This window comes from Excalfactoria chinensis, chromosome 14 (genome assembly GCF_039878825.1).
Source record: "Excalfactoria chinensis isolate bCotChi1 chromosome 14, bCotChi1.hap2, whole genome shotgun sequence".
NCBI classification, from domain to species: domain Eukaryota; kingdom Metazoa; phylum Chordata; class Aves; order Galliformes; family Phasianidae; genus Excalfactoria; species Excalfactoria chinensis.
In genome coordinates this window covers 557,413-800,568 of record NC_092838.1, presented here as the reverse complement: position 1 = coordinate 800,568, position 243,156 = coordinate 557,413, and the positions used below count along the sequence as shown (strand labels likewise).

The window sequence follows — 243,156 nt, the reverse complement described above, 5'->3', positions numbered from 1 at the left end:
AGAGTAGCTGTCTCAAAGTTTGCCATCTGGTGTAATTTTGTCCTTTAAGCTCCATCTGTGCTGTGCAGCAGGGAGAGACCACAGCCTCTCAAGTGGACCGGCTCATTGGACCTGAGTGCTGGAGCTGGTTCTGTTTCTGAAGCAGCAGAACTATTCAGGTGCCAATCTGAGTGCTGAAATTAGAGAAAGGGGAAAGCCGCTCCTTGGGCACTTTGTGCAAGCGAGGGATGGTGGGGAGTTCACATCGCCGGTGGGATCTGAGCCCCCTCTTGGCTTTTGTCTGCTCACCCAGATACAGACAACTCACTGGGTCGAATCTCCACCCAGGTTCTGGGGGGAGTCCCCTGGCTCAGGTGGTGCCGAGGGGATGGATGGCAGTGCTGGGCAGGATCCTGTAGCAGCAGAGAGCTGCTATCCCAGAATGTTTTGAGCGTGTCTGCTGGGTGAAAGCAGCTTGGCTGATAGCAAACCTCTGTGGAGCGCGAGGGTATTCAGCGGGAAGGGAGGCGGGGAGATGCAAAAATACCTGTCTTGAGAGGGTTCACTGTATGTGCACCTGATAAAAATCACAACATGGGATCAGCTTTCTTCTCTGCTTGCTCGGCTTTTGGCGTGCACAGCCAAGCTCTGGCAGGCAGGGCGAGTTTCCTTCTCCCCAGGGTCGTTAAAAGGACCATTTCCCCATTTAAAGAGCGGGAGGTGGGGATGGAAAGCAGAGCAGAGCCAGGCAGCCTCGACCTGCCCGCGCAGCCTTGGCTCTCCCACTCCCACCGCTCTCCACGGCATTAGGCACGTGGGATCGAGGGGGGCTGGACGGGTATGAAAGCAAACACACATCTGGAAGTTCCTCCAGTTAATTGGGCAATTATTCATACCACTCTTGCTGGAAGCAGCCTGCTACCGCTGAGCCAAAACCAACAACAACAGGCTGTGGGCGTGCTCCAGCCCGGCCGGGGCGCGTGCGGTGAGATGGGGCCGCAGAGGGCAGGCAGAGCGTGGGCATGGCTGCCCTGGGCTGTGGGGTGGGTGGGAGCCCTGCGGGGCGCTGGGGGGTGCGGGTCCCAGTGGGAGGGGGAGCAGCGGGAGAACCCCAGTCAACCTGTGTCGGGTTTTATTAGGAGCTTGGCAGGCCGTGGTGTTGGGGAAGGTAGTCCAGGCCCAGCTGTGCTCTGCAACACTTTGCTCCTCGTAAATAGTGGATTCGCTGCCATTTCTGCCCCGCTCCACCTGAACCAGGCTCTGGCAGCCACCGTTCACCTTTTCCATCCCTCCTCCTCTCTCTCTCTCACGTCCCCACCTCCTCTGTGGCTGACAGCAGTGATGCAGCACATCTTCGTCCCCTGCTGTCCCTGCTGAGGTGGCTGCACCGACAGAGTGCAGAGGAAGGGCAATGTTTGCTGCCCTTGGCCCTGGCAGCCATTCCCCATGCTTTGCCCTCTGTCTGGGGCTGTGCAAGTGCTCCAGTGGGAGCAGCTGTCCCCATGGACCTCTGCAGCTCCAAAGGGAGATGATGTGGGGGTACCTGTGCACCGCCAGCTCTCAAACACTGACTCTTATTCTTCTTGTCCTAAATACAATGGGATACGGTGTTGCTCCTGGGGCTGAATGCTCAGGGATTGCCCATCAGTGGGACAGAGCCGCATCCTGCAGCCATTCCCCTGGCACTGCGGCTGAGTGCTGTGTGGATGCTTTGTCGTACTCCCTCCTCTCTGCAGAAGCCCACAGGCAGCTGGTCCCCTTCTCGAAGCATCTCTGTTATGGATAAAACCCATCTCCCACCCTCGGAGCCACACCAGGAGATGGGGCCCAGCCCTCCCGCTTCCCGCTCTGCCCTGGGGTGCATCTTTGGCACTGGGATGCTTTGTGGCAGCTTCAGAAGCACACGCAGTGTCTGTTCCACCACCACAGCTGGAGACAGCCACAGCCAAGCCCAGCTGTCATGGGGACAGAGAAGAGTTCCCGTTGTTCCCTCTTTCCTTGTCTTTTTCCCTCTTCCATGAGCTACGTCTTCTCTGAAGAACTTTACTGCCGTTAACTCTAGATCTTCCTTGGGATAACGTCAATCAGACAGACAGTTTGGCTCCAGGGTGAACGTGGGAATGTAAGCAAGGCTACACTGAGTCACAGCACGGGGCTGCCCTGTGCAGGATCCTCTCTCCAGCATTGCTGGAGTGAACGCTCTAGGAAAAGGCTCGAAACAATGCATGCATGGCGTGCTTTCTCCTGCTCTTTCCTGGCAGTCCCCAGATGTGATGAAAGGTTTATCTAGTGGGTGATCAGCTAATATTTCATGTCTTTGTTTGCCCATTTTTGAAGTGTTTTAGAAGCCGTGGTGGTGCTCACTCGGGAAGTCTTGGGGATGCGTAGTTCTCTGCGTGCTATATTAGTAGTGCTCTCAGAAGTACCATGAGGACATCACACCATGAAAAACCACTGCAGAGAGGAGAGCACGATTCCCAGTTTCACAGGAGAAAAGAATTTGAGTGGTTTGACCAAAGTCTCAGTGGGAACCCATAACAGAGTGAGGTGTTGAAACCGGATGCTTGGACTCCTGCTGATGGTCCAGCCTCCCTCTTTGATAGTCACCCATGCAGAGATCTAAGCTAGGATGGGAAGCGCTCATTGAAGAGATGATACAGAAATGGAACTAAATGGAGTGAAAGCCTTCCTCACTGTCCAGGTGGATGAGAGAGCTGTAGGATGATGAAATCACCCAGGTGGAGAGGCCAACTAACAAAACTTCCTTTGTCAGTGTTTAAGAAGTGGAAATGTTGGTGAGGGTCCAGCAGAGATGGAGGTGTTCGGAAAATCAAGATGAGCCACGTAGAATGAATGAGAGAGGTACAGCATTGGGAATGAGGAGTGAGCCAGGCCAGGATCTGTCAGCCAGGAGGAAGAGGCTGGAGCTGCCAGCCGTGCTTAAGGGCCGGGAAAGGTAGCCCTTGGTGTCGGAGGGTGTACGGAGCTGGGCACTGAAATGAAACAGCCGAGATACAAGCACCAAGGGACAGCTCTTGCTCTCACTGAAGGGAATGGACTGACTCCCATTGACGTCAATGAGGGCTGAACTGGGACCCTTGTGAGAAATATATTGAACACAGACAAATCCAGCAAAGTCAAAACAGATGATGCAGGCCGCTTAACACAGTTACAGGGAGCTTGTTGCGAAACCTCCTAACGAGGCACTTCTGTCAAGCAGCCATCTCCAAACCCAACAGTCTCCAGCCTAGGAAGAGAACATGGGAGGCTGTGCTGCTGGAGGAGGCACACCCAAGATGGAAGGCAGGAATGCCATGGGATAGGTTCTCATCATGGTGGAACATTACCCCACTGGCTTCCATACCTACCTGATTATAGCCCAGGGAGCTTTTTGTTCATGCTTTGCCGTCCCACTGATGAAGCTTGTCATGGAGCTGGAGGTGCAGACAGACCGGACAAGTTACCACGGAGGAATCTCTGCCATATATCAGCTGACAGCGGGGGGCATCTTTGTGCACGCCCTTAATCCATGGCACATGCGAGTCAATTCGAGTTAGCCAACATGACGGAACCGCACTAAGCTGGCTGGAGTGACCTTATTTGCACGGTCTAAGCGAATGCACATGGACTGCAACGCTGACGCAGTTCCCGCATGATAGCCTGTTCCTGTGCGCGCGCTCAGTCTGTGACTCATCGCCCCACGCTCTTCCCTTGCTGGGCTTCTCAGTCCCTCGTTCCAGGTTCCCAGTTCCTGCCTTCCACTGCGCCAGCGACGTCTGCGCTCCTACCCAGCCCTTGTCTCTCCAGAGTTTGGTTTTGGCAGCTCTTGCACCCCGCTCTGCAGGGGCAAAGCTGCCCCCGGGGAAGGCTGTCCTGCTCCTCAGCATGGCCAAGGGCGCTTGAGCATCCTGCCTTGGGGATGCTGGCTGTGGCCTGAGCACAGCGCACAGTATCTCCACAAATATCTGGTTCTTTCCAACTCAGCAGGCTGCTTTCAGTGCCGTGACCTGCCTCTCCTCCCTCTTTACTTGTTCTCTCCTCTTGGGGAGAGCAGTCAGTCAAGACAAGGTGCAGTACTGAGAGAGCTGGAAGATGCTGAACACTCAGTTCACGTTCATGGGAAGATCCTCTCTCTGACATTGTGGGAGTTTGGGAAGGTGAATGAGTTTAAAGCAGACACAAGAAGTTACTGGTATGGATTATTCAACTGAAACCAGAAGGAGCTGAGTTTCTGGCTGTTGCTGAGAATGTGGGCTCTGCAGGGCTTGTCTGCAGTGGAGCCTGGCTCTGTCTGTGCCACTGAGATGTCGGTAAAGCTGCCTTTTTTCTACGTCATGTCAAAACAGAATCCAGTCCTGGAAGATCTGTCTCCCCTAAATGAGGAGTAACACGTCTTGGCTGTGGCATGAGAGAGGGGACAGTCCTAAATCTACTCATTTGCAGCATGAGAAATGGAATGGAAAGAGAGCTCTGGGATGGAGACAGGCAGGGGGCATTGTTGCTCTTAAAATGGTTCTGTGGCAAATGTACAGCTGAGATATTTTGATCCCCCTTGGATAGATTGGGCCATAACTTTGACTTTCTCTCCTCCCTGTATCCACTGAAATAGCCACATCATAGGCAAGGTTGGGCTTCCTTGGTGTAGGAGTGGGGCTTTGGGGGTGAACTCGAGGGGAAGCTCCCACAGGAAGGTGGCCCAGGGAAGAGCTGTCTGCAGTGACCAGCAGGGCATTGCCTGAGCTCTCAGGGATGGAGTAAGAAGAGCCAAAGCTCAGCAGATGTGGCAGAGAAGGATCTCTTCAAGTGTCCCCACAGCAAAAGGAAAGCTGTGGAGTGGCTGGACTTGCTGCTTTCTGTGGTAGAGGGCCCAGAAACAAAGGGCATGGAGAAGGCAGAGATATTCAGTGCTTTTACAATGCTGGGACCAGTGGTGTTTCACGTCTTTATGAATGACTTGGAGTGCACTCTCAGGACACTTGTGGGTGATCCCAGACTAAAGGCAAACAGTTGATATGCAGCGGACACAGCTGCCATTCAGAGGGACCTTCACAAGCTGCCGTCTGCTTTGTGCTGTGATGTGCATTTTAAGGCCCATGGCCTGGCTCTTCCCTGCTGCCTGCGCTGCTCATTTCCTTCTCGGCTGCATTTTGGGCAACCCCCTTTCCCTGGAAACAAGCCTCCCTCCCCACCACAAGCAGCTGAAGGTTGTGTCAGACTTGCCCAATCTCAGTGAGTTCCTCCTTCTCTTTATTCATGAGCACACTGTAGGGTGAAGTGTTATTATTTATAAGGCTGATTCTTCTCTTGTCTCTTTCTAACAAACTCTATTCCCCTCCACGTCCCACGACCATTCACCTCTTTGGGATGTCTTTGTGGGGATGTTTATTGACATGACAGCGTGTAGCAGCCAATGCTGCCAAAGTCAATGCATCCCATCTCCATTCTGGGCAGACTGGGGCTGTCAGCTTCGAGTCCCCTGAGAGATCCCAGGGCTGTTTGTTGACTTTGTCCTTGGCCAGTGTCAGATAAACAGAGAACTTGTATTATTTTGGTGCTTCTTCTTCCTAGGAGCGGCTCAAGCACGATAGTGGCCACATCACTCACTGATATCAGTCCTTTTCCCTGGGTTTTGTGCTGAGCATTTAGTGAAGCTGGGAAAAGGCTGCCACCAAAATTTGCCTCAGGGTGAGAAAGCTGTGGTCCTTCCTGCAGTTGCAGAGCCTGGGCATGCTAAATGCTACCTGGCCATCTTGGATGCTGCTCTCCCAAGACAGAGGCTACTTCCCTGCATTAGGTACTGGTGTGCTTGGTCACCGTGAAGCTGGGTGTTAACCTCTGCTTTGTGCAGTGGCAGTGCCAAAAGAAAGGCAGCAAGTAGCAGCACGATGACCTGCCCTTTGGCACCAGAAGTGGGAGGGATGGCCATGCTGTCATTGGGGTGGGATTCTGCTCAGCTGCAGGAATCAGTGAGGGATTCTGTCTGACCGTGCAGGGCTTGAGGTCCTGTGGTTTGCACACATGATCTGTGTAGGGGTACAGCACCAGGGATACAAGGTGACAGATCAAATGCAGAAAGAGGGCAGCCCCAGAGCAGAGAGAAGCAAAGGAAATCTGGTAGAGACAGCAGTGAGGAGCTGATTTTCAGGAGCCTGCTGACCTGTGGGCCTGTGTGGTGACCGAGATCTCACCCAATGTCCTGATGTGGGCACGGAGCTGCTCGGGGACCCCAGCATCTCTCAGCACACCTGGCCCAGGCTGTGCTCCATGCAGGAGCAGGGCCCTGGGAGGGAGCAGCATCCCATACCGCACTGCTGGCAGCACAGCCTGCCAGGGAATTAGGGATTAATGTGGAACTGATCTGAGATGAAACACTTTGGATCAGGACCACGACCAAAAATATTTTGAGTCGGATCAAACTGAACCAAACCAATCTGTTTGTTTCCTGCTTTCCCAGCAGACAGTCAGCCTTAAAGGTCACAGAGCTGAGAAGCACGGCTGGGCACAGACACGTTTTTCTTTAGGAAAAGAACGATGACAGAAAATTCCTGACCAGATTTGCCCGAGGGGTGAGAAGTGGGGGATTCACTCCCCCTTCCCCTGCCCCAAATTCAGCCTGTTTGTGAGCAGCTGTGGCTGGGAGCCCTGACAGGACAAGGGGAATGGCTTTAAATTAAAAGAGGGATGATTTAGGTGGGATGTGAGGAGGAAATTCTTTATTCAGAGGGTGCTGAGGCATCTTCCTGGATGCCAAGCGGAAGCTGGGGCACCTCCAAACAACATCTGAACCACTGGCATTGGGAAGTGGGAGCTTTTCCAGGTCTCAGAGAGCGTGTCAGCAGAGTGTGAAGGTATGCAGACAGGTTTAGGCAGACAGGGACAAGAACAGTCAGACGAAGCCCTTTCAACATCTGCTTTTTGTTGACTCCCCGTACGGTGAGCTGGCACCAGGCAGTGACCCAGGAACAGACTGTGCTGCTGGTCCCCACTTCTGCCTCAAGAACAGAACCCCCCATACTCTGTCCAGCACCCCAAGGGGATTCAGAGCTCCAGGCCAGGCTGGTAAAGGCCAAGCAACGTGGGGCTGTTCTCATCCAGAACTCTTCTGGAGGGGCCGCTGTGCATCCCCGGGTGCAGGTCCCCTCTTTCCCAATCTCAGCTCCGTGTTGCAATCTCACACACTCAACTCTCCACAGGTGGGAGCAGCCCAGAAAGAGAACGTGGCCGTGGGAGAGCGGTGTGAGGAGCGGGCTGTGCTGCGCGGTGCCTGGCCCTGCATGCAGCCAGCTGCAGCCGCCGACCCCACAGCCGTCCCGGTTCCGGTGAGAGCCCGGCTCTCCCAGGCAGGTGCGTGGCTGAGCGGCCCTGGGGGTTCCTCGCTGCAGCTGAGCCTGGCGTGGCCGCTGTGCCGAGGATGCTGCTGCAGGAGGAGCAGAGCAGGAGCCAGACACGTCCGTGCGCAGGCAGCCGAGTCTGCGTGGAGCCGAGCGTGGGGACCGAGCGCACCCCGCGCCCTTCGCCTCTGCTGCTCGACGCAGCCTGGTTTGTGAGCTGAGAGCACACGCTTTGAATTTGGCAGTGTCTCTTTAATTGAAAGAACACTTTGAGATGCTTGGATGTATTTGGCAACTGTGGTCTGTTTTTATTAGTAAAATGATAGCATATGATAGCAAAGTCTGTTTTCGTTGCCCTTGTTGAAAGAGATGCCAAATGCAAATCCGTTTAGGGAGCGGATTTATCAGCTTCCTTTTGCTGTGCCTACGAACGCAGCAGCGAGGCCGGGCCTTGCAGCGTCTCGCTGCCCAGGCTGGCAGCTGGGCGGCCGCTTTGCAGCAGCAGAGGGTGCTCTTCGCCTGCCCGGAGCAAAAACCACGCCTGGAGCCAGGAGGGGAGCAAAGCCTCGTGCTTTCCCCGTGCTCGGGTGGCGGTGGTGTATGGGAGCCGTGCTGCCCGGCTCGGGGCGGCTCTCGGTGCCTCCCTGTGCCTTCTCATGGGGTTACCCGGTGTTATCAGCATTTCTGGCGTTCACATTGTCCCCTTATAATGCCTCAGAAGGTCTGTGAGAAGATCCTGACCCCAAACGCCTGAGGGCTGCACACACCCAGTGGGCACAGGGGCAGCACCCCAACGGCTGTGGGTGCAGAGCCTCTGCGCTGAGTGTGCAAGCCTAGAAGATGAAGTTGTGCAGCTTTAGCAACTCGTGCTCATCACAGTGATGCAGAACGCTTCAAGTTTATTTCTAGCCCAGCTCTCTCGTTCCTGCAGCATCTGCAGTCCTGGGGACAGCACTGCTGAGTCTGACCCAAATCTCTTGAAGGAGGCACGTGGTGCAGAGGAGGGGATGTGAGAGCTGCTCTGCTCTCAATGGACAGTATGAGGGTGCCTGAGACAAGGTGAGCCCCAGGGACCCGCAGACAGGAGGGGATGGTGGCACAGCGTCCTTTGGGCAGCTGATGCAGCCTGAGGTGCCAGCCCACGTCTTGCCCTGCGTGGGTGCAGTGCCCTGTGCTGGGCTGCAGGCAGCCAGGTACGTCCGGGGGCGGCCGCTGACCCGGCACTTCCCAGCTGGAAATACAGGCGGAGGAAGTGATTCACTCAAAGCCACCCAGTGAGTTAGTGGCAGAGCTGGGAATAAAGCACAAGTCTTCTCCTGCTCAAACCACGAACTCAGCCAGCTCCTCCGGGGAGGTCGGGTGCGTTCAAGGGGACCGTGAACTATTCTCTCGCCTGCTTCAGCAGTTTCCAAAGAATTGGGGCTGTGGAAATAACCCAGTCCCAGCTTCACAGCAGAAGCTCTGCTCCAAACTGCACTTGTGAGATCAGTTGTTTAGAAAAACATCGTGAGCCCGAGTAACAAGGCTGCAGCTCCTGCCAGGGCATAGCACGAAGGTATTTGGGCAGGGGAAAGCACAGTGTGCCGGGTGTGCAGTCCGGGGCTCCAGCGTCTGTGCGGTCTCATGCAAATCTGAGGTGCCTGGGGGCTTCCATCACAGGCTGTAGCAGCACATTAATGATTCACTGCCCTTCCTCTCACCACTGCGTGCAGTGTGCTGCATGGCCCCCGCTGGAGCTGGCTGCGGTGTGGGGCACAGGGCTGCTCCCTGCTGCCTGGCTCAGCCTCACACCACAGCTGGGTACTGTGCTGCAGGGCCCACAGCATGACCGTGACCAGGATGCTGCTGCTTCTGCCCATGGGCAGACACTGTGGCTGTGCCACCCGAGCTGTGTGCCTTGCTCTGCTGACCAGGAGCTGGCAACACTGATCTGCTATAGGCTGAGGCCCAGCAGCCAGCACTGCTCAGGAAAATTTGCTGCAAGCATGGTACTCCTCCTTCTTCTCCTTCTCCTTCTCCTTCTCCTTCTCCTTCTCCTTCTCCTTCTCCTTCTCCTTCTCCTTCTCCTTCTCCTTCTCCTTCTCCTTCTCCTTCTCCTTCTCCTTCTCCTTCTCCTTCTCCTTCTCCTTCTCCTTCTCCTTCTCCTTCTCCTTCTCCTTTCTCCTTCTCCTCCCCCAGCCAGCACACAGCAGTTCTGCTGCCCTCTTTCCTTGCTCTGCTGCCTCTCTGGGACCTGACTGTCGGAGCTGCTTATCTCTGTTTCCCATGTGTGGGCCTAGCCAAGCCGTGCATGTTTCTTGTTTGTTTGTTGTTTCAGCCCTCTCTCCACCAGCTGTGATGGCAGACAGTACATGCAGCTGAGCCCGCAGCGACCGCAAGGCCAGGACATGCAGCACTTCTCAGCACGGCCGTGCCAGCCAAGTGGCCACGGTGGCAAGTGGCCTCACTGGAGGGGCTGTTTGTTTACTCTGAGCCACAGGCGTGCTTATGGGGCACAGGCCAAGCCACAGAGTCTGGCGTGCTGCTGCGACGAGATGGAGCTCGCAGGACATGGGAGCTGTGGTTTCTGCAGGCAGAGGAACTGGTGCATGGCTTTTGCTGCGGTTGGCTTTAGAAGGAGTCCCTGGGTCTGGGAAGGAGGGATGGGGACAGCCCCAACTGTTGGTGGCCTTTTGGGTTCCAGTGGCTGCTTTCCCTCCTCCTGCACCGTGGTGGCAAGCACTTGGCCTGGTGGGTCCTGATGAGCACCCCCAGCCCAGAACATTCACAAGGGTGCACATGTTCAGCCTTGTAGTCCCCCTTGGAGAGGAGGAGATGCCACCATCTCCCTTTCACTGGTAAAACCAAACTGCAGCTCCAGTGTTGGGATGGGAACCTGCTGATGGCCCTGCCACCCTGCCCAGTGTGCCCTGTTGGCATCCCATTCCCTGCAGCTGCCCAGTTCATGGGGCTGCTGTTGGACAGTCCCTCCAGCGCTGCTCCAGTACCCAGAAAAATCTGCTGGGGTTGTGGCAGAGCTGATGCCCTTGGGGGGAAAAAGGTGGAAGTCTACATCCTTCTCTGCACCTCATTATCAACAGGGTGTCCCACCACCAGCTCACCGCAGAGCCCTGTGTGGTATCCTGTTCTCCCCTGGTCACCATGCTTTGTTCTCTCCTGGCTGCTGAAAACACTGGAGGGTTTGCTCGCCGTGCTGCCAGGCCAGCAGTGAGCTGGGAGGGCTCCAGCTGGCACACTGCAGTCAGCCCAGGGCTCTGCACTCTTCTGACACAGCAACCCCAGCAGGAAAGTTACTCCCACCCGGGCAAGTGGTCAGAAACCGGGGCCAGGCTCTGTTCGCTCACCCCGCATGCTCTCAGAGTCAGGGTATTGTTGCCATCAGTGCTCAAGCCACGGTCACCCCACAGCAGTTGGTCACAACAGCTCCAGTTGTGTTTGCTTTGGGGTGAGGTGAGGGGCCTCGACCTGCGGGCAGAGCTGCCAGAGATGTGGTTGCGTGGCACATCCCAGGACACTATTCACTGCAATACCAGCACCTCCTGCCCATGGTGTGGCTGTGGCAGGATGGGATGCAGCAGCTCACTGGATGTGTGTTGTGGGGCCAGCACTATTCCCAGCAATCTCTTTATACTGATTTTGTGCCCTGGAGCTGCCCAAGATCTGCCCTTTTCTACATGGAGAATTGCATGCGAAGGGCTCCTCCTCTGTCTGCAGGCACTGGCTCTCCGCCACCTCATTTGGAGGCCGTGGCAAAGTCGTGCCACACTTTAATTACACCAATTAATTCCTGAATACCAGCCTTGCTGTGGCATGGGGGAGGTCAAGGGGGCCAGCAGCAGGGAGCACAAGTGGACCCTTGTATTGTCCTTCCTCCTCATTGCCTGCCAGGCCCCACTGGCTGTCCCTGCCCTCAGAAGGGCTCCAGCAACCCTCTGGCTGCAGCTCCCCTCCACATGGGTGCCCCACACTGAGGGCTCCTTGTGCTGGGAGAAGGGAGAAAAAGCCCTGGGACCCGTAGTTGGATTGGGAAGGGCAGAGACAGAAGGATCGTGCTGGGTTCCCCTCCCCACTCCCTCTATCCCCAGTGCTGTGCTGCTTCCTGGGACTGCTCTCAGTGATGTCCCTGTGGGACCATCCTCCATCACACCCAAGAGCTTTGCCCAGAACCCTCCAGGAAATCCTGCTGTGCCTCCACTGCTCCCCTGGTTGGGTTTGCTGGCAGGAGCTGCAGGCGGTGCAGGACCAACGTCTGCCCACTCCGCTCACTCTGGGTGAGCTGGGCAGGGTAGGGCCACGTCCTGCTGTGTCTAACTCTTTTCTTTCTGTGAGGATGCTTTATGTGCAGGGCCATGAAGGTTGCCAGCAGCCTGGGCTGTGCAGTGCCATGGGCAGATGCAGAGCGGCAGAGCTGCCTGCTGGGAGCCCTGCTGTAGCATTGCCAATGCTGTGGCTGCTGGTGGCCGTGCTCCCAGCAGAGAGCATTCTGATGAGGCAGCTTCATTCAGCCCATTGTAATGCTATCTGCCAGAGTGTTTCTGAGGAGTGTTTTTGCTCCTTGCACAGGGGCATCTGCAGCCATTTCCCAGCCCCACTGCTTCCAGTGCTATGAGGCACTGGGGACTGAGGGTTGTGCTGCTGCCCCTCCTTCCTACCCCCCAGCACAGCCCCATGAGCTGCTCTGCCCATGTGCCGTAGCCCTGCTCCCAAATGGTGCCAGCAAATGATTAACGTGTGTGAAAGTCGAATGTGCTCCGTGTGGATTGCATACATCTGGACCAGAAAGGAGAGGGGGAATGAGAAGAGGAAGAAGACGAAGTGGAAGAAGAGGAAGAAAAGGGAAAGGAAAGAGGAAAGGAGAAAGAAAAGAAAAAAAGAAAGAGCTCTTGCTCTGAATGGGCCAGCAGCCTGCAAGCTTGGGGGCTGTATGTAAATGGCAAGCTGACCAGAAGAGGGGACATCCTGCTGCTCAAAGCCATCACCTGCTCCCGTGCAGCGCATGGATCAGCCCTTTCCCTGCACCACTGGGCAGCCCCAGCGCCCTGCTGTGCAGGCAGGACTCACATCAGCTCTGATGTCCTTCCCCAGAAACATTCATCCCCCGTGGTTTCCTCTGCCCTTTTCTTGCAGAGCGATGCTGTGTCAGCTCACACAGACGCCAGGTTGCTCACAGCTACAACGTTCCGTTTGCAGCAGAGGCTTAGAAAACAAACAGCTTTTCCAAAACAAATGGGATTTGTCGGCCCAAGTGATGGAGACAGAGCTGCCAAGAGGTTGCTGGGAGTAAAAGGCCACGCAAACATTGGTTTAATCCCTCTGTCCTCCCGCCGTCAACAGGGATGCTCCAGCAACATCCCTGCAAGCTCATGCCCTGAGCTGCTGCAGGTTATTGTGGGCTGCTGGGGCTGCTCCTTTGTGGATCCCCTGACCCCTACTTATGCCTTTGGAGGGGAGCAGCCTGCTCAGGCTCATCAGTGAAGCCAGGGGCCCTTTCCTCTCCCCCTCTTTCCCCCCTGCTCAGCTGTGTTGGAGCATGGGGTGCTCAGTACTCCTGGGCAGCCCTCATCCCTGTGATCCTGCTTGGAGCCAGTCTGGAGCAGCAGGGCTGGAGCAGGGACCTTCACCGGGACTCACAGCCTGGCCATCTCTGTATGGGTACTCCTGGAGGGGGCTGCCCCACACTCACAGCCCAGATGTGGTTAGGAGTAGGTGGGTGCAGGGACTGCTGCCAGCCCTGCCTGCCCAGCTGCAGCCCCGTGTCCTGGTGCCACGTCCTCATACCTGGATTCACACGTGGCTCTCGTGGTCTGGAGATCGCTCTCCTGCTGCTCGTCCTCATCCCTCTCCAGCATTTTGCTCCACTCAGCCCTGCTCAGCAGTGTCTGCGAGGGTGGGAATCTGCTTAAAAAATGTTTATGGAAGAGGAATAAAAAAAATCAAAAGGTGGAGGAAAGAAAGAAGAAGACAGCTCAGCAGATAGACAGCAACCCCAGGGGACCCCCCCCCTCAGCAGCAGGAAGCGGGGAACATAAGGAGCCGTTTATTTTAAATAAACTATAAATATCGGACTGCAACAAACGCATGTAAGAAAAGAAAAGTTGGTCCAAAGCCAAAGATTTCCAAGAGGTCGCGAGCAAACGTGTGTGTGATTGAGTCTGGCAATCCCGCGTGTGCGTGTGCGCCGGTGCACGTGCTCATCAAGGGCTGCAGCGCTAGAGACAACAAAATCCCCCCAAATTAAAACCAGAGCAAATTAAAAACCAAGACAAGGCTGTGGCGGAGCCTCGAGGCTGCTGATAAGATCAGTGTGTGGATGGTGGGAGTGCCCCAAGCAGCTCCAACCCTGAGCTTGGCTGTGCTGTGCTGCCCATGCCCATGGATATACCGGTATCCCAGGTATATCTGCTATAGGCTTGGGGCTTGGTGGAGCATCTTGTGGGGCTGGAGCCCAGTCATAGCTTGCCCTGGATCTCTGTGGGGCTGTTGTGTGTGGGGGCAGCTCCTGCTGATGTTACCCACGCAGCCCCGACCAGCAGGCTTGGGGAGCAGTGCCTGGGGCACAGAGCTTCAGGCTTAGCAGCAGTCCTGCAGCTCAGCCGCACCGTATCAGCACTAGTGGAGCCGTGGTCACACTTGGGTGGCTTTCAGCTGATGTGACCAGCTCTACAGCGCCTGTGTGTGCTTGGGCCTTGGCAGCCTGCTCACAGAGCCCTGCTTTGACCTCAAGAGAGTAAATCTGATGGGCACGAGGCTCTGGCCCTTGTCGCGCTCCCAGGCTTGATGACAGTTGACATATTGCTCCGCGAGCAGCGCCTGCTTTGTGTGACTGCCCTTATCGCAGCGAGCTGACATGTTTTGCCCTTTATTTTTGCCCATGTGAAGTATCACCTTGTCCCTGTGGGCTGGCCTGGCTCTCACACGTCGCCTTCCTGGCAATGGGACACGCCAGTGTTTCTGCTTCACTGTGCTGCAAAGCTCCAAGGCAAGTGTGGCAGAGGGACAGAGACCCCTGCAGCACCCCTGGGGACGAGGCTGGGTGCTGTAGTGCACCCACAGCCCTGGCTCATTGCTGCTGGATGGCCACCAGCTCCCAGATTAGGTGGCCAGAACTGGGCCACCACCCCATTTCTAACGGGAGCCACTGGGGAGAGGTGCCCATGGCTCTGCTCATGGCCATGAGTGCTGCCTGTTTGATCCTTCAGGAGAAGCAAAGTGTGCTCAGTGCCAGCTGTGCCTGCGGTATCACAAGTAATCCAAGTAACAGATTACTGTGTCACCACTTGTTTGCTCTGTGTGCCACCAGCATTGTCTTACATCTCTGTGGTCACTGTGGCCTCTCCAGCTTGTCACCATCAGTCACACACACTACTCTCAGGCTTGGCTATTAGGCAGATTAACCTTAATTGATACCGCCCGTCATCACTAATCACTATCTTCATTGTCAACTTCAACACCACCCACCGCCCACCATTCCCACTTATTAGCAGTGCGGAGGAGTCACTGACACGTGCTGCGTCTGATCCAAGATCAGATATCCCATCTGAAAGGGACTTCCTCGCTTAAACACACTCTGAGAGCTCAGCTCCTTGAGTGGGTCCTCCCAGCCACGGGATGCTGAGCAGCTCCATCCCCTCGGCTTAGGAACTGCTGCAGTGATGCACCTCTGGTTTGGAGGGGAGATGCGGGGTGCCCCAGAGTGGGGGTATCCCTGTGCATGCTCCTCCCGTGGCACAATGCACAGCTCTTGTCTGATATGCACCAGTCCTGGTGAGGGGGGAGCAGCTGCTGCGTGTTTAGGAGAGACCCAGAAAATATTGGGGTGGGCTACAGGGAAGGTCAAACAAACCATTTATTTTCAGTCAGAACAGTCAGATGTGAGCGGCTCTGTTTAGGAATCACATCCAGATGCTGAAGTTAAACATCTGGGCTTCACCTCTGTGTTTTGTCTACGCCCTGCGAGTGTGGCACAGCCCCTGGAGCCATCTGCCCAGGCGTTATCACCTCGTCCATCAGCTGCCCCTCACCTCCGCCCGGGGCTCCCAAATCCCCTCCATTTCCGCAGCTGTCATTGCTGCAATGAGCCCACAGGCCTCGTGCTCATCAGTATTTCAGCCCTTTCCCTGGGGAAGTGGGGGAATTGCCATGTGGGACCCCTTTTGATCCAACTTTAAGGCAGCCCTTTCATGTCCTGAAGAAGAAGAGGGCACTTCCTGCCAGGAGGACGGGTAGAGCATTTGCACAGCCCTTCCGTGGGGTCTGTGTGTCATCCTGTTGAGCAACTTGGCTGGCACAAACAAATCGCTTTGCAGGAGGAAGCCTTAAAACCCTGAATACAGCCAAAGCCAGAGCGGAGCTGTGAGCTGCTGCGGTGCAGCAAGGCCAGGAGCAGGCTGCCCCAGCAGGAAGCTCTTTAGACATGTCTGCTGTGCAATGGGCTCCTGGTTCTATGGGCTGTGGCCCTTGTTTTTTTTTAGATGGCCTATCCCATGCAGCAGCATAGGAAATGGACAGGATCATCATACTGATATTTGACTACTCCATGTATTCCTGCTGTGGTGACAGCCCTGCCTTCTGTGCAGAAGCCCAAGGCACGTCACACATGACAGTCTTGCTCCAAGGTTGCTCATCACTTCTGGAACCAGATGTCAGACTGGATAGGGAAATCCTGCCTTCTGGAGGCTGGACACCACTGGGCATCAGAAGAGCCGGGGCTTCAAAGCAGAGATGAGCAAACACAGCACCAGCATCCTCCAGGATACCAGGAAATCTTGAAAGCCCAGATTTCCATTTGAACATCCCAAGTGATTCTCCGTTGTTCAGAAGGGGCTGAATGGCAAGAAGCCTGTTGTTCAGCTGGCATCCCTCATCCTCTGAGCTCCCTGGTGCTGAAGGACCCTGTGCCATCAGTAGGGGCTGTGCTGCGAGCACAGGAACCCCACACTGAGTGCTTCCCACCCAGAGACGTGGAAGAGGCTCACCAGGAGATGTCCCTTCTGTTTTGTGTGGGGGAAGGAAAACCACTGAGGCATATCCCCTTGCCTAAAGCAGGCAGTAGTTGGGATAAGTCCCCAGCTTGCTACAAGGGGATCTGTTTGGCAGGGTGAGTGGTTCTGTGCTGCTCCCTGAGGGAGGAGACGAGCTGCTGCCAGGAGCAGAGATCACAAACCTGGATGTGAAGTGCAGCTTCATGCTCAGTGCATCTTTAGCTCAAAGCAGCAGGCACATAAAGATCAAAGAGCTTTCCCTTGTTTTCCTTCATTCTTCTGCTGGGAAACTGCGTCCTGGCACAGATGGCCTTGGAGCACCTTCTCTGTGAAGATCAGATCCAAGGTCGTAAAAGTAAAAATTGGTTCTTTTCAGGCTTTCCAAAGGGAAGGGAGCCTGAACTGGATGCAGCAGAGCTCGGTGTGTTGGCAGCACCTCCACTCACGGCTCCTCCACTGGAGGTGGGGCAGCTGCCGGCCCCATAGCACAAGGGCTCCATCCCAACACTGTGTTTCTGGCCTCCCGCTCAGGCCATACTGAGACATTTGGAGCTGATTAATTAGTCAAAGGCAAAGGGCTCTAGAAATAAGGAACAGCTGGCCACCTGGAATGGAGACCAGCAGCAGGTTTATTGCAAGGCCAGAGGCAGCAAGCTGGAGCTGTGGAGGGCTTGGGGATTCCTTGCAGCTAATTGCCATCTGACAAACTCTTCTCGCCCCTCCTCACCATTCCCCCCCCCATCCCGGGGCTGCCCTGTGGTGGTCTGCAACACCTCCATGCAGCTCCTGTTTGAGCAGGCCTGAATGAACCACACTGCGTGCTGCCTTTGATTCAAAGTGGGATCAATGAGCTGCGCTGTGTTGGTGGCTGCTGAGCACAGGGATCTGGGCCTCCTGGGCAGCCAACTGCTGCTGGGAAGGCTTTACTTCAGCTCTGGTGATTTCCACTAAAGTCCATGGTCAGGCTGGACACAGCCCTGCGGTAGGGCAGCCCAGCAGCATGTACCCAGGGCATTACCAGTGAAGGAGGAGGGCAGCTCCCAGCATTGCTCACACAGCCGGGCTCCCACCAGGTGCCACCCTCCATCCCTTTGTGGGAAGGGTGGACTCTGCACCGGGGCCAGGTCTGGCTTTTCTTCACTGGGAGAAACAGCAGAGCAAAATATCTTGTCTCTTTGATTCCCCACCGGGCTGCTGTTTCTGCAGCTTCCTGCAGCCTCTCGGGGTTGTTATTAGGGCTAATTTGTGCAGCAGATTAGCTCATTGCCGAGGTTGGAAAGATGTTCCCATTTTTTCTGTGAAAACACATTAATTAATACCACTGGAGATGCTGTGATTTTGTCCATCTGTGGAGGAGTGAGGTCTGGCAGCACCTAACACAAACCAGCTGGGTGTTGAGCTGAGGCAGTGGTGAATGGGCTGGAGATGGGCTGCGGCAACTTGGGTTAGGGTTAGGGTTAGGCTGTGGGTCAGGGGTAGGGTTGATGGGAATGGTGCATGCGGTACCAGGATACGGGGCAGGATGGGCTCCCATTTTGGGGAACGTGGATTTGGGCATATTTGGCTGCACACGGATGAGCCTTGTGATGGAATGAAGGGTGCTGGGCTCTGCTCCTGGCGGGATAGATGCCCCAAAGCTGGATGGGCACTGTCTGTGATGCCCACACAGCGCTGGGCTGGGGCTGCACAGTGCAGTGAGGTGCGGCCGTATCGCTGTGCTTCCCAAACGCCATCCGCCTTTACAGGAGCCACAGACTGCAGAAGGAAATTTTCCAGCCGCTGTGGAAAACCCAAAATCATGAGTCAGAGGGCTCAGAAACCAGGAGGTGAAGAAACAGATGGGTGTTTATTCAACATTTTTGCAATCTTTCAGTTTTTAAGCCCATCTCATAGTTTTTCTGGCTTTCCGAGGGAGTTCTGTCGGAAAGGCGTGGGCACGTCTTGTCTGGGTGTGTCCTTGGGGACTTTTTAATGGCTTGGCAAATTTTAGACCAACTTTGACACCAGATCCTACAGGTTATGCAGCAGGATGCCGCCGCCTGGCTGCCTGAGACCCTCAACCAGAGCGGCTCCTCCTCTTTGCCCAGGGATGTGGTGGGAGATGGCTGCAGCCCGGCTCCTTTTTGGGCACTTGTGAATCCCAAAGATGCGACCACTGCTGGGGCTGGTGGCATTTTCTAGGGGACTTCCATCTCCTGGTTTCTGGGCATGTGGGCTGGTGCTGTGCTGCTGTAAGCAAGCAGCGTGCATCCTGCCAAGCCTGGGGCTTTGCTCCCGTGCCTGGAGCACTGCTGTGAGCCGTGCAGATTGTTGTGTGAGCAAGTGTTCAGCGCAGGGAGAAATGCATCTGAGCTCTTCCAGGCTCTCAGTGCTGCAGGGTGAGGAGTTCCCTGCTGCCTTCCTGGCTGCTCTGGGGCAGCCGCTGTGCAGAGCTGGCCTGCATGGCTCAGTGATGGCAGGGGTGGTGGCGAGGAGGGGGTCTTTTCTCTCAGCAGACTGCCACTTCTAAGCCCATCTTCATAGCATGGGCTGACTTTGAAGGAAAGCTCCCAAGTATGTGTTTCATTAAGATTTAATAAAGCAGCTGCCTGCTCCTGAAGCACAAAATGATTATTAGGCCCTTTATTGAGGATTAATAGCTATGTAATCAGCACGTATCTGGTTCCTACAGGCATCTATTACATAGCTTCTAAACCTCAGTGAATATGTTTCTAATTGGCCTTTAAGAACATGCTGTTGCTTTATTAAACCCTAATTAAATGCATATTGGGTGAGGTCCATTCAGAAGTGGTTATTGTGAACTACTTGTCATTACCTAATATGTGCGACCTAATGTGTGTTCAGCTTATTTGCTCTGTTAATTATTGCATTTTATGACCTTTGTTTGGGCTTTGTGTCCATAATTTGGATCACGTATGTCACTTCCCCCCTCCATCAAAAGAGTCCTGAAGCTGTGGGTGCTACTGGACAGCCAGGGGAGGATCAGGCAGGCTCCCCAGCAGTGCAGGAGTCTGCAGGCAGGGCTCCATGTGGGCATGGGCAGCCTCCTGCAGGAGCTGCTGGGGTGAGAAGCCTCCACACTGACCACGAGCATCTTTCCTCCCTGGCTTCTTCCCTGCCAGCTGGGGCTCTCAGGACTGTTTTGCTGCCTTTACAAAGGCTTTAAGCTCTGTCACACATCTCCTACACATACACAAGCCTGTGTCTCCAATTGCTGCGAGCACAAGCTTTGGTACAGCAAATACAAGAATTAAGGGATCTGGAGGAGAGCAGAGCATAGACTGGCTCACCAGCAAAATGATGGATGCTGATGGAGTATCTCGGTGGAAATGAAGTGCTGCAAGGGCAGCTGGTCAGCAAAGTGCTGATGGGATGATGCTGGGAACGGGGTGGTTTGGCTGTGAGCAGAGCGCTCTGGGAAGCAACTCAGGCTGGGTTTCGGTTTGGAACCTGTTTTCCATTTTTGTCTGGCAGTGTCAGAATATCTCGACTCAGCAGGTTCAGGACAGGACATCTCCAGCACAGGTTTGGGAGGAAATGCCACTCAGCTGCAATGTGCCATTGCATCATGTTGTCTGAGGCAGAATGGGAAAGTCAAAAATCAAGGAAAGTCGGAAGTGGAGCAAAAATGCTTCAGTTTGCCCAAAACAAGCTTTATTTTTCTTTTCATTTCTTTTCTTTTTGGAGGGAGAGAGGAAGGAATTTTCCATTGTTGTAGAATTTCAAAACTCCCCAGAGCCTCCGGGAGGGCGACAGTGCCAGCTGGGAGTGCTTTCCCAACAGCCAGCTCCTGGGCTTTGCTCAGTGCTGCTGCCATTAGCAGTGAATTGTGGTAGCAGTCCTCCATGGACAGTGCCACGAGGGCACACCTCTGTCCTGCTCTGCCAACGGGCTCTGTGTGGCTGGGGACACATAGTTGGGTGTTTAATGGAAGCCACATCATCCTGAGTTCATCCCAATGGGCTGTCAGGGCTGCCATGGGGCCAAGCTGGACTCCTGGCCTCGCACTGCCCTGTGTAGGTGAGGGCTGGCAATGCTCACATCCCACCCCTCCTTGCTGCCCCTTGGGCCTTGGCGTGGCTTTGCACATGGATGGATGCTCAGATTCCTGGAGAACCAGCAACTTGCCCCAGAATTCACCTCCAATTTGACCCCCTGCCCCCCCCAAGGCAAACTTGCTAACAGTTGAAAACGTTCGGTTAACTCCCCTCCTCTGCTTTTAGTTTTTTATATTTTTTTTTTTTAGGTTTTGCAGCCTTTGTACTTTCTACATCCCTTCTGGAAGCAAAGGTGCCAAAATACTTCTTGAAAGGCTGTTCTTGCAGTGTTTCCCAGAGCTTCCCGCACCAGGAAATGCCGGAAATCGTGGGAGCAAGGCTGCTCTCTGGAGAGCCTTGACACAAGTTTTGCAGACCCAGAAGATCTGGAGAAGCCTGAACTTGCCGAGACGTGGACTTCTCTCCAAAGCCAACAGGAACTCGGAAACTTTGGGGCCTCTCGGTTTTGCTGCTCTGTAGACCCTGAACCTTTAAGCTCAACCTCTGTTTTATATTTGTCATGTTGAGGAATATACCCTTGTTTTTCTGATTACGGAGCCTGGGTCACAAATTCATCATGAAAGCCACCTTTGGGTCAGGATTCATCTTGTCTGACTTGAGGCCAAACCACGGATGTATTTGGGCTCAGGGCTGTATCTCCTTGCCTGCCCTCAGAGCTGGTGAAGAACGCCAGCCAACCCATCAATTGGCATGGGGAGAGCAACGGAGTCTTTGTGGGACTGAGCAGCATTGCTGAGCTCATCAGGACAGGCCAAGAAGGACGTGCTCCTCCATCTGAATTTTGGTGAGAGCCCCATCCTCCCTCCTATACAGGACCTCAAGTTTGAAAATGAGACCATCCATCTCCCACAGAGAGGTCACCTTCAGCCCAGAATGCAGCAGGGGATCCATTCTTTGGGACAAGGCATGGGTCAGATGCCTGGGTCAGCTGAGGACATGGGGCAGGGTGCATGGGGAGGAGAGGGGCGAGCAGGATGCTCTCTCCCCAGGAACACTGGCTCTGCAAGGCCGGTTTGAGTTGAAGTTTAAGAAGAACAGCAAACTATTGTTTGTTCATTTAGCAGACCGTTTCCCAATGACTTTGCTCCAGGCTAATTCATTTCAGTGAGTTTTCCCTTCCTGTAGATTTATCTCGCCTTTCTTCTCCTTCCTAGAGAATGCAAGGCAGAGGGGAGAAGAAGATATTTCCTTTGGAAACGTCATTTCAGTGCTTACCTGCCTTGTGGGAGGAGAGGGAAGGTGTCAAGGGAAAGCTGAGAAAGGAATCTTCCCCTTGGAATTTCCTGTACAATTAAAAAGTGATGATTTTGGCAAAGCCTTCGGACTGCAGCTTCATCCTCTTCCACTGTCAGATGGGGACAGACATCTACAGGAACCTTTTTCTGCCACACAGATCCTCCTTTCAATTTGTTCCTGCTCCAGTGCTGGAGCGAGGCCAAGCCCTGTCCCAGGGCACCCCCAGACTGTGCATGGGTGAACCCAGGGCACCCTGAGCCACCAGCCCAACCCCCTGCCCTGCCCCCCACTGCTGACCATGGCTGTGGGTAGCTCTAGGATGGCCAAATCCTGGATAGCTCGTGCTGTGCGTGGTCCCCATCTGCGCATCTGTGGCAGCCAAGGGCTTGAGCAACATGATTTCCAGAGCTTTCCTGGAGTGTCCTCTCCCTGTGGAAGAGACCTGGACTCACACGTGTGTGCTGCGATGCCTTTGCCTGCCCAACCAGTGTGTGTGGGCAGCAGCACCCACACCGTGTCCCTGCGCTGCCCCTGTGCCTGCTAGTGGCCCGGCACAGGGCAGAGGTGGCAGTGAGGTTCCACCTCTGAGCAGAACTGGAGCCCTCCCGGCCCCCTCCCTTGACGTTCTCCTTGGCTGTGGATCAGCTGGCGGGAACCAGCAAGTCTTGCAACAAAGATGAGCAAAAAAATCCCTTCATGCCTCTAAAAGGAAGAAGGAGAGCACGGCAGAGACAGGGCGGCTGATACAGCTCCGCTCTCTGCTGCGGAGGCGGGAAGCCTTTCGGACAGGATTTATTTTGTATAGTCTTCCATGCAAACTGGATCCCCCTCCCCTCCCGGCCCTTCCCAGCCCTAAATCATATCCTTTGTAATGACATTTCATGCTTGTGTGGCGCCTCGCTTCTGAGCATCCCCAAGTGCTCCATAAATAATGGATGTCTCCGGGCCCGCTGGGAGGATGCAGCACCACCCTCTTGGTGTCCCTGTCACTGAGGGAAGGTGACAGACCCTTCCCACAGCCTCACCTGGAGGCTGGGCAGGGCTGGGGTGCGCCTCCCCTGCCTTCCTCCAGGCTCTGCTCCTGCCTTGGCTGCTCTGGGGATGTCTCAGGTGAGCTGTGGGTGGTGGCCGTGGGCTCACCACCGTGCTTCCTCCCTGCGGGTTCAGGAAAGCCCTTGCCATGCAGCAGGGACAATGGTAGAGCCACACTCTGTTCTCCCAGCCCCAGTTTTTAGGTCAGAGATGGATTTGTCTGGCACACGGGGTCCTGACGCTGGAGCAGGGCGGGTGTTAACCGCATGGAAGCCTTGCTGATGAGTCCAAATAATACAACGTCTCGGATTCCCTCTTCCCTGTCCAAGCCCTTTGCTGTCATCAGGTCCTTCTCAGTCCTGTCCAGAGGTTTGTTCGCAGCTGCAGCATCCCAGGAGATGGGGTGGTTTTCACAGGACACTGCTCTGGCTTGGCCTGGCAGCCTCTGTTTGCAGATGTGCTCTGTGGCCCATGGGCTGCCTGCACCCCTCCTGGGGGCAGCGGGCAGGGAGAGCCATGGGGCGCAGCCAGCAGCGGGTGTCACATCTGCATGCAGGCGGCTTAGCACAGGATTTTTGCTGTGCTGGATGGTTTTGGAGGCCGTCTCAAGCTGTCTACTGGATTCTTCCGAAAATCACTCCCTTGGGAAGAGGCTTTCTAACTTGCCTCACAGCTGCAAAGCCGCAGCTCAAGGCCCGACCCGTGGCGGGTCCCGGTGCCAGCTCTGCTGCAGATTGCAGCCCGTAGCATGAATGGTGGTGGCTGTGAGGGGCCTCCACCAGTGAGGAAGTGCTTGCTATGGCCTGATCTGTGTCAGACATGCAGGGTGGGTGTGGGAAAGACTGTCCTGGCTGTGAGTGCATTCTGGAGGAGCTTCCTCCAGCTCCTGCTTGTCCTGTCCTGAATCTTCATGGACATGAGGGCTGATGGGGCACCACGGGGCCCTCTGTACAAAGTAGAGCCTGTGGCCCACTCAGCCCCAAGGGACTTGGCCATGGGTCTCTGGGAAGCCCTACCAGGTTTGGGTTCTTTCTCCCAATGTATCCTGGGGAAAAAGGTTGAAAAGTGAGGGAAGGTTTGTGGCAAAAAGGGGAAAAGCAAGTGATGTTATCACCTCACCTCACCTCATCCTATCCCATCCTGCTCCATTCAGTTTCATCCCATTCAAATCTGTCCCACCCCATCCAGTTCTATTCCACCCACCCCATCTCACCCCGTCATACCACATCCCATCCCATCTCATCTGACCCCATCCCACCCCATCCCAACCCATCCCATCCCATCCCAACCCACCCCATCCCAACCCATCCCATCCCACCCCACCCCATCCCAACCCACCCCATCCCATCCCTTCTCCCCCAGGCAACCACACCAACCACCCCTGGGAGAGCTCCCCTTGCTGCTGCAGACCCATTGGTGGTGGAGGTCCTTTGGAGAACTTTCTTATCCAGGATGTATGTCGGTGAAAACAGAAACCTAATAAGTAAGATAAGGAGACGATTTATAATGGAGTTGGTGAACTTTAGGAGGGAGCTTTACAGCCAGTTGTTGCAGACCACACAGGGAGAGGTTACACTCTCCAAAACCTTGGAGAATATTTAAAAAATATTTTTATATTAAAAAAAAAAAAAAAAAAGAAAAAAAAAAAAAAAAAAAGAAAAAGAGTTTCCAAGAATTAAATAACACGAAAGTGTATGAAATATGATGTAGGGAATGTTCCCATTGCACTCACATCTGAAGTTAATTTGGGAGACGCTCTGAATAGCTTTTTAAAGAGTGGATAAACATTGGCATCAAAAGTGTAAATAAAGTTACCAGACAAAGCGGCCGTTCAAAGAGAATTGTCTCCGGGATTTTGGCCGGGCAGCTTTAATGGCTGCATGCAGGAACATTTGAAGATAAAATAAGGGCCTCGCTGATTGTCTTGGGGCTGAGTTTCTCTGCTTGGTCTCCCTCTCATGATGTCACATTCGAGCAGTGCTGGCAGCTGCTCGTGGATGGTTTCCTACCCGGCCGTATCCCTGCTGAGGGTTCCCATGCCCATGGCACCCAGCAGCCCCACCATCCCGCTGCTGCTCTGCACCTGCTGGTGGATCGCCCGCTGTGCCTCAGTGGGGATGTGGCCTCTTTGCTTTTTGTCTTATTTCCTTGTCCAAGCAGGAGCTGTGGAAGGTCCAAGTTTTCATGTGCTGAGAGCTTACTCCCATGGGGAGCTGGGTTTGTTGGGGTGAAGGGCCAAAAAGAGCTCAGAGCATCTCTGACAAACATGGCTGCTGGGTCATATGGTAACAGAGTGTCCTCCTAGTGCATTGCTTCCCTGCATCCAGGAGCTCCATGTTGAGGGCTGCTATTGCACTTGAATATACGGAGCAGAGTCAGAGCTCCTTCTTCACCCGAGACCTTGGTCATGGTCCTGATCGGTGAGGGTGCACCCTATGGGCAGGGTGGGAGCAGGGGCAATGAGAATGCAGAGTGTGAATCCAGCTCTGGGTTGCCCGAGCACAGATCACCTACTCTCATGGCTCGATATATCTCAGTAATTAACCATCTCTAATTTTGCCTTTATAACTTCATTTGTCTTTCCAGAGGGAAAACACTCCCAGTGTGATGCTTCAGCCCCGTGGTCTTTGGTTGCTCTGTGCTGCTGCTCCATGCTACTCTGCAGCTCCCACAAGGAAAGCATGCCACTGCTGACTGCTTAACAGGCCCAGCCCTGGGGACGTGCACCTTACCTAAGCCCAGCCTGGGGAGCTTCATGGATCCAATGGGATGGCACCAGCCTGTCTCCCTGGGGCAAGGACCTTTCTCCACAGCCCAGGGCAGTGCACACAGCCTGTGCTCACTGTGAGCCCGTGGGTTTTCACCTCTTCACTGGGCTGATTTTACTTGGATGGATGGTGATGGATGGATAAACCTGGGAGGACCAGTTGACTCCGTCCTTTCCCTGGCTATAATAGGGGTTAACAACATTCATAACTCTTTTGATCTTTTTTTTGCAGCCTTGACTCCAGAGTCTCTTTCCCACGTGATAAAGAGCAAACCTCGCTCTGGTTGGTCACACAGCACTGCTGCTAACCACAAGCAGCAGCAGCTCTCCACACTCCCACCACACGCAGAACCCAGCACAACTGGGATGCTGCTCACCCAGGCAATGCCCAGAGGGAGCTCCATTCCCCTGGAGACCATGGTGTGGATTTTGTTGCAAATAACTCAATAATCACACTTGAACTCCTTCTTTGCCTGGGACTTGCCTGCATACTGTGGCAGACTCCTTGCTGCTCAAGCGTCGGAGGGCTGGAATCCCTGATGGAGGTTTCATGAGCTCCGTTGGGGTGGAGGATCTCAACACCACAGAGCTGTCCTGGAGGAGGAAGAGAAGGAGGAAGAGCTCAGTGCAGGGTCTCACAGCATGGTGCCATCCGGGGGGGGGCAGGAGCTGGTCTTTCCCACCCACCCCAGCACTGTGAGCATCAGGAGGCATCGGCCTTCGTGCCACTTGTGTAAACTATTACAGCAAAGGGCAGAGGTTAAACGCAGCACATGTGTGGCATCAATTAACAGGATTTCAAGGTCTCTGGTGGAGTTTCTGCTCAAATCTCTTGTGGCAGGTTTGGTTTTCTTAACCCCTCAGATGCCGTGTGGTTGGCAGCCTCAGCTCTGCCCTCCTCCCTGCTGCTGCTGGGGTCCCCCAGGGCCACGCTGGGAGCAGCCTCTGTCAGTTTAGGCACAAGGGAACAGCACACAACACACAGGCCTGGGGGGTGAGAGGGAGGGGATGCTCTGTCCCCATAGGAATTGCTCCTCCAGGTGCCCCAGAGCCCTGGGTCTCACTGTGCCTTTGGTTGCTGCATGTACAATGCACAGTGAGGCAGCAGGGAGGCAAAAGGGATGCGCGGGATTTGGTGAGATTCGGGATTTGGGGTTGTGGTGTGTGAGGGGGTTTTGGCAAGGAAAAGGAAGGTTTTAGCTCCTAAGGCCATGGAGGAAACCTGAAAACGTGAGAGTAGCATGGCCTGAAGGCTCGTAAACTCTAAAGTAATAAAAAGAAACCCTCAAAAAAAGAAAAAAAGAAAAAAGAAAAAAGGAAAAAGGAAAAGCAACCCAAAGCAACCCAAACCGAAGCGCCCCAGACTGGCTGCATGAGCTGCTTCTTCCTCTGCACCTACAGATTGTTCATCTGCCAAGTGTGGGTGTTGCAGATGGGAAGCCTGCCTTGGGGATGGTGGAAGGAGCAGCACAGAGCTCTGCAGCGGGATGCACTCCTGGGTCCGTTTCCCTGTGTACACCTCTTCCTTTTGGAAAGGAGTCATTTCAGTCCTTGGAGTTAAATCCAAACATTCCGAAGTGCTACAAAGCTGTACATTTTAGATACCACTTGAAGAGAGATTTACATGTATTTTTAAGCCCCGAATCCCGTTTGGATGACCAAAAGGCTTTCCTAGAGAAGGAGATACTCAGCTCCCCTGGCTCCCGGTGTCAGAGCTGCAGGGAGACTTCTGGATGAAAGATGGGTTTGGTCCAGACGACTCCACACAGATATCCACTGTTTGTTAGCAAACCTGTAAAAATCTTGGTAATCCCCTTGATCTGAAACAAATGGGCTCTGCTGTCTAGTGCTGATTTTATTATCAGACACTGCTTAGTATCATCACAGGGCTTGGACTCGTGCCTAAGACTCAACGTCAAGTCAGTCGTGTGCTGGTCAGCAAAGGTCTGCACTTTGCAGTGGATCAGTTCTGGTTCCTGGCATGCATGTGCTGCCTGGCTGCTGCTCGGAGCTGCAGGGCAGAGCTCTGTGGCCATCACTGCCCTTTGGAGACACGGTGAGCCCTGGGTGGCTGCAGGCTGGGCCACTCTGCCAGCACAAGTGTTGGCCCGCTCCTCTTTCTGGGAGTGCTTGAGCTCCCAAGGCTGCACAGGGAAGGAGTGTCCTCAGGTTGATCCCACTGTGTTGATGGTGACACATGCTGGGTGCAGTGTTGGCCTGGCCAGCTGTTCAGAGGGGTCGCATGCCTAAGGTGGCCTTGCCGGGGCAGAAGAAGGCTCTTTGCTACAGAGCTCCTGTCCCAGAACTGAAGTTGTGGTGCCAAACCGAGGAGCAGAATCTTGCTGTGGGTCAGCTCTGAGGGACTGGAGCTCCTTTCCTCTGGTCCCAGGTCATCGGGGCTGCTCTTCTTCCCCAGTTTGCAGGGAGGTGGTCGCTGAGCAGGGGAAGCCCAGGTTGAAATGCCTACATTGGTGTGGGGCACAAGGAGAGCTCAGCCAGGCTGTTCAGGACCCTTTGCTTCTGTCCTTGAGGGAGACACTGGGGTTGGGGGGGAGACATGGGAAAGAGGTCTCTGGACTCCAAGCTGTAGCTCTTTCTGTGGGTGCAGGCCAGGCTCTATCCCTATCATATCATCCCCCCCTCCCCGCAGCTTTCTGGCACAGGAACGAGTGCCCTTTGTGCTGGAGGAGGGGTCCTATCCACGTGGACACACCGTGTGTGGCTCCTGCAGCACTTGGCACCTGCAGGCACAGCCAGCATCCTCCTGCTGCCACCACGGTGCTGTGCACTCCCATCCCACAGCTTCACCCATGGCACGTCCAGCAGCACCACCCCTGGTTTTGGAAACTGTATTTATTTCTTTGTTTGGGGGGAAAGATCACCCCTAGCTACTCATTACTTTGGAACAATGGGGATGGCAGCGGCCGGCCGGGTTCCTGGCGCTGGGATCGGCTCCTGCGGGTGTGTGAGTGGGCACCGGTGGGGTGGCACAGCAGGAGGGCCTCCCCAGAGCTGTTCAAGGCATGGCTGGAGGAGCTCAGCGTGCATTTATTTGGGCTTTTGTTTGTTTGTTTTGCGAGTGTGTGTGTGTGCGCAGTGTGTGCGAGCCCTGCTGTCGTTAGGACAAATAATGAAGATTTTCTCTTTGCCCCCTCCCGAGCTCCCCGGCTTTGACCAGTTCTGTTTCCTTCATGTGGGAGGCAGCTGAGTTTGTCTCAGTAATTGCATCTCGCTGCTGCTCTGTACCACCGAGGGCTCAGTGACACAATGAAGATAGGAAACACTCCTTGTTCCCAGGCCTGGCGTTGGTGCTTGGCTCCGTGGGGTTGTCCATCCTCCCTTCTCTCTGGTGCACAGTGTGGGGTTTGCTGCCCATCGGGCTTCTGTGAGGGAGAAGCGCTGCTTGGAGCCACCAGTGGCACTCGGGATTGATGGGGAGCAGGAACCGCTGCTTGGGGCACTGTGCCTTGGTGCAGCCTGTCCCAGCAGAGGCTGTGCCTGAAGGACGGCCCCTCCGCATCCCCCTGGATGTGATCCTCCTGCAGGCCTCCGGACACCCCAAGGGCCCCATAACTCCCCCGTGCCCGGTGCTGCCTAGCCGCCCGAAGAAGCGCAGCGCCCAGCAGCCCGTCGGGCCTCTCAGGGGACGGGGGTGACACGGAGCCGGAGCGATTCCCCACCGAGGACGGTCCCCGCGGGGCTGCGCTTCTCGGACGCGCGGGGAGGTGGCAGCAGAGGCCCTACGACGGCGGCGCGGGGCGGCGGGGGCGCGCCCAGGGCGAGCGGAGCGAGGAGGCAGCCCGACGGCGGACGGACGGCCGGGGCAGCCAGCAGCCACTCCGTGCGGTGCTCACCGTGTCGGGAGCCGGGCTGGGCTGCAGGAACCTTCACAGGGCAGCGACGGGGAATTAGAATCGTAGGATCGGAAGGTCAAAATCTGCTTTTAGAGCCGTCCGTGCTTCAGCGTCCCGTTCCCTGCCCGGCCCCAGGCTGCGTCCCGGTGAGGGTGTGGGGCGATGGGAATGCCACGAGAGCCGCCCGTGAGGCTTCGGGGCTGTCAGAGCTCAGTTTGAACCCTGATCTCGGGTTGGCCCGCTGCCCGCAGCCCAGCCAGAGCTAATCTGGGGCTGTACGCTGCCCATGTTTAATGAGGTATTGTATACAGATGTGTCTGACTGTGTATATGCACATGTCCCCAGCTGTGGGTGTCTCGCACAGTGTTTGCATCTGTCTGTTAGCGAGTTTGGGCATCTGGGGCTCTTCCCCTCACTTGATTAAATGTCTGCCCGGCAGCATGTTTGTGTATCTGCAGATCTTATCGCATGTGTCTGTGTCTGCACGTGGAGGTGCTCACAGCTGATGGCATTTGCATACACACGGGTCACTCTGCGCTGCCGATGACACTTCTTCCACCGTGGGGACAAGTGGAGCGATGGGGCAGCTGGGAGCAGCCCAGGTCCTCTGCCTGCAGGGAGCAGGGGGACCCCAACCCCTTACCCATATGCTGCCCAACCTGCCATCGCAGCCCTGAGGTGCTAAGTGTGCATGCTGGGAAACAGCCAGTGGTGGAACCATCCCTGCTGGAGCAAGGCAATCCTTTCTCTGCTCCATGGCCGTGGGGGTGTTTGGCTGCAGGCTGAGCAATTTGAGTTCAATTACAGAAGCTGGAAGGATTGGAAGGATTTTCCTTCTGGTTTCCTCTCAACCAAAGTCAACTTGTCTGAATTATGACCTAGGAAGCATCTCATTAGAGGCAGGCAAGGTCTCCAGAACACAGACCTCACAGAAGATGTTCCCCAGTGGTGCGGGGTTGCAGGCTGCCTGGGCTATGTGTGGGTAAACATCCATCTGCATGCTATTGTCTCATCCATGGTTGTCTTCCCCAGCTGAGCCCTCTCCCGTGGCATCTGGGAAGAGAGGAAGATTTCTGATGGCCACCAGGTTGTCACACAATGTCCCCATCCCTTTGCTTCTGCTAAGCCAAGGTCTGGGCATCTTTCTCCTCCTCCTGCCCTCCCCTGGGGGTGCCGGTGTGGGTTGGTGACAAAATCTCTGCAATGCTGCAGCAAGGTGAATGGCCAAGGGCAAGGTGTGAGGCAGGGGCTGAGTAGAGCAGCTGGGGTGGATGGCAGTGGTATCTTCTGCTCAGGTTTGGGAATGGCAGAGAGGTAGGGGAGTGCAGCTGGCAGCTGTGCTGTAGGCTGTGACATGGCTGCGAGGCAGCTTTCATACCAATGACAAAATGCCCTTCCAAAAATGTTTTCTTGGATAGAACTCACTTGCAGTTTGCTGAGCCAGCTTCTTCCAGCTGCTGGGCATGAGCTGTGTTGGGGAGGCATGGATTCAACACTCCCCAACTGCGGGGCTCAGCATTGCCCACACCGGCTGTTGCTGCCACGCAGGAGGGGACTGGGTGTGCTGAGTGCCGTGGGGACCTGTGTCAGGGACCCTGGACCCTGCAGCTGGGTGACAGCAGTGCCTGGGATGGGACCCCTGCCTTGCCTGACTGTTCTGTTCTGCTTTCTTTCTCTGTTTTCCGGTGGCTGCTGTTTCAAGGTTGAATTTGATGAGCTCCAACTTCCCATCAGGTGATCTCGTGGTGGCTTGGTCTGCAGACCAGCCCCGCTCCTGCCTCCCACAGCCATTCCCAGTGTACATGTTGCGCTGTGCAATGACTGCCCCAAGCACCAGGTGAAGGAAAGCCAACCCTTCTGTGCCAGCCCAGCCGCCCTGTGTCCCCATCCTGCTGTGGCCCCCGTAGCAGAGGGACATCCAGGATTCTGTGCTGTCAGTGGCTCTGCACACAGCTGGGCTGACCATTGGTCTGAGACCTCGCCAGGCTGCCGTGGGGCTCCTGCTGCTCCCGTACACCAAGGGGAGGAGGATTGCCACCTCCCCAACCGTGCTCAGCAGGGACACGGGATGCGGTGTTTCCATGGAGGGCCACCAGCCCAGAGGGATGGATGGATCCTCGTGTGCTGCCATTGCAGGGAGGGCCAGCAGGGAGAGGGGACAGCCCCACGGCTGCTCCCGGCCCCGCAGTCCCGCTCGTCACCCGGCCATTCATCGGGCCAGACAGATGCCCCCAAATAAAGGCCGCCGTGATTGATACCCAAAGACAATGGGGTGGGAGGGGCCAGAGGGGCTCCGCATGAATAAACATGATGGTCTTTGCACAGAGCTTCCTCTCTTCACAAAATGGGACTGATTGTGTGGCAGGCATTTAACATTCAGCTGTGGTCGGCCTGTCTTCCATTGCCCCCCAAACTGCCGAGGTGCTTCATTTATTTCATAATTTCCCCTCCTCCCCTTTTGCTCTCGCTCAGCGACAGACCTGGCTCCTTTCACGCTTTGTCCTCCCTCTTTCTTTCGTTCTTGCTCGCGCTCTCTCTCTCTCCCTTTTTTATCTTCCTTCCTTTTCCTACTCCTTGTTTCTTTCTCTCTCTGGCTTTTGTGCAGGGGGCCGTGACGAATGGCTCAGAAAAGAGGGTGCTGTGAGAAACTGGAGCTGCGCTGGCGGAGTGGGTGGTGAGGACTTGGTGCGAGGGGTGAGGGGGGTCTGGGGGCTCCACGCGGAGTGGGGCGGGGGGTGGAGGGGGGGCAGGGGCTGTGCGTGGCCTCTCTCTGTGCCTCGGGGAAGCTGAGGGTGGTGGTGCTGGGGTAGAGGTGCCCTGTGCCCCCCGCCCATGGGGACCCGGCCCTCCCTGCTCAGCCTGTACCCCCACTGCTGGCTCGGTGTGACCACCAGGAAAGGGCTGCCCTTCTGTGTCACTTGATGCATTGAGACATGGCCCCAGGAGGGGATGGTGGAGCTGCTTGGGAAGGTGCAAGAGTGAGGCTGTGGTGGTTTTGGGTTGAGGGTTCCTTGGCCAAGGCTTGTAGGAGTGCTGATGAGCTCCTGTGCCAGGATGGTGTGGTCTGTGCCAGTGTCCCCTGTGGCTGCTGCAGCCCCTAATACATGAATGTGTCTGCTCTTACAGAGAGACTGAGGAACCAGCATGGAGTCCAGGGCTGGTGGCACCGTGATGCACAGGGAGCTGTGTGCCATGTGCTGGAACCACTGTGCTGCTCACCCCTGGGAAGGCCAAGATGTACCTGGGTCAATCAGAGTGAGGGCTGCATGTGGGATGGCTCTGCTCACTGTGACATCCCACCCCTGCTCTTGGTGCTGCGGGGCCCACTGACAGGGTTCTCAGCACCTGCAGGGGGACACGAGGAGAGAGAACATCCCTGATGTGCATCCCGCACCTTGCCCGCCCAAGGCCAGGGCAGCTCCCCCAGCAGCTCCTTGCTGACCCTTCCTCCACCCTGCTCCCTCAGCCCCAGCTCTCCATCCTCAGCCCCAGGGACGGATCCTGCTGTCCTGCTGCCCACAGCAGGGTCCAGCCGGCAGCCTGCAGGGGACGGGCCTGGCAGGCTCCAGCAGCAGGAGGGCTCATGCATTACAATCCAGTACAATCTGTCCCCCTTCCCGCTGCCCAGCAGTAGGGGAGACGGTTACTGTTTAATCCCATTTGACAGCTCTTTCATCATCTGCCTGCCTCCCTCCAGCTTCCCCGTGGTTCCTCCAAGGCTCCTTTGTGGCCATAATCAAAGCCTGGTGAGTGATGGCTGTTCGGGGGGAGGGAAGGGACAGCGGAGGGTGACTGTCCCCCTGGGGGGTGAGGAAGCATGGCCTCACCATGGCCTGGGGAGCTGATGGGGACAGGGGTGATAGGATGCAAGGTGTGGGGTGCCTCCAGTGTACAGCTCCTTTCCTGTGGGCATGGCTGTGAGCGGTGATGCTGGGGCTGAACCCAGCATCCCTGGCACTGGGAGCTGGGCACTGTTGCCATACTGCTGATGGGCCCGTGTGGCTCTGCTTCACAGCATGAACTCACCACCCTGCAGTGCCACCAGGGAGTCATTGGAACTGCTGGCCTGGCCTGACCCTCATAAAGTCACTGAGTTTTTGTCATGGGTTTCAATAGGCTGTAGTGCTCTGCCTTTGCCTCGCTATAAACTTTTTGGGGCTTTATTTCCCCCCTGCTACCACCAGGCAGAGATGAGGCATGGTGCACGAGGGGATGGCTCGGCACACACTTCAAGTGCCCCCTGGGCTGACCAGACAAACTGCAGGGTCTGTACCAAGGCCAATCCTCGCACAGAGCTGGGAGGTATGGGAACCTCCCAGGAATGGGCCCTGGTGCTGCTCCTGTGGCCAGCCCACGTGCCATGGCCAAGGTTCGGCTGGAAGCAGAGCCCTGTGCTTCCCGGGGAAGGGAGTCTGCACACCCATGGGTTATCACCTGCATCAGGGCTCGGTGACGGCGCTTCCCAAGAACACATGTTCCCTCGTAAACCCGGGATCCGCTTATCTCAAAGGGCACATCCGACAATTAGCTTATCTGCTGTGAAAGTGAGGAACAGCTTTAGTTATCTGCCCGGCTTCCGCAAGCCAAGAAAAAAAGGAGAAGGAGCCCCTGGAAGGCCGAGGCTCCTACACGGCGTCCTATAAATAAAGTGAGCGCTGTGAGTGTGCTGCAGACAGGCTCCATGTGCTCGCGGTGGGAGCTGGAGTAGCCCCCGAGTTTTAAGGATGCTTCCTGGTGCTTCCTGGTGTCAAACGCTGCCTTCGGCTGCTGGCGGCTTTGCCAAACCAGTCCAGGCTGGGTGCTGATATTTCAGGGTTGTGGTTTCTTATTAAATCTGGGAAGGAAAGGGGGGAAATCTCATCCAGAGAGCCAGGCTGTTTCCAAGAGTGAGGGTACGAGGAGATAAAGCATTTGTCCTTATTTTGTTTCAAATTTCTGCCTTTTGAAGCAAGAGCTTGAAATCTGGCAAGTGGGGAAGGGAGAGAGGCTGAGATTTGTCTCGTGTCCCTGGAATATACTCAAATTTGACCAAGTCAGAACACTTTATTTGGGAAAAAATGCACTTAGCACACGCCGCCCATGGAATTGGGCCCTGCTTGGAGGTTCGGGTTCCCCCCTGCATTTCCCAACCCAGTGGCACCAGGGGACATTTTGGGGTGTCGGTGCTTCTTCCCTGGTGCTGCTCTTTGCTCAGCTCTCACAGCAGCATGGCAGTGCTGGCTTCCCCGATTAACCTTCGTGGCTGCGTGGTGTGGCTGTGCTTGCTGAGCCCAATGGATCTGATGGAAGCTGTGGTTTCCCAAGTGTTTGCCCTGAGGCAGCCTGCAGACAGGTGGGCTCCCTTCTGCTGTGCTGTGTTCAATGTGACTTTGACTGCCTCACAGCTTTTTTTTTTCCCCTTGTTCCTCAATAAACCAGCCCGAATCACACATGTATAATGAAGCAGAGAGTTTAACCAGCCCTGCAGTGAAGCCGTCCTCTGCACTGATGTGCAAACTGCCCAAACCCAGTGTGCTGCAGGGAGGGAGACTGTGAGTGCAGCCCCTCTGCTGCTGCCCCCCATGCTCTACTCCCTGTCTCCATCACTGCCACAGGCACAGAGCTGCTGGCAGGAGCAGGAGTTGGGGCTTCTGGGCAGCTCCTTGGCTGTGATGGGTGCCCAGCAATGAAATGAAATCACCAACAGATGCTGGGGAGAAGGCTGTCAGTGCTCTCGATGGTTCGGAGCCCAGCTGTGGGGCTGTTTGATGCTGGCTGGCATCACTCACCCCCCTCCCAGCCCTGCCACCACCTCCTGGTGCCTGCTGGCCTGGCTGGCATCCTCCTGCCTGCAGAGCAGGGACCTTGCTGCTCTGCCTGGAGCACCACATCCCTTGCTCTAATGCCAGCTGTTGGATGAGCTACTTTGCTGCAGGTCTCTATTGAGGACTCCTTCCCATGGAGACCTCTGGAGTGCAGTGGTGCCAGTGCCCATCTCGGGGGGAGGCAGGGGTGACCCAGGGGCCGCTGCTCCCTGGTTATGGTCACTGCCTGCTCCCCCCCCAGCTCAGCACTTTCTCCCTGCTCTCCCCAAAGTCCACATGAAGAAACAAGTATCTTGTTTGCAAACTAAAAACTAGAAATGATTTATATGTTTATAAGCCCAGCTCTGGCTCTCTTTATTTTGGCAAAGTGATTGTTTGCATCTTTGCAGAATTCCTTCACCCAAACCACTCATTAGATATGAATTTCAAAACAGCCGGAGGGAGCGGGTGACTCAGGGGAACCAGCAAATGGCTTCCCAAAGCCTTTTACGTCAAGGCCAGCAGCTCGATGCCAGTGGCACAGAAGATGTTGTCACTCGACGCCGGGTCAGCAGCCTCGAGCCAGAGGGTGACCTGGAGAATCTGGGCCTTCTGTGCCTCTCTGGCAGGTGCCTCAGCTGGGGAAGCAGTGCAAAGAGAAGGGCTGAGAGCCTTGGATTCCATCCCCAGGGCTTTGGTGACCTCCAGGCAGTGGACAATGGGCGCCGCTTGGGCTGGAGGTGCGTTCCCCAACAACGTTGCACCCTATAGCAGGGGACTTGTGGAGGAGCAGGCCTGCAGGCTGGGCACAGGGATAGCTCATGGGAGCAGTGAGGGCTGTGCTGCTGGGAAGCAAGCAGGCTCAGCCTGTGCACTGAGCCGTGGGGCTGAGCTCCTCCCCAAGCACAGCTCGGCCCTCATCTTGCGAGCAGAGATGAAAATAAACTCAACTGAAGGGTCCTTTAACTTTCTCTACTCGAGTGAAAATAAATGCGATTTCCCTGCCACCCGGCCCTGTAAATTCCCCTCGCTGTGAAATATCTTCCAGATATAGTAAAGAGACGGCTTTCGGCTATTTTTTTAAACATCTTTAACTGCTGTATATATTTCCAGGGAGACGTAATAAGCGCTGCAGCTAATTTATCTGCATGTACTGTAAATATTTTCAGGAGATAGCAGAAAGGATTTCAAACACATGGCTGGAGAACTGGCACACAGCGTAGGCTGGGTGGGAAGGATGCTGTTAACCCTCCGCTTGCCGCTGCCCTCTGCAGGCCATCCCCGTGCCCCCAGCTGCATGAGGGGGGTACACACAGAGGGGTAGAGGCACTGCATCCCTCTGCCCCCCCCTCCGGATGATACCTGCCCCAGCCTGGGCAGTGCTGGGGGATGTGGTGCCGATGCTGCCAGCACAGGGTGGGCTCTGGGAAGGCAGCGGCTGCAGTTTTAACCTTTGTGAGTGCCCAGCAATACTTGCAACCCTGGGTTTCTGCAGGGCTCCCAGCCCCACAGGAGAGGCCAGGTTGGCTGGATGATGCTGAAGTGGGCTGTCAGCCTTTCAGAGGACATATCTCATGCTGTTCCTCCTGACTTTAGACAGTGTCCCCTTCCTAACTGGCTGACCACATCACTGCTGTGCGCTGTGTGCCACGGCTGCATGTCCAGCTCCTGGCCTGTCTGCAGCACTGGAATCCGCAGTGGGGAGAAGTCCCAGGGGCAGGTGAGGGCAGGGAACATCACAGGGCAGATGTGGGGTGAGCAGCGGGATGCTGGGCGTGAGAGCAGAGCTGTGTCATCCTGAGAGCCTATGCCTGGTGTCAGCAGGAAGCATCACACAAAGCACATTCAATTCAATGCCTGCTATGGAGCTAACAGCCCCATGTCACGAACAGCCTGTCCTGAAGCTGTGGGTCATCGCAGTGCAATGCTCACCCCTCAAAGGGGCTGGGCAAATCTGCTGCAAGCATCCCACGCTGCTATGGACGCCTGTTGCTGCTGTGCTTATCCTTCATTGCTGTGGTCACCCCTTGCTGCTATGGACACCCCTCACTGCTGCCCCGTCCCTGGGGGAACCTGGGGAGACCCTGGTCCTGCATGCTCAGGTCTGGTGGCTGTGTGTCTCCTGCCACATCCCTGCCCACTGCTCCTGCTGCACCTGCACAGTGCGGCTCTGGGTTCTATCACAGAACCGTTCCCTCAGCTCATGATTCTTTCCCAAGCCTCAGAGCAATTTCACATGATACAATTTAACGCAGGGCAATGACACAAAGTACCTGTTGGCTTGGAGCCCACCTTAAAAGCCATAAAAAGGAGACAAAAGCCTTTAAATGCTAAGCCTGTCCAAGGAGACAATAAAAGGCAAATGTCTTCCTAGTTTTACGTCTCCGCCTTTTGCTTGATTTATGGAGATTCTGCCATATTCTTTCATAGTTTGTGACTCTTCAAGCAGTTTGATTGTCGCAAAAGGACCATAGAAGCAAACTGCACCCTCAGGAGGCTGCATGGCCGGCTGGTCCCACTATGCCCTGGGTTCCTCTCTCAGCAGAGGGCACCGCCAGTGGTGGAGGAAACATCCAGCAATGAGAAAGGGCCAGGATGTTTCTGCTCAGCCTCCTCATGATCAGCAGCATACTGGGGAGAGAGCTGCAAAGAGGATCCAGATGGGGAAACTGCAGCTGCTCCCCACAAGCGGTGCTGTGTTTGCTTTGGGGATGCGTGGCCCCGTGGGAAGGTTGGGGTCAGCATAGGGCCGTGTGAGGGCTGTGGGGCCAAGAGACCGGGGTCTTCATTGAGCCAGAGCACTCAGATCTGGAGCTAATCAGCCCAGGGGCAGAATGCGTGCATGCCTGTTGGGGCAGGGATGTGAAAGCAATTTCTCTCATAAAACAATGCTTCCCTCCTCTGCTTCTTTCAGAAGCGGAGCTGTGAGCCCAAACGTCCTCAGCTGACTCTGGTGGTACACGGCCTCCTCAGGGGAGGCTCTGTGGGCTGCGGGGAGCAGAGCAGCCATGGAGGTCTCGGCCGGAGCAGGAGAGTGGCACCTGACTGCTCAGGTTGCTGCTGCACAACACTGGGATGGCCGCCATCTCTGCAAGGTCCACCTGCACCATCCCTGTGCCACCAGGTGCTGCAGCCCTTGGGCACACCTCACTGTGCTTTACCCAGCAAGAGATGGGGATCGGTGCATATGAAGCAGCACTTTTTTCCCTTAATTCTGACTCCTCCAAGCTCCAGGTTCAGGTGGTGACCGGGCTCTCCCCATCCAGCTCTGTGCTCATCAGCCCCATCTTGCTGAGCCTATCACACCTGGGGAAACACCCAGCGTGCATTTGTGGTTGGGGGTGCTGGAGAGCAATGTGGGGGAGCAGAACTTGGCTTGTCCTTAAAAGCCTCTAAAAATATATATTCTTGACTGTAAAAAAATTAGTAATTTTAAACCACAGGCGAGTGCTTCACATTCCTGAGGAATGCTGCCCTCTGTTTACTGCTCGTATTGTTCTCAATGAGCTGGAACCGTGGAAATGAATATTCGCTCTGACGCCATCCTTCGCCCTGAGAAAGAAAGGAAGAAAGGAAGAAAAGGGGAAAAGAACCAAAACTGCCGAAGGAAAACAGAGTCATTCTGCCCATGACTGAATGAAAGAATAACATGGGACCGTGGAAACAGAGCTGCCAGGGCGCAGCAATTGATTTAAAGTGGGCTCTGAATGCCGGCACCGCGGTGGTGCGAGGGCTCAGCCCAGCCGGGGGTCACTGCTGGGGTCCCTGAGCCCCTCCCCAGCACGGAGGGCACGTGAAGGGTGAGGCACTTGGGGGTCTCTGTCTGGGACATAGCGAAGGGAGGAAGATTTAAAGCCCAGCCCAGGGCTTCCTGTGCTTAGGTTATCTCAGGCTGGGGCATTGCTTCAGACCACACAGGCACACACCGAAATAATTTTTACTGGTTCCGCAATATAACGTGCAGCACATGGGGATAGGAGCCGTGCTGTGCTGACACGCTGCCTCAGCACGCCGGCATGCTGGGGGGCTGCCAGTGCACGGGGCTGCAGAGGGTCAGGCATCGGGATGCAGGGGTGATGTTCACTGGGATGTGGGAGGATGTGCATTGGGATTCAGGAGGAGACGCATTAAAGTCGGTGAGCCTGTTCATCAGGACACAGTGAAGATGTGCATTGGGATGCAGGAGGACACACACTGGGATGCAGGAGGATGGGATGCAGGCAGTGTGAGCTGTGGGATGCAGTGAGCACGTGCATTGGGCTGCAGAGAGCATGTGCACTGGGATGTAGGAGGATGTGTATTGGGGTGCAAGAGGATATACATTGGGATGCAGTGAGGACATGCACTGAGGTGTAGGACATGCAAAGGAATGCAGTAAGGATACGTAGGCTTTGCAGCCTTGTCCTGACATGGACCAAGGGCTTCCAGGCTGCTGGGAGCTGGGAGCTGAACACCTTCCTGCAGGATGCCAGCCTCCTTGCCTAGGTTTTCTCTCTCCCTGAGGGCTGGAAGAAGCAAAGACAGCTGAGCCTTCGGGCTTTGCCCCAGGCAGCCCCAGTGCTCCATTTCTGGAGAGGGCAGGGACAAGACAGCACAGCACCGCGGCACAGCCAGGGAGGGACCGAGGGGTCCCACACCACCTGCACATCGGGATGAGGGCAATGTGCTGCTGGCAGGGAGATATCCCCGTTAATCATCACGTCGGGTAATTGCGCGGGTGGCCGGGCGGGTGGGTGTGAGGGCTGGCCTGCAGGTGTGGTGTGAGCTGGGGGCCCCGCGGCCGTGGGCCGGTGCAGAAAGCTTTCAACTGGAATAGGGTTACCGCCAGGCAGCCCAGCAATGCCAGGGATGTGAGGAATCCCCTATCTGCTTCAAAAGGACGCATTCTTTATCGGCTAATTAAAAAAAAGGGGGGAGCAGTGCGCACCTGGTCCAGCAAGCACACGGCCAAGAAGGGGCTGAGGGGGGGCTGGGGAGGGCTGCCAAGCAGTGAGCAGGACGGTGATGGCACCTGGCAGCACTGCTGGGTGCAACAACATGGCAGTGCATCACTGTGGCTGCTCCTGCTGGCTGCACCCTTGGTGCTGCTGGGACACTGAGCCCCATTGGGTCCATGCTGAGCATAAAGGGCTTGGGGGCTGCGGCCGAGTCTTCTGCATCTCCATGCAGCTGTCATCTGCCACGTGGGTTTGGTTGAAGCTGTCCCACAGGAGAGATGCAAACTAGAAAACACCTACACTATTGATTTATTGGCAGGATTTATCTCTTATCCATAGAGGTGGCTCCTCCTGACAGCAGTGTGGCACATCGCCCTGGCACTGGCCATGTTTTGTGCTGCCACTCTGTGGTTGCTGTTTCCTCTTTCTTGGTGGTTGTTACTGAGTGGGAAGAATGTTCAAAATTTGGGTTTTGTTCTGAATTGCTCCCACGGGGAATCAATCTCAGCAGCATCCATCGGGGCAGAACTTTGAATAGAAGAAAGGAAATAATTGTTCTCAGAGCTGGTGAGCAGTGAGCCACTAAACGACCATTTATGCATCCTGCTGCATCCTGCTCCTTTCTTCACACGGCACACGTGGGGACAGAGCACCTTCAAGTTCTCCTTCTCTCTCTGAATTTGGGTGCAGTCAGTTGGTGTTTTCAAGCCACAGAGCTGGAAAGTGAGACATACCCACAGACACCGTGGTTGCACCAACATCGTTTTCTTTGGAAACCGAGCCAAAAAAGAAAGAAAAAAAAAAAGGGTGAAACGTGGTGGAAATGAGCCAATTGTAGCTGTCAGAGCAGTTTGCACACACAGCTCAGCACTGATTTAATGAGATCACATCTTTAATTAAATAGGTGTGACTGGGACTGGGGGAGCTGGGGATGGAGGATCCCAGTGGAAGACTGGGGCTGGCTGCTGTGATGATGCTGGGACAAGGGACCAATCTGTTGCTGAGTGCACAGGAAAAAGTAAAGTGGGATGGCTGGATGGAGGGGATATCCTGCCAGCACTCCTCCATGCCAGCACAGATGGACTCTACACAAGGGCAGGAGTTGTCCCCAGGCCCTCATGGGATGCTGGTGGTAACTGATCAAGTCCATAATGGGACGTGTTACCCTTGCAGAGCTGTAGGAGGGACCGTGGATATGCTGGAGGCCGGGCCTGGAGCTGGGCTGGGGATTTGAGCAGCAGCTGAAATCCAGTTGAAGTGGGTCTGTTTTTTTGCTATAAATCCCCACTCTGAAGCAGTGATGGTTTCTTGGGGGGCCCTGAGGACATCCTCCCCTACAGGCAGGTGGATATTGGCAGCAGGGCTGAGGACTGTCCTGACACTGGCAGTGGTGATGGACAAGTCCCACTACCTGAAACACTGGGCACAGTGTCTGGCTTGGGTATACAAGGGCTCATCCCATGGGTCACATCCTGCACCATGGCTCAGACCACAGTCACACTTGGCAGGGGCACAGCTGGACACACAGGCAGCAGTGTGTGGCGGAGGCTCAGATGGGTCCTGAATGCCCATCCACTCACATGCAATGCAGTTCATCTCCTGCTCTGCCCTGCTCCTGGCCAGCCCAGCCCTGCTGGCACATGGGGACAGTGCCATCCTGCATCCCTTATGGACAGGGGATGGGTGGATACACCCTGAGCACAGACATGCTTCCTCCCCTGCACCTTTTCCCTCACTCTTGGCTCAGTCTCCCCTCCTCTCTGCCTGGCAGCCGGGCTCCGTGTGGCCCCATGCCAGCTGAAACCTAATGGCCTCCTGTCCCTCCCCGGGGATGCAGGGGGCTGTTGGCAAAGCTGGGACCCAGGTGATGGCAGAGGGAGAGGAGGCTCTTGGAGTCATACTGGGACCACACAGTCCAGTGGGACAGGCTCCTGCCTCTGTGCTGTACTGGGGCCAGGAGACAGCGTGGCCCTGACATGGGGACACTGCTGAGCCCTTGCTGAGCCCACGCACCCCCAGCCCCTGCTGCAGGAGTGGAGCTGCAGGATGTGGATCTGAGCCTTGGCAGCAGCTCCGCAGTGTCCGGGAGGGGACAGATGGTGTTCGGACGTGCAGAGGACATGAAAGCTGTCCCAGTGCCGTGGTCACCTGCGCTGGAGGCAGCTGCAGGCTGGCAAATGGCCTGGTTGCCTCTTGCTGAGCCAGCCCTAGGCACACCATGGGATGCATATGACACCCAGAGAGCTGGTGTGTTCCCTGCTGGGCCACTGTGGCTCCCAGCTTTCCGACACTTCCCACCTTGCTACAGGGTATGGACTCATTGCCACTCTGAGCCTCGTTCCTGCTGGCAGCATGGCCAGTTGCCTGTCCCCATCAGTGCTCCCAAAGGACAACATACTGCTGCTGCTTGTGCCAGCGATGAGAAGCTCCTGCCACCAACCCCTACCCTGTGTGTGCAAACACATGCAAATGTGTTCCCATGGCCACTATGCCAGCTTCAACCTACAAACACCTGCTGGTCCCCTGCAAACACAACACGTGTGCTGCAGCCTCAGGGCATCCGGGTCTGGGCTGGTGGGTGGCTGGACAGAGCAGAGCTTCAGACTGTGTGCCTGATCCATCCCCTCCCTTCACCTTGTTTCAGGTAACAAACCCTAAGGGAAGATTTCAGGGTGAGCACACGGGGAGCTCATCTGTTTCCCCAGAAGATTGAAGCCGAGCACAGAATCCAGCTCAGTGGTGTGCAGAGCTGCTCACATCTCCCAGCTCCCAGTTGTGAGTGCTCACAGCTTGGCACACCTGCACACCAGAGCCAAGGACACAGTGCAAGGGGGAAGCGCCAGGTCCGGCTGCAACCCATCTTCAGCAGCCTCTGTGTTGGCACCAGGATGACACGACCCGACAGCCCCGTGCCCTGCACCCATCTATGGCTGGGGACCCTGCTCTGTGATGTCGTTGTATTTTCCAGCAACAACATGAGAAGCTGAGCTGCCCCCAAGGAGAAACCAGGGGTGGGGGAGCAGTAGGAAGAGGGAGGGGGAGCTTCCCCTCCTAATTTCAATAAACTAAATGAAAGGGGTGGAAAATTGGTATTTCATGCAAAACTTGGCGAAGGTTAAACCACTTCCAGATGCTGTCTCAGAAGGTTTCGCTCCAACCTGATCTGTTGCAGATAAAGCCGTAGACACCCCTGCCAGATATTGTATTACATGCCAGTGGAGTTTCCAAGCGGCGCTGAGATCCATTTGGCCCATAATGAAGCAGGAAGGACCCAGCAGTGTCCCCGTGGCCATGCACCTGACCGGAGTCCCACCAGCTATCTCTGGGGACCTGCAGCAGAGCGGGCACTGTACTGGCTGGGCAGTGACAGCCTCAGCACAGGGAACTGGGCACAGTGCGGCTGCTGCTGGGTTTTAAGGCTGGGCAAACTGAGGTACAGATGGGCCAAGCCTGGAGAGGGGCTGCTGTCCCCCTGGGCTACCACCGCCCTGCTCCCCTCCTGGCTGTGCTGCGGCAAGGAGCTGCTACGCCCAGTGTGGGGTCAGCACACCTGCCCATCACTGGCATTCCTGCCCCCTGAGCCTGCTTCCTCCTCCCCCTGCCTGTGTTTTGCCCCCGCTGCCTTTCGGCCTCCGCTTGTTTTCTTAGAAGGCGGCTCCTGCGCTCACCGAGCCCAACAATTTCCTGCCCAGGCGAGTGCATTCCTCTTCCCTGTTGCAGGTCCCTCCCACTGCCTCCCCACCTTGGGATCACAGCCCAACCCCGTGCCCCCCCTTCCCTCCCGCTGCTCTGCCTCAGTTTCCCCGGCTGATACCTCACGGTGTTTTTGGGAAGCAAATCAAAGCTTGGGGACTCAGGGTGCTGCGGGCTGGGCTTGAGGTGTAGTGGGAGGTGCCATCTGTCCCTGCTGGCGTTGCTGCAGGGAAAGGGGTGATCAGGATAGCCGTCTGCAGCAGATCCAGTGTGCAGCCTGAGTATCGGTTCAGGTCACGCTGCTGTTCAGGGGTGCCACTGGCAGTGCTGATGGCACCGAGATGTCCCCTGGCTCTCCAACGGGCAAGCATCCCCATTTCCCCCGCAAATGGCACAGGAGGGTGATGTGGTGAACAGCACAGAGCTGCTGGCAGCTGTGGGGCAATCCTGAAGGCAGGCTGCTGCCCTGCCTGTGGCACTGCTCAGGCTGTCTTCCAGCTTGTGAGCTGGGAAAGCCCAGAGCAGTCATGAGAAGGTCACCCAGGACAGCCATGGTGGCTGTCACCCTGGGGCACTGATCCTGGCACTCACCTGAGGCTGGTGCTGCCGGAGAGAGCATGTCGGCTCCTCCTGGGAGGCCACCAGCAGGTCCTCAGTGGCCCAGCGGGATCTGCTTCACCAGAAGGACCTGGTGGATGGGGCTGGGGCTGTGATGGGTGCGTGGGGCGGGGGCTGGGGGCACAGGGCAGGCAGCCCAGCCGTGTGGGCGCAGTGGCCGGATGCGCCCTTCCCTCTGCAAGCTGCCAGCCCAATACCCACCCATGGCCCGAAAAGAAAGAAAAGCCCCGGCCCGCCTGTCAGGAAACCTCAAATCAGGGCCAATGTTTTTGAAAGTTTTTTTATCCTCTCTCTTTTAACACATCTGCCAATATAATCTGACCTTTCCCAAATAAATAAAGCCCTCGCGCTCCGGCTTTGATCCCGCACTCCAAATTTTCTATTTACTTAATTGGCCCATCCAAGGTCTGAGCAAGCCGCGGGCCCACAGCTGCCGCCGCCGCATTCCTGGGGGCTTATCGCCACCCGCTCACCTGGTTGTCATTACTGCAGGGCCGGCTGCGCCCCGACACAGCACCCCCAGCCCCATCCCGGCACTCCCAGGGCTCACAGGGACCCCCACTCATGTGCCCAATGCAGGCAACGCTCGCCTGTCCCCAGTGCCCAGCTGGCCCCATGCCACCAAAGGTAGGGGAGAGGCTTCCTGGGGCAGCGCAGGGGGAGTGCTGGTGGGTGGGTGGGGGGGAGGGGGAAAACCTGATGTGCTGCTCCAAGATGCAGATTGCATCCTGGTGATCCCCTCTTCCTTCAGGTTTGGAAATGAGTGTGCACTGCAGGAGGGAGCGCTGATCTCAGAGCGGCAGCCATGAAATGTCACAGCAAGGACCAATCTCTGCTGGGCAGCCGGGACAGCTGTGGGTCTGCAGCCATGAGGAGCAGCTCCAGTGAGGTTGGCAGAGCTGGGGACTGCACCGTGCCAGGTGCCTCCATTGGGGTCTGTCTGCTGTATCTATCTGCAAACGTGGCTGCAGGACCATGGGAGGATGGGGAGCCCCAAGGCTGGGGTGACTCCTGTGCCTCCATCTGTCATTCTTTTGTTCAGGAAATGGAAAAATGTGCAGTGAAGGCTCTAGACAGACCCAGACATGCTTCTTGGTCCTGTGTCTTTCATCCACGTGTTGGCTAAGCTCGTCCCTGCCCTGAAGAGTCAGAGGATGCTTTTTCTGGCTTTGACTTCTCAGCGTCTGCAGGCAGGAGGCAGTGAGCAGGCGGAGCCCTGGGAGGATGCAGAGAGCCAACAAGTGGGCTGCTCAGCAAGCAGGAGAGACCAGCACTGCTGCATGGAGCCTCCAGCCCCAACACGTGTCACCCCCATGGAGTGACCCGCAGCAGCTGTGCCCGAAACATGCTCTGTGCAGGGGATGTCCACCCCACCCAGCTCAGCCTGCTGATCGGCAGTGCCTCCTGGTGACACCTGGTCCCCAAACCACCCCTTTCTCCCCTGTGTCTGCAGCAGGAGGCAGAGCAGAGGGCAGGGAGGGAAGGAAAGCGGTGTAGGGTGGGATTTCCATGTCTGACGTGTTGATGTTTCCCAAGTAGAGTCCAGTCACTCAACATCTGGCCGAGAATATTGCGTCTTGCTTAAGAGCAACTCCAGATGTTCCCGAGACCTTTTTTTCATTATTTTATTTCTTTCTTTCATTCTTTTTGCTCCCCCCTCCCTCTCAACCACTCTTGACTCACTAAATCAAGGGAGACAGGCTTTTAACTCTCTGGAACAACTCAATGGTGAGATGAAACGAATTCTCTGGAACTGTGTGAGCAGATGTGTGCTGGGGGAGGGAGAGGAGGAGCAAGGTAAGGCAGAGCAGGAGTCAGAGGGGGTACGTGCATGTGGCCACCTCTTTAGCATGAGGTGCCCCACTTGGATCCATAGCATGATGATGGCCAGAGAGATGAGTGGCCTGTGAGGAGTGTGCAGGGCTGGCAAACGCAGGGCCTGAGACTGGGGGTATAGGAGATGAACCAGGTCCTGTTTCATTGGGTGAACCGGTGATCTCCTCTCCAGCGTAACTGGGTTCAGTTCTTACCTTCTGAAAGTGGCTCAGAGCCGAGGAGGTCAAGAGAAGGATGGGGCTGGTATGTCGATGACGCTCATCCGAAGAGGTGATTTATCATCGCTGACGGGAATGGGAGAACGAGCAGCCAAACAGCAAGAGACTTGGGAAAAGGGAAAGTGTGATGGGAGGAGGGGAGGTCAGAGGTGAGAGGGATGAGTAGCAGAAAGATGGAAGAGGGTGGGGAGAATGTGAAAGGAAGACCCAGAGATGCAGAGGCACGGATCGCTCTCATGTTTCTTGGCTCCTGCTGAGTCTCTCTTCTGGTTGGCCCTGCAGCATCAGTACCAGTAATGTGCCATGCAGGATGGGGCCTCAGGTGCCTCTGAAATCCTAAAGCTGCAGTGCCCAAAGTCTCCTCAGGCAGAGAATCATGAGCATGGTGCCTGTCTCCCATTAGCTGCCCTGTCCCCTCCTGAGCCATCAGGTCTGGCTGCAGCCATTTGTCAGAGCTGCTCTGTCGGGGTTTGAGTGCTCCCTGGCAAGCTCACCCCTTCCCAGTGGGGTTCTGTGCACTCCTTAGATAGAGCCAAGAGGCTTAAACCATCTGCTTTCTTCTCTTTCCACATCTGCAAAGTTACCCTGACAAAAGGTGTGTGTGTAGGGGGGGGGGGGGGGGGGGGAGGGCTGGGAGAGGGGGGAGGAAGTGCAAGAAAATCTCACTTTGCTGCCTTCCCTTAGAATTAATGAGCTAAAATATTAGATGAGCACTGCATTCAGCCAAGAGGAGCAGGCTGGTGGTACCTCCATCCAGTGTGATGCTGCACTGACAAACCCAGGGGAGCTCGTTCCAGAGAAGGGAAGTTAGCATGGCTGGACCAGCCCCACGACATCGAACCTTATGTCCCCACCAGGCCTGGTGTTACCAGGGCTGATGGCCCCAGGTGGGCTCAGTGCTGGCTGCAGGTGGCCACTGTCCTGGGGATGGGGCTGGGAGCGTGTCCGGCTTCCTGCCCCGCATGGGGGTCTTGGCTTCCGGCTCCTGGCTCTGGAGAGCGAGGCTGAGAGGCCATCCTGGCTCTCAGGAGGACCTATGCTTCAACATTTTCCAAACAAATCACTTGGATTATTTCTAACTGACGTTTTTTGGAGGGCTTTTCCTTCTGCCGGAAGGGAATGACTTGATTTATTTATTTCTCAAAAATTCCTGAGGAAGGGAAGTTCTGAATTTGGACAACTCCATGGAAAGCTTCACCCAGCCATAAGCAGCACCTACATCACCGTGTGTGCTGCCCCGGGGCGACCTCCCCCAGGAAGAGAACAAATGCAGATCCCCAGCCCCAAAACGCCTGAAGGAGCGCGCCTTGCTGGAGGAGCCAGGCTGCTGGATCTCAGCCCCATCTCTGTGCTGGCCTGCCTGCCCGTGCTTGGGCTGCCTGTAGTGGGGACAGCCTGAGGATGGCCATGCTACAGCCCCACGGTGGGCTGGGGTGGGATGAGGAGGGCTGACACCTGCCAGCTCACCTTTGAGCAGCAGGGATGGGGCAGATCTCAGAGGCCGTGAGACTCGGATGGAAAAAAACCCTGTATTTTTTCAACCATTATATTTCACATAAGGAGCCGTTCGTCTGCTTAGAATGTAGGTGACAAGTACAAAAGGCATTTGGCGTCATAAAGCAGGCCAAATTTTCAGGAGGTCGAAGATATATGGTATGCAACCGGGTCCCAGCTTCAATCTGCTTCTACACTGTAAATTCCAATTACATCATGCTGCCTTGTTTAAATACCGTGAAACCTGGCTCATGCCCGAAGTATGTTTTATATATTGCCACATCCATATGAAATAGATGGGCAATGTGTTTTACGACACATGTGCAAATATCTCCGTATTTTTCCATCTGGGGGTTTATGAGATCTTTCAGAAAATTAATAATGGGGCTCGGAGGAAATGTTCGACTCCGAGGCAGTAGCAGAGATTTATGGCCGTCCCAGTGGATGCCAGGGAAAAGTCTGGGATCGCCCGCAGCAGACAAAGGGCCGCGGTTTCCCCGAGAGCTGATTTGGCAGAAGGGACGGGCGCGGGAAGTTCCCCATGTGAGCTGGCAGGTTGTTGGGTAGAGTTTCTCTGCAGGCACCGAGCAAGTTGGAAGGAAGGGATGTGGCTGTGCCTGCAGGCTTTGGGTGAAGGCAGTGGGATGGGTAAAGGATGGCACCCAGTCCAGCTTTGTGGACAAGGACCCACCCCAGGCACCCTTGGGTTCCGTGGAGCTGAACACTGCCCTGGGACCCCGGCTCTCCACCAGGCACCTTTCTCTCAGTCTCCCCAGCCCCAGCCGTTCTCTGGGAGCGCTGCACCTCCTGCCTCTCACCATAAACAAAAGACAATTATTTCCTCTCGCACAGATCCTCCGTGGGGAAACGCTGCCTGGTGTTTATTTGGACAGCAGAGAGGTCTGTTCTCTGAGCGTTTGGGGCACTGAGAGTTGTCCAAGATGCAAAAAAAATCGGCCGTTTATTTGAGTCTCACATTGGCTGTGTAAATAGAGGACTCCCTACAACAGACGCAGGCTGGCGGATCAGCAGAGTGGGGCCAATCCTGTGCTGTGACTGCCAGCACCGTGGCTGGGACATGGCACACCCAGCCCTGCACTGTGTGGGCAACACGTGCCTGAGGATGGACCAGGGCTGAAGCTGCTTCAGGGTTCTGCAGAGAAAGCTTGGAAGAGATGCGAGGCTGAGTCCATCACTGAACCTGTCACTGAGCCCTTGTCACCAAGCAAACTGTGTGTCACTGAGTTTGTATCACCAAGCCCTTGTCACCAAGCTCTGTGTCACTGAGCCCATGTCACCAAGCACCGGTCTTGCTGCTCAGGTAGGAACTGTGCTGGCCTGGCCCCACTCCCTGGAGGACACATGTCCCTTTGCTTTGTGCCACCAAGGCTGTGGTACAGCCTTCGTATACTAGCACATTGCAGCTGTGCCCTATGCCTGGAATCTCCTGTTCATTGGGGCTTCAGGGACCACGGAGACCACAGGGACCCATCTTCCGCTTTGTGGCTGCTCACCGTCGCTGTCGAGGTGGGAAGCCCCAGCAGGAGGGGCCCGGTGGGCTTCTCCAGATGGTGCCCCGCTGACCTCAGCCGTTCTCCGTCTTCAGCTCTTCCTTAGGAAAACACGGTGTGGGCCAGCCCATCGAATAATGGTTTCCGCATGTTCCCCCCATGTGGCTGCCGTGGGAAGCTGCCTCCCCAAGCCCAACCTGTTCCCCGCTCCAGGAGAGGGGGGTCCCCTTTTTGGGGTTGGCTCCCTGCACCCAGGGTGGGTGAGCAGCTGTAGGGGACAATGCATGGGATGCTGAGTGCTACACCCAAAATACGCCCTGGCAAAGATGAACAGATAGCTGGGATCAATGAGTGAGCACACAAACGTGCTGGTGACACAGTGAGTAACTCTGATGTAAAAAATGCCCTGAAAGAGTGTGAGAATGCACATGGAAAGCATCGTTTGGGAAGTGGGATTCAGGTGAAGTGCTCAGTGTCCACAGCATGACTGTGAGCTGCGAGTCCCAGTGCTGGAGGAGCCTGTGAGTCCCCGTGAGTGCTCACCTGGCTCTCAACAAGGGGCCGAGCAGCTCTGCTCAGTGATGGTGATGCCCGAAGCACAACACTGAGCCATGGGAGCAGGGATGGGGATACGCTGTGCCTGCATCCATCTGTCCGGCTATCCGCCTGCCCGTCTGCTCAGGTCGGGGCTCAGCTGTCAGCACTTGCATGATCTCTCATGACTGGAGCTGGCTGGAGAATATGGAAAAAAGAGAATCAAATTCTCTTGTAGTATTCTCACATTTTGCTTCTTTCCTTGGCCAAATTCCGGCTTTCCGTGACAAAAAATGTCCATCAGTGTTTTAAAATGAGAAAAATTTCAACCAGCTGCAAAATTCAGTCCCAAGGCAGGGGGAAGCTCACAGACTTGGCCTGTTCCAGAGACAGTTTGCCCCAGCTGACTGTACAAGGCCAGGAGAAGCCCCGGCGGTCTGTGCAGGGAAGCCATCCCAAGAAACATGCCTGGCCGCCTCGCTGGTCCTGGTGCAGCATTGCCTCACACCTGGGTGGGAGCTGCTCAGTCGGCTGCTTATTACCCTCTTTCTTCCCCCAGCACTCTGGCTCTCATAGCAGCTAAGCCTACTGGAAATTCGGTTTGATTGTGCCTTGCATTAACTGTGGCTTTGTTTGAGGTTTAGCATTATGAACAATGGTGAAATAATGACATCAACTATTAATGATCCTATAAAAATAGTACCTAAATAAAATAAACAGCAAGAAATAGTGTTCCCGTTCTGCTCGGCTACGGCTCTTGGAGTTGGAAGACTCTGCGTGGGGTCTAAGCCTGCTCCAGGAGAGCACAAAGCGATGGCTTTGCAGCACCCGTGGGACACCCATGGGACACCCATAGGACACCCAGAGCTGGACATAAGAACACCACGAAGCCCTTTGGCTTCCCATCACCCACAGAGAAGATATGGAATGAGGCAGTCGATACTTATTAGACTCGTGTTATTAAAAATTAACAATAAAATAATAATAAAAAACCAAACGTACATATATATGTTACACTGTGGTCCATAGCATCTGCTGGCTTTTCTTTGTACATGTTCGACAAGGTCTTCATGGGTGCCCCAGGTGGTACATATATTGCACATCTCAGCAGGCCAGAAAGCTCAGCAGAGCCCCCCAAACTCACATAGGGGTCCCCAAAATGATCCTGTCAGCTTCCTGGGTCTGCTCCACCTGGTGCTATGCTACAGTTCTAAAGCAAATGGGAAGGGGTGACAAAAAGGCACGCAGACACGTGGGAGTTACACATCTCGGAGCAGCCCTGGCAGTGCTGCTTGGCCACCAGGTGTGGGTCCCTGCCTGCAGCTGGTGCTCAGCTCTGGTTAATGTGATGGCAGCTGTGTGGTGGTGCTGAGCTGCACGGTGCAGGGCCCCAACGGGATGCACAAACGACACTGCTGGGATCACTGCTCCTGGGGGTTGAACTGAGGGCAGGGTAAGCCCCAAACAGCAGCTGCCAACACCAAAGTCCTCCCAGAGCTTTAGGAGCTGACCTCAGGTGAAGAGGGGACAGGTGCCAGAGGAAAACCTGGAGCTTCCTGTCCTGAAGTAAGAGTAGAGTGGATTTTGGGGAGCATGGGATCTTCACTACAGTGCTGGCTGCAACACCTTGCTGAGCCTTGCAGCCTCCCTAAACAGGCAAGATTTGTATGGAAAGGAATATCTATTGTCAGATCAACTATTATTTCCACTCATGTTTATTATGCCGAGACCGCTATAACCTCAACATGGGAAGAAACGGATGTCTGTTGGAACTGGAGACTAATACAGTATGAAGAAGAAATAAAAGACTGGAGGTTGGTCAGCGAAAGCTCTTCTTTCTTCCTGCCACTTCTGCCTCTGCACCTCTGGCACGGCCAAGGTCACAGCAGCACGCAGAGCTGGCACGAGAGGAGAGCGTGGGTGTCTGCAGGTCTTTCCTGTTGGGTCACCTGGACCATGCACCAGGACAGGCAGTCCCCTGCTCCCTGCTGAGCACAGCTCTGTGAGGTGGTGACCAACAACCCTGGCTGTCCCCAAGATTTCCATGGGTCCTGCCCCTGGGCGGCAGCACCAGTCCGTGTAAAGCTCAGGTCCTGCAGGATCAGGTCTGCAGAAAGGTCACTTGGTTCGCCCTGTGGAGCTCCTGGGGCTGGTCCTGCAGTGCTGGATGGTCTCCACCCAGCCAGTCCGTCTGTGCACCGGGATAGAGGAAACTGACCTCCTGTCTGTTGCACAAGAAAAGGGGCACGGAGAGCTGAGAGCAGCACATGTGCAGCACGTGAGAGGGACCAGGCCCTCAGCACGCAGCAGGGAGAGCAGTGAGCTCAGACAGCAGCACTGGGCAGGTTTTGTTCAAGGGGAAAGAGAGACTAGGACAGAAGGGTGAGGAGCAGCATTCCTGGAGCAAGAAACCAGCCCCTTAAGCTCCTTCCGGCAGCAGGCACCTGCGGGACCCCCCTCTGCTTTGCTCCTCGTTAAAGGTTTGTCATTACTGCCTTATTTTTAATACACATTGAGAGAAGGAGACACACACACACACACACACACACACACACACACACACACGTGCGCACGCACACACAAAGGGGAACCGTTGCCAAAATATACACTATAGACAGAAGAGTCCGTTCACACGATATATATGTACAGAGTCTCTGGGCACGGTCTGGGTGTGCAGCTGGGCTGGGATCTGTGTGGGGCACGATGCCCTCAGGGCTTCACACACTTTCCTTTCTTCTCCCGCCGCTGCAGTTTCCGAAGGCGGCGAGTCCAGGCGTCCCTCCATTGGATGACCAGGCTGTTCTTGTCAGCCATCAGTCCCGGCCGGTCGGTGGAGTTCTCGCTGATCCCCATCACCAGGTACTTCTTGCTGATCTGGATTTTGGGGCACTTGCAGGACAGGTCCTTGAGGTGGATCCACAAGAAGTTGTCTCCACGCTTGACCCGCTCGTCGCGGCACTTGTAGACGGAGAGGATGTTGATGGTGAACTTGGCCCAGTTGGCCACCGTCTCCATTTCCAAAATGTTCACTTGGACCACTGAGGGAAAAGAGGGAGAGGAAGGTGATGGGGGTGCTCTGTCAGCTCCTGATGGAACCGCCGTCCCTGGGGATGCAGGGTATCCTTACCATAATCCTTCTTGCAGTACTTCTTCATGTTAATCTTGTAGTTGCCTTTGGCTGGCTTGCAGTAGGAGTCACAGTCTGCAAAGGAGCAACAGAGGGTTTAGCATGTGGCACAGCACCGTGCGTGGGGCTCTGTCCTGCTGTGGGCAAAGGTGTCATGATGGGGCATGTCCAGAGTGGGCTTCCCTGTCCCAGTGTCCTCTGTGGGACCCCAAAGCCCTCAGGGGGGCTTAGGAACAGGTAAAGCCAGCAGGTGAGGTCACTCCCTGCTGCCCAAGCACGTCCTGCTGGGACTGACCAAGCACGGTCAGGGAGGTCACCACTCTGAGCTTCCTGCACACACCCACACAGGCAGCATCCCTCCCTACAGCGTCCCTCCTTCCCCGCAGCACCCCTCTCCTTGTGCAGCATCCGTCCTTCCCTGCAGCATCCCTCCCTCCTCACAGTATCCCTCCCTGCCATTCCTCCCCATGCTGGGGCAGAGGCTCATGTCCTCAAGGAGGCTTTTTTTTCTGTGCATTTCTAAAGGCTTAAGATTTGCATCTCAAGCAGAGGGAGGGCAGGCCAGGAATGCCTCTCTCCTTCTCCCCAAAGGCTTTGATCCCAACAATTGCCCGAAGCAGCCCGGTTCTCCTCCTTTCTTTTCCCCTGCCACCTTCCTTTGAACATCTCAATTTGTCTCTTTCCAAATGGTATGTTTTTCTAAGCCCATCCTTCTTCCTTTCTCTCCCTCTCCCAGGTTCTCTGTCCAGTTGGCAGAGCCCTCACCAGTCCCAGGACAGAGGGCAGCCACTGAGCTGCCTTTGTCTGCGGGTTGCCACAGCGATCGGTGGCAATGGAGGGGGATGGTGGGGAAATAACAGCACTCTGTGCCAAGGGGGGGAATGAGAAAGAGGAAAGAAAGAAGCCCAGAAGCACAAACTCATCCTGAGCTCTGCTGCTGCCCTTTCTGCTCGGCTCCCTTTCAGTGGGGACTTTGTGCCGCCTGTTCCAAATTTGTCATTGACAGAAGCTGCTCAGCACGAAGTTAATTCCTGGCAGAGTGGGATGGGCTCCGCTTTTCGGCTCAGCCCCACTGCGCTGCCCCTGGGCTGAGCTGCCATAACCGCCCCATCCCCATCCTTGTCCCCATGCGGTTCCTCCATCCCCAGTGCCACTGAGCCACACAGCGACACCACACAGGGACAGGAGGGACCGTGGAGAGGCAGAAGGGACTAAGGAGCACTGCCGGGGACCGACCCCCCTTAGCCCCCGTGGGGCTGAGTCTTTCTGGACTAGAGTGGTTTTGAAGTACCGTAGAGTCATCTGCGGGGACAGAAAACACATTTTGTGGGTTGGAGTGATTTTTCTTGGAGAAACCAGAATGCTTTCAGGGGAAACGAGGAGAGGCATCATAAAGGGAAGGAGGAGCAGCAGCAGTGATTAATTGCATTCTTCTTGCAGCTTGTCAGGGTGCCCGGCGGCCGCATCCCCTCCTGGGAGCTGTGCGCAGCCACTGGTGGCAGTGGGGACAGAGCCTGGGGGCACGGCACGCTGCGGCTGGCAGCGTGCAGCATCTTCAGAGCGGGCCACGCTTTAGGCTCCTATGAAGGGAAAACCCCGCTGGGGCCGCTTTCAGCTCCTTGCAAATCTGGCCAGAGCCAAGCTGCAGTTTCACAAGGACACACAGGACCATATGGGCTCGCGGTCCCCTCCGCTGCTGGAGACGGGGGTTGGGAGCAAAGCCACCGCAGTAGCAGCCAGCACTGCACAATGCAGGGCCAGGAGGAGAAGGCTGCATGGAAACCCTCCCGCCTTCAGCCCCATCACAGCCGGGCTATGGGGTGGCGATGCGCTATGGGGTGCTGAGCTGTGGGGCAGCCCCGGTCAACCTGCCAGCCCCAGCCCTCCGCCAGCTCTGTGCTTGGGAACAAGGAAAAAGGAAGAAAAGAAGAAGGAAAAACAATGACTGCCCTGGGCTCCCGCTCATGATTAACAGCTTAAAACTGCGATTCCGAAAAGCCAGAAACCGTATTTGGGATTAACAGTTTGGGATTCGTTTGGGGGCTTTTAACCTCAGCTTTGCCCTGAGGAACCTTCCTCAAAAATACAAACAATTCCCGCTCCACTTATGTAAGAAACTTGGGGGGAAGAAAGAAAGGAAGAAGACTCGTGTCTGCCCGTGGGCCTCGATGCGCTGCGGGACTGAGCCAGGCAGGCTCCCAGCCCCACGTCCCCAACAGGGCTGTGGGATGCCCAGCGCTGGGGGATGGGGGGAGCGCGGGGGGTGGTGAGTTTGCACATCTGGTTGACTTCTCTGCGCCTCGAGAAAAAAAGAGGGAATATTTGGTTTGAAGAGAGATGTAACTTAATTAGGTGTTACGGCTGCAAGTCTTTTACTGCTGACTTTGAATTCCTTTCAAGCCCTCTTTTGCACTCTGCTAGTTTTGTTAATTCCACTAACGGGGAACAAAGTTGGTGTTTTTTTTCTTTTAAACTACCATTATTTTTTTTTGCGAAGTGGAAAATATTTGGGGCTAATAATAATAAAAATTACAAGAAATGGGGGCAGGACGCTTTGCTGTAAAGCTGGCCAGCGTTTGGGCAGGGATCAAAGCCGGACCCCAGCGGCTGTGAGGGGCTGGGGAGCAAAACGTGGGGATGGGATGGCAATGTCAGCACGCAGCCCGGATGCAGACAGGGCCGGGATGTGGCGGTGGGGAAGCACCTGAGCAGCCGCAGCCCTGAACAATGTCCCCCTGTTCCTGCAGGTGCACCTGCTGAGGGGCGGAGGGGAGGGGGCTCTGGGGCTCCAGGGAGGTAGCAGGGGTGCAGGCAGCGGGAGGGGGTAGGGGGAAGTGCACAGCTCTGGACAGCCCCTGGTCATGCCCAGTCACCCCAAAAGGGTCCAGAGGGACCCCAGTCCCTGGTGCAGGCTGTGGGCAGAGGTGGGCTATGCTGCACTGAACGTAATGGGGCTAGAAGCCAGAAACCTTCCAACAAGGAACGAACAGGTACAGCAACGGGCTGCTGAACACAGACCTGCTCCACCAAAACAAAGTGATTGCCAGGATCTCCATTGAGTACTGTTTATTTTCATGCAGCTGAAAATCCTGCAGACAGGATACTAAGAATGCACCTATTTATGAAGCACCGGAGGGAGTCACCCTGATTAACTCTGCCCCACGTGCCCCTCTCTGTTTACAACAAAATCACTCAAATCCACCCCATTTTCCTTTCAACTAAGCCCCTTCTCTGGCATTCCCAGCTTGGATTCTTCATGGCCAGAAAGCAAAGTGAGCTGGAAAGCAGCTCTGACTTCCACCCACATCACCCTCCATTCCCAAACCAGAGCAAGGAAAGACAAGCACCTGACCCCAGCCCTTGGCCTGCTGCAGACCCCAAAGGCCATGAATGTACCTCCTGATCCCCATGAGAACCAGGCACAGCCCATACACTGCCAGCCCTGGTGCTCCCTGTGTCAGCAGCTCTGCAGGCTGGTTGGTCCCTTTCCAGAAACACTGAGGATTTCTGCCCTTGTTGTCTTTCACTATAGGCAACCTTGTGGCTGGTGATGCGGGTTTGGAGAGGTTTGGCACTCCTGATAGGTGTGCTGTGGGGCAGGGGGTGGAGGTGGTGACTCCAGGCAGGGCTGGGGGCAGGTGGCAGAGCACTTACCTGCAGGTGCCTCCGTGCTGGTGACGAGAGAGGTTGGGTTGATTGCAGGGATCTCTGGAAGAGAAAGGGGGAAATGCCTTAAGGAAAGGGATCCCCAGCCCTGGGCAGCTCCCTTTCCCAGCCCATCACGGGTACTCTTTCATTTTCAGACAGAGGGGTCTCCCAGCCCTGTCTGCTTTACCAAGAGCTTTGGGATCTGCCTGAAGCTGGGGAGGGATCCAGGGGAGGCACACAGACAAGATCCCTCTGCAAATGGGGTGCACAGGGGATTTAGTGCATCACCTCTAGGGAGCTCGCTAAGAAGGACAACAGACTGGGGGGGCTGCCATGAATAACAGAGGTCATTAAGTACCCCCGGGGACACTTCATCTGGCTCAGGACTCACTGATGCAGGGGGCCACGGGTGAGCGGCTCTGCTGGAAGCCCTTGGCGCAGCGGTTGCAGGTGAGGCCGGTCACGCCGTCCTTGCACGGGCACTGCCCTGTTGTTTGGTTGCAGGTCTTCCCGGCAGCACCGACTGGGTGGCAGTCACAGGCTGGACAGGGAAAGGAGGAAAGTCTTTGGTTATATGGGAGGCAACACGTGGCTCAAGTCCACAGCTTGTCTGTGGTATTTTTGGTTGGCCACTTGCTGCCAGTTGTAGGGCACAGTGCGGTGAGCCCATGGGGAAATGCCCTCTGAGCCTCCTCTCCATAATGCTGAGCCAACGTGGAGTTGGTATGTCAACCTGAGCCTTGTTTTGTTCTGGGGTGGCCTGAAGTGGGTCTTCTGGTAGTGACAGGTAAAGGGGGAATGGTCTGAAACTAAAAGAGGAGAGTTAGGTCAGATGCTGGGAGGAAATCCTTTACTTGGAGGACAGTGAGGACGTGGCACTGTGACCAGAGCTGTGGGTTCTCATTCCCAGAGGTGTCATGGATGGGCCTTATGCAGATGAGATGGTGGGGGCAGCCAGCCCATGGTAAGGGTGGGGCTGGGGGCTGCGAGGGCCCTTCTAACCCAACCATATGGGGATTCTATGATTCTCAATGCTGCCCCGGCTCATAAGCCCTAACACCCATCCAAGCATGCAAGCCCATGCTGGAAAATGCTATTCTAATGGCCTTCCATCACAGTCTCCCCAGGAGATAAGCCAAACCCGACCTGAGTGGAAATTTGGTTTCCAACCCTGGGATGGGTCTGAAGCAGAGCATCATCATGGAGATACCCATGCTGGATGATGGAGCTAATGATGTGGATGATGGAGCCAGGGATGCAGGAGGAAGAAGACAATGCTTTGTCAGGAAAGGACCCTCCCTCTGCTGGCCCATGGCTGAGCCTGGCTACGAGCTGGAGGAGGTTATCTTGGCCTCCATCGGTGTAAGAGTTGAACGTGATTCCAAAGCAAAACAAAAACATCTCCCCCCCCCCATCCCCACAGCCCCCCGATGTTATCGCTTCCCTAATGTTCACCAGATGGGGCTGGTGGCAGCACCACGGCACGGCTCCCCAGGCTTCCCCTGCACAGAGAGAAACAAGAGCAAGCAGCCTCTAATGGGGACCAGATGCTGCACTCCTTATCAGATCCTGGCTGGGGCTGGAAACGGACGTGTTTCTGACAAGGATATTTTGGGGGCTCAGCTGTGATAACAAATGGCAGTGAGTGAGGGAGCCTTGGCATGAAGCGGGGAGCAAGGGGCCTTTCTCCAGCCATAGCCTTGCTCTTTCCAGGGCGGTTGTGGCCATGAGCACCACCTGCAGCCATTTCCTTGGGTCTGTGGCTGTGTGCCGTAGTGTCTTTTCTGTGCAGGTACCCTTGAGGAGCTGGCAGGTATGGCTGCTCCTGGAGAGCGGCCACCGCTTTGTCTCTGCCACCAGGAAGGCTTGAATTGCTGAGTGAGGCTGCACACAGAGCCCAAGCAGGGTCGCAGTGCCAGGTGGGCTCAGATGCCGTCATGGGCATTGCACACAGGCTGCATGCAAAGCGAGGGCTGGTCTGTGCCCTGGGAGATTTATGGCAGAAGGCTCATGTCCAGACGAGATTTATGCAAGTGCTCAGCTTCACACACTGTGTGTAATCTCCCCGGTCTCAGCAGCGTATTCTCAGTGTAAAGTTTAATCAGGTCCATAAATCTCAGCTCGGTCAGGATCCAGTTCATCCAGCTGGATCCTCCTTGCGCTGTGAAGAAGGCTTCCAAAGACTCGACGCCTTACCTGGAGCAGCAGGTGAGCTGGCTTTGCTCATGCCATGTCCCGTAGAGACAGGTCAGTCCCAGCAGGTTGCTGTGTCTCGCTGTGCCCCTTCTCTTCCCAGGGCTGACCCCTGTGTGTCCCCACCTCTGTACCCATTGCCCGCAATGCCTGAGCTCCTGCTGGGTGCTGGGAAGGAGTACCCAGCCCAAGGCTTAACCCACGGAGCTGTGCTTGCCAGGAAGCATGTCTAATACCTAATATCGAGAGTAGCTGTGCTTCTTGAGGCTTAGCTGCTGCGGCTTCATCAGTTTTCATTGGAGAAAGCTCACGTTTTACAGTTTTGTTTAAATCACGGGGATTAATGCACAGCCTTTCCTTATTTGACTTTCCAGTTACCACCATTGGATCAACCCTGCACACTGTCCTGTGTGTTTCACTCTCCCAGCTCCTCTGTGCCGCAGTGCCCTGTGGTGAGGCTGGTTGCTGGCTGCTGGCTGCTGGTGGCCATTGCTGGGTTCACCCCTACTCCACCGGGTGCTGTGGGAGACGCAGGCAGATGTAATCCACGGGGAGCATCTTTGTGCCCATCTTCAAATCCCAGCAGAGATGAACCATACTTGAATTGTTATTTAATAAATCAGTTCAGGTTTGTTTAAATAACTCACACTGTGATCATGCCGGCCTCTGGGCTACCATTTCAAGTCTTGAATATGAGCTGAGCTTTCCTCCAACGTTTCCCTTTGTGAGGCTGCTCCACTGCTGCCCTGGACCAGCGCTGGATGAAGATCTTCACTCGATGCCTGCAGCTCTGCTTGCCCTGCTGTATCCTCTCCAGACCTGCTCCCACGGGCCTCGCCTTTTATTCTCCTTTTTCCTTGCAGAAGTGCAGCTACTCAAAGCAGCAGGTGCATGTTCTGGCTTTGGAAAAAATGAGCCCAAACGATCCTATTGCATCCCCACCTCCTGGGGCAGGCACAGTCTGGAGGGCATGGATCCACACGAATCCACTCCTGCACACACACGAGGAAAGGGAAAATGCTCTCTGCTTTGTGAGGGAGGGACGGTCAGAGGAACAGAAGCATGAAGGATTTTATTATTGACTCGGATGCCTGGGACAGAGCCAGGAGCTGGCTCTGCAGAAGCAGGCACTGCTCTGCTGCAAGATCCTCTCCAACATATGCCCCGTAGCGGGGGACAGGCTTTGTGCACATGTTCATCTGGCCGGGCTGAGCCTTTGCAGCATTTCAAAACCACTCGCAGGCACTGCCAGCCTTCAGGAAGTGGCACCACGGCCCTGCATGGCACGGGGACCTGCAGGAGAGCTCTTCTGTGCAGGGGGACCGTGCTGCAGCACCCCGCTCCTATGCCCGAACCCAGCTCACGCTCATGCCTCAAGACTGGGCTGTGCTGAGTCTTCCCATCTGCAGCATCGAACAAAATCCTGTTTCTTTGGTTCTTTTTTCTTTCATCCTGTAAGCACTCCTCCCTGGATGGACCAGCACTGGGTGACAGCAGGGTGAGAGGGAATGCAAGGTGGGGGGAGTGTGCACGTGTGCCAGATGTGGGGATAGCAGCCAGACCGGGGTCTTCACTGCAACTCCATTTTAGGCAGCCCCCTGCCTGCCCTCCAGAGGAAATGACTCAGGGCTTTCCCTGAAACCGCAGGCTGATGAGGCTGCCGCCTGCCCGGCTGCTCCTGCGCATGGAGGGCTCTTGCCTGGGGCTGGGGGCACCCCTGGGGATGAGGGGGGACCGAGCACAGCTCCAGCATGGGGAAATCCTCATGGAAAAGGCCACTGTGCTGCACTGCTCTAGCCTGACTGTGTTGCAGCAGGAGCTGGGGCTGCTGCTGTTTCATCCCATCCCATCTCACAGCTGCTCAGTCATGGCCTTGGTCTATGCTATGACCCCACCTCTGGCTGTCTCCAGTCCCAGGAGGCTGGAGAGGCTGGGGGGAAATGCTGCATGCTGCAGGGGAAGGGAGCAGCTTTTCCTCTGCTTCAGCCTTCTTATGTGCAAAGACATGGAATCTCTCGAACAGTGGGGAAGTTGGGGGCCATCCCAGCAAGGATCCTTGGAGCCTGCCTGGCACTCCTCAGGATCAGAGCACTACCCATGATGAGGTGTACAGACCTCCTCATCCTGCATCCTCCTCTTCCTCTCCCACTGTCACCCCAAGGATGCATGAGCTCTGCAAATGGGAAACACTCATGTCCTGGGGCTCAGCTGTGGGTCTGCTGTGCCCAAAGCTGGTTTCCCTTTGCTCGCCTGTTTTGAGGGCATCTGATGGGCTGGGGGTTGGGTAGCATTCTGCCGCCACCCCAACGCATCCCCAGTGCACACGGAAGCAGCTTTCCCTGCTATCTGTGCAGTACCACTGCCAGAGGGGAAGCCATCCTCCCTTCCTGGAGATACTTGCAATCTCAGCTGGAAAAATGGGATCAGGGGTGAGTTCCTGGCCTTGGAGAAACCATGGCAAAGCTCCCGTCCCTGCTGGTGGGGTCAGCACAGCAGCGGCAGTCCAGGGGGACGGTCAAGGTGGCTTTTTGTTATCTGATGGCCGCTGGTGGGACCATTGTTTGGAGGCTCCACAGAGGATGGAGGCTGCACGGAGAGGGCTGGACAGGAGAGATAAGGCAGGGCAGACCCAGGAGAGGAGAGCCTCAGGCTTGGCACAAGTCAGGACCTGTGGGGCCGGGCTTTGCTCCCTGTTTGGAGCCAGAACGGCTCCCAGATGCCTCAGGTCAATGCACCCTGCCCATGGGCGGCACTGCTCAGCACTCCACAGATGGAGCTGCCGTCAGCAGCACCCATGGCAGCGCAGCAGGGAGAAGAGAATCCTTGCCAGCATCGCCCCAGCCCTCCCAAGGTGAGGAAGCACCACAAATCCTTTTGTGATGCACTGCAAAGACTTCCAAGTTTATCTACAGCCAAGACTACGTTGGTGTCAGAGCCTAATCCCCAGCAAGCTGCCAAAGGCATTCTGCAGCATCTGCACAGCTCCGCACCTCCCCGGCACCCAACACCAATGGCTGTGCCTGCAGTTGTGCAAGGGCCAAGAGCAGTTCCTCGTGGGGCAGAGAGGTCACCCCAGCCATCTGCTCCCACGGGTCTCCCTCCCCATCCCTTGGATCTGGGCACCCACAGACATGCTGGGCTCAGGGCCATCCCCCACCATTCCCTCGGGGCAGCAGATTGCTCCCAGCTTACCTTTGCAGGCCTTGCGGTCCGTGATGGACTTGCTGAGGTCCCGGTAGAAGCCCTCCTTGCAGTAGTGGCAGTGCCTCCCAGCCGTGTTGTGCCGGCAGTTGAGGCAAACGCCGCCACTCTTCCTGCCCGACAGCTTATACAGCTCCATGTTGAAGCGGCAGCGCCGAGCGTGCAGGTTGCAGTTGCAGGCTGCAAAGGAGAAGAGGGTCAGCAGGGACAGGGGCAGCAGGCATGGCTTTTACCCCATGGAGTTTCCTCACAGAGGTGAGGTGTGGGCCACCCAGTGCCATCCAGATGTGCAGCATCTGCCTCCCAAAGGGGCCAGGTGCAGCCAGGCAGGGGGGGCTGGCAGTGCTGGTCAGGCAGCACCATCCAAGCATCTGCAGCCTGTTGCCCCACAGGATCTCAGCCTCAGCACCAGCAGCACAGCCCCCAAACTGCTCTTAGTCAAGGCTCTGCTCTGCACACACACACACTCAAAAGCCCACAGTGACACATGCATGCACAAATAGGCAGAACTATGTGTGCAGTCTCACGTGTGCTCCCATGTGGACACATATGGTCACGTCACAAGCATGTGCACGAGCATGTGTATTCATATTTGCACACACACACACAGAGACGCATGCACGTGCCCCCACACACGTGCACACCGATGCAAACATGCACGCTATTTCTTTCATTAGCCACAGGAACAGAGAAGACCCCCCTGCCCGATTCCACGTGTGCGAGATAAAATGGGAAAGCAGTGCCAGTTCCTGTTTAACACTCTCACAAAAAGATAATGGGAACAAGATTTCCTTTGGCAAAACACGGCGCCCGCCCCCAGCCCCCTCCCCATGCTGGTAAATTGAGGCTGGGTGAGAGTTTTTCCAGGCGTACTGTGAAATTCATTAACATGTCAGCCCAGATTTAACTGCTGGGCCTGCTTGTTGTTTGTGTGAAGTTTCCCCCGCTCACCCCCCCTGGGTTGCCCAGGAGCACACAGGGAGCCTCAGATCAAACGGTCCTGGCATTGCACGGGGAGAGCAGCAGCACACCCTGAACCTGGAGCCCCTTGGAGCAGCCCAGCCTGCTTCCAGCCCCAGCATGGTCCCACACACCCACCCTTGGCTCCCTCACATTATGAGATTAGTGTAAAGATCCCAGGACAGGCACAACACTGACGCTCCATTGGGCAGTGGGTGCATCCTGTGCCTTCTGAGCTCACTTTTTACTGGTGCCGGAGAGGTGAACTCTCATGCTTGGCTGGACAGTGGGATGTGGTGCCTGAAGGAAGAGCAGCACATTTTGCTGCTGGTGAGGATGCAGCTGCGTGGCAAGGATGGTGTTGGAAGAGTGGGGATGGTGCTGGCGTGGTGGGGGTGGTGTTGGTGTGATGGGGATATTACCCCAGTTGTTACCCACTCAGGAGTTGGGACATTTAGAAAGCAAGCACCCAATTCTGTGCAGAATTAAACAAAGACCTTCATGCGGGCCCTGACTCTGTGCTTGTTGACGTGGTGCACCAGGCATGGAGCAACTCCCAGTTCCCAGCTAGGATTACAGTGATGCAGTGGGCACAGTGGGGATGTGGTGCAGCAGGGATGTGGTGCAGCAGGGATGCAGCTGCTTTGCCATGCTCTGCATAGGGCCAGCAGCAGAGCACAGGCTGCTGTGCTGTCCCCAGGCTGGGGGACAAGCTGTCCTGAGTGTCTTGTGCTGCTGAGCAGAGGCACCTGCAAGAAAGAGATTCTGGGGCAAAGGGACCCTATTTTTGTCTTGCTCACTCAGAAGGAGAAATCCTGGTCCCCTGCAAGCTCCTGCATCCTCTGGGAAACAGAAGCACATGGGGGCAGTGGAGGAGGAAGATCAGGTAAATGATTCACCACGGCCATCACAGGTCCCTCTCTGCCCCAGTTTAATTGGTGATGGAGTAACTAGCCTGGCCTTTCTGTGGCATTGAAGCAGGGCCAGGGGCTGGCTCACTGCCCTGCTGCTGTGTGGTATGTCCCCAACAGCCCCAGGGCCATCCCTGCACAGCCACAGCACTATCCCAGCACTGAGGGCTGCTCTGAGGGCACCAGGGTGATGTTGGCCATTGCGGGGACCTCAGTGTGAGGATCTGGCCGGGCTTGGCCATGCTGGGATGGGGATGGGGTCACAGTGTGGCACAGGAGAGGCTCCGCACTCCTGGGCATGCAGTGCTAATCGGAGCGGACGGTCCCCCATGCACTGTGCTAAATGCTTGTGCTGTTCTCAGAGCCGACTTGGTTGCAAGCTCTGTCTGTCTCCTGTTAATCACTAATTAAAGGCTTGAATGCTCCCCGCTGTTTGGGGTATTAATAAGAATTTAATTGCACAGTTTGGGGCTAATTACGTGGTGGTTTGCTTCTGCCCTTGTACAGTATGCCCAATTAAACAATCATATGATCAATTAAACAATCACAAGATCTAATAATTTGCGATAATAGACTAATTAAATGTCAACACCTTGAAATGGGGCCTCCTTCTGTCCCCCTTCTGAAGGCTTTGAACCCCTGCCCAAACTCTGGCTGCCCCAATACCTCCCCACCCAACAGCTCCCCACGGGTCAGCAGCGAGGTGATGGTGGGAGAAGTGCAGGGCTGGGGACACCCCGAGGGACATGGGATGGGCAGCGTCACGCGTGGGAAGCACACGTGCAACAGATGCTGGTGCCAGCAGGACATGAGGGGGTTCGCCGCCCCCACGAGCTCCCTGGGAGCGATTAGTTAACGGAGCTGGCTCAGCGAAACCCTAGACCGGCTGCTGCTGCCAACCCGCAGCGGATTTCAGCTACGCCCCTGCTTTGGCTGGAGGGGAGCCCAGCCGGGAGGCGAGGCAGGATGGCTGCACCTCAGCCCCAGAGAGGAGCAGGGCAGGAGAACCCCCCTACTCCCAGTGCAAACACGTGGGCTGCTCCCTGCCTGTGTGGAATGGCGATGGGGACAGGGAGGGGGTGGCAGGCTGGGATGGCACTGCTGCACAGCAGCCCGGCTCACCACCTGGCTGCCAGGAAGCACCCCAGGGCCTGTGAGCCCACAGTGTGGATGGCATGAGGCTGAACTGCCACAGCCCATCCCAGGAGCAGGGCTCAGGCTCCCAGCTGAGCACTAATGCCCTCTGTTGCAGGCAGATCCCTGGCCCCGGCTTCCCCAGTGCCCCACAGCCACTGGAGAGGGAGGATGCTGGCGGGGGAAGGGTGTCCGCTGCCCTGCTCACTGCCTCCCAGAGCCACCTCCTGCCTGGCACCAGTGTAAAGAAAGCCAGGTCAGCTCATTGGGCTTAAAAGGGGGATTTCTGAAGGAATTCTGCATCAGGAACACTGAGATAAAACCAGGAACGCTTACACTAGAGGGGGACAGAAGGGATGAATGAAGGAGAGGGGGGCCTGCAAATCCCATCAGCACTCCTCCATGCACCGGCATCTCAGACCGATGTCCTCAGTTCCTGGCTGCTCCTCTGCCCGGTGCGGAGGGAGAGCGGTCCCATTGGGAGCACACAGAGCCCGGATCAAAGCGAGCCCCAAGCGCTGTCCTTGTGCTCCACGGGACAGGTTCTGCTCCCGGAGCAGGGTCTCCCCTTTGTGCCGCGGGCAGAAAGGCACTCCAGCCGCGGCGGCGACAATGGGAACAAGAGCTCCAGCATTACGAGCGAGTGGATCAATTACTTCCAGTGGCTGCTTTGCACTAATCCGCTCCCCCCTGCCTTGGGGACAGCCTCCCGACTGGGGCACTGGGCTCTGTGTGGCAGCTCCGCGGGAGCAGCAGCGGGGACGGAGGGCAAAGCAGGGCAGGGCTGCCAGAACAGCGCTAATGCATCGGGCCCGAAGGGCTCGGGGGGCTCACGACCCAGCTCCTGCCCGCACCTCTGTGGGGTTTTCCCCTCCCTGAGCCTATTGCAGAGGCTGGGAGGGCCGGGCTGTACCCGGGGTACAATGGCACCGCACTGCAGCCAGCCCGGTGGGCACGGGGCCACACTCTGCAGCGTGGAGCTGGCCTCGCCCTCGTGCCAAGCTGGCAGTGTTGTCAGCCCAGCCGAGACCTCCCCAAACCTGCTGTGTGAACAACAGTCGGTCCCACAGCTATGCAGAGTGGCAGCAGCTCTGCTCCCTACAGACACCACAGCACCTCCACGACACACACATCTCTGCCTTTAGCACCGGTGAGAAGTGGAAATTCTTGTGACATGAAAAAGCAGAACCCATGGGAACCCCCGTGTGCTCCCCTCAATACAGTGCCCACCTGCCCAGACCTCCATCCTCCTTCACACTCCATGGGCCAGCTCAGCTGCTGCACAAACTCCCAGGACAGTGGGGATGGATGTACCAGCTTTGTTTTGACCCAGCCCTTCATGCACACTTGGCCATGCCTGTATTCCACAGCAGGGCAGGACTTCCCCTCATCCCCTATCCAGAGCCGGGTGATCCCACAGCCCCACTTGGGGCAGCTATGGGCAGCACCAGGAAGCACAGGACAGAAACTGTGCCAGTCCCTCGGCTCCATCCCCAGCTGCTCACGTGGGGATGAAGAGCACTCCGGGGCACTTGGACCACCTTCCTCCTCTTCCTTCTCCTCCTCCTCCTCCTCCACCACAGGGCAGCGCAGTGCTGGGGCGTGGGACGGAGTCGGAAACCCCACAGCCTGGGCTGAGCAAAGGGAACTTCCCGGGCGGCCTCTCCTTTTAATTGGTGCTAATTGCTGCGTCTGTTCGTGCTGGCTGGGGAGATGTCATTGTTGAAAGGCACAGAGGGGAAGGCTCGGGGAGCTAATCCAGCTTTCAGCCGCTAAGCCCTTCGGAGGCGTGTGATGGAGGAGCTCTTTCAGGTCCCTTCAGAGAGGGCACAAAGCCCGAGAGGGAAAAGGGAGAAAGAAGGGGATCGAATCAACAGGAAAAACCACTTTCACACGCAGCTTGGCTACGAGCCTTTGTGTGTGGGGTTTGTCAGGGTGTCTTGAAGGGACCGCTCCGTGCCCCCGCCTCCTCCCTGCTCTTCTTTTCTCTCCCTCGTTTATCTTTTCAGCCTCATCTGCCAAAAGGGATACCCGGCTGAGGGAGGCCCTTCGTTCTCCTCTGCTCACCCATCCCACGGAGCTGACTGAAGGGCAGGGTGCAGCGTGGGGCAGAGGGTGCTGGGCTGGGATCTTCCTTTTGGTCCACCTCCGAATTTTGCTCCAAAACGTGATGTTCTGGGGCAAGTGGGGAAACATCGGGGCTAACTCACTCCCACAGGGTGCTAAGTGCTTTGCAGAATGGCTCAGGCTGCCAACTTTTTTAGCTTTTTTAGCCTTTTTAGCCTTCTTTTTTTTTTCCCTCCTTTCTAACACACTTATATTGAAGCCGGCAGCTGGGATCTCAACAAGCCATCGATCACCAACACTAACAGGTCCCCTGACCTCTGGCACATCCAGCGGGCCATTCGGGGGCTGATTGATGGCGCGGTTCCCTTGTCCCCATCCTGCCGCCCCCTGGGACCGGGCTGGGGTCCAGGCAGGGCAGGAGCCGGTTCCTCCCTCTCCCAGGGCTTTGTGGGGCTCTGGCATCCCCCACCTGCATGGACAAAAGGCAAAAGCCTCACAGAAACCCCAAAGAAACAGACATGAGAGCGGGGCAGGCGAGCAACAAGGGGTCGATATTTGTGGAAAGTTTCCTTCAGGATACACCACCTTTAACCTGCATAAAGCTTTATAAGGAGAGATGAGCCAAGCCCACAACACAGCACCATACCAGACCGGCTGTGAATGATAACATGCTGAAATGGGAAAGCTCAGACATTTGCTTAACCCCTGCCAGATTTTAGCTGCTCGCACCAAACCCAGTGCCCATCTCTGCCTTACCCCAAGGACAAGCAGCTCCGGTAGGCACCACTCCCCTCATGTGCTGATGTCCCAAAACACACCCTCACGCCTTCAGCGGGGACTGAGTGCTCACGGCCAACCCCACACATCCTGTGGGGTGCAGGCAGCTCACCCTGTCCCCACTGCACCCACAGCTCGGCCCTGTGCTCCCTCCCCCTGGAGTTGCCCCGTGGGCAGCATGGTGGGCACTTACCCAGGCACTCGTTGGCCTCGCGGGCGCTGGCCCGCTGCCACGGCCGGTCGTAGTGGAAGGGCTTGCAGCGGTCGCACTCGGGCCCCTCTGTGTTGTGCTTGCAGTCACACACCAGCTTCTGCTCCTTGTCCTTGACGCAGCGCGAGGCGTGCCCGTTGCACTTGCAGCGCCCGCCGACCTGCAGCTCGCCCACTGAGTAGTAGTAGGGGGTGGCCCCGGCCCCCCCATCCTCCTCGCCAGCCTCGCGGCCCCCCAGCTCACGGAAGAGGTGGGGGCGGCTGAACACCACCCGGATGTCGGTGGCCGTCACCCAGTCCTGCAGCACAGGGCTGCTGTCGAAGTCCTGGGCCGAGGGCCGCCCATCCAGCGTGCTGAAGGCGATGAGCCCACCGGTGAGCGGGTAGAGGTCAGTGAGGCCGTCGGTGCACAGGGCCTCCTGCTCGTTCTGCTTGGTGACAGTGGCCTTGCTGGGCTTGCCGTAGATCTTGCGGCACTGCGAGGAGTAGTACTGGTAGGGCACCCACGTCTTGCCGTAGTCCATGGACTTGAAGATGGCGGTGGACTCCGGCCGGGGTGAGCAGAACTGGAGGCTGACATAGACCACCTCGAACTTCTTGCCAAGGGAGAGGGTGAGGGTGACGTTGTGGGGCAGGTGGTGCAGGGTCTCGGAGCGCCAGCACGTCATGTTGGCGGCGGTGTTGAGGTCGGTCAGGTAGGTGGGTGGGTGGGCTCGGCGGGGGTCCGAGGCATCGCAGTGCCGTGTTGGGGGTTTCCCACAGGTGCTGGAAGCCTGAACCTCCTTCCCGAAGGCAGCGTTGACAAACTCGGGGATGCAGCGGCGGGGAGCCCCGCTCTCATCGTAGCAGGGATCTGGGGGTGTCTGCTGAGCCATGAAGGGGTTTGCGGTCTGTGCCAGGCGCAGCACGCTGGTGGTGAGCAGCAGGCGCAGGAGCTGTGGGGCCTCCATCCTCCCTGGGATGAGAGCACAGAGTGAGGGATGGCACGGCATGGCATGGAACACACATAGCATGGCACAGCCCCTGCAGGGGGCACAGGGTGCAGGGATGAGCTCAGCACCTGGGCATTGAGCTGCAAATGTCCTCCCACACTGTGCCCTGCCACAGCATCATTTCAAGGTGCCCTACCGACAGCATTGGAAGAAGGAGGTCAGAACAAGCCCCTTTGCACACAAATATCTGCAGGTTTCAGGCAGGATGGGGACATTCACACCCATGGATGTCATCAGGCTTTCATACACAGCCCTGCATGCATGAGGTGATGCCCCTGAGCTGAAGTTCCCCACAGCAATAGCATGGGGATGGGACTTAGCTCCACAACACTGTCACAGCTTGCTGGGGTCAGCACCCCATCCCTCTCTGCCTCTCTGTGAGGTGGACCATCAGACATCTCCCTTGTTGCTGACCCTGAGTTGGTTGCAAGCCGGTGGCCAACCTCCCTGCAAATCCCACTGCCACACAGCCACAGCATTCCCACTGCCAGGAGATCCTTCTGGCCTTGCTGCCTTTACCCATCAGGGGAGGAGCCCCCACCACCTCTGTGCCCCCAGCACAGAGTTGCAGGATGGCTGGGGCTCTGTGCTGCACTCCCAGTAATTAAGCATTGGTCCTCAGCCCCTGCACTGCTCTCAGCGGCATGCTCCTGCTGCTGGGGACAGCCCTGTTTCTATTGCTCTCTGTTATTTTCCTTTTGCTGTGGAAGGGAGCTTGTCCTGGCCAGGCTGCCAAACCACTAATGAGGGAAGCTCCTCCCTGCCCGGCCAGACCCAGCTCAGCAGCCCCTGAGCCAGCAGCAGGCAGAGGGCAACAGCCAGTGCCTAGGGAGTTCTCCACTGCGGATGGGCCCTTCCCTCTGCTCCACCACCACTGATGGGAGAGGAGTGTCTGCAGCCAGCTTGGTGGCCTGCATCGCCCAGCAGCACATCCCCTGCTACCTGCAGAGCCTCTCGGGGGCAGCCCTGTGTGTGGCCGGGCGCTCAGCAAACAGCACCGAGAATCCCTTGTGCCACAAGCACAAGTGGGTGGAACTGCTGGAGCAGAGGTGGGCATGGGGACAACCTTAGAGAGGAGAGCATTGCTCGAGGCCATGCCCAGCAGCAGGTATGGAGCCGTCACTGCAGAGCAGGAAGTACTGTGCCACTCTGCAAGCACTGCTGCACTAAAGCTGGCAGAGGCTGGAGCTGCAGGAGATGCATCTCACCTCAAACCGTATTCTTCCTGGGCAGACTGTGATGGAAATGTACTGGAATGCAACCACCCTGTCCCTAAGCTGTACACCTGCTTCTGTGTGCACGTGGCACTGCTTGCAGGGCACCTGCAGTGAGCGGGGGAACAGCACGCAGGGAGCGGCGATGCAGGAGCACAAGGGCTTGCACACAGCAGAGCCCTGCCCATGTCCCACCAACCTCCAGCTGAGTTTACACCATGTGCTGCACCATGCATGGCAGGAGAGCACCTGTGGGTTTCAGAGCACATGGGGACGGCTCGGAAAGGATGGATAGATATCCCATGGGATGACACCCACAGCAGAGGCCTTCCTGCCCTACGCTGTGCCCAAAATGTGGGGCAATGCTGGGGAGCAGCCGTGGGGGAGCCAGGCCCTGGCGCTTGCCGAGCGGCGTGTCGGCACTGCAGAGGCACCGTGTGAATGGAAATCATTATCATCCTCCAGACCACACACATGCACACACGCTCCATGCGCAGCTCACCCCATTATCCCACTGAAAGGGAGCCGGGGCCGGTGGTCTCCACGGGTCTCACCTCTGCATCAGAGAGGAGGGCAGCTGCAATCTGCTCACTTTTATGCATATTCAGCGTGACCCCTGGGCTGCCGGCAAGCTGCCAGGGAGGCCCGGCAGCGGGTATTTCTCTCCTAGCTCCACCTGCCCCCCTTCCACTTCCCATCTTTGGTGCCCTCATTTCAAACCTAATGGAGACGCTGCCGGCTGAGCACCAAAGAAGGCATCCAAGCAGAGATGCTGACCCTGCATCAGGATGGATTTGGCCCTCCATGGCCCCAGGGCGACACTGAGGTTCCCTCATGCCTTCCAGCTGGGTGAGGACACGATGCCAGCAGGAGCGTGGCACGAGGCTTGCCCTCCCTGAGGCTGCAGCCTCTGTCCCAGCTGCTGCCGTGGCCACGCTCCTCCCCAGTGGCGGTTGCATTTTTGAGGTGGGTGATTTCCTCACTCCTCTGGATGGGGAATGCTAACAGCAATGCGGTTTGGAAGGAAGTCCTCATGCCTTCACACTCGGAAGTGCTTTGCACTTTGAAAATTAGCTGCTATGCACGGCATCTCCACACCCCTGAGCCCCAGAGCAGCGCTGCCAGAGGCACCCGTGGCTCTGCACAGCCTGCAGCCATGCCGGGGGCTCACTGGGGCAATGCAGACACCCCATTCTCCCCCATGGGCACTGTATTGCAGGTGCACTGGGCCTGGATGCAAAACAGCTCCTAGTGCTGGCTGGGTGCTCATCAGCCTCAGTGCAAAGCCCGGATGCACGAAGGCAGGTGCAGCAGGTGATCAGCACGGGAAGAACACACTTCCCAGCGCTGACCCCGGTGCCTGCAGCGGGCCCGGGGTCACTGGGGAGCAGAGCGAGGCCGCGGCAGCTTTGCAGAGGCAATTATAGGATTAAGTGGAACAACATGGGGAGGGGAGGGAAGGCGGTTATTAGCCAGATTTGATCCCAGGACCTTTGCGGCGCTGGAGCAGCCTTCTCCAATTAAAGCAGCGGGGAAGCTGTGAGCAGCCTGAGCAATGGCCACACCACGCGCCGCAGCCCAGCCACCACAGCAGCACTACAGGGTGCAATGAAGGCCCGAGTCATGCACTGGCAAATGCCATTTAACACATGGCCAGCAACTGCCACAGCTGGCTAATGAGCCCACAGAGGGCAGGGGAAGCACACTGGGCTCACCCAGCCCTATCCCTGGCAGCCCTGTGCCCAGTCCCTGCTGGGTGTGGGCAGGGATGAGGGGCTCCCTGCAGCACAGCACAGAGATGGATGGAAGCATCCAGCAGGGCACAGGGGACTTGAACAAATGAGGGGTTCTGCCCCATGGCCACATGTGCTGCTGGAGAGACCCATGGGGCACCTGCCCTATTCCATGAGCTGGGGGGCCATGGGGCCCCTCTGTATGTGCTGAGCCAGTGCCAGCTGGGGGCTCTGGGCCCCCAACAAGAAGCATGCACCAGGACCAAATTGGGCTCTGGACACGGATAAATCATTCCATGTGTTGTTAGGACAAAAACACAACGGAGAAATATTGAAAAGGAAAGGAAAAACCCCATGCACTGGGACCAGGCTTGGCTTTCGGGTAGGAAGGAGTGAAGCAGAGGTGAGCAGCAGGGCTGTGGGCATCGGGACAGGCTGGAGCTGTGGGCACTGGAGCAGCCGCCCACCAGGACCGTGACTGTGGCTCCCGCACAGTCCTGGCCGAGCTCCCTCTTCCCCCTTCATTTCTGATTTCAGGGGGCTGTCAATGCATACAGACCCACAACCACTTCCCTACTGTGGAGCTGCTCACTCCTTGCAGCCCCTCAGGCTTCCGTGCCCCATGCTGTGCACATGGCTCATGTGGGCGATGCGAGGCAGCGCGCTCCTGCAGCAGGCGCTCAGCGATAGTTGTTGCAATGCTCTCTGGCAGGCCGGAGGCAGCATTACACAAGCCATACGGTACCCCAGCAGTGCCAAGAGACGCATACATATTACCCCGCACGCAGGAAAGGATGGTCCAGATTCTGACCTCAGTCCCTCTGGCATCAGACAGAAGCAGCTCCATTCAGACCAGGCCAAGCAAGACGTAAGCGACTCCATTCAAATTTACACTGGCATACCTGTGGTCAGCATCTGGCCTGGCTTGAATTAGCTTCAGTCTGACGTTACAAAAGGGAGGAACGGAGCCCAGATTTCCTAGGTTATCAAAAACAAAAAAAAAGGAGCCCACCCAAACCACCCCAAGGCCGCTCAGACACACACAGAGCTGTCAGAGACTCTCGGATGGGAGTTTTTGGTGAGCTGCCCCCAGGGAGAACCTGCTGGGACCATGGAGTGCTCCCCACAGCCCTGGGCAGAGCTGGTTCCCTTGCTGGGAGGATCCTCATGGTGTGGTGTGGCTGAGCCACTTCAATGTGACACTAAATTCACCGCTAACTGGGCTGAGCACTTCCCATCAGCACCAGCTGCAGACCTCCTCATCACCCAACACAACAGCAGCCCACTGAGCCCCAGCCTTGTGGGAGCAGAGAGCACAGCTGCCTTTATGCTGCCCCGCTGGTTCATCTCTGCTACCACTCAGCTCACTCTGTCACACACTGCGGGCAGAGGGGACCCTCCCATCGCTCCCCACGGGCGCTCGGCCCCATCGCAGAGCCCTCACAGCTCCTGCCCTTTCCACTCCATATGGGAATAAAGTGATCTGGTTTCCATAACGGCCCTTGTTGCCTTTTCACAACATGCCGGGCACAGATGTTGAAAATAGTCTGGATGAATATTTAAAATGGTATTCAGAGATGAGAACATTTGGCCAGCTTTGAAAGATCTCTCACATTGGGTACAGGGTGGCTCACGACAACGGGGCCGGAAGCGTGCTGCTCTCTGACCTCTCGTTGTCTCTCTCTCTGGCTATGGGTACCACGTTTCATGGCCTTGGTGTCACACTGCCTCTTACCGAGTGCCAAGTCTGCAGCATTTGGAAGAGGCTGTCACGTACGTTTTTAACATCACGGGGCAAAGTGGAATATGGAAAATCTGTCGCATTTCCATACTGAGCCTAAATGTCCTGCACAGGCTCAGGGAGGGACTCGTGGGGGCACAGAATAATTGCTTCCTTATGGAGCAGGGCCTGGTTGGGAGGTGGGGGAACGGGAGGCAGAGGTGCTGCTTCCCTGGAGAGGGCAGATGGAGGCAGTCCCATTGGGAACGCATGTCCAGGGCCTGCACTACCGCTCGCCTCCTCCCAGGGCCCTTGCCCAGCCCTGCACCTCCCCCAGCTGCTGTCCAAGGGAGCCCCTCAGCACGCCATGCCCAGAGCCCTTGGCTGTCGGCACCCTCCACGTGGGCTCCTTGGCACCTTGCATTCTGCGAGGTTCCTCAGCGGACGCTGCATCCCCACACACAGACCCTTCTCTCCAGGCTCACTCTGGTTCCTGCCAAAGCCAGCATGGCACCTGCCATCGCCACAGCCCTGATGCCTTCCTGCTGCACACCGCACCTCACCGAGCAGTGAGGATCCCACGGCACCGCACACCCAGTGCTGGAACAGCAGGACCTCCACCGGGCGGTCAGAAAAGCACAGCAGCTCCCTCTGTTTTATAACGGGAATACTGCAGAAAGGAAAGGTGCCACCATCCATCACACCGCCTCGAAGCGGGTGTCTGCAGTGTGGCTCAGGCCCAGACTCTGCTGCACGATGACAGGGAGCTGCGGTCCCTCCTCACCTTGGGGGTGTGCAGCAATGGACCAAGTGAGGGAAGAAGGACCTGAGTCACTCCTGGCTATCTGGAGGCTGCACACCCCGGGGTACCCGCAGCACCACCACCGTGGGCCCCTCACAGACAGCACGGCCAGAGGTGGGGATGCTCAGTTCAGCTCATATCTCACCTCCTGCCCATACGCATCTGAGCTCACACCAGAGCTGAACACACACGAGTTCAGCCTGTCAGGACATAAACTGCTCCATCCTCGGCCTCCCTCACCTCCCTGCTCACAGCACAGTGAGAGCCAGGCCGTGCGAGTGGCTGCCGAGCACCACATCCCCAGCGCAGCAGCCAGTCCTTATCCCAGCAAAGGTATTTTCATCCATCCACCCACCCACCCTCCAGCGGCATGGGGAAGCTGTGGGAGGGACGGCGCTTTGAAAAAATGAGGGTTCAGCAGCAGCTCTGGGACAGAAAAGCACAAGGCACAAGGCAAACCATCCAACGCAGCCAGGCTTCCCGTCTCCCCGCCTGCTCACACACTGCGCCGTGCAGGGGCAGCTCTTCCCCCAGCTGCAGTGTGGGGCTAAGGCACGGTGGGGGTGAGGGGGGAGGGGACCAGGGGGTTCTCCAGCCCTAACGCGCCACAGCTGAGAGCAGCCCGCGGGAGCCTTTCCCAAGGGGAACCCCCCCTCCACCGTGCAGGACGATGATCCCCGAGCAGGGCAGAGCCGCACCGCCGAGGTGCCGGCGCTCGGTGGCCGCAGCAACCGGGCACCGCTCCCGTGTTGGGGGTCGGAGCTGGGGTCCCTCCCGGCAGCGCGGGGGCAGCGAGACCGCGGAGCTTCGCGCAGCGCCGGGCACTCCCTTCCCCTCCGCGGGGCCGGGCCGGGACAAAGCGCGGAGCGGCGGAGCTCCGTGCCGGGGTTCGGTCGTGCCCCGCGCGGGCACTGCGGAGAAAGTCCCGTTTTTCGGCGAGCCCGAAGAGAAAGGATGAAACGGGGGAGGGAAAAAAAGGGCGGGTGGGGGCGAAAGGGGAGGAATAAAAGGCAGCGAGGGAGGGAGCGCTGGGAAGGGACGCGGGGAGCTGCTTCCCGCCCCGGGAAGTTGGAGGAGCAGCTTACCGCGGCCGGGCAGGTAGCGGGCTCGGTCCGCCGGAAGGTCCGGGGCCGCGGCGGCGAGAGGAGCCGGGGCCGCCGCAGCAGCGCGGGCGGCAGTGCGGGGCCGCTCCCCTTCCCTTGGCTGATGGCAACAGGAAAAAAAAAAAAAAAAAAAAAGAGAGAGAGAAAAAGAGGAAAAAAAATTAAAAAAACAATAATGAGAATTTTCCAGGAAATAAATAAAATAAAGTAAAAAAGAGCGAAAGCAAAATAAGGCGAAATAGCGAGGAGCGGGAGCGCTGCTCCGGCGCTGCGGGCGGGTCCCCTGCGCTGTGCCCGCAGCCGGCCCAGCTCCCGCCCGCTCCACCGCACCGCCCGTGGCTGCTCGGGGGGCGGCGGGGAAGGAGCGAAGGAGGAAAGGAAAAAATAATAATTTAGGGGGGGAAAAAAAAATCCACCGAAGAAAAACAAAAGGCACGAAGCGGAGAAGCCGAGTCCCGGCCGCTGCCTGGAAGCGGAGTAAAAAGGCTCCAATAAATCCCGGGTTGAAAAGAAGGGAAAAGTCACCTCCCCGAGGAAATCAGAAGCAGATTTCGAGCCATTTAATCACATGCAGGGAGGTGTGTGTGCGTGTGTGCGCCGCCCGCCGCGCCGCTGCCAGCCCTGCCTCCGCCCTCCCGCCGCCGCGGCCGCCCCGCCGGGAGCGCAGCGGGCCGGGAAGGGGCCGGCCGGGGGCTGGGAGCGGAGCGCGGCGGGCCCGGAGGAGAAGGGAAGGAGGAGAAGAGAAGCGAAGGGCCGCCCCGCCGGGAGAGCCGTCCCCGTCGGGGGGCTCCCACCTGCCGCCCGGCCGCGCTGCCCCCCCCTACGCCTCCCCCAACCCCGGCGCCCCGGGTCGCTCTCCGCTCTCCCCCCGCCGGCAGCGCGCTTTGCCCGACGTGCGCCCATCGGCGGGTTGCGCTCTGCGAGCCGCCCTGTGAGGAAAGCGGCTCGTCATCCTCCCCTGCTTCCCAGAGCAGAAGCAATGAGGGATTTACCAGGCGAGGAGCAGCCTCCCGTTCCTTACAGGATCGGATCCGTCCCGTGACGCGGGGGCTCTTCACGTGTTGCCGCACCGGCGCTTGGCCCGTGGTGGTTGGGCAGGAGGGAGGAGGGAAGTGGGCATCGCCGCTGGCACAGGCTGCCCAGCGCGGCGGCCCCGGGCCCCCCAGCAGCTGCCTGCCCCCAGCCATCCCGGGCCACCTGCGTTCCAGCTGACTCCAGGAGTGCCGGCTGTGTGTGTGGGGGGGTGAAACTAATTTAATCGGCATTTGTGTGGGGCGGTGGAGGGGAGCAGAAAACCTGGATCTGGATCCCCCTGCTCCCAGAGCCCACCGAGGCTGAGCTCACGGCAGCGTGGTCTCCAGGCTCACCCCCACGTCCCACCCGCGGATGTCGCTGCGACGAACACGAGGACCGAAGAGGGCACTGTTAGCAGGGCACGGCGCTAGTGCGGTGCTGGAGCTGCCCACCCGCTGCACCACCTGCGCCAGGCCCCAGCCCGCATCACCCGCTCCCAAAGGAGCCGGTTAGCCACATCCTATGTTGCTTCGGGGAAGCAGGTTGCAGGGGAGGGGTCTCCCCCGCCGGGTTGGCAGATGCTGGAGGAGGAGACCCCAGCTGGCCGCAAGGCCCAGGGGAAAAGGCTGTTTGCAGCTTGCAGCCTTGTAGCACAAAATGTATTTCCCCCAGCAGCGGGAACAGGGATAAACAAGGGCAAAGCCACCAAGTGACAGAGAAGTAGGAGATGGACAGGGGAAGCTCGGGACTCCTGAAGTCGGGTGCCATAGGTGTGCTGTGTTGTCTCTCTTTGGGATTTGGGCAGCCAGGAGGCTGCAAGCTGCAAAGCCCCAGCAATGCAGTGCAAAAACCGACGGGGGAGGCAAACACAGGCCCCAGTGTGTGTGAGCCAGATGTGAGCATGGTGCAGAAGGAGGATGTCAAGGAAGTGCAGGACTTTGTGCAAGGGCCTGGAAATGGGGTGGAATGGCTGGGAAAAGGGGCAGAAGGGAGTACAGCTCCAGGACACAAAGCTGGACTTATCCCAGCAACTGATCTGAAGGCATTTTCCCCATCAGAAGACACCAGGACTATCACAAACATGAGCTATGATGCTGAGCCAGCCTGGCCTGGTTGACACAGTGTGGTGCTGAGCAAAGCTGGGTGACCTCCCAAAGTCTCTGTTTTTCACAGTCAGTGGAAAGCATTGACTCCCTTGTCCTGGGACCCACAGGTGACATGAGAGAGGTTGGACTCTGTGTGGGGAGTCCTGGAGCTGCTGTGCACAGACCTCACATCAGCAAAAACCCAGATGAAAGAGTCAGAAGTTGGTTCCCCATTTCCGCTGCTCCCTGCACATTCCTCTTCCCAGGAATAGAGAAAAATGTGAATCTGAGCTTGGCACACTGGGTGCTGAGGGCTGGACTCTTGCTGCAGTGGGAACTGGACTGCTGAGACCCCGCTGGGTGCTGGCATTTGTCAGTCCCTTGGCACGGAGGTCCCAGCAGTGTTCAGTCATCACCCCCTGAGCTGTGAGGAGGGCTGGGAGGATAAGTGGGTGCATGCTTTGTGCTATTCCTGCCACCCTGCTGCCCACGAGGACCTCTGCCCATCTCACCCACTGCTCCTTGCGTGCACATCTGCTCCTCTCCTTGTGTCAGCCTGGAGGAATATGAAGGAGACGGTTGGTGCCAGACAGGCTCCTCACTTAGTGATGGGGACACGGACACACGCAGCCGTGGAGCAACGCCTGCTCGGGACGGGCGCCCCGCACCCTCCGCAGGTAGCCCAGGGCCGGCACCTCGGTGCTCCCCCAGCTGTCAGTTCCCTGTCCGTGTCCCGCCGGCAGCGCTGTGGCCGCCGTCCCGCACCGAGAGCAGCTCCGCGGGTTCGCGGCGCTGCGCGGCGCTCGCTCGCCCTCTGCTGGTCCCGCATCCCCGAGCAGCGCTGCGGGGCGGACCCGGCCAGAAGGGGGGAAGAAGGAACGAAGGAAACGATCCGTGCGCTGCGGGCTCAGGTCCCAAGTCGGGGTCCTGCCTCCCCTTTCTTCGCCTTTCCCGAGCGCTCCTTTCATCTCTTCCCAAGGAGAGATTTGCTGCCAGAACGGAGGACTCGTCCTGCTGCTTCTCCCAGCGGGCTGCTGTCCCGGTGAGTGGGAGAAAAGCGTCCTACCTTAGTCACCAGGTTGTCCTCAGGGCGATTCCACAGTTGCCATATTTTCCTTCTCCCTGTGCCGTTTACTCTCTGAAGGATGCTCTGCCCTTCACCCCGCCTCCCCCTTGCCAGGCTGCCGTTCTCCTGGCACACACATCTCCCTGCCATGCTGCGCTCAGAGCCTGTCCCCACACCTGGTCTCTTCTGTGCGCAGGTCACCCCTGCAGTCCCTGGGAAATGAAGCATGGCACTGCAGAGAGCTGTGAGCTCTGCAGAGGGGAACGTGCCTTTGCCTCTGCCCTCCCAGGGGAGCGCTGAGCTGCTGGGGCCCAGCTCTCATTTACCCACAAGCTGTCGCTGACATAAATACCCATTTTCAAGCATGAGCAGAAGTGAGAACCAGATCCCAATGGGGACAGGGACTGTTGGCTGAAAAATGTACGATGAACGTGGCCTGGGGAAAAAAGAAACAAGGTGCAACATCACCTCTGCAAAGCAGATTTCTTCCTTTCCCACCCAGCTCAGAGGTACATAAAAACAAGCACAGGTCAGGCGTCCCTGCAGACTGATGAGGGAGTGGGGTGATGGGCTGGGACAGAGAGGTGGGTGGGCAGTGCCCTGTGACCCCCCCAACACACGTCCCAGCACCCACAGCTCTGCAGCTTCCAGAGCCGTGTGATTTGTGCCTGCCCTCACACTGTGACAAAAGGGACCCGTGTGTTCCTGCTCACATTGACAGCCATGGGGAAGACATGTTCTGGGCCGTGCTGAATGCAGTGAGTGTGCCCTGTCCTGCCCAGCGGCCAGTCCCAGGCCTGGCAAGAAACAGCTTGGATCAGCAGTGAGCGCAAAGTATTACTTTTATACCTCATTCTTTCTCTCTGCAGCCCTCTGAGCAACAAGCCGCGAATCTGCGTCTTTCCAGCCGAGCCCAGGCTCACCCCCAACTCACCTGGGCGAGTGATGCAGGCGGTTCGAGGCCGGATCCGGCCCCGGCGCTGCCAGGAGATGGAGCCGTCTCACCGCTGTCGGCTCCGGGCTGCAGCCCCGGTCTCTCCGCCCGACACGGCGCAGCTGCTGTCCCTCCCCCGCTGCCTGAGTCCCCGGGACCTCTGCTCTAAGCGAGGGGCAGAGCTGGGTGCTCGCTGAGTGGGGCTGCGTGGGGTGCAGAGCAAGGGGCTGCTCCTGGGGGACACCTCAATGAGCTGCAAGGGATGAGTGCTGCTCTTCAGGGGCACAAAAACTTTCCACAGGCCTGGAGCAGTCAGCAAACCTCAGCACTGACATGAAGAACAAGAGCTCTTTGAATGAAATCAGCATCCCAGGGGCTGGGGACACCCCCTGTCGTCTCCAAGCAGTGCCCATCAGCCCCAGATCTGCAGGAGCAGGGTAATGTCCCCCTGCCTCACACTCTGCTGGCACATGAGTTGTGCTGACAGCTCGTCGTAGTGCTGGAGAGTGGCTGGTCCGACACAGAGAGTGGCTGCAGGCACTGCCGTTGGGGCACAGCGTGCTCCTCAAGCTGCAGGGACATTCCCGTTGGCCTCTTTGGGTCTACCTGGCACACAGGTGGGCTGTAGGGCTGAGAGTAATCCCTAGGAGGATGCAGGAGGAGGGTGAGAACTCGCTCAAACAGGCATGCTGGAAGGAGCAGCAGCCTCATGCCCTGCAGAGCCTGGGCAGCATGGTGCTCCCAGAGCCAGGCTGTGCAGAAGGGCTGCACAGTCCTCTTCCAAGCACAGCTGCACAGCCCTCACCTTGGCACCCGCACAGACCAGCGTGTCCCTTTTCCAACATGTCCCATCCCACCATGTCCCCATTTAGTGTGTCTATCCCAGCTTGACCCCATCCCCCTGTGTCCACAGCCTAGAGTGTCCTCATCTCAGTGTGTCCCTCCAGTATGTCCATCCCAGAGTATCTCCATCCCACCATTTCCTATCCCAGCTTGTCCTCATCCCATCATATCCCACCCCAGCATGTTCCCATTCCAGCACAGCACCAGATAGCGCTCACAGAAGGGCTGGTGCTGCTCTTGCACCTGGGCTTTGCCCTGGGACACTGACCCTCAGCCTCCATCCCTGAGCACGGAGCTGAGTAGCCACTTTGGTACAGCCCTGAGGAGGCTCACAGCATGGCACTATGGCACTGAGCAGCCATCCTTGCTCATCAGCTCTGGAGCTTCATTCAGGTCTGTCCTGGGAAGGAGGCTGGGCAGTGCTGGGGGTGTCCTGCAAACAACCCCAGGGGGCTGGGAGTAGTGGGGCTGGGGTGATGGAGAGGGAAGGGGTGCTGGGGGAGAAGTCAGGAGAGGGAGAGGGAAGGTGGGAGGGGAAGAAGGGGAAAGATCAGAGGAAAGCAGAGCGTGAGGGTGAAGAGAAGCAAGACGGGCTGGGGGGAAGAGAGACACACACATAGAGACGGAGTTTTGTAACAACTTAAATTCATTCCAGACAATGTCCAAGGAGCCCTGGCAGCACGGGTTGAAACAAACCCTGCCTTTGATTTTATGAGTTCATTATATGTTGTTTGGGACAGTGATTCAAGCGTCTTGGCTGCTTCACATTTTCCCTTGTGTCACAAATGAAGAGGGGACCACGAGATGGATTCTTTGGGTGGAAAATATTCCCTCAATTGTTAGGTAGACGTCTCTGTGCCACGCAGAGGTCCCAGGAGAGCGGTCTCCTGGGCTGCTGAGCTATCCGCACAGCACACACAACATCCAGCCCTGCTCCTCAAATAGAAAACACTGCGACTGACCGGACAGGAGCAGGGGAGAAGTTGCCAGGTGGTGGCCATGCATGTTCTGCACCATTGCATCGCTGCAAGGCGCCGGATGGGGCAGAGGTCACACACTCAGCACGTCTGCTCAGGAAGTTCTCCGTGGTTGCAGTGTAGTGCCGTGGTCCCTTTGCCATGCTGGGTGGTGCTCCTCGCTTCTGTCCCCATCCCTGCAGCACCGCAGGGCTCGGTAGCCATTGCTGCTGGAGGGGTGAGGTGCTGGATGAGCTCCTGGAACCATTCAGCAATGGGTCGGTGGCTTTCCTCGGTCGTTTTGGCTGGATGTATTCAGGAACCTAATATAGACCCTGGTCAGAAAAATAACAAATTCTTCCCCAGCCAACAGCGAAGTTTGCATTGGAGCTGATTGAAAAACACCAAAGACTTGGTTGGGCATTGTTACTATTTTTAGCCCGCTGTGTCATTTCAGGTTTTCCAGCAAAAAGAGAGGGAAAAAATGCACTGATTTTTAAAACATGTTGTTGGTAGAGAAAATAAAGGAATAAAGGCCTCGGAAACTGCACACCAAAAGCTGCTGGACCAGCATTTTCTGGTTCTGATTTAGAATTTCTCTCCCAAACCCGGGCAAAGATCAGAAAAAAACTCTGTGTTGACCAGAAAACCACTTTTCAGTGTGGTCAGCTCTAGCCTGAGCCTGGGGAAGCAACAGCGCTACCAGCCCCAACTGCCATAGCCTGACTAACAGCCAGCACCAGGGATGCATCTCCTTTCCTCTCCTCTCCTCTCCTCTCCTCTCCTCTCCTCTCCTCTCCTCTCCTCTCCTCTCCTCTCCTCTCCTCTCCTCTCCTCTCCTCTCCTCTCCTCTCCTCTCCTCTCCTCTCCTCTCCTCTCCTCTCCTCTCCTCTCCTCTCCTCTCCTCTCCTCTCCTCTCCTCTCCTCTCCTCTCCTCTCCTCTCCTCTTATTCCTCACCATACAGGACCCCACACTTGCCCTTGCTGAACTTCCTATGGTTCCTCTCTGCCCAGCTCTCAGCCTGCCCAGGTCTTGCTGGATGGCAGTGCATCCTTCTGGTGTGTCATCCACTCCTTTTGGCTTCGTATCATCAGCAGACTTGCTGAGGGTGGACTCTATCCCTCCATCCAGAAGGCCGAGTGGTGCCTGGAAAGGAAAAGCATCATGTGGGGAAGATGGGTTGGACTTGGAGAGTGTGAGCAGCCCTCCTGCTCTTCTTTGGGTGCTGCTGGATCTCAGCCCGTGGCTTGGGCTCCAGAGTGTGCTTTTGGTCTCTGAAGAAACAGAGGAGAAAGCAAGCTCTGGCCAAAGATGGTCAGCCCGGCCCTACAGCAGCGGAGATGCCCTGCTCTGAATGAGTCCTTGAGCCAGAGCCACCCCATGCTCCCTTCCACCCTGCAGCAGGACCAGGGCACTGCCAGTCCTGCAGGGAGCCCCTTCTGAGGATAAAGTGCAGCCTTTATTCTACTGGGATTGCAGGGCAGCATCTTCCCCCAGCAAAAGCTGAACTTCAGGAAAAGGAGAGGTTTTCTAGTTTGAGTTTTGTTGTTTTTAAGGAGAATTCTTAGGGAAAGCGCTCGCTGAGACTGATCAGCTCATTTTCAGCTTTCCTGGGGCAAGAGACAGAGGGTGTGGGCTGCGATACACACCCACATCTGTACAATAAGGAAGGCAATAGCACATAGCAAAAACAATTGCATGAAAAGCTTTCCAACAACAAAGTTTGCAAACCAGCAGAGCCCGGGCTATTTCTTGTGGTCGGTGGGTACGAGTTCCCAGATAATGGGGCCTGACAATGGAACAATGGGGGCCAAAAGACACAGCTCATGATTAGGAGTTATATAACGGCGGCTGGCATTTATTAATAACACTCTCTTGTGCTTTATTTACTTAGTTAGCACTTTTCAGGTTCAGAGCACTTCACAACCCTCTGGCTGTGCTGTTTTCGATGCTCGGCACGAGGTGACTAGGAGGAAACGTTGGCCCGGAGCATTGGGAACGTCCTTCATGCCTGCTTCTGGTTTAGACCTCAAAGAGGAGAATGGGGAAGCAGGAAGCGATGGGCCTGCTGACCGTATGGGGCCTCTCCCATTCCCCACAATCTTATGGGTGGCGTAAGAAACATCAGCTGGGAAAACAGGGTCTTCCTGGGATGAGTTATGGAACCTCAACGTTGCCAAAGTGCTCTTCTCCCAGCTAGCAAAGCTGGGACCTCGGCTGGGACACAGGAGAACACTCCGCTGGTGCTCCCAAATGGGAAGCAGGGCTGGAAGCGCAGCGTGCAGCGATGGCTTCCACCTCTTGGCACGGCTTGGGCTGCAGGAGGGAGACGTCCTGCTGGAACAAAGGCAGCCCTCGCAGCCGCCTACCACGTCTTTGGGACGTGCAGACGGGCGTGCAGACCATGGCTGCTCCTGCAGGACCTGCTCGGTGCAGACTGGGCGTCCTCCCCTCGGCACGCACGGGGCCTTGATGCAGAGCAGGAGTCATTCTGCCCAGCGCAGGGATGAAGCGGCCCAGTCTGAGCAGGTTGTCTCCTTCTGGTCTGGGCAGGCTATTTATTGCTCCTCTGACTGTTGCTCGTGGTATGTGCTGACCGCTCAGCCTGCTCATGAAAAACAAGGGAATTCCCATCCAAGCTCTGGAGCCAAGCAGGCAGCGACAGTTTTCTTCTGAACAGGCCTGGGAACCTCTTCTCAGCCCTGGGCGGCAGATGTCTCCCAGCAGCCCCGACCTGGGGAGCTGGAGCTTGGGATCAGGCTTTGGACTCCCACCCAAACGGCTCGTCTGATAGTCCCGTGTTCTGTGAAAGCAGGACTAGCACAGAGAGGAGTGAAACCTGTTGTCGTGTCTGCAGGTGAGAAAGAAGGCGTCCTCCTGGCCCCCACCTCTGCTTCTAAGCAGGAGGCATTGGAGAGCTGCAGATTCCAGCAGTACAGCACTTAGTAACAAGAAGGTCAGAGCCAGAGCGAAGGCTGGGACTTTCTGCTTTGCTCCGTTGGTGGTTGGAGCTCCTGTGCCCCAGCAAACAGTCCTGAGGCATGGAAGTTCACCCTTCCAGCAGGAAAGGCCTCAGGGATATTAAACAGAGCTGAAGGGGAAGGTCCACCATAGCAGCAGCACTGAGACAAGCCTGGGGAGTCCTGGGGAGGCATCTGTGCAGCCTTGGCTGTGGTTATCAGATGCTGAGGGCTCCGGGCTGTGATGCTGAAGTGCAGTTCCCAGAGTGCACTGAACGGCCAAACAAGGGCATCTGGTAAGAAGAAAACTTCATTCATCGCTTCCTTCAGAGGTGACTTTAATCCTCCCCATTCATCCAGGAGAAAGCTTGAGGCAGCAGATACCACAGAGGACGGCTGTCTCTCAGAGGCAGCTGAGTTTGAGGTTGGGACCCTCTCAGCTTCAAAGAGGGTCGGAGTTTTGTTGTGAACCTCTGATGTGAGACCCATGGCTGGAAGTGAGGAACAGCACAGCACTCCTTCATTACTCACCCTGAAATCCTGCACTGAAAAGTGCTTCACTACAAAGGATACTCTTTGGAAAAGAAAAACAAGTAAAGAAAACAAAGCAACACACATTGACACATGCAAGATGATGAGGAATTCTTGCACTTACTGGGCAAGGATTGCATCCGCGTCTGTCCTGAAGTGACCCTGTGGTTCCTTTTGTTGCCTCAGGTCACTGCCACATCAGCTTCATAATCTGAATGTCCAGAGTGTTCCTGTAAGTTCGAACTGCATTGAACAGCTTCTTTCCTATCTGAAGGGAACCTCTGAAACAGCTCCTCGTGGATTCTTTGCTAGTTTAACTTGGTGGGAAATGGAAAAGGCAGACAAATAATACGGTTTCAAGGCAAACTTTGTCTGAAAAAAGCTTTCTGTCAATCAGCTCCTGGCACCGCTCCTTTCTGTGTGAGCCTCAGTGCTCGTCCTGCAGATGAGGTGCATCCAGCAGCATGGCTCTGGGTTGAAGGCATCTTGCTTGAAAGCCAACCTTGACAGCTTTTCTGGGCCCTCTGGTATTTCTTGACCAGCTCTTCCAGGCTGTGGGGTTTTGCCCTGTTGGAGCTCGTCATTTTGGACCCTCCGAGAGCTTCCACACACTTTGGGGATCGAGCCAAAGGGCAATTTAGAGAGGAGAGCAGACACCACGTTCTCCAAAGCCATCCAAGGCATCGGGGTTTCCTAGCTGGGCAGCAGCAGCTCTCAGGGCACAGCAGGGCCAATCTTCCCCTCAAAGCTCAGTGCCACGGCAAGAGGAAAGGAAGGTGCGTGGCAGGACTGCTTGGATCCCATTGGGATTTCTGGGCCCATTGGGTTTTCTGGTAGAAACTCTGCCATTCTTACCAGGGCTCCTCATGCCCAGGTGTGCCTTCACATCTCACCATGTTTGCCCAGAGCACACCAAGTGCTCTCGTTCTCACGCACGTGTGCATCTACAGAAGCATCCCCAAACCTTGTTGCAAAGGGGTGGAAGCCTGCAGATGGCCTTTCTGGGGCAGCAGCTGTGCTGCACCCTGCCAGCCAGCCGGCATTTTGTAATGAAAAACTGCATCAGAAGATGAAATTCTGATGAAGAACAGAGCAACAAAACCTGACTGGATTTTCACGCTTTCTTTCCTGGCTCGCTTCAGACTTGGTCAAAAGCTTCTAAATTCAGCAACACTTCCAAATTTTTGACCAAAAACACGAGGATTTTTTTAGAAAAAGGTTTCTCAATTTTTCCTTCTGGTTTGGCCACACGTCGTCCTCAATGAAAGGAGACTCCACTGGGTTTGTTCTGACTAGAACCACACTTGAAAGAGCGCAACCATTCCCTTAATTGGGGCTGATAAATCTTTCAGGCGCAGATGAAGATAAATCACATTTTGAGCCCAAAGTACAAATTCTCAGGGTTGAAACATCGTGTGGTATTTGTTAAGCAATTTGAAGGCTTATTGAAGTAACTGAGCTGGACAACAGGGCTGGACCTGGACCAGGACAACAACTGTGTGCAGACACTTGGAGCACAGGCAACAAAGATGGAGGGGCTCTGATGTATCCCGGTTCACTCGGGGCACTCATGGTGGATATCTCCTTTCTTCTATGTAGGGCTTCTTTGGTCGTGTTTCTTCTACCACTCCCATTGGGAGGATGGAGGGCTGCTCAGACCCCTCAGGAAGCCTTTCTATTTGAGGCATGCTAGAGCTCCCCATGATGAGCAAATTCGCTTCAGCTCAGAGGAAAGCTGTAACAGTGCTTTGGGCTTCTTGGGTCTCTCTGTTGGCCACTGACTGCTGCAGAGGCCAGAGGGAGGGGATACATTGGCTCCAGCAAGGCTGGGCAGGCCAGATGGGCCCCCTCGGATTGCTGGCAGCGGGTCAGAAGGCAAAGCGTCCAGATGAACCCTAATCCAACGTGTATCCAACATCCATTGCCCAACCCAGCCTCAAAGCTTTACAGAACCACAGGATCATAAAGGTTGTAAGGGATCAGGTCCAAGCATCACCCAACACAACCAGCTCCACCACGAAACCACAGCCCTGAGCTCCACGTCCAAAGCTCTTCAATACCTCCAGGGTCGGCAGCCGCCACCAGCTCCCCGGGCAGCCCCACTGCCGGACCAGCCTTTCCGTGCAGAAATCCCTCCTAACGCCAACCGACCCCCATCCCGGCGCAGCGTGGGGCCGCCTCCCCAGGTTCGCTGCCCCCCTCCCCGTGGCCGCCAGGTGGCGCTCGCCCCCCGGTTACGGACCCCGCGGCGGCGCCCGGCTCCGGTCCGCGCTGAGCCCGCTGCTGTCTGCCCGTCCGTCCGTCCGCTACCGGGCTCATGATCCGCAGGGAACGGCCCCTCTCCCCGGTCTGTCTGCCCGGCCAGCTCCCAGCAGAGGACTGGGGCAGGAGGAGCCCTGTCGGGCTTCCCAGGACTAATGCAGACCCTTGCCGGTGTGCCCGAACCGACCCTTTAGCCCAGCCGGAGCTCTGTGCCAGGGCAGTAGCTGGGACCCCGTGCTCCAAATCTAACCCCTCTGATGCAGAGCCTTCCCTAACCCTAATTCCAACCTCAAACCACTCTAATCGCAGCCCCAAGTGTAACCTCAGCCTGACTCAACTCTAACTCTAATCCCACCCTAACCCAAATTCCAACCCCAACCCAAACTCAAGCCCCAAGCCTAACCTGAGCATTAACCCTAACCCTAATTCCAACCCCAGCCCTAACCACAACACCAGCTGCAACTCTTAACTCTCATCCCAGCCCCAAGATCAAGTCCAGCCCAACCCTAGTTCCAACCCCAGTTCCAACCCCAACCCTAATCCTGAGCTGCAGTGCAGCCCAGCTCAGCAGTGGCAGCTTGGGCTGAGAAAGCACCTCCTGGGCCCCACTGGGTGCTGAAAAACTGCATCTCCTCCCCAGCCCTTCACAAAGGCGTTTGTTTACAGCTATTAGTGCCCAGCATCACAGCTGTATGCTGACCTGCACGCCGCCTTCACTGGGTAGAAGAGGCATCCTACAGGACTGTTGGCTGCAGTTCCTATTGGGAAGGGAGAAGGCAAAGGAGGTTCTTCCCTAAAATATGGTCACAAAGAGCAGAACGCCGAGTCCAGCCTAATGCTTCATCTCAGCCCTAGAATGAAATATGGTCACGGCCTCAAGAACGCATAGCTGAGCCAGGGCTGGCGGCCCGGTCCTTTGTGAGCACCACCTCCTGGAGAGCCACTGTCTTTTGGCAGTTAATGGCGTGGAAGCAGACCAGGCGATGCCTGAGGACACCAACAGCCTCAAAGGGATCCGGTGGCTCTTGCACAACGCTCCCAGAAACACACGGACACCAACGATCCCCCAGCATCTGCAACAAAGAGTTCTACTCCAGGGCTGCTGCTGCCCCTTTCCCTCCCCCCTCCCCCCCCCCCCCCAGGCCCAGTGCCCGCTCCCTGTCCTGCTCTGGCACTCAGAGATGCAGCTTTACCTCACACAGGTTCTCCAGCACAACCAGTACTGCAGATTGGGAAGCACTGGGTGCACTTGCTGCTTGGTTGTGGGGGCTCCAGGACCTCAGTGCATGCCCCCAGCAGCTCCAGCTCCAAAGCCCTGGATGGTTGGGTTTCTTTGTTGTTGTTGAATTCAGCAAACTTTGTAGTGGGTTGAGAGGATTTCCTGGGGAGAAAGAGCTGGACCCTCATTAATGGGGGTGGGCACTGAGTTGGTCGCCTGCCCTCTGGTCTGGAGCATGGGACAGCTGGACAGGGCTGTGTGTGCTGTGATGGGATGTGTGGCACAGCTCAGTGCCAGCCTCCAGATCCCAGGAGGAGCCTTACCCATCATTCATTCCAACGTTTCCTACCCAACCTGCTCAGGACCCCCAGATGGCCCTGGGGAACAGACCTCTTGCCACACCAGGCTGGTTGTGCCCGTGCCGGCGGTGCTGTGCGGTGCTCCCCGACTCTCAAAGACATGCGCCCCACTCCAGGTAGCTCAGAGCAGGGCACAGCACTGCCTTGGGAGGAGTGCAGGGCCTGCAGGCGGAGGGAGCCAGAATCCTCCTTCCCCAAATCCCCGCACCTATGCACAGCTCCTACGCACAGCTCGGGCAATGCTGCACCAGCCTCATCCCACACAGCTGCTTCAGGACTCCATTGTCTCCCCATCAGGCTCATCCGGCACATGAAGAAAAATATGTGGACTGGTTTGCTGTTTGCAAACTGGACCTGCTTTTTGTGAATGGATTCATTCACCGTCTGCCTGAAAGAGCCATTTTAGCCAATGGTCTGCCTGCGAGCGCGTCCTCCCCACCAGCTGTGATTTGTTCTCCCTCTCTCTGCCTCTCGGATTGGGCTCCTGGGTGCCACGTGATGGGCTCCCTTCTCCTTGATGGCACATCTGACATGTTTAAGCAGAATACCAGGCAGCTAACACCGAGGGGAAGCCATGCCTCCTGGGTGGCCTTGCTGTTAGCTTTTGTTTCTAGTCGTCAGAGGAAAGGGAGGCTCGTGGGCACATCTGCAGAGGAACTGGTGCCTTTGGGGTGACAGACGGTGAAGTCCTAGAGAACCCCTTGGCTGGTAGAGGGGTCCGTGCACAGCTCCACAGCTCTGCCTAGAAGCAACCGGGCATGTGGTTGGGTTTGCTGCACGTGGAGACACAGGGAGTGATGGAGCATCATGGAGCAGGGAGGAGGAACACGGCCTGCGAGGGGTCTTGAGCAGCAGGAGCAGAGCCCACACTCTTGAACCCGACAGCCCAGTGGCCCACCGCTGCCTGCTCCCATGGGGCATGGATGTGTCGGTGCTGGCTGCTGCCTGCTGTCCTGGGAATTGGGAAAATCCCTCTTTAGCCTCAGCTTGAAAGTTCAAAGGAGGCCAATTACTGCCTGCAGACTGCTTCCCTGCTCTTCTAGGAATGATGAATGGTAGGCTTAGGTCATCACCCAGCCTGAGCCGGGTATCTCAGGAGCTGGCATTAGATGCCTGGGAGCCCTGGCCCTGTGAATTCAGGCCAGCTTGGCAAAGCCAGAGTGCCAACAGAGATGGTGTTCCTAGGTCTGCCCAGAGCTGAGCTAAAGGGGGTGAGTAGGCACAGGTAAGTGGGGTGAGATAGCCTTGAGAAAAGGAGACAAAAGAGTTAACCTGCTCTGGTGCCAAAGCCAAATGGGATGTGAAAAGCAAAGAGGAAAGTACTCTGGGCCACTGATTCAAATGACAGAAGACATCCTGAGCTCTCAGTATCTCTCACCCAGCAAACCAGACCGTGCCTGCAGCTGGGATCATCTGGAACTGGGGAAGAAGCAGAAAAAAGGCCACGTGCTCAGTGTCAGGGTGACCCTGTCACTACAAAGCAGTGATGGCAGCCTCAGCAAACCCAAAGGGCTCTCTGCTCTAAGCCGGCCCTGGTAGAGACTGCAAGGGGGGAAGATCCAGAGGTGATGGAACCACAGGAACTGCATAACACAGCACATGGGGTCGGAGCAGGTCAGCACCACGGTGCCAGTGTTGGCTGAGCAGGAAAAAGGCACCTTTTGGTTCCCTGCTGTGATAAAGGGCAGCTGCCGGGTCCCTCACTGTGCGTCCTGCCCTGCCCAAAGGAGGATGGAGTTCAGCTGCTGTGTGTCCCAAAAGCTGCACTGTGGTCACCAGCACTGGAAACTCACTTTGAAATCACAGTCCACGATGGAGAGCACAAAGATGGGGAGCAGTGCAGGGCTGACCATTCCGGAGGTGGGAATGTTGCCTGGAGCACAGAAAGGCATGGACTGCAAAGCTCTGCAGGGCGAGGGCAGCATCAACCCAACAGTGAGGCACAGTGCAGCCAGAGGTGCCATCTGAACACCCAGTGACGGGGCGGCCCAGCCTACAAGATGCCCCCAGCCCTGGAGCTCCGGGCTCCTCTCCCTCCAGGTCACCACCCCGCAGCGTGGGGGGAAAGAACCACGTGTGCACAGCGAGCACCCGCCACACCGCGGGTCTCACGGAGGCCTGTCGTGCCCCCTCTCCCCTCCAGCCCGTCCCTTAATCACAAGCAGCTTGGTGAGACAATGAAGCGACCGCACCAAAGAGCCGGGCTCGTTCCCCTTTGTCTTTCTCTCCTTTGAGGCTCAGCGGACGGGTGAGCCATTGCGCCCACAGCCCGGCTGTCGCACGTCCGACTCATCGCATCCCGGACAGCAAAGGACACTCACTCTGGTGTGGGCCCCCCCGGCCGCCCGCACCCCCAGCCCCTGCCCGTGCCCTCCGGGAGCCATGGGGCACCTCGGTGCTTGGCACGCTCCCTTCTGCCCGCAGCCATCGCACCGCTTCGAGCGGGACCACCACGCGCTCCCCCGGGATGCGGGCAGCCCCCTCCTCCCAGCAGCACATGGCACAGAGGCTTTCAGGCTGGTTTTCTCTGGCGTTCACACAAATCTCTCCTTCCCCGCTCCCGCCCCCCTTCCCCACACAACTGAACTCAGCCATTGAGTCCAGCGAATGGTTTATTTCCCAGGTTAGCACAAAGCCGGGGTCTCTGTGTGCCCCTGGAACCAGCAGAACAAAACGCACAAAGACGTTAGAGGGCCATTTGTAACCAAATCTCAACACACCAGATACTGTTGGGATTATGTCAGAAATATTTTCCCAGAATGCCCTCCCCCCATGCTCCCTCCTACAGATGTTCGGCCCCCACACCACAGATGTTGTTCCTCTTGCAAAATGAGCTTTCCCCTTCCTCTCCCAAATGCCCCTGATGTTTTGCACATTGCTGTCTCGAGGTCTCCTTTCCACCCTGCCCTCCACATCCCCTCATCCCTGTTCCCTTGCTGGCAGCCCCGTGGGAAGGCAGACCTGCTCCATGGGGACGGCCACGCGCTCCATAGGGACGGCCACATGCTCGACAGGGACGGCAACCGGCTCTGCTGGGACATCAGTGCAGGGCAGCCACGCACCTCTCGGCCCTGCCTGTTAGAAGAGCCCTCTCCTTCCTCCTGTTCTGACCTCTCGCCTTCCGAGCGTGACCTTGCAGGCCTTGCCAGCCCTGGGTGGGCTCAACAGACCCCAGTCCCCTTGGAGGGACCCCAGCCAGCATCCCACTGCCTCCCCACGGGCTCCACGCATGGGACACCTCGGTGTTGTTTTGTCCCTCGGGGACACCGGGCAGATCACACACAAGGAAAGAACGGCGCAGACCTTCCCGTTGCCACCAGCAGCCCCCATGGAGCACACAAGGAGACAGCTGGTGGTGCATCAGGGTCCCCCCATGGCAGCGGTGCTCAGGTTCCTCCCTGCTGACCTCCAGCAGCTCCCACTGCAGCACGGGCAGAGCGGTGCCAGCGCCCAGCTGCAATGGGTGCTGCTTGGGAGCCCAGCGCCGATGGGGAGATGTGGGTGTGCCGGCTGCTCCCCGGCAGGCACGGGGCTGCCGTCCATCCTCCCCTGCTGCAGCCGGGTCTGTCGTGCGGCTCATGGCCGTGCAGCCGGGTACTCTGGGCTGGGATCCTCAACCTGAGCCGGATCCTCCAGCCGCAGCGCTCGCAGGAGCCCAGGATGGCGAAGCAACGCGGGGAGCTCCCAGCGGCTCCAGCCGGCACCTCCTGCCCCGCGCGCTGCTCTCCTGCCCCGCCGTGACCGCAGGGGGTTCCCGCAGCCCGGCGCTCCCCACGCAGCTCCACGGGCTCGGCTCAGCCCTCACTCCCTGCGTGACCCCGTGGGGCTGCGGGCGGCGAGCTTCAAAGATAGAGTTTATTGCTAAAAACGATTCCATCACTGATAGCTCCTATTTACATTGATATGTGTTTGGTTTTGTTTGAAAGGAATATTCAAGTAAACATTTCCAATAGTTTCTGGCATAATCTCTAGGTCTTTTTTGTTGTTGTTTTTTTTTTCCTATACACAAACGTTAAAAATAAATAGACTGTACACAGAGGTTCCCTGTAGCATCCCTACGTGACTCTAAACGCATTCCCACACAACAACAACGGTTCCACTCTGCCATAGAGCCGCACTTCTCTTTAAAACTCCCTCCTTAATTCATTGTTATGCACTTAACCCCCCACACCCCCCTCCTCTAACCCCCCCCCCATCCCCCCGGAGCCGGAACGCCAATGACAACGTCTGAAGGAGACAAAAAAGAAGAGGAAAACACAGCCCGGAGGATCGGCCGCCTTCAGGGCCGCTGCCGCCCCGCCAGGGCTGCTCCTTTCCCACCGTTAAAAGCATCTTGACAAGATATCTGTGCCCCCCCCCCCTTCCTTCCCCCCCACCCAGGGCGGGGGGAACGCTCGGGTTCGGTGGGGCCGGGTTTAAAACGTGGTCCTATGCTTTAAAAATAATAATAATAACAAATAATTATTATAATAATAATTAAAAAAAAAAAAAAACAACGACAGCTGCGATTTCCCCCTTTCCTTTAAAATCTCTCTATTTACACGGCTGGGATTTATTTATTTTTTTTTTTTAGGGTTTTTTTTTTATTATTATTATTATTTTATTTCCCTTTCGTTAGAAGGCTATATACGTATAAAAATAGACATCTGATTGTAGTGCTTTACTGTGCCTTTGGCCTGCCCTGCAGTTCCTGGGTTCGCTTCTCCCCCTTTCAAATAAAATAACATTAAAATAAGTCAGACCCGGTTCCTCCCCCCAACCCCGACCCCCCGTCCCCATCACGCCCCGCGCTCGCCCCGAGGGGGAGGGCGGACGGACAACCCCCCCCCTCGGAAGATGCGGCCGAGCAAAAGAGAGCAGCGCGAGGGCCGGGGCGGCGCGGGGCCGTGCTAACAGGAGCACTTGCACTCGGAGATGAGCGGGTACTGCACGGGGATCCAGGTGCAGTACTTCTGGCTGGACCAGCCCTGGCAGTGCCAGCGGAGGAACGTCTTGGTGACCGACTTGACGGGCTTGCAGAACATGCCCTCGGGCAGCGAGCAGGACTTCTCGGCGAAGCAGTTGCCCTCCTTGATGTAGCGCGGCCAGAAGCGGACGCCCAGGTCCTTCCAGGTGTAGAGCACGGGGCAGTAGGTGTACGCCCAGAGCCACTGCAGCACCTTCCGCCGCGCCTTCTTGCCCACCCGCAGCCGCGGCCCGCCCCGCTCCAGCCGCCGCAGCTCCGCCGCCCGCGCCCGCCCCGCCGCCGCCTCGGCGCCCGCGGAGGCGTTGGCGGGGCCCGGCACGGCCACGGCCATGAAGCCGGGGTCGAAATGGCTGCCCAGCTTCTTGCGCAGAGTCCGCTCGTCCAGGTCCTGCTCCTTCGGGTCGTACTCGGGGTCCGGGTGCTCCACGATGTCCTTCACCGGCAGGTTGTCGCTGGGCGAGGGCCGCAGCCGCAGGAAGGGCTGCCCGGCGCCCGGCCGCAGCAGCCCCAGGCAGGAGCAGAGCAGGAGCGCCCCGATGGCCGTCATGCTCCGGGCGGGCCCGGCCCCCGGCTCGGCGCTGGCGTCCCCGCGGGGTTGGCGCTGCGGCGCGGCTCCTAGCGCTGCCCGGCGGCGCCGGCCAGCTCCCGGGGACTCATAAATAGGCAGAGACAAAGTCCGGCGAGGCCCGTTACTTTAAATAGCTCGGCCGGCGTTGTGTGACAGACGCATCTGAGGCGCTCGGCGGCCGCTGGCTCCCCGGGGCTCCCCGCTGGGCCGGCTCCAGCCGCGGCCCGGAGCGCCGGGGGGTCCGTGCCTCCCTCGCGGGCGGCGGCGGCGGCGGCGGGCAGGGCAGGGCACGGCGGCGGCCGAGCCTTCCTCCTCCTCCTCCCGCGCCTCCTCCTCCTCCTCCTCCTCCTTCTCCTCCGCCGCCGCTCTCGCTCGCTCTCGCTCTCCCCCCAAAATTCACAGCGGACTCGTCTCCATCGCCATGGTGACAGCTGGGCTGAGCCCCACGACAGCTCGTCTAGACGGTGTGACAGGGTTTGGCGTGAGACCGGAGCCCGAGAATAAAACCCTCCTTTATAGCCGGGCGAGGCGGCCGAGGGGGCGGGGAGGAGGGTCACGACGGCGCGGCCGGCTCGGGCGGCCCCTGCGCGGGCACCGCCGGGGCGCGGGCTCAGGCGGCGGCGGGCGGCGGCGGCGGCTGCAGCGCCCGCGGCCCCCCGGGGCTGCTCCTCATAGCGGGCGGCCGGGGCGGCCCGCGGCCCCCCGGGGCATCCTGGGCGGGGGGCTCCCCGGCGGCGGCGCGGCGCGCTCCCGGCTCGGTCTCCTCTCCGCTCAGCACGCCCGGCGGCCCATGCCGCTCGCCGCTCGGCTCAGCGCATCCGGCTCCGGGCTGCTCCGGGCGCCTCCCCGCTCCGCGCCGCCGTCCGGGCGCCTCCCGCTTCGTCTCTCTCGGGCTCCTCTCCGCCGGCTCCCCGCACTCCCCGGTCCCGCCGCCCGCCCGCCGCGCTCTGCCGCTCTCCGCTCGCCGCCCAAGTTAAATACGCGCCCGGCTCGCGGCCGCTCCGCCCCCGCTGTCACTTTCGCCGTCGCTGAGTGACAGCGAAGCCCCGCTCGCTCCGCCGGGTCCCGCCGCCCCCCGGCCGCCCCACCTGCCGCCGCCCCGCCGCCCTGAGAGCCGCCGGCCGGAGCGATGCGGAGCGCGGCGTCCCCGCGGTCGCCTCCCAGCTCGGGGCCGGTTGGCAGCGCACCCCCCGCCGGGAGCCCCGTGGCCGCCCCGCAGCATCCATCCCTCCCTCCCTCCCTCCCTCCCTCCCACCGCTCCCCCGCGACTCCGAGCACGGCGCGGCGCTCTCCTCGCTGCGCGGCGTTGGGGGGGTTATGGAGACCTGTCGGGGAGGTCTGAGCCCGCGGCCTCCGAGGTTCGACGGGTGGGGTGGGAGCCCGGTGAGCGTCAGTGTAGCGAAAACCCAAACCCTTCTTACCTCCTTTACCTCCACGTTGCTCGGCGCTGAGCTCACGCTTGAACCCCGTCCAGAAATTGGACACACAGCTGGTTCCTCCAGGCTGACAGTGTAAGAACATTCCTGCCCGTGCCAGTCACTCTCTCCCAGAGGCATGAGATAACCGGAGACCCGTGGGGCCGGGGGGCAGCGGGACGGCGCGTTGCCCTGCGAGCTTCTCACCAGGGCATGCTTGGCACCCACTGGGTGCGCTGGGGGCTGCAGCTGCTGCCGAGGTCATGCCGGTGCCAACCAACACACCCCACTGCTGGTCATGGCTCTTTGTCATCCCAGAAACGCCCAGCTTGGCTATCGGGTGAGAGCAGAGAACAGAATCCCCAAAGGACGGCTCCAAACCCCAGCCCTGAGCCAGAGATTCATGTGCTGGGCTGGAAGCCGGGCCTGGGGAGCCCAGGGGTGTTCACGGCATGGGGTACAAGAGCCCCCAGTATGGACCTGCTCAGCCTTCCTGCCCACGCTGCCCTGCTGTGTGGAACTCTGCGCCTTTCCTCGACCCTTCGGATCACACAGATGCACTTAGAAGGACCAAACCGTGCACATCTCCAGTCGGCACTCAAAACAATTTACAGAAGCGGTCGGTGTCGTCCACCCTCAGTACAGAATGCGACCAGCAAAGTGTTCCCACTGCCAACCCCCTGCGCCCAACACGAGGTGGTGGCTGAACCCGAGCCCTCCTGGCAGCACAGATGTGAGCTCTGCCGCCCGCTGTGGGCTGGGAACACCGAGGGGGGGTCTCAGGGTCTCAGCGGTGTCAGAATTAAAGCAAACAGCCCCGAGAAGCAGCGCCGGGGAGCGCCAGGAAGGGGGCAATTACTCAGCGAGATGTACCACTGTTGGCATCGCCGTGTTAGCAAATCCCGGTGAGGGGATTAACATCTGACTGTAATTGTAAGAGTAAAATCCGACATGTATACAGCATTTTTCATCCTGAAGGATCCCAAAGCACTTGAGTAACTTAATTCCTTCAGCTGTCTCCCGGACTTTATAAACATGCTTCTCCATCGTTCGCAGCAGGGGAAGGTGGCTTCATTCTGGGCATGACTGTGCCCCACTGACACGTCCCCTGGGGAGCGCGTGGGGTTTGGGTGGAGGTGGGCGGGAGGGCTGGAAAAGTTATCCTTTTTGGAGGCAGAATCCAGGTAAAATGGTGCTTGGCACATCTCAGGTGCGGGGAGAGAGCCGGGAATGGGTTTGCTACATCCCCCTGCCCCCCCCAGCAGCTTTTCTAGGTGGAGAACTAGTGACAGAGCCCCGGACAGGACATGGAAGGGTTTGTTCTGCCCTCCCAGGTGGCTGCTGAGGCTCCACCCCATCCTTGTCCCTTTGGGAGCAGGGTGCTGGGGCACAGTCCTGTCCGTGGCTGTGAGCACGGCTGGCAGGCCGAGTGGTGCTGTCACTTCCTATCCGCTCCCTCCTGCTGCTCTCTGTGCAGTCCAGCTCACAGTTTAGCCTTTATCTGAAGGATTTGAAGTTGGAAAGGCCGTGTATCACCCACAGAAAAGCCTTATCAAAGCAGTTCCTTACAGAAAGAAAGACGTGATGTTAAAAGAACAGCATTTTCGTTTCCCAGTTGGAACTTAAGCAGTGCCCTCTGACAGGCTTCTCAAGGACGTGCATTCCTAGTAAGTGTGAAACACCAGAGATACTGTCTTGGCAACATTGTTTTTCCACTGAAAAGGTGTTTCACCTTCTGGTTTGTTTCTGGAGAGGAGAGGAGAGGAGAGGAGAGGAGAGGAGAGGAGAGGAGAGGAGAGGAGAGGAGAGGAGAGGAGAGGAGAGGAGAGGAGAGGAGAGGAGAGGAGAGGAGAGGAGAGGAGAGGAGAGGAGAGGAGCCAACTCCCAGTCACGTCCTTCATCTTTGTTGGGTTTTCTGTTGCTTTCTATGTGCTTGTTTAAGTTTGTCAGGCTCTCTTTATGCTTGAGAAATAATGTTGATGGGCTGTCATGGCAAGCATGGGGAAAGGCTTGGTTCTGACAGGACGAAAGCCCTAATCTTCACTTAAAAAAAAGAAAAAAAAGAACTCAGTGATGGTGCACCAGGTTTTCATTAGAGATATGTTTATTTTCCAGTAGAAATACATTACCCTGCTCTCCTCAGTGCGTCTAAAGGAGCGGCTCTCAAAGTCTGCCATGGCAAGTGGTTGGCAGGGGGCCATGGAGGCACCCACAGAGCTCCCCACCAGCAGGAGGGATCCTGTGGCCAGAGCGGCTGCCCCAGAGCCCCGTGCCAGGGGACACAGCAGAGCCCTGCTGGGATGGGCCGTGCCTTGCTGTGTACCAGAGGTCAGGAGCAAGAATCAGGTGCCTCAAGTTGGCCAGATTACCCTGGGGCAAAAATGTCACCATAAGCGCCAAGCATTTTTCTGCTTTTCCAGTTTGTGGTGCCTTTATTCTGCTTGGCATCACGATTCTGCTCCCCATCCCTCACTGCTTCACCCAGTTGTGATCCAGGCTGTTCTCCTGGACTGTTATCAGCCAGTTTCTGTGCAACTGTGCCATGCAGCCCCACAGCCACTGGGAACCTGCCCATCACATCAAAGCCCTGCAGTGCTGCCCATCTCATCGCAGACCTGTGGTGTCAGTGCTGGTGGTAGCACCATGCCCTCCCGTACTGCTGTCCCCCATTGCAGCTCCATTGCCCCTGCTGTCCCTGAGAGCCCAGCAATTGCTTCTCTGGTCCCAGCTGAGGGGCTGCCCAGATCCTGGCACACTTCCAGTTGCACCAGATGTACTGAATGCTGCAGAAAAACCGACCGTATCTCTGTTACATGCAAGGAAGCCTAAGGGGGTACGCCTCCCTCCTCCCTTACAGCCTGGGGTTGATTATGTCCAATTTGTTAGGGCCAAAAGTCTGGAAAACCAAACCAGGTAACGCCCAGCGTGATTTGGGAGGTTGTACTGGGCAGAAGGCTGTATCTTGTCGCTCTCAGCCCATGAGTAGTGAGCACGTCACCAGCTGACAGCCGTGCTGGTGGCCTCTGTGCAGCTCCAGGCAGGTCTGGACATTGCAATGGGGAGAGGGGGCAGCTCTGTGCAGCTCCCAGCTGATATCCTGCTGTTCACACATCAGTCGCTGTGGACCGTTGTGGTTTTGCCCTCAAGTGAGACAATTCCAGCACAGAAGTCCCTGTGGGATGGCTTTGTTCCCCTGCAGCCCTCGGGAGCTGGGCTGTTTGGATGCGTCCTCAGCACTCACCCTCGTTTCCTTGGGGAGAGTCCTCCGTGCAGGGACCTGGGGTGGCCCCTGGACAGACTCCAGCAGCAAAAAACAACAACGACACGGAGCTCAGAGATTTCTACCCGCTTGGCATACATCTGTCACCACATGTGTTGACACGGAGCAATGCTGCCACGTCACAGTGTACGTGGCAGTGGCTGTCAGCACTAGTCCAAGGCAGAGAACTGCTCAGTGCAGATTGCTCTTGAAAATGTCCTGAATAAAAGGGCCGGAGCACACCTGGGGGATGTGGCCCACCGCAGCGGATGGCTGTGCCAGGGAGTCCTTCTGGATGGAGAGCTCCTGGGCCACTCACTGGGAGAGCTCATTGCTGCTGGTGTCAACCAAATGCAATGAGCCACAAAGCCCTGCTGGGTTTGTTGCTCCTTCATTCCCCTGCTTCACCACTCTGAGGAGCCCTGCTGATTGCCCCATGCCACCCAGGGGCAGCCATTCCTGAGTGATGCTCCTGGGAACATTGGGTTGTGGCTGCAACCACTGTGCAATGGAGAGGCACCCGAGAGAGCTCCAGCTCTGGTGACAGCCAGGACACAGTGGGACAGAGCTCCAGCAGTGCTGTGGGGCACAGGGAGAGCTTGGAGGGCTCACCCACCTGCACTCAGCTCCACAGAGCCTGATTTGTTGGCATTGCCTAACACACAGCTGACTTGGGAGACCTCTGTGCTGAGGTCACAGGGTGACAGGATGAACTGCCACGCTGCATCTGAAGTCCAGCTCTTGTCCCCAGCTCACCACAAGTGAATTGTGATGGCTTACCTAAAAAGCATGAGTTAAACCCAGTGCAATGGCAGAGCATCTCAGCCAGGCTTGTGCCTCTGTCTGCTGCATAAAGAAAGCAGCACCGTGAGGCTCCCACCTCCTACTTTCCTTCATAGGCTTGCTACCAGGAAGCTCACTGCTGCAGGTGCTTCCCTGGTATTCCCACTCCAGTCTGCAAATTCCATCTACTTCATCTGAGGAAGATGAGGCTGTATGTCCAACAAAGGTCCTTTAGTGCAAGGCTGACAGCAGCATCTCAGCTTTCTGGGCACAGGCTGGAACTCCTACAGGTGTGTGCAGTCCCTGCAGGTGAGCACATCCAGCCAGCTGCTGCTCTGGGGGCAGGTGCCAAATTCTCCCCAGGTTCCTGGTTGAGAAAACCCAGCACTGAACAACAGCTCCGCATCACATCAGCTCTGACCAAAGTGAGCAGCCCGAAGCACTGCGCTTTTCTCTCCATGCCCCCCACTGCTGCCAGAGCTTCCCCCAGGGACCCCCAGCCCTGCTGGTATGGGCAGACCTATGGAAGGCATTTGCATTTTGCCCGTATTTACCCATAAATTGGGACCCACCCGCCCAGTCGGCTGCTTATTTTTTTAAAGCACTGTAAGATTTCCCAAATCCCGCTGAGGTTGGGTTACAGGCACACGGAGCACCAGCAGCCTCTGTCACTCATTGTGAGCAGAGCGGGGCCGGGCTGACACCAGCCCGAGAGCAGAGCCATGGGGACACGGCACAGCCAGCGCGGGGCCTTTGTCTGCATGGATGCATTGGGGACAGCAGCAGTGGGAAGGCACAAGGCCAGGCACAGCGCGGCTCTTACGGCCTCGTCCTGCAGCGCTGAGAGCTGCGGGCTCTGCGGCTGAGACACAAAGTCACGGGTGGAAAAGCTCTGGGTTTTCTCATCCAAACGAGCACTTCCTCTCTTTCCTCTAGAAGGTCTTTTCGCATGGAAATGGTCCATTAAGGTTCTGGTTTCAATTTTCTCTTTTAAATATACACACACACACACACACACAAATAATGGAGCTAGATCTGCTCTCAAAATATTGTTTCGAAACCGAAATATGAATGATTTTTTTACTTTATTTTATTTTTGGATGTCGAAATGAAACTTCCCCAGATGTTTCTGTTTTCCCCGGAGTGGATCCAGCCATCCTTTCCACCCAAATTTGGGCAAAGCCTCCACATCCGACAGCAAAAAGCAGCGCTCCGCTCACCTCAAACGTTGCATTCAGGGCCATCCAGACCTTCCTGCTGCCTGCAGGGATGCTCTGAGCAGAGGGGAGCGCAGGGATGGGCAGTGGGGGCTCACACAGCTCTGCACTCTGCAGTGCCCTGATGTGAAACCTGGGCTTCGATCTCGAAGGGCTGCAGCTTTTGCCCAGTGGGGGAGTGATGAACTGGATGTGCCTTGTCTGGGTGCACCTCACCATGGAAAGCACTGACAGCCCCGGGGTTATCCAAGTCAGCTCACAAAGAACGTGTTGAATGAGATAATGCAGTAAAAGCAAGAGTTGTGCTGCACGGCCTGCAGGAGCCCAGCGCTTCACTGAGTGCCACTGCAATCAGGAAGCTGAGGTTACAAGGAGAGATTGTGAATGAATGAGCTGAGCCGGCCCGAGGTTCCATGCTGGCCAAAGGCATCGCGGCCTGACACGATGTGTAATTACATGGTGGGACTCGCTGCCACAGGATGCCGTGTGGGCCAGAAACACACACGGCTTGAGCAGAGATCAGCCAGATTTACAGAGGGAGGCTGAGCAGCGGCCGGCACGTCAGAATCTGCAGCTCGGGGAGCCACCACAGCCTGCACTGCTCAGAAAGGGAGGGCTATGGCAGTGCTCCTAGCCAGTACCTGCCTGCAGGACGGCACCATCACTGGCCAGGATGGAGCCACCTCAGCTGCCCCACATGCTCAGGGAGGATGGCCCCAGGCAGGTGTGCTCCTGCAGCCCTCTTCCTTTCAGCAGCTCTGACTCAGGCTGGTGGCACAGCGAGGGGATGGAGGGCAGGGCTGCTACCAGTCATTGCCCCACTGCACGAGGGAGCACCTCCAGAGGAGAGAGCTGCAGCCTGGGCTGAGCTATCAGTGCAGACAGAGACAGAGGAAAGTGACCAGTGCGTATTTTGCTGCTCTCTTCCCCTTCAGTCACTCAGTTACGTGGGGTTTTGGTGTATTATCTATGTCTGTCTGTCTGTCTATCTATCTATCTATCTATCTATCTATCTATCTATCTATCTATCTATCTATCTACCTACCTACCTACCTGTCTACCTATCCATCTATCTATCTAAAATCACTGATTTATTTATTCTGTTGTAAGTAATGACATTTAATGTATTAAATGTATATATATATATTGTGGTCACAAATTCACCATAAACCTCTGCACTCCTTGGAACTCAGATGAGACCCCTCCTGCCTCACCCTCATTTCATCCCCTTCTGACCCCTTCCTCATCCCACCCTCCTACTCCCACTGCCACCCCCATCTCACTCCTGTTCCATTCCCATCTCATGCTGTCTTCATTTCATCCCCAACCCCCTCTGTATCCCCACCCCTATCCGTATCCCCATCACCATCTCCACTCTCATCCCCATCCCCGTCCCACCCCCATGCAATCCCCATCCCCACTCCACTCACCCCCAGCCCCCCAGATCCCCATCACCCCCCATCCCCACCCACCTCTCCCCTTCTGCCCCATTCCCACTCCTCTCAGCTCTCCCAGCCTCCCTCCCAGGCCGAGCCCCCTGCCCCCTTCCCAGGCCCGGAGGTACAAATGATTAGATTTTCAGCCCAATTAAGGCAGGCTGTCTCCAGGCCGGGACAGAAAAGGTTGGCTCTGGAAGGTGGGAAACAAGCTTTGACAGGTCCTGGCGTCCCCAGTGCCCTCTGACGGCCCTGCCCGCTGGGCTCCTTTGTGCTGCGCCAGCAGCGGGGCCAGGACACAGCTGGGGGTGCTGAGGGTCTCCCCGTGCCCCCCCGGCCCCAGCGCAGCCAGAAGAATGGCTAATTAAGAGGTCTCAGCGCCGGCACGGCTAATTCCCCATTCAGCCCTCTGCTGGGCAGCGGGAGGCCGGGGGAGCGGCAGGCGGTGAGCTGGGAGCGTGGCATCGCCGGAGCCCGCCGGGTTAACCCTCTCGGTCCTCAGCCGGGGCTGCGAGGAGGAGCCCCAGTGCCGCTTCTGCCTTCTCATTTCCTTGCAGTGGGTCCGGTTTGTGCCCAGCGTCACGCTCTGAGCCCGTCCTGTGATGCTGAGTGTCCTGTGACGCTGCCCTGCCCACGCATTGGCTGCTATAGGGCTGTGTCTGGGTGGGATGTCCCCACTGTGGGGCTCCTGTGTCCATCGGCCCCATGTTCTGCTGCAGAGGTGGGACATATCAGCCCGTGCGGCACCTCAAGCATCCCCATGTGGTGTCCCCATGACAGATGTCATGCAGGGAACACACGAGGCCACGCTGTCACATCAGGCTGTGCTTCTGCTCTCTCCAAACCCTAATCCTACACACCTAGGTCAAAAACCCGCCCTGCATAGGGCTGCTGTGAAGAAGTGCTCGTGGCAGAATGTGGGGCAGGAGCCAGCAGGGCAGGCAGGGCCTCCTCTGCATCCCCTCTGCTGCAGGATGTGTGCCTGGCAGAGCAGGGATGGCGGCCTCCAGGACATGCAGCCCTTCATGTCCCCGGCCTCCACCAGCAGGAACCAGAGGTTACCCAGAGGGGATGAGTCAACTGGAGGACAGTTATCTTCCCAGCATGAACCGCTGCCCTGTTGGGAGTGACAAATTGTGCCAAGAGGCAACGCAAAAGCTTTGGCTGCCAGAAAGCCACCGGGGCCAGGAAGCGTGGAGGAGGAGTGTGGAGCCTCCGAAGTTGGGCTGCCCCACAGTGGAGCACTGGGAGCCTTGTCCCCAGCACTACCCCTTGTCTGCAGCATCAGCAGGACTCAGGGGAAGCTTGGGCTGGCTCTGGTCAGCAGGCACACTGTCGCACAACAGACTGGGCTCAGCCAAGCTGGGCGTAGGGTGCAGGAGAAGGGATGCTGCAGGTGGAGCAGCAGGTGAAGCTTCCTGCTGCTTCCTTGTCCATAGAATTCTCTATTGTTCTACTCTTGCTCAGCCTTCAGCTGAAGCACTGATGGCCGTTTTACTTGTCTTTTCCAAAGGAAGTCCTCATCTGGCACATGCTGAGCAATCGGATCCCATTGCACTGTCATGGTTAGCAGCACTGAGAGCCCATTCATCAGCACCAGCACAGACTGTGCCCACCGCAGGCCCCACGCACACACAGGGCTGACTCTCAGTCACTGTCAGCCTGAGGAACGGGATGGGCAGAGGGTGGGAGGAGAGACCCAGCCCTCTATTTGTCATTGAAACTGAATTACTTGCTTTGAAAGAAATGGAGGGAAAGGCATCAAGGAAAACCTGGAGACTTTCCACCAGCTTTTCCCAGCATTGTGTCCATCAAAGCGATCGCAAGGAGATATTATGGGCGAGCGCCTTTAGCGCTTCAGTGCTGCTGGAGAGATGGAGAGATGCTGAGGTGTGGTTCCATCTCCAACCCTTCAGGCTACATCATCAGCTATCGGGGAACATCAGCCAATGTCCTCAGCCCATGGGCGGCCGCAGGGGGATGCAGCAGGGGATGCAGCAGGGGATGCAGCAGGGGGATGCAGCAGGGGGATGCAGCAGAGGGATGCAGCAGGGGATGCAGCAGGGGGATGCAGCAGGGGGATGCAGCAGGGGATGCAGCAGGGGATGCAGCAGGGGGATGCAGCAGGGGTGCCGCAGTGCTGCGTGGCACGGTGCGGATGGTGCCTGGGTCCAGGCCCCAATTAAAAGAGCTAAAAGGAAAGGACCGGAGAGAAAGAGTGAAAGAAACAACATTTCCTGCCTGAGGAGATTAACTCTCCAAATTACATGTGAACAGAGGGGGAGGCGAGAGGGGAAAAGGAAACCCAGCTTCCACCCCAATAAAAGCCAGTTCATTTAATAAAGGAGGAGCGAGGAGGGGGAAGGTGGCTGAAAGAAAATGAGGCTGGGGGGTGTGGAATTAGCCTTGTCAAACAAGGGGCTTTGCTGTCCCAGAACTGCTTCTTTATTGTTCCAATTTTTCATGCTTACTTAGCTCTCAATGCTGCACAAGACAACAGCTCATTACTGGGGGAGGACGGGATGCCACGGCAGCGCTGAGAAGGGGAAGGGGAATCAAATTTTATCCAAAGGAGCCCCGTTCCCCCGCCTGGAGCCGGAGAGGTGGCGGCTGGGAGGAGCAGAACACGGCCAGAGGTGTGGGGGCTTCCTGCAGCCTTGGGCAACAGTGGAGGGGCAAAAGCAGCCAACCCTGAAATGCCACCCAATGGCTGGCGATGGCACAAGAGGAGCTGCAGGTGGCACGGGGTGTCCTTGCAGAGCTGCTGGCCACAGCACACCTGCCACGTCCTCACTGAGTGCTGACTCTGGAAGATCCCTTCCATCCCCTCCCAGGGCTCTGTGCCTGGTTCTCCCCGGGATTTTCCCAGTCAGATGGGCCTGGCTTACAAAGTGAAGCTCACACCAGAAAAGCTTCCGGGATGTTTGTGGGGAGGAAGGCTGTGTTCGCTGCTGGTGACACTGCCTTGTAAAATCCTGTTTGCAGAGGCTCGGAGCTTTCTGAAAAGATGCTCCCTTTTAGGATCAGAGAGCTTGGATGGCTCTGGGTGCCAAGCAGGGAAAGAGGGATGGGGAACACCAGCTGAGACCAACAGCAGCCAGGATGAGGAGTTTCCTGTGGTCCTGGGTAGAGTGGCTCTGGGCAGGCAGGCAGAACAGTGGCCCGCTTTGGCTGAAGTTGGAGCTCACCTAGGGGACCCAGGCTGTGCTGCAGGCACCTGCAGCAGCACTAGGGCAGGATGCAGGGCTTGTCTGCAGCCTTCACCCTAAAACCAGAGCAGCTACCCTGCTCCAAGCCAACATTCCCAGTCCCCTGCCTGAGTGGGGCAGGCAGCTGCTGTGCTTGTCCACTGCAAGTCAAGAACTGGGAATGCACAGCGTGTCAGGTGCTTGGTGCGTGCAAGGATGGATGCTGGGTCTGAGGATGGAGATGTGCTTAGCATGGACAGACAGACAGACGCACAGCATCAAAAGCCTAAATCCAGGCTGAGATGTTCCATCACTGCTCAGAACCTTGAAGAACAACCACAGCAGCGGAAATCGGCTCCTCTGTGCCCCTGTCCCTGCTCAGGTGCGCTGTGCTGGCCAGGCTCTGTAAAGAGGCCTCACTTTCACCTGGGGTGGGAGCTCAGGAGCACAGCCTGGGGTCACAGCCGTCCACCCTGGGCTGGCACCTCCTCTTGCTCCCCATCTCTCCTCTCCTCACTCTCCTCCCTCGGCTTTGCCTTCAAACAGTAAGGAACAAATTCCAGGGATTTTGCCTGGGGGCCCACGGGGTGGGGATGCGAGCTGGTCTCCATCTGACTGCGACCGAGTCTCTCCCCCTCACTGGAAATTGAAAGCAGAAGCTGTGGAGTGGTGACAAAAATCTGCATTACGTTATGGCAACTGGATTTTTTATTTTATTTTTTTTTTTTGAAGATTTTATAATACATCGTTTTGAAACTCTGCCAGTGATCATCATCAAAGTCAGAGGAGCGCCTTGGAGAGAACAATGGCAGTGGAGGGTGGGGGTGAGCAGGGTGGCTGGTATTGATGTGTAATCCTTTTTAAAGCCAGTTCTAGAGGCAGCGTGGCCTTTTTTCCCCCTGAAGCTCAGATACAATTCAGTCTGGCAGCAGCAGCCAGCAGTACCCGCACTGCAGAGAGGCACTGGCTGGCGTTAGGGCTGCTCCCCGGTTAATCCCCCCCTCCCTGCCCACATGCCCCTGCAGCTCTGTAGCTCCGTCCCTGGAGGGCAGGGCGCGGGGCTGGGGAGCAACGGGAAGTGCAGAAGTGTCCAAAACAGAAGCTCAGGAGAGACCAGATGGAGAGGAGCGGGAGGGAAGAGCGGCACGGTTTGTTCCAGGCAGGGCCAGGGCTCGGGATCCTGCTGGGAATCAAAACCCAGAGACATCATCACCTCAAAGGGCAGCAGCTCAGCTCTGCCAGGGCTTCTCCCAGCTCCGCCGTGCTGCAGCCTCCTCAGCCTCACTGCCTTACAGCCTGCTGCAGCCCGGGTGGCTCCTGCAGCTGGCATTCCTGCACCGCAGCCCCACACCGCAGCCCCGCGCTGCCCAAGCAGCTGCTTCCCTGCCCCAGTATCTCACACTTAAGTGATGTGAAACATTGGATCTTTCCTCCCAAAGACAGAGGGGTCACTGCATGCATCCCGATGGCAGTGAGTGCTGTGAAGACCCCATCGCTGGGGTGGTGGTGGGGTTCCCCCTGACCCGTAATTCTCTTGGCATGACAGGAAGGAATAAACACAAATCACTCGTCAGCTGCAATTTTGTCACAGCAACCATGTCAGAAGCTCCCCCGGCTCTGTGCAGACTTGTAAGGACAAAGCTCGTGGTCTTGGCATCTTCACAGAACCAAATGCCCATACATGAGGCTGGAAAGTGATGCCACATCCCATAAGACTTGTTTGTAGCCAAGCTGGGAGAGCCCTTTTCTCTGAGGTGTCATTTTGTATCTCCTTCTCTGGAGTTCAGTGACCCAGCCACAGCTGTCCCACCCATGCTGTACCTGGAGAGCTCATCCTGGCTGGTGAGGCGAAGCCTTGCTCCAGATGAATCTGGCTGCCTGTTGCTGCTATGGAACACCTACATGCTCTACCAGTGGTGTCCAACCCTAGGCCATCTCACTCAGGCTTCTGCTTGTGTTCTCCATCACTGAAGCACAGCTTCATAACCAAACGTTTCCTACTGTGAAGCACACCCAGCACTCCATGCTATCGCTTTCTTCATCTAAGGGACTCGTGCAAAGTCCCCGTTCCCAGCTCAGCATCAACATGGTTGGAGCTGCTTGGTACCCTTGAGCAAACCCATCTGATGTTTGTGCACTGCGCCCGGCTCCCTCCTCCTCACTGCCTGCACAGCAGCCTCCCCCGTGCCACAAGCAGGCACCAGCCCTCTGCTCCTTGCCAGATGTTCGTGGTGTTACATAGCAGCAATTGCTCAATTCCCTCATACTGCAGAGAATTGCACTGACCATCAGAAACCACAAATCTTCTGGGCAAGCTGTAGCCCACCTTGTTAGCAGTGGCTGTGGCACCGACTCAGACCTTCCTGGCTTAGGGCATTCCTTGCTAGCTAACAATGTGCTGATAATTGAGTCCAGTCCTCTCCAAGAAGCACTTCCCCAACCAGCTAATCCCAACAGCAAACACTGCAGATTGACTTTGCTCAGCCCTGACACCTCTGTCCCATGAGCTCTCAGCTCTCTGCCCCACGGGGTCCCTCTGCACTGCAGGCTGTCTGCTGGGGACCAGGTGCAAAATGCCTCGGGGAGACGTGAGCACAGTTGGGGTTCTGGCCACCCCATGTGCTGTGGGACTCAGTGCAGCAGTGTGGGCACGGGGCTGGAGATCACTTCTCCTGTCCTTGTTCCCTGCCCTGCTCTGGCTGTCAGCAGTTTCAGCAGTTGTGACAATACCTCGCTCAAGTGCTGTGTTCAGTTCTGGACCCCTCAAGACAAGGGCAGACACTGAGCAAAGCTCTGGAGTGCATCCAGAGAAGGGCACGGAGCTGTGAGGGCTCTGGAGCACAAGTCTGATGGGGAGCAGCTGAGGGAATGCGTTCGGTCCAGAGAAGAAGAGAGTCAAGAGATCCACAAATCCCTGAAGGGAGGTTGTGCTGAGGTTGGGGTCAGCCTCTTTTTGCTGGTAACAGCAATAGAATGAGAGGTAATGACTTTAGTTTGTGCCTGTCCCACGTCCCCAGCACAACCACTGCATCTCGGAGGCACCGTTTGCACCTCAGGAAGGAGCAGGCTCCCTTTGATGAAAAGCAACAGATGGGTGTAGCTGGCAAGTGCCGGCTCTCGGGGTGGGGAGCTGGGGGCATTTAATGATGTCTTTAAACATTGTGAGCATGTCTGTCTCTCACTCGTGTCCCTTCTGCTGTGCTGTGAGGATGCCTGTCCCCAGGCCGGAGCCTTGGGAAGCGCCCTCGCGGCGCGGGGCAGGTCAGGGAGATGAAAGCATGCTTGCGAGAGCCGGCTCCCACCTCCTAGGAGACGGACATCGCCGCCCGGAGCAGAGGACAATGGCGGGGTCCCATCCCTCCGCGTCGTCTCTAGGTGATGTCACATCTATCAGAGCGGCCGCACCGAGGGGAGAGCAGCCAACACGCACGCACACAAAGGGCTCCGCTTTGAAGTCCCGCACGGGAGCGTGCCTGCTTCTCGCAGCCTGCGCGTCCCTGCGGCCAACAGACGGGAGGGCTGCAGCCCCAGCGCCTGACGGCGTGCAGAGGGATGGGGATGCTGCTTCCTGATGCCCTTGGCATCTCGGCTTGTCCAGGCTCAGGACACACGCAGGGCAGTGTCTCGGGGGGCTGTGGAGTCTCTCTGTGCCAGGGATGCTCGGGGGTGGCAGCCCGTGGTGCTGCTCAGCTACTGAACCGTCACTGACACGCTCAACACATTTGGGTCCCTCCCATTTCTGGGCCAGGTTGGAAGCCTGGGAGATGGCCAAATAAAAACGAAACTCCTGCAGCGTTGCATGGCTCTGGGATGGAGTGGGACAGCACTACTGTGGAGCTGTGTGCACTGAGAATAGTGCTGCTGCAAGCCAGCGTGGAGCGTGAGAGCCCTCGGCTCCTTGCAGAGCAGGAAAGAAGTGGGCCATTCAGTATCTAAAGGGGGGCTGTAAGGAAGAGGCAGACAGACTCTTTAGCAGGGACTGTTGTGGCAGGACAAGGGGAAATGGTTTCAAACAAAGAGAGGAAAGGTTTAGGTAGGACATAAGGAAGAAGTTCTTTACGATAACGTGGTGGTGAGGCCCTGACACAGAGAGGTCGGGGATGCTTCCTTGCTGGAGACATCCAAGGACAGGCTGGGTGGGCTCTGTGTGCTGATGAAGCTGTCGGTGTCCCTGTTCATTGCAGGAGGTTGGACCTGGTGGCCTTTAAAGGTCCCTTCCAGCTCAAACAACTCCATGTTTCTACGATTCCACAATTCTATGACTCTATATATGTAACTCAATGATAACCACAAAACTGGAACTATAACTGCACACACCTATACCTTTACCTGTCCCTATACCGATACCTAGACCAACTATAACTAAAAATACACATTGCATGACAATTCTATATTTTCATGTCTGTACATAGGACGTATCTGCAGGCACACTCTATGCACCAGGCCACAGCTACTCTGCTGGCAGGTTTCCTCCTGTGCAGCACACGGACTCCCATCCAGCACGGTGGGGCACACAGTGCTTGTTGACCCGCTCCGTGTCTGTCCCGCTCTCTGTGCAGCTGGGACTGCTGCTCTGCAGACATCAATAGGGCTGCTGGGTCCATTCCAGCTGCTGGAACCCAACACCCACAAACCCCATGGGAAAAGACTGCGGATGTGGCCCCAACCCTGCCATAGGACGGCAGCTCTTCCCGCTGACCTCACGGCTCGTTCCAGAGCTGCTGCAGCTCCTGGGAGAGGAACGGCCGCACTGGGGCAATTTACACCCATCTCACACACCCACTGAATGCCAAATCAGCGCCAGTCGCCCAACTTCCCCACCTCCGCCCTGAGCAGAACTGCTGGCCCCGGTCACATCACAGCTGAAGGAAGCAAAAGAAATGCTGGCTACAGTTTGTAAAAGTGACTAATTGTTTTCAACATCTTCCTTTCAATTAAAAAATTAGGGGCAAAACCGAAAACACCCGAGAAGAATCCGGCGTTGAGGAGGAGCGCAGCACTTGTTGTCATCTGGAAAAGTCAGACGGCAGGCGGCTAAAAATAGAGCTCAGCTGAAGTCCCCAGAGCTGTGCCCACTCACCCCAAACGCCTTCCGCTGCAGCCGCACACGGAACCAGCGCCGCTTTTCCCTCCGCTGCTGTTTGGGCCCCGCTTTGCTTTGGCAACGCTGGGAGCTTCGCATCTGCAGCGCCGGGGGCTGCGGCTGAGCACTGACACTCCACTGTCCCGCTGCAAAGTGTGCTCACAGCACTAAATGGCCATGAGCGTGGCAGAGATATTGAAAAGCCATGCTGTGTTTCCATCAGCTGCACGGCGGCAGTGGGGTAGCAGCAGGGTGATGCCCATGCAATGCCTGGGGAAGGTGCGCGCTCCTGGAGCACCCGAGCAGATGGAGGTGCCCACGTGGCACGGGTGTGTTTGAGAAGGGCAGCACGCGTGTTCCAGGATCTTCTCCAGTCAAAGCCCCCTGGAAGCACAGGGTAAAAACGTCGGTGCCAGCGCAGCAGCCAGCCCTGCTCTGTGTGTCTGCTGCATTGCACGTGCAGGGGGCAGCTCACTGAAACGAGAGGAATCAGCCCAAGGGAAAGCCCAAACAGCAGAGCCATTAGGGCAGCTTTAGAAAGGAGGAGCTGAAAGGCCCCCACAGTGACATTCTCCTCCCATCGCAGCCCCTGCGCTCCCAGCAGAGCCCTGTCCTATGACAGCACAGTGCATCATTGCCCCCATACACTAACACACACACCCGTTGACCAAGGCATGGAAAACGGCTGGGCTTTCATTTTCCACCCTGAGGGGACATTTCCTTGGCATCCTGGATGTCTGGCATTCCTGAGGCAACACGGTGCAAACACACTGCTTGCAAACGGGGGATCAGAGCTGCAGTAAACACCAGTGCTACTCCCTTTCGGGGACTTCTCCTCCCCTCTCCGTAACCCAGACTGCACCACAAAGGAGCAGATGCTGGCACTGCTGCAATTTATTTTAATTCCAATCCCCCACCTTTTTTTTTTTTTTTTTTTTTTTTTTTTTGATTTTGCGTGTGTCTGGGTAAATTTAGTTCCCATAAAAGTGAAGGACTGTCAACACCAGCTTTGGAGCCAACCATACTGCCGGCAGCTGTTGTGCGGGCTGCACACACAAAGCCCCGGGTGCACCTCGGTCTGTCCCCGGCTCCCACAGCAGGTCCTGCTCCCGTCCCCCCCAGCACTGGCCCCCGTGTCCCTGCATGGACCAAATCCCACAGTCCCCCACTCCTCACAGCCCCCCCACCCCAAAGCCCAACTAAATCCCCCTCACCCGAAGCCTGTCCCCATGGACTCAGCACGGGGAACCTCGGGGTGCAGGGCAGGGGTGGAGGAGCTGCCCCATGTTCTTGTCCAGAAGTGGGTGCAAACTGCTGCCATTCAGATGTTGAGGGACCCACTGGAGCAGCAGGAGGAGGACCTGGGGGCTGTGAGCCTTCAGCCATCCCTTGCAGCACGAGGATCACCTGGGGTTCCCCCTTCCTCCCCACACCAAGACACGAGGCTCAGTACCTGGGGGAGCTCTTGGTGCAGCTGTGCTTTAAGTGCAGGTGAGTGGACACAGGATTTTGACTTGGGTTTCAAGCTTTGTCAGAGCCTCCTCTCTCCATCCTGAGAGCAGAATCCTTTACCAGCCATCATCCAATCCACCTCTGCCCTGCATCACCCCTCACCCAACCTGTCCCTCTGCACCATGACTATGTACATCTCTCTGCCTTTGCATCTGTGCCTTCTCCTGCCCCCCACAAGGCTCCCTCATCACCTCGCAGCTCTCAGGGCCTGCAGCAGAGCCTGGGTACTGCCCCTCCTGTCCCCCTGTCCACATGGAAATGTGGGTTTGGTTGGTGAGGGGAGGGTTGCCGTTGCTGACCGCCTTTCTCCAGGGCAAATGCCTTCACCGAGACCCCAAAGCATCTGTGGGACAGCAGAGCTGGGCTCAGGAGGACACGTGCAGGAGCAGGCGATGCTCAACACCAGTAGGTGTGGGAGGCACGTCCGTGAGGCCACCATCCGCTCCAGCCCCTCGTGCTGCGATCAGGCTGTCCCTGCCCAGGCCGCATCCACCTCCTGATCCTCTGGGAAGCCAACTGAGGCTGAGCTCCTCTGGGCTCCCGACAGACGACCGGAGCCCACTCCAGCAGCATCTCCTTGCACTCACGCTGCCCGCCTCCATCACCATCCCTGGGGGGCCGGGCAGCTCTGTGCTGCAGACCAGGAGTGCCCGGAGAGGTGGGACGTTTGTCAGGGCTGGCGTGGCTTCACCTTGTGTGGAGGAAGCGGCTGGGAAGTGGTTAACACTTTGCTTCTGGATTGATTTCTCCTGGAAGGAAGGAAGTGTCTTCACGCAGAAAAAATGCAGAAATAACAGGGTTGGGGATTTTTTTGTTGTTGTTGTTTTTTAAAAATAGCTATTCTCTTTTTCCAGCCATCTGTGCCATTTGCAGCTGATGGGAGGGGGGGGACGGTGCTGGATGGGGGGAATCATTTGGGTTTGGGACTGATGTTGCACTTACAGTGTACAAAACAAGAGAGGACATCTGTCCCCAGAGGAGCATTACGCACAGATCTAGGATTTTAGCATTGTGCTCACGTCCAGTGCTATCATTACAGATGCACGGAGCAGAGATGGCCACGCACAGCTCTGCACTCCTTGCTGTCCTCACCCACAACCACCATGGCTCCCTGTGCCCGTGGCATATCCAGGCCCTTGAGCACTTTCCAAAGGTGGCATTTGTACACACAATTGCTTTTTCTTCTTTCTCCATCCTTTTTCCTGCACATTGATGGTTCTGGGAGCAGCCTGCCCAAAGCTTGGTGCTTCACACTTCCATGGAGCCAGCCGGGGAGGAGGGCTGCGGTGATACATGGAGTGTGCAGCCATTCTGCAGCTGCCTTTGAGCGGTCCAGTGGGCAGCATCATCCCACCCACTGCTTGTGCAGCACTGCAGCTAACATGCTCTCTCTGCAGGGTGGCACTGAGCAGTGTCTTCCTCTCTTCCTTCTCCAACTAATTCATCCCTGCCCCTGACCCACAGCCCGGGCTGCCCTGACCCCTCCTTAGCAGTTCTGTTTGCTGGCTGTGCTCCCTGCTAGCAGCAACCAGGCACTTCTGTCATCAGCTGGGCACAAACCTTCCAGGAACTCCTACCAGCAAGGGGCCAGGCTCTAGATCACAGCGCCAACAGTGACTTTGCTGCCTCTTAGGAGCAGCAGTGGCACCTAAGGGAGCTTTGCCCAGGCTGCATGGGGCAGGAGGGAGTTTGGTTCAGGTGGGAGCGTGGCAGTGCTGGCTCCACGCTGGCACATGGCTGGGTTTGCTGGGACAGGCTCTGGCCATGGGCAGCACATCCCTGCTGAGCGCTTTTCAACAAATGCTCATCCTGATGCTGGCTTTCCTCCTCACATGGCCATCCCCTCCATTCTTGGATATTTCCCGTGGTTCAATCACTCACATGGGCTTCTCAGACCCACCAGAAACACTGAAATTGTTCATGAACATTGAAATGAATCAAGGCACTGCCCTACTGACTCAAGCCAGCCGGGACCTGGCTGTGTGCAGAACAGCCTGGGCAGAGTGAGAGCTTACAGGGAGAAGGGCCACGGGATGTGAATGCTGGAGCATCCCTGCTCTGCTGCACCTGCCCTCTGCCACAGAAGGCAGGGAGGGACAGAGGAGGATCGAATGAGAGCAGGGTGGTGGGGAGGAGAGCAGCGTTGGCACTGGGTCAGGCAGCTCCGTGAGGGCTGGGAATCCATCGGGATGGGAGCACGAACCCAGCGGCCACTTCTGCCCTCCAGGGAGCTGAGTTCACTCACCCTGAGGCTCTGGGGGAGAGGAGCAGCAGACTGGTGGCTAAGTCCCATGATTTACAGCACATCTGATAGTCCTAGTCCATTAATAAAACATGCAGTTGGCCATGAAAGGCACATCTGCCTATTTTAAAGTCTATAATAATGGTGAAAGCTCTGACACATGGATTTCTGTAAGAAAACTAGCACTGTAAATAGCATTCCAAAGTGATGTATTCCATCAAATTCAATGGGACAGTTATTGTATGGTAATTAAATACTACTGAACTATTCAGCCGTTGGATGGCGAATAGAGCCCCGATTGTGGAACGCTACACGCGCCCGCGGAACACCCACAGGCTGCGGCCCCGAGCCTGCGAGCAGCAGTGCTGGAGATGAGACTGGAGAGCTCCTGGTCCAGGTGATGACAGGATCACAAAAGAAGGCTTTGTGCTGTGCTGCAGCAACTGGGATGGGGGCTCTGTGCCCTCACTGACGCCCTTCCCGAAAACTCCTGGCTGCGCTGCCTTCAGTGTCTTTCCTCACTTGGGCAGCCCCACGGCGCACGTTGGGTCAGCCGAGCAGACAGGCATGCCTCCAAAAAGCCAATAGCCAATGGCTGCAAACAGCCAGGAGGAAAAGGGCTGCTGCAAGGGCAGCAGAGTGCTGGTGGTGGGAGGGAAGGGCACTGCGGGGCCACCTGCACCCATCTCTGCGTCCCACTTTGGGGACACAGGATGGTAGGGGCCCGAGCTGAGGCTTCCTCGAAGCCCTCCTTGTGAGCAGCCAGGCTCAAGGATAACGAAGTGGAGACAGACACACAGAAGGTTTCCAAGTCCTTGCTGGTGCCTGACATTAAATCCCAGCCTGTGGGATCCCGTTCCATCCCGCGCCTTGTCCAGGAGCTTTTGCACGCTCCAGCCCGGGGCTGCCAAGCTCTCTGCACAAAGGCAGAGCGCTGATAAAGCCTGCGGACACTTTCAAGTCTGCTAAAAAGATGTTTCGAGGTGACAGATCTTAAGCAACACACAGAGCTGAGCGCTGCTCTGCTCTCCACACCCTTCCCCTCTGCCAGGGGAAAGCAGTCACTATCAGTGATAGCTGGATCCAATTTATTAGGCGCTTCGAGGAGACATTCATCAGGCGAGGAGATAAATAATCTTCAGATGGAACAATTAAATTTAATTGCCTGAAGATTATTTGTCTCCTTCCCTGATGATTGTCTCTGCTGAGCGCCTTATAAATTGGATCCAGCTATCAGCAATATTAACTGTGCTTCCCCTCAACGTTGGCTCAGCTGCCCGGACCAAAACACTGGGCTCAGAGGAAACTTTCACTGCTGTGTGCTGAAGCTGATGTTGCCGCAGTGCTCTCGGGTGCTTTTGTCTCTCACTGTGACCATGTGGCCCACAGCTTGGGCTTCTTCTATGGGCATATCTGAGCTCAGTGGTGCTGTGCAGGACTGCTGATGCTGGGCATGTGCTGGTGTGGGGCTGGGACCTTTCCTGGTACTGCCTCCATGGCTGCAGGGTCCTGCTGGGAAAGGGCTCATGGAGGGACAGGGTGTCCCTGCGGGCTGCGGTGAGCCAGATCTCACCACGGCTGGATGGGCAGAGAAGCCAGGAGGGTCCAGAGTGTGGTACAGAGCAGTGTCAGGGCACACAGGGATGTCCTTGAGCGGGCTGAGGGGGAAACGACGGCCAACACACAGTGTGGGTAGCCACCATCGTGCTGAGGCAGGCCAGGACCAAAGCTGGAACCTCTTCAACAACCCAAGAGTCATCAACTCCCTCCTCTGAATGTGTCTGAAGTCTGGAAAATATCTTAAATATGGGAGAGGAAAGGGAGGGGTTTGATCCTCAGCTGGTGTAAATCAACGGAGCTCCATTGACGTTGTTGGACGATTACTGAGACTCATGTCCTCTGACCCCAAAAATTTCTAGAGAGGGAGGTAATGACTTCAGAGCATTCCAGTGTTGCAAGAGATTGTCCTCCAGCCCGGCGCAGGGGAGGCGGCAGTGCCGGGCCAGGAGGCACACAGCCCCAATGGGCAGAATATCCCTGCAGCTCCCAGCCCTGGGTGGAAGTGGGCTGTGCAGCAGGGCTGGGCTGCAGAGCTGCTGGGAGCTGCTGCTCCTGCACCTTGTTGAGTGAGGAGGATGGAGGACTTGGGGTGCGAGCATGGGTTGTGGCTGAGTTGCTGTACCTCAATCACCCAAGGCCATGATGGAGTGCCCAAGTGGGACCGAGCTGTGGGATGGGACCAAGCCCACCCAGTGGTGCTCCTCACACACTGTGTGCCACAGGAACTATCAGCTCACTGTGCCACCTGCTCTGCTTGCCCTGGGGTGTGCAGGCTATTGGGATTTGCCAGGAGCCATGGGCACCTTTGGCTCGAACATGGCCGGTCCTGTCTCACCCTGACATCCCCAACGCTCAGCAGCACACACAGGTGTGGGCTGGGTGCCAGTGCTGCGCTCCTCCCTGCATACGGCAGAAGAGCCCCTGGAATCAACATGTTTACTGACAGGCTCCTGCTCTGCTGGCCTGCTTTTCTAAGGAAATGATGCTTGTGCAATCACATTGTCTGGGGGTGTCTGTTCCTAATAACGTCTGAGTCCACCAGCCAATTCCAACCCGATCTGATAGGGGGGAGAGGTCTCAAAGCGCGGTGTTCTCCCATGGCTGGACGGGCTGCAGGTACCTCTGTGAAGCAGGGAGCTGCAGCATCTTCCAGGCGAGATCACGGAGTCAGGAAGTGGGGCCACATTTGGCTGCCACGAGGCAACCCACAGGCCGGCTGCGAGGAGCACATCCACCAGCCAAGGCCAGAGCTGGATGCTCTGTGCGCTCAGGGAAGCAGCGTGTCCGGAAGGGTGCACGCTCCAGCTGAGCGGGGCCTGGCGCTGCCTGGGGTTTGCACACGTCTGGGCAGGGAGGACAGCATCTGCAGCGAGCCATGGCTGCCAGAATGCAGAGCCGAGCGCTGATACGCCTCCAGCTCCTCAATGTGCTGGGGCTGTGGGCTCCTCCGCATCCTGGCTGTGGAGGATGCACATTGCCAGGAGCAACCCCACAGCCCCACGGCGCATCTCAGCCAGCCTTGGCCAGGATGGGACCAGGACAGCAGCGCCTTGTTCCTCCTCACATGGACGCTGGTTTAATTGGCTGAAGGCGTTCGACGGTGCACATGGTGTCTCCGGCTCAGCACTGCCAGGAATATGAGCTTAGCAGAGCTGGAGAGGACTTTTTTTAAGCGCCTATACAAACATGATTTGTTTTGTAATAACTCTTCTGTTTTGTTTTGAAGGGGATGATGGCTCTGGGATCTGAGGGGCTGGAAGACAGCTCTGAGCAGCTCAAATTTCTCCCCACGTGCTATCAATTAACGTCTTCATTAAACACCCAGATCAAAGCTGTTTTCAGCCAGAGCATGACGGCGCAACAGAGCTCAGCTTTGTGAAGTTGCCTGCAATTGGTGACAAATTAAGAAAGGTCTTGGCTTGTCCTCTACCAGCTACACATGGAATGGGAGAAGGCTGCAAAAGGAGCGAGTGAGTGTCCTTCCATCACAGTCCAGATCAGAAAACAGGACCCAAGCCATGGCACGCAGCGAGGGACGTGCTGCACATGTGCTTGCTGAGGGTCCCCTGGCTGGCAACGTGCAAAAGGCCACCTTGGTTCCTGCAGGTGCCCAGAACACCTCCCTGTTGAGTTGCTGAGGCTTGACCTGGAGTTAGCAAAGCACAATGGCTGGAAAAGTCATCTGGAAGGAAAAAAGACCACAGCGTTATCCAGATGGCTATTTCCTAGAGGCTCTCCAAAGCATCTTCTGCCTCTACTTTACTTCATCCATGGGCTTCCAGGAGCCCTGTCCTGCTGGTGTCCCAGCAACCATCTGCACCAGCAAATGGAAATGGGACCAGAGTTGTTCCTAATGCTCATAGAGCAGCCAGGATGGCAGAGAAGGGCCAGGAATGATGTGACATTTAGGAAAAAACTTCTCCCCACACATTTCCCCACCACAACACTCAGCTGCAAACCACAGCAGCACGTGTTTAGGGTTTGCTCTCCATCATATCCAAAAAGTCATGACTGTCAGGTAAGGATCCCAGTGGCTGGATGGTCAAGGCCAGAGCATTGTGGTCAATGGCTCCATGTCCAGGTTGAGGTTGGTCATGAAGAGTGTCCCCCAGGGGTCCATCCTGGGTCTGATGCTCTTCAGAATCTTTATTGATGACGCAGTCAGTAGGACTGAGTGCAACCCCGGCAGTTTGCTGGGGCTCGAGAAGTGGGCACATGGGAATTTGATGAGGCTGAGCAAGGCCCAGTGTGGGGTGTTGCACTTGGCTTGGGGCAATCCCAAATGGATCTCTTACAGGGGAGACCTCATGAAAACTAGTCTGTTTAATGTCTATTTAGTTGCCGTTGTTCTTTTAAAGCAGAAAATAATAGAAAGAGAAAGAAAATGAAATAGAAAATATAAAAAGCAATGGTTTCCTCCCAAGTTTTCACTTTCGTGTGTCAGCCCCTGTTTGCACCATGTTTTAGTTTCCAGGTCGCTTTGGGAACAGACCATTTCCCTGCATCCCAAGAGCCTTCCTGGGCTGGAAAGTCCTGATGCTGCCCAGCCCTCGGGCGGCGCTGGGGAACCTCAGGCCAGGAATCCCAGACGCAACGAAGCAGCCGGGGCTTCCCACCACAGGACTCCATTCTCCACCCTCCCAAGCGTCTCTGTGGTTGGGAAATTACAATCTCGGTGTAAAACCAGCGTTGTCCAGCCCAGCTGCCCATGGGAAGTGGCTTTGCCCACAGTGTACAGAGCTCAGCGGTGTGTGGCTTCCCGCAGAAACCCAGCCCGTCCAGGAACGCCGGGCTCTGTCCTCATGGGTATCTGTGCCAGGATGGAAAGTGTGGACACTGAGCAGCCCTCGGCTCCCCAGCACACATCTGAGCACCCCACAGTTCCATGACAGAGCGGTTCTATTTATCACCTGGGTAAGCAGTGGCTGCAACAGGAATTGCACAGAGCTCCTGCAGCTGATAGAGCAGTAATTAAGTTTGTCATTGCGGGTGCCAGAATAGCCCTGGAACTGCCCCACTCCTTCAGGTGCTGATGTGGCTCTTGCTTACTTTTTTGCCTCCTGTGTGAGGCAGATGGAATGAAGGCTCCCCCTGCTGCAGCACGTCTTGGGGTGGGCTGAGAGCATCGGCTGTCTGCGGACATTGCAGCTGCCTTAACAGAAAGGGAAACTCCTCAGACTTCCCCAGGAACCAGAACCAAGGCAAGAAATTCCTCAGTGGGAACACAAGAAAGAGTGTCCTGGGGAAAAGAAACCCAAAGCAAACAACAACAAAAACCCCACGTCTCAGCCTCAGAGAGCCAAACCTTGGGAAACACAAAGCTGGATTTGTTTGAGCAGCTCCCCTTGGATGGGAGAAAAGAAACACAGATGCCTCAGAACTGGTGCCAACAAGCTCCTGATTTTGGGGGGGAAATGCAGGGTGTCGCAGTTCAGGTTTACTTCCATGAATCTATGTGATGTGAGCAAGGCACCGCGGGGCGATGGCTCTCCTGGCACTCTCATTTAATACAGCCCCATTTGCCTTTGCAGAATGGTGCCAGTTTTCTCCTACTGAGCTCCTGGACCTGGGTCTATTTCAAAGCAGAGGAGCACCTTGGGGAGCGTTGCTCACATCTGCCCTCACCTGGAGGAGATGTTTAAGGGTGTCTAAGACATTAAGGCCCTCAGCAGGATGTGGGGCTGGGTGAGGTCTGTGTACATTTGCAGGATGCCAGGAGGGATGGCAGCCAATGGCCACAGTGTAAAGAGCAATCCTGGGTTCGGGGCACGTGGGTGAGTGCTGGCCTTGCTGGGTGCAGCATTTTGTGTGCTCTGTGTGCTCACCCCATGGAGGCTGCAAGACTGTACCCATGCATTTAATGACCCATTTGCAGGTCCTGGCCCTGCAGTCATCAGGTTTCCAACAGCAGACTGGGAAAGAACACCTCTAATGCTGCTCCTGTGTGCACTGTGGGTGTCACATGGGGTGACACAAAGCTTTGCTGGGGTGGGAGCATCCCATTAAACACTGATGGAAAGGATAAGCCCGGCCACTGAAAGTGGGGGTAAAGTGGGGGTAATACGGGGTTACGGATCAGGTGCTGCCCATCAGGGCACAAGGAGAGAGCGATACACAGTCAGCAGCAGTCACCTTTACTATGGACCACAGGAGATCAGAAAAATAACCTTGGGAACAAGAGACCTAGGTGCTAAGTGTCATGCTGTAGGACATACAAGAGGCCACTCACAATCACCAGGACAGAACGGCAACCGAGGAGGAACGGCAGTCCCGCGGCGGTGCTGGGCGTGCTGCAGCCCTGCCCCATAGCAAACCCAGCGTGGTGCTGTGGGCACAGCTGCATACACATGTGGGGCTGTTGGCGTGCCTTCCTTCGGCCTCTACAACAATAAAGGGTCCACACCTTCCACACAACTCCGGTGTCTGTAGCACAACTTTGTCGTTTGTCTCATGAAAAAGAAAAAAAAGCAAAAAAAAAAAGCATTTTGTTCTGAGAAAGGCGTGCAGGAGCTGCTCGCTGGGTAGGAGACAAAGCCCAGCACGGTGCCGTCCCTGCGCACCAACACCGCAGCCCCCCCAGCAGCGCCACGCAGGTCTTCCCTTCTGCCAGCCCTGGACGAGGATGTCCAGAAAAAATAAGAAGGAAAAGGAGAAATGATTAAAAAAAAGTATTGCTGCTTCTTCTCGGAATAGTTTGTCCTCTCTTTTCCAACCCCCCCCCACAACCTTCCCCTTAGAAATGTTTGCTCTCAAAAATTCCATTCCTCCCAAGCTCTGAGGTCTTCGCGCTCCACCCTCACCTTCTGCAGTCAGAAAAACCGAGTCTCGATGTCTCTTTGGTTAAAAAGAAAGAGAGAAAGAAGGGAAGAAACAACACCAACAAGAAACACAGAGCCCAGTATGATCCCACTCCACCCCGCGGACGCCTGATGGGAGGGTGTCTGTGGAAGAAGGAAGCATCAGAGACGCGCTGTCTGCCGCAGCCTGTGCTCATACGGTGGTTGCCGGCCCAAACTGCAGCACCAGCGGCGACGTCTCCTTGATGCGGACGTAGAAGCGTCCCTCGGGCCGGGCAGCCTGCAGGGCCAGCGGCTGTGCTTCGTCGGGCAGCCACCGCTCGCCCTCCTCGGAGGCGAACACCAGTCCGAAGTGCTCCAGCTGCTCCTCGCCGTAGCAGAAGGCGGCCGAGCCGCCCAGCGCACCGTGGGAGACATCATTCATCTGCAGCACCACCAGCTTCACCACCTCGCCGGCCGACGTCTGGCTGGTGACGTGGAGCTGCGGAGAGACAGAGGTGGGAGATGGGGGTGAGGGGGGGACAGGGCAGGTGGCCGGGGAGAGGCGGCAGATCCCTGGGTACGTCCCTGATGGCTGCAGAGTGGTGCCTGGCCGGGTGGTCCCGGCCCTCAGCCCACACGAACCCCGCGGCTCCGAGCGCCCACTGAGGGGCTCTGCTGATTTATGCCAGCCAGGAGCCTCTCCTTTGAACTCGGTTCTTCGAGGAGAACATCTTAAAACGCTGTCAAGCAGGCGTGCCCTGAGCTCTGCAACTTCAAACGCCACGTGGGCAGCCCGCCAGGAAGCCGGGGCTGCACTTCAATTGCACAGAAATCTACGGGACTTTCTTAAATGGAAAATTAATTCTGCGAGTCAGCTTTCCCTCTGCTTCTACCATCCCCGCTGGGTGAAGAGAACCCAGAGCTCCCATCCACCCCTCTGCCTGCAGGGAACTGAGCAGGGCAGAGCCCTGTGCTGGGATGCAGCTCTTCCTGCTCCTCCGAGGGCACACAGACACGGATGGAGGAGAGGAGCAGAGGCCGTGGAGCCCTGTGTGGCGCCCTTCAGATCCTTTACAGCCCAGACCAAGCTCGCTGCAGTGTGAGCCGAGCTGCCAGGGCTGTGGGGAACCCCGTCCTGCAGCAGGGCTGGACAGGAGCTGGGGCAGCAGCCGGGTACCCCCGGCACGGCAGAGGATGCAGAGGGCAGAGCCAAGCGAGGGCCAGGCGTGCCCACGGTGCCGTCCTCCCCCATCCTGCCTGGGCACGGCACGGCCGCACCGCTGCCCTGAGCAGGCACTGGTACCTTGACACTGGTCTCTTTGGAGAGTCCGGTTTCATACTGAGGGCAGATCCGCAGGGTGACAGAGCCCGGCTTCTTCCCACCGGGTTGCTCTGGAGGTTCCTGGAAGCTCGGAGTCCACTCGGCCGAGCGTGTGCGGCCGCGCTCGGGGCTGTGCGTGGAGCCAGTCCCTGGGCTGCCCTGAGCGCCGTGCCCGCCGGCCCTGCTGTCCGTCGGGGAGCTGTCGACCGAGCCGGGACATGACTTCCTGGCCACCGGGCAGAGCGGCTTGGGGAAGTCCAGGCTGCTGGTCCGCACGCAGTAAGCCTGCCGCTTCTCGGTGACGCGCAGCAGCTCGATCTGCCGGCTGGGCAGCACGAAGTCGCTGTCGTACAGCTCGGGGGGCGGCCGGGGCTCCGGCGAGGCCAGCGCTGCGGGCTGCAGCTCGTGGCTCTGCAGGACGTCGGGGGCACTGTCCCGCAGGCTGCGTGCCGCCCGCCGCCCGCAGCACTCGGGCCCCGAGGACACCAGGTCCAGCTCCTTGGGGCTCTGCGCCCTGCTGGAGTCGTAGTCGCTGTCGGTGGCCAGGAACACCTCGGAGGAGCCCTCCTCGTCCGACAGCCCGTGCAGGTCTGCGGGGGAAGCACAGAGGGGCGGTTGGCCGCTGGGTGTCTGCAGCGTGGTGGAGCCGTGCAGTGCCGGGTCCTTACCGGAGCTGAGCTTGCGGCTGCTGTCTGGTGAGGGGGCTGGGGAGGGAAGGAAGTCGAGGTGGGACGAGGAGGAGCGTGCTTTCTCCTTGACGGTGCCACCGGAGGTGCTGAGGAAGCCGCTGAGGGACAGGCCGCAGGAGGGCTGCTTGTAGCGGGCATGCTGCAGGGCGTCCATCATCCAGCGCATCTCACGCCAGATCTCCTCCATTTGCTGCTCGAGCAGGAAAGAAAGGATCCCTTTAGGGAACAAACCACCACCACAAAAACGGAGCTGAACCCCCGCCTCCCCCCACACACTTTTCCTGGGAGGCCCAGCAGAAGCATCCCGCTCTCTAACCAGGACTTTAACACAACTACTGCAGGAAGAACTCGCCAGACCAAGTCCTGACGCTGCAGCATCCCTGGGGCAGCGCAGCACAGTCTGCCTAGGGACGATCCTGTAGCCGTCCCAGCACGTCCCTGTCCCAGCCACATCCCACACCCAGCCCGTCTCACAGCTCTGGTACCTGGATGTACTCCTGAACCTGCTGGTGCCGCTGCTTGGCGGTGGAAAGCTCACTGTCAGAGAAGGCTTCCCTGAGGCTCTGCTGTGAGAGGAGGGACTCCAGCTCCAGGAGGGCGGACACCTGGCAGTACTGCGTGATGAACTCCCGGTCGTAGGTGAAGAAGTGAACTGAGGGATGGAAGGGAGGAAGGGAATGAAAAACAGCACATCCCGACGGGTTCCTCCCCTCCTGCTCAGTGCAGGAAGGAGGCAACACTCTCCTCTAGCTGGTCTAGAGCAGTGGGGAGCCCCCAGCATCCCCCCCCCCATCCTGGGGGAACACAGCCAGCCCACCCCAGGAGGAGAACACCATGGACAGGTCTGGGCAGTGCAGGTCACCCCTCTTCTCACCCAGCTCGAATATCTGCAGTGGCAGTGTGAGGAAACCAGACTGCGGAGTGTAGGGGTTGTTCTGGCCCGGGGCCGTGCAGACATCGTCTGAGGGAGGCAGCAGCAGCAAGAAGGAGACCTGACCCCCAAAGTCCAGCACCTCTTGGCTGTACAGACGGAAATCTTTCGCCTGCAAGAGTCCATCCAAAAGACACCACAAGTAATGGCTGCAAATGTCACCTCCCGTGTCCTTGGACCTCGGCTCCCACCCGCACCTCTTGCAATGGGATGTTGACCAGAGCCATCAGCTCCTTGATGGCCACCTGGAGCTCCTGAAACAAGTGGTTTGGCGATGTCTCATTCTCAGACTCCACAGGAACGGGCTCCTCCATGCTGGCCATCTTCTGCAGCCATTCCCACTCTTCCCTGAAAGACAGCAGGCAGAAATGAGCTGGATGGAGCAATTCAGGTAGAGCTGCAGTGGCAGCAGGAGACCTTGGTTTGCCCCACGGCCACACGGCATGGACGGAGCTTAGAGGTGATGCTGCTGCTTCCTGGAGCACATGAACAGGAGGCGGAAGCCAAGGATGCTCTAGGGCTGGATGAGGCAGTGAGGCCTGGCTGCTCCCACAGCCTCACCTGGAGATGTTGGGGTTGGAGCGGATCTTCACATGGCACAGAATGTTGGGGAGCTGCTCTGGCACCAGCACCCGGATCTGGTCTACAGCACTGCAGAGCTTCAGGTAGCCCAGGTAGAGGCCCGGAGGGAGGGCATGGCTGCTCCGCTGGTGGTAAGCCAGCTTGTCCTGGGGAGACAGGCACCGCTGGAGAGAGCCAGCCTTTGTGGCATGGTGCTCTCCAGCCCTTGTGCCCCATGGGACAGGCCAGGACAGCCTCAGTGTGCTGGTCGGGACCAGCGGCTGTGCCCCCAGCCTGCTCTCTCGTTGTGGAGCAGCACCTGCACAGAGATGAGCAGTGTGTCCAGGGCAGTGGGCTCCTCTGGGGAGGACACGGACTTGCGGCTCGTCTGCAGCTTGCAGATGGGCACCCAGCGTACGCTCTCGAAGGTCTGGTTGGTCTTCACCTCCTTCAGGGTGACGATGAGGATGTTGCCCTGCTTGTCTTTGATGGGCTCAAAGAAGACCTGCCCCAGGTCCTGGATGCCCAGCAGCCCCTGCACATAGCAATGAGGGACAGGAGAAAGCAACAGGTCAGAGGACAGTGCTCTTGTGCTGGAAACCAGTCCCAGAACAGTCCTCGGTCCCTCCCTATGCCTTGGAGCCTGGCACACCACTGTCACTGTGAGGGGACAAGGTGATGGAATTGCCTGCTCCTGTTGACCCAGCTGCAACCTGGTTGCACTGGGGACTTTCCCGCATGCTGCTCCAAAACAGCCAACATCCAGCACCTCCAAAAAGCACCCTGTGTGGCAGCAAGGAAAGGGTGCTGTGCTCGCTCCCACCCCAACACCCTCACCTGCATTTGTGAGATGGCCAGCAGCATCTTGAAGCGTGTCTGTAGGATGCAGGAACAGGACGACTGGGAGACGGTGACGCACTGCCGCAGCCACAGGATCTCGTCCCACATGCACGACACCTGCAGCACAGCCAGGGCTGTCAGTGCCAGCCAACCCCGCTGAGCCACCTCCCACAAAGGTGCTCTGAGGAAAGCCACCTCCTCGCCATTTGTGCTGGGATGGGAAGGTGCGCATGCATGGATCGCTTCCAGCAGCAGGGGTGCATTTTCTCACACCGAAGGCACCCCTCCTAAAGAGGTTTCTGCCAAGAGGGTGTGCTCCCTCTTTCTCTCTTGGTAGATTAGGAGCCTCCAGCAAGAGATCTGGGGCTTGAGCAGCCCAGCTGCCTTTTTAGTGAGAGCTGAGGCTCAGGCAGCAGCATCCTACCCTGCATGGGAGAGGCAGAACCAAGGAAGAAGCTGCAAAGGAAGGCACCCTGCAGTTCAAGACAGCCCTGGGGAGCACAGTATTCAGTGTGGTGGCTGCCATCAACCAACCAGTGCCTGGGATGGTGGCAGTTGAGGGCAGAAACACAGGCTGCAAGCACAGCTGCCACACCGCAGCACACAGCACTGGGCCACGGGGCTGCCTACCTTGGTGAACCACAGAAAGTCCTGCATGAGCAGGCAGGAGTAAGTGTCATCGATCTCCACCACCGGTATCTGGTCTTCGTGGGTCACCAGGATGTTGTCGTCCTTGTAGAAGATGGCTGTTAGGTAGAGGCCCCTGCACGGGAGGACAGACAAGCTGTGGGGTCACCACTGGCACTGCTTCCCAAAGGGTCTCCCTGGGGAAGGTGTCCTGGGATCTGAGCTGCTCTCCAGCAGCCCAAAGGCAGTGCAGCAGAAGTGGCAATAGAGGCAGAGTGGCAACAGAACCAGGAGCCTGCACAGGCAGCAAGGTCAGCCTGGCTAACACCATGTCTGGCACGAGTAAGGGAGGTGTGGACAGGCTTGAAGCAAGAAAGTGGGAAGCTGGCAGGGCCTGGAGGATAGTGAGGGGTTGGACAATGCATGGAGATGTTAAAGGGATTTGTGCACAAACACAGCTTGGCCAGTCCAAATAAAAACATCTGATTTCCAAGAGATGGGTTTGGGTGCCCATGATGGCACAGGACCCACCCAGAGCCCTGGCTGGGTAGTCCCATGTCCTTGTGGGGAGAAGGGCTGTGATATCCCTGCACATGAGCCTCTCACCGCTTCAATGTCTTGAGGAACTTGCTGCCGGGGTGGAAGAGGTGCTTGAGGCTCCTGGAGACCGAGTGCTTCCTGCTCTGGGGCTGGTTCTTGCAGGGCTCTGTGAGGCAGGAAGCAGAAGCATGAGACCAAGAGCAGCTCTGGAAGCCCAGGGGAAGGGGTGGGCTTTTCTTGTGCCTCCCCTGCCTGAGCTGCCTCCCTGCTGCACCCATCCCATTCCCACGTGCCATCCCAACCCTTTGCACCATACCAGGTAACACCCTGGGGGGCCACACTGTGCTGCAGGCTCACCGTGGCAAATGCAGTGCTGGTGGACGGTCTTCACCTGGCCCAGCAGATGGTCCAGAGCTTCAGCCTGGCCCCTCCTTCGTGGAGCCCGGCCATCATACTCTCGCCAGTCTGCAGGGACAGAGCCAGCGTCACCCCCATGCAGCCCTCACTGTGGGGCTGCTCACTCAGCAGGGCAGGGAGGGGACAGTCCCCTCTGCTCTACTCCCTGAGACCCCACCTGCGGCACAGCATCCAGCTCTGGCCCCAGCACGGGGATGTGTGAGGCCGTTGGAGAAGGGATGGAGGAAGATATGGGGATGTCAGAGGATGCAGCACCTCTGCTATGGGGACAGGTGAGGGCTGGGGGGTGTTCAGCCTGGGGAAGGGGAGGCTCTGAGAAGATTTTACAGTGACCTTCCAGTGTGTAAAGCAGGTGACAGGAAAGCAGGGAGGGACTCTTTATCGGGGATGTGGTGACAAGACAAGGGGGAATGGCTTTAAACTAAGAGATGGGAGATTTGGATGAGACAAGAGGAGGAAATTCTCTCAGAGGGAGGTGAGGTGCTGGCATTGCTGCCCAGAGCTGTGGGTGCTCTGTCCCTGGAGCTGCCAATGGCCATGGATGGGCCCTGATCCGTCTGCTCTATGGCAGCCCACAAGGTTGGAACCAGATGGGTTATAAAGTCCCCCCGAGCCCAAACCATGCCATGATGTTGAGGATCCACTGTCCTCCCCCAGGCGGCAGGACCAGGACACACAGCACATCTGGGGATCAAGAGCCACCCTGGGGGCAGCGCTGCCAATGATGGGGCAGAAGGAGGTAAACCAGCAGCACCCCAGGGCCAACAGCTTCCCTGCAGTGGAGGGATGGCAGAGGTCAGGGACAAGGTCCTGTCTGTCGCTGCCACTTCACCGGGCACTTGTACTCATTGCTTTGCACACCCCCTGTTCTGCCTGCTGCTGCTTTCCATGGAAAGTTCAGCTCTGTTAACTTTAGCTGAGGTTGGCCACTATTTTTAGGAGCTTTAAAGACACCCAGGGAGGTGCCCAACTATATTCTGCTGGGCTGGGGAGGGATCCTTGGTGTGAGGGGAGAAATATTAATGGAGGTAAAAGCAAGAAAAATCAGTTATGTCTGATACATTTCAGCTGCACTCTGTATCTGTGCCGTGCAGATCTGACCTGTGTTGGACAGCAAAGGGGCTGCAAGGGAGCAAATGCCAGCAGCACATGCTGCCAGGGCAGGACACAGCCAGCCTGCTGAAAGATGGGGAACCCATTTATGCATCGATGTGTGTGCAAATGCATAAGAGATGCCACAGGCTGGAGGCAGCATCCCCCACAAAGCAGTGCTGATGGCTCCATGGCTGAGCCCCACAGCCGCTCTGCCCATTCTGGGCCCATCTGCAAACCCCAGATGCTGAATCCAGCTCTGAATCCACCCCTGCTCCACGAGTCCTCACACCTCATCCCCGAAGCTCCCCCTCCTGCCCCATCTCACCGCCGGGTGCTGTACTTACTGGAAGGGATGGCAAATGTGGGCACTGAGGCTTGTGGGGGCCCCCAGCCCTTCATGTTGTAGGCAGACACCTGGACATAGTAAGCCGTGCCCTGCCAGGGGAAACAGTGTTCAGGATGGTGGTACTCAGCACACAGGGCAGGTAGGTGGGGAGGAACCCCAGGTCATGGCAAGGAGCACAAAACTGGGCCTCACAGCCAGGTACCAGTGTGACCACCCCCAGCATCACTGTACATGGGATGGATGGGCTGGGGCATGCTACTGCACAGAGCCCTGCCCCATGCTGTCCTTCAGTGGAGCAGGGTAACAGCTCCCAGACCACAGCTTGTCTGAAACCCCATACCTCATAGAAGGCTTCACCCCACTCCTTGAACCCACCAGTGCCTCCCCACCCCAGAGCAGGGAGTGCTGAACCCCCTTAATATGCTCCCCCACATCTCCACTTCCCCCACCCCACCCCAGACCCCCACTCTGCCACCATCCCCCTGCCCACCGAGCTGCCGTAATGTCCACCTGCCCCACACACAGAGTGCAGCCCAGCCCCAAAGCTGCTCCCGCTCCACTCCCCACACAGCCCAGCCCCCAGCTCACCGAGGTCAGCCCACGGATGGTGTAGTGCAGGCTCTTCAGCTTGTCCACCACGGCCTCCCCAGCCAGCGGTGAGAAGGAGGGGGAGCAGCTCCACTCCACTGTAATGAGAGACCCCGAGGTGCTGCATCCATGGAGGTGAGAGGGGACAGGGAGGTGACCAGCCAAAGCCAGGGGACCCAGCCAGGATGAGTGAGAGGTGAGCCACCAACTGGCAAGCTCTGATGGGAGGGATTTTCCCAGAAGCCAAAGTATCTGTTTAAAGGGGTGAAGGGCACAGGAGCAGGTGCTAACCCCACCTGGGCACTGCTCTGGCAGGACCCAGTCTGATAGTGATAGGACAAGGAGGATCAGTTTTAAACTAAAAGAGGGGGGATGTAGTTTGGATGTGAGGAAGAAATTCTTTACCCAGAGGGCAGCGAGGCACTGGCACTGCTGCCCAGAGCTGTGGGTGCCCCAGCCCTGGAGGTGCCCATGGCCACAGATGGGCCCTGGTCAGCCTGAGCTGGGGGGGCAGCCAGTCCATGGTAGGGGTGGGGCTGGGGGGGCTGCAAGGCTCCTTGCAATCCAACTGTGCTGTGATACTGTGGTTTTATGGCTCAGAGGAGCACAGGCATGGCAAAGCCATGTGCCTGCAGGATGAGAGGGTAGAAAACAAGCAGCACCTTGAAGTTTGCTTTGGTCCAGGTGGGTGGTTTAATCCAGCTTGGGCTGTCTGGCTGGAGGACAAACCATGCCATGCCATGGCACGCCAGGGCTGTGCCACAGCTCAGTGGGGGCTCAGCAGCCCCCTGCAAGGCAGCGTGGTGTGCATGCAGCGAGCCCCCATCACATCCCATTTGCACACCCGGGATGCTTGCTGTTGCCATGTGCTCAGCAGTGACATGGGGACCAGGTCCTTACCCTTGTACTTGGTGACGACGGCTGCGTTGACACTGAGGGGCTCACAGAAGGTCACCTGCACCGAGGAGCTGCTGGCCACCGAAAGGTGGACGTTAGCAGGAGGGTCTGGCACTCCTGGGGAGAAAGAGTGCAGGGCATCACTACAGTGAGCGGCCACTTCAAACCCCACAGCGTCCCACTGGGGTCCCCCATCCCCCCACACCTCCTCGTGCACCTGCATAGCAAGCCAGTGCAGCCCCACACCTCCCCCCAGCCCCACACAGCCCCACTCCCTCCTCAGCCCTCCTGCAGGACTCACGGGCATGTTCAAACCCTGCCTTCATGCGCTTGTACAGCCGGAACCGCCACTCCCAGGCCTTCAGCTGCTTCTCCTTCTCCGAGCAGTCGGCGCTGGGTGCCTCATTCACCACCTGTGCCGTCAGCTCGTTCACGCGCTGCTCCGCTTCCCGTACCAGCGTGGAGAGGTGCAGCGAGCGGCTCTCCAGGCTGACGACTGCACGGCAGGAGGGATGGGAAGAGAGGTGAGGAGAAGGCAATGAGGAGCAGCAACGAGGAGCAGCAACGAGGAGCAGCAACGAGGAGCAGCAACGAGGAGCAGCAACGAGGAGCAGCAACGAGGAGCAGCAACGAGGAGCAGCACCTCTGTGCTGGCACCAAGGCTCAGCCCTGAGGGCCGGTCTGGGTGGCAGCATCTTGGCTCCTGGGTGATGCTGCTCCCCAGGTCCCTCCCAGGCACACATTTGGGTTCCTTGCCCCCACAGCTCCATTACCACTTGATTCCCTGCTCTGAAAAGTGGGGCCAGCACCATTCCCAGCTGCTCCATGACACGTACAGCATGAAAAACTGGGTCTGTGGCCCAAGCTGGAGCACTGGGGTGCAGCACAGCCCACTCCTGCCCACCACACACACACACACTGGAGGGGCAGGAATCCCCCCAGGCTGCCCAATGCCTCACACCGTCCCCACTGCCCCTGCCTGTCCCCAGGCAACTCACAGTGCGGGCTCTCCTTTGCTCCTGCTTGCAGCAGAGCCCTGGCGATGGGCGCATTGTTGGTCATGATGGCGATGTCCAGAGGCAGCAGCCCCTCGCTGTTGGGGGTGTTGAGATCCAGCTCTTCGGGGCTGTACTGCTTTAGCAGCTCCTGCACCCTGTCCAGGTCCTGCAGCTCCACGGCCTCAAAGAGAGCAGCATTGCTCTGAAACTGGATGGAGCAAGATACATGAGTCAGCTGGGCATGGAGAAGCCTCCCGCACCCCAACACCCCTAATCCCAACAGGAGGCTGCCCAAGGCTGGAGGGCTTGGGACCACCAGCCCTTGGAGACACAGCTGACAATGCTGAGTGATTGTCCCACTCCTCAACGGCTCCACCTCACGCACCCACGGGTTTCATGGCCCTCGTGGTGCTCCCATTCCTTTCTCCCCTCCTCTGAGGGGCAGCAACACTTACCAGGTAGGACTTGCGGGGCTTCTCCTTCTCGCCCCGTCCCACCAGGCTGCCCTCATCGAAGGACGTGTAGTTGACACGGAACTTCCCCGAGAGGTTTCGGTACAACCTTTTGGCCGCGTTCGGTGAGGATGGGCCTGGCGGTTTCCTGGCCTGTGCCAGCTGCAGGTCCCGCATCTGCTGCGTCATTTTAGGGGACGATGACCTGGGGCCGGGGGAGAGAAGGCAGTGAGCACCCAGCCAGCAGGACATGGCAGCAGGGACCGGGACCTGCACCAGGCATGACCCACGAGAGCCAGAGCCCCAACCTGTCTCTAGCACTCAACAGCCATTTCTCAGCTTCTGAACCTAAAGGAGCTAAGAGGTCTTTTCTTCACTCTGATTTTAAACACCAAGCAAGGAACAAGCACAACAAAAGCCCTGCAGCCTTCTGGCAGGTCGTGGCACAGTGGTACTGCAGAGCTGCACCCGGAGCCATGGTGCATACAAAGACACCACCGAGAAGGCAGGATGTCAGTACTGACATTGCCCTCCGCCATCCTCTTTCCTCAGGAGGCAGCCAGAGTCCTCTCATGTCACCTTTTATGATCGTGGCATCTAAAAGTGGTGTGACGGGGAGGCTGGCTCCTGCCCACCTCTCATCTCATCGGCTTCAGCCCACAGATTGAGAGGTCTCTGTGGATGGAGCAGGCAGCCATGCCCACAGAACCACGGATTAAAGCGAACGGCATTTGAGAGCAAAAGCACATTCCTCTGCCAACTAAAACAGAAGGCAAATGACCCAGCGCAGGCAGAATGCAGTTTGGAGGCAGTTATCTCAGAAACTTTAGAAACAGAGGAGATACGGGGAAATTTCTCACTGCTTTCCCTCATCTGATTTACTTCTAATGAGAAGTAAAGAGACAGAAATGATTCCGAGCTCCGGAGTGAACTTCTGTCTATATTAAACCGGCTGCGGCGCAGATGAAAGGGTTCCGTGCCCTGTGGCTGTGAGTCATTGGGACTCAATGAAAGGGCCTTGATTTATCTAGAGCTAAACTCTGCGGTGGAGCAACTGATAGCTGCAAACAACGCCCACGAGCTACAACCGGCCACAGGAGTGTGCCCAGCAGCTGGGCCGCGTGCTGTGGGCATGGAGCACCAGGTCAGGGCTGCAGCTCAGCTGCATTTATCCCCGCTGCAATCAGGTCTGGCTGCTCAGCTGAGGGCTGCCCCGGGGTCGGCAGGTCACAGGTGCAGTGATAAAGGTTTTCAGAGCACGTGAGGATGGATGTGCTCAGTACAGCTTCATTTTATCCCTCTCTTCCACTGCAGCAGCTTCTGCGTATTCTGGATTTCTGTGTTTGTGGTGCTGCAGATCTCAGCCCAGTAAGCAGTGTTAATAATTACTGCAATTATACAATTTTAAGCACACTGTTTTGTAGGGTGTGGGCTGCCCGAGCTCCAGCAGAGAACCAGTCCGGGTCGGACAGGGCTGCTCCATCCTGAGAAGGAGCTCAAAAGACAGAGGTGGGAGGTGTTAACTCTTCAAAGGGATGCCACAGCTGGGGGTGGCACGGAGACGGGCTGGGGCCATGCCGGGCTTCTTGTGGCTGTGTGGAGTGGGGAAGGTGCTGGTGCAGAGGTTGCTGTGGGATGTCTGCACTGGGTGCCAGGGCTGCTTTCCTGAACCACAGCCCAGCCAGAATGGAGATTACCCAGCAAAGGAGCAAGCAAAGCCAGGGAGAACACTGATGAGCAGCTGTCAGGGAACATCCAACCCCACGCGGCCAACCTCACCCCAAACTAGGAGAGTGCAACCAGAGGATCAGCCAGAACCCAAACTGGGAGCTGGCACCAAAGGATCAGCCAGAACACTGCCCAAGGGCACGGCATGCAGTCCTGCCAAAGGACTCTGAGAGCACTTGCAGTTTCCACTCTCACTGCCTGAACACAAGCAATTTTTCAGGACTGGAGAGACAGAAAATGGATCTAAACTGGAGCGTGAACGCCCTCCCAGAACAGTGGGATTTCATAACCCACCCCCAGGCAGCCTCAAACCCAGGACACAGCTCCTTGCTTGGCACCCCTGCTTGGCGGCAGCGCTGCTGGGAACGGTGTGCCCAGCCACCTGCACATGGAGCATTTCACAACCAGGCACCTGGAGTGCCGCTGGGCTCCAGCCTAGAGCCAAGGTGCTGCTCTGGTGCCGGCCAGGCGATTTGCAAGCACTGCCTTTGCTGCCCAACCCCATGGAAGTACAGAAGGTGCTCGCCATGCGGAAGCCCTTTTTCCCATGTGCACGCACCCCAAAGCTATTCGAGTATTGCGCAGATGTGGGGTGGTGACCAGACCTGCAAGGATGGAGCACCCGCAGAGCCCAGGCTGCCTCTACCTGCACTGCTGGGCCAGACACTGCCACGTGCCATGGAAACATCCGCGTGCCTGGAAAATGCACTTGCTTATTGAAACCTGGGTCCAGGGCAAGGCAGCAAACAAGCAGCAGGGCTTTGTTTGTCTGTTTCCTACAGATTTTCTCTTTTTCCCACTTGGCAAACCCACCGGGTTTTGTTTTGAATGGAGCCGAAACGAGCATGCCTCTTTTGTTCAGCAATAACAGCCAGCTTATACAGATCCCGCTCCCCCCAGGACATCTTTGCTCGGGCTCCAGCAGCCCAGTGCTGTCAGCCCAGCACCGGGAGGAGCAGGGTGTCCCTGCACTGCCACGGGGCCAGGCACAAGGACGTGCCCTGGGAGCTCCCGTGTTCCTTCAGACAGAGCACAGCGCAGTGAGGATGCCGGGACCTCCCACAGCACGATGTGAGGCAGGGAGAGATGGAGACTGCAGGTCAGCAAAAACGCCGGGACTCTGAGAAGGGTCTGGAGCCAACTGAGGAGATCACTCGCTGGCAGCCACAGGAGGCCTCCCATAAAACACGCCGCTCCTGCCAGCCGAGCAGTAAATTTGGGGCAGGAAGGGAGCCGAGACGCTGCAGCAGATTCTGTTGCGACACAATCGTGCTGCCGATGCTTCTTTGGGGGCTTCATTTTTTTGTTTTGCTTGTTTGTTTTGTTTTTTCCTGCATTGTTTATTTATTTATTTGTTTCAATTAAACGCTCTGATTGGGGCTGGTAAATGAGCCCAGAAGGAGCCCCGTGGCTCAACTCCCGGTAACGGATGACTGCAATTAGACTTCCAGCTCCTCGCTCACCCACGAGAGCCTTCCACTGCAGCCGTGTGCGCAGTGAGTGCTGCTCTGTGTGCCCACACAGCCCCTCCATGCTGGGCACCGCAGGGCAGGGGCTGCTCCCTTCTCTTCCAGGAAGCTCCCAAGCCTGGAAAAGCTGCATTTCTACTTCAGCACATCTGAGTTCCCGAGGTGTGAGCGCTGCAGAGTGCAGCACCTCTGGCCCGAGGGGCTGCGGGGGGGCAGTTCGGCCCCATCCTGCCTCCACTGAGGGCAAACGCTGTGCGCTCCTGCAGCGCGGCCCTTAATTGCTGCTTGACATGAAGTATCTGAGCGAGGAAGTCTTGGGTAAATGTTCTTGCTATGGGAACACGCAGTGCTGAGTCTCTTTAATTACATTGTTTTTGTTTGGCTTTTTTTATTAGTTGCGCTGCGGCTTCCCCTCCCCGACGGGCCGAGCGGCTCACACTAAATATGGCCGGGCTTAGCGGCAGTGCTGAAACCCGAAGCGCGGCACCAGCCTGGCTGGACGTGGCCGGACAGGGGGACGGGGGGGACGCATTCCAGCAGCCACGGCCGGCTCCGACCCGCGCCGCTCCGGGCACCTCCACCGCCCTGAAATGCATCCGGTGCCCTCCCGGCCCTCACCCCACATTCTGCGCCCGCAGCCCTCCTGCCCCTCCGCAGCACCCCCCAACCCGTGCCCACCACTGCCGCACACCTGCTGCCCTCACGCTGCCCACCGAGCACGGCGCTTTCATCTCCTTCTGCCCCCTCCTCCCTCCTTGTTATTTTAAAGGCATTCCGGAGGATGCTGTCGGCCTTCGATGTGGTTTGGTTGGGTTGTTTGTTTTCGTACTGGAGGTTTTATGATCGCATTGGGAACGGGCCCTAATTGAGCTGCAATTCGAATTGCAGTCCGTGGGTATTTGTTTCATTTTTGGAAGGGCTTAAGCTGCAGCACAGCTTAGGCTGGAGAGCGCATTTGGTTTTAACTGGAACCTGATGGGGATGGGGCTGAGCGGGACGGGGCTCCGCGGGCCGTACCCGACGCATGTTGGGAAACCTGAACGGGGACAGCAGCCCCGCGGCCACCTGAACCTGCAGCACTGCCCGGACATGCATGGGGCAGCTCACTGCCACCCCGCACACCCCACAGCGCTCCCAGCTGCTCCAGGAGCCGCAGCAGAGCTGAGCTGCACACAGGCAGCAGGCAGGACCTAAAGGTCAGCACCCAAACTGCCCTTCATGGGATCGGCGTCGGTGTCAACTTCTGCTGACTGCCCAGCGCCGACTGCCAGGCCCCAGCACTCTGCGTACACAGAGCTGCTGGCACAGGTAGGGACGGGGAACAGAGGGATTCCCACAGCGTAGGGGTCCATCCAAGCACCGGCCCCACACCGCAGTGTGCTCCCTGTGCTCCCATGGCTGTTGGGATGCTGGGGCAGGCGGCGGAGCTGGGGGGACGCCCCGACCCGCTGGCACCATCCCGGCTCAATCCGACTTCCGCATATCAAAAGCGGATGAGGAGCGGGGACTTAGTGCCTGTTTCAGGAAGAAACCCAATCCCTGCACGGCCTGCCAGGAACAGGCAGCGCTCTGTGCCACAGATGCATGTGTGCAAACTCTTCTCGGGGGTATCAAATGCAGGAGCTGAGTCATACGACGCCTGGGCTCAAAGAGCACTGAAGGCAAAAGGAGGGACAAAATTCTCTCTATGGGGTCACTGGGCCCCTGCTGGGACCCCCAGGGGAAGGGCCGGGATGCTGAGGACACACGGCCGCTGTGCTGGGAGGGGTGAGAAGGGCGCTGAGCCGTGTGCTCCCACAGCTGATGCCATCCCATGATCAGCTCCCAGTGGGGCCAGAGGAGCTGTGGGGCCAGTGGCTCCATTACAGCACGGTATCATTGGGATATAGGACCACGGGGCAAGATGACAGGCAGGACCCCCAGCTCCTCTCAGGCTGACCTGCAGGCTGGGCTGAGACCTGCAGAACTGTCACAGCAGTGCCCGGCACCCATTTGAACCCAGGCCTGCGGGATGCACGTCAAATCCTTTAACCTCCTGCGCCACCTGGTGCCACCAGGACGAATACGCGGATGAGCGCCGGCTCCCACTGGAAACCACCTCTTCTCCCAAGCCGTGAAACTGCAGAAAATTGGCCCGGGGAGGATGTGGGGATGCCCTCTGCCCCACAACTGGGGCTGGATCCCACGCCCAGCCCATCCTGCCCAACCTGGACTCCGCAACCGCCCCCCATGCGACCTCCCTGCCCCTCCCTGTGGTTTCCCCACCAGTGGAAGGCCACCTCCAGTCCCTTGCCCTACCCAAGTCATGCAGTGAGATGGGGACTGAGCTGCTTGCGCATGCCAAGGCTGCACGATGAAAACCAGCACTGGCTGAAGACTTCCAGAGCTGCACCCAAAGGGGTTATAAAAAGGCAGGCCACAGACATTGATCTCGGCAGGAAGGAGGAGACAACGGCCAAGGCACAATGGAAGAACAGACAAGCGCACACACCCGGCTCCAGAGCTGCTGCCCAGCTGGTAAATGTTACTGGAGTCAGAAAACCCCTTTCTTGCTGGAAGGCAACCAGCAAGACACAGCCGGCACCACCGGGCACACTGGCCTTGACCCACACAGCAGTCCTGGCACCGAGACCAAGAGCGGCCACCATCCATCCCTTGGGGACGTCCCTGGCCTGCAGGACACCTCTCTGCCCTGCACACACAGGGCTCTGAAGCCAAGCTGGCCCAGCCAAGAGCCCTTCCATTACACAAGCGTTCCCAGTGCTCCCATGTGCCCTGCAGTGAGGCTCGAGGCTCTCCCATAGCCTCCATCCTTCCCATCACTGGGTGAGGAGCACAAGAACAATAGAGTGTATAGAGGAATTTTTGAAGCCCTCAGCAAAGGTCTGCCTTCTACTCTAATATGAAAGAAGAATGACAAAAGTCAAAGCAACCACCAGGTCACACCTCCAGGTGAAGGGATGCGCTCACCTCCCCACGTGTTGCAATGGATGTGGCCAGCACTGCAAAGCACACCCACACGGGGGCAAATGCCCTTCTCCAAGGATTCGCGGGATGGAGGAGCACATGGAGCTGTTCTCCTCCCATCACACATCACCTCAGCTTCTCCCAGCTGCTGGAGCCCCGGGCACAGCACCCCAGGGGACTCACTGTGCCTTTCCAGGCTTCACAAGGAGACCCAAAGGGCAGCTCCTGCCAGCAGCCAGGGCCTCAGCCCACGGCCATGGGGACCAAGACAACGCCATCATTTGTGGAGTGCTTTGCAGCTCCCCAACAACCCTGCTGGGGTCCACACAGTCACAGCTCCTGACTCGGACCCATATGGGCTGGAGGTGGCTCAGCGCTGGGTGCTTGGTGCCGTGACCAGGAGCCTCCCTGCCTCCACCGGGGACTCTGAGAAGCAATCCTGGCATGCACGGCCATGCTTCCCAGAGGCTGACAATTTGACCAAATCTGGGTTGATTTCCATCAGGAATGTCCCAGCCCTGCCAAATTTCAAGTCTCTTTTCCAAAGCATGGAGGCACCAGAAGTCCTTAAACAAAGAGACGGAAAAAAGAAACAGCATTGGCAAAGCTACCGTTTTTCCCCAACCTTCTGCTGAAACTTGAAAGAAAAAAAACAAAACGAAAAAGGGAGAGAGAAAGTTCAGCCCGAGGCAAAGTGAGCATGGAAAAATTCAGCCCCAACGGTTAAGGTCTGGCAAAGGTATAAGCAAACAAACTTCCACTGGAAAGCATCGTATAGCCTCAACAACAGCGTCTGCTGGCTCCGGCCGCAATCAGCGCGGCGCACAACGTGCCCTCCGCGCCCCTTCCACTGCACTGCGGGGCACACGAGGACGGCGCTGCTGCGGCTCAGACACCGCAGGCACGGAGCTGATCCCGAGGCCGGGCTGTGGTGGTTGGGGTCGGCTCCGCCTGGCTGCGGGTGTTCCTCCTCCCGGTGAGGAGCCGCTGCTGGGCCGGCACATCCCCCCTCCCCGGTACAGCAGGAGCGCCAGGTGAGCGCAGCAGCCTCGGGAGCATCGTCTGCATTGTGGGTACGGGCAGCGGCCAAAATCGGCCTCAGATGGACCTTAAATCGGCCTCAGATGGACCTTCACGTGAATTCACGTGAGGTTCGCAACACTGGAGCTCCACTGCACAAGCAGAGTTGCTTTGCTGCTTGCCGTGAGGCTTTGGGACAGTGCGGTCGGGGCAGAGCAAGGCCAGGACCGGAGGGCAGGAGCTCCTGGCAGCTTCTGCCTCCTCCTGCTCAGAACTTGGGGCTCCGAGCACAGACACACGGCTGAAGCTCGCTCACACAGCCCAGACACAGCTGCATGACCCTGGGGAGAGAAGGAGCGTCGGCTGAGTGCCACAGAGGCTTAGCAGCACCCACAGGCATCCTCCTTGCTTCCCAGGATCCAGCAGGATCCATCCCCCAGTGCTCAGACATCCAAAACCCAGCCAGGAAATAACTGCAGGCTCTACCTGCCCAGATCTCTGACCTGGAAAGAGTCGTCCACCCACCTCCTCTCTGTCACTGCCTCTGACCAGAATAACTGCCTCCTCCTCCCCACAAAGACACTGAAGAGTGAGAACACCACTCAGGAGAAAAATAAGCCTTGCTTTTTATAGCACCTGCTGCCCAGCCACCGCAGGCTTCTGCTACGTGGGACCCAGTGCACAAACCCCGACCTTGGTGCTCTTTGCAGGAGGGGAACCCACACTAATGGTGCAGCCAAGGCACAAGGAGGGGCTTCTGTGCTGGGGAGATGCCAAAAAGGAAGAAAAGGGAACTTGGAAGTGAGCAGCAGATGGGGATGAAACTGCTTCTTCCTGACATCCCCCAGGCACACTGCTCAGTGGGATGAGGGGCTCCCTTGGCTCCACAAAGTGGTCAAGAAAGCTGGGTAAAGGGAGTGCATGAGAAGGAAAGCAGTGCAGGACAGTGAGTATGCAGCCAGGGGAGAGCATGGGGCAGAGGTGAGGGAGATCCCAGCACAGCCGGGCACTGCTCAGCCATCTCACAGCAGCCAAGCCAGGAGGTCCAGCACCGAGCTGGCACCTGGACACGCTCTCCAGGAAGACAAACAGGAGATTCCTGGAACCCTGGTGAGCAGTTCTGTCTCAGCCAGGAGGAAACTATCAAAGAGCAGAGAAAACCACGCAACATGGACTGCTGCTGTTTGTGGGATGAGAGAGGACTACAGGCACTCGCTGCTGGGAGGTGGGGCTGGGGAGGTGATGGTGAGGTGAGAAGTGCTGCTCCCACACCTCAATGTCCCCAGCAGATCAGCAGTGATGCTGGACTCTGTCTGCCTCAGACACCAGCCTGGTCCCCTCCACCGGTCCCACTGAGTGCTGGGGAAGTCATGCTCAGAGCCCACAGCTCCAGAGCCCCATTGTTGGGAAGCCAGGACTTCTACTGATATTCCCTCTGCAGAATTGAAGTGAGATCTATCTTTTGTGCAGGCCGAGGTCTGGGAGAGCTGAGATCCCCCCTCCAAATGCAGTACACAGACATGAGCCAGCATCTAGTGCAGAGGATCCTGCAAAGCACACGCAAAGGACTTGGCTCACAGTAAAACCCAGATATCTACAAGGTTTCCCTTCACACCAAGGATTGTGGCATCTCTGCACCTTCCTCCAGCACAGCCATGGGGTCTGGCTGCTGCCATACAAACGCAGCAGCGGGCACCTTCCAGGCATGGGTGCATCCATAGAGAAGGAGCCCTGGAGGTCCTGCACAATTGAAAGCATCTTCTACATTCCAGGTGGAGACTTAAGGCATCCAACCTGCTATACAGAGCCAGGCCATGGGGGACGAGATGCCAAATGGCCCCAAGTCAACGTACACTGAGGATAACAGATACGCTGCACCAAGAAATAAACTGATCAGACTTGGATGTGCCAACTACCAGCAGAAGGAAGCGCCCGGAACCACACGCCGGTGCCACAGTTCAAATTAGTCTTTCCAGCAGATGACATCTGCTCCCTGTGCTCTCGGCCAGGCAGGGTCTGGCCCAAGGGCTCTGAACGTTGGTTTTCTCTGACCATTCTTCTCTGTCCCTCTCCCAGAGGGCCGCCTCCTTTCCACCCAAGGCACACAGGAAACAAGTGCCAGCTGCCTTCTCCTGTCCTCACAGACCCTGGGACCAGCTGCTCCCTCTGTGGCTCCCTGCTGGTGATGCTTCCTTTCAAATGCTTTCCTAAGGGCAACTCCAGCATTCGGGGAGATTCAGGCAGGGATCAGAACCACGTTGACTTTGAGGTCCTTTCTAACCCAAGATGTTCTGTGATCTTTGGACTTTGAGGGTGCGCTCGTCCCCACCGGTGAGTCCCCCAGCCGCCGGTGAGCTCTGGCCCCAGGGGCAGCCCCTGCTCTCCCATATCCTGTGGGTACCCCACTGACACCCCCAGGTGTGGGGATGGGGCTGTGGGGTTGTGCGGGTGACCGCAGCCCTGGGCAGGGCCGTGCTGCCATGAGCAGAGCGCAGTGCTGAAGTCCGGTTCCACACAGCTAATTCAATAAGTCCCAGATACCATTACTTCATACGGCAGAGAGGCTCCACAGCTATTAGGGGAATTGGGAACGGGGGGAGGAGGAGCTGAAATGGAGAAGGGAGAGAGATGGGGAGGGTGGAGAGGGGGAAGCTAAGACAAGCAGCAGAACAAAACATCCCATAAATCATGAGGAGCTGCTGAAATACCAGAACAAATGACCCCATAGCTTGGCCATTGTTCCTGAGCGATGGCTCAAAGCTCTCCCAGCAGAGACAAAGCGCTGCTCCTTCATCCCAGTGCCGTGCTGCCCGGCCAGGAGCAGCACCGAGCTGGGAGTCAGCAGCCACGATGGGTGCACGTAACCCTGGCACGGCCATGTACCCCATGGCACCAGTGGGACCCATGTCTCCCTGCCTGCCGTGAGCATCCCTGAGCTCTGAGCATTCCCATGGCCCTACAGGCCCCAGCAATGCTTTCACCGGGGGCATCAGGGCCTGATTCTCCCTCTTGTTGCTCCTTGACCAGACCAAGAGGCACAGGGCTCAGGAGAAGCGTTTCTCCTGTTGGGCATGTAAGGGGTAGGACTGCTCAGGTATGGCCACGCAACCCAAAGGAGCACGGAGCCCTTCATGGAGCTGCTGCTCTCTGGCTCCCAAAACATCACTCCCTCAGCAAAAACACAATCATCAAACAAAGAACCTTGCAAACCAAGCGCTAACCCTAGCCCTAACCCTAACCCTAACCCTAACCCTAACCCTAACCCTGAAACAGGAGGAAAGCAGGGGAAAATGAGAGAGCAGAGAGCAAGGAAAACTGGAATGAGAGGTGGGTAGGAAAAGGAGGGCACAGCCTGATGCCAGGAGGGCACACTGCTGCTGAGCACAGGAGCAACACAGGGCACAGAGCATCCCAGGCCCTGCACAGAGCCAACAGCAGTGCAGGGCTGGAGCCCTCCTGTCTGCTTCAGGCTCACATAAGGGGACAGAGGATCACTCCTGAGGTGACACACAGGGAGGGGAGGCTCCCACTCACCTCAGCTCACCCCAAGGGGAAGGAGGGATGCTCGCATTTCCCAGAGGGGCTCTGCAGACACCGGGATGTCCCCACGGGGGCTGTCAGGGTTCTGATTTGGAACCCAAACAGCAGGAGGTGCTGAGCTGCAAATGGCTTTTTTCTCTCAGCCTTCGCCTGATGGAGGGTTCAGAGCTCCATGGACATCATGGAGTGGCAGAACCACCCCATGGCTGTGGCCATGAGCACTCCGGCCCCCCCAGCTCGTGCTGCAGTGCCCAGCATGCTCTCAGAGCCCCAACAGTGGGCACTTTGTGGTGCTGCCCTTAAAAAAATTCCCTTAAAAAAAAAAAAATAGTCCAAATAATGAAGTATTTATTTGGGTAAACAACATATGAATGGAAGAAGTGTTTTCTCAAGGCTTCACTTTTTCCCTGCCACCTCTCCATCCACTCCCAGTAAGAAGCAGAACTAATGGGGCTCTGCTCGGTCACTGCTGAGCTCGGATCAGACCACACTTGCTCAGTGCAGCACCACGACAGAGCAAGCAGAGCTGAAAGCCAACCCGTCCCCAACCAGAGCTGCCCTACAGCCCCGCAAAGCAGCACCATTTCCTGCTGCCGTGGTGCCACAGCTGTGCAAGGTGCTGTGCAAACCGCTGCAGAGAGATGGGCTCCCATCTTGTAGCCCAGGGGGCTGCCAGGGGCGTTAGAGGGAGAAGAGACCCACTGACTTCTCTCATGTCTGCATGAGTAGAGAGAAGAATGAAAAGCTGGTGGGTTTTAATGAGCACTTTTGGCTTGTTTTCCTGTTTGCTATGTTACCAATTCCCGTGTTTGGAAGACTGAGAGTAACTGAGGTGCAGCTGATGACATCAGTTCAGCAAAGAAGAAGGTTGTGCAACGGAGAGGAAAACGATCTGAGCCCACAGAGCTGACATTCCTTGCCTGGCCTCCTTGGCACCTGCACAGCTTCGGTGCCCAATAACCTCACAGATGGAGCAGGCTGGAGAAGGACCCACCGCCTCACACCGAAGTGTGAGAACATGCAGCCAATGCCAGAAAGTTCTCCAAAGAAAGCAGGGAAAGCGAAAACCAAACTTGACATTCTTCACATTTCTGAGCATTTCTTTTTCTCTTTCTTCTTTTCACTTCTATTTTTTTTTTTTTTAGTTTTTTATTTTTAAGCTTTACGCTCCTTTCTCCATCTAAGGAAGCAGAGAGCGATGCAATTTCCAGTTCTCTGAAATATCCCTTGCAGGTCACCTCCAGCGCAGGGAGGGCCAGCTATCGTCTGCTTCCAAGGCTGCTGAATGAGAGCTCCCCAAACCTCATTGGGCTGAACTGGCCGGGCTGAGCATGGGGAAGGGGCAGCCCCCCGCTCCCCGGGCTGGGACCCAACACAGAGGGCTCACACACAGCTGCCCATCTCGCTGCTCTCCTTTACCCCACGCAGCAGGAGCCCATCTGGGGCTGCCCGTCACTCCTGCAGCGGGGTGATGGTTTGAAGGGTGTTATCCCACGGGGCAATGCACAGACAGAGTGGGGACAGGGGGCAGGAGAGGGCTGGGAGGCTGCTTGCCCCCAGCCCCGTCCTGCAGCTCTTACCATTCAATGCTCAGAGACCTGGGCCGGAAGGCAGACAGCTCGGCCGAGCCATACTCAGCTTTCCTTCTCTTCTCCTGCTTCTGCTTCACCGACAAGCGGTGGGCAAACCTAGAGAGGCTGCTTTCCGACCTGGGGAAGGGGAGAGGAAAGGCGTTAATGTCACTGAAGCTACCTGTGCTGGGGGCTGCAAGGGGTGGGGGGCTCCGGGGGGCACCAGAGCGAGCAGCACAGCAGCACCACGGCACAGCAGCAGAGGCCGAGCAGCACTGAGGCTCCCGTGTCAGCCCCAAAGGGCTGCAGCAGCGGCACAAAGCTGAGCCCCTGCCCAGCACCAGCACCACTGCACACTGCCAGAGCCATCGCTGCTGTTCTCTGGGGTCCTGAGCAGTCTCGCTCACCAAATGCCTCTTAGAGCACAGTCACATAAAGAGAAGGGACTTCTCAGAAACGAGAGCTCTCGCTCTTTCCTTACGATAATTAAATAAACCACGAGCAGCTAACAGTTTTTTCCCTGATACGTTTTAAACACAGACATCTTCAATTCATTAACTCTGGTTATTGATTTATTTTTCAGCTTATGAATTGCTGTTGCTCGGGACGGGGTGGAGACAGCTTTCTGGAGCGGGCGCTCGTCTCCACCATCACCGCCGGGAAAGAGCCGGTCAGCCCTTCCAGGGTCATTCCTCACATTCTTGGGAAGAAACACCACTTTGATGTAAAGGATGAGATTTGCCTTTAAAGAAACCCCAGCAGAAATGCAAACCCCAGCGTTCCCCCTCGGAGCGCTGCAGGGATGGCACGGGGTGAGAAGGACCCATGGGAGCACTGGGCGCAGAGCTGCTGCAGATGCAGCCTCTCTGTCACAGCTGGGAGGAGTGATGCTCGGTGCCCATTGCTGCTCTTGAGGGGTCTGGGAGCTGTGGGACCTGCCTGGAACACACTCCCACTGGCTCTGCACAGCCGGTACTTCGGCCTGCATCCTTTCCCAGACTGACAGTGCGGCCGAGGGGTGTGGATGGGTATAAGGAGAGCAGGGAGAGGTGCCCTAAGGGCTCCAAGCAGAGGCAAGGGGCAGCCAGGGAGCGGGAGAGCGGGGGGCACTGCAGGAAGCAGGATGTGGGCATGCAGGGATGCTGCTGGCAATGGGGGAATGGTGTCCGTGAAGGGCAGGAGGGGACAGGTGACCACGTGTGCTGAGGCCACCAGACCCAACAGCTCCAGCAGAGACTTCATTTCCTTTTCTATTTAGAAATCCAGGAGCACATTACAGTATCATCGGGCTATTTATACAGCACTGCTTTACATAAACGGTGCTGCAGAAGAAAGAATGAATCATACCTGCTCTGCCCCGGCTGCGTGCACACCATGTCCAAGCCTTTCTGCCCCCTCCCCTCACCCCCAGCTCCATGCTGGGTGCACCCTCGGCCCCCCAAGCTCCAGTTCTGGGATACTGCTGGGTCTGTGCCCAGCTCTGAGGAGACACCGGCACAGCAGGGATGCTGCTGTCACACACACACACTCCGCAGGTGCTTTCCAAACACAGATGGCCCTTGTCCTTTGATCCATATTAGAGTAATGACAGGGAAACTGAGGCACAGAGGCCACGCAGTGAGGCCAGCTTGCCTTTGGCTGTCAGCCCCATCCCCTTACAGGCTGCACTATCCATCAAGGTGTGCGTGCCTCCTCCCAGCAGCACCGGTACTATCCTGGACGCAGCTCCTGCCCAGCCCCAGCTCCTGCCAAACCTGCCACAAGCAAAGGACATGCAGGGAGAGCCATCAATTGAAACATCAACTGCAGCGATGGGGAGAGCCGTCTCCTGACAACCAGAAGAGGTTGTTCAGCTACTGTGCTGTATCATAAATCACACCTCTCTGACTTGCCATCTGTCAGCCAGATTACACATGTTCAGAGTCCCATGTCAGCGTTTAAGTCCGAACACAGCATCTTTTTCCCAGAAACAATTATCAGCCCTGGAGATTCCTGCAGCAACACCACCGAGCCACGGCTCATCCCTTCCTTAGAACATTGCAGTGGAGCAGGCTGGCAGTGAAGACAATGGGGATGTGGGGGGGAGGGTGGAGGGGTGAAGGGGAAATGCAGCTGCCCCCCTCCCCATGAAATCACAGCTTGGTGCACATGAAGGCCATGCACGGCCAGCACCTCTTGGCAGTAGCTCCTGTGCCTGCTCTGTCCTGCAGGGACATCACAGAAAGGTGACAAGACACCCAGGGCACCTGCACCCACTAGGAGAACCATATCAGCTGGCACCAGCAGCACCCCCCGCCCCCAGCCCAGCCCCTCACCAGCACCCTGCATGAGGGCTTGAGGCAGCCATGCAGCAGTGAAGGAGACATCTTAGCCAGGGCAGGAGCAGCTCCCACCTGTTGCGCTCGCTGGCCCAAGACACAGCACGTGCTTGGACGTGGAGGCGAATCGACCCCGCTCCTGCAAGGCAGCCAGCATCCCCCCTGAGCAGGCAAGGGTGAGCCAAGCACCAGGGCGGGATGAGGTGGCTGTAGGCACTCTGCAGCACCCGACAAGCAGCGCTTTTCGCCGTGCCTCCCTCTGGAACGGTCCCCGCACAACCAGCTTCGGGCTCATCCTCCGTGCTGGGGAAGGGACAGAGGGCAGGAGCCGGCACAGCTCCCGCGCCCCTCAGCAGAGCAGCCGGGCTCCTGGAAGAGCTTTATTTGCACGGGTGCAGTCAGAATAAAACAGGAGAAAAAGAGGCACCTCCCGAGCAGGCAGAAGTTTTCAGAGGCAGCACGCACGGCCCCACGGCTGCACGCGCGCAGCCCCCAGCGAGCGTCAAACACGAGCACGGCACAGGCAGCCCCCATCCCGCCCGCAGCCCCGCATTTCTTGGGCACGATCGAGCGCGTCCCCAAAGCAGCAGCCGCGGATGGGACCGGCGGGCCGCGCGCGGAGCCGCACCGGGAGGGATGCGATGCCCGCAGGATGCGCACTCACCTGCACCGCTCCTCCGCCTTCCCGTCGCGCTCTGCCAGCAGCCAGCAGCGCTCACCCGCGCACAGCTCCCCGGCAGCGTGCCCATCCCCAGCCCCATCCCCAGCCCCATCCCCAGCTCCAGCCCCAGCCCCAGCCCCTCTCCGCACAGTGCCGCACGCACGCTCCCATCCCGGCCGGGAGCGCAGCCCCGCTGCCCCGCGCCCAGCTGCCACCTCCGCCTCCCTCAGCCATCACCTCAGGTTCCTGCTGGCTCCCCGCTCCGCTCCGCTCTTTTTTTTTTTCTTTTCTTTTTTTTTCTTTGCTTTTTTTTTTTTTCTTTCTTTTCTTTTCTTTCTTTCTTTCTTTTTTTTTTTTTTTCTTTTTTTTTTTTTTTTTTTTTTTTTTTTTTCCTCCCAATCTTGTTTCTATAGAAACGAGATTAGCAGAGGGGGAAATAAAACAGCCCCATGTGACTCAGATTCCAACACTGAAGAATCTCCTGGTCGCGCCTGTCGGCGCTTTACATAACAGGGAGCCTGCGCGGCTGGGCACGGGGACTGGGCATGGGGAGGGGGCCCAGGGCTAACCACACACGCTCCAATGCCATGACGTGCCCTGATCCCACTCGTGCCCTCAGAGGCCCTGTTCCCTGCAGGCCCTGCTTTGCCACCCTCTCCCATCAGCAGCAGAAGGGGCAGTGGCAATGAGAGCGGCCCCAGCTCTCACCAAACCCCACGCAGGTGACCCAGGAGCCCCTCACGCTGCTGGGCTGTCCTGGTGGCTCAGGGGATGGCTTCGGTCAGCAGTCCCCAGTGGTGGTGGCCTCACAGGTGACAAATGCCCATCGGACCTCCTGAGCCCCCAGAGCTGCACTCACACACTATGGGTGGGCAGCTGGGTGGGATGCTCAGAGCCTCAGGGACAGACACTCACTGTTCCACGGCTCCTTCCAGCCCCACATCCCCCATCCCGGTCCCTCCATGCCCCCCTGGTGGTGCTGACTCAGCCATGATTAATGTGATTAGTGTGATTAGTGTGAGGCCTCATGGCACCACAGCCCTGGGGCCACCTGTAGGCTGCTCACCCCCAGGCACATGGGAAGGGGCAGCCAGACCACGGATGGAACAGGCTCCGTGGTGAGATCCTCTGTTTAGAGGATGATTATGGGGCTGCAAAAAGTTCCTCCAGCAGCACAGCTTTGATACGGGCAGCTAATTATAGCTGGCATTATTGGGATGAGTGACAAGTAGTGAGCCGGGGGATGCTGCCTATTTTTGACCCACAACACCAGGTGGGCAGGCGGCCCAAAGGGTGAGAGGAGAAGGGAAGCGTGGGGAGAAGGACGGAGATACCTTCCGTGCGGGGTCAGATGAGCAGAGCAGCTGTTTCCGAGCGTGGGTTTGAGATGTGAGGTGTCAATGGTGAAGGCTGGGAAGTGATTTGACACATCCTGCAGTGCAGCCCCCCATTGCCTGCTCACACCCCTCCCAGTGTTATGGTCCTTTGGGTGCACCCCGAGGTCCCCTGACCCAGTTGTCCCCCAGGCTGACTGTGCTGGAGCCATGATAAAGCCAAGAAACCCAACACCCATCCTTTGCCTTTCACAACTCCCATCCCTGCTGGCCTCTATGGGACCCAGCACCAAGCTGGTTGCTGCGCAAAAGAAGTGTCAGTCCTTGGAGCTGGGTGGCATTTTTAGAACTTTTTCTTGTTTTCTCCGAGTTTTGTTAAACTTACAGCTTTTGCTGCAAAGGATTTGATGCAAATCCAAGCAGAAGGGACCGCCTCGTGAGTCCTAAATTAAAATGTCCCTTTGTTTTGGCTTTCAAACACTGTATTTTAATGCCCATCCACACTCGGAATGGAAGGTAAATTTGCATGTCGTTCCCCTACAAATCCTTTGCCAAAGCAGTGATTTGGTTCATTTGTATTCCCCGGTGACAGCAGCTCTGCCCTCGGAGCAGCAGCTGTCTGCCCGCAGAGCAGCAGGGCTGGGCATGCTGGGGATGGTGAGTACAGACAGCCCCAAACCCAACTTGATGGGGTGGGTGGGCTATATTCAGCTGGCCTTGGACTGCCTGGGTCTGCCTTACAGGCCCCAAAAGAGCAGCTCCAAGCAGCACTGTCGGCTCAGGATGGAGCCTCCAGGCACAGGCCAGTCCCATCGAGATCCCTCTTGGTGCTGTGAAGCAGCTAAAAGAAAATGGGAGCAGAGATCTGATCCTGCCATATAACAGACAGCTGGCAGCACCATCTCATGGGTGTGCATCGATGTGTTTCACCCTCAATATTGGCCACATAAAAACCAGGCTTCGGTCAACTGCAGAGAAGATAAGACAGGTAGAAACTGCCTTCCTCGGGTCCAATCCTTCCCATTTGGCTTGTTTTTAAGGATTCTGCCATCTCCTTCTATGGGAAGCAATGCTGGGCTGTGCAGGGCAGCAGGACAGGGCCTGGGCTGTCCCATGGTGGCTGCATGTGCCTTGAGTGTCCTGGTGACACACACAGCCACACGCGTGCATCCCTTCATGCTGGGGGGCAGGAGCTCGGCACACACAGCTATAGCACTCGGTCTTCAGAACATCCCTTGCAGCAATTCAGGCTTTCACCATAACTAATGTGATACCGAGAGCAAATGGAGACCGAATTGCAAAGCAAACCCCGATAACTCCCTTTCCTCCCACAGATCTGCTCAGAACCAGGACGAGTTCCCCAGGGCTCAGCGTTCCCTCCCCACAGAACCTCCGTGGCAGCAGCCAAAGGCACCCCGTGGTGCAGCGCTCCCCAGCACATCCCCCACGCAGGGGAGCAGGAAAGCCCTGCGGGATGCGGGGCTCCACGCGCTGTCAGCCCCACGCTGCAGTCAGCCCTGCATGGCCCCTCTGTGCCCAGCAGCCGGGATCGCAGCCCACCGCCCGCTGTGGGGCACGGGCAGCCCACGGACCTGCTGTTGTTTAGTCTGACGGCGGCACTGGCGCTGGAGCCAACCCTTGTTTTCGATGGCCCCGCGTCCAACGCTGTGTGCAGGAATGGAAAGACTTGTTATTCTGGGCTGCCCAAGCGGCCGGGTTTTCCAAGTGCAGGAGAGCAGTGATGTGGTTAACGCGAGCCGGCCGCAGAGCCTCCATGGTTTTCCTTTTTGGACGGGCATCAACCTGCAGAGGACCACACCGGCTGACGCCATCGGGCACCTCCCAGAGGGCGGGCAGGTGCCAGCAGCCACGCGTGCACGTGGGTGTGTTGGTGCACATGGCACACAAGGCTGGTGCACAGAGGCGTGCAATGCACGTGGGAATGCTGTGCACGCTGGTGCAGGGTGCTGTGGGGCAAGGCGAGAGGCACAGCATGGCCTGCGGTCTGCCCTCCCCTCGGCACCTCCCCAGACACAGAAGGTAAGGAGTCACCTGGGCTGCTGCAGCCCCACTCCATGGAACCCAGCCCCAGGTTGGGCAGCAGGAGGCTGTGGAGCTGTGGGGTCCTACATGGGGCTCATGCACAGCCTGGTCTACACACAGATCCACGCTGACACTGGTGGGATGCAGCAAGCACCAGACCCACTCGGTCACAGTCACAGCATCTCCAGGCTAAAGGAAAATTCCCCTCTCCAGTTTTTTAGTAGCTCTCGTGAGCGTGTCACTATTGGAAACGCAACCTGCCAGGCTCCCTGCTGCTGCTGCATCCCCCACAGCACTGTGCCTCGCTTGGAGACGTGCAAAGGTTCCCCTTGGAGAAGGGACCAAGAGGAAAAAGGCACCGGAGAAAAGCCCTGGGCAGCCCCCGCTCCTCCCCACGGCACGGAACCGCTGCGGAGGTTTGAGGGACTTGAAGGGCTTTGCAATGCAATAAAAACATTCCTGCCTACAAAGCATGAAACCCCAAAAGTTTATGGGAAACCACTGTCTTCGGATGTCTGCATATCTTCAGGCATCCTGGGAACTGTAGTTCAAAGAAACCAAGAACAAGAAAGCGGCCGATAATGACGGTTTCTGGACGGAGGCTGTGTGACTATTGGCTCCCGCATGAAAGCCGCATTTCTGGGATGCTGAGCGCATTTCTGCAGCCAAGCACAGAGCAGCTCCGTGGCGGCAGGGAGGGACCCAGGGCCAAAGGAACCAACAGCACGGCTCCAGGCAAGCACTACGAGAGCCAAAAGCTGGTTCCTAAGGGCACTGCGGGGCCATGGGAGCTGTGGCACCCCAAGGATGTGGCACAGTTGATTTCCCTGGGTCCTGCAGAAGCAAAGAGTGCAGTCCAGGCTGTGTAAGCCAGGCCCTTGTGAGCCAACAGCTTGGTGCCTTGGTTTCCCCATTAGCTCATACTGCCCAGGGCTGCACACACTGCCATCACAGACTCACTGCCCATTGGAGCTGACCTCCTGGGACACCAGCTGTGTGCATCACATGGTGCCCACCATCCTTAAATCCCCACCAGGCCCATTTCTTCAGACCCCACGAAGAACAGCCATGTCAGCCAGGCTGCTGAAAGGCGTTTCATTCGGACACAGAAGCCTCTTTGTGAAAGGCAGTCACATCCCAAGGGGTGAAGAACCAGCATGCAGTGTGCACTCACTGCCCGGCCCCACACCTCTCTGTGGGGGGACCCATGGGGACCTGGGGCAGCACCTGCCCACCCCACACAGCCGACCACAGACACATGAGGTGTGACATGGTGCTGCTGGCAGGGCTGCTGCAGGGAGCCTGAGCAGGTTGCTTCAGACACTCCGAAAGCAAACAGCCAGCAATGACAGATAAACCACAGGAAGGTTCTGCCTCAAAGAAAGCCTGGTGCCCTGAAGAATCAAGAGGAGGTGCGTTATTTGCGCTGGCAATAGCACCACAAACGCTTTGCACCACGCTCAGCAGTGGTTCTGCTGTTCCTCCAGCACAGAACACGCTGCAGGTCATTGCCAAAACCGCATCTCAGCACACGACACACACGGGGATGTGATGGGAAGCAGCCCAGCCCCCACTCAGCACCTTCACACCACCCTGCAGCTTCCTCTGGGCTGCCACAGAGCATGCAGCCCCCTGAGGTCCCAGCAGCAGATCCACACGGTGCTGTTTGGATCTGGATCAGCACCCTGAGGTGTATCTGTGCTGCTTCCACAGACAGTAGGAAAGGAGACTTGGAGGTGCTGAGAAATGAGCAAGGAATAGATGGGATGGAAGATGCGGTCAGCAAGATTTTGGGCATCTCACAGGTGTCCAGTGCTCTCCTACCCATGGCTGACAAAGGCACACAGCCACCCCAACCACCCCGGCTGTTACCTAAAGCACCCCATGGGCACAGCCTCTCGCCCTGCACTGCAGTGACTCGGCCCTGGGGTAAGGTCTGAGCACAGCCTCAGCACTGGGCACCCCAAACCCCAGCCCAGTGTGCTCAACCAATAAAGCCCTACAGGATGGCACTGCACAGCCCTATAGGATGCTCCAGCACAGCCCAGCTCAAAGCATCCCACGCTGCTGGGGCTCAGGGCAGGCTGTCAGCGCTCCCCAGACACGGAACGCGCCTTCTGCAATCTAAAACACAGTTGTTGAACTGCGCCTCTCTTTGAATTAACGCCGCTGTAAAGGCCAGGTTGGAATTGCTGACGTCCATCTATTATATCCAGAGCCGTTCCCAAAGCTACTGTGTCTCTTTCAAAATGAGCCGAAGCAGCATTGGGTTATTAACCAAGGGGAAAACGAGGACAGGGAGGGAACGTGCTGTTCTTTGATCAGAACTGCGCTAATGAACATCATAAAGATCAGCAGACCTCAATGACAACTTCAGCCCTAGAACTGCTGCATTCAGACCTACAGCAAACCGGATGAGAGAAGAGGGGTAAGGCGCGCTGGGTCCAAGGTGCTCAGCATCCCATGGGGACCACATTCCCATGGCCTCGTAGGGGCTCTCAGCCGCAATCAGCTGCTAGAGGGACCAAACCCGAAGTGTGTGGGGATCTGACAGGGTGAGAGCGGCCCAGCAGAGAGATGCTTCATGAAGTCCCCAGCCTGGGAGCCAACACCTGAGTGGGACCTCCCGCTGCTGCCTCTCCCCTGGACAAGCAGTGAGCCCACACCGCGTCAACCTATACTTTAGGCGTTCAAAAACAAGCAAACTCTCTGCAAAACAACACAAAATCCTGGGGAAAAAAAGCAGAGCACAAACTGTGCCTTCACACACCCCCCACCGAGCACAAGTCTGGGACCAGAGAAAGGAGGCAGAGTGTGAGGGCAGCCAGGTTTGTGAGCGGTGACAGGGAGAGGCGCTGCAGGAGTCGGGTCGGACCCCGGCGGAACGGATGCGCTAAATTAGGAACGAAAACATTCCCCCTTCAGCAGAAGGGGAGGCTCAAAGTGAGCCCTTGTCCTGGACAGACAGCGGCCGAAGCCGGGCGACGACGACAGCTCGATGGAGTCCAAAACACACTCGAGGCTTGTTTTGAATGACTCTGCGCGCAGCTTTAAAATGCTTAAAACTTTCCATCTGACCCGGCTGCGGAGCTGCGGGGGAACCCTGGGCTGTGGGTCACATGCGGTTTTGTTTCCACGCAGCTGAAAAGAGAGAAACCCCATGGAGTGCGAGCGGGGCAGTGCCCACGGCCACCCAGTGCGCTGCACCTGCGCCCACTGTCCCCAGTGCGGCTGTGGTGGCCCCACACAGCGCCCCGCTGGTGCCATGCAAGGTGGTGTGCTGCCCAGTGGGATCACACAATTTGGTCCCCTTCCTGTTCATAAGCTCTCTTCAAGCACTGGAAGATCACAATGAGGTCCCCCCGCAGCACTTCTCCTCTCCATGCTGCACACCCCCTGATCCTCAGCCCGTCTCCATAGCAGAGCTGCTCCAACCTCTGAGCACCTTCATTGCCTCCCCTGGTCCCGCTCCGGCAGCTCCCACCCTTCCTGTGCTGGGCTCCAGGCCTGGATGCAGCACTGCAGATGGGGGCTCCAAGGGCAGAGCAGAGGGGGACAATCCCCTCCCTGCCCACTGCCCCCCTCTGCTGATGCAGCCCAGGATGCAGCCGGCCTTTGGGGCTGTGAGTGCACACTGCTGCGCTCTGCACACATCTGGGACTGCCCCGACCCAAGTACAACACCCTGCACTGGGCTGTGCTGAACCTCATCAGGTTCTCGTGTGCCCACTTCTCAAGTCTGTGCAGGTCACTCTGCAGGTCCATCCACTGGATGCACACAGGAATTCAGGCACCCATCCTGGTGCCAGGGCAGGGTCCTGCTGTCACCTCGCTTGTCCCCATGCTGTCACCTCAACCCCCCACGCTGCAGCCCAATGAGCCCAACGGCCGGCACCACGCACACCCTTCACACGGAGCTGTGAGCAGAGGGATGGAGCAAGGACAGCCCATGGGAGCGAGGCACCGAGTGGGGGAGGTAACTCGATGACTTCCACCCCCCCTCCCCAGCGCCGGGCTCGAGTGTCTAATGCCGCAGGAAGGGGACGCCGGGCTCCCGACACGTTACCCGCTGCTAATCCTATGGGTTTATCTGTCGCTTCCGCCCGCTGCGAGCTGGCAGCACCTGGCACTGCCGCAGCACCCCCTGCCTGCTGGGGAGGCACAGGGACGTGCCCACGGCACCGGCACCGGCACCGCGCTGAGCCCAGAACCTGCAGCCGGTGACAGCCGACACCGCGCAGCGCCGGGACGTGCAGCTCGGCGCTAACCCAGCTCCCCTGCTCAGGAATGTCCAAATAAATACTGAAAGGTATAAAAAGGACATAAATAAGGTTGCCTGAGATGGCTGTTTGTCTCCTGCCTGGCCAGGACCCCCTCTGCCCTGGTACTGTTTGGCTTGGCAGATGACAGCTGGGTAATTTGTTTCCATTGCAATGAAGTCCTAATTAACTGGAATAAACTTTTTACACTAAGTGTGTTTGTTTAACAAACTGGCTCTTTCAGAGCCTCACCGAGACCTGATTGATGCATGCGAGGGGAGTGGAAACACGCTGGGTGCTCAGGCATTAAAGCTGCAGTGTCTGAGCGGGCCAACCTGAATGGGCCCTCTCTGTGTTGGGAAATCTCAGCTGACACCCCCAGTGTCTGGGCTGGGGTGCAAATTTCACCATGGCCTTTGCACACTCAGGGCTCCACGTTCCTCTGGGGATCCCTGTGTGTTGTTGCAGAGGTTTTGCTGGGTGCAGGCAGCCAGCGTGTTGCTCTGACTCCTGCCTTTGCTAATGGTCAAAACCTGAGGGCAAGCTTAGAGTGTCAGATCTCCCCTTTGCTGCTGTTAGGGTGCAGCAAAACTGATGTGCTTTCCTCCTTTCATGTCCCCAGACACTCCGGTCCCAGAGCAAATGAGCACTATCTTCACATCTGTGCAGCACAACCAGGTAAATGGCGCGTTCCACATGATGGTCCCTCATTTTCCCACAGCAAATGGCCCCACCAGAAGCACCACACAAGCCCGGAGGCTCGCTGCTTTCAAGGCCAATGCTGTCACTTCCACCAGCACGGGCAGCTTTTGCCTTAGCAGCAGCAAGCTGCTGTGCTGCAGCACATGGCCCCGTGGTGACGTGGGGCGGTGAAGCTCAGCTTCACTGAGTAAGGAGAGTGAGGCACTGGAAATCTTCACTCATGGGCAGAGATTTCATGCAGTTGACACCACTGAAACCTGCTGCAATGATTCCCGTGGTCAGGAGATTGAAGCCTTTGAGCAGCAGGAGTGAGCAGAGCCACAGCACACGCATCTCCAAGCATTCCTGGGGCCAAATCTTCATCATGCAAGGCTGGAGTCGGGTACACACAGGGCTGCTTGCAATCCTTGCAGACCAGCAAGGGATGGTGGCAGCCAGCTGGGCATGCGTGGGGCTGCAGAATGGCTGTTCTTACACCTGGGAGATGGGATAAACCCACTGCAAGGAAATACTTTGAAAAAGTCAGGGGAAAAAATATGGAGTCCCTTACAGGGAGTTTGTTGGGTGTCTGCAAAGTCCAGTTTCATAGGCAGGAAAACGAGCAAGTGGTTTAAAGCCCTGTTTGCCAAATGAGGGCTCAGAGTGGAAATGGAATATGCAACAAAGAGAGGCCAATCGAAATGAAGAGTTACAGTGCGTAGAAACTTGATTAGGAAAGTGCACAGCTGGGACAGGCAGAACAGAACAGAACAGCACAGCTACCGCTGGGTCCCACCGTGCCCTGGGCAGGGCTCAGGCTGTGGGGCCGGGGGGCAGGCAGCCCCACTGCGCCATGCAGAGCCTGGGGGAGGGGGACCCAGTTGGCTGCAGAGCGGCCAGGGCTGAGACCCAGAGCCTGGGCTCATCTGGTGTGAAATTAAGACATGATTAAAGGACGTGGGCTGTAATTAAAACCCGCCGGCAGGTCTTCATGGGAAAGAGATCTTGTCAAATGAACCTGATTTTGCTCGTTAGCAAATGCAGGCTGAGTTGTAAAAGCAGCTGTGCAGCCGGAGCAGCCAGCGCTTCATGACACTCTGATTTGAAGGGATAGTACTACGTGGTGCCAATGCAGCACACTGAGCAGGCTGGGAGCTGGCTGGCAGATCCCAAACTGAATGGGGAACTGCAGAGGTGTTCACAGTGAGCTCTGAGGGAGCGTGCTTGGTGATGGCTGCGTCCAGAGACTGGGGAGGAACCAGAATCCTCGCTCCGAAAATGAATGGATGACAGAAAGATGGATGCAACAGTAAACACTGAGGGGCAAAGAGAGAAACGTGGGCTGCCTGGTAGTGCTGAGCTGAGCATGCTCAGGCTGCCCAGCACCATGGAATGGATCCCAGCCATGTTCAGGGGCAGAGAGTTGTCCCAGCGAGGGAGGGACTCCGGGGGTCACCACGGGTGAACAGCCCTGCACAAGGCCCTAATGTGGTGCTGCGGCTAAAAGGGCTGATGTGGTTCTTGTGGGAGAGGGGAGGTACCTCCGTGTGCTTCTGAGGGTGGCAGGGGAGCACTCCTGCCATCAGGATGCTGTGCTTAAATTGGGACACTGAAACCAGAGGGGCTGCAGGGGGATGGGCCACAAAATGGATCCAAGGGCTGGGAAAATGTCCTGCTTCTAAAAGCTTGAGCTGCATTCAGTTTATTGACAGAAATCCTGCTCCCGTTCCACCAGACCAGAGCACGGGTCAGGGAGAAAGCAGCACGTGCCCCACTCTGTAGAGGGGCAGAGCCGGGGGGCTGGCACGGGGATGGGGCCTCACTGGGCCCCTTAGAGCAGCTGGGAGGAAGGGATGCTGCTCATAGAGCATCCACAGCCCACACAGTGCAATGTGACAGCCCCAACCACCAAACCCACAAACCCAGCCCCTCTGTGCCTGCTTCCTCAGCCATGATTAATGGCAGGCGTGATGGATGTGGGAGGGCTGCAGTGGGTGCAGGGGGCTCCCAGCTGGTCCCAGTGTGGCACAGTGAGCCCTACTGCTGCCTCAGGGCATGAGTCCCCCTGTGTGGCCTCAGGCACATCATGGGACCCCCATTGTATTGGAGTCCTCATGGGTTGGGACCCAGGGCTGCCAAGGTGTGCCACCCTTAGGTGAGAACGAAAGGAGACGCAACGCAAAGACACCAGCTTCTGGTGTGGCAGGGGCTGAGCAGGTTTAATTGGATTGGAAGTGAAATTATGAGGGGAAAAAACGGCTTTGGTTTAAAGAAAGGGGCTGGGGGGATAGGAGAAAAAAGCCCTTCAAGTTTCTATGACAACCGGCACAGCAAGAGCCTGCACTGAAAGCTCGCTTAACACATTGAAAGCTGCACAGAAATAACTAAACCCCAAACTTTGCTTTGCCAGAGCTGGCAGCGGCACTGAGCCAGCACGGAGCACTGCTCCTCCTGTCCTGTGGGCTGCAGCTGAGCAGATCCTGGGCTGGGACATTTGGGAGCAGGTCCTCATCCCTGCTCCCAGGTCAGGTACCACGGATGCTGGTGCCATCCCGGCACAGTGAGAGAAGGGGCCTCTGCCCTTGGACCTGGGGTACAGAACCCCTCCATAGCCCTCCCGCTCCACAGCTCCAGGCTGTGTCCCATCCTCTCCCCTGCAGAACCATCTTTGCCCTCTGCAGACATCCAAGGCAATCTCCTGCCATTCACACCCACTTCTGCTTCCCTTCCTCCTCCATCAGCTCCAGTCTTGCTCTGCTCTCCATCCCCATATTGACATTTGTTGAACCACAACATTTCTCAGAAGCACATTGGATGGATTCCCTTCCTTTCCCAGCGCTTGGAGAGGCTCAGAGCTCTCCACCTGCCCATAACACAGGCCCTGTGTCCACTGTTCAAACCCCCAGGGAAAATCTATTTTTAAAGTCCCAGTGGCTCAGCCAGGATACCCTGCCCGGCAATGGGATCTCCTTCACTTTATTACACGGCGTGAGGAGGAGTTCACTCCCTCACTCTAAAGCCAGGGTTAGGGCTCTGCTGCCCCTCAGCTGCCACCCATGCCTTCAGAGCCCTTCCTAAGGCTGGGCAATGCATCGTCCAGCTCAGTGAAGGCAGTCTGAGACAATTTCTTGCAGTGCTGAGAACCTCGTGGCTTCACAGATGGGCTGGGCATTGCCTCCCCTGTCCCCTGGCAGCATCTGCACCATCCCTCAGCCCTCCCTTGCCCTGGGCTTCCTGCTCTCCCTGCCTGGCACTTGGCAGCATCCCAGCTGAGCAGCTCTCTGGCTCTTGGGCACTGCAAAGAAGTGAAACCCAGCACACAGGTACACTACTGTTATTACTGCTGTAATGATAACGCTTGAGTTAAGGAGGCAGTGAAATGAACACCCTGCTTAGGAACACATCCAGATTATTGTGATGGCTTTTAGTGCTTCCAGGATGTAAATACCAGTCTCTAGATCCTTAAAGATGCCAAGGAGTTACAAGGTAATGACTCAGAGATGAAACACTCACTTCCATCCCCGTGCCGGCACAGAGAGGTCTCAGTGTAAGACATCCACCTTAAGAGCAGGGTGATAACAAATTAGCCACAGACACTCTTGGCTTAATGAATACTGCAAGACAAAACAAACACGAGATGCTGCAGTTACATAAGGAGGTTTCAAGGGTGTGTTTACACCTCTGAGGCTTCACACGGAAGGTGGGCGGCAGCCCTGAATGTGGAATGGGGACAGAGCCTCGAGGATCTCCAGAGGGCTGAGCACAGCCATCTCTGTGCAGAGGGACCAGGGCAGCGTCAGTGCTGACACCTCGAGTGCTGCAAACAGGAGCTGCTCCCAGCAAAGCGGCTCCCAGCAGCTGAGCGTTGCTCTCAGTGCAGGAGGGCAGCGAGCACCAGCAGCTCCTGCAGCACATCAGCGCCGCTTTAATTAAATCCAGGTATTTTGGTCTGCACTCACACGGGGCTTTATGATCATTATTACAACCAACATTTCCCTCTTGGTTTGAGGAAACCAGTCCACGCCTGACACTGAACAGCAAATGCCTCCAGGAAGCAGCAGCCTTCCCCAGCCCCAACGGGGCTCCCACAGCCATCCCAGCACTCACCCACAGCACTGTGCACACTGAGCCTGTTCAGCAGCCACAGACCCACACTCTGCTCCCCAGCACACACAAAGGGCCTCTAGCAGAAACACGGAAGGTGCCCTGGATGTCCCAGCAAGCACCCAACATCGCAGCCTGCTCAGCAGCTCCCTGTGCCAACAGCTGCGGTGGCACCGGGCTGCAGGGCTGCGAGCAGAGCGGGTGGGAGCTGCATCCCCAAACAGGATCCAATGGGATTTGGTCAGGATGTGTCCCGCTCACTGTGATGCCCCGACAGCCCCTTGGGAAGAGCAGCGTGAAGCTGCCAGTGCTGCTCTGAGGGATGCAGCACCAGGCTGGCACAGCCAACACAGGTGGTAAAACTCACACAGGTGCTGCCTCAGCGCTGGGCTCATGGCCAGATCCTCTCTTGGGAATGGCAGCTCTGGCAGCTCTCGATGTGCTGCTCTCCCCGAGCTGTTCTCTACCTCCTTCAGCTCTCAGGTGATGTAACAGTTTAGGGTTAAGCCTTCTCGATCCAAGCAGCATTCTTGCACATAAAGCAGAACAGGGAACGCTGCCTCCTGGACACAAAAGAAGCCAGGATTCACTGCTCCTGATGTGGGCCAGGAGCTGGAGCGGCCATCATCACCCTCAGCAATTCCTGGACACCAGAGCTGCTTTGGCCTCCGCTGAGCATGGTGGTCAAAAGCAGCACCCAGCAGCACTGCAGTGAGCAGCACGGAAATCTCAGACCACGGTCAGCAGAGATCACAAACACGTCTCTAAAATGCTTTGCCAATGTGTGTTGACTTTGTCGTTGCATCCACGGCCACCTGCCTGCCCGGAGGGTGCCACGCTGCAGAGCCTGGTGCAGCAACAGCACTGCCCAAGAGTGAGAGCTCAGCTGTGCACACTCAGAGCAGGGGAGCAGAGATGGGAGATGGGAACAGTCACTCCCAGCCCCACTGCACGGCCTCATGTGGTCCCGGCTCTGGCCCCATGCTGTCAGCTCCTCCTGATCTGATGTAACGACCTGCACATGCCCCAAAGCCAAGGTGACTGGCAGCCCTTCACTCTCATCCTTGCTCATGTAATTGCTGCAGCTATTCCTGTACACTGAGATGTCTAATCTTAGCAAGGCAGAGCTGCCTGATGGCACGGACCAACCGGGAACTTCCACGCAATTACTCACCAACAGCACCAGCACTTACTTGGACTGGTAGAAGTCCTTCTTGTCTGCTGACCCCAGGCTCTGCAAGACAGAAGACAGAACAGTTATGTCTCTTTAACCCATGGCCAAGCTGTGCCATTGATGAAGATGTGTGAGCAGGAAGGGCTGCTCCTGGGCTGTGTGTATGGCTGGGCAGGATGGGGCACTCTGGGCTGCCAGCTCAGGACCTCCCGCCCCAAACACGGTGCAGGCACAGCCTGCAGTCACCAGGGCTGTGCTGAGAGAGGATCATGGCAGCAGCATGAGGATGCACTGAGTCTGGGCCCAGCACACCCACATCTACCACTGCTCACAGCAGCATGGCACCGCGCATCAGGGCAGGCTGGGAGCAGGAAAAGGGTGTGGGGTCAGCGGGGAGACCCACAGGCATGGGGACGGGTCCATGAAATGCTTCTGTCCAGTAAAACCCCAACCACGTGCAAAACGAGGACAGCCCGATGCTCACGAGTTACCACGCACCCGAGCCTGCACAAATGCCACTACTGGCACCAGCAGGTGCTATTGGAAGCCCAGTGCCAACCCGGCCCTACAGGATGAAGGGATGGGATGAGCACAGGGAGGCCCCCAGCACTGGAGGGATGCACCGGGTGCAGCGTGATGCTCACGGCGAGGCAGACGGACGGATTGATGGATGGGAGGACAGACAGACAGACAGACAAACAGACCCACCAAGCCAGGGCAGCAGCACAGCCACCGCAGCTCCTGCTCCTGGGACAGCCCTGCCCTCGCAGCCCACCAGCGCGGGGTGCCGGGCAGTGGCACCGTCTGTCCGTGCCACCGTCCTCTCCCCGTCCCCGTCGCCACGGCCGTGTGCCGGCTGGAGGGAGGCACGCCGGGCCCGGCAGCTGTTGTAGTTTTGCTCCGTGGTTGCCAGGCAATCGCGAAGGCGAGCGCCGAAGCAGCAGCGGGGCCGAATGCTAATGGGGACTGGGAGCGATCCCTGCCCAGCCCCGAGGAAGGCTGCGGGCGCTCAGCACGCGGGGCAGCGCTGGCCCACAGTGTCCCACGGTGTCGCTGGGCAGGAGTCCGGGGCACATTTCCCTGGGGCTGCGGGCACCCACCCGCTCCCAGCCTCAAGGCTGCAGCCAAACCTACGGCACGGGGAGCCCGGAGCTGGGGCTGCGCTGCCCTCAGCTGTCCTACAGACTGGGATGTGCCCAAGAACCGGCCTGGGCAGAGCTCAGTGCGAACAGCGGAGCCCCACGCGATGGGGCAGGAACGGCGCAGGGCAATGAGATGGGAGCTGTGCTGCAGCCGACAGCTGCACCTCGCACCAAGCAGCTCCCCAAAATGAGGCGGCTTTCACTGAAGCCTCTTCTATACGTTGCAATGCTCCTCCTCCTCCTTGCTGAGCCTTCCTCCCATCTCCCACACTCAGAGGCCCCTCTGCAGACTGTGTGCACCGTCCTCATGGTCTTCCTCAGGCAAACACCCTCAGTCCATGCCCAACTAACACACGTCTCATTCTCGCTCCATCACCAAATCACACAAACTCATCGATGCTGTGGAAAAAGCAAATCCCCATCCTGGGAACAGCACCCATCCACCGGGCACAGCACGCCCACTGGGTTCGTCATTACTTCCTTAAACTTGACACCCAAACCCCAGGGTGCTGGATCCCAAACTACGGCTGCAACACAGTTCCCAAGCCATGAAAAATTCAGTTTCATCTGCTATCCATGACAGCGAGGATCATGGAGAACTGGTGGCAGCACCATCACCTGATACACAGGGGATCCACATCCACAGTCAGAGCCTGGCACCAGCAGAGCTCTGCAGGATGGCCGCCACCCTCCAAAGGCAGCTCAGAGCCTGAGGTGGCCCAGCATAAAGTTGGCACAAGCAAAGCTGGCATCAAGAGCCCCACAGCTGGCACTGAGAGCCCCAGAAGTGATGCTGGGAGCCCTACAGCTGGCAGCAGCAGCCCCAGAGGGCAAGGAATGGGTTAATGCAAGCCCGCTGAGCAGCTGGTTTTTAAGAGTCATGGAAAACTCAGGGGGTATTAGATAGCTGGAATAGAACAACGAGGCACGAGCTTCGGAGAGAGGAAAAACAAAACAAGAAAGCGGGGAGCTCTGTAATGATGGCTAGCCAAAACATCTCATTTGGAGCCTTAGTAAGAAAACAGCAGTCGAGGAGGGACAGCAGAATTCCAGCCCCATGTCCAAGGAGTTGGGCCTGGAGCGGGGCCAGTAGCCGAGGCTCAGCTCCTGGCTGCCCTGCACCCCGCTGGCTGACCCCTGTCCGCCCCGTGCCTCCCCACGGCCCCCACACAGCCCTCCTCACCCTCTTCCCAGAAGACAGAGGGTCTGTGCACAGCACACAGCCAAAACTCCCCCTACACCTCATTGCTTTCTCCTCAGCACGCACAGGGGGTGAGGATGTGCTCTTGGCATCCCATCTATGTGGGATGTAATGGAAGCCCTTTGGTAAGGAGCAGCATCACTCCGGTGCAGTGACCCCAGCCTCTCTGCTCCAACAGCTCCAGTCCTGCTGTACTAACAGCCCCAGCCCTGTTTTACCATTGATCCCAGTCCCATTGCACCAACAGCACCAGTACCTCTGCACCTACAGCCCTGTCCCTGCTGCAGAACATGGGGTGATCTCAGCAGGTGACAGGTGGGGACAACCGTGGACGAGTGGCTGAGGGAAACACCACTGGGTGGAAGGATGGGCCGCTGTAATGGAGCAGAGTGCGAGGAAGCAGGATGGGAACACAAAGCCTGAATCTTCAGAGAAACGTGTTGGCTCTCAGCAGAACTGAATCCATCTCCAGAGAGGGGAGAAGATCAGCATTGCCACACAGCAGATGGGCCACACAGAGCTGGGCAGAACTGCTGGCGTGCAGGAGCTGGGACGAGCTCTGCTTCTGAGGCAGAGTTCCCAAAGCAGAGCAGAAGATGGCCTGGCGTATTCCTCTGCATCCTGGGCGGAACGATCAGTCTCTCCTGAATTGATATGGCCTGTGCAAGTTTTTATCTCTGCAGTTATACAACACAACATTGAACGCCGGCCGTCTCACACACATTGAGACTGGGATCTGCTGACTGCCAGGAGAGCTGCACGCTGGCAGCTCGGGCACATCAGTGCCAATTGGGGGGCTCTGGGAGCTGCAGATCCACAGGCAAAACAAACCCAGAGACACTGCGGGCTCTGCTGATGCCACGGGGAGAGCCTGGTGGGGGCTGGGGGCATAGGGAGGTGTGAGCATCCCCGTGCTCGGCGCACACCACACACTGCAGTGTGAGTCACGTTCCACGGGGCCGCCGCGCTGCTGCTGCTTGCTCATTTCATTGATGACTCAGGGCTTAGGAAGCACGTTTGAAATCCCTTAATGAAATAATGGAGAGAGTCATTTTTATCGGCATGTATTTTTAAAACAAATCCTTGAGTGAGGCTCGTGCTGAGCTCTGCCGTTCCGCCCCAGGGATGGAGGTGAACAGCTCTTGGATAGAGCCCAGGGCACTGGTGGGGCAGGAGCAGCCCCTGCACGTGGCACATCCCAATGGAGATGGTGGTTGGGAGTGAGGATGCCGCCTGGTTGAGATGGGAGAGCTGAATCCCAGCATGGTTGGGTGGGAAGGGCTCTCCCAGCCCCCAGTCCTGCCATGGGCTGTGCCCCCCCACCAGCTCAGGATGCCCACAGCCCATCCATGGCCACGGGCACCTCCAGGGATGGGCACCGACAGCTCTGGGCAGTGGTGCCAGCATCTCATTGCCCTCTGAGTGAAGGATTTCCTCCTCACATCTCACCTAAATCTCCCCCGTTTTTGGACTGCTGGCCATTGTGACTAAAAAGTGCTGTCCCAAGCATGGCCAGGGCCGTTACCACCAGGACCCTCTTCCTTTCCCTATGCCAGCATCACAGAGTTGGGCCGCTGCTGCTGCTGCTGCTGCCCTTGCTCTGAGAAGAGCACCACTCCGCATGATGCTCAGAGGTCACCAGAAGCACCAAGAGGGAAAGAGGTGCCCAATGACACACAGGGCTTATGCAGGCATCAAACAGGAGACCGCTGTAAAGGACGGCGCTGAGCTCTGAAGTTGAGCTGCACTGGGAAACAACAGCCATGGGGCTGGGAAGCCGCCAAACGGAGGGGCCGAGGCAGTTCTGCACGATCCATTGATCCCCACCAACACACATCACTCCCGCTGCACTTCTTACTCCCTGAAATGTTGCCAACATGATCTGAGCTCATCTTTTTTTCTGGGCAGTGTCCCTGGGAGAACCACGTTCTGAGCGGAGCTGAAGAAGCCTCATGCTATTGTTTAGAAATGACACCAAAATGATCCCCAAAGAGAAGCAGCTGCTCGCAGGTGGCAGCTTTCTCAGTCATCCCAATAAAATCTGGCTCAGCGCTCCTAGAATAACCAATGCCCACACAAAGAAAAGGAGAGACAAAAACCGAGGGAGGTTATTTTTTCCACGCTGGAAGAACACTCCTCCAAACAAACCTGTGGGCTAATGCTGATCAAAGCCCACCCCCCAAACCTGCACCCAGCGTGGCTCCTGAGCGCTGGGGCCGAGGTGACGGCAGAGCTGGGGTTGTGCTGTACAGCCTCACCCAGCACTGCATGCACTGGGGAGCCCTGCATGCATGTGCCAGTGGAGCCCATGTTGCTCCCTGCCCAGTGGGGATGGGGGGCAGCTGCCCAGCCCCTGGTGCCCAGCCTGGCACGCAAGGCACGTGGTAGCTCCTCCTTGCTTCTCCCCTCTGCTGGCTGTAGCTGCTGGGACACGATGGCTCCTGGGTCATGAAAACCCATGCAGGGGGATGTAAGGGTGGAGCACAGCCCTCTGCAAAGGGCTGGGGGTACTGGTGGATGGCAGTTGGGCATGAACCAGCACTGTGTCCTTGTAGCACTAAAGCCAACGGATCCTGGGTGCACCAAAGCAGCATGGCCAGCAGGGCAAGGGAAGGGATCTGAGCTGTGAGACCTCACCTGGAGCACTGCGTCCAGATGGGGAGTGCTCAGTGCAGGAGGGGCATGGAGCTGTTGGAGTGTGTCCAGAGAAGGGCCACAAAAACGATACAAGGGATGGAACAGCTCTCCTATGGGACGGGCTGAGAGCTGGGGATGTGCAGATGGAGAAGGTTGTCCCAAACCATCATTGCTGCATGTGAGCTTCTGAGTCTGCAGGAAATCCCCTCCGGTGCCACACGCTGCTCCAGGAGCACCCCAGCCCCGGCAGCCCTGCAGGAAAGGAGGCATGGCTCCCCATGGGCCCCCCGTGCCACCCTGCTGCTGCCCCGCACCGTGCAGCCCGACCACCAGTACGTGCTGAGGCACCAAACCCCATCGAGGAAGTGCGAGACACACTGCAGAATTATTTGAGAGCATTTTAAAAAGCCCAGAGGGGAAAAAAGCTTTTTGGAACGTGTTCCCAATCTCATTAATTGGGAAGACAGCCTTGGATAGGGGGGGGGGGGGGGGGAGGAAAGCTTATATTCATCCCCAAATCATTATCCACTCCGAAGAGTGTATCATATGAAAACAGTTATATAAAAGAATAAATTATATTTGGAATGGCAGGAACCCCAGAATAAAGCTAAGAGCTCTGATGTTCCCATATAAAGATAGGAGACAGTTATCTGTTCCAAATTTTCCAGTTTTCTGCTGTGCCAATTCAAATTCACTACATACCAGCATGGCCATATAAAGGGGACTCCACCCATGTAATCTTGGAACGAGCTGTAATCCCCCAACCTATCAATTTAATGTATGGGGATACAAAATGAGACAAGAATGTACTGACGGGGAGCGCGATCCATTGGCTCCGTGGCAGAAGGCACCAGAACGTGTGCGCAGGAACAGCTATTTAAAGCCACATTTGCATTTAAAGACCGGGTCTGAAATGAAGATTTCTGCACGCAGACAGCGCCGGTTCTGCCAGCGAAAAGGCCATTTCTGAGCCCAAAGTCAGCTCTGTTTTCCCTTTTATTTCCTCCTGTTTGCTCAGCGTCACGTTTCTTGGCCGGCGCTGGGAAGAAAGCGGCTCAGGGTCGGGAGTTTCCCATCTGACCATGCCTGTGTGCGGCCTCCCAGCCCGTCCTGCTTGGGCTGCCCCATGCCAGCATGGTGGGGATCAGAGCTCCAGAGTGGCTGTTCTGGGCTGCCTGGGCTCTGGGTGCCCTCTGTGACACCGATGCAGCCAAAGGGGGCACACACAGCTGCAGGGATGCAGCACGCACGGACACTTGGCACTCCTCTGCTCCTCACCCCCCACACACGCTGTGTTACATCCCAGAGGGACAAAACACCCAATTTTGTTGTATTTCCACAGGCGCGGTGTGGCTGCAATGAGCCCCATCCTGCACTGAGCCCTTCCCACCAGCCCACAGCAGGACTCTGCTCCTTGCCCCAGCACTGCCTGCCCAATGGTAGCTCCTGCAAGAGCTGTGCTGCAATGCAGGGCATGGCAAGCAGCAGCACAGGACGGCACACAGCCCCACAGGGAGACTCCCCGGCCTGGGGATGGAGGCATGGACAGGCCGGGTCAGCTCAGCGTTTCCATTCAAGCCAGACAGTGACTGATAACTCCATTAATTTGTCACTCAGTTGAATTTTTCAGACCCACAAGAGCCAAATGGTTGCTCCAAGCAAAGAACTCCTGCAAAACGCATTCCTTGCTGCTGTCCCAGGAATACCCGGGGATCCAGCACTGCAGGACAGAGCTGACAGCTCTTTCATCCATCACAAAGAACAACACGGTAACCTTTCCTTTATCCCTTTTCCTCCCCAAATGCCATTTACTGGTAGTGAGAGCTCACGTCACGCTCCCGCAGCACCACAGGGGTGGGGGCTGAGTTTGCTCCTCGTGCTGCCACTGCTGCACATCAAACAGATGAGAAAACAAACATTTCTTTTATTGGCGTTATGGCTGTCAGCACAGGGAAGGGAAGAGCGTGCTCACAGAGCATCCACCTTCCTCCCCTTCTGCATCCAACGTCACTGCACACACCAGCTACATCTGCAGCCCTTGGAAGCCCCTCGGAGCTCCCTGTAGGTACAGCACACAGAGCTCAGCTCAGGCACCAGCGCTGGGATCGGTGATGCTGTGGGATTTGTGGCCATGGACTTTCTATTTGTGCCTACAGAAGACACGTGCCAAGAGCCTGCACTACACACCAGAACATCCCAGCTGTGCATGGGGAGCCCGGCATTCCCGTGCTGGCTGCCCCCAAGCCTGGGGCACAGCGGGGCCCCAGGTGTTGTTTCCCACCCCACTTCCCACCGGCTCAAAATGGACCTGCTGCCTCTGAGACTGCATTGAGATTCAGCTGAGAACCAAGCTTCAGGCAGGCCTCAGGAAGCCAAAATAGAACAAAACATACATTTGAGACATGATATCACCCCGGTAAATCGCTGCACAGAACACAGAGGGTAAATAACCACATCTCCTCTTACAAAAGCCCAGTGCTTTCTCTTGGTTGATAAACGAGCAGCCCTGCAAAGCCCGCAGCCCCAGCATCCCCACAGCGCCAGGTGCAATGCCACAGGGCACAGAGCAGAGCTGCACACCGCCCTCCCCAAGCCCTGCTCCTGCAGTGCTCAGCATACAGACCGTGCTCAGCACATCTCCAAACAAACTTAGTGAACCTTCCCAGGGCCTTGGGGATATGAGTGCCCAAAGGCCCAGAGCCAGACCACCAGGACCCCCATGGGTGTCCCCAAAATGGACCCCGCACATCTTTGGGTGGTGACACACCAGCTGCAGCACAGTCACTGCCCAGCTCACCGTGTCCTCAGGCTTGCTCCATCCCATGCCCCACCAGTCACTATGACCCATCCAAGCGCAGGGCAGCACACGGTGCCCCCACACCACCTGGCAGCCACTCCAGCCCAGCCCTTCACCTCGTGCCCCCCCAAGCCCCTTTACCCTCCCGGCCTCCACAGCAGCCAGACACTTTGGTTCACATTAGGCTTTTCCCAAGTTATATCCCAGGGTTCTCCAGCTCTGCAAGGTGCACCGCTCACCATCTCTGCTACGCTCTGGTCTTCACAGGGGCTCCAGCTTCTTCCTCCTTCTCCTCCTCCTCCTCCTCCCCTTCCTGGCTGCACAGCAGCCGACCGTCCCGGCTCCATTCCGGTCTCTCCCCACGATTACAGGGCAGCACAACCACCCCAGGTGAGCTGGCAATCACAGCCCTGGAGGCAATTTCCATGGAAATGTCCCCTCCCAGCTCAGACGTGGGTTTATCTGCCTGGGAGGAGCATCCCACACCAGCTCTCCACAGTGCTTGACCTGTGCCTTGCCATCCCAGGATGCAGCAATGCTCCACTATCAACAAACCATTCATTCACTTCTTTCCTCCCTCTGTCCCACCACAGCCCATGAACTCACTTCCTCCCTTGCTGGCCCCGTACCCCCAGTCCTGACTGGCAGCACCAGCCCCATGGCACTGGGTCCTCGCAGGGTCCCCAGCCCCAGCCCCAAGTCATTGATGGGCAGAGTTGCTTCAGGAGGAAAGCACACATTTGACTCCATGTGAGGTTAAATGGGCAAAGACCTGACTTCACTGGGAGAAAGAGAAGCGATGGGCATTTATCAGTGCTGGGATGAAGATGAGGGCAAGCTCAGACCCCAGAGTCCACACAACCCCATCCCTATGGGCTCCAGCACAGCAGCCTCCATGGGGCACTGTAGCAGGATTTGTGGCAATAGGACAGAAAAACAAATGTGCCAAGGATTAGATGACCCGGCAAGTCACAAGCATGGCCAAGGATGGAAAGCCAGCAGTCTGTCTCACCATGACACCACGCAGAATCCCTGCAGGCAGAGCAGAACCCACCCCTACGGGAGCTGCCAGAAGTGCTCATCCAAAGCACCCCAAGAACGACGCACAGAGCTGCAAAGGGCTGTGGGTGTCTGTGCTCAGAGCAACTTCCAGGGGAAACACAGCACCTCGTGCCCGGGCCCCGGGGAAGCCCACCCACATTCAGGCGGCATTTGGGCTGCTGAGAGGGAAGAAATTAAAGAAATAAATCATATTTTATTCGTGCTCAGTAAACACGCGCTGGAGAGCCGTGATTCAGCCTTGCATCTGCTCCTCCCCGGCAGGAAGCCATGCTGCTGGTTAGTGTGGTGGCTGCAGGGTATGGGGAGCCCCGGGTTGGCATGGGGACAGGGATGGGGACAGGGACAGGGGCAAGGGATGGGGACGGAGGGGAGGATGGCACAGCCGCACATCCTCAGTGAGAAGGTTTCGGTGGGGATGGGGAGAGAGAAGGCAGCTGGGAGGAGAGTGGTTCAGTGGGGAGAGGACACTCCGGGCGGTCCCTGGGGAGCGGGGGGGAGTAAGGAGCTCAGGAAGGGAGAAATGGGAAAAGGAGATGAAAAAGCTGCTGGGTAAGGGATGTAGGAAGGGAAAAAATAAAAGGGAAGGGGAACAAAAATAAAACAGTTGGAAAGAAATCCTTGGGGAATTGTGGAAGAGAAGAAAGCGCGCAGACACGGCGGGCGCGCCAGAGCCAGAGCCAGAGCACAGGAAGCGCCTAACGAGGCTGGAGACAGAGATACTACCGTGCTGCTGACATCATGCCGCGCCGCAGCCCGTTCCAAAACAGCTCCGAGCTGCTGCGCGGGGCACAGGCAGCCTGTGGGAGATGTGCTGGGGCTGGCATGGAGGGGATGGCGGTGGTGTGGGGCTGGGTGCGTGGGAAAGGGCATTGCCAAAGGTGTTCTCCAACTGGTACACACACAGTGAAACCCGATGTCCCCATTGGGCAAAAAGGTGAGTGCTGGATGCTGGACAAACAGAGCCAAGGAGTGAGAAACGGCACAGACAGAGACCCAGCGGGCAGCAGGGCACTGGAGGCACTGGGGAGGATCTCCAGGCTGGACAGGCAGTGGTGCCACGCATCTCCCGGTCCTGCATGGGCTCATCATCCTCCCGGGGTCTGCATGGAACGCCCGCACCGAGGGCACCCAGCAGCTGCTCTCCCAGCACCTTCTGCAGGAGATCTGCCCACCGCAGGGCTGGGCAGGTGGGAGAAACCCATCGTGGAGCCTCTATTGGCCCTGGGGCTGCCTGCACCCCCCAGCTCCTCGCTCCCAAGCCCTGGGGCTGCCTCCCTGCCCGAGGGGGGCTGACTCACGCGCTGGGAGAAATTAATAAGCACACACAGAAGAAGGCTCATCCCTCCAGCAGCAGCATGAATCACGGCTCTGCCTGCCTGTCCAACGCATTGTTCTGCACTGAGTCAGTACTGCTGTGCAGGTTAACAAGGGCAGAAATTAAAAGTGATGGCCCACAAAATGCAGCAGTGCTGAGAAATTATAAGGCAGTGCTACTGTAAGAAAGTTAATGGGACTGCCCACAGAGCCCCAGAAAAGACGCACTCTGTACTCCAGCTTCTCACCAGCTGCTTCTTTGCAGCCAAGCCCTCCTGGTGCCCGCAGAGCTCCCCACTGTCCCTCAGTGAGGGACAGCACTCCATGGCCACCACCTCTGTGCTGGGGGCTTCACCCTGCAGCCCTGGCTGGGGGGAGAGCCCTAACTGAGCAACGTGTGTCTCAGGGCTGGGGCCATCCCCAGAGCAAAAGCTCTTGCCAAGAGCAGCTGTCGCTGTTTCCCACTCAGAACAGCTCCTGCAACACAGGGGTGCATCACCAATGCAAAGAGCAACGACGTTTAGAAAGTACATCGTAACCTCAGCATAGCAGAATGACTGCTGTGGAACACCTCAAGTGCTCTTCAGGCCCTCACCTCCAATAACCCCCATGCTTTGCAACCTGACATGTACTACGATAGTACACCAATATGGGCTGTGCTGCCGTCAGAGAAAGGTGGGAGCAGAGCCCAACTTTGTGGAGCAGAGAGAAAGAGAGGAGACACCCAGTTTGGGAAATGGGGTCAGCTGCTGGGCTGCCCCGGTACGAGAACATGAGCATAGCCTGGAAACATGCGCTGTGCCTTAAGCGATCCCTTCTGATCATATCAGCCACCAACGACTCTCATCCCTCTCCAACACCAGCTGATGGATCAGCTTTGAAGATACGGCGCAGCAGCAAGTTCTGCAGGTTACGTCCTCTGGTATAAGAAAGCACTCCCTCACAGCAGTGCTTCACTCGCTGCCTAATAGACTTGAGCCCAAGAGAAAGACCAAAGCACCCCCAAGGACGCTGTGACTCACAGTGCCATCCCACGTTGTGCTGAGACCCCAGGGCAGCTCCCACCCACCAGCAGCACCTCTGCTTTGTCACTGCAGGGCTGGTGGACATGAACACAACGTGACACACACTGCTCCATCCCACCGGGCGGTCCCAAAGAAAGCTAATCTGAAGGAACCATCAACTGAAAACAGAACAAAATCTGCTCAACAAACTGGCGAGCACCAGAGGAGCCGTTTTCTTCGACAAGGATCCAATTCAGCTCCAAGAGGACAGTTGTTATATTTTAAATGAATGGCGATCGATTATTAAGAGAGCATTCATCGGGACTGGGTAGATGTGTAAGAAGATACCCACCTATTACATAGCTGTGAAACCACACTGAATGCGCTGCTAATGACCAACTGGTATTTACTTAACATTCAATATCCATTGCTAGGGAAGGTCTCTCTAGATTTAATAAGCCTCTGTTATTTTATGTTTAATTAAATACCGTCCACTATTAAAAACATATTTAACTGAGGTCAAAACCAGTAAAAACTGTATCTTATAACACAGCTGCTAAACCTCAAATATCTCCTTAATGATTAATTGGGATTTAGCACGATTGCTGTCCGACCGAGAGCACGTGGAAGCCAGAAGCTCCAAGATTCAAGGACAAAAGTGTTTTGCTTCTGCAAACAATTCTGCTGGTTGGATAGTTTGGCTAATAGAAACGTAGCAGGTCGGTGGGAGCCACAGCCCGGTGTAACCCAACTGTGGAAGATCCAGCATACAGCACACCCATATGCACAACGCCTGCGCAGCCGAGTGGGGAGCTGGGCCACTGTGCCCCACATGCCCCATGACCTGGGAACCTCACAGGACCCATCCTGCTCAGCCCTGTCCCAGCTCTGCTCCAGAAGCTCCAGGAAAGTTGGCTGGGGGTCTCTCGATGGGACACATCCAGTTGGGGTTACCGATGGTCAGGGCTGCCAATGGCTGGGATGGCCAATAGCTTGGGATTGTCAGCGGGCTGCCTCCAAGGTTCATCACCCACAGCAGCTCCTCCAGCAGGAACCAGCGGGGAAGGATCTGGAGCTGGATTTGCTATGCTGGCCTAAGCCCTCCTGTCCACGCCATTCGTCATCAGCGCCATTGGGCACAGGGACAGCTCTGGGGACGGGGGCCTCTCAGCTGGGAGAAAGAAGCTTGAACAGAGAGCAGGGAGAAGTTCAAAGCATGTCAGCACTTGGGATAAAGCCATTCCACCTCAATAACCTCCTGCAAGAGGATTTGATTCTTGTTGTTTTCATTCTGAAAGCCCTTCAAAGCAAAATCTGATACTAGCAAAGAATTAAATAGAGCTGCGCTTCCCCACACAGATTGCACAAGAAAACAAAAGTAAAAATAGAAACAGCGAGAACAAAACTGAATGCAGAAGAAAAGCTCAGGAGGAGAAATCCCGGGGGGTCCTCTCATTCTGTTGTTCCCTCCTACCCTCAGGTGTGTGGTGGCAGCAGGGTGAGGCAGCAGCTGCACACTGTCATCCTGGGATGGGAGTTAAGAGCCCAGAACTTCAGCTCAGCACCGGGCAAACCCAAGTGCAAGCATGCTGTGAGCTCACCGCACTGCGGTCGGAATTGGACCACGGTGGGGGGATTTAGTGAGATGTCTCAGGCAAATGTCAGCCCTGGGCAGCTGGATGGGGCTGAGACAAGCAAAGCCCTGCCCCAAATCACGTCCTAAGAGCGGCTCATCATCCTGCCACAAATGTCATTCCAAAGGAATAAGAAGCCATCGCTGGCATCTGACAAGGCGTCGTGCTGTGCACTGAGATGAGGTGGGTGCTGATATCCATATTGAACAGGCACCTCTGGAGGAAAATGTTGAGATAATTAAGTGCTTCTGACACCTTAAGGGATCCTGGGAGTCCCAGCAGCGCACCCCGAGGGAAGCAACACAAAGCCAGCTGGGCGCTTGCCTCTGCCTCATGGCTGCCAGGCTGGCAGCTGCCTCTCCAGGTGCTCCAGGGACAGGATGGGAATGAGAAGGATCCCGTGGGACGATGCTGGTGGAATAACCACGTCACCAAAGCCACTCACATCCCAGATCTCAGCACTAGGAGGAAAGTCCACTTGGTCTTTCCTATCATCCTTCCCTGAGTACTGATTTATATGTATGCATAAATGCACAAAGTGCCTATTTGCTCTTCACAACAGCCCTCCCATGAACATACCACAACAGTAAGCAACCCATGGCAGATACCATCTGCGTTACTTCAAAGCCACACAACACATTAAGCAAATAGCAGAGGTGTCTGTCTGAGGAATATGGTGATGAAGGACGTCTCCATCTCCAGATCAGCCTTGGGGACCTGCTGTGACATGGAGTGCTGCGCCAGGATGCAGGGCAAGGAATGTAGGACCCAATCTGCCCCATCTCACTCAGGAAAAGTCAATGGATGGGAAGAATCGGGAGCAGCTCCTGAGAAGCCTCCCTGGTCCAGCAGAGGAAGGAGACACCTCCTGCAGACCTGTTCATCCTGCCTGCTTCCCTCATGTTCTCAGCTCTCTGTTCATCTTCCAGTGAGTCCATCTCTGTCTGATTCACTCTACATAAGGATCCAAGAGCCCTGCTGAAGTCAACAAGCCAACACTGAATGTTGGTATCTGCGAATGACTCCTGCAGGGCACGGGAAACCTCAAGTGCTGCACCTACACAAGCACAAGGGTTTGCTTGCTTCAGTTCACCTCTTGGTATCCTTGCCACACTATGGTTCTCATGGAAGATGACTGAGGAGTACCTCCTCCACCAACAGAAATAGGGTTGCATGGATGTCTTCAGCTGAGGCTCCAGGCCATGTGCCATAAAGAGCTGCGGGGGCACCATGGATGTGTGGGATGAGGAAGCAGGGCTAAAGCAGCCCCTCTGCACCTCTGCTCCCACGGCATCATGGCAGCAATTAGGCCAAGGCTGAGGGCAGGCCAGCCAATGCCTTGGGGGTCGGGCAGACAGCAGCAGGGGGGTCATGGCAGAGCCAAACCCCATCTCCATGCCTGCTGCAGCTTTCTTGGGTTTCACATCTTCCTCCATTAGCTGCCTGCAATGCAGTCATCGGCTCCAGTCATCTCTGCAGCCACCATTCCTCTGCTATTTTATGCACCTACACCCAGAGCATCTTATGGCGCACTGGAAATGCCCATTTCTCTCCATCCCCCATGTAGAAAGCCTGGACACACAGCCCAGACACCAACGCACGCCGAGAACTCCATCCTGCCCCAACCACAGCAGCACAGCACGGCTTAATTCATTACAGCCCGCAAACCGCCTTGAGATCCTCCCCTGCTCCGCAACCCCGGGGCTGCTATTTGCTTAACCCCGCCGAGCAGACGGGGCAGGCACCTAAAGCTGCGGCAGCACTGGCTGCTTCAGCCGGCCCCACGGAGCAGCAGCAGATGCATTGGCTGCTGCGAAACAACAACTTCCTCCTTTCTTTTTGCTGGAGTTAGCTGGGGTTTAGGCTGAGATTTCGGCTACGTTTTGCGGCCCGCCTTTCTGGAGACAACCACCCGCCTGATGCTGGGCGAGAGCGCGACGTCTGAGCCCACGAGCAGTTGTGTTTATTTGGGTTCCAATCTTCCAATCATTCAAAACCCTGGGAAAACGAAGCTGCGTTGCTGGGGCGAAGCTTTCCTTTTGAAAATCGGTTTCAATGTGGGGGTGATGCGATGTCTGCAGCCCCTGCCCTCAGCTCCCCGCAGCTCCATGCAGCACTGCAGGGACAGCAGCACCATGCGGCCCCCGAGACATCCGGGGAGCGAGCGCTGAGCCTGCCTCTGCCAGAACCCGACACCGCACCGGAATGTAGAAAATTGCAAATGATACTTTAATTCCACAGTCACTCACCGCCAGTAGCTCGGCCATGGGAAATACTGGGGCAGCAGCATGGCTGGGAGCGCCCGCACAGAGCACAGCCAGCCCCGGCAGAACCCAACGGGCTGGAACTGGGATACATCAACCAGCGCTCCCAGCGTGGGCAAGCTGCGCCCACCCCATGGGCACACCAAGTGCTCCTGCCCAGATCCCATGTCTCTACTCAGCCATGGCACCTCCAGACCCTGCCCCATCCACAGGGCAGTGCCTGCTCCCCGCATCTACTGCTCCCCAGGAATCAGGCAGTTGTGGCTTCAGGACTTGTCCCCTGTTTTGCCTGGTGCCTGGCAGAGCTCCGGAGTCAGAACAGAACCGAAATTAAACACAAGACAATGTGGAAAACTCAGAAAGTCCATGTCCTGCCCACCAGGAGCTCAAGAACTGCTGCGGTTGGATTTATTGTCAGGGTAATTATCAGATACGGGAGGATGTGAACTCCAAACTCCCTGGGGCAGCTTGGAGTTGGATTTAATACCACGCAGAGCTCAGCCAAAAGTGTTACGGGAGAAGAGAGGCAGCACATTGGGATGAGGGCTGCTCTCACATTTCAGGAACTTCCTGCTCCAGTTTCAGGTCTTCCTTCCTTCCTCGTAGCCGTCCATCTCAAGTCAGTGGTTTGGACACCAAGGAATAACATGATTCCCTGCTGTCACGCTTCAACAGACAGAGATCAGGGCTCCACGTCACCCAAGTGGGTGCCACCTCCCTCAGCTCAGAACACCTCCCTCGGCTCTGTCTGCACCCTGGGATGATGCCAAGCATCCTCCTGCCCACCGTGGCCAGGAGCAACCAAGCCATGACCCAGCCCACCCCATCCCATGTGGCAATGAGCAGCAGCAGGTGAGTTCCCACTCACAGAATAATAGAACCATTGGAGGATGACCTGGCACTTCTGCTGGCCACAGAGGCCTCATCATCGTGTCCACACCAATAAAGTGCTACAGGTATGGACGAGGTTCCCACAATGGAAAAGCTAAATAGTATGCAGCATTAAATCCTTTTGTGCCACGGAGATGCCAAAGTCTCTGTACCGCAAACATGAGAGCCCTGAGGTGCCAGTCCTCAGCCCCACATTGAGCAGGGGATAGAGGCTGGGGGGGTGGGAGAGGATAGGAATTCACAGCCAGGAGCTGGAAAGCTGTCACCGGGCAGCTGTCACCCCACTGCCACCAACAGGGGCTGTAGGAACCGGCTGGGCCACGTGCTGTATCCACTGCCTCCTTCCCACACCCCATAGCTCTGCTCTCCTATGGGGTTCCACCTTCAAGCAGATGCATCAAAGTGAAGGGCAAAGCTGAACCAAGGGCACTTCTGGAGATGCACGGCCCGGGGCTGAGCACAGCAGCATCCCGGTGCCTCCTGTGCCAGACCCAGCTCCCAGGAGCCCCGTGTGCCACCTGCAGAATGCAGCCCCAGCGGGCCCAGGGCAGGATTTCCCCTTCCAGCAGCGCTCCAGCAGCACAGCCCAAGGTTTGCTTTGTGCTCTGCATAAAGGGGAGAGTGCAGAGGAGAGATGAGAGGAGCGGCACGCCATGCGATGGAAGAGGGTAACTCGAGCTGTGGTCTACCCTACATTCCTTGTGGCTCCAGCTCCCCAGCCAAAACAAAACCAACATTTTCCCTTTTTTTTTCTTCTTCTTTTTTCTTTCCCCCTTTCCTTGAGGCCAAACAGGAGGTGGGGGCACCCCCACAGCACTCAGCCCAACTCCTGCTGGCTGGGACTCAGCTCAGACCCACCAGCTCCCAACACAGCTCCCAGCAGCACGAGGCCCAGACCCAGAGTCCCCCTGCAGTGACACCTCCACCCACCCACCACAGCCCTGAGGGTCCCCCCGCTCCCCCACCACCTCCTGGTGTGTTTATGGGAAGGTTCCTGCTACCCACAGTGCCCACAGGAAGCCATGGGGCAGGGTGCCAGGAGGAGGGCACTGATCCCCTGATGTTCCATCCCGCGCCATCCCGTCCCACCTGCCAGCAGGAGCTCTCTCTCCAAACTGCTGCCCACCCCCATCCCCGGGCAGTGGATGCACTGAGTTGGCCTTGGCTTGGCCATACGGCAACACTGGGTGCTAACGTCCAGGTGTGAAGCACCAAGAAGTCCCCGTGTGCTCATGTGGGTGCATTCAGCATCTGACCCCTCCAGGCTGCCCGACTGCATGGGGTTAGAGCTCACATTAGGGCACACGCTGCCACTCACCGCCCAGCCCCAGCCATGGGCCAGGGGGCCCCGCTGGGCTCACGGCAGCAAGCTGCAGACAGGGGAAAGAGTTAACGCTTCCCCCAGCTCAGCTCGTAGGCTGTTATTCAATACATTATTGACGTTGAAAAGTCGTCACGTTACAATCCAGCAATCCACGAGTATTAAGAGGAAAACAGAGGCATGCAGAGCGAGACACACACCGCGAGCTGTGGGCCCCTCCGCGCTGCGGTTACGTTGCTGCACACAAACTCCTTTCCCAGACTCGGTTTCCTCCCCCACCTCTCCTATTTGGTGCAAAACCCACCCGGCCCGATTAATGCCGCCGTGAATCCCCAAATCCTGCTCACAGGAGGGATTACCCGGGGGGGGAACGGCGGCCGCAGGCTGTTCTCAGGCTCCAGTGGCTCTGATGCTCCGCGGCTGACATCGGTGCTCGGGGCCAAACCCTGCAGGGAGGGCTCATGTGTGGGACCCTGTGGCCATGCCGGGAGCTGCGGTGGCAGCAGGGCAGAAGGGGAAGGCAGCACCTGCCCAATGTAAGAGTGGGGCCGGGCTGCTCAGTCCGCTGCTCACCAGCCACCGCACTCCCCGCTTGTATTTTATTTCATCCCCTGATGGGCAAAATGTGTCCTTAATTTGTCCTGAAAGAAAAAGAGGGCGAGCTGCATTCTCACATCCAGAACGAAGACAACACGCAAAGCCCTTTAGAAGCCGGCGCCACACATACAACGCGCTCCTTTTTCTAATTAGCGACGCTCTTCCCAGCGAGCAGAGTGGGGGGGCTGCACACCAGGCCCCGCGCCGCTGCCCCTCGCGCCCCTCCGTGCCCGGCTGGGCCCTCCCCACCAATCTGTCCCCAGAGGGCAGTTCTGGCTCCTCTCACACAGCAGAAACGGGGGTTCATCTGGTTTCAATCCGGCCCCTCGCAGTAGCTGTCACCATGGGTTTGCTGGTGGGGTGAAGGATGCCTTTAATGCAGCCCTTTGCCGAAGCGGCAAGCACTCAAACCTGTGGCTGTGGCAGAGCCCCAGTGCCCTGCTGGCACACCTTGGCCATGTGGGGCAGAGCACAGCAGTGCCTGCAATGAGCAGACAGGGAGCAATGTGCCACGGGCAGCGTTTGCCGGGCTGCAGCCAGCACCTGTGGCCGCAGCACAGCAGCACGGGGCTCTCCTGGTCCTCATCCCCTCCCCCAGAAAGCCCCGGGAACCGCAGGAACCACAGAAATGCATCCCCGTGCTGCAGAGCCTCCCTGCGAAGGGCACGCTGTGCTGCCGCGGAGCTCTGCCGCCCGCACCGCCTGGCCGCCCGCCAGCCTCTGACAGCAGCTGTCACATAAAAGCAAACACTTAAAACCATTACATTTACAGCAGTTTATCTTGAACGCCGCCGAAGGTTTTGACGTCGCTCCACGATGACCGAGTTCAGTGGGTTCCCCCTGCAGCCCCCTCCTCCTCCTCCCGGCTCGCTGTGACGCCACGACACGGCACTGAGCTCACAGCTCACCCCGTCCCACGCAGGGCCCTTCCCGTGCAGTGACCCAGTCCTTCCCAGCAGGGCTGTGTTCCATCCTTACGTCCCCCAGCTCGTACTGACAGCAGGGGTTGCCATCACCCAGGTGCAGACCTTGCACCCGGCTTTGCTGAACCTCACGCAGCTCCCCTGGGCACACTGCTCAGCCTGTCCGGGTCTCTCTGGATGGCATCCCATCCCTTGGGTGTGCTGCCATCCCCCTTTGTTTCCATCCCATTCAGTGCAGTCTCACACAGCGCACATCAGCCATGAGTGATCTCCTCAAAGAGCAGCACAGCGCTGGCACAGCCCTCACATCACTGGGTGTTTTCCCCACATCTCCCACTCTGTTTCCTGCACTCCTCCTAACAATGTGACTTCTTTTCTGTAGATACATATATATATGATTTTAAGCTCATTTTCTAACCATTTTGCCAACAATAAAAAAAAAACACTGCAAGAGCAAGAGCCCCAAAGCAGCGCCTGGTGCTTCCAAACCAACACGTGGCATGTGGGGCTGGGAGGGAAGCGAGGTGCAGCCCCAGGAGTGGGACAGCCGCAGAGCTGAGCCAGGCCCCGTCCTGCTTCTGGGCTCCCATGGGCTGCCATGTCACTGCCATCACAAAAGCACTGTGCTATGGGGTGATGTCCGTCCTAGGACAGGGCTTCGATCGGCGTCACCATCACCGGGAGCCTCTCATTCTCCTTCCTCCACGCTCACGTACGGGTGTGTGTGGATACAAATGAGAAACCGTACTTGCAAGGAAAAATGGCAGCAGGAAATTAAAAAGGTTCGTGTGACAGCACGAGCACGGCTGCAAGGCCCAGCGCCCGCCCCGTGCTGAGCACACTGCCGTGCTCACACAGCTCGGCTCTTCTCTGTGACATTTCTCTTTGCTGCTTTTACTTCTTAAGGCACAGGTGAAAGAACGAGAGCGGCACTCAGCCCCGGCACAGCATGCACAGCCTCAGCCAATATTGTCAAGGCTCCTGTTCTAGATGTCCCTTGCTAACATCCTACAAGTGACCCTGCTTAGCTCAGGCACCTCGTGGGGCTGTCAGAAACCCGACGGAGGCCAAATTACAAACAGAGCATCTGTACTGACCCCTCTCCATCCCAACCCACACGGGTCCCACAGGACAGCCCCAAGAGCGCTCCTCTGAGCATCGCCACAGCGTGCAGCCAGAGGGAGGAAGGGAAGCGGGACCTGAACGGGCTCGGCTCCGTGGGAGAGAGGAGGAGGGACGGGGTCGGGGAGGAGGGGTGAAAAAGTTTGGGAAAGCGGGAGCCAGACAGCCAGGGGATTTCACTGCGCTTTGCCATCGCCCTGAGTGCTCCATGGGGTTGGGAGCAGCGAAACCCGATCGGCCGTTAACCCTGGAATGCGTGGAAATGACAACTGCGCATAACTCCGGGGAATCTGCAACGGTGCCCCCGCGCCCGGAGCGGCAGCGCCGACCGCGCGCCTGCGGCATGAGCTCATCGCGGGGCTAATACCCTCCATGAGCCCAGCCTGCAGGAATGCGCCGCGCTTGGGGCCGGGGGGACGCGGGGGGACACCCACCTGCCCCGTCCCCTTCCCCCCCCCCCTCCCGTTTCCCACAGGTCACACGCAGCTTCGCCTTCCTCTCATTTTCTGCCTTGCGGAAAGGGGTTGAAAGCCCCGGGGTGCTTCCCCCAAAAGGCAGCCTGCTCCCTGACACCGCACCGGGGTGAGACGGGTCATGGAGCACTGACCCCTGCCAGCGCTCAGCCTGCCCGCAGGTTGCCATGCTGAGCTCCTTGTGACAATGTGAGCAGCACCAGCACTGCCAAGGTCTCCCGGGCACATGCTGACAGGGGTGACAATGCAGATGACACACGAGCTGGGAGCCGCAGCAGGGCTTGTATTTTGTTCCTCATGAACAGGGGGGCTGCTGCCACATTCTCTTCTCATGGCATCTGCTGCCAAGAGCCTAGTCCCACACAGTGGGCACATGCAGGGTGTGCAGGGGAGCAGGATCCCCCTGTGCAGTGGCACTGCAGCAGGAGTGTATCATCATAGTATCATAGTTTCATAGAGTGGTCTGCTGCCCGCTCTCCTTGCTCAGGCCCTTATTATTCAGAGCTGCTTCATGCACTGCTCAGTGCTCGGTGGGAAAGCCCCACATGGAACCTTGCATGTATCCAAGTAAGGGGCTGCTCGACAAATTGCTTTGAAACCTATAGAGTTTATTCTCTCGAGAGTCTTTTCTGTGTTTCATCTACAGCAGCCTGAAATATCCTTTGGCAGGTGCAAATGTCTTTACTGAATTCCAGACAAAGATCTATTAGTAATACAGCTGGGATGGGGTTTTTTTTGACCCAAGTGGGAGAGGTGAGTGTGTGGGAGCCTCAGCCCATGGAAACCCACAGGGAGTGTGGCACTGTGGGGGATGTTATTGCTATGAAATGCAGCAGGACTTTGGGAGCAGTCACAGGGTCCGGGGTGCTCAGCAACTGCTGTGCATGGGGCAGCACTGCTCCTGCATGGCCACCTGGAAACCTTCCTGTGGGCAGAGCAGCTCTCCCTTCTGAGCTGGGGAAACCAAACCAAACCACAGCAACAAAAAGGAAACGTGTCCATATTCCACCTCATTGCCAGGAGGGGAGCAGTGAGAGCCTGAGCACAGCTCCACACCATGCCCACAGCCCTGCGGCCGCCTTGGGTTACACAAGGGAAGTAGCCCAGCCCGGGCTCCCATTTCCAAACACCTCGCCTTCATATGCCAGGGTTGCATCAGCTCCTGTGCCCGTATTTATAACTGGTCCTAAAACCCGATATTCCATTTCCAGTAGCTCATGGGGTGAGCTCAATGTCCGGGGCTCCGGCCAAGCAGCTGCTGCCAGCGTGATCCCTCTCCCCTTCACATCCTGCTCAGCAAAGCTTCCCACTGGCAGCCCAGTGCCTCAGCTTACCGCATGGGCTCCTTAATTAGCTGACCGAGGCACGAGGCAGTCTCATTAAAGAGAGAGCTGATGAGGGCTCGGCTGAGCGCGGCCACAGCCGACACAGTGCGGCTCATTGAACCCCTCCTGCCTCCATCACAGCCAGCACAGCCTCCTATGGCAGGAGGGCCCCGAAAGCTGGTTTGGGGCTGACAGATGGGTGGGGAGGGCTTGGCCCGAGGGGGCCGGGCCAGGAGCGCAGAGGGGCCCATCTCCATCACCGCACCGCTGCCTCCAGGAGGAGACCTCCAGCTGCTCCAGTGATAAATAAGAAATGATCCGATGAAAAGAGCGAATCTTCCAGGCACCGGCTCAATCTCACACCTATTAAATGTACAAAGCCACCTCTCAGATTAACCACCATTTGTAAACCTTGACACCGGGAGCAGATCTGGGCTTGGCTGGGACCCATCGTGCTGCGCCTCGACACAAAGCAACTATCAGAGCTCCTTAAACATCTCCATCCCCCGGGGACTTCACAGCCATCCACAGAGAGCCACACACACAGATCTGGCACAAACCAAAGAACAGCTCAGAGCTGGGCCATGGAGCCCAGCAGGAAAGTGCCCCAGCAAACACAGAGCTGAGCACTGCTAAGAACACAGCAACCATCAGAGCATCCCCTGGCTCAGCCCAGGGCAATCCCAGCACTTCTGCAGGACAGGAAACAGGATTGTTTTCTCCTCTACAAACACATCTCCTTCAATTTCTCCATCCTCTCAAAGCAGAAGTTCAGCTGTGATCTATGTGCCAGAAACCAGAAGGTTTCCCAAGAATGCAGGGATGCAACACAGCAATGGGAATGAACGGCAGCTACCAGCAGAGTGGTCTGATCCCAAAGGAGATGAATCCCATCTTAGGAAGGAAACATTCAAAATCTCTCATTCCTTAAACTTAGAATCCAAAAGAGATCGAAATCCACATCTGAAGCGCACAACACACGCTGCCCCACCACCCTCTGCTGCACGCCACCAAGTGCAGCCCCTCGCTGCACATCATGGGGCTCAGCTGCTGCATCAGAGGCAGAAATGCATTTGTGTCCTCCCGGACAGCCACTGCTGCTGCTGCTGCCGCTGTCTTGCTCTGGTGCCATGGGAAAGGCGTTGCGGACCCCCATGAGAGATCTCCTCCCAGGGGAGCAGCATCCCCCCACTCCTCATTGCTCCTTTTGAATGAGCAAGAGGGGAAAAAAGGCCCCTCTGCTAATTTTATAGGCACGTCACAAATCAATTCCTCTCCCAAGGAGAATATGGGAAGGGAACTCCCTGGGGGTTATTTGTACAGCCAGCCCAGATATCGGGCTGCCTCTGGGGCTGTGCAGCTTTGGCTCTTTCCAGAAGCACTGAGTGGGGAGGATGGAGCAGCTCCCTCAGCACTGGGCTCAGCTGCCAGGAGGGGACCTGCATGCTCAGTGCTTCTCTGCAGCGCAGCACTCCTGCACAGCTGATGAGGATTTGCATCCCAGCCCCTGCTGCAGGGTGCTGGCTTTGCCCAGCCAGACATGATGAGGTGCAAAGAGCCACTTGAGAGGAGCTTTTACTGATACAGGTGGTTGCACAGACCCCAGGGCACAGAGTATTTCCAAAGCTGAACAGCTCTGCTGAGGGCAGGCTATGAACTGCCCTGATCTGATGATGCTTCATTGCAGATGCTCAGGATCAGCCCTGCAGCCATCACAACGGGCAGCGGCTTTATGCCACAGACCACTGGCAGCGTGAGGCAGTCAAGTTCAGGCTCAAGAGCAAAGAGATTGGCTTCCCAGCACTAAGCAGCAATTAGGGCTCTTATCCGAAATTCCCCAATGCCAAAAGAAATCTTTACGTTGGCTTCCAGCAGCTCTGCTCACCTCAGGGGCAGGGACGAAGCCTGCAGGCGGCGGGGCAGCCCAGCTCTGCTGCTCCCCACTGCCCACAGGAGCACATCCACAGCCACACAGCCAGCACCCACGGGGCGCAGCCTCCACCTGAACGCAGCCCAGCTCCAGCCCATGTGCTCACACGCTATGGACTCTACAGCTGAAAGGTGGTCCCCTTCTGGGTGGGCTGTGGGGTACAGTGGGGTGAGGGCACAAGGAGCTGTGCGCCCAGCCCAGTGCTGCAGCCAGGGCTGGGGGGGGCAGAGTCAACGCCTCGTCTTCTGGTGGCAGCTCGTGTACAGTAACATCTAAATATACACTTAATGGAAAGTGTGGAGGGATTTATTTTTGTTATTGTTGGTCTCAAATGATGCTGGCTGGAACGGCCCCGCTGAGTTACAGGGCCTGGCCAGGAGCAGGCGAAACATTATCAAAGGTGTGTCATAAAGCAAACAGCGCTGGGAGCCGCAGCGGGCGCTGCCAGCAGGGCCACCCTGCAGCGGGACTCAGCTCTGCGCCCCATGGAGCCAAATGGCATCCTGCAGCTCTAATGGCTGAGGGCTGTGCCAGGCTCTGCCACAGACCCTGCTTCTCCCTGAATGGCCTCCAGTTGTGCCAGGGGAGATGCAGGTTGGACCTTAGGAAATACTTCTGCAATGGAGCGCTCGGGTGCTGCAATGGGCTGCACAGGGAGGGGGGGAGACACTGACCCTGGAGGCATTCAAGGAACGTTTAGATGTTGTACTGAGGAAGGCGGCTCAGTGGGCAACATTGGTGGTAGGGGCACATCAAGAGGGCAGGATCCCGCTCAGCAGATCATCTCTCAAGTTGTTGTTGTTGTTGTTGTTGTTTAAATTGTGCCTCTTTATTAATCCCAGACAGAAATCCGAAACCCCCCTTTGAAAAAAAAGAACCACCAAAAAACCACCAAAGATACATAATGAGTTTCAAATCCGTGTCACATAATTAATGTCACATTTATCTCTTCAGCTGTAGAGATAAAAAGAAACCATCTACCCATGTCCTCGTTATTCTTTATTCCTCCTTTAAAGCCTGGGTTTAAATCTTTGGGATGGGGATGGGGTGGGGGGGAAGCGCTGACTTTCCCTTTACCCCACACAGTGATGCCAACAAGAAGGTTCCCCACCCCATCCCACAGCTGTTGGGGTCAGTCACCCTCCGGATCCCCATCCTCTGCCCACCAGCACCGGGCACCTGGAATCCATGCTGCTCCCATTCCCACAGCACTGCATGCTGCCACGGATGGACCGCTGCCTTCAGGAACTGCCAACGCTCTGGGAGCTGGAGGGCAGTGAGCTCGGCTCCTCTGCACTACTGGCACCAGCAGCGAGCTCAGAAGATGCTCCTTCCTGCCCCACATGGCACCAACAGAAGCAAAAACCTCATATCCCCCTCCCCACTGCTTGCATGCAAGTGTACTCAGGGACACACAGAAAGGAGCAGTATGAGCTCCCCGTGTGCCCTCTTCTCCCTGCCCCAAAACCAAAGATGTTCAGCTGGGGAGGAGCTCCTGATGGAGCCTCTCCGGCCCACGGAGCCACGGAGAGGTGGTGACTACAGGCTGATATTCTGGTTTGCCCACATGGCTGCTCCCAAAAGGCTGCGTGGATGCGGGAGGAAAGCCATCCTTGATGGCAGCCCATGGCAAGGTGACCCTATGAGGTCGGAAAGCACTGGGGTGGGACGAGCGTGGCACAGATCTGACAATGAGCATCCACAGCAAGACATGAGAGTGCTGCCCCATGGACAGACAGACACACAAGTAGGTGTGGGGCCAGACCAGGAGCTCTCAGCTCTCCTGGTTCAGAGCTGCCCCGTACCAGTGCCCAGGTTCTGCTGCAGGCAGAGCTGAGGGCATTGATTCCACCATACAGCAGGACAAGCACCAGCACCGAATGGGTGGAGAAGTGGAACCGGCTTGGACATCTCCAGAAGTGCCATCTTTTTGCCCCTCTGAACCAACCCCACACTGCTGCTTCTCAGTGCAGAACTGGATTTCCCTCTGTGTGCTCCGGCCCACCAGCAATGGCGATGGGAACAGAGCACTGCACTCATGGCCCTTCATGCTCTGCACCACAAAGCAAACACGACACCTCTGTAGATGTGGGACATGACTGCACTCAAGCCATGGCCCAGGCGCTCCAAATCCCTAAATCACAGCCACCGTTACATCTCTGCTGACTGGGGTGGGGAAAACAGCGAGCCCAACAGAGCAGCTCCTCGTGCACCATATCATGCCGGCAGACGTCCTTTCCCCTGCACGATGTGAACACCCCCCGCTCCGCCCTGCCCAAGCCCCGGTGCCAGCCCCATCCACAGCACTGGGGATGGAGAAAGCCCCCACCAGGGCACCGCACACACAGCCCAGACAGGCACTCCATTTGTTGAATGGAGTTCATTTATACAACAGGCTCTGCAGACGCACCGAGAGCTCGCTCGCAGGGCCGCCCCGCAGCAGCGATCCCTTTATCTGTTTATTTATAGAAAGATATTTCTGTAGGATAACACACCCAGCGAGACGCAGCTTTCCTCGCTCAAACAGCGCCTTGTAGCACAGGCAGCTCCGGACAAACTTTCGGAGGGAGGATGATGAATTAAAACCAACACAGCCTCGCAGAGGGAGCTCCCCACCGGCAGCGCAGACGGGTGAGTCAAAGCCGGGCTCGCAGCACCTGGAGCCTCAGCGTCTGCCGGTGCCGTCCGTGTGGTCTGGGCAGGACACTGAGCTCACTTCCCCACAAGATGCCAACGCGCACGGAGCCTCCAGGACTGCCTTCACCATCCGTGTCCCTTGAAGAAATCCCTGCTCTGTCCCCAGCTTCGCACCCCATCAGTGCATCTGCGCGCAGTGTATTCATGGGGGGAAACCCAGCTGCCATGGGGCTTCTGCCTCTCCTTGCTGCACTCACACCTTTATATTCACCTTTCTGCCCAGAGCAAGGAGAGGCAGAGGGCAGGAGGTGCAGGTGGGAAGCAAGAGCATTAAAACATGAGGAATGAGGGCATCTGGGAGTCAGAGTCACGGAGAGAGTGCTGAGACCCCCCTGCATGCAGGGATGGACACCCTGGTTCAGCCCACGGCCACTGCTGTGCTCTGATCCCACACCTTCGGGAGAGGTGAGCTCTGCACAGCGAGCAGAAAAGTAACCACAAACTGCTTTGGAGCACTGCTGGGCCGGACACCTCGGAAAAGCAAAAGCAAGAGCACAGCACCTCCTGCTGGCACTGCCGGGCTCACAGAGCAGGGCTGCACGGTGCAACTGCAGGCACCGGCGTGTGCAGGTGGGGATGTCACAGAACAGGGAAGGCTGGGGGTGTAAGTACAGGCATACAGTGAGATACGAACATCTGTACGTAATGAATCTTAAGGTAACTCGCTTGGAATAAAACTGCTAAGGAATAATGCAGATCACCACCTTATCACTTTCTGCAGGCGAGCACTGAGAAGCACTTTGTCAGTTCTGTGCCCTGCGTGACAAACATGCAGTGTGACAGCAGCCGTTTGGGGCTGCTGCTGCCTGCCACCCAGCAATGGCGCTTGTGCTGATGCACAGGGTTTGCAAATCGGTTTATACGTGGCCAGAAATGACCCAGTTCTCAGTGACTTCAGCCAAAGGCCTCCTGCAGCACGTAACCAGCACAGAGATGGGCCCATTGCAAGGTTGAGCACATGAAGCACGTCCCAATCGTGATCCCGACAGCTCTGATGTGTGCCCCACATGCAGCTGCTGGTGCAGTCTGCAGCACCCAGATGCCAAGGTGATGCTGTGCTCTGCCCAGAGGGAAGGCAGGGAAGCAGCCTCACACCCCCAGCGCCCTTCAGTATGGGGACATCAGTGCAGAGAGAGGAGCACACGCGGATGCAGGCTGGCACTGCCATCAGCAGCGGGCCTTCAGCGCAGTGACATGGGAAGGGACTGGAACATGACCTCCACGTGCAGACACTTGCATTGGGGCTTTCTTTTACCTCTGCCTTCTCAGCCAACACAGCAAGGCACTGCTCCCTGGTTTTGTTTTTCCCTATGACCAAACCCAATCACTGACCTGGCATCCAGTGCCAGAGCCTTTCTCCTGAAAGAAAAAAAGAGAACACAGCTCTTCACACACCACTTTGCTGTGCAGCCCTTTGAAGCCCACAGAGATCAGCTCTGCACATCAAAGGCCAGCACAGGGCTTGGACTCGGCCGGCAAAACGCTGCCAGGCACCAGGAGATAGCATCAACACTGCTGGACGCCTCCGAAATCCCACTGGGAAAGGCGAGCAGTGCCGCTGCCAAGCCCACCAGGAAGGGATGGGGAGGGAGCCCTGCTGCATGCAGATCAGCCCCAGCTCTGTGTGAGTGGAGCGCTGGCTGCCCTCGGTCCTCCTCTGGGACACAGCCACATGTAGGGGCTGTCCTGGGAGCCATACCAACGTGGGGCTGCCACTGGGGACCGCGGGTGGCAGCACAGCCCCACCACCACTGCCCCTCTGCACCACCCAGTTCAGCCTCCTTCCAGGAGCCCTGTGCTGTCAGCCTTCCTCCTCCTCATCTCCACTGGATCCAAGGGAGGAACTCTGTTGTCTCCACTGTGCTGGGACCTTGGCTGGGTCCGGACCACACACTGTGGCCATGCACAGCACCCACCCGCCCCGGCGCTGCATCCGAGCACTGAGCAGAGAGGAGCAGCATGCAGACTGACCCTTCCCTGGCGCCCGGGCTTCCCTCAGCTATGCACACCCTTACCCAGGAATCTGCGGCAGGAGGAATCCAGGGAGCCAGGGGAGGGCTGGCAAAAACCACTTCTCCCATTTTATCATGTACCAAAGCTTCGCTCAGGTCCACTTCCCCTTGGCTCACACGCTGTGCTGGGTCTACCAGCATACTTTGGGTAATGAAATGCACATTTGCCGGTCAGCTCTAATATATCCAGAGGGACCACTTCCCGCCTGTGTTTGGTTTAAACTTGAGGGTGTTGTGCAGTTGTTCCAGTGGCGCAGAGGCAGGAGATAAGACATGGCAGGCAGTGCCTGGCGGGATTAGCATCTATCCCATAACCAAAGGGAGACGTGACAACACGAGAAAAGCAAACCACCACAATGTTTCCTTACAAGGCACACGCCGAGCCCTCAGCAGAGCCCACCAGGCACTCAGCATCTCATACTCTCACTGCTCATTGCAAAGGCCACGCTTCCCCTCTGCTCTGCCCTTGGGGGTCCCCACCTGCAGTGCTGCATCCAGGCCTGGGGAGGCAATGAAGGTGCTCAGAGGTTGGAGCAGCTCTGCTATGGAGACAGGCTGAGGAGCCGGTGCTGTGCAGCATGGAGAGGAGAAGGCTGCAGGGGAACCTCATTGCGGCCTTCCAGTACTTAAAGGGGGCTTATGAACAGGAGGGGGATGGACTTTTTACACAGTCTGACAGTGACAGGATGAGGGAGAATGGCTCTAAGCCACAAGAGGAGAAATTTAGGTTGGATGCACAGCTGGCAAACGAAAGGATCAAACTGAAATACTCCAAACCAGCAGCAAAAGTGAATGCAACTGCTCCTCCACCCCGGGACTCGTCCGTGGCAGGCAATATCCGTGTCCAATAAACCTTGTAAAGGTTCACTGATCACAGCTAGATGTGTCATAAATCTCCCTGAACTGTTTATTATGCCCATAAATCTCTGTAAAAACGACTTTATCTCATCTGGATCGGCAATTAAGCCAATTCTGCTCTGCCTGCAGCTCCCGTGCAGACGAGGTGTTCAGTCCTCACCAAGCAAAGCGGGCGCAGACCCCCCCCAGCCCCACAGCTCTGCCATCACTGCACCGGGGACTGCTGTGAACCCACATGGAGATGCATTGCCTCCCACACCTCCCACACCTCCGCCCTCCGGAAGCAGACCTGCTGGCAATGTCCCCTTTTCCACTTTATCTTCTAAATGTGCTGCTTAAGGAGGGAGAGAAAAAATTAGCTTAGAGGATTACTCAGCGCGCCTTTGCCCAAATGCATGCCCTGTTTCTAATTCCAGGGGTGCTTTGGCTGCTGAGGGCTTAGCAGATGCTTTGTCAACAGTTCTTATTGTGAAATGTTGACGTTTTATGGTCCCGTGTAAATCAGGTGGATGAATGCACAGCCATCATCTGCTTGGCTTTCAACTACAAGACCCAGTTCTGGGCTGCCCAGCCTCCCCTGTGACTTGGGTTCCCATCCAGTCGCTTTCTCTGTCATCAGGCCAGTAGATCGTTTCCCCCCCGGGAACAGACAGAGGGCACCTTTAGAATCACGGCATCCTGAGTGGAGCCATGAGGACCATGGAGCGCAGCCCCCTGCTCCACACAGCACCACCCCAAACCCAAAGCTGTGCTGCCATCCCCATCACCACCTCAGGGAGGGACCAGGAGGCTGCAAAGCGCCCGGAGGAGAGATCCTGAGCATCCCTGGGGCACCTCTGTCTGGAACCGGTGTGAAGCTGGAGTCACTCTGGGGGCTTTGTGATGAGCTGTGGTTTGCCAAAAGAGCCCTTCCTCAGGGACACAGAGCCCAGCCTGGGGAACGCAGGCTGCACCGAGCATGGCCGGGCTCCCAGCATGGCAGTGCAGATGCACACAGCACCCAAGCGGGGACTGTGGTTTCCATGGCAACACCCGGATGCCATCGCAGAGGATTAGATGGTGGCAGGATGAGAAGCAGGGCTGGGGAAGGAGGTGAAGCTGTGACAGGGACGCCGTGGATAGACAGAGGCCCTCGGCACCGATTTTCACGCCCATCTTCCCTTTTTCAATTCTTTTCTAGCATGAAAGTCCCAATTTAAATGGCAGGCTTTGACACCATCAGAAACCTTCAGAGCGTTTCACACACTGCCCCTTCCTCCCACGTCATCACAGCCGTGTCTGCCATGGAAATAAAGGGGTCTGCACGACCCAGCCCAAATCTGCCTCACACTGAGACCCTTTGAAAGGGGATGAATGCAAAGTGCGGGGAAAATGATTTCTTTATTTGTAAAGACTGAATCTCTCGTCATTCTAATCCACTCCAAACCCTCCTGGCACTGCACAGCTGCAGGTTCAGCCATGAATACACCAACGGGCAACAAACAAACAAACAACAGCAAGTCCCCACGCACAAGGTGGGCAGGGGGAGCACTGCTGGGCTGGCTGCTGCCCAGCTCTGGGCAGCCCCTTCGTGCACAAACCCCATCCCTGCTGGGCTGTGCTGGATGCTGCCAAGTGCCCCCTCACACACACCAGTTCTCCTCTCTGCTGCAGTGCTGAATGGGCACGTTGAGGAGCTGGAATGCAGCGGGAATCAAGGCAGAGCACTGCAAAGCACTGCACGTTGCTCTGAGGGGAAACGGGACCTAGCAGAGCTTCCTAAGGGCTGCTTTGCAGAAGGGATGATTTCATTTGTGCAATGAAAAGAGCAGGAGCTGAGCGCAGGGCAGGGTTGGCGTGGGGCCGGTTCCTCACCTCCCAACCCCACATGATGAGACACGACAGGTTTGCACACTGAGGGGCTGGGGCCCTGCACCAAGAGCAGGGCACCGCGGGGCCACCACAGTGCCTGGAGAGTCTATGACAAATTCAGTGTCAAAATAAACAGCTCCAAGGAGGCTCGGCCAGCTGATCCCCTCGTCATGGTCACACTACAGCATCCAACCCAAACACAGCACTCACACTGCCGGTGGTCCCACACAGAGACTGCAGGAGGGACATGGAGGGTGTGCCAAGGGGGGGGGGGGGGTCATCAGGATGGCTGTGGGACACAGCGGGGCTCACCGTGATGGGGAACCACACGGAATGAAGGGGCAGACAAACAGGGATCCCCGTGTCTGTGTGGGTCAGTGCAGTGCGATGCCCGCATCACCGACAGCCCCACTGCCTGCCCACCCCCCCACCGCACGGCACACAGCATGAGAAAGGCACATGGCATGAGAAAGGCTCCTGTCCCCCCCAGCCCCTGAAATCACCCTTCTTAAAAAAAAAGGTCCCTGAAACAAACGGCAGCAAATCCCGATGCAGAGCACACAATGGAGGCTTCAGTCCTGCCCAGGGGGAGGGGGTGAGGGGCTGTCAGTGCCCAAATAAATGCAATTTGCTCGTTAAGAGGCGAAAGGGACCGCGGGTATTCAGGGCCCCAATTAACATTCCAGTAGCACTGCTCTGCTTTCGAGGAACAATCACTTTTTTAGGGGGAGGGGTTGTGATGAGCGTTGGATGCTCCTGGAGAAAGGAGCCACATCTGCATCCCAACAGCACCCAACAGCACCCAGCTCGTGTGATGGGAACCACCAAACAAAACCAAGAGTACACAAAGATGGAGACTGCGCCAACTGAACCTGCAGATAAAGCCTCTTGTGACCACAGTCCAACATCATTTGCCTTTGCTGCTGATCTAAACGCCCTCTGCACAGACTGTGGCAACAGAAGGAGGCAGCTTGCTGCTGGGCTGCTGACAGCGGTGTCCCATTGGGGTGATGAAAAACATTGCCACGAGGTGCAGCACAGCCCCAGAGGCGGCCTCCAGGGAGGTGGGGGGCAGCAGAAAGGGCTATGTTGGCTATGTCTATCAGAGCATCCCAAAGCTCCACCCCAGTGCCAAGGATCTGGGCCTTCTTACCCTACATGAAGACCTGCCTGCAGAAGGGGATCCCTCTCAGGTCAGCACTGAGCACCAGGGCTCCATTTTTCCCACTTTCTGGCAGCCATGTGTCCTACCACCTGAGCAGCCTTGCACGACCCACCACTCTGCAGCTGATGCCACAGATGCTCACTGGAAGAACCTCCAGTGGCCACAAGGAGCATTAAATGATGCTGTGAACAAAAACCTGCACGAAAGAGCTGAGCTGTGGGCTGGAGCTGCTGCTGCCCTTTGAGTCTGAAGGAAGAATCCAACCATGAAACAGAGAGCCCAGCTCTCCAGAGGGAAAGGCCTCTGCCAGAGGGGATGTGGCATGAACCAAAGCCAGGCTGAGCTGTGCTCTGCCCACTCCCCACAGACCACGCTCGTGCCTCCTCCCTTGGCGATGCCATCACTGCTGCAGCCGAATGCAGGATGAGCTAAACAAGGACCCAGCTCCAACGTGGCCCTACAGTGCCCTGTGCACATCTCCACACCGTGGCCCCTCCAGAACATTCCTCCCTTTCTCCGGGAGTTAACGGGACTCCAACAGAAGCACCAACACACAGGCAGGATCCCTCTGGGACAGCAGCTTTCAAATTGCCATCTCTCAGTGCCCAGAAGAGCTTGGAAAACCCTCACCATGTCGGATACACCCAGTGCCGAGAAGTGTGAAGATCTACAAGCTGAACACTGTCGCCATCTGCAGAAGCCTGAGCTATTCCTGCCTCTGCAAACATCCCCTCATAGAAACAGGCTCTTCTTTCCAAAGCCTGCAGACTGGTCATTAAAAAATAAAACGTGAGAGCGGAGAAGTGAGATGACCGAAATGCTAATGGCAGCCCCGGGTCAAACGCCTCCCCTGTCACCCAGCCCTCCTCGCCAGCACATTCCTGCCACTAATGAGGCCCCTCCGCTTCCTCCTTCCTCCTCAAGTTGCTCCCGGTGATGCAAATCCACCGTCTTTGTTTCTATTCTTGGAGGAAAAACAGAACCAAAGTAAATAGCAAAACAGCTCTAAGGTTTCAGGATCCTTTCTTTTTCCACCCTTCCCAACAGGGCAGGGCTGCCGCTGCGTCACAGCAAGGTGACACCCGACCCCAGACATCGCCCTGCGCCCACCGGAAACGCTCCGCTAATCTCCGGTCTCTGGTGTCCCCTTGGAGAAAGCTGCAGGACTCCATGAGCGTTACGTGTCCCTTCCACCTTGGGATGCTCTGTGACTCACAGAACTCTGCTGCCCTGTGCTCACAGGGAGCTCAGGAAGCACCAGCAGCTCCCAGCAAGAGCAGGGTCTGCGGAGAGCTCACCGTGCACCCCGTGCGGGCAGTGCTGTCCCCTCCAGCAGGCTGGGGAGGGGTCCCCAACAGAACACCTCTGCCTGAGGAGACGACCCCAGCCCGGGCTGCACCCAGGGAGACCTTGCATCGCCTGGTGTGTGCCCACTGCCAGGGTACAGGCGCACAGTGCTGCACAGCAATGCAAACCAGAGCCGCCATCTCCCTGCAGGTGCCAGCAGAACAAGTGGCCGGTGCAGCAAAGTGACGGCTGTGCTGCCATCATGCTGCAGGGCAGCCAAAAGCTGGGGCTGAAATCAGCTCTGCTGCTGCTCGGCTCCAACAAAAGCTGCCAGCAGAGATGGCAGAGAGAGACAAGTTGGTGATTTTGCAGTGAAACCCTCTATTCAGCTAGAGGTTCTGCCTACAGCATCCCCAGAACCACTTGCTGGGGCTCAGTGAAGCCCAGCATGCAGACAGCCTGAGGTCAGGTGCAAAGCCCCGATCAGAGCTGGCCAAGGGCAGCAGGATGGTCGCTCCTGGGGACACTGCTGCAGTCCCACCTCCACCGCTCTGCTGGAAGGCAGCATTGGATGCACAGCTCTGCTCGGGGCACAGCTGCAGGGAAGAGCAAACAGCCCCACAGAGCCCAACAGCTCTCATCAGTGCTGTTCAGACATGACCACTGCCCTCCTACCCTCCCTCACTGTACTTGGACACAAGAACATGAGGATGTGAAGGTGGGGAGAACTCAGATCTCTCCAGCAAGGGAAGGGATGGGGAAAACAAACCCTCTCCTCCAGAGCTGGGGAAAGAACGGTCCGGGCAGCGTTAAAGCCACGGAAAGGCATGTGGCAGCACCCTGAAGTGCAGTGCTGCAGAGACCTCTTGCAGCACAGCGCTGCTACTGCATGCCTGCCTGCAGCCCAGCATGGGATAGCAGCACACAGCTGCATACCCAGCTCATCCAAGGCAAAGTGCCACCTGTGAACAGACACTGCCCTGAGCGGCTGCCAGCTCTGCTGCCCGTCCACCTGGCACATCTTTGAGGCTTGATTCTTGAAACCACCACAACGTGCGAAAGGGTCTCAAACATCCCACTGCAGGGAGCTGCTTGCAGGGAAGGTGCATTACAGAGAGCTGCCCCATTCCATCAAGGATGCAGGGCAATGCTCATAGCCCCACCTCTGCAGACCGTGAGCTCTGAGCTGCATGAAGACAGCGCTGCGTGAAGCCAGGTGTGCTGTCCAGAGTCTGGGGGAGAAACTGCAAGAAGGTTTGAAAGGAAGAATAAGGCAGCACGTCTACCAAGGGAAACGTGAGGAAGTGCCACAGGCGGAACAAGAGGCCCCATGACCGGCAGCAAATGTGACCTCTACACCTGGCCTGAGCAGTGAGCAGGCTGGGATGCAAGGATGTGCAATCACAGAGCCATTCCTGCTGTCAAGCCAAGAAATGAGAGGAAATCAGGGTGGCAAAAGATACCCAGCTGTGCCCTTTGGGACCACCAGGAGCAGCCCTGGCTGCCAGGATGTGAACACCAGAGGGACCCAGGTGGAAGGTGCACAGCCACGGCCACCATCAGTCACTGGGAGGGGACAGGCAGTGGTGGCACACCAGGACCCCTCACCACGACCAGATCCTGCCCCCTCTCCAGCCCTGCCAGTGCAGGGCCAGGTGTCCTTGCTGCAGCCCAGCACCCCCAGCACCCCGCAGCCCTGCAGCTCTTGCACAGCACCAAGCCAGCAGAGGGAGCAAACAGTGTGGATTCACAGCAGATGGAGCGCTTCGTTCCTGGGGCTGGGACATTTGGGATCTAGAGGCCATTTCCCAGCATTTTGCAAGTTAGGAGCAGATCCAACCCACACTTGCCCTGTAGGAGCCCTGAGCATTGCTATAAGCGCCCACCAACGCCCCACCTGCAGAATGGCCCCAAACCATCTGTCTCAGCCCTTCCCATCCGAAGCCCAGGGACCCACAGCTCTCCTGTTTATCCCACTTATTTCAGGCACTGCCATAGACTGTACACCCACATGCTGCCCAACCAGGGCTCTCACATCCAACAGGAGAGCACATGCAATGTGCAAAAGCCGTGTGTTCTTGTCCTGTACCAAGTGCTGTGTGAATATCAGCGGGTGGGTTCCTGAGCCACTTCCCCTTTGGAATCCTGGGACATTTCCAACCCCCAAACCTACCCCTTCCTTCTGAAGGAGGAATGCACTCTGGCTGTGACCAAAGGTCCCCAAGGCCAGCACACTGCAAGGAGCACAGAAAGCAAAAGGAAAATACAGCTCTGTAGATGTTACTGAACCAAGTCCAACCTCGATGGAAGCAGCTGATGAGCACAGAGTGAGGGCTGCCACCACTGAGCAGAACTCCCTTTGCAAAGCTCCGAGCTGTGTTTGCACACACAGAACAATGCACCTGAAGCACAGCCTGCCTCCACCACTGTCTCGTGCCCAGGAGGGGAGGCACGCTTTGTGCCACTCCACTTCAGGGGTGGGTGTTCAGTACACAGTGAGGCACCCCAGTGTGCCCAGACCCATCCTTCCATGCAAAGAGCAATGCAAAGAAAGGAGTTGTGGCCACGTGCTGAGGCCCAGCAGGTCTTCGCACGCTTCAGGACGAGATCCGGAGGTGGGGTAACGCGGGGATGGGGAAGGGATGGCCCTCACCACACAGAAACCACAAGCCCACATTGTGCCCCACACAGTGTGGGTCCCTGCACATCCCCAGCCTGACACGTGCCCCGTGCTGAGGGACGCGTGCAGCTGTGACAGCAGCACAGCAGCGACCAAACGCTCCCAGCTCTCAAAGATGGGGACTGTGCCAACGTCAGCAGCCTGAGAGCAGAGCAAGGGGAAGGCTCGTCAGAAAGAAAATTCATTCTGACAATCACAGAAATCGGAATTCATTTAAAATTCAAATTATGCAAATCCCAGTAATCCCTACATGCAGATCCATCACATGCCAGCAGTGGGACGGCAGACACGCCGCTGGCTGCAGCTTGCAAAGATCCATCCATCACCAGCTCTGCAGACAGCGCAGGGCCACAGGCAGCACCCAGGGGGTCCCCCCAGCACTGGCACCAAAGGGACGAGCTCCCATAGCCCCACGGGTGCAGGGTGCAGACCCCCAGTGCTCCCACGCCAGCTGCAGGAAGTCATCTCATGGAGATGCACGGACGCGTGCTGCAAACATGAAGCCTCCATTGAGCAGAACCCCCAGAATGGTGGCCCTGCTCCACCTGCACCCGGCTACGGCACCAACACCTTTCAGCCACAAGGACACAGCAAGGAAACAAAAGTCATACACCATCCCTGCTGTGCTGCTATCAGCCCTATGGGTGCACCACAGAGAGCTGAAGGTCCACAGGCAAAAGCCCTCATGGAGACAGAGGCTAAAGAGAACCACACGCAGAGCACAGTGAGCTGGAAGAGAGCACAGCGCCCGCTCCTTACCCCACAGCAGGACCGCCCCAGCCATACCCTGCAGTCCCTCAGATGCCACATCCTGCTGCTGGTTGCCGATACTGTCACTGCCTTCCCCAGCGCAGGGCAGCAGCTCCAGGTCCCCTCTCAGTGCTGGATCCCAACCAGCTCCTTCAAAATCCCTGCCATGGGCAGGATCAGCACCAGGGAGCACAAGCCGCTACTTTCAGTGGTGCGTGGGGTGCAAGGGGCTGGAATGAGCCCTATGCAGCACCCCACACATGGTGGGGAGCAGCTCCCACACCCAGCCTGTGTCAACGGGCAGATCAGCCCTTCCTCAGGGCTGGGGGGAAGCAAACAGACCCAGTAACAGCAGGTTTATGGTGATGCATTGCACCTGCTCATGCCCTGCAGCAGGTGAGTCCCGCTGGCCTCGACTGATCGCCTGACAGCACGTCAGGTTGCACAGGTGCACGGCGCCTGCTCTGCTCCCATTGTAGCAAAGCCCTCATCCGCTTCCAACCAACGCCGGGTGCCTTTCAGTGCGGGGACACCCGAGCCCTCATTACAACCCCAAGCCAGTAACGAGGCGGGAGGAAGGCCACACAAAGCCTTGTATCAGGTGTCTCTGGGAAAGGGAAGACGCGGAGCTCATTAAACATTGAGGGGAGCACACGGCACCCACAGAGCCTTGAGCCCCGTTTCATTCTGACCAGAGGCACAGCGATGGGATCCCACACTGCGCACCGCCTGGTGAGCAGCAGCCAACCCTACGGCAAGGCTGTGACCGGGAGCCACGGAGCCCACCCAGCACAGCAGATGGGATCTTGACGTGGTGTGGGCAAACTGAGCAGCATCAGGCTGGTGAGAGAGGTGTCTTTTGTTTTGCCATGCTGTTCGTACAGCCAGCCCTCTGCCATGATGGTGTTTTGCAAAGCCACGTGGCCGGGCCGTGTCACCCCAAATACTCACAAACTGCCGCCGCAGTCGGGTCCGCACACGCTCAGCCTTCGTCTCGGCGTGGTGCCCGGCGTAGCCCAGCGAGCCCAAGTGGTTGTCAACAGAGAGGCTCTTCCGCATGTAGAAGGAGCGCATGCGGAAGTGGCTGAACGGGGCGTCCTCCATCGCCGTGCGGAGCTGCGGCTGCAGCGGGGCATCCCCGGGGGGGTCCAGGCCGTCGTCCTCCAGCCGCCAGGCGTCCCCTGGGGACAGAGGGACAGAGGGACAGCAGCCCCGTCAGAGCTGTGCTCACCCCCTGCTCTTGTGCCCCTCACAGGATGCGGGTGGAGATGCCCACCCAGACCGCCTCCATCCATCCCACTATGCAGCACGAGGGCTGGGGTGCTGCCCCACGGGGGTTCCCATCTCTGCCACAAGCCCCATCATGTTCCCACCTCATTCAGCAGCTCCCAACCCACAAGGGCCCAATGAGGCAAAATCCTCCCATCTTTTTCCACCCATCTGCTCCTCTTCAGGGGCTGGATCCACTGTCCCCAAAGCACAGAGCACTGTGGCATGCAGCTCTGGGACAATGCTGAGCACCTCTGACTGCACCAAAAGGGAAAATGGGCAAAGCACGCCGGCAGCATCTCCATAGCATCACTACCTCCCGAGCAGCCCAAGAATGGATGTTGTGCGTGTGCATCTCGTTGCCTGGCAGACAGAGCTTTCCTCTCCCACCCCCCACAGCCCAAACTGCTTCTCAAAAGCGAGAACAAATGAACAAAGCAACCCCATGCTCAACCCTGCAAAACCCGGGCCAGCTGCTGGTCCTGCAGCACAAAGGCAGTGGTGAGGGCTGGCGCTGCTGCCTGCTCCTGCGGCTGCACCGCTTTGTTGTCCTTCAGAGCAGGCTGGCGCTGGGGGGCACAATACCACAACCAGGGCTGGGGAGCAAAGTCCTTCAGAGTTGAAAGCAGATAAAGGCCTTAAGGAGAAACACAGCCAGAGTGAAGGCGAGTGAGGAAGAGAAAGGAAGAGGCTGCAGCTGCCAACAGAGGCGACCCGGAGCAGTGCAATACCTAGGAGCTATTTTTATTATTTTTTTAGCCCTGCTTTGAATTTAATCAGCTGTGCTGCTCCGCTCCAAATGTCAGCTCGTACAACACAGGAGCGGCTGTTTGAAAGCTGTGATGACTCCAGGCACAAACACGTCAATCGGCACCAGCCCCGGCTGCTGCCACACAGCAGCCCCACGCAGACCGGGCTGTAGGGCCAGGGCAGCTCCCAGTGTAAGGGCATCGTGCATCCCAGCGGCCCCATCCACCCCCCATGACATGACACCCCACAGCGGGACGGCTGGGAGCACACCGAGCTGCCCTGGAGTTGCTCCCTGCTGGGTTGTAAGGCTACAGCGGGTGTCGGGAGGCAACACAGGGGAGGGCAGGACTTTGCCTCCTCCAAAACAAGGACAAGAGGGAATAACCTGAAGTTGTGACAGGGCAGGTTCGGGTTGGTTATTAATAAACATTTCTTCTCTGAAAGAGCCGTGGTGTTCTGCTATGGGTTGCCCAGGGAGTGCTGGGGACTTTGCACCAGGATTCACATCTCCACTGAGCAGCCAGGTCTGTCCTTGCCCACCCTGCCTCGGTGGCTCCGGAGCTCCTGAGGGAGCAGCCCTGACCCCACGCAGCCGCTGCCATCTCATCCCTCATGTCCCCATGGGTGCAGCAACCACCCGCAGCCCTGCATCCCACACCCAGACCTGCTGTGTCAGAATTAGGAGCACCAGGAAACGAAGCACAGCCTGCAGAGCATTAAAAACAATCCAGGGCTTGGCCAGCTGCTGACAGTGATTGCAGCAACCTGACAGGGAGGGCTTTAGATTAACAAAATAATAAGAAAAATCTAAAAACAGTCGAAGGGTGTTGGGCAGAGGCAGCTGCTTGGTAGGGGTGTTATTTTGCACTGGATTGCCAGCCCTGGCTCACAAGCTTTATCTCTGTTTCAGTGCTAATCACCTTCCCCATCACTCCTATGGCCCCAGCGTGACTCTGCTGGCAGCAGAAGCGTAGAACACTTTGCCCATCAGTGGTTTTGCCAATAAACTCGCTCAGAGCAGCTGGACCAACCGTACGAGTATTTCATCAGGATCAGTGCAAGAGCAGAACGCAACAAAAGACTCAGTTGCCAAGAAGGCCAATCCCCTGCCCTCGGGTGGGGAGCATCCAGCACAGCGCATCCCAAGGGTGGGAACATGGGAAGGCAAAGCAGTGCCACTGTGCCCTGCTCCATACAGAGGGCAGCCAGCTGTGCCCTGGGACCAACACATGCCAGAGCACAGAGGTGCCTCGGCCAGCAGCGGAGGTCAAAGGAATGCGGGGCAGCAGCTTGCTCAGCTGGAGCTGAGTGCCATCTCCAAGCTGGGGTGCCCTGCTGAGCTCCCCTCCTCTTTGTCACCAATGTGATGAAAGCTGGAAAAGTTTAAATGGCGGCCTCAAGGAAAAGCTCAGAAATGGGCAGGCAACAGATCATGGAGAATGGCTGATGTGGGGGCAGGACGACCCCACAGGGACCAGTGCTGGATCTGCCAGGTTGCCAGCGCCCTTGGAGAACCAGGCCACGGCTCGACAAGGGTTTGCCGACCTCACACACTCACCGGCAGATGGGATGGTGCAGCCCTTCTGTCCGTCGGGGGCTGAATGCTTCTGGTAGGGCTTCTGCTCCGGCATCGCCTCCCGGAACGCTGCGGAGTCGAGGAGGGGAATCCTGCTCAGCACTGGGGACTGCGGGATGCTGGGCAGCGTCCGGGACTTCCCCAGGAGTGGCCTCTGCAACTTTCTGTCCAGGGACCTGCAGGGGAGAGAAGACGGGGCTCACTGCAGGCCCTGGGACAGCTGCCTTGAGCCACGCTCTCCTCTGCAGGACGCTTTGCCACGTGCTGCCCCTGGACAGGCAGCACCCGGCTCTTCCCAACACTGAAGTGCAACCGTGGCTTGCAAGGCTGCAGCTGTTTAGGCAAAGCCTTCTCCCTTTGCATTTTAATTGGGATTTGCATCTCGAGCTGCAAGCCACAATCAGCACCAACGGCACATCAAGCACTCAGCACCTCCAATCCAGCCCACCTCAAAAGGCACAGATAATCAGAAATAAAGAAACCAGAGGCACCGGGACTGAAATGATACAAACTGTGAACAAGCGAATGAAAGTTCTGCCCACCCTGCCCTGCAGCTCCATGCCTTATCCTGCTGCCACCACGCCACACATTTCCTTCTTTCTTGCACGTAAATCTCAGTGCTCCTCCACATGTGCCTGCACACAGCTCTGTTTGCTGCAGAGCACCATCAGCATGTGGGACATTAACGCTACTCTGTACCTACTGCACTGCTCACAGGGGCTGCACGAGGGTCAAGGGGGTGAACTCGTGCTCTTAGAGGAGCCCTTTGGACCTGCAGACAATGATTTGTATTTGAATCCCAAACCTGCTTCCATCTGGAATCTGACTTGAATCCCCAAGTAAAGCCAGTGCTGGGGATGCACGGTGCACTGTGCCATGGCCAGCAGGCAGCCCTGCTGCTGGGACGTCGTGCAGCACCGTGCGTTACCAAGGATGCCGCATGCCATTAGTAAAGAGCCTTGATGGGAGTGTACAGCTCAATTAGAAAAGCCATCATCAACGCAGCTACAGCCCATAAACAGCAGCTGTTCAGTGCTTGGTGGAAAGGAGAGCACATACTCAAGTCTTGGCAGCCCCATTGCTGCCAGGTCCCTGCCTCCGGCTCTGGGAATGCCACAGGGCGCAGGCGGGTGGCACCAAGCTGGTGGCACAGCACAGATCGCTCCAGATCGCCCATTCTGCAGCACCCAGGGCACAGGTGCTGCTTCCTCAGGCATTTAGTGAAAGCAAACCAGCCAGCCAAAGCAGCCAGCAAGGCAAGGAAAAGGTGGTGCCCACGCAGCACCCAGGTGGACCCCCAATGAAGCAGGGATAGCTCAGCCCTTGTGGGATGCGGGGATGTTCTGAAATCCCCGCAGCTCACTCTGAGCCCCAGGTCATACCAGTAGAGCTGGGGCTGAGCTGCGGGTGCTGAGCATCCCTTCCCAGTCCAAGATGAGCCTCCACCAAAATGCCTTTGTGCTGCTGGGTGCTACCAGGGGCTGAGGGTGAGAGCTGAAAGCACAGCAGCCTTGAGCTGGCTGCAAAACGGAATCAAAGCAAAACAAAACAAAAGCAGCATTCAGCTCACAAGTTCAGGGCGAAAAAAAACCAAAACAGCCAACAAATAAAACCACAACCAACATGTGAAGCAATAAAAATACCTCCCCCAAAGCTCAGCTGTGAGCTGGTAAATATCATGATTTCCACCAGCTGGTTTGCAGAGCTCCTCTCCTGCCATTGCTCCAGGCTGACAAGCATCACACAGCAGGGGCCATCGCCCGGGCAATGACAGGAGGCAGCCAGGGCTGTCCCCAGCAAACCCCAGTGGGACACAGAGCTGCTTTCCCTCCCCCCCCACCCCCCGGTGCCCACGCAGCAGTGAGGATGCTGAAGGCAGCTGGGATGCTCAGCAGGGAAACGGGAAAGCCTCACAGGGAAAGCAAACCAGGAAACGGCACACAGCTCTTTGTGTTAAGCCATGAAGCTCTCAGTCAGACACAGCAGCCTATGCTGAGAGGCAGGGAGAGCTGAGATGAGACCCCATGAGCTGCCAAAACTTGTGGCAGGGCAGGTTGGCCCCAACCCACACACACAGGGCAGACCTCCACGGCCACCAGCCCAGCATCTGGTGGTCTCATCCCCAGTCATGGCCATGAAACTATGGGGCAGGGCCAGAGCCTTTGGCAAAGGACGCAAATGGAGCTGAGCTCACCTCATACAGGACATTGCAGGCGTGTGTGAAGTGCATCAGGCATGAACTCTGAACACTCTGGTGCAGAAAGTTTGGTTTGCTTTAAATCCCATCATTTCTGCAGCATGAGCAAGTGTTCCACCCCTTGAGGTCAGCATTGGCAAGGCTGCCCTGAGTCTGTTAAGCCCCGGCAAAAAGTCATCACTTCATATTTTGGCCAAACAAAACATCCCTAAGCACAGTTTTGGAGAGCTTGTTGTTGTTCCAAACACTCCTCCCCTCCTGAGCTGGGCTGGGTTTTGCTTGGAAGCACCAGAGCCCCAGAGCACCAGTAGCACCAGTGGGGTTCCCACTGCGGCCAGGTAGGCACGAGCCCAGCCAATGGGATGGATTCGTGCTCCTGACATGCTGCAGTAACACCCCTGAGAAGTGCTCTGTAACAAGGCGGGGTGGATGCAGGCTGAGGGCAGGGCTCCGTGGGTGGCACTTCCCCCATCCCATGGGGTGCCCCAGCACTGGGCTGTGAGGTTCCCACCAAACAGATGCAAAGAAAGCACGAGGAGCGTGCAGAACAACATGAGGGGAAACCCACTGAGGCTGTGCTGCCTTTTCTCCCCCGTGCAACCATTTGTACGCAATCACAGAGAGTGCCACGAAGGGTCAGCAGCACCTTGGGCAGAACAGTGCACTCGGGTTCTGTCCGTGCTCCTTCCCACTGGACAGTGAGAGATACAAATATCGGCTCCATCACCAGCAGCTCCCTATGGGCGAGCTCCCACTGCCCCTCCTCGAAGGAACAGGGGAGGAAGTAGAATGAAAAAGGGCTCCTGGGTTAAGATAAGGACAGGGACATCACTCGCCAATTACCCGCACAGGCAGAGCAGACTCAGCAGAGGGAGATTAATGCAATTTATCACCTACTGCTGACGGATGGGAGCAGCGAGAACTCAAAGCGAACTGAACAAGCTCTGAGCCCCCCAGCCCTCCGCTCCCAAAGCCCAGCGGTGTGAGCACAGCCGGGAGGTGAGCCGGGGACACCAGCAGCACCCTGCTCCATTCACAAACCTCCCCCTCGCCGACCGCTGCTTTAATTAGAAGCTGTTGGCATTCACATCCGCTGCGTTCAGCCGCTTCCCCCAGTGTGTGCGGCCGGGGCCTCTGTTTCCTACCTGCCCACCCACCCAGCTGTGACTCAGTGCCAACACAGTGGGTGAATGAGGCACCGAGCAGTCTTTCTAGCAAGCGTGACTCACAGGCCAGGGCTCACTGCCGGAGAAGTTTGCTGCAGTCATGCTACATATGTAATTCTCCTTAATGCCAGCGTAACTTCCCCTTCCTGCTAGCCCATCCAGCTGTCACGCCAAGCGAAAGGATGACTGTTGGGTTTCTGTCTAATCCGAGTAAAGATGAGCTTCAGCTTGCGCAGAACGCAGCCAGCTCCCAACCCCATCCCTGCCCTAACCATTAGCTCCAAGGAGATGGGCAGGGGGAAGAAAGCCAGCGCACGCCCCATCGTCACTTGGGTTTGGATGGAACACTCCCCCTGCCCCTAAAGGATGATGCTAAGAGCATCTGGGCACTTTTCCAGCCCTTCCAAAGCAGCAAGCCTTCCCAGCACCCCGGGGACACACACACGGGAACAGGAGGGGGCAGAGAACCACCCCCACAGCCATAGAGCACAGTGATGGAGGCAGGAAGGCTCTGCTCACCCACAGCCAGGTGGGAAAGGCACAGAATGGCCACAGAGCACAGCACCACGGCACCCTGCGAGCTGCCAGCACAGCCAGCACCCACACCATGCACAGGCACGAGGGAGGGGGGCCGAGTCCTACAGACACTGAAATCTGCTGCAGGGAACTTCAGCGGGATCAAGTTCTGCCCAGCAGGTTGTGGCTGACTCACTGACATGGGATTTAGGGCTATTTCCAGCTTGGCTCAGTTCAGCATCAGCACGGAGCTTCCGCGCGTCAGCAGTGGACACGTCCATCGCTTTTTGTATTACTGTTCATTTCTTCCATGGGTGCCACTGGGTGGTTGTGGCAGTAATGCAGGTGCACACACACACACACACACACACACACACACTGTCCTGCTCACCAGGCGGGTGTTGGAGCGGCCACATCTCACACAGAGCTGCCACAAACACCTCTGAGCAGCGTGAGGTGGAAACTTCTCACTCAGACTCAAGCAGTTCCCAGCGCCTCACATTCTCTTTTAAAACACCAGCCTGCACTGACCGACGGACACTGCGACTTGGCAGGACCCAGCCACGATGTCCCTGGGCAGCTATGGGGACTCTCAGGGCTGTAAAGCAGAGGTTTGAGACCCGCTTCCACTTTTACCTCCTGCTGCTCACGCAGGGTTTGTGCCTTCGGTGCAGTTTTCCAGCCCCCAAAGGTGCCAGTTCCTCCTCTTCCCAATGGCAGCAGCCTGAGCACAGACAAGCTGCCAGAGCTGGAGAGATATTTTTATGTACCCCAAAGCAACCGAGCACAATCCTGCCAGGAGAACACTGCCTACTGCCCTCCCTGCCTGGCAGCGCTGCTCTCAGGTCCAGCCCAACCTCAGCAGCTACTGAGGAACCATCCAAAACCCATTATCTATCTCCATTAACTGCTGCTGGATCCGCTCCCTCCCAGGAGGGCCAGAAGCACCCGGGATCTGCAGCCAGGAACCTGCCCAAGCTGAGACAGAGCCTGGAAGGCACCTCCGCCGTGCACACACAGCGAGTCCCAGCTGTGGTTGTGCCTTCCTCCTTCCCAACCCACTTTGGGAAGCAGCACAAACTTGGCAGAGGCTGCCCAGTCCTTTCAGTTGAAAAACAACAAAGTGAAAGTCAGCTATTTTGTGTTTTGTCTTTTCCTTTCGTTGCTCTGCACCAGGTGCAGAACAGCAGGTGTGAGCACCCCAATGCTGGCACCAGGAAACAAAGCAGAGCACATAGCCCTGCATGGCTGCATGCAGCCCCTGCTGCATTCCTGCCCAGGTTCAGGGTCCCTTTGCCCAGCACTGCAGCCTCCAGAAATGAACCTCTGTGGCAATGCAGACACTCAGGCTGCAGAAAGCAGCTCCACAGCCGCTCAGCTCAGGCATCCGGCTCTGCCATCAAACTCCTACAAGGCTGCAAAAAGTCGCTGCGAATAAATGGCTTGCTTAAGAGGATCGGCTCTGCTTGGCCTTTCCAGTCCATCACAAGAACCGGGAGGTGCTGCCTGCTGGGTGCACCAGCCCAGAGACCTGCCAGCCCATTCAGCTCAATGAAGTGGGCACCTGTGCCACAGCAGAGCTTCGCTCAGGGTGGAGGAGCAACTGCTGACTTTAACACAGGAGATGTGAACCACAGCACGGCTCTGCAATGCAGCTCACAGCAAAGCAAGGAGGCTGAGCAGCACCTGTGAGCACTGGGTTTGGCCCATAGCGTGGAGCAAGAAGGTACTATTGCTATCTATGTTCGCCATCTGGGCACGAGTTGGAGCCCTGCTGGATCACAGCACAAATTCCCAGACCCAGCAGACTTACTCAACCCGCCTCGCACTCTCTGCTTTTTCTGTGGGTGTCATTTAAAAATGCAGGCATATTACTTAATACCACGACTACACATCGCTGATATCTTTGAGGTCCTCTGAGAATGAATGGGATTGCTATATTTAGAATGTAAGAACTCCAAGCAGCACACCCTGTGTGCTGGTGTTGCTCGCTGAGACCCAGCAGCACCTGGAGCTGATCACCCTCAGCCACAACAGCTCTGGGCAGAGCTGGGGGGGATGCAGCCGCCCTGGGGTGGCGCTGCCCAGGATGCAGGAGCACCACGTTTCATCCATCCACACTGGCTTGTAGAAGTGAAGGAGCTTTTTCACAAGCTGATTTCACGAGCATCCCATGGTTCCACCAACGCTTATTTTGAGTCCTATCAGCAGCTGCGTGTCACCAGGGCACAGACACAGCACCAGCAGGAGCAGCCTTTGCTTGGGGCCAGCCCTGGGGCTGCTGGGCTGCGTGGGGAAACTTCTGCTCCCAGGAACCATGGGGCAGAACTCCACCAGTTACCCCCACACCCACCTGCTGGGGAAGTGTTAGTGCAGCTCTGCCCAGCAGCAGCCCAGGAAGTTTGGTACATGAGTCACACAGCAGCAGTGCTGTTTTGCTGTTAGTGCTTCAGAGAGAGCAATGCAACACAGCATCTCCCTTGACATGGGTAACCAGGTCTGAGAACACAGTACCCTGTGCACGGGCAGTGGCACGGTGCAGGGCCCCAGGAACACCACCTTGCTGCCCTCGTGCTGGCACAGGTAACTATATGGCACATGCTCACTGTCCACAAAGTGCTCAGCTACATGTCAGCAAACCCTGGGGATGTGTGTGCTCAGCAGTGCCCGCACCATCCCCGCATACAGTCTGCACTGGCACAGCCAAACCCAGGGTTCACAGCTTCCATGTCTGTCACTGCGCTGCCTGGAAGAGCAGAACAAAGCTCTCAGCTCAGCCGTGAGCACCTCCAGGCTTCTGGAGAGAACAAGCCGTGCTGAGTGAGCAGGGCAGAGGCGATGTCTCTGGAATTGTGGGGTGTAGAAGGGAGCAGCAGCAGCACCGTGTGCCTCACCAGCTTGGTGTGATGTGGAGAGCAGCAGGAGGGGCCCAAGCAAACAGATCACCAACTCCTTAATACCATCAGCAGAGCCTGAGATGCTCAGACACCAGGGAAGAAGGTGAGCGGATATCTCAGTGCTGTTTTTCCATGTCAGCCCCACCTGGCACAGACTCAGCTCTGCCTGGGCTGGCACACAGGGACAGCAGGGACAGCTGCTGTGTGCCAGCTCAAGCAATAGCCCTTCCCTTCAAAGAACCACAACAGCGAGGTGTTTCCATGCACCATGGGGTGTGAGCCCCCAGCATCACACCCCTCCCTGCAGGGGCTTAGGCAGGGCACCCAGCACACAGGCTTCCATCTCTGCCTATGGAGCAACCTGTTGCTGGCTCTGTAGCTGTGGGTTTTGTATGCAACAGGGTGAGGGGCAGACGGAGAGAAGGACAACTGTGGTGTATAGCCCTGCCACTTTAACAAGGGACTGGGTGAGGAGGCACAGCACAAAGCAGGAGACAGAAGCAGGCAGATATACGTGCAGGCAGTCACATGGCAGACACCCGAGATGCACCACCGACACCTTGGACGTGCCCTGGGCAGAGACACAGGACACCACACATCCCGAGGTCTGGCACGGCAGGCAGCACTGAGATGCTGCTTGCAAAGCTCCTGGCTCATCCCCAGCCCCTGGCGGCAGGAGAGGGGCACGGGGAAGCAGCGCACCAAGGGCCACAAGTCCCACCCTGCAGCCACACCAGGACGGAGGGGCTGCCACCCCATACCTGCACTCGGTGACACTACAGCAGCAGCTCCCACTGCGCCGGCCCCGTCGCTCGGAGCGCAGCTCCGTCCTCGACTTCCTCAGGCTGAAGTACTCCGTCAGCTTCCCAAATGAAGCCATGGCCCCCGCCAGCTCCCAGCGCACACCCGTCTGCAGCCGTGGGCACCGCTCCCACCACACTCCCGCATGCTATGTCCCAACTCGTGGCCCTGCACACTCCATCAGGTGTGGGAGCAGGAAGGCAGCGCTGCAGGTCCACGGGTGAGCTCAAGGCAGGAGTCACGGCAAGCCCTGGAGCTGGGAGGTGAGGTCACTGCCCGCCTGAGCCGTCAGCGGGCACCAGGCTGCACGACGGCAGCTCAGGGCTGCGTGCTTCTCTGTTGTAACGTGGCAGCTGCTACAGAGCTGAGCTGAGAAGGGGAAAAAATAATAATGCCGTCTGGAAAGGATCCCTCGGTAGAGGTGGCACAAGCCTGCATGCCCCTGTGGCCAGCGGGTGCTCAGCAGGTGGCCAAGATGAGGGAGCCGGTCCTCAGCCAGGTGAGCGGATGGATGCCGGCCAGGTCAGCAGCAGCACTGTGAATGGCTGGGACATCAGCTGGTCAGATGGATTTCCAAAGGGTCTGTTCTTACGGCACAGAGATCGGCACAGGAGGTGGAGAGCATCCCCGCTTGCTCTTCTTGTGTCTGTTCAGAGTTTTCCAGTTCTCCTCCTTCCCTGTTTTCCAACACAGAAGCCAACCCTTTGCCTCCAGCAGCACCTACCAACACGATTTTCCAGCTCGTCACGGAACACCTGAGCACGAGGAGAGGCACAGACATTTAAAACGAGCAGCTCTGATCCATCTAGAGGTCACCTCTGGGCTCTGCTTCCCGAGCTCTGGCACAAAGCATCTCTCCTGCTGGCAGCAAGCAGAGGGATGCTGAGGACTCGGAGGGAAATCCTGCTCCCAAAGCTCCCCTGTTGGGAGCTCTGCATCCTCAGATCCTGGCGCCGCCTGGGCAGTGGGAAAGGAAAAAAGGGCTTCAAAACGCCTCTCCAGCCCTGCAGAGCAAAACCGGGTCCAGGCAGCGAGGAGCATCCAGGGCTGGCTGACGGAAACCCCCAGCGCCGCCCGCGCAGACCCTCGGGGAAGCGGCCAAGACGAGCGGCACTAACCGAGGCGGCAGATCCGCGAGCTGCCTTCGCATCCTCTCGATCCCCGCGTTGTGGATGCCATGTTAAAATAAATAAATAAATAAACAACGCAAATCATTCATTTGCTCCTTGCTCAGAGCCATCCGCTGCCGGCAGTCCGCTTCCCCGCCCCGCCGCCTTCCTCCCTGCTTCTCCTCCTCTCCCTCGGCTCCCCGCTCCGAGCCCGATGCCTCCAGCAGCAGCGGGGTACGCCCCGCCGGGGTGGGGGGAGAACCTCCTGCCCGCCCCCCCCCCCCCCCCCCCCCCGCGCCGCCCACCTACCCGCCCCGAGGGGCTCCAGCGCTGCCGGGGGATCCCCAAAATCAGCGCGTCGGCGGAGAGCGGGGCGAAGGCACAGCACAGGCTGGTTGTGCCGCTGCGCACCCCCCGGCTCCTATCGGTTCCCCATTACTATTCAGGCCGGAGGCGAGACGCTGAAGGAGGGCAGCGGGAGGGGGGGGGTGCAGCGGGGAGCGGCGCGGGACGGACCGGGCAGAGCGCGTCCCGAACGAACCGAACTCCCGACGCCGGTGTCGGGGCGGCCGGGGGATCGGTCAGCCGGGGCTGCAGCGGAGAGCGGGGGGGAAAATACGGAGCGAGGTCCGGCACGACGCCGTCCCTTCCCTCCGAACGGAGCGATGCTGCCGCGGAGCCTCTCCTCCAGCCGCTGCGCTTAGCGCCGCTTTGCAAATGGCATCGCGTTTGCAAAGGCCAAAAGCAGCGTCGTTCCGAGGGGGACAACAGGGAAACGCGGAGGAACGTAGAGAAAGCAGAAGGATTTTGTGCACCAGACCCACGCTCCCAGGAGCGAGGTGCTCAGCCTGGCACCCCACGGCCCAGCAAAGGCAAGGGGCTGATGTTGGCAAGCTCAGAGCAGGGCAGCTCTATGAACTTCTCCAGGTGAGACAGACAACCCATACCAGAAGGGACTGCTACTCTGCAGCCCCCACTGCCCTGCCCAGGCAGGACCAGCTGCAGCCCCATCTCTTCTACACCCTTCAGATCCCCCCACCCCGGTGCCCTTAGGCCAAAGGAAGGCTGTTCCCTTCCTCCCGAGGCAGAGGAGCACCCCCGGGCCCTGAGGTCGGCCCTTGGGGACAGGGCTGTCGCAGCCACCGGCTCCCAGACGAGTGCTGCTCCTTTCATTAAGCAGAGACGATCTGCTGAGATGCTGCTGGAGTCTCATCTCACATCAGCAATCTGCTGTGCTGGGGGTGCAGCCCTGGACTCAGTGATGCGAAAGGCAGCTTCCCACTGCCAATGAACAGCAGAACGAGGAACTTTACACGAAATCGAGGTTAAGGTTGTGTGTCATTTTGTTTCCATTCTGTTTTGTGATTCTTTTTAAGGAAGAGCTGCAGAGAAGACAGCGGGTAAAGCAGAAATGAAGATCCACGGGGCTGGGACTCTGTGCAGCCTCACTCACCCCAACACCCACCAGAACACTGCACAGCATCTCACACCTGTGTCTGGAGGGGAAAAATAAGCCATGAGAATGCCATGGTGTCTGGGCCTGCCACATTCCTGTGCATGCGCACACCAGGGCAACAGATCAGCAGTTCCCATTCCAAAGCCCTCGCTTCCAACAAGGTGAAGGCAGCACAGACCTGGGAAGCGACACGAGTCCCGGCTTGCAACCAACAACAGCCCGTTTTCCAGGCAGAAGTGCTACCAGCTCCCTTACCTGATACAGCCCCATGCCGGCTGCCCAGGTGCAGGGCTTGGAAACCATCCCTGCTGCTGGAGACGACTCCAGCCTCAACCCCAGGGGTCTCCTTGCAGCCCCATCACTGCGCTGCTGAGCAACCCGCAGCTGGATGCTCTGTTGTTTCCCTGGGCAACTTTTATTCCGACAGCTCTCCTCCACAGCAGCTAGGGAAGGAGGGAAAGGGCATTGCTCAGATGGAGCTGACAGCTTCATCTGCTCCCGTGGCGCCAGATGATGCCAGCACGATTCCTGCAGAGCTTTGCTTTTGGATCCCCAAGCCAAGAACTGAGCTACACCCCCCAGACTCACCAGGAGCCACAGCCCCCAGAGCCAGGGACAGCTGATGGATTTGATGGGTGAGGGACTGGTTATGAGATCGCACCCAGAGAGTGGTGGCCAACGGCTCAATGTCCAGTGGAGATCAGTGATGAGTGGTGCCTCTCAGGGGTCAGTGCTGGGACTGATGCTCTTCAACATCTTCATCAATAACACTGACACTGGGTTTGTTGTGGCCGGACAAGGGGAAATGTTTGAAATCAACTAAAGGAGGGGGGTTTGAATGGGATGTAAAGAAGTTTGTCACAGGGCAGTGAGGCTCCAGCACAGGTTGGCCAGGGAGGCAGTGGTGCTGCGACCCTGCAGACCCCCAAGGCCAGGTGGGGTGAGCTTTGAGAGCTGATGGAGCTGTGGATGTCCCTGCTCATTGCAGGGTGTTCAGACCAGATGGCCTTTAAAGGTCCCTTCCAAGTCAAACAGTTCCATGAAACCTCACAGGAACGAGGCAGGACATCAGTGAAGAATTTGATAAGCATCATTTTTTGGGTTTGGTTTCCACTCTGCATTCCATGATGAGCAGTGATGGGGCCGCCGCTTCCCCCACAGCCCATCAGCAGCCAAAGCAGCATCAGGCACTGCAGAACAGGCAGAAAAAGGGGCAGAACACGAACCCACGGGATGAACAGAACCAAGCAGCACAAGCACACGAGAAGCACAAGTACGAAGGTTGCTCCTTAGGTTGCTAAGGAGTGCACAGGAGACTTCTGGCAACTACTAAATATCTCCGTACTGAACACACACACACACAACTCGCATCCCTGTTAAAACATCATACTGCAAAGTCATCCAATAGCTCCAAGGTCCCAAAGTCATTTGAGCCTATAGGAAAGGACCAAAGTAACTGTGTGAGCATCCTAATTGCAGCTGGACCAGCAGCACCAGCACAACACAGTGTGTCATACACACAATGAAGATACAAAACCCTAAAAGGAACCTCCATTCTCAGGGGCAAGCATTGGCCCAGGGCCTCCCCCAGCACCCTGCTGTGCCAGGCACTGCCCCACATCAGGGATGTGTGCAGCAGGACTGGGCTGTGACATGGGGACATCTGCTCCCAGCCGAGTGCCACAGCCCTGGGCCTCGCACGCATACGGCGCAGCTACAGCCCTATGGCAGTGCTGCATTTTAATATAGTCATAATAGAAAGCAGAGAAGGAGCAGCACTATAATTTCAGACTAACAAGGCACTTTGCTTTAATTGTCACTTCTATGGCGCTGCACACAAATCTCAGGGCTGATACCTGGCATCAACCACTGTGTCAGTTTGAGTCTGCCTGGCGCGTGGCCGCCTCACAGCTCATCCAGCACCAACCTCCAGTTCCAGCAGCAAATCCAGATGTGCTGCACAAAACTTCCTCCTCCCTGGGAACAGCACAGAATCAGTTGGAGAGAGGCTTCAAAGCCACACCTTTCCTTGTAATTTGGCCCACTTTCCTGTGCACAAAGCGCAGAAGAATTGGCATTAGCAACATTAGACAATCCAGATGCAGTGCAGCACCCTGCAGCCGAAGCTGCTCCGCCTGCAGCTGCCAGAGCCCTGCCCTGGTGCTGCTCCTTGGACAGGGCAGGGACACCTTGCTGAAGCCTGCAAGGAGAGATAAGGGCAGGATGCAGCGGAAGGGGCAGCAGGGGTTTGCTAAGGAACAAAGGAGAAAATTAGTCAGTCTTTCCCCAGCAAGAGAGTTTGCTGAGTTCAAAAGGATGAGAGAAAGCATCAAACACAGGCACAGTGAGCACAGAATGGCTTGGGTTGGAACGGACCTCGAGGATCATGGAGCTCCAACCTCCCTGCTGCAGACAGGGCTGCCAACCCCCATGTCTAATGCTAGACCAGGCTGCCCAGGGCCCATCCTACCCAGCCTTGAATGATGTGATGGGAGGAAGTAGCAAAAGGAAAAAACAGAGGCAGAGCAACCAGAGGAGGCTGGAGCTGGCAGGGGCACACGAGGGCACCACGGCTCTGCTCCATGTCTTCATGCAAACCCCCAGACCCTGCCCAACAGGTGACACATCATCTGTGCCCCAAACTGTTACCCTTCCCCTCCCAGCCACTCCAAGAAAAGCCCTCGCAAAAGCCTAAGCAAGAATCAGAAAACCTGCCAGCACGATCAAAGACCTCAGCAAATGGAGACCATTTTTTGTAATTAGCTCCCAGCCGACACCAGATCTCCTTAGAATAACAATCTGTATCGAGCGAGAAAGCTCTGGAGAGCAGCAGGGCTGCAATCCATAGTGCTGGCTGTGCCCAAGGACAGCCATCACGCCACCTGGTGAGGAGCATCCACAGACCATCCCCCCCCACTGGCATCTCTGGGCCACCCCTGGGCGCTGCCAAGCACAGCTCAGAGCAGGGCAGAGCGCTTTGGGCTGGGCAGCATAGGGGCGCAGAGCCCAGCAGGGACTGCAGCTGCACCACCCGGCACTGCCAGCCCCTGGGTGCCTTCTGCCCATCACCCAGTCATTGTTTCTGTGTCAGCACAGCATGAAAACCCCACCCAGCTCCTGTCCCAAATGGTGGCTGGACGCAGCTCTCTCACAGCATAGATAAGGACAACTGTAACCTCTCACATCGGAACTCAGAGCGGTGCCATCATCGGGTGGGTGCTGGATTTACTCAGCACACGGCTGCTTGTTTAAATTAAGCTGGGAGATTTCCCCCCAGGTTCCAGCAATTTAATTAAAATAAAGTAAAAACAAGCAAACTTCCAAATGCTCGTTGTGCAATTAAAACCTTCAGGACTGCCAAACAGAGCACAGAACCTAAATAACATCCAAGGGAAAAGAAACACTGACTCTTTCAGTACAAAGCCAGCCACACCAAACTCCCCCAGCATGAAGAAGAATTAAAGCCACCAGCAGGCACAGACCAGACAGAGGGATGCCTTCAGGGTGACCAGAGGATGCACGAGGGCACCAAGATACTGCATGACACAATGCTAAGCCCTGAGGAGCTAGAAGCCAGCAGCCCAAAGAGCCATGGTACTTGTGGGGCAGCAACCGGCACAGCCAGAGGGTCCCCAAGCAGCAGCTGGCATCCCCAGCACCAACAGCTCCCGCTCACTGTGCCTGCCTTGCCCTGGGCAGGATGTGGTGGTCCCTTGTTACCCGACATTCTTGGAGGCAGAAAGTGGGGAGTCGTGAGGAGCATCGTGGCTGAGAACAGCCGCAAGCAGAGCGCCCTGATGAGCAACGCGTTCCTGACCCAAATGGGGCAGAGCCTGAGCCGCAGGGATGGCTCCAGACGTCACAGCCAGGCAAGCAGAACTCAGCATGAGCTTGGTTATGCAATCTCCAGTCGGGGCTGGATATCCTGCAGGTACTGCTCTCCAACCCAAGAAGGTCTCTGTGGGCTCCTTCCCTGCGGAGCCACCCCACAGCCCGACAGTTACAGGGGGTTGCCCCTGTTCTGGGGCCCACACAAGGCTCTGTAGCCACGTCTCCATAAAGAGATATCAAAGGCCATTGCCAGCATAGGAGCAACGCAGCCCTTCGCCACCGATGCTCTCACAATAGCAGCTCCAGCTGCTGTGTACAGCAAAGCCTCCAGACCGGCACCAGGGCCATGCATGAGATCAGCAGCAACGCGGGGCGGTTCGGCGCGCTCCCCTAGCAGCTTGCTGGATTAAAGATTTAATGCAATGCATCCCTCTGGAAGAAATTACATGGGCTATCAAGAAAGATGCGCCGCTCATCTGATGAAATCTCGCAATCATTGCGGCAATATGTGCAAACTAAATAGGCTCTGTAGAGCAAAGGGAAAGCTGCAGTTGCTCTCGTGAGCCCTTTCCAGCGAGAGGAACCAATGGGTAAAGCAGCAGCTCCATTAGCAGGAATGTGTATGTGCAGACACAGCCGTGTTTGCAGAGAGCAAGACGGCCCCGCTCCCACGGAAGGAGCGCAGCACCCAGGGGTCCTCCAGCCCCAACCTCCAACACCTCGCAGGGTCCTGGCTGGCAGAACAGAGCACAGGGGTTGGTTGAGTGCCTGGGGAGCTCGAGAAGCCAAATCATGAGCTAGCACTTCTCCTGACAAGCAGGAATTAATCCCACCACACTCAGCCAGGGCCAGTGGGACATCCCGTGCTCAAGCATCTTGTTATATGCTGTGGATACCCCCAGCTTAATAGCCGCCTTCAGGTGCCTCTTTCTGGCAAGCTCTGCATTGCTCTGTGTGCTGCAGCAGCACACCGCCTGCATTAAATGCTGCTCCAACGTCCCCAGTGAGCATTCACTGCAGCTGAACCCAGTCTGTAAAACACCCGACTTGACCAAAGAGCTGGTGGCAAAGCTTTTGTTTGCATCTGCAGAGCTCGTGGTGTAGCAAAACCATCCATGCAGGGCTCACCTGGAGCGATTTTCCCCACAAACTCAAGCTGAGACCCCCACACCTCGGGGGCCGTGCTGCTTGGCACCCTGGAAAGGCACTCAAGAGTCTCAGCCCTGCTCCATGGGCTGACCTCCTATAGCAAGAAAAGGCAGAAGGGCTGGAGATGCCCAAATGTGCGCCGGTCCCTGTGCGGGGGACAGGGCAGCACATGAGCAGCAGTGAAGCAGGACTTTGGGGTTGGTGGGACAGCAGTTGCTCACCTACACCACAACTCCGCCGTGCTGGGAGCACAGAGCCCTCCTCAGCACCACAGCTGGCTCTGCTGAACGCAGCTCTGCCCACAGCACCGAGCAGCTCAACACGGCAGCTCCAGCACTGGCACTTTGTTGGCAGCTCCCTTCAGTGCAGGAGCGAATGCACAGACAGATCCCACAGCTCAGCTGGCGAGCAGCTCTTTGCAGGTTATTAATGAAATCATTTACAGCTTATTGCGAGGATTCTGCCAAAAGGCAATGAAAAAAACAACAAAAAAACAAGAACAAAAAAAAGCACAACTCTTCCTGCCAGCAAAACCCCTGCTCTGCTGCAGGCTGCCTATTGGCCACGCTTCTGAAAACACGGTGTGCAGTGACCCTGAGCACGGCCAGGGCTGCTCCCAGCACAGCACTGACACCAGCATAGGGATGACAGTGACCAACAGGCCTCTGTGCCAGGGAGCGCGCAGCAGCAGAGCCGCCCTGCACAAGCACAGGGCTACGTGTTCACAGCAAAACCCCATTGATGGATGGGGATGCTGCTCCAGCCCCAAAGCACTGAGAGCACGGCCCTACACAGCACAGCTGCTGCTGACAGCGGTCCTTCCTCCCAAAATAGCCGAGGGAAGCAGAGCAGCACAGAAAGGGATAACAGCCAACCTGCTAAATAGCAGATCTGATTTCAGCAGCACATCAAGGACCTGTGGAGATCAAGGAAACATATTCCCTTATACGCTCTCTAGGGCACGCAGCTATTTGCAACCTGAAAAATAGCTGCTGTCGCTGAATATAGGAGGAATTTTCCCAAGCACAGCAGCGCTGCGTTAGGGGAACAAACAAGGGCTCCAGGAGGGCAGATTGCTCACGGCGTGCTCTGGCTGGGGCTGCAGGGGACGGCAGGGTCCCACCTGTGAGGTGGCAGCTTGCAGCGTCCCTCTGGCCGGGCACCCCACGCTATGGGACTGGGAGCTCCGTGTGCACCCAGCGCAGCCGCCGTCCCCTCCCCACAGCCACTGAATTATTAATCCCCCAGAAATTCATCAGGCCCTCAGCTAAACCAGCTCAGCAAACCCAGCAAGGAATTTCTAGGTCAGAACAACATGGAGGGGGTGAGGAAAAAAACAAAAACTGAGACCATTCCGCAGGGCTGTTTCTTCCCCCCTTGTCATAAAGCCCACACAGCTTGCTTTTGGGATACCCAAAGGACCTGGGGCTATGAAAGCTGCTGCTAGCAGGCAGCACGCTGAGCTGCAGCAGAGTGGCTGAGGGGCACACCGAGCAGAGCATGGCCAGCTGCATGCTGCCGGTACCACACAGCCACACCATCAGCTCATGCCCCTCGCCCTGGTGGATGCTCACCCCACTCTATGGGGACACATGGGAGAGGGGCACAGCTCCAGGGAGGGCTGAGCAGCCAGCAGGATGCGCACAAGGACATTTGACAGGGCTGGACTCCTGCCCAGAGCACAGGAAGGAGGAACTCTGCAAAACCCCTTCTCCTCTCATTCGCACAAGCTAAAACCACAGCCCTGATCCCATCACTGCGGCCACAGGGCAAAGATCCAACCTTGAGGAGCTGCCACAAGCGGATCCACAGATGGGAAGAGCAGAGCAAGGGTCAGTCCCTGCATTCAGCAGGCTGCATCCCACTCCCCCATCACCGCTGCAGGGCAGGAGCAGCACGGCCCAGCCATAGAGGGATGCTGGAGCCCCTCACACCCACCCGCACTCTGCCCAGAGCCCCACCAAGGCGGGGGTGACCACAAACAATCCCAGCATTGAGATCCCACCCGCCCCATCTGCAGCTCCACGGGCCAGCAGCACACAAAGCCAACATCGGCCCATGAAGAGCCTTGCCAAGGCAGGGACAGATCAGCCTTTGTGTGAGCCCAGGCAAAGTTAGCTTTGGGAGACAGGCTGGATCGCTCAGGCACTGGAACCTGCGCTCGGGGCTGCTTCCCACATGGAGGGCAGCAGCTCACGTGCAGATGACAGCAGAAGTCACCAGCACTCCCCCCTCCTCGCTCTGCCCACCCGTGGGAAGAGCCAGGGGTCCCACCAGCTCCGGCACAGACACAGGGTCCTTCAGCACAGAGACGCAGGGCTAGGCACACCTCACCCAAAGCCATCCATCACCTGCGCTCTCCTTTCACCCCAAGCTGGGAGCAGCAGCTCCTTGGGGAGAAGCCCAGCAGAGCCCCACGCTCTGCTCTCACACCCAACCTGCCCCATCCCTCCCATCCCTTCCAGCACTTGGACTTTGCATCCACTCCAGCAATGAATTCCAGATGCAAAACCACAACCCTCCCCCCCCCCCAGGGACAACGGCCTTTCTCCCATTTCCCCTCTCCCTGTTGTTACTGGATCCACCAGGACAAGCTCAGCCCACCTGTGCACCCTCCCCCACACGCTGCTCCCAGGGGATCCCAGCACTGATCTTCACCAGTGGAAACATTCAGCAGTGCCCACCAGGATCCCTGGACTGCCCAGCTCTGAGGGTGCTCCCCCATACAGGTGCACTGCAGTGAGGACACAAACCCCCCCAGCTTGCTGGGTGCCTCCAACATCAGGCTGAGAAACAAGTGGCGCGTGCCACCTTCCTTCTGGGTGACTGCCAGTCACCGGATTGAGAACAGATTACATTCTTTAATTGATTATATCAGTTCCTTATTTAACAAGGGAAAGATACGTGAGCAACAGCTACGTGCTCGTACTTCCATACATCTTCCCTCCCTGGCACTCGCAGACAGATATATTAGGGCTTCCTGCTGACCTCAATAAATATGCATGGCTTGGCAAGAACATCCCACACATTTACTTACTGCATGCTGACATCCATTTATTATTACAGGGACGAATTCTCATTAGCCTGAAACCCGGAACGGCGAGAGATGAGACGCCACACGCAGCAGGCAGGAGCAGCAGCCACCTACAGCAAAGCAAACAGGCAGGGCAGGGAAATGCACAACGACAGAGCGAGGGGAGCTCAGCACAAAGCCTTCCTCCATGACAGACCGTAAAGGGAAAATAATCCCACGAAAAACAGGCCTTTCGGGGCCCTTCCCACACATCACAACACCACCCTATTGGCACGACTTTCTGCTCAAAGCCCCTTTGCTTTCAGCCTCCAACCCTCCGTGCATATCGCTGAGCTGCCTGGCGTGGATTCACCCCACGGCACAGCCACACCTGCTGATAAAGCAATCCGCTCCCACCGAGCCAGGACTGCACCGCTGCATGTGTATGAATGCACACAACCAAGGGAACAGCTCTGCTTTGCTCCCGTGTTGGCTGTGGGGCTGAAGGAGCACAAAGCATCTGGCCAGGAGCTGCCTTCCTCAAAGCGATGCAGAGATGCACAGCGACTGTCAGGTGGGAGCCCTTCCTGCTGCTGAATTAAGACTGCAGCCAAGGAAGTGGTTCGAGCGCTGACCAGAGCGTCTGGCGTGCAGGAAGGTGCCAGGGAAATGTTATTTATGATGCTGCCAATGCCCTTAAGCACTGGGAAAGGCTTCCAGCTCATTACCCGACACAGGCATCCCTCAGACGAATTAGGGACTGGGAAGTCGTGTCTGCAGAGCAGTCCTTTCATTTACCTTAAAATGACCTACAAAAGGAAGCTGACACCACGTGGTGCACGCCTCTCCCAGCCATCCTCAGCACAGCACTGTTATTAACATCCAGAACGGGACGGGGTTTGGGGACCTCATGACACAGCCGCTCCCTGCAGCCCAGGGAACGCTTTGATTGGAGCACGAATACGAGCCCAGCAGCCAAAAGAGGAGTCTGGGGCAGGTCCGGTCCCACAGCCTCACAGCAGAGCTCCCCAGGGCGAATCCAGCCCCCAGCCCAGGGAATTAGGACCAACCCACCCAGCAGCCCATGCAGGAACCCGATGGAAACGGTCACGCTTGCCTTCTCCAGAGCTGGGCTCATACACCTTCGGGTCGTCCATCAGCTTGTTGTTGCCTTTATGGCTCAACTTCCTGTGCCACTCACAGTGCGGGGCGCTGATTTGTGCCCTGATGACTCCAGATCCTCCATGGAGCTGGCACAGCCAACAGCAGCACAGAAATGAGCCGCTTCAGGGCAAGAGGAGGAAGGAAAATTCCCTTTTGCCACGAAGAAACACAGTCCGATGTGAGAGCTCCTGCTGACCCGGGTTGTTTGTTCTTGCTTTTAATCTGCAGTCACTGAAAGAGGTTTGTGCCCATTGCACACCGATCAAGCACCTTCGTTGGAAACGCACGCTCCCGGCTCCAGCACCAGCAATCAGAGCTGCTCTCATCCCTTCCAGCACCGGGCCTGGGGCTGCAGCAGAGCCCAGCAGCACACGCAGCCCCCGGGGCAGAGAAGCAATGGAAAAGCTCCCCTGCACTGCACTGCGGAGGGAGGACGGCAGCCCTGCGCTCACCAGCACCGCATCAGCCACGATCTCCTTCTGCGATCTGAGAGAGCCACAGATCAGAAGCTCTCCCCACTCCAGGACAAAGGGCTGCCACCAAAGCAGCCCGGCACAGCTGTGCTCCCCCAGCAGTGTCAGCCACAACTCCTCCGCCCGCGGGCAGGGAAGCAACAAGCATCAAGAAGGGCTTTGTCTGAGAGCATCCCGGCGGTGCACGTGCAGTGCGCACTTCCTGACCAGGGCTGTGTATGGGGGGGGGGGGGGGGGGAGAATGAACTTCAGGCACCGTTTCCTCCCGCAGCTCCGCTCACTCTTTGGCTTCTAAAAATAAAAGTAAACACTGAAGAAGAGCCCTTTTTGGTTTCCATTTCTGCTGTGTCAGTTTGCTGGTAGGAAGGGGTCCTTGCAGTGGTTCTTCCCCAAGCTCTGGGAGCGCAGAGCAGCCCTGAAAGCAGCAGCAGCTGTGGGGTGCTGTGATGGGGCCTGAGGTGCGGGTGAGGGGCTCCCACCTGCAGCACGCTGACCTCCTCTCTTCGCCCAGTGTGGGAGAGCTCAGTCTGAGCCATTCTGCTCCCTTTAGCAATACCTGAGAGCATAAGGAAAGACAGCAAAGTGGCTTTTCTTTCCTTTCCCTCCTCTCCACATACATCACAGAGCCCATGGCAGGCTGTGCTGGATGACAGTGCCAGCCTGAGCCTGTCAGCCCCCTGCAGCCAACATCACTGCTGACCCACGAGCACAAACTTCCTCAGCAGGCAGCCGCTGTGATCACAGCACCTCACTGCTCCACCACTTGTTTGTTCAGGCTCTTCCTTCACTGCTGAGCTGCCGTGCAGAACTGCAGGGCAACGAGACACAAACACAATTATTTCCTTTTGTTGACCTGCATACGGAGTAATCCCAGCATCAATTATAGCCCAGGGCTTCAGCTGTCCTCCCAGATTCCATAAAGTTGCTTGTCTAAGCAAAACCCCGCAGCAAGAAGCCTCACTACCCACCACAAAGCGCTTCCCCCACACCCTCATTAACGCCGCTTAAATCCACCAGTGCCCATGAGAGCTAAAACACAGAGAAGTGCATTCTGCCCATCTCCCTGCTCTGGCTGCTCGCACTACAGGACGTGCCATTGGCCCAGGATGGAGATCCCAGCCTTGGGAAGGACGGGGGTGAGTGTGAGGATCAGGGGCTGGGAGCAGCCATCCTCCCAAAGGCAGTTTGCAGGGACAGCAGGACACTAACCTGGGACTGACGACAGGCTGGACCCCCAGCTCCCCCACAAACCCTCACAGCAGTCCACAAACGCACAGAGCAAAACCCAACAAAACAGCCACCAATAACTCCTGAACAGCCCCATCCTGGCTACTGAGCATGAGAAGCACACGTGTTTGTTCTGTAGCCTTTCCTCCCCCCAAGACGATGGCCCAGGAATATTGGGACCTGGCACCCCGGGGCTGGTTGCAGCCTGCAGCCTTCTCCCTGACAGGACCTGACCTCCAGGCTGCAAGTGTTGGAGCAGGACAGCATCCCAGCTGCACAGCCACCCCACGCAGCCAGGCCACAACGTGGGCAACGAGCGCTGGGCAACGGGAAGGAGAAGAGGGCAAAAACCAGCTCCCATCTTTCCTGCTCACAGCCCCAGACGTGCACATCACATTGAATGCAGGTGCCATGATGGTACCCAGGAGGGGCAATTATTAGGATACCTGTCCCCGTTAATTAGTGCCTGGCCAACTATTAATGTTTCTATATGGGAACAGCCTAGCTCCAGTGAAGCAGACGTGAGCAGTGCACACACTGCCATACCCGCAGAGCCCACACATCCCCATGCGCTGCTCACTTGCACTGAGGGCAGGGCCTTGCTGCAGGGGCAGAGGGTGATGGGCCAACCCAGCCCAGCAGGGACATGGCACCCCCAGGCTGCAGCAGGGTTGTGCACCTACAGCAGAGAGTACTTGGAAAGTCATCAGTCAGAAGGGGCTGAAATTATTTTATGCATCATTAAAAGGGAGGGAAAAAAAAGCAAACAACAAAACACAAGAGAAAGCAGCCCAGATAAGATCAAGTGCACATCCTCAGAGCCTCAAGCCAGTCTCAAAATTAAGTCCCTAGGTAAGAATACCAAATGAATTGCTACCTTGCTAAAAAGCTTCCTCTACAAGAGCATTCATATTCAGGACTCACTGTGTCCAAGCTCTTTAGAGCAGTTAATGTGGCACCAAGCATGAAAAATAAAGAAGCAAGCCCGGTGCAAACCTTTCCTGCACAGCACTGCAGTTCTGCATGGCTGCCCTCAGGCAGGATCAGCTGTGGTTGTAGGACGGGGAGCCACCAGAGCTCCGGAGTGCTGCAGTCCTTGCAGCAGTGCCTGCAGCCCTGCAGATCCCACCAGGAGAAGCCCCAGGTGGGCTGTGAGCACCATCCTTATTGAGGAGGCTGCCGAGCACACCGCATGGCACAGCTCCAGCCCCGCTGCCATAGGGCTGCTGGAGGATGGTGGCTGCCCTGAGTCGCTGCCCGCTGATTCATTGAGCTGGTCTGTAGGCACGGAGATGCCATGGTGACACCGGCTGAGCGTGACTGCCCCAACAGGAGCCTCCAGCAGAGCAGGAGCTGTTGGTCACAGCCATCACCCCCGCCTTGCTGAGCCCTCCCCTGCTCCCAGAAGAGCTGGGCCACTGCTGCCCAGCATGCCAAAGCAGAGAGCAGCAGGAGGTGACCATGCCACCGGAAAAGCAACAAATCCAGAGCACAGGCAGCACCGGTGTCCCCAGCCACACAACAAGCCCCACCTGCAGGCCTTGTACTCATACCAGCACCGAGCTGCCCCGGCACAAAGCCAGCACAAAGCCAGCACAAAGCCAGCACAAAGCCAGCCCTCTGCGAGTGCTGCACGTCCCAGGGAGAGAAGGGAGAGGTGTCCCCCTCCCATCCCACCCACACACCCCACATGCAAACAAAGAGCTCTGCACAGGAAGCACGGAAGGAGCGCAGGAGCACTTTGCTTTGGGAGCAACAGACAGAGGGTCACAGCCCTGCTAGCAGAGCCAAGGAGATGACGGGGAAGCAGGGAAGGAGCCAGAGGGAAGCTGTATAAATAGCAGCATTGTCCTTGGTGTCACAGGATGTCAGATGTCAGCTACGATCCCTCACTCCAGAGTGGAAGCCTCTAATTGATTCCCATCTGACAGTTTCTTACCCAGCAATTACCGTCCGCCCAAACAAGCTGAGTAAATACTCTTCTTTCTGCTATTACAGCCAGCAACAAATCATTGACTTGCAACAAAAACAGCACAAACAGCAGCGTTTCTCCAGGCCGGTTCTCCTGCTGCTCCCTCATGGATGCTTGGACAACCCCGTCCCCCAGCAGCCCCCGCCCAGCTCTCCTCAACCAGGGGAAGAGATACTGCATGTCCCACAGCACTGGGGCTCCCCAGGTGCCTCCATTCACCTTGAGGGAAGCTGGGGCTGGACGGGCAGCTGCTGGGATCAGGGGTGGATGTGAGAAGAACGCTGCTCCCCCACGGGAAGGGACAGCACTTCTGCCATGGGCACCACCACAGTGCCCCGCTGCTGCAGCCCGCTCTGCTGCATAGAAGCAAACAATGGGAACAAGTTTGCATTCTTGGATTTCTTCCCACTGCAAGAAACACAATCCGGTCACTCGAGCCCAGCGTGCTCTGTTCCTCACTTTTCACACTGTGCACAAACACAGCGCCCTGCTGCACAACACAGCACAGACAGCAAAAGTGGCAGCAACAACAGAGGAAACATCAGCACAGAGTGGCTGTCATCCCAGGGAAAAGCCAGCTAAGAAAGCAGAGACGACTTCCCTTTCTCACGGGTTGTTTCACTTTCAGGTTGAAGGGAGCAAGAACATCTCAGTGAGCTCCTCTGTGAGGTCACGCCATTAAGTGACAGCAGTTCATTTGAGCAGCACAGAGCACACCCCAGCCTCCCACTGAGGGCTCCTACAGGAGGCAAAACCCAGTCTGAGCAGAGGAAGCTTGAACCCGAGTCGCAAAAGACCTCCAAGGATCAGAGCACAACCCCACACGTGGTCAACCAAACCCAAGCCCTATTCCTGAACACAGACACCATCTGCCTGGGCAGAACTGGAGGACAAGTGTGTAAATTCTGGCTGCTTGGGTTCTCTGCTGGGTTCTCTGCCATCCATTCCCATGGGCTCACCCTGCACCAACACCACTGCATGGGTCCCCTCTGCTCTGACCGACGGCACATGCATGGCCTAAATTGCTGCCAACCACCCCAACATGCAACCAGTGCAGGAAAACCAACCACAGTTCTGCCTCGGGAGCATCACTGTGGCAGCGCTGCACCACAGAGCTTTGCTTAAACACTGTGATCCCAGTGTAAGCTCCAGCTTTGCTTCCTGACATTTGCAAACCCTCAAAGCTCTCAGCTTGGAAGGAACCCAAAGTGAAAAAGAAAAAAGGATACACATGTTTTTCAGAGATGATTGCTGGGAGCTCCCGAGGCCTTGCACTTCTCCAAAGGCCCTTCACATGAAGCACACATGGCTGACACCAAGGTTAGACCTACACTGCAGCCACACATAATAGTAGCCCAATGTTCAGCACCCGCAGGGAGCTGCAGGCAGATAGATGTACACCATGAGGACCACAGCCAGCTCCTGGGCATCCCAACCCCCATTGATGCACTGCAGCCACCAAGCATCCTGCCAAGGGGGGCTGCTGGAGCACGAACATCCCTCCACCAGCTCCACAAGCACCTGGCCAGGCTTTATGATGCTCCATGCATGGGGCTGTACCATCAGCATGTGGGTGAAGGGCTCAGCACCCACCTGCATGGGACAGCAGTGTCCCCGGGCTGTGAGCTGCACACAGTGGCAGAGCCCCATAGGGAACAGCTCAGCCCTTCTGCAGGGGGCTTCACCTCTGTTCCTGAAAAGCAGAGTGAAAAAAATAGGACCATATGTGACACAAAAAGGAAAATCTCAAGTTTCTCAGCTCTCTTCTCTCTGGGAACTACAAATATTTGCAGTGTTTTATCCAATATTCCTCCATATTTGCCCAACGTCTAAAGATGGATGAAGGGGGGTCACGTGCACCTCGGATATAAAGATTTCATAAGGTTTTTGCCTTTCCTCCGCCTTGATGACCTCCATCCCCACAGCACAGTGGCACAGCCCACCTTACACAGCACAGCAGCACCGCACAGCTGGGTTCACCTCCAGGCAGGCTGGCAATCCACCAGCAGCACCCAGAGCAGCCCTTCCCAGCCACTCTCTGCTCAGACCGCACAGACCTGAGAGCGCAGAGCAGAGGGTGCCCAGCAGCACACACAGCACAGGGCCGGGACAAGCTGCAGTGCAGGCAGCACTCAGTGCGCTTTCATCACGTCGTGCATTTCTGCCCAACTCGTTTTGCTACAAAGGGAGGAGAATCAGAAAGGTGCACTTGGAGCTGGGGAAGAACAGATCAAAGGTCTGTCATTTGAAATTAATTAACTCAAACCTGAACTATTAACGTAAATTAAAAATTCAGGCCACATGCGCAGCTTCATTCATTTCCAAGTCATTTTCAAGAACCTGCAGCGCTGCCAGATAAGTTAATCACACATTCCATTGCCGTGCGGCATGCACAAAGGTTAACCTCCACTTAATTACAACTAATTCTAATGCTGCGGGAACAGGGCAGGCACACCTTGTAAGAAATCCCTTCCATGATGCACCTCAGCAAGGGGAGCTCCAGCTCCAGCTCCCTCACCTGGCAAACCAGCCTCAGCAGGACCCAAGTGGCAGCCTGGGAAGGCTCCTGACAGCTGCCACTCAGGCCAGGCTGAGCCCCCCCCAGCCCGACTTCACTCGTGCTTCTGTTAGAGCCATGCACAGAAACGCACTGCGGGGGGAACCTTCCAGCCCGATTAACCCAAATTGATGCAAAGCAGAATTCAAAGGGAATTCGAGACATCCACGTTGGAATCCTTTAAAACTTTGCCTAACCCAGTTTAAAGTCCCAAATCCCCAACTTGGCTGGAGTTCCTGTGAGCAGAAGGCTTTGCTGCAGCTTGGGGTGGGCTGCACACCCACCGCCACCCTCTGCAGCCCCTGGACCCCAAAGCCAGGAACAGATCAGTGGGGACACCCACCCCTGCCCCCCCAGTGCCCGCAGCCAGCCCAGCCTGCGCTGCAGGGCGCAGTCAAGATGCTGCTCACAGCCAGGGATGGGGATGGGGCTGTTCTTGGGGACAGAGAGAACCCCCTGCAGTGACCGCAGCACTGAGTGCTGACCACCCTGCATGCTGCCAGCCTGGGGACAGTGACAGCAACCCACACACAAAGGACAGAACTGTGTGTTTACCTTCTGACTGCCTTCACTCTGACCCTCCAGCCCCATCCCGCCAGCACCAAGCCAAGCAAATCAGTGACTTCATCGCTGCTTCCTTCACCTAATGCCCCGGGAGACCCCACTGCTGCTCTCCAGCACTCAGCATCCTCTGCACACAGCTGCACAGCCCCCGCTTCCTTCCTCCCTGCAGGCCCAGAGCTCGCACCCACCGCCGATTGACCTCAACCTCTTCTCCTCCTCCTCTTCCTCCCGTTGCCCCATGGCCGGGCCTGGCGATGAGCAAAGGCAGCAAGCAGCAGCTTGCACCCCCCAGAGCAGTGAGGCACGTGGGGATGGTGCAGTCTGGGAGGAAATACTGCTCTAGGAGATAAATAACCGGCGTGCCAGAAGGAGCCGCTGACATAAGGCAATGTCACACACAGCCACCTTTTGCTTCACTCCAACCAGAGCAGCAGGCAGCCACCAAAATGCAGCAGCACCCTTCCAAACACACTGCGATACAATGCACGGCATCGCTTCCAAGTGACAGTAGCACAGAAGCAAGGCTGGCATTTCCTGAAGTGAAAAAGGCTTTCATTTCATCCTGCCTCCCTAAACACCTCCCTAAACACCTCCCTCCCCAGGCCCTAAACAAAGCTGCACGCAGTGCCTGGCAGCACCACACCTGGAGACGCTGCACGCCTCCCAGGCACACACTGCCCAGAGCAGGAGCTGCCTGCTTGCTGTCTGCACGCACAGATGAAGCAGCTCTGAAGGCTTGACCTGGAGCTGGGAGCTCTGGGACAAGCAGTCCCACCACCAGCCCCACCAGCATGAAGACCCCGTGTGTGCCTGAGGACAGCAGGGCTCATGGCACGGAGCAGGCAGCGCTCAGCAGGGCTGTGCGTGCACTCGTGCTGCTCTCAGAGCAGAAGGGAATTGCTGACACCACGCACAGCACTCGCTGCTCTTTTTTGTATTACGATGAAACTTGGAGGTTTTACGAGCTTTCGCGGCTCCGTTTTCCTCCTTAATTGGCGCCACTGTTTTTAACCCCGCTGCCGGAGCTGCATTGCCATGGTTACCCACACAAGCCTCAGCGAGCGGGAGGTATTTTTAGACTTGCCCAAATGCACAAATCCAAGCAGCGGGGCTGCAGCTCACACAGCTCGGCCCCACACAGCACCCATGGAGGGACATCCCAAAGTCCCGGCAGGAGGGGCGCCCAGCACAGCTCCCATGTGCCCGCTGGGAGCACCGTGGGGCGGCCACGCAGTGCTGACCTGCTGGTCAGGAAGGAGCAATGAGACCTCCCAGCCCCTGGAAACATCACCTTACTGTGTGAGCAAGAGCTGTCCTGCAGCCATGGGGCACCTCGCCGAGAGCGCCCGCACGTGGCTTCAACACTGCTTCGGGTTTACATCACAGACTGAACGTCACTAAGGCCCGAATGGCGCAGCGATGCACTGGCTGCTCCTGTGCCAAGCCAAAGAGGTACCCACAAGCAATGGTTGCCCTGCTAGCTCCTGCTCAGCTTGCAACCGCCCTTCCACCATCACCCTCCATCTCTCAAGGCAGCAATTGCAAGCTCTACAATCAAGAGTAGATACGTCACAACACCTCCCTGCCCCCCATAAGCAAAAGGAAAACACACCAAAGCTGGCAGCTGGCTTTGGGTGCATCCCACACCTGGAAAGATGCAGACGGGAGCTGCCTGCAGCGATGCTCGCGCTGACCCGGCTCCTTCCTAAAGACACGAGTAATTATGGAGCACTCAAGCTACTAAACCTGATTAGAGCAAAACAAACTAATTTGGTTGCAGGGCAATGATCTGACCTTGTTAACGACATGCGTACCTCACTGACAACGTTTTGCTCTTGCACAGTGATGTCTTTCTCTGGATCCAAAGCTGCTTTATAAAGGAACCCATGGACTCTGACCCATATTTGCACACTACAAAGAGTGAGATGAGGACAGGGAGCTGCCCTATGCTTACCTGCACACGGGATGCTCTCAGTGCAGGTACTGGGCGGTGCTGGTGGCCATGGGTGCACTCTGTAAATAAGAGAACAAGGTTTTATACTGTGTACATCTATCACACACATGCCCCACATTGGATCCCTGGCGTTAACCTGGGTGCTCAGAAGCACGCTTAGCTGCAGGCAAAACAAGGACCTGGGAGCAGAGTGATGGTGCTGCCTCTCATCTGGGGAGAAGGCTTACAACCACCAAGTGCCCAGAACAGGGACAGCACAGACACTGCAGGCCCAGGAAGCCAAAGGAAGTGATGAGAGCTCAGCAGCAGCTCGAGCAATGCACACAGGGCAACCCCACACCTGCTCCACACAGCAGGACCCAGCAGCTGGCAGCATGGTGCCAGAGGAGCCCAGCAGGGCCAGGAAAACATTTCAGGCTGTGCCTAAGTTTCACCCCACCTCAGGACCGAGCAGTCCTCAGCCCTCTGCATTTCAGCGGTCCCCTGAAGCTACCGCTTCTTCCACAGGGAAACCCTCCTCCATGTCTGGAAGCCCCGATGCTTTGGTGGCTCTCCCCGAGCTCCCCAGCCCCCAAACTCACCCACAGGTGAGCAGAGCTCTCCCAGTTCCCCTTTTCAGCTCTACAGCTGCACACACAGATACTCTGAGGTGAAGGAATGCAGCCTGGGACCCAAACCTCATCTTACACCACGTGAGTTCTGCCACACATCCAAAAACAAAACTGCACCAATCTCTCTTACCCGACCTCATGGCCCTTCTTATCTCAGGGCATCCCCAGGAAGCAGCACTACGGCTCACACGAGGGCACTGCTGGGCCCACATGCAGGTGCAGCCCCCCAAGCACTGAGCACAGATCTGGTACCACGATATCAGGACATCCAGCTACCACAGAGCACCCAGAGGAGGGCTGCAGAAGTGGGGAAGGGTCCGGGATCCCCCACGCACTGCACAGAGCACACTGCCAGCCCCAGCTCTGCTACAGGCAGCCCCCATCGTGAGCACTGCTGCCAAGCAGAGGGCTGGAAATGAGAATTACAGCAGCAGAGCGCTGTGTAAATGGCAACGGGTTGCCCTCTTAGAAAATTAAATCCTCTGAGCTAACGAGAAGAGTGTTTGCTCTCAAGCTGGAGGTAAAGGGCTGATAATTAAAAGACCCACTGGCATAAGGGACGCCACATTTTTCTCACTCTTAATGTAATTATCCCCATTTCATCATCCCGTGGGAACACACAGCCATGGATTGCAGAGCTTTGCTCACTGAGGTTCTGGCCCCAGAGGGGTGCAGCTCTGAGTGCAGGTGCCCCAGCTCTGGGAAGCGACTGGATGGGTTCTGCCAGTAACAAAATACAGCTGGATCATCACTTTGCAGAGAGGGAGGAGGGATGTAAGCGAAGCTGTGCCACTATTTGGGGATGGATGCCCTCATGATTTTAAATGAGACATGCAACTTAAACTATACATAATACACACACACACAGCACCAGAAGTAGTTTGGGTTGTTATGGAGTGAAAGCTGCAATAAAGGCTGCGATAGGAAGCTCCCACCGCACAGCTCTACCCCCACTGCCCCCCAGGGCCCTCAGTTGCAGGAAGGCTTTGGGGGCCACGGTGCAATTAACTCCGGGCATGCAGAGCACAGCAGAGCGGAGCAAAGCAGCGCACCCCAAATCCCAACAGGAATAAAGAGACAGGAGCAGAAGAACCTCCATGGGGACGAGGCAGAGCCAGGGCTCCCTCCCTGCTCCGTCCCCAGACTTTCCTACGGAAATCTACTGAAAACCAAACCAGAAAACGCCGGCAATGGAATGAACCTGCCAGGCCAGAAGGTCCCCGAGCACAACCGAAACCACCGCAGGACCCGCTGAGCGCCCCGTTCAGAAGCACGGATCCCCTCCGCAGCCGCACAGAGAACGAAACCTTTCCTGCAAGCTCGGAGCGAGCGGCCCACGGCTCAGCCCTTCCACGCGGGACGGCAGCAACGCCACATTGCAACAGCATGAAGTAATCGCGCTCCTGCACTCACTGCTCTGCTATCCGATTAGCCGAGTGCAGGACGGGGGGAAAAAAGGCGGACGGGGGGAGGAGGAGAGAGGAGGAAAGCGCGATGGAAAGCCAGGAGATGTTTTGCAACCGCGGAGTGCCGGAGCTCAGGGCCTGAGCAACCGAAGCCACGGGGGGGTGCAGAAACAGCGGAGCTGGGGGCGGCGAGATGGAGAAAAGGAGCGGCAGAAGCAACAGCCGGGAGCAGCAGCGCCCACCCCGCTCACTTTGCTCCGCCGTCCCTCCGCCTCCCGCGGCGCGAGGCGGCCCCGCACGCTGCGGCCGGAGCCCCGGAGGGCGCGGGGCAGGAAGCGGGGAGGGGGCGGCCCCGGAGACACCCCGGAGACACCCCGGAGCCCCGCCCCGGGATGCTCGGCCGGAGGAAGACACGGGATGGGGCCGGAGCGGTCGCGCTTACCGCGCCTCGGGATCGCGCTGCTCCGCCGCCCCTCCTTTCCTCAGCGCTTCCCCCCCGCGGCTCGGCTGCACGAAACCCGTTTGAAGCGCTCCTTACATCCCGGCACTTACATCCGGAGCTGCCGGCGGACGAGCGGAGCGCGCGGCCCCGAGCAGCGCTCGCATTGCGGCAGCCGCCGCGCGGGCAGCGCCGGTGGCGGCGGGCAGGTGCAGCTCGAGCTGCAGGCAGCCCCGGTCCCGGCTGCAGAAAGTCCCGGCTGCAGAAAGTCCCGGCTGCTCTGCGCGGTCACCCCAAAGTTCCCCGCGGTGAGGAGGCTGCAAAGAACGAAGCGAAGTCCCGAGGCGGGCGTTCCTTTGTCAGAGTTGCAGAAGCGCTGTGCTGATGCTGGCTGTGCTGATGCTGGCTGTGCTGATGCTCGCTGTGCTGATGCTCGCTGTGCTGATGCTCGCTGTGCTGATGCTGGCTGTGCTGATGCTCGCTGTGCTGATGCTCGCTGTGCTGATGCTGGCTGTGCTGATGCTGGCTGTGCTGATGCTGGCTGTGGGCTCCGTGCAGGACGCGCACTTGTTTTGCAAGTGCAAACTCGAAGTCTTCCGTGCGTTGCGGTAACGTGCCGGTCCCACGGTCCCGGTGGGACGGTAAAACCCACCACCCTCGGAGAAGCCGCAGAGCAAACCCCTGGCTGAGGGCTGTTGCTCTTTTCCACGCTTCCCCCTCCCCGGCCCACGCTGACCACTTCTCTCCCCTTGCCCCCCCCTCTCCATTTCACTGCTGGCACAGCTGCAGCTGACGGCACATCCCAGCTGCCACCCCCACCTGCAGCCTGCCCCCAACCCTTGTGTAGGGCCCCCAGCAGCCGTCGGGTCAATGGGCCTTGCAAAGTGCTTTGGATACATTTAAATGGTTCTAAATTATTCTCTAAATGCTCTTAAAGACGGGAGGGGACGTGCACCACACCTCTGTGCTCAGCCGGACCGTGCTGCATGCACAGGAATGGGGAGCACTGTGGCCCTGCACTTGGTTTTGGTGCACATCCACCTGCCGTGCTGTGCGGCTGCAGAGCTCGTCCTCCGAGTCAAAAAAACCCCGAGAACCACCAACAGGGAGGATTCCTGCGGGCAGCCTCTGCTGCCGGCCCTGCTGCTGCATTTCAGCTGTGACACCCCTGCCACAGGCTCTGCACTCGTGTGCAGCCCCAGGAGCTGTGTCAGCATTCACCTTAGGGCTGGAAAAGGTCCAGAACAGCATCATCCTCACACTTCACGTTTGGCAAAGGAGCAAACCGTATCAGTCAGCAAGGGGAACAAGATACATCCTAGGACTAGGGAAAGTGAAAACATTCGCTGGGAAACACAAACAACATTTTTCTTTGTATGATTAAACGGCAAAAACTCCCGACAGGCCTATGTCTGGCAGAGGAGCTGTGGGATGAGCTGAGCTCCCAGGCCAAGACGCCTGAGGCATGCACTGAATAAGGAAGGAAAGCATTTCCTACCCTTGACACAAAGTATCCAAGCCAGGAGGGAGGGGTCTCAGGGCTACGGTCACAGCGTGCAGAGGGAGGGGGCTGGCATCGCACTGCCTGCAGCCCACTGGGCTCCTGCTCCTCACACCGTGCTTCCCACCAGGACAGCTGTACAGCCCGGGTCACTGCCTGTGCTTTATCCGCAGTTCAGCTCCGTACTGCTGGCAGAGCTGGGCAGGGACAGCCCTCGGGCCTTCGGTCTGCCATTCCTGGCATCTGGGATCCCGCACACCCCGTCCCGACCTTACAGTTTTACATCACTTCTCCACACAGCGGGACAAAACGACTTGACCTCTGTTCGGGCAGCTCCAAATCAGCTGTGAAACAGTAGGCTGTAATTAATGAGCTGTATTAATGCTCAAAGTCTCTCACTTTTCAGTCCTCATAAAGAGCAATTGCCCTTCAACAGAAAAGCAGCATCACAGCCACCAGTCCTGCCGAGCACACTGCTTTCCTTGTGCCATAAATCACTGCCTAATGCGGGAGCAAGGATAACAACGCTAACAGAAACCCTGACATTCTGCACGTGTGAAGCCAAGCCCTGCCCTGGCCGTCCAGCTGAGCTGGGGACAGGGAGCAGCTCCCCTCGCATGGACACGAGCTCTGAGGGGCCATCACCTCTAGGGCAGACCAGCCAGGGGGATCTTCAGACACAGCTCAGCATTGGTCCCCATCAGGGTCTGCAGATGAGATGCTGACAGAGACGGTCTGACACGACCTCCAGTTAGGAACTACGAACTGCTGGCAGTGGTGATTGGAGTCTGTGTGTCCCAGGGCTCCGAAAGGAGCATGATGTCAATTGAGAGGTGGAGAATGGCTGCTTCAGGAGGACAGCATGAGATGGAAGTGTTGGCCCTCCCAGGACGACCCTCAGCCTCACCAATGGTATTTTCCCCAGAGAGTCTTTGGAAAATAATGTACATTCTTCTGCCATTCAGAAAGAGCAAATGGAGCTTTTGAGGGTGAATGTGAGAGCTGGAGCCGTCTGATAACCCCGGCCTTGCCTACAAGGGCGAGGAGCTGTCAGTGAATGCAAGGATGCACTCCAGCAGATGGAGTGAGAACCTGAGTGTGAGATAGGAGCAAAGATCTCTCCGAGGACAATGTCATGTGTTTGTGTCTGGAGCAGCTCAGATCGACTGATGGGAAAGAGAGTCTCAGCTGAATGCAGTGGGGGCGAAACAGCTGAACTCGGACATCTCTGTAGCTGCAAAGTTCTGCACTGTGCACCAAATCCAGCTGGGAGCAATGAAAAGGTTTCCAGTCTCCACTGGCGGTAATTCCTGAATACCAGATGAGGGAGATGAGACTGAATGAAGCAAATCAAAGAGCTCGGTTCTGAGTGATTGCTGCCCAGGGGAACAGGATGCAGCTCATCAGATGCTCTCACCTGTGCAGCGGTCGGCACGATGGCCTGCAGCAGAGCGCGCCTGTCTGAGAGCAAAGATGACGTTAATCTGATCTGATTAATCAGACCTGAATCTGACAGTAATGCTCTGAGAAGCTGAAGATGCCTTCCCCCACCTGAGAAGAAGCCTCAATGGTACAACAGCCCCATAAACCCCTTAGTGGTGCAGATCCCTCTGCACACAATGGGACCGGAGCCCTTCACATTCCGACGGCTGGGAGGGATGCTGTGATTGCTCAGTGTGAGCCAAGAGCTCAGCTTCGGGATTTTGAATATGTGCTAATGTGATTGCCCTTACCAGGCAGAGGATCGATGCTCTGCTTCCCACAGGCACAGCACTTATCCACCTGATTGGATGGGACTGCCAGCATTAAGTGTGCCTATCCAGACAGAGGAGCGACGCCGTCACTGCTGCAGCACACCACAAAACCCCTCAGCAGCACAACACGAGGCCGTGCCTCTCATCCTTCCACCCACAGGGCCAAGCAGCCCTCCCGAGAGCCAGAGCTGGATCTGCACAGGGATGCAGAGCAGAGAAAGAGCTGTGAGCCCACTGCATGCAGCCACCCTCCCCCCGCAGCTGCACGCTGTGCCGACCCAGGACATTTTGCATCCCCTTCCCACCACATCTTGCTGACAGACAGGAGAACTCTGCGGGGATTTTGGCTGCAGCAAAGTGCAGGCTCTGGGAATCGATTTCCTGGAGTATTTGCTCCAAAGGGATGATGGGCTGAATGGGATCCCTGGATGGCTGTGCATTTCTGCAGCCACACAGCAACATCCACAGGCTTATGCTGGAATTGCTGTGAGGATTTCTCCTGCCTCAATGAACAGGGATGGTTTGGGACCCAGAGAGGAGTTACCTCAGTCCTTAAGGCATCTCCCCACAGGCTGACGGGTCTGTATAGGACATTACCCTCCTACACACAGGGAGGATTTTCCCATGTCAGCTCAACAGGCAGCTGTGATCACTATGAGCATCACACAGGAGGAGCACGGCCGGTGTCACACCATAAAGATGGGCAGGTTGAATGGTGACAAATTGCACCATCATTCTGTCTATCAGGATTAAGGCTTTCCAGCACTGGGTGAAGCATCAGTTTGCTTTGAGGGAGTCTGCTCTGCTTCTGCCTCCTACTTTTCCACCCCACTGTTGATCCAAGCATGATACCTGCTTGAATTCTGCCTTAAGGAGTCTGACCACGATGGACTCCAGGCTGGGTTTGCAAAGAGCTTCAGGCACTCAGCAGGAGATCCGAGTCCCCACACAGCTCTACTGATGAGCTGCCGGGCTGTCAGTAATGAGGGCAGACAGATCACAGGGTGTCACTGGACACCTGTCAAGCCAAGCAATGCTGACATTGCACCTCTACATTTCATCTATGCAAAATACATCATCATTGCAGGTCCTGGAAATACACGGTTTGCTCCAAAAGTTGCCTCCTGTTGATTCTCATGGAAACTGCAGCTGATGTTCAGAGCACAACACCACCTGACAGAGCCAATTCTCAGCTACCAAACACTATTCTTCAACAGAGACACCACCGTTAGCTGTGCACTTTCACCAGCAATGAACAAGAATCTGCACGCTGCACTCATACAGATCTGCACGGCCGGCTGGAACGTTGATGTCCTTCACATCACTGCTGAGATGCACCACCCACCACCTCGCTGTGCTCACAGCCACTGCTCTGCCTCCAGCAGTGCTCACAAGCACAGATGAACACCAAAAGGTGCCATGTTTTCTGCAACACCTTCTTGCTGTATGTCACCTCGTTACTCCTCCTATCAGGAGCTGCTATCAGTGGAGAAACATCAAGATGGGTACCTTGGATTGTGTCAGATGATCCACTGGAAAGGCAGCACCAGGGAAGGTCCGTCTGTGTTTGCGCAGCAGCTGCCCAGCTGTGGCTCTGCAAAAGGCACAGAGCAGCACAGGGGCGCGCTCCGAGGGCAGCAGGGCAGGCCTGGAGCTCCAGGTACCAGCAGAGAGCTTTCATCTGTCAGAAGGCTCCTGCTCTCCACCTGCTAATTATCACCTCACCCAGCTCTTGCAGCACGGTGTGGCTCCACGGCTCACCCAGCGCCGCGCTGCCGCCCTCCCACCTCCTGGCACAGTGGGGCTGCGGAGCCACCCAGCCCCGAGACTGCAGGCAAGTGACGGCCTGTGGCATTGGTGACACACGAAGGGTCCCAGCAGGTGCAGACCAACCTCCAGGGCTTCCTTGGCCTCAGGAGGCACACAGCATCCAGCTGCCCGCACAGCGCTGTGTTGTGGGGTGGCCGTGCTCTGTCGGTCCTTTGGATGGGGTTTGGGGGCCTCTTTCCTCCTCCAACAGCCTCTATCTTTCCAAATCACCCCTCCTGTCCCCGAGGTTGCTGCAGGACGCAATGACAGCCAGAGGGCTCTCAGCGCACACAGACACCGAACACGAATCGGAACGCCTTGACGCCACTCTGTCGCGTCTCAGGCTAATCCTGCCCGCTGTGCCGGTGCTCCCGGCTCCTATCGACAAGTCCAATGGCTGATAAGGGCTCGGCACAACACGTGCGCAGCGCCCCCCATCGTGCCTTTCCCCTCCCGCCGCTGCTATCCCGGCGGGCAGCGCAGCGGGGCGGGCTGCAGTCGGTCCCGCCCCCGGAGCGCCGCTGTGCCGGGCAGGGCCGGAAGGAGCGCGGGACGGAGGCGGGATGCGGGATGCTGCCGGCGGGATGCGGCGGGCGGTGAGCGGCCGGGGAGCGGGGCGAGCTGGGCTGGGCTGGGCTGGGCTGGGCTGGGCTGAGCTGACGTGACGTTCCCGGCTCGGGCCCCGCAGGTTGTTGGTGGCGCTGCAGGCTGCGCTGCGCGGCGGCGCGGAGCGAAGGAGGGAGTTGGAGCGGAGCGCGGAGCGTGGCCGGGATCTGCTGCGGGGGTGAGTGCGGGCGGGGGGAGCAACGCGGGGCGAGCGGGGGAGAGAGCGGGGAGTGCGGGAACACCGGGAACACCGGGACGCTCCGCGTGTCCTCCGCAGGGAGCGGCGCGGAGATGAGCGGCAGGAAGCGGAGGAAGGACCCGGCGGTGGACGCGGTGAGCGCTGCTGTCCCGGGCCGGATCCGCACGGCACGGCTGGGGGTTCCTGCTGGAACGGCTGGGGGAGCGAGTCGGAGCGTGCAGGAATAACGGGGGATCCGGGTTGGGGGCCGCTGGGCCGTCTCCTCCTCGCGCAGAGAGTTCGCCTTCGGCCTGGGAGCTGCAGGAGCTGGAGCTGCTGAACGCCGCCTTGGAGAAAGCGCTGAGAGTCAGGAAAAGCGTGTCCAGAACGAGCGCGGCTGCACGGGGAGCTGCGGGAGCAAAACCTGCGGGCGGAGCGGCTGCTGGCGGGGATACGGAGGAGCTGAAGGTGCCCGCGGCCACCAGGGACGGCCCTGCGGCTGCCTGCACCAGCTGCGAGGTGAGAGCTGGCGGCCAGGAGCACAACGCTGCCAAGAAGCCTCCTCCGTACCGACTGCGAGCCCCGTACAGGACTGACCCAGACGTGAGAAGGACCCAAAGGAAAGCCCCGGCAGTTCGTGTCGGCAGGGCTGCTGGGGCGGCTGCAAAATGCTCTTCCAAAGCCGTGGCTTCCAAACAAGGACGCGGCCGTGGGCAGGCGGTCCGGGCAGCTGCTGAGCCCCAGAGGACAGCTGGAATCCCCAGGTCTGCCCACAGGGAGCAGCACGGCCGCCCTGCTGGGGAGGGGAGCTCGGTGTCAGTGTGTGGGCAGCAGCACAGTGCTGGGAAGAGCTGCTCTGGTTCCCTCGGACCGCCCGGCGGAGCAGAGGAGCACACGGCTGGTGCAGGGAGTGCATCACTGCAGGCAGCAGCACTGCAGGAGCAGAGGTGGGTGCTGGCTGTGCTCAGCATTGCTCTGTGCAACCTCATTTGGTTCTGCCAACCCTCACCTTCTCTGCTGGAGGAAGGGGCCGTTGCAGTCCAGAAGCCTTTGTGGCTGTTGAGTGAGCGCCTGCATGTCGGGAGCTGCTCTCGGGTGGCTGGGACTTCACAGGTCCTTTCACTGTGACTTCTGCTACTTGTCAGCACTGCTCTGACTGCTTTGGCAAGTTGTGTCTGTAGAGCTTTCCTCGGAGCCCACTATCCACAACAGCTTATTGATTGTCGTTATTTTCATTTATTTAAACAGAGATAGCGATAAATAATTCACAAATGATCTCTCTCAGAAGCCCAGTGCTGTTTGGAGAGAGGCTGTCTGGATCTCATGCTATGCCCTTTAACCTCTAAGATTGTCTGCTTAACTGTAGAATCGGGATCAGCCTGAGTGTAGGCTGTAGGAAGGCTTACAGAGTGGGTGTAAACTGAGCTCCTGTTTTGCAGGTGCCAGCTGGAGCTGCCCCTTCCCTACAGGAAAGCCCACAGCAGGAATTCCAGGTAGGCACCAGGGCAGCATGGAGGGCTCGGAGTGGGGCAGTGCAGGGACCCAGCCTTGAGTACCCCGTGCTATTAGCTTACCGAGTTGTTGTGTGTGGCTCTCTGTCCTGGAAGCAGTGCTGCTGTGCTTGCATGACTCCAGGTGAGCTGCCCTGAACAGAGCTGTTAACCAGCGGGTGGCTGTTTTGGGTGAGCCTGGTGCTCTCATCCATCCTCCAGTCCCCAGGGATATCTCTCACTGCTTCCTCCGTGGCTCCTGATGATGGGATTTGTCCAGATCTGAAGCTTAAGCCACCAATGCAGCGATGGCTGCTTGCCTTAACCTCAGGAATTGCTCCTTCTGTGCAGTCATTTATCAGGCAGCAATGTCAGCTGCCCCTCGGCAAGGTGGAGATAATCAGTTCCCTTCATTTTCCCTGCTAAACCGAGCCCTTCCGCATCCTGATGGCTCTGATACAACTTAACACTGTTCATTAGTGCTTCCACTCGGTAACGAATTGAAACCAACCTTTGTGCCAAAGGTCACTCAGGGTGAAAGCTGCAGTGAGAGCCTGCCCTGTGTGTGCCCTCCCACCGTAACATTGGTTTGCACACGTTTACTGGAGGAGCAAATGTACAGGGAGAGAAAAATGCGCGGAGGTGCCTGTATTGGAAGCTGTGATGTGTGCAGTTGGTGTGAGCAGGGCAGCACTCCTGACCCCCTCCTGGGCTTTTCAGGGCATGGGAGAAGTGCCGTCTCTGCCAGACGAGTGCTGATGCAGCGGCTGCAAGGACGTGTTTCACAGAGAAGATCCAGAGCACTGTATCCTTCCTCTGCTCACCCCTCCCAGCTCTGTCAATCCATGGTGTGCTGCCATCGGAGGAGCTGTGCCTCCCATAGCAGGAATTCAAGCCTGCTCTCTAGGAAGAGTTTTTTCTTCCTCGTATCGCAGCTTTTGTGTACTCATCTAAGTTGTGAGCTGTGCACAGAAGGCTGAGAGGTGAACACCTGCACTGCCCTCACCTCCTGCCTGCAGCTCGTGGGCTGCTCGCTCTGTGCTGCTGTTGTGAAATGTTCCTTAAGCTGCTTTTGTTTGAGTTTCGTTCACCAACGCCAATGCTCAGCCCTGCAGAGATAGAGGAGGAATTAAGAGCCCTCCAGGATGTTCCCTCCCGTCTGAGCCTGTGTGTGGAAGCTGAGTCTGCAGGTAAGAAAGAACAGAGTGGGGAGGAGGCAGAGGGTGGGGTAAGGGTGGTTTCACTGGGTTCGAGTTCCACGTGTCTGGTGCTCTTGGTGTGTGCCAGACAAGATAGAGAGGAACCCTGCCTCAAGTGAAGGCTTGAGAACCTATGGCCACTGCAGAAACTGATGTCTCTGGGTTTCAGCATTCTCATGCCTGCTGGTTTTCCTCTGCTTCTCCTCCAGACCATCCCACTCTTCAAAGAGAGTACGAAAGCCTGCTGACCTTGGAAGCTCTGCAGAGCACAGTCTCCCAGTACTTGCATAAGCTGCAGCTTCTACGAGCAGGTGAGCTGGTGCTGGTCGTCAGGTGTGGATGCGGCCAGCTGTGCTGCAATAGTAGTTTGCCTTGTGTGGGTAAATGCTGCAATTCAGGGCTCGTGATGGAGCTGTTGAGAGAACTGGGAGGGGACAGTGCGTGCCATAGGATGTCCTGATTGTGCCATGTGTGAGGAGAATGCCCCAAATGGAATAACATCACCATTCCTATATGTGACTGAAGTAGCTCACGAGCTCTGTGAATACAGGTTTAACTTGCTTGTCACTGCCAATTCTTCACCCTGACAGCTGTGGAGTCCCAAAGGAGGCTGCAACCAGACTGCACTGGCAACCAAGGAGACTGCTGTGCAGCCTGTGCTGCCGGGGCTCGGCTGTGTGGCAGTGCAGGCACACTGGCTGTGCCTCTCCTGTGCTACTCCAGGCTCCAGGAGCTGAGGGATTTGTTTGCCTTGAAGCTGCAAGTGTCGATGCTGCACCAGGAGATTGCCTTACAAAAGGTGAGTCTGTAAGGGTTAGTGCTGCCATGGTAGGGGCAGCAGGGAGCAGCGGCACAGCAAGCTCTCCCAGCAGTATTTCTTTATGCCTCATGTTTGTGTTCCATCAGTGCCTCGCTTTATTTTGTGGAAGAACAGACCTACCCTTCCAAGAGCTTTAAGAGCCTGACCCTCTTCTGTTAACATTTTCAAGTCACTCTTTGGAGTGTGGTAGTGCAGGCTGAAGTTGGCAGTGCCTGGAGATCAGCTTTGGCCACCCTTTACTGTCCCATCAGGGCTCCCACTTTGTCATCCTCTTGTGTGACCTCTTCAGCTAGCAAACTTCTGTGCTGCCTGCTGTTTTCCTTTAGTGTCAACCCCCTGTGCAGCGTATCTTGACTTTACCTTCCTTCCATGGCCTGTAAGGGCATGAAGGGAAGTCAGCCTCTCCACCAGCCCAAGCGCAGTGCTTGCTGCACGGGGACCATTAGTTCTTCTTGACAGCAAAGGGCAGAGATCTGTGAAGCCACGTCTGCCCTGTGCCTTTGACCTGCCCTTCAACCTACTTCTGTGACAGAGGCTTTGGAAATGCAATTGTTTATAACCAAGGGAAGTTATTTCTAAGATGCCGTGCTTTTCTCCCCATCTGAAGACAGGCTGTTGCTTGTTTCCAAATGGGATTTTAGTGCTGTATCCTTGAATTATGGGTTGTGAGGTCTTTGCTTTTATCTGCCCAAAGTATCACAGCGACTGAAGCCCCCTGCTTCACTGATGGTCCCATTTCCTCTGCACGGGTATTTAAACAGTGCCATGTGCCAGCTGAGCACTGTGGAGACGACCCCTCTGCAGCTGCCCCAAACTCTGTCCTGTTTGAGTCTTCCTTTCTATCCTCCACTGGAACGTGCTTGGAGGGGTGTGATAATCACATGGAGTTTATCATCCCCTCCTGCCATGAGCTTTAACAGCTGTTAGTGCAGCACAGGAGCACTGCCCATCATCTGCCTGCTCGGAGCACTGCATGGCTGCTGATGTGCTTCACGAGCAAGGGATGAGCAGCCCTGCCATCCTGAAAGCTGGCACCTGTCAATTAGCACATTATTACTCATAGCATCTTGATAGATCACATTTGTTATGCAGCCACTTTAGCTCTAGGAATCCCAGGGGAGCACCCCGTCCTCACTCCATGATGTGTCTCCTTTACTCCTGCCAGCTCTCGATGACAGAACTGCTGCCTGTCCTGGACTCCAGGCCCTGCCCAGGTGCCTCTGTGGCTCAGCTGTACCGGGCGATGTACACACAGCTCTGCGAGGGTGGCGGGCGCTTCCCCGTGCTGGTGCAAGATGAGCTGGCAGACTGAGCTGCTGAGAGCCTCCCTCTGCCATTCACATGAACGGTTTGAAGCAATAAATCCTTTCTGATAACTTTTAGTGTTTCACCTGTTTGTCCATCTAAAGGAAACTGAACTTCTGGGCTTTGACTTATTGCTCAGCGGTTGCTTTTACTGCTTGCTAATTGTGGAGGGCTGGGAGGCCTCTTCATGGACACGTGGTGGCTGTTCTTCCAAGGCCTGTCTGCTCTGGATTCTTCTCCACCTCAGCCATGGAGTGGCCTTGCATTCAGATAACACAGCTGCCCCTAACCCGTGATTTGCACTGCTCATGGTGTGTTGGGGCACAGCTTTCCAGAAGGAGAAAATCCAGGGAAAACGAGCCGCTATTGCCATATAACTGTTCATAATTTGGCATTACAGCCGTACTGACTGCCAGTGTTTCTGATGTCTTCATCCACAGCTGCACGCAGTGGTGCCTCTTTGGGAGCTGCTCCGGTTTGCATGCATTGCTCTGAGCTGTGCTCCTTTGCAGTGACTTACACCTCTAGCCCACTGCTGACACGCTTCTGCTGGACGGTCCGATCGGGGTCATTGTCTGAGAGCCACAGAAGTGGGCTGAGTGTGCTCGGGGGGCTGCAGCAGGAGGGAGGGATGGCGCAGCCCGGTAGGTGGCACTCAGCCCTTTGCGTTGCTGCTGTAGAAGCCGCCTTCCAAAGTGTGTAAGGCGATGCTCTGCCCCGCTGTGGAAAGTACAAGCTCTGTAGCAGCCCTGACCTTGCCACCACAGGAACCCCTGCTTCGCTTCTTCCTGCACCTTCAGGCTGCACTCAAACCCCTGGTGCTGCTGTGTGGCAATTGCTTCAGAGTCACATGGCAGACTTCTGTCTTGCAAGCATTTTGAAGTTCATTTAGCAAAGG

At 57.1% G+C, this 243,156-nt stretch overlaps 4 protein-coding genes and 1 long non-coding RNA gene across 18 annotated transcripts; 2 read left to right on the top strand and 3 right to left on the bottom strand.

The window, feature by feature from the left end:
• Positions 1 to 31,571: 31,571 nt before the first annotated feature.
• Positions 31,572 to 35,986, top strand: LOC140258684 (uncharacterized). 2 transcript variants are annotated; one of them, XR_011905275.1, is made up of 4 exons: positions 31,572 to 31,659; positions 31,844 to 31,912; positions 32,365 to 32,984; positions 35,651 to 35,986. It is a non-coding gene; the product is annotated as an uncharacterized lncRNA (long non-coding RNA). The 2 variants fall into 2 exon arrangements; XR_011905276.1 differs by lacking the exons at positions 31,572 to 31,659; positions 35,651 to 35,986 and adding an exon at positions 33,254 to 33,908 and having other exon boundaries at positions 31,699 to 31,912.
• Positions 35,987 to 50,803: 14,817 nt separating this feature from the next.
• Positions 50,804 to 75,759, bottom strand: NTN3 (netrin 3). Of its 2 annotated transcripts, XM_072349313.1 has the most exons (7): positions 75,637 to 75,759; positions 68,074 to 69,045; positions 62,023 to 62,211; positions 57,029 to 57,178; positions 56,644 to 56,697; positions 52,990 to 53,064; positions 50,804 to 52,900 (listed from the first exon to the last, which is right to left on the bottom strand). In XM_072349313.1, exons 2-7 carry the CDS (start codon positions 69,038 to 69,040, stop codon positions 52,572 to 52,574), a joined length of 1,764 nt encoding a protein of 587 aa, XP_072205414.1. In that variant the 5' UTR covers positions 69,041 to 69,045; positions 75,637 to 75,759; the 3' UTR covers positions 50,804 to 52,571. The 2 variants fall into 2 exon arrangements, with proteins under 2 accessions (XP_072205414.1, XP_072205413.1); XM_072349312.1 differs by lacking the exon at positions 75,637 to 75,759 and having other exon boundaries at positions 68,074 to 69,082.
• A 17,331-nt stretch (positions 75,760 to 93,090) lies between these two features.
• Positions 93,091 to 95,002, bottom strand: LOC140258726 (noggin-2-like). Its single transcript, XM_072349317.1, has one exon. It carries the CDS (start codon positions 94,395 to 94,397, stop codon positions 93,774 to 93,776), a length of 624 nt encoding a protein of 207 aa, XP_072205418.1. The 5' UTR covers positions 94,398 to 95,002; the 3' UTR covers positions 93,091 to 93,773.
• A 25,724-nt stretch (positions 95,003 to 120,726) lies between these two features.
• On the bottom strand, positions 120,727 to 231,693 carry LOC140258740 (ankyrin repeat and fibronectin type-III domain-containing protein 1-like). Of its 12 annotated transcripts, XM_072349345.1 has the most exons (24): positions 231,600 to 231,693; positions 229,141 to 229,199; positions 201,077 to 201,270; positions 198,451 to 198,680; positions 160,582 to 160,622; positions 143,999 to 144,127; positions 131,698 to 131,899; positions 131,243 to 131,450; positions 130,546 to 130,740; positions 130,248 to 130,361; positions 129,348 to 129,445; positions 128,758 to 128,848; positions 127,259 to 127,366; positions 126,968 to 127,067; positions 126,365 to 126,497; positions 125,732 to 125,851; positions 125,214 to 125,429; positions 124,895 to 125,061; positions 124,531 to 124,681; positions 124,277 to 124,445; positions 123,888 to 124,054; positions 123,382 to 123,592; positions 122,696 to 123,303; positions 120,727 to 121,891 (listed from the first exon to the last, which is right to left on the bottom strand). In XM_072349345.1, exons 3-24 carry the CDS (start codon positions 201,147 to 201,149, stop codon positions 121,604 to 121,606), a joined length of 3,819 nt encoding a protein of 1,272 aa, XP_072205446.1. In that variant the 5' UTR covers positions 201,150 to 201,270; positions 229,141 to 229,199; positions 231,600 to 231,693; the 3' UTR covers positions 120,727 to 121,603. The 12 variants fall into 12 exon arrangements, with proteins under 12 accessions (XP_072205446.1, XP_072205449.1, XP_072205448.1 ...); XM_072349348.1 differs by lacking the exon at positions 229,141 to 229,199 and having other exon boundaries at positions 231,600 to 231,628; XM_072349347.1 differs by lacking the exons at positions 229,141 to 229,199; positions 231,600 to 231,693 and adding an exon at positions 220,347 to 221,008.
• A 5,360-nt stretch (positions 231,694 to 237,053) lies between these two features.
• Positions 237,054 to 242,346, top strand: TEDC2 (tubulin epsilon and delta complex 2). The gene is made up of 10 exons (XM_072349466.1): positions 237,054 to 237,256; positions 237,349 to 237,444; positions 237,544 to 237,599; positions 237,740 to 238,391; positions 238,884 to 238,937; positions 239,655 to 239,739; positions 240,016 to 240,124; positions 240,343 to 240,444; positions 240,724 to 240,932; positions 242,119 to 242,346. The coding sequence occupies exons 1-10, from the start codon at positions 237,054 to 237,056 to the stop codon at positions 242,263 to 242,265; spliced, it is 1,713 nt and encodes a 570-aa protein (XP_072205567.1). The 3' UTR covers positions 242,266 to 242,346.
• Positions 242,347 to 243,156: the final 810 nt, after the last annotated feature.

Coding starts and splice junctions, on each gene's coding strand:
- NTN3 (XM_072349312.1), bottom strand. CDS start 69,082: ATGCCGTGCCATCCCTCACTCTGTGCTCTCATCCCAGGGAGGATGGAG. Junction 57,179..62,022: donor GGACCGCAAGGCCTGCAAAG/GTAAGCTGGGAG, acceptor TTCCCTGTCCAG/CCTGTGACTGCCACCCAGTC. Junction 52,901..52,989: donor GTACTGCAAGAAGGATTATG/GTAAGGATACCC, acceptor CTTTTCCCTCAG/TGGTCCAAGTGAACATTTTG.
- LOC140258726 (XM_072349317.1), bottom strand. CDS start 94,397: ATGACGGCCATCGGGGCGCTCCTGCTCTGCTCCTGCCTGGGGCTGCTG.
- LOC140258740 (XM_072349342.1), bottom strand. CDS start 208,750: ATGGCTTCATTTGGGAAGCTGACGGAGTACTTCAGCCTGAGGAAGTCG. Junction 144,128..160,581: donor AAGGACTTCTACCAGTCCAA/GTAAGTGCTGGT, acceptor CCCCTTCCCCAG/GTCGGAAAGCAGCCTCTCTA. Junction 131,900..143,998: donor AGGTCTCTGAGCATTGAATG/GTAAGAGCTGCA, acceptor CCCCGGCCCCAG/GTCATCGTCCCCTAAAATGA.
- TEDC2 (XM_072349466.1), top strand. CDS start 237,054: ATGGCTGATAAGGGCTCGGCACAACACGTGCGCAGCGCCCCCCATCGT. Junction 240,125..240,342: donor TGTGGAAGCTGAGTCTGCAG/GTAAGAAAGAAC, acceptor CTTCTCCTCCAG/ACCATCCCACTCTTCAAAGA. Junction 240,445..240,723: donor GCTGCAGCTTCTACGAGCAG/GTGAGCTGGTGC, acceptor TCACCCTGACAG/CTGTGGAGTCCCAAAGGAGG.